The sequence below is a fragment of the Benincasa hispida genome, chromosome 4 (genome assembly GCF_027475165.1).
Source record: "Benincasa hispida cultivar pf3 chromosome 4, pf3_genome.v1.1, whole genome shotgun sequence".
Classification (NCBI taxonomy): Eukaryota; Viridiplantae; Streptophyta; class Magnoliopsida; order Cucurbitales; family Cucurbitaceae; genus Benincasa; species Benincasa hispida.
In genome coordinates, this window is record NC_143481.1 from 16,344,262 (window position 1) to 16,632,619 (window position 288,358).

At 37.1% G+C, this 288,358-nt stretch overlaps 6 protein-coding genes, 2 long non-coding RNA genes and 4 pseudogenes across 12 annotated transcripts; 5 read left to right on the plus strand and 7 right to left on the minus strand.

Annotated features, from left to right (window-relative positions):
- Positions 1–16,557: 16,557 nt before the first annotated feature.
- LOC150036532 (uncharacterized) lies at positions 16,558–18,337 on the minus strand. The gene is made up of 3 exons (XR_016528972.1): positions 18,154–18,337; positions 17,973–18,062; positions 16,558–16,814 (listed from the first exon to the last, which is right to left on the minus strand). It is a non-coding gene; the product is annotated as an uncharacterized LOC150036532 (long non-coding RNA).
- Positions 18,338–19,144: 807 nt separating this feature from the next.
- Positions 19,145–20,398, plus strand: LOC150036533 (uncharacterized; annotated as a pseudogene).
- On the plus strand, positions 20,320–21,330 carry LOC150036534 (uncharacterized; annotated as a pseudogene).
- Positions 21,331–24,330: 3,000 nt separating this feature from the next.
- Positions 24,331–24,875, minus strand: LOC150036535 (uncharacterized; annotated as a pseudogene).
- Positions 24,876–61,517: 36,642 nt separating this feature from the next.
- On the minus strand, positions 61,518–66,261 carry LOC120075031 (uncharacterized). Of its 3 annotated transcripts, none has more exons than XM_039028174.2 (15): positions 66,090–66,261; positions 65,675–65,767; positions 65,468–65,585; positions 65,153–65,314; positions 63,888–63,992; positions 63,523–63,606; positions 63,341–63,456; positions 63,129–63,230; positions 62,929–63,042; positions 62,770–62,826; positions 62,585–62,651; positions 62,429–62,482; positions 62,254–62,328; positions 62,100–62,135; positions 61,518–61,954 (listed from the first exon to the last, which is right to left on the minus strand). In XM_039028174.2, exons 2-15 carry the CDS (start codon positions 65,692–65,694, stop codon positions 61,835–61,837), a joined length of 1,230 nt encoding a protein of 409 aa, XP_038884102.1. In that variant the 5' UTR covers positions 65,695–65,767; positions 66,090–66,261; the 3' UTR covers positions 61,518–61,834. The 3 variants fall into 3 exon arrangements, with proteins under 3 accessions (XP_038884102.1, XP_090169111.1, XP_090169112.1); XM_090312985.1 differs by lacking the exon at positions 66,090–66,261 and adding an exon at positions 65,941–66,081; XM_090312986.1 differs by lacking the exon at positions 65,675–65,767 and having other exon boundaries at positions 65,468–65,674; positions 66,090–66,232.
- A 338-nt stretch (positions 66,262–66,599) lies between these two features.
- LOC120075223 (Protein phosphatase 2C family protein) lies at positions 66,600–69,591 on the plus strand. Its single transcript, XM_039028434.2, has 6 exons — positions 66,600–66,794; positions 66,890–66,990; positions 67,068–67,238; positions 67,330–67,500; positions 67,614–67,793; positions 68,967–69,591. Exons 1-6 carry the CDS (start codon positions 66,644–66,646, stop codon positions 69,456–69,458), a joined length of 1,266 nt encoding a protein of 421 aa, XP_038884362.2. The 5' UTR covers positions 66,600–66,643; the 3' UTR covers positions 69,459–69,591.
- Positions 69,592–70,247: 656 nt separating this feature from the next.
- On the plus strand, positions 70,248–72,709 carry LOC150036536 (uncharacterized). Its single transcript, XM_090312977.1, has one exon. It carries the CDS (start codon positions 71,245–71,247, stop codon positions 72,214–72,216), a length of 972 nt encoding a protein of 323 aa, XP_090169103.1. The 5' UTR covers positions 70,248–71,244; the 3' UTR covers positions 72,217–72,709.
- A 1,757-nt stretch (positions 72,710–74,466) lies between these two features.
- On the minus strand, positions 74,467–79,323 carry LOC120075222 (eukaryotic translation initiation factor 4B2-like). The gene is made up of 3 exons (XM_039028433.2): positions 77,954–79,323; positions 75,105–75,572; positions 74,467–74,801 (listed from the first exon to the last, which is right to left on the minus strand). The coding sequence occupies exons 1-3, from the start codon at positions 79,060–79,062 to the stop codon at positions 74,783–74,785; spliced, it is 1,596 nt and encodes a 531-aa protein (XP_038884361.1). The 5' UTR covers positions 79,063–79,323; the 3' UTR covers positions 74,467–74,782.
- LOC120075224 (uncharacterized) lies at positions 76,762–118,891 on the plus strand. Its single transcript, XR_005481233.2, has 3 exons — positions 76,762–76,897; positions 79,869–79,972; positions 118,756–118,891. It is a non-coding gene; the product is annotated as an uncharacterized LOC120075224 (long non-coding RNA).
- Positions 118,892–152,783: 33,892 nt separating this feature from the next.
- On the minus strand, positions 152,784–153,638 carry LOC150036537 (uncharacterized; annotated as a pseudogene). Its single transcript, XR_016529325.1, has 2 exons — positions 153,486–153,638; positions 152,784–153,443 (listed from the first exon to the last, which is right to left on the minus strand). The product of XR_016529325.1 is annotated as an uncharacterized LOC150036537 (transcript).
- Positions 153,639–154,898: 1,260 nt separating this feature from the next.
- SUFE2 (sulfur E2) lies at positions 154,899–156,209 on the minus strand. The gene has a single exon (XM_039030400.2). The coding sequence runs from the start codon at positions 156,114–156,116 to the stop codon at positions 155,310–155,312; it is 807 nt and encodes a 268-aa protein (XP_038886328.1). The 5' UTR covers positions 156,117–156,209; the 3' UTR covers positions 154,899–155,309.
- Positions 156,210–175,186: 18,977 nt separating this feature from the next.
- Positions 175,187–181,424, minus strand: LOC120076651 (Melibiase family protein). 2 transcript variants are annotated; one of them, XM_039030533.2, is made up of 15 exons: positions 181,290–181,424; positions 179,749–179,906; positions 179,252–179,399; positions 178,879–179,136; positions 178,526–178,700; positions 177,992–178,053; positions 177,727–177,890; positions 177,525–177,622; positions 177,146–177,204; positions 176,818–176,952; positions 176,480–176,724; positions 176,239–176,395; positions 175,853–175,928; positions 175,705–175,755; positions 175,187–175,611 (listed from the first exon to the last, which is right to left on the minus strand). In XM_039030533.2, exons 2-15 carry the CDS (start codon positions 179,817–179,819, stop codon positions 175,391–175,393), a joined length of 1,920 nt encoding a protein of 639 aa, XP_038886461.2. In that variant the 5' UTR covers positions 179,820–179,906; positions 181,290–181,424; the 3' UTR covers positions 175,187–175,390. The 2 variants fall into 2 exon arrangements, with proteins under 2 accessions (XP_038886461.2, XP_090168921.1); XM_090312795.1 differs by lacking the exon at positions 181,290–181,424 and adding an exon at positions 179,977–180,096.
- Between the last annotated feature and the right edge of the window lie 106,934 nt (positions 181,425–288,358).

Consider the following 288,358-nt stretch of genomic DNA (forward strand, 5'->3'; position numbering starts at 1 on the left):
TTTAAATATATAAAGATGGATATGTGTTAAAATTAATTTAATATTTGATATTAAATAAATTAACTTTTATTTAATAATTAATTTATGAAATTAATTAAATTTTTCATTTTTTATTTTTAAAATCAAAATAGATGTAATAAAATCAAATTTTGATTTTTTGATATAAAATTGAAAAGAAAGACAAAACAAAACACTTAAATGGAAAATGAAGATTTTCCATTATTCATCTTTGTAGTTGCTCACACATGAAGCATTAGTTTTGCCTTGTCTTCTCCAAGCATGAGCTGCAACTCATGCAACTTTTCTCTTTGCATGTTGATCTGCAATATAATGAAGAGATTGGAGTGAAAATCAGATATGCAATCTATAGAGATTTTGAGAGAAAATTTGGTTTGAAGAAAGAGTTCTTCAGCTGATTTTCTACAGTGAGCATTTGTCCTTCTACCCTTGATTCAAGCTTTTTTTGAGTCCCACAACTCAATCTAGAGCACCAAGATAATAGTGGGAAAGATCTTGAGATGGTCTACAATGAGATTTGGAGAAGATAGCAGCTGGTGAAGGAGTTTTGAAGAAGTTCTGCAAGAGGTATGTCTTGAAACTCGCTTCTTTCTACAAAAGTATGCTTTATATTTTGCCAAAATTAGTGAATTTGAGTTCTTTGATGATCCTTGTGCTTCTGCTACTGTTGATACAATCCTACAGTCCACTTATGGTAGGACTATGAGATATTTTTTATTAAAGGGATTAGTGGTACTTAAGGAGTTAGATGTAACTACAAGGGGAAATGGTAAATTGGCCCAGCTGTACTTACGAGCATTTATGAAGGGTTATCGTACTGTTGACCGGTTATATTCGATGGACATAGAAATATATTTGTGGTGAGAAGAGTACAGTTGTCGGTCTTTAGTGGAGTGCCTGGTAGTTAACGGATGGTAGATCTCGTGACTAAAGAGTTTAGTCAGCTATTCACGTACCGTTGGAGCTTCAAGCTATAGGTTCATAAGGTCCCCTTGGTAGCTTAATGGATTCAAGTTGAGAATCAGTTTTTGGTCAGTTTGAAGTGTTCAAATTGAGAAGAGGGAGTTTGATTATATATGATATGATTAAACTGGTCAATTATATATGTTATAGTTGACATGATGTATGAGATGCATTACTTGGAGGAAAAGGATATAAATATGATTTATATCAAGTGGAGAAGAAAAGGACTATGGTTTAAATGTTGCATATGATGTGATATTAAAACTATAGGTTATAAATATAATATGATAAGTTAGTTATTATATTTATTTATAATTAAAACATTATGAGGTAATTATTGGTGGTTTTCTCTATAACCGTACGGGAAAGTAGAAGGTTGCATTCAGTTTTCATAACTGAAGGATAAAATGAAAATAGTTTTAATTTTGCAAAGGGATCGAATAATCGCTTCACTAAGTTATACACTGCCCATCGTATAGCTAATGAGAGCCTACACGATAGCTCAAGTTTTCCTAAATGATCGTGTACACGCGCAGTCGACCTAAACGATCGTATAACTTTTACTAAACGATCGCGCGTGAGAGCGAGATTCTCTAAAATATCATCTAAACTATCAGACCTGCTTACCTAAATGATCATGCACCTTTTTCTAAACGATCAAGCACCCGTTTATACGATAGATATGATAGACACAACACCTCTCCCAATTGCTTGGTCGCTGAATACGATCGTGTTTCCTCATTCCCTTTACCAAATCCAACAGAGCCCACACCTTCTGGATTCTCACTCCGAGAATACCAAGGTCACTAAGTGGTGGTGTCTTAGTTGTTGCTTGTTCGTGTAGAAGACCGTTCGTTTACTGAGCGACAGCAAGTTTTGGTAAACGATTGGCTTGTCGTTACAGTGACAGCGAGAGAGGCTGTTCTTGACGAGAGCGAGAGACAAAGAGAAGAAATGTTACTTCATCATCTAAAATGTTCCATGACAGTTAGACCTCTAGAACTAAATCTGCACCTTCTTCCTTTGGCACCAAAAAGTGGAAGAAGAAAAAAGGTGGAAAGGAAAATGTTACTGCTAACCCAGGAGTTCGTGCTCTAAGGGGTAGACAACCCGTGAGGGTTGACAAAGGAAAGTGTTTCCATTGCAACTAGGATGGATACTGGAAGAGGAACTGCCCTAGGTGTTTGGCAAAAAAGAAGAAGGCCAAACAAGGTAAATGTGATTTTCTTATTTTGGAAACTTGTTTAGTGGAGAATGATGATTCTGCCTAGATTATTGATCATCTTAAATTTAATAAAGTGTTTATTACTAAGAATGGTGTTCATATATGTTCTAGTCAGCTAGAAAATAATTTGTATGTGCTAAGGACGTTAGTAACAAATGCCCTCCATAACATAGAGATGTTTAAAACTGTCGTAACTCAAAATAAATGACTTAGAATTTCTCCTAAGGAAAATACCCAACTTTGGCATCTAAGGTTAGAACACATTAATCTCAATAGGATTGAGAGGTTGGTGAAGAATAATAAAATGTTTATTCTTTACCTGTGTGTGAGTCATGCCTTGAAGGCAAAATGACTAAAAGGCCTTATACTGGAAAAGGTCATAGGGCCAAAGAGCCTCTAGAGCTAGTACATTTAGACCTTTGTGGTTCGATGAATGTAAGAGCTAAGGGAGGTTATGAATATTTCATCACTTTCACTGATGATTATTCAAGGTATAGGTACATTTATTTAATGCAACATAAGTCTGAATCTTTTGAAATGTTCAAAGAATTCAAGGCTGTAGTTGAAAACACATTAAATAGAATGATTAAACCACTTCGATCTAATCGAGGTGGAGAGTTTATGGATTTGACTTTCCAGAACTATTTGATAGAACATAGAATAGTATCCCAACTCTCAGCACCTGGTACACTTCAGCAAAATGGTGTATCGAAAAGAAGAAATTGAACCCTGTTGGACATGGTTCGGTCTATGATGAGTTAGCTTCCTTACCTGACTCATTTTGGGTTTATGCAGTGGAGACTCCATCTTATATCCTAAACTGCGTTCCCTCTAAGAGTGTTTCCAAAACACCTCTGAAGTTATGGAATGGTCATAAAGCTAGATTACGTCATTTCAGACTTTGGGGTTGCCTAACATATGTGTTTAAGGTCAATCCTAAGAAATTGGAACCACGTTCAAAGTTATGCCTATTTTTAGGCTACCCCAAAGGAATGAGAAAAAGTTATTTCTGTGATCCTAAAGAAAACAAAGTATTTGTATCGACAAATGCTACCTTTCTTGAGGAAGACCACATAAGGGAGCATCGACCCAAAAGTAAAATTGTGTTGAATGAGATTTCCAAAGAAACTACTAAATCGTCAACAAGAGTTATTGAAGAGTCTTGTAAACCCCATACTCCATTTTCCTACATAAGTGAGTAATAGGCATGCTAAATAAAGACTAAAGATACGTTAAAGTAAAGTTGTGAAAGGAAGTAAAGAAATTTGGAAGATGGAGAAAGAAAATTCTAATTGTTGGAAATACCTAGTCATGGGTGAGTTTTAGATAATTTAACAAGTGGAAAATTGGCCAAGTATGGAAGCCAAGAGTAGGCATGCTTTGATTGAGAAGTATAGACGCATGAGGTTGTGTGTGTAGCAACCAAGGCTTATAGAAGTTAAGTGAGCCTGTGTATTGAAGACAAGGATAAGTTATGTGTTGGAACTAAGGATGAACACATGAGTTAAAGGATCTTGCATGATGTGTTGACAAGGCTTGCGGCAGCCAAGAGGCTTACGAGCTTAGTGAGCTTACGAGAAAGGTAGGCTAGGCATTGGCACAAGGCGGGGCTTTGAGCATAGCGCGCGTGTACAAGATGCGCTGAGGACGGTGCGGTCGTGTAGCAAGGAGGAACCATCGTGCAATAAGTAAGCTAGGCACGGGCGAGGAAGTGCTCGGTTGCACGCGAACAAGGCACTAGGTGTTGAGGCATTGCGTGAGGATGATCGTATAGGGCATGACGCGTTAGACGATAGGCGTCAGCACTACGCGATGTGCGGCAGCGAGAGTTGTGCAATAGGCTATGTGTTACACGATGAGTGAAAACGATATCGTAGAGTGATGAACATTAGCGAGAGATCACTGAATGATGAGCTGCACGATAGGCACTAGACAATTGGATATGCAATGTGTGCAGGGCTAAACGAAGAACGCAAGGCTGAGCATTGAGGCTGGACATGCGTGCTGGCCAGTGTGCAACGTTAAACGCAATGCGTTGAAACTCGATGCACGCTAAAGTTATGGAATGAAGCAAGGAAGGCCTAACGCTTGGTTGATATGTTAAGACTAAGCTATGTATGGACTAGGACATGCGTTGGCTTAGAAGTATGTGACCAAAGGAGGGACGCGATAGCCTCTAAGTGAGTTATGTGGTTGCCAAGTTGGGCGATGCACTGTGTGAAAAAGGCATGCAGCTATGTGGTTGCAAATGTTGGCTTGGGAGCTGACTCTTGCATTGATAACCAAGAGGAAAGGATCGGCTTAGTGATTGATCAACTAAGCCAGCTGTCATGCTCAGGTTTGTTGTTATCCCTTTAAAGATGAGGTGGCAGCTTGGTATTAAAGGTTGATCATGCAGTTGCTAGTTTAAAAAGGGAAACTTGACTTCAAAGAGAGGTTTGAGCAATTCACTCATGAAAATGGAGTAATTTTAGAGCCATTCAAACCCTGATTGTGTCTAGTTACTGAGATTGAATCACCGGAAGGAAATTCTAGAGGAATCGAGCTAGAGAGTGAAGAATTCGGCTGAAGGTCGAACTCTCAGGTAAGCATGGGCCAGTCTTGGTGATTTGAGGATTCTAGCCTAATTACGAGGAATTCTGAGTTGAAACTTTAAGGTAATCTTGATAAGACTTTAAGAGAATGTTTGTAGAAGGAAATTGCTTAAGAAAAAGCCTAGAAAATTAGTTATTAAAATTGTAAGCTGAATCTGGAATCTTAAACAAGCAAGCAACTGCTTGGGTTAAACAAGCAAGTAACTTGAAAGGCCTGACAATGATGCTGAGTGCATGCGTTGAAGGCTAAATTGATGCAAGGATTCACTGAGAAGCGTTAGACGATGCAACACATATTAAAGCCGTAAGCGCAAGTGTTGTGTGGGCGTTGGACCATGCAGGTAGGCACACAAGGTGTTAGATGCAAGGTTGCATTAGAACTTGTGGGCGCGACCAGACAAATGCATGGAGCATGCGTTGATGTGCCTTATGACGGGTGCATGAGCTAAACGATTGGTGCAAAGGTTGCTATGTGATGAGCCATGCGATGGGCAGTAGGCATGGGCTTAAAGCTTGGGCGCATAGAAGACTGGAACGCCTAAGGCAATGCACAGAGGCAAGCGATGGATGCATGGTGAAGAAATTATTGCCAAGTCAAGTTAAGGCTCAAGAATTTCGCACAGTGAGCTTAGAATTGAAAAGTAAGGCTGCTCACTAAGACAAAGTAAGCTAGTTATGGAATGTTGTCCCAAAAAGGGGGCCAATGCTAATGAATAGAATGCATTGCGGTGTCCACAGTTTTGACATAAAAAGGAGAAGTACATGAAAATGATTTTGAAAGACAGTGAGTCACTTTAAATGCTTAAAATGTTTTAAGTAAATTGCTAATGCTTTATGAATGTCTAGCAATACATGTTTACTGAAAGTTATTTATGACAACTATTCTCAAATAGTTTCCAAGTAACGCATCTCTTAGTAATGTTATGTTTATGCTATGCTTTTAAATGAACATTAGGATGCGTTAGTACAAAATGCTTTAGGACAACTGAGTCATTAAGAGATAAGAATATGCAAGTTTAGCATGAGTAACTCAGTACTGAAGGACTAGATGAGAAGGTATTGAAGCTCAGTCTTAGATTTGGATAGCTCGATACTAAAGGATATAGAGAAGGTATCCAAGTAGCTCGATACTGAAGGACACATAGAAGGTATCGGAGTGGGAGTACATTAAGTATGACGATACTTAACTGGAACCGCGTGCATATAAGGAAAGTTATTATTGGTAGTATTGAGATTACTCCATACCAACTATGGATTGATGTTGAGGATTGAGAAAAAGGTTCTCTCTCAACTAAAGATGCAAATTATGTTTATAGGAAGTTGAACAAAAGAATTCCGTCCCAGTTAAGTAGTAATGCAGTTAAGCATGGTAAAGGGTGAGCAAGAGAGCCACTCTAAACTAAGTCTTAGTTCAACAAAGCATAAAATGGTGCTATGTTATGTTAACGATTACATGAATGATAATTGCGAAGTTTATGTTTTCAGTTAAAGCTTTCAGTTTTACTATTAGATTTATGTATGAAATTTATGTTTTAAAGTTAGTCACTCACTGGGCTTCTAGCTCCTGTTTTCAAATGTTTTTCCTCTCAGGTAGCGGTCGGTTCCCAGAAGACATCTTTGTTGCTGCCCTACCACTCAAAGACTCAGGTTGAAGAAAGCTTAATTAAGGACTCTATATTTGTTAGTACACATTTGTCTGACATATAGGGACTAGTATTCTATGTTGGTCTCACTAAGTTGTAATACACATGTATGAACAATGTTATGAAACCCTGTAATATAAATATGTTAAGTTTTGAGTTAATTTGTTCAGTATGTTGATAATATGTACGTATTCAAGGTTTTAGAAAATTAAACAGGTTAGTTAGGCAGTAAGTGCCAGTAAAGGGTTGGTAACTGCTGCAGTCATAACTCCATCTAGGTAAAGAGGGTAATCTAGAGCGAGGTGTGAAAAGTCTGGTACCTCAACAAGAGTTATTGAAGTAGGTTCATCTAGTAGGTCAAATCCACCTCAAGAGTTGAGGGAACCTCGACGTAGTTAGAGGGATGCGAACCCACCTATTCGCTATATGGGCTTAACTGAAATCTTAGCTATGGTAGCTGATAATGAGGTTGAAGATCCATTGTCTTACAAGAAGACAATAGAGGATGTTGACAGAGATGAATGGATCAAAGCCATGGATCTCGAAATAGAGTCTATGTACTTTATTCAGTATGGGATCTTATAGATCAACCTGATGGGGTTAAACCTATAGGTTGTAAATGGATCTACAAGAGGAAATGAGGTGCTGATGGGAAGGTGCAAACCTTCAAGGCTAGATCGGTGGCAAAGTGTTATATCCAGGTAGAGGGAGTCGACTATGAAGAGACTTTCTCGCCTGTTGACATGCTGAAGTCTATCCAGATCCTCCTATTCATTGCCTCATATTATGACTATGAGATATGGCAAATGAATGTCAAGATTGCTTTTCTAAATGCCAATCTTGAGGAGACCATTTATATGGTGCAACCCGAGGGATTCATAGTCCAAGATCAAAAGCAAAAAGTTTGCAAGCTTAATCGATTCATTTATGGACTGAAACAAGCATCTCAATCTTGGAATATTAGGTTTAATACTACGATCAAATCTTATGGCTTTGATAAAAACGGTTATGAGCTTTGTGTCTACAAGAAGATCATCAACAATTCAGTTTATATGTAGAGGATATCCTACTCATTGGGAATGATGTAGGTTTACTGACTACAGTTAAGAATTGGCTCAGTTTGTTTTGGGTATTCAAATTTTTCGAGATCGAAAGAAAAAAATGCTAGCACTGTCTCAGGCGTCGTATATTGACAAGATGCTTGTCAAGAATTCGATGCAGAACTCTAAAAGGGGGTTATTGCCTTTCAGGCACAGAGTTACTTTGTCTAAGGAACATTGTCCTAAGACAACTCAAGAGGTTGAGGATATAAGACAGATTCTCTATGCATCTGCCGTGGATATTTTGATGTATGCAATGTTATGTACTAGACTTGACATCTATTATGCAGTAGGGATAGTCAGTAGATATCAGTCTAATCCAGGATTAGATCACTGGACTGCCGTTAAGAACATCCTCAAGTATCTACAGAGAACGAGGGACTACATGTTTGTGTATGGTTCTAAGAATTGATCCTTATGGGATACACAGACTTTGATTTTTAGACTTATAGGGATTCTAGGAAATCCACATCAGGATCAGTATTCACTCTTGACAGAGGGGCAGTATTATGGTGAAGCACCAACCAGGGGTGCATCACAGACTCCACTATGGACGCTAAAAGTATGTAGCGACTTGTGAAGCTTCTAAGGAAGCCATTTGGTTCAAGAAATTTCTAACTGATCTGGAAGTTGTTCCAGACACGTCAAAGCCCATCACACTTTATTGTGATAATAGTGGTGTTGTGGCTAATTCCTGAGAGCCTAGGAGTTATAAACGCGGTAAGCACATAGCACGGAAGTATCATCTCATCCAAGAGATTGTGCATCGAGGGGACGTGATTCTCACGAAGATAGCTTCAGAGCACAATGTTACTGATCCGTTTACAAAGGCCCCTATGACTAGTGTTTGAGGGTCACCTGCAGAGTATGGGTCTATTGGACAAGCCACGGCTGAACTAGGGAAAGTGGGAGATCTTGTACTGGGCGTGTTATGCCCTTGTTTATTGTTTTGTGTACTTGTATTTTATTCTCTTGTACACCCCATTGGCTTTAGGACAAGTAGGAGATTATTGGGGTTAATGCCCTAAATCTCGTAGGGTTCTATAATTTGTAAATATTGTATGAACAAACTTTTATGTGATTAATAATATATGATATTTTTATTCACTTTGTCTATAAAATAAGTCATATTTTAGTTGCATTAACCACAAACAAATAAGCAAACATCCAAGGTTATCATTGTAACATAAACGTGTATGTGGTGATGTACAGGTGGATCATGTTTAAGTGATAACCTAAATGGTCTGTAATATAGGATAAGGTTGTGTACCTTATCTTGGTGACACTATGAGTATGGCCCACTTTGTAAGTGTTACAATTGTTGTAAAGTACTACAAATGATCTGATCCCGATCATTCATGTATTAGACATGCGAGCGGGGATATTCTATACAAAAGAGATTGTATCAGACCGGACCACGAAATGTTTAGTCTCATTATTTAACACCGTTCATAATAGAGACTTTCATTTCACCAGGATGACCATAAGCAACATGGCCTGAATCTTGAGCGAGTTGTGAACTCCTGCTTATGAAGGTAGTCCTTTGATTTGTATGGGTGAGAGTAGCCAGATCATCGACTCAACAAGCCTAACATTTTGGAGATTCATTTGATTGGGAAGCTGGGAATACAACTACACAAGATGGAATTTACTCCTTCCTCGAAGTAGGGGTAAGTAGATAAATTGCTCTCTTTAGAGCTGATTCTGGATCTTGAAAAATGTGGTGCCACACCCTCTCTTGGCCAGAGAGGGGTTTAGTCATAGTAGGATTATGATCTATTGTTCATTAGAGAGACCAGTAGTACATAAGGTGTTAGATGTAACTACAAGGGAAAAACGGTAATTTGGCCTAGATGTACTTACGAATAATTTGTGAAGGGCCATCCTGCTGTTGATTGGTTATATCCAATGGACATAGAAATATATCTTTAGTGCGAAGAGTGCAACTCTTAGTCTTTAGTGGAGTGGCCAATAGTTAACGGATGGTGGATAATGTAATTAAAGAGTTTAATTAATTATTCATGTACTGTTGAAGCTTCAAACTACATGTCTATAAGGTCCTCTTGATAGCTCAAAAGGATTTAGTTGAGAATCAGTTTTTGGGTTAATTTGAATGTTCAAATTAATAAGAGAGAATTTAATTATATTTGATTCAATTATATATGATATAATTGTTATAATGTATATGATACATTATAGTTTAATTTGAGGAAATAAATATTTGAATTGGATTCAAATATATTTTCTATGAATGTGATTCATAATTGTTAAATCTAATATAAATATGATTTATATTAAATGACATAAAATAGAGAAAAGAAACTATAGTTTATATTGTATATGATACAATATTAAAATTGTAGGTTATGTGTTATATTTGATATAACATATAGTTTAATATAAATATAATATGATAAGTTAGTTATCATATTTATTTATATTATTTTATTATTTTGAATAATAAATTCCTATTTTCTCTCCAACCACCTTAGTGGGTGGTTAATTGGTTTTATGGCATGAAGGAATAAAAGAAAATAAGTTTTCTTCTTATTCTTCCTATACCACACAGCAGTACCTATCCGATTGAGAAATTTTGTTAGACGATTGAACATCATAGAAACGTTTTGTCTTCTTCAATCTTATTTCTTCTCCAAACATAAACAAACCCTCCAAACCAAAATAGTTAGAGCCCACCGCTCTTAGGTTCTCACCCTAAGAATACGAAAGGCTCACTATGGTAGTGTCTCCTTTTGGTTCGAGAAGTTCTTGAAGAGGATCTTCAAGTTTTTTGCTGAGTTCGAGGTTCATGACCGTTCGAGGGATATACACAAAGAAAGGTTCTTGTAAGGTGATATCTCTTGAACCTTTTTTCTTTATAAAAAACATGTTGTAATTTGTTTATAAATTCATATCTTGTATATTTACTATAAATTTAGTTTTCAATAAAAATGGAATTTGAATGATTTGCTTCCGTTCAAGGATCTCCTTGTAAAACGAGTTCCTTCACCTCTTGGTTGAAATGGAAGTAAATTTCTTTGGCAACCTTGGTTTTCCTACCGCTCTAGGCCACAATAGGGTTACCTTTCCCCCGACCTCTCTTCTTTTTCCTCCACTTTTTGGTGCCGAAATAAGAAGGTACAGACTTCGTCTCAGATTCAAACATTTGTGGAACTTCTTTGAGGATGTGGCAACATTTTCCTCTCCCTTTTACTTCTTGACTTTCATTAGAGACAGGTAAGTCTGTAGTTCATTAAGAAGGATGGTAAGGTTGAAGTCTAGCTTGTTCATAACAGTGTTACTACGGAACTGGAGGAAACTCTCAAATAGAGTCTCCAAAATAAAGCTAACCTAACTGTCTCCATCGATGACAGATTCATCTCAGCCACAATAAAGTGGACCATCATGTTTAGAACATGTTCTCGAATAGAGGCCCCTTCTTTCATACGGGTATTGAAAATGTATGTTAGAGCATCATGTCAAAGTTTTGTGGACGATTGTCTAAAGATCTCCCTCAACGAATCCATGATCTCACGTGCAGTGACCATGGTTTCATGCTCTTGACCAAGACTTCAGATAAGCTGGCCAAAATGTACGCTCGAACCTTTTCATTTACCTTGACCCATCTATTATATGCATCCTAAACATTTCGAGATGTTCTAGCAGAGAGCACTTGAGGACATTCCTCAACAAGGACAAACCTCAGGTCATCGATAATAAGCACAATACTTATAGTGATTTTCCAACTAGTGTAATTGTCACGATTCAGTTTATCAACACTCTATAAGTTTAGTGTAATGCTAGTTATGATGAAGATTGTTGGAAACATATAAATTATTTATATTAGTTATCAAAGTATTACCCAAAACCAATCAAATTTTAGCAAAAAACTAATATACCCTATGTGACATCTATTTTGCAATGATGCTTAGTGAGTTAGGATAAATCCACCATAGGATGATCAGTTACCTTTTCACTGAAATGAAACAATCTCAACCAACCATTACACCAGAATAATTCTTATCCTTATAATGATTAGTCACCATTATTCGATCCAGAAGTTATTAACTTACTTAAAAAAAATTTAGAAGTGTAACCCTTCATTTTAGACTCTAGAGTTCTGTCGCAATGAGCCAAGTATAGAAAAAATCGATTGGAGCAAAAACTAAAGTAGTCATATGCATTTCTGGAGTTTGTGTAAAATTTCATACAAATGTCATTCATAGAGGAACACAAGCAAAGGTGTCTCGAGACTGAGCTTGAAACTTTACAACAAACCAACAAATGAGACCATGGGATATGTTGACACACGTTCCTCTCCCTCTTACTAAACAGTCTCTCCCTTCACCTTGGTATTGACCTATGAAAACACCATTCATAGGGGGGACATAAGCAAAGGTGTCTCGAGGTCGAGCATAGATCTCACGGTGTGAACTGTTTAGGGAGAAACGTGAAAGAAAATTGGCATATCATATACATTATTTTCCTCCCACTATGTGTTTTAAACCTAGGATTTATTAACTTAGGTAAATTTAGCTAACAATTTGATTAAGTGATTGTTAAATATGCTTAATATAATTCTTATATTGGATAGTTTACTAATAATGATTCTCGTTTATTAAATACTTTAGTAAACCTAATAATTTATTGTGTGCTTATAATATAATTGTATAATTCACCTTCCAGGTTGGTCTCCAGGTAGAGGTGTTTTATTTCTATCAACTTAAATACCCCTGTCTTAGACAAAATCTTCCTTAGGCAAAGGTCCATGATAGACAATTATGATATAAATTTAATCTTTTGTTTGATCCAATTTAATTTAAAAGGAAAATAAAAGATTAACCCTATTTCTAATCATATTAGAAATATTATTAACATAGGTCTAGATGAAATCAATTTAAACCACTTAAAACTTAATTTAACCTATATTTGCACGCAACTCTTGATTATAGATTTTAGTTCTAATTTCATTAACTTATAACACTTATTAAGAAAATGAAAAAATTAAAACCTATGTCATGCATCTAATGACATACATAGAATATAAAAATTATATTTTGAAAGTAATGTCATGCTTCTTTCATCTCTATTTTCATTACGTTATGCATAACAATTATATTTCTAAAGTAATGAAAAAAATAACATACATCCATCATCCAATACCATATATTATAACAATTATAATATAATATGATGCATGGACATGTTATTAATGCATGCAGTCATATAATATAATAATTATATTTAATATGATGGATGAGCATGCTTAATTAAATCATGCAATTTTATAATATAACACTTATATAAAAATGATGCATGAAAAAATGTTTATCTTATAATGGGATTTTTATACTATATGGCATATAATATGCTATATAATTAAATAAATCATACATCATATATACAAAATAATAAAAGCAACTTGGACCAAAAATTGGCATCCTAAACAATTAATTAAATTAATATAACAATTATATTAATTTAATTCATTAAAAAAGTAAAATAAAAAAATATTACAAATTAAAAAACAAAAACTGCCTTGAAGCCCAACTACACGATCTTGATCCCACGTTCTAGTAGTCACTTGACACATGCGCGGATGCCCTCGGAGCGTAATGACGCTCGACGCCAGCGTCGTTACATTGGCTTTTTCCTTGTCGAAGCGTAACAATACGTTGTCGGGAATGTAGTTACGTTGGGCCAAAAGTTACCACAGTATAGCTTATCCTCGAGGCAACATAACAACGTTGATCATTCTGTGTAACAGCGTAAAGGGCAGCACTGTAACGCTGTTGTTATGCTCTAACACAAAAGCAAAATTTATGCTTCAATCTCAGCCCAAACATATTCCAGATGCCACCAAACTCTTCAACAACACTTGAATAATCAATAGACACGGTCTTACAAACTCGATAGTGAAAATTAAATGTCCAAAACACAAGGCCCTTACAACTTTACACTCTTTAAAGCAATAGATTTATGCCATTTTTTAAAACATTCAAGTGCAAAACCATCATACATTACAATGCAGAATGAACATCCACCAAAACTCGATAAATCAAGTTAGAAAACAAATTCTTCTGATAACAATTGAAGAGATTGGAATTCCCAGAAGTAAAAGCAATTGAATGCCTTATGTATTGAAATTGTTTTATAGAACTTAAAATACAGAGGCAACGAAAACTACTGGATAAAGTAGAAACTCTAAGGATGCATTCTACTTGAAATTAGAGAAAATAAAAAAAAATGATACTGACCCTTGAAGAACAAATTCTTCTCGGTTCCTCTCCAGAGCAAGAACGACAACTGGGAAAGCTTCTCTGCTTCTCCGCTTCTCCCAAAATCAACAACACAACAATATCTCCTTCGACACCACCACAAGCGTTTTCGAGTTATTCTCAAGGTGAGAATGAAAGAGAGTTTTATGGGCTTCCTTTTTAATTTTGGAGAAGGGAGGGAGAGTTTTCTTTTTGCTTGAGAGAAAAACATAGGGAAGTCACAGAGAGATCAAGAAAGATTGGAAAGAAGATGATGAAGATCTCTGCGATTCTATTATCACGTAATGAGAAAGGTTTAGAGAGTTATTTCCTTAATTTGAAAATAACACCCCTTAGGAGTTTATTTTCAAAAATTAAAAATTTTTTAATTTTTAAATATATATTTACTAATTTAATATATATCAATATTAAACCATATGTTATATCACATATGACATATAACCTATTATTTATATTATATCACATATAATATAATCTATAGCTTATTGTCTCTCGTTATAATTATAATATTAATATGAATAATATTCACATTAATTTAAAGATATAGTTTTTATATGAATCAAATTCATATAATCAATATTTGAGTGATATTCAAATATTTCTTTCTCTCATTAAAACTTTATATTATAATGTATCGCGTACATTATATTAATTATATCGTATACAAATAACTTCCTTTAATTAATTTGAATAATTCAAATTCATCCAAAATTAATTTGATTCTCATTAGTTCTTATTGAACTAACAAGGGAACCTTATGCACCTCTAGATTGAAGCTCTAATGATATGAGATTAATTAATTAACTCTTTAATTAAATTAATCAACTTTCATTAACTATCGATAACTCCACTAAAGACCGATAGCAGCACTCTGCGTACTATAGATATATTTTTGTGTCCATTGGATACAATCAATCACAGTGCATTGACCTTTCACAAATTGCTCATAATTACAGTTGGATCAAAATTATTGTTTTACACCTCTAGTTACATCTAACTCTTTAAATACCACTTATCCCTCTAATGAATAATTGGTCATAGTCCAACTATAACTGAACCACTTTCGGGCTAAGAGAGGGTGTGGCACCACATTACTTAAGACCCAAAATCAGCCCTTAAGGGAGTAATTTATCTACTTACCCTAACAAGGAAAAAGTGAATTCCTTCTTATGTAGTTGTATTCCCAACTCCCTAATCAAACGAATCCCCAAAATTGTAGGCATATTGAGATGACGAACCTGGCCACTCTCACCCATGTAGACCAAAGGACCACCCTCATAAGCAGGAGTTCACAACTCATTTAGGATTAAAGTTAATTCACCTATGGTAATCCTGGTAAAACGTAAGTCTTTTCTAGCAACAGTGTTATAAAGAGAGACTATTCATTTCGTGGTTCGGACTTATATAAACTCCTTGAATATGATACCCCTGCTCATATGTCTGCACATGAGTGATCATGCTCAAATCATTTGTAACACTTTACAACGATTGTAACAATTACAAAATGGATCGTATCCGTAGTATCGTCAGGATAAGGTACCCAGCATTATCTATCTACTACAAACTTTTTAGGTTATCACTTAAACATGATCCACCTGTATGTCTCCACATACATATTTAAGCTTCACCTAATAATCTTGGATCTTAGTTTATTGGTTATGAGTTAATGTAACTAAATGTCAAATAAAATAAAGCTTATTTTATTAAATAAATAATATGTTTGTACAAATACAGTTTACAAACTACAAAACCACGAGATTTAGGGCATCAACCCCAACAATTGGCATAACCCAAAAAAACTCGAGACACGATATAAATATTACCTCTTAGTCCAACTTGTCTTGTTCTATAAATTTCTTTTTGTCTACTTCTAGACTTGGGGTCCTTTTTTAAACCATTTGTCTTTCTTTCTTCCTCACCACAACTAAGCTAGGTACTTTTAAGAGGAGCTTTTCGTCACATTAATTTTACTTGCTGTCCAACTTTTATTTTCTCACTCCTCAGTATGACACATGAATTGTCAAAGTACCTTATTGAGTCCATTATCTTTAAACCCTACAATAGTAATCTTGTCGTATTAAGGCCTTTAAAGTTTCATATATTGAGCCTCAACTCTAATAACTAGAAATCCATAGAGATACTTTAGTCTCTTGTTCCCTTTTTTTCCCTTTTTTCCTTTCATGTTTATCTACAAGCAACTTTAATCTCATACCTAAGTATGCGACTTGTTGTGATAGAGCTTCTTGCAATACCATTAACCTAATCATCTATTGCAAAGCATAACATAATTCCTTAGTGAATTCTCATCTAGAAAACTTCTTAAAGGTCTTTGAACTACTGTTTTGGTTTCATTCTATTAGTCATACCAAGAGAAAAATTAGTGTCAAATGATCTCATAATTTTTTTCTTTTTATAACGGCATAACTAAATAGTCATCTCATAATAACTTTTATCGAGTAACTAAACTACCAATAGAACATGGTGAGTTCATTAAGCTAAATAAATATCCTCATGCATAACTTTTCATAAAAACTTTACTTGCAAAGTGTACCTGGCGATGACAAAAAAATCCATCGATGAGCTATAGAGACATTTTGTACTTACATTGTAAGTTAGTCTGCAAAACCTAAAAACCTTGGTCTCCGAAACCAATTGTAATAACCCAAATTTCTAGGAATTTCTAATTGGGTCATTACTACTAGGCATATAAATCTTTTTTAAAACAAAGCTAATTGATAATTTCTATGTAAAACAAGAGTTTTTTTTTCCTAAATTTCATAAATTCTCACTACAATCAAAACAAGATTTAGTCCGGGATCCCTTAAAAACTTTGAAATTAAAAAAAAAAAAATCAAATTTCTAAACTAAATAGTTCTCAATTGAAACATCCAAAACAAACATGAAAACATGAACCTAAGCGGAAGCATCATCTCTAGTCCCATGGCACCATCAATAGATCTCCCCGTCAAACGCCTTTGGTACGTCCTTTCCTTTGCCTAAAAAATGTAACATAATAAAGGATGAGTATAAAATATTCCATAAGTAACCCCACTATTGGGGTCAGGCTATGCACTTATATCCAATAAATGCAACATACTGGTGGGATGCACTAATTAACTAAATCTTAGATGGTCATCTAGTGAGCGATTTAACTCAAACTAACACGCATCTGATGGCCCGAAGGCTCATAAACATAGTAGCGCATTGTAGCTTTCTTAGTGTTTCTGAAAACATAGTAGGAAATACGTAGGTTTCCGGTAACATAGTAGGAATTCGTAGGTATACGGTAACATAGTAGGAAATCCGTCGGTTTCCAGTAACATAGTAAGAAATTTGTCGGCTTCCAGTAACATAGTAGGAAATCTGTTGGCTTCCGATAACATAGGAGAAAATCCGTTTGCTTCTGATAATATAATAGTGTTAGGAGAGCCAATCATTGCTCTTAACTAAAGACATTTTATACTTTCACAGTAAATTTCATAAATCATAGTAGATGTCTCAAGGACCTACACATAATCATATCATTAATATGATTATATCATCATGCTCAAGACATGGTTCTAATCGCATCATGCTTCTCAATTTTGTCCAATCAAATCTACTAAATCATAAAGTCTAAGTCGTCTGGCTTAAAGACGGTTGCAGTAGTAAGATTACCTAACTTGAACTTATGTCCAAGAAATTAGCAAATTAAACTCCTCTTTAACTTGAGCGAAAATAATCCTGAAACAACATAAATTGAAATCCACTTAAAAATTTTGGGGCTTATACAAAAACATAAAAAATTGAAATTTGAATGTCACCAAATAACTATTAGCCAAATGTGGCTCTACTCGGGATCATCTCCAATCTTCCAATCAACATGATCCAAAAATCAACAACTTGATCTTTAATTTGTAGAATAGCAGTTCAAAACACTCTAATTCACCAATCTAAAACCCAAAATTTAGGCATCACTAATTAGTCCAAAAGAATTATAAAACATGGCCCAAAACCGCCAAAATTGACCTTCGACACTACTGGTCAGCCCACTCATAACCACTAAAACCTGAATCTAAAGCCCAAACATAATGAATAATCATTAAATCAAGTGAAGTTCATTGGGTATTCAAGATTCATTCCAGAAAAATCCATCAAAACCACTAAAATCTTACCCAAACAAAAATCCGACGAAGTTTGGCAATTTTCTGTGATTTGGACAGCCAAGAGTAGCGATACTGATCTGCTAGCGGGGCGGGTACTCACTGATTAAGGGGAAGAATAAAATTTCCATGATAAGTAGAGAGAGATCAAGAGAGAAATCAACTAGAGAGAGTGTGTGTGTGTGTAACCGACGGCGAACCATGCGGTGGCGAGAGACGATCAGGTGAGCGACGACCCAGACATAGAAGGCTGACAAGCTACGGCGCAGATGCTGAACGAAAAAATGGCCGACGGCGACGTTGGCTTGAGCCTGCATGCGTAATGGAGGGTTGAGAGAGAGGTCTGTAGGGAGGTATCTGGCCGCTACTCACAAAAATTGAAGTTATTTTTTTTTTCATATATGTATAGGAAATTTGTAGCAGGTGTTTTTTTATTAAAAAAAATAAATATATATATCCTTTTTAAAACTATTTGTAAATATAAATTATTTTCTGAATTATCTTAAATATGTTTACCTTCTTTTTTTTATTCCTAAAATAACCCTATTCTATCCCTTCTTCCTCATCGTCCGGCTTATCTGTTTTCTTTCTTTCTGTTTTTTCTACCGTGGAGCTTCATCGTCCCCCTTCTTCTTCATGGTCCCCGTTCTTCATCGTTTTCGTTTTCTTTTTGTGTATTTCCACAATGTCACTTCTTCTTCTGAGGTTTCACCTTCTTTTTGGTCGAACTAATGTGCATTTTCTAGGTACATCTTCTCTGTTCTTCGTCGCTCGATTATGAGGTTTTCTGCTCGCATTTCTTCTTTCTACATTCGCTTTTGTATTTCTGACTCGCAATTTTGTATGGTTTCATCCTTTTCTTGTGTGATTCTTTCTCCCATGTCTAGGTATTCGATTTCTCACTCTGTTTTTTATTGGATGTCTAGATATTTGATTTCTTTTTTAAGATTCATTGATTTTACTTGAAGTATGCTCTATTTTTTATTTGATTTCCTCAGTTTCTTGGTTTGATCTGCTTTAATATTTTCTTTGAGTGTGCATAACTTAATTTCTGTTTAGTTTATATTTAGGTTTTTTTTCCAATCAATCATGAACTTCCTATCATTGATATTAGTAGTCATGAACTTCCTATCACTAATATGAGTAGTCATGAACTTATCAATGATATTAGTCTATTGATAATAGATACATATCATAGTGTATCAATGATATTAGTCTATCACTTATAGATATTGTTTTCTATTTATTCTACTAGTCTAGAATGTCATGAGTTTAATTGTTGTTTCTTGCAATGATTTGGAAATATGATTAAGCTTGCCATAGTGGTGTTTCATAGTGGACTGTGTGATGATAAATATAATTACTTGAATTACAAGACTAAAGGCATATTGGTTGATAAGATTATGTGTTTTGAGAGTTTTGTGAGTTTAATATTAAAGAAAATTTGATTGGATGTATCTATTTCTTCAATACAATTATCGATCTTATTGGATTTTGGTATCAGTGGCATTCAAACTGTGGTTGAAATTCATGAAGATAATGATGTTGCTTGGTTTTTTAATTTAGTTAAAGAAAAAGTACTAGACATCCATTAGTTGTTCATGCTATTGATATTCTTTTAGAAGGAGTTTCCAATAGTGGATTTGATACTTTTTTATGTGGTGTGTCTTCTTCTTCTCCCATTACTGATGATTTTAACATCCTAACGAATGTTGATATTAGTAGCTTGTTTTCTACATTTGCTACACTTGATTTGAAAGAGAAGGATATGTTTGCTAGTAAGAAAATAGTATCAAAGTCTTTTTACTACATAGCTATAAAGAACAACTTTGAGTTCAAGACTGTGAGATCAAATTCTAAAGTAATTGTGTTGAAGTGCTCCTAAGAAGATTGTGAATGGTATGTTCATTCATATTGTTATAAGGGTGGGGAATTATGGAAACTTAGGAAGTATATTGCTAATCATCGTTGTTCTATAAATGCTATTCAAACTTCTCTTAGACAAGCATCTTCATCATTGATTGGTGACTGTATGATAAAAGATTTTAGTCGTTGTGACTGTTTGACTCCAGATGATATTATGGTTCATATGCATACTAAATTTAGGGTAGATGTTAGCTACTATAAAGCTTGGAGGGCAAAAGAATATAAGAATATATTATGAAGTCATTAAATGGTGATGCAAAGGAATCTTAGGCCTTGATCCCATAATTTTTACGAAGCTAAAAGAAATGAATCCAGTTTTTTTCCCTGCTATCCTTTATATATCATCAATCAAACTTCCAATGAGTATGTAATCAATATTTGATAGACTTGTTTAACTGATATGATCTATCAATGATGTTGGTTTATCAGTGATATGTTATATAGTAAATGAGTGTACCATTGGCCTATCGCTAATATTTGGTCTATAAATGATAGATCTAATGTAAAACATAATGTAATTATTCTTTGATATATCTTTTTTTTTTTTTTATCTTACTGCAGGTTCATTCATTGCATATGAAACTGATTCTGATGAACATTTTAAGTATTGTTTCATGGCAATTAGATCGTGTGTTGAGGGGTGAAAATACTGTAGGCCAAACATATCAATTGACGACACCTTTTTGAAATGTAAATATGGTAAAACTCTTTTGATGGTGTACACAATTGATGGTAACAATTAGATTTTTCCTCTTGCCTTTAGTATTATAGACTCCAAGAATGATGCATCATGGAAATGGTTTTTTGATAATATAAAGAGAAGTTTAGAGGATCGAGAAGATTTAGTTATTATATTTGATCTACATTTAAGTATTTCAAAAGGTGTTCAAAATATTTTTCCAATGGCGGAATATTGTGTTTCTTTGTGACACCTTTTGAGAAGTTTGAAGTTAACATATAAGGACTCTTGTATCGATAATATGTTTTCTAGATGTGGAAAAGCATATACTATTGCTGATTTTGAGTTGAAATGAAATAGATGGAGGCTATATATCCTCATATACAAGACTATCTTAGTCATGTTGGTTTCGAGAAGTGGGCTCGTGCATATTGTAGAAGGAGAAGATATCAGATGATGACTACAAATATTTTAGAATGTTTAAATGCAGTTCTAAAAGAGCTTAGAGATTTACTTGTGGCATCACTACTCGATTCAATTAGACAATTACTTCAAAAATTGTTTTATGATAAAAGTAAACCGCACATTGTATGAAATTTGTTTTGACTAGCTGGGCTGAGGAAAATTTCAAACAAAACATCAGATATCAAGAAGATTCACGGTAAGAGTTACTTGTTTTCATGGGTAATATAGCACAATTTGTTAGTGATTAAGTTCTATCACTAATAGACTCATATAGTTGGATCTTAATTAATTTCTTGTCTATGTGTCATTTTTCTCAAGTTAATGCAATTAATGATCTCGAATTTCAAGTAATTGGTGGAAGCAATCATTTTATGGTACATTTAGATTCCAAATCATGTACTTGTCATGTTTGGGATCTTGATGAAATTCCATGTGCCCATGCACTTACTGTTATTCTTGGATGCAACCTAGATACTTACTCATTTGTTCATAAGTATTTTTTAACAATTACCTTGATTTCATATTATACTGGTTCTATCCGTCCAGTTGAGAACCATGCTAATTGGAAGCCTATATGGATTTACATGAATATATTACCTCCAATTGTTAAGCGTCCAGCAGGCCGACCTAAAAAACAAAGAATATTATCAATTAGTGAGCAAAAAAGTCAAACAAAGTGCAGTTGTTGTTGTTGTGTTGGTCATAATCGTAGAACGTGTAAATTTCCTCCATTTATACAATGAATATTTACTATCAATGTGATCTTTATAGATGTGAACGTGTAGGTTGCGAACATTTTTAGAATGTTCTAGGGTTTGTCATTTTTACCATTGGTTTGATTATTATATTGTTTATACGAACATAACATTCTGCTTGAGAAATATATAACTTTTTTTTCCGATTTTTTGTCAATAGTTATATATATTCGCTTTGTTTCTTATTCAATGTGAAGTAATGTCACTTAAAAGTATAAAATTTAGTCTTTTGAACTTTTTCTCAATACAAAGTATAGAATTTTTCAATGGAATCAAAACGCAAAATCAAGTACATACAAAAGAAAGTAACATCAATTTCAAGTATTGTCACTGTGCTTTCTATCACTGATATTGGTCTATCATTGACATTGATCTATCACTAATCATCCATTACATAATACCAAGAGTTTAGTTCTTAGAACTTTAAAATAGAAAGCAGAAAGGGATACAATTTCCTATATTTATATGACAAATAGAACTATGTATGAAGTATTTGTGAGTAATTTCAAGCAATGTCACTGTGATTTCTATCATTAATATTGGTTTGTCATTGACATGGTTCTATCACTTATCACCCATTACATAATTACAAGATTTTGGTCCTTACAACTGTAAAAATAGAAGCACAAATGAATATAATTAGCACTAATTCAACCAATGATCCAACAATTTCCTATATTTATATGAAAAAATGAACTACTAATGTATCCACAAAAACTAGGGTAATATCCCACATCCCACAATATTAAAGTACTGATAACCATATCCCATATCCCACTAATATCCCATATCCACAAAAACTAAGGTGTAATAATCGCAACATTAAACTAAGTCATAACTACATATTACATTTGAGAGATTTTTAGGTCAAAACTAGGGGCAATGTCCTTGATTCTAAGAGAATGTCTTGTTTGTTTTGGAGAATGTCTTGTTTGTCCTTTGCATTCTTTTGGTCCTTTGCATCCTTTTGCTCTTTTGCAATCTTCTTGTCATTTGCATTCTCCAACATCTTCTTTGACGGTTTAGGCTATTTTTTTTGTCTAACATTTTCAGCATTTGTCATTATATTTTTCTTTTGTTCAATAACCTGAAATGTCAATACTTAATTATAATTTTATAAATATATATTGAGTCTAACAATCATAAAGAAATATAGGGAATGGTGAAAATTGTTATACCTTCACTTTTTCTCTTTTTCATGCACCATTTTTTATCTTTTTTCATATACATTCACTTCTTCCTCCTTGTCTTCAATCTTCTATAATATATTATATAAGTGTAGTAATGCACGAAATTGTAGATGCCAATATACATTTTTGCTGTTATTGTTGGACTCCAATAAAAAGATTACGACATTCTATCAGTGATAGAAACCTATCGTTGAAAGCCTTTAATGAGTAGCACACTTGAAGTATAAAACAGAATAGTAATAACCTACTATTTAACTAGATGGGTACCTTTTTTCCTTCAGCAATAGTGGCTTCTTCTATTTCCTCCTCTTTCTCACGATTTTGTTTATGCATCTGTAGATATTAGTATACCGTCAATAAACTATATGTACCTTATATAGTAGTCTATCACTAGAAAAATAACAAAAAAGTAAAAGAACAGAAGACTTTAATAATTTTAGCTCTTTCTCCTTCCCATAAATAGTTGCTTGTCAAAACACTTTGTCAATATTAGCATCAATATCGACATCCATCATTTCTATACTCACAGATGGAGGATGATTCTTGTCAAAACACTCTTGAGTTTGTCTTTCACTTTTCTTTAAAATTTCATTAGAGAATGTAACAAAGTGAGAATCTCCATTTGTCCTTTTTTAAGATCTCGGCATCTTCTTTGTGTTGCCTTTTAAGACCTTCAATATCTTATTGTAAAGAAGATATTCTTTCTCCAATTTTTTTTCATCTTTTTCTACATCATTTTCTCCTTCCTCCAATCTTTTTTCCTCAATTTCCATATATTTTTTGAAGTATTCCGATGTCAATTCTTCTTTTAATGCAACAATAGGAACTAAATAAAGCTGAAAACATAATAGTTAATTAGTATTGTTTTTATGAGATTTGAAATACTAAGATAATCATAGTTAGGAGTTATCATTGACGTAGTTTAATGAGATCATATTAGTGATATAGGCTTATCATAGACCCCATTACTGATAGACCAATATCACTGATATAGTCTATCTATCAGTGATATTGGTCTATCATTGATAAACTATATTGCTAATAGACTCCTTCCCTACATTTATTTGTGTGTTTCAATAGATATAATACTTCTATCACTGATATTTGTCTATCACTGATAGACCAATATCATTGATAGACTTGTATAATAATTAATAATGAAAAAAACTAGAAACTTACATTTCGTTTCGAGAAGATGTTGCCAATCTGGTTGCATTGTTGTTTCCCAATTCAACATTCTTGGAAAGCCATTTCCTATTCTTTTTTGTGAACCCCTCAAAAATCTTAGGAAGTATTTCATATGCCCAATAAGCTAAAATTATGGGGAATCCTTGCAGATAGGTAGCTGGTTTGTTTTATCTCTTAATAGATTTCTTTAAAAACTCGACAGTGAGACTATAAGACAATCTTCCTCATAGATAATTCCTAAACTTCTCCTCATCATTCAACATCTTGACGTGCTTCCAATCCATAAAATTATGACGTTGTTTTGGAATCAACAAGTTTTCTAGCAGATAAAGATTGACAAGTTTTGCTATTTTTCTTTTTCTTTCATCACTACAGTGACTAGAAAAATAGTCAAATGCACTATTCACATTTTTCCTAGTGATGCTAGTATAATTTCTAAAAAATTCTTGTCTAATTTATGAATCTTTTTCTTCAGTTTCGTCTAAGATATCTTCAACAAGGTATTCATCACAATTTTAATCCAGTAATCAAACAAAAATCCTTCAACCTAAACTCTACCATGTTACCTTCAATGTTAAAAAGAAGAACATTGTTATCAGTAGAGACACATTGTTTTCTAATCAAATGTGCTAGAAGTTGTAAAGGTACTTTGGACATTTTTTAAACCTAGCAAATGCCCAAATGATCCTTCCTTAAATAATGATAGACACATAGAATCTAAACTCCTAATATGGTCTATCACTTCCAACTTGACATAAACTGTGACTTCCAAAATGGAGTTCCAACCTTTTTTTAGCGATTTCTTTTGCCTATTTAAACAAAAAAGAAAATATATATTATAAATATTCTAAAGAACAACTTAGAAATAGATATATAGAAAACATATAGCAAATATCTTTTTGTTGTGTGATGGTTTTTCAACTTCTAAGGTTCTTTTTGCCCCTTTTTTTTTTGTTGTTTGTTTTCCATAATTGTCAGCCTGTTAGAATAGTAATAATCACTTCAGTTAACAAACTAAACACTTCAAGTTTATCATTTATGGAGCGGATAACTTATATACTTCAAATAGTAAAATCTATCAATGTTAAACTTATCACTGACATGTTTCTATCATTGATAGACTTGAAGTGGTGAAGTCTACTAGTGATAATCTTATCATTGATAGACTTTATCACTTCAAGTCTATCAGTGATAGAACCTTATCACAGATAGACCATAATTAGCCACATATTCAAAGTTTAAAAGTAGGCTAGCAATCGTCTATTAACTAAACAACAAATAAATAGAAATGAAACTATAATTTTTCTTCATTTTCATGGAAAATAATATCAAATAGCAGACACCAATCAACAACAAAAAAATAATAACAAACAATAGTGAAATTGTATATTTACTTACATTGCATGAATATACATTTACTGTCCATTATGTATATCAGTGATAGGACTTATCACTGATCAACTCAAATCAATAATACCAAAGGAAAAAAACAATAAACCAAGCATTTACTTACTCATGAAAAACAAAAAACAATTTCAACATTCTTCAAGTTTATTGGTGGTAGAAATCTATCACTGATAGACCCCAAATAAAAACACATTTGTTTATCAGTGATGACAAAAATCCAACATACTCCAAATCTATTAGTGATAGCAACGTATCAATAGCAAACACTAATCAACAAAAAAAACAAAAACAAACAAAACAAACAGCAGTGAATATACATTGAAGACAAACAATAATAAAGTTTAAAGCACCGATAACAAATAACAGCAATAATAATAAACAATAATAACAAATAACATCAGTGAATATTCAAGTTTATTAGTGACAGATATCTATCACCAATAGACCCCAAACAAAAACACATTTGAAGTTTAAAGTACATAAACAATAATCAAACAACTAAACAATAAAAAAATGGAAGAAAAAAAAACAGTCATGCAACTATACTTTTTGTTACCTTTGAATGTGATTCCACAGTCGTTTTCAGTGAATAATCATAGACGACGATAGGATTCTTTTTCAATTTGCAGATTTTAGAAGATAAGGTTAGAGTTTTGAAGAAGATTGAACAAAAATAGCCGAATGAGTCGAATGGAGAAGATAGTAGAATCGTCGATTGAAGAAGATTTGAAGAATTTGGAGAATGGGTTAGGGATTGAAGAATGGGTTAGGGCTGCTACAAATTTTCTTGTTTTTACGCTAAACAGAAAACACGGGTCGTGGATTCATGGGCAAAAGGATATTGGGTCATGGCCCCATTATATTCCCAGGGACTTTTTAGTCTTTTTGTATGAATTGTACTTAAATTTGTCTAGTTTTGGTTAATGTTATATTTACAATTAGTTTGCCCAATAGTCTATGTTTGCAAGCAGCCGATATATATATATATATATATATATATATATATATATATATATAAAAATAAAAGGTTGCCCTAATTTTGTTTTGACTATTCAAGTTAAATCTTCTCCTTTCGTCTTTTAAATTTCAAGTCTTCAATTATTTTATTGAATCCAAACTAATAAATCGATTACCCTTTTTCAAATTATTTAACTCTTAGTTCTAAAATCTAAAATTGAAAGGAAATAAAATCTATTAAATTTAGGATAATTAATTTAAATTCGTCTAAAATTTTCATTTGAGCCATATTTGGATCGATTCATTAGGCTAACCCAATGAGCTTATCATCAAACCAACCCAAATATGTATATATATATATATATATATATATATAATTTTTCATATATTATATTTTATATATTAAAAATGTAAATTTTTTAAATATACTTAGATATATTATAGTTTAGTTAACATTAATTTTTTTAAGTGCTACAAACTAATAAAACTTTTTAAGACATATAAAAAAAAAAATAGAACCTTATAATACCAATAATTTTATCTAAACAAATATAAAATAGAAAATAAATTAAATAGAAAACAAATTTAATAAATTTTAATAATGTTTCTTTAAGAACATCTAAAATATACATATATATTTTTTAATAATTAAATAATTGAAATTGAATTGGCTAATCTAATGGACCGACCCAAGCTCAACCCGAACTCGGCTCAAACTTAGATCCAAAGAGCCAAACCCAATGGTTAGGTCATGGGCTTGGTTATTGAAGGTTGGGTTGGCCCGATCCAAGCCCAAACAATGGCTTAGGCCCTTTGGCTTGGGCCTTCACTTTTTAGAGCAGGCTGGGTCGGGTTGGCTCAATGATGAGGCTAATCTCATCGAAGCATCAATGATTTCAGAACAGTTCTTTAGACTATCACGTCATCCTAGAAGCACCACCCTTGGTGATGGTAAGGAAGATTTATGTTCGATTTATGTCTTTCACTTCATTCTCTCTTCGACAATGGTGGTGGAGATTTCATATTCAGTCCACGTTATCCTTGAACAATTTTGAATGGCGTGGAAACAATCGCGATAAGAAAAATGATGGTCTTGAAGTTCATTATTCTTCACCAAAAGCTTTTATTTCATTCTCACGAATGAACTTTTAACTCAAATGTTGTGTGTGATTTTGAATCACTTTTAAGTGGGAAAAATGAGTCAACTTTAGACGTTCTAAAAGATGATAATTGGTATATATACAATTGAAATAAGATGGAGATCCATAATTAACGTGCTCTTTAAACCCTACTATGGCAACTTTTATTTTAAAATAAAATAAAAAATATTTTATTTTAAACTCAATCAAGAACGTGCACTTTCTATTTTTCATTATCCTAAAAAAATTAAACTAAAAAGTAGTAATATACTAGTCCTACTTAAACTCTACTATGGCAACTTTTAGGGTTTACCTTTTATCAGCCAAAATTCCAACTCTCTCACCATTAACCTCATCAATGGGCTCGAAGCCCAAAGGCCAGCCCAAGCCTAGCTGAGGCTCGATCCAAGCTCGGTTTGAAGTCAACGTTTGACCAGTCCAATCTAGTCCGACCCATTTATTTCTTGGATTGGATGTGGATCACCATTTTGATAATTGTATTAGCCTATGGGCCGACCCATTTGTGGATTGGCTCATTGGACTAGCTCGATGAGCTTATCGTTTGACCAACCCAAATATGTATACGTATGTATAATTTTTCATATATCATATTTTATATATTAAAAATGTAAATTTCTTTAAATTATTTTTTAAATATACTTAGATATATTATAGTTTTTAGTTAAATTAACTTTTTAAAGTGTTAAAAATTAATATAAATATATTAAAAATTAAGACAATTAAATACTAAATATAATCTTATAATATCAATAATTTTAGTTAAAAAATAATAAAAATATAAAATAAATTAAATAAAACAAAAATTTAATAAATTTTGATAACTTTTCTTTAAGAAAATCTAAAATGTACATTTATATTTTTAAATAATTAAATAATTAATATTCGATGGGTTAATCCAATAGACCATCCCAAGCTCAAACCGAACTTTGATTGAAAGAGTCAAGACCAAGGGCTGATTCATGAGCTTGGCTATTGAAAGTTGGGACAGCTCATTCCAAGCCCAAACAACGCCTTAGACCCTTGTGCTTGGGCTTGGGTCTGGGTTGAGCTTTGGCCTTCACTTTTTAGGGTTGGGCTGGGTCAGGCCGACCCAATGATGAGAGTGAACTCACTAAAGTATCAATGATTTTAGAACAGTTCTTCAAACTAACACGTCGTCCTAGAAGCACTGCCCTCCGCAATGACTTGGAGGATTTTCGATTCGATCCACGTCGTTCACCTCATTCTCTCCTTGGTAATGGTGGCTAGGATTTCCAATTTGATCCATGCTATCCTCGAACAATTTTGAACGGCGTGGAAAGAATCGCGATAAGAAAAAGAATGGTTTTGAAGTTCATTAATCTTCACCAAAAGCTTTTATTTCATTTTCAAAAATGAACTTTTAACTCAAATATTGGGTGTGATTTTGAATCACTTTTAGGTAGAAAAAATGAGCAAGCTTGAGACGTTCTAAAGGATGAAATTTGGAATATATGCAATTGAAATAAGATGGAAGATCCATAATTAACGTGCCCTTTAAACCCTACTATCACAACTTTTATTTTAAAATAAAATAAAAATATTTTATTTTAAAACATTTTAATCTTTTATTTTAAAATCAATAAAAAAATGTGCTCTTCCTGTTGTTCGTTATCCTAAAAAAAAAATTAAAATAAAAAGTGGCAGTAGAATAGTCCTATTTAAACCCTACTATAGCAATTACTTTTTATCTGCTAAAATCCCTAACTCTCTCACTGTCAGTCTGATCAATGGGTTCGAAGTGCAAAAGTTGGCCCAAGACTAACTCAGACTCGATCCAAGCTTGGCCCGAAGTTAACGTTTGACCGACCCAACCTAGTACAACCCATTTACTCTTTGGATTAGATATGGATCACCATTTTGATAATCTGGCTGACCCATGGGTCAACACTTTTGAGCCATATTTGGATCAGCTCATTGAGTTTGAGCCATATTTGGATTAGCTCATTAGGCCAGCCCAATGAGCTTATCATTGGACCAACCAATATTTGTATACCTATGTATACTTTTTTGTATATTATATTTTGTATATTAAAAATGTAAATTTGTTTAACTTATTTTTTAAATATACTTAGATATATTATTGTTTTTAGTTAACATTAATTTTTTGAAGTGTTAAAAAGTAATAAAACTTTTTAAGATAACCAAATATAAATACTAAATAAAACCTTATAATATCAATAATGGAACAGTTCTTTAAACTATCACATCATCCTAAAAGTACCACCCTCCACAATGATGTGGAGGATTTCTGCTTTGATCCATGTTGTTCACCTCATTCTTTCTTCAGCAATGGTGGTGAGGATTTCTGATTTTATCCACTCATCCTTGAACAATTTTGAACTACACGGAAAGAATTGTGATAAGAAAAAGGTGGTCTTGAAGTTCATTATTATTCACGAAAAGCTTTTATTTCATTTTTAAGAATGAACTTTTAACTCAAATGTTGTGTGCGATTTTGAATCACTTTTGGGATGAAAAAAATGAGTCAAACTACATTTTAAAAATTGAAAATTGGCGTATATTCAATTGAAATAAGATGGAAGATCTATAAGTAACGTGCTCTTTAAATCCTATTATGGAAACTTTTATTTTAAAATATTTTAAACCCAATAGTAGAATAGTCCTATTTAAACCTTATTATTGCAACTTTTAGGGTTTACCTTGGCTAAAATCTCAACTCTCCAACCTCGTCAACAAGCCTTAAGCCCAAAGGTTGGTCCAAACTCAGTCAAGGCTCAATCCATGCTCGGTCAAAAGTCAACATTTTACCAGTCCAGCAAAGCTCAACCCATTTATTTTTTGGATTGGATATAGATAGATCACCATTTTGATAATTGGGTTGAGCCATGGGCCGACTCGTTTAAGCCATATTTGGATCAATTCATTGGACCAACCAAATATGTATACGTATGTATAATTTTTCGTATATTATATGTTATATATTATAAATATAAATCTTTTAAGTTATTTTTTAAATATAGTTAGATGTATTTTAGTTTTTAGTTAACATTAACTTTTTAAAGTGTTAAAAACTAATAAAACTTTTTAAAACTAATAAAAATATAAAATAAAATAAATTATAATAACGTTTCTTTAAGAAAAATTTGAAATATACATATATATTTTTAAATAGTTAGATAATTAATATTTAATAGACTAATCCAATGGACCAATCAAACCTCAACCCGAACTCGGCCTAAACTTTGGTCCAAAGAGCCAAGCTAGAACAACCCACTTTTCTAAAATATCTCATAGGACTATTACTCATGCCTGCATAAATATTTACATCGAAAAAAGAAAAAAAAACTTGGACTATTTTATTAAATAAAAAAATTAAACAAATTTTCATCTCAAGAGTTCATCCCCTAAAACATAAATTTAGAGAAAAAAAATAAATTAACTAAAATGAAAATCCCTAATGAAAATCTCTAACACTTAAATTCGGTCAAAAACAAGTTCATGAAAAGAAAACTGTAAAACATGAAAAAACAAAAAAACATATGAACTCAAATGTGAAAGCGGTTTTTAGTACCACTACAGTGTCACGGATTCATCTTGTCAATCGCCCAAGTATCCTTGCACACGCAATGAATGTCTGGGCTGGTGGGACAATCATACTATAACTGTTCTTGAATGACTAACTAAGGGGATAACTGACTAACTAAGGGGATAACCCCATGCATGTCTAGTAACCTGATGGCACTCCATCAAATAAAACATGATAGTGAACCTGTCGATTCACGAATTCGTAGCAAACAAATGAACTTGTCGGTTCATGCATGCCTAGTAGTCTGATGGCACACTGTCAAATAAAACATGACATGGGACCCATTGGTCCCTATATCAAAACATGCATCAAAGCGATATATCACCCGTACGGGTCTAACATGCATCATATACAAATATCATAGAAGGTCCTGCAACATAAAACATGATATAGTACATAATGCAACATGCTCATAATCTACATCAATTTCATGCATTAAATGTGTAGCGCATAGTCCAATTTACACTACCAATAATTTAATAAATAACATGAAAATTATGAACTAGGGTACATGACACAAAGGCACCGATAATAGCATCATTTACCTCAAAGTTTAAGCTTAAATACAATCAAAATAATCCCCTTCTTGACTTGAAAATCTTGGATCAAGGTCCTTAATGCAAAATACAATATTAAATTTCATTTTTGGGACCAATTCCAAAACACACACAATTCATTCCCACAATCTCCAAATAACTTATCAAAATCTTGCCAAACTCACCTTTAAAAATACTAGACCGCCTACTAGAAACGTCTCAAAATCTCAACTTCAAACTTCTAAATTAAAATAAAACCAACGATAAAACTAAGAATCAGAATCCTCAAGTTTCAGTAATTACTGACGACATCGAAAGGTTTTAAAACCTTACTACTTACCAAGAACGTGCCAAAACGCTTCAATCTTGTTGGGTCGTGACCGTAAACAGCTTGGACACCTTGAAATTCAATCAAAATCTAAATAATCCAAAGAGTAAAGAAGGTTGACAACGCACAGACCGGTGGTGGCTAGACGGTGTGGACGGTGGCCTAGCGCGACGGGACGCTCCATGACGACCTGCAAGAATGGCGACAAGTGGCACGGCGTCCACGGACTGGAGCAACAACGGCCTTCATCGTGCGTACGGCTGGAATCCGGCGTGAACGGCGAAAGCTAATGATGGCTAGGCGGCTAACGGTGGTTGGGTGGTTAACAGTGGCTGGGCAGTGGCTGGGCGAGCGAACGGCAAGGGAGAGAGAGAAAGATCCGACAGCGGCGACCCTCGACGGCCAAGAAGAAAAACACGAAACAAGGGAGCAGGGGTTCCGCGCGACTGAAGACAAGAGGAAGAGAGGGATTTTTTATCTTACTTTTTACGCTTACCGAGATAAACCTATGTGTGTGTGTATATATATATATTTTTTTTTTTAAAAAAATAACAAATCCTAGTTCCTTAACAAAATTTGAAACTCATTTCCTTTTTTCCTCTACAAAAATTAAAATTAAAATCGAACCAATCAAAATCATTTAATTACCTAAGTTTTGCCCTTGGAATTTCAAAATTAAAGCAAATAAAAATCCAATGATTTCATAAAACTATTTTAAATTTAACTAAATCCCGGGATGTTACACAAGCCCAAAGGTTTGGTCACGAGCTTGGCTATCGAAGGTTGGGTCAGTTTGATCCAAGCCCAAACTATTGGGTTTAATGCCCTAAAACTCATAAATAATAAGTGTTATTAATTGACCGTCATCAATAAAGAGTTATCGATATTAATTCAATAAATGTTATTATTTGTGTTGTTTTCTATTTTGTCTTAATAAATCTAAATCTAATAAACTAACATCCAAGGTTGCCTAATGAGTCTTGAACTATATATGGAGACATACAGAAATCAATGTTCAAGATACAATCTAAAAGGTCTATAGTATAGGGAGGTTGGGTACCTTATTCTGGTAACACTATGCAAACGGCACACTTTGTATTTGATACAAACACAGTGATCCAACGCATTTGTGCAGGTAACATGCGAGTGGGGGTATCCTATGTAATGAGTTTGCATAAGACTAGACTGCGAAATAGTAACCACTAGATGTAACACCATTAGCTAGTTAGGTTCCTATTTCAATTGGATGACCTATGCAACTTAGTCTTAATCCTGAGTATATTATGAACTTCTGTTCGCGAAGGATTGTCCTTTGATTTTTATGGGTGAGAGTGGCCAGTTCGTCGACTTAATATGCCTACCATTTTCGGGACAAGACCGATTGAAGAGCTAGAAACATAATAATACAAGATGGAATTCACTCTTTCCCGTTTTCAGGGTAAGTAGATAAGTGTTCTCTCAAGTGGTGTCTCTAGGATTTGAACAAAGGACTTTACCCTCTCATTGACTCGAGAGGGGTTTCTATTTATTAGTTGGATCATAAACAGGTTGTTCATTAAAGGAGCACTGGTACTTGAGGAGTCAGAGGTAACCCAAGAGTAAGATGGTAATTTTACCTAGTTGGAGTTACAAACACTCATGAAGGACTAACTTGTTGTTATTGGTCTATATCCGTGTAAACAAAAATATATCTGTAGTGAGAATAGTGCAAATGTGGGTTTTTAGTGAAGTTTACCCACAGTTAACGAATATTGATTGACTTAGTTAATGAGTTTAACTAATTAATCTCATATTGTTGGAGCTTCTGATCTAGGTCCACCAGGTCCCCTTGTTAGTTCAATAAAGGATATTAAAGATGAATGATTTGAATTGTCCAAATCAAATTGAGGAAATTATATATTAATATGATTAATTCGTAATTGATTATGGATGTGATCTATAATCCAAATCAAGTTAGAAAAAAGTATTTGAATGAGATTCAAATAATGAATTCAAGTGAATTAGATTCACAAAGAATTAATTAATAAATAGAGAGATGTTGCATATAGACATATGATATTTATGATAATTAAATATGTACGTTAAACTGGATTTATTGTATAAATGGTTATTTAATTAATGTATTAATTAATTAATAAGTGTTATTTAATTAATTATGCACAAGGAAAAATTGGAAAAAGACTTGAAGAAGGAGGTTGACCCTTCTCTATATAAAGCATTCCTTATGGCCCTTTCGAGGCAACAGTTAGAGCATTTATTGTACAATTTTACCCTAGCCACAAAAGAAACCCACTCTACTCTCCAAAAATTTTTTCCTCACTACTCTCTTCCAATAATTGGATACTACTTATCCTTTTATTGGAATACTTGAGAATAACAAGGTTACTCCCGTGGTCGTGTTCAAGATTGTTCGAGGAAACGTTTGTGTTCAAGATCATTGGAAGATTTATTCATTGGAACATCGAGAGGATCATTGTAGGAGTTTGGGAATCTAAAAAGGTGAGAATGGTTCTATCCTTTCCCTAAATCATGTTATTTCATGTGTTTATTCTACATATTTTCTATTTTAGTACACTAAATTTGTTTATGTAAAAATTGATTTGCAGGATGCAAGGCATTAACATGCTTTCCCTCGGGATTCAATCCCTTCACAAACAATGCCTTAAGATCTTGGGCTCGGGCCTAGGTCGATTTTTGGCCTTCACTTTTTAGGGTCAAGTTGGCCAAGGCCGGTCCAATTATGAGGGTGATCTGATCGAAGCATCAATGATTCCAGAATAGGTCTTTAGTTTAGCACGTCATCTTAGAAGCACCACCCTCGACAACGGTGTGGAGGATTTTTTATTCGATCCATGTTGTTCACCTCATTCTCTCTTCGGCAATGGCAACAAGGATTTTTGATTTGGTCCATGTCGTCCTTGAAGAATTTGAACAGCGCAGAAACAATCGTGATAGAAAAATGATGGTTTTGAAGTTCATTAATCTTCACCTGAAGCTTTTCTTTCATTTTCACGAATAAACTTTTACATTTTGAATCACTTTTAGGTTGGAAAAATGAGTCAACTTAAGATGTTCTAAAAATGAAAATTGGTATATGTGCAATTGAAATAAGATGAAAGATCTATAATTAACGTCCCCTTTAAACCCTACCATGGCAACTTTTATTTTAATATAAAATAAAAAATATTTTAAACTTTTATTTTAAACCCAATCAAGAACATGCCCATTCTATTTCGTTATTCTAAAAAAATTAAAATAAAAAGTGGTAGTAGACTAGTCTTATTTAAACCCTACTATTGCAGCGTTTAGGGTTTGTTTTTTATCTATTAAAATCGCAACTTTCTCACTATCAGCCTCATAAACGAGTCCGAAGCCCAATAGTCAGTCCAAACCCAATCTAGGCTCGATCCAAGCTCAAACCAAAGTTAATGTTTGACTGGCCGAGTCCAGCCTAACCCGTTTATTCCTTGGATTGGATATGGATTACCATTTTGATAATCTAGGTTGGCCCGTTTGAGCCATATTTGGATCGACTCATTAGGCAAGCCCAATGAGCTTATCATTGGACCAACCCAAATACGTAAACATATGTATAATTTTTCATATGTTATATTTTCTATATTAAAAATGTAAATTTTTAAAATTTATTTTTTAAATATACTTAGATATATTGTAGTTTTTAGTTAACATTAATTTTTTAAAAGTGTTAAAAACTAACAAAACTTTTTAAGACAATTACATATTAAATAAAACCTTATAATATCAATAATTTTAGGGGCACACACATGTATCGTTTACAAAAATGGCAAAGACAAAGCCCAGCCTACGTATAAAGATGTAAAATGTCGCAGATGTTCTCACTTGATACATTTGATATTAAAGGATCCCAATAAAGGGTCCTTGAGCGGAAGCGATTGATTGTTCCAATCTTTCCAATTTCACAGAATATATAATTTTACGGAGACAAAAAGAATATATGCATTTAACCCAAAAAAAATATAGCATGCATTAACGAAATTGTAGAAAAGTTAAATTGGGTTAGAAAATCCTTACCTTTTGAAGAACGTTTCTTCAATTGGAAATCTCGATCTCCAACTGCACACTACCACAAACGCAACCTCGATATTCTCAAGTGAGAAGCTAGGAGGAGTGGGCTCTGACTATTTTGGTGAGGGAAGGGAGGAGATTGAGAGGAAGGAAAATACTTTTGGTTTTTCACAAAACTCTTCTATGTATTCTTTTTCCTTTTTTTTTTTTTTTTTTTTTTGTGCGGGAAGAAGAAGAATCTGTAGGAACTAACCTCCCACTTACGTGATGTGGAGAGAATTAAGGGGATGAAAATATTTTCCTCCCTTTAATTTAATTTAATTTTAATAAATTAAAATCTTATATTATATATATATATATATATATATATATATATATATATATATAATAACTCATTTATTATACATATATACATAACTATATTTTATATCATATATGACATATAACTTATAGTTTTTTTTATTGCATCAAATACAATATAACCTACAGTTTAAATTTTCTCTCACAAATGGCTTTTAATATAAATCAGATTTACATTAAATTCAATTACATGAATTCAATTCATATTATTAATATTTAAATCATATTCAAATATTTATCTCCTTTCATAAATACTTAATATAATGTATCAAATACATTACAGTAATTCTATCATTTATAATTAAATCAACTTAATTATATCACATATAATTAATTCCCTCAATTAATTTGAACAATTCAAATTAATCCAAAAACTAATTCTCATTTATTCTCATTGAGCTACTGAGGGGACCTCATGGATCTGTAGCTTGAAGCTCCAACAGTACGTGAATAATTAATTAAACTCTATAATTAAATTATTCACCATCCATTAACTAACGAGCACTCCACTAAAGACCAACAGCTGCACTCTTTGCACTACAGATATATTTATGTATCCATTGGATATAATCAATCAACAGTACGATTAGGTTATATCTGTTCCCTTACACCTTGAAGAATGAGGCTAAGAAGCAGGCTTATTCACTAAAGCCTAATGAAATCACGTCATGGGAGCAATTGGTTGAGCGGTTTATGAAGAAGTTCTTCCCACCGGCTGTCAACGCAAGAAGACGGAAGGATGTGCTGAACTTTGAACAAAAAGAGAATGAGACCCTGAGCACCGCCTGGGTGCAATTTAGAAGGTTGGTGAAAAATTGCCCGCATATCGGGATTCCCGATTGTGTCTTGATGGAAATGTTCTATAATTGTCTGAACAGAGCAACACAGGCTGTTGCTGATGCCTCCGCGGCAGGAGGTTTTATGGATAAGACATACACCGAGGCCAAAGTCATTCTTGATCGCATCTCGAGGAATATGGATGACTGGATAGATGACAGGTATGGAGGCCGAGGTGTCGATCAAAGAAAAGCTGAAACAGCCATTGTCCCGGCGGAGACAATGACTACATTGGCCGTCCAGATGGCCACGGTAACCTCGATCCTCCGATCAATAGCCATTAATCAAGGAGCCATTGCTCCACAATCAGCGCAATCCGCTGCGCCGGCTCAAGTGGCCACAATTGGCTGCGTTAGCTGTGGAGGGGCTCACGGAGCTGAAGGATGGCCATTGAATCTGCAGCAAGTGTGTGTTATCCAGAATAACCCATTCAGCAACACCTACAATTCAGGGTGGGGGAGCCATGCTAACTTTGGTTGGGGCAGCAATCCCAACCTAGGGGGGCCAATGAACCATCAAGGGGGCAGTAGAGGGAATCCTCCGTTTCACCATAATCAGGGGTAATCAAGACCACAGAAATAGCAACCTTCATCATCATCTAACGCCTCGGGAGGATCGTTGGAGGCACTGCTGAAACAATACATGGACAAGAACGATGCAGTAATGCAAGTCCAAGCATCCTCTATACAAAATCTGGAGATTCAAGTGGGCCAGCTGGTCTCTAAGCTGAGCAGTCAGACACCTGGAACACTGCCCAGCAATTCTGAAGCCCCGGGATCAACAGGGAAAGAGTATTGTTCGTGAAGACATTGAGTAGGCAAGCCTGACCGCCTATGGAGATGTGGATTGCGAGCATCAAAGACAACGCAAAATTTTGGTCCATATCTCGATACTACATTTATTCTGCTTATTAAATTCCTTCTTTGATTTCTGAACCAAGTTTTAATGATTCATTTAATGCAAATTTTGACTCTTCGAATTTCATTCTTCCGTTACTTCTGTGCATTTAATTCATTCCTGCCTTTAATTCTTTGAGTTTTCTATAGTCAGTGTATGAGCTTTAATTTGTGAATGATTGAGTCATAAAGAAAAATAAATAATAATAATAATAATAAAATAAAATACTTGTGTAAAACATAAGTTACGAAAATAAAACATTGAACAACAAGAAAGCAACATGACAATGAACACATCCCAAACCTACTCAGAATGCATAACAATCACCAAACTCAACTGTATTGAGTGTAGAGGTGTGTTGTGCTCGTATATGTCCTTTGCCCGTCCTTAGTCAAATGCACTATGTCGAGGTATCCTCCAGAAATGCGTTGGTTAAGGGGTATGTTGCGGGGATATATACGCTGTTGCCCGCCCTCTGCAAAGATACAGTTGCGTTATTGAACACAATGCGTTATAACTTATTATGCGTCCATTCAAATAAAATATTAAAGAAAACTTTGTCTGGTAATTCGGGAAGAAGTCCAAACGATTCGTATCCCCAAGAAATTATGGTTTGACAGGCGAAAGGACGCTTTTTCTGAAAATTCCATAAATGCGGGAGGTGGAACTATGCGCCTGTTGAGATGCTCGAGGTCAGTCGCAGCGCGAATCGTATTGGGCCCCACCACGGCCTAACCTATAAATACCCATTTCCTCGTCTTTGGAAACTCTTTATCAGAAAATCGAAACCCTAGCATTTTGCTTTCAGAATCCCATTTTTTTCTCCTAAAAGCTTGAAGTTACCAGACCTTCCAACCCGTTTCAATGGCCGACCAAACACCAAACCAACTTGCTTCACCTTCCATCCATGACCAAGCAGCCATGCGAGAGGCAGCATTCCTAGCTGCCAGTCGCAGGCTTGCCACCCAAACCCGTTCTGTCCTCAGACCCATCGGAAGAACCCAGAGAAATCCCTTAGCTGTTAGGCCTTCTGCGTTCAAAAGAGGAGGAAACACTGAATGCTTGCCAACGCCAGCACCGTCCGTCTCCACTGAAAGTAAACGGAAGAGGTGAGACGATACAGAGGTGTTTGGCAACATCCTAAGCACCTTGGAGCAAGGAGGAGGATTGCCCGAGGCAGAGGTTGTAAACCAGCCACTGTCTACAGAGGAGGAGACGGTGGTTGTGGCAAAGGAAGCAATAAAGGATGGAGTAGTGGTGATGGAAGATGTGGTGGCTGAAGAAAAAGATAAAGGGAATGGTGTTTTGGTCCCGGAGGCTCCGGAGGCGTCCATCATCACAGAAATTTTTGATGAGCCTCCACAAATGGAAGAAGAGGAATTTGCGATCATTGAAAGAGAAGAAAATGAGATCGCAGTTGAAGAGGCCGGAGATGCGGAGATAGAGTTAATAACCTCCGACCTTGCGATGGAGGAAATTGCAGGGGGTGTGCTACCAGAAGAGGCAAAGAAGAAAGAGTTGAAAGCAGCTGAGGCAGAGAAAGAAGCCAAAGCTAGATTGAAGAAGGCAGCAGAGGCCGAGAAGGAAGACGAGAAGAAGAAGAAGAGAAAGGAAAAGAAGCTGGAAAGGCGGAGTCGTCGCATCATCACAAGTTCAGAAAGAACAAAGAGAAAAAGGATGATGACGAAGATGAAGAGGCCAAAAAGAAGAAGAGAGAGAAGGGTACGCCGAAAGGAGAAGAGGCGCCTGAGAAAAAAAGAAAAAGCAAAGCAGAGAGCTGCAAGCCCCAAGAAGGATGGAGAGTCGACCTCCGTAAGGGAGGATAGGGTGAAACAGTGCAATTGATGGAGCCGCCACAACCTGAAGCAACATAATTAGTTATGACGAACGAAGGAGAAGAAACAGAGGGAACCCCCCTAATGCGGCGTTGCAAGAAGAATGCCTCGCAAGGGTCTAGCATCGACCTCAACAATTAATGTCAGCACTAGAAGAGGAGGAAAGAAGAAGAAAAGATGAAGAAGAGAAGCAAGAAAAGATAGAGCAGGGCAAGCTCATCATCGCAGAAGGGAATAGAAGAAGAAGATTAGAATTTGAAGAAATGCGAAGAAATAACGAGCTTGCCCGACTTGAAGAGATCCAGAAACGCGAAGAGGATCAGTGCCCATTGTGGGCCTCTAAGCAGTTTGAAGAAGAGTTCGAGAGAGAAGAGAGAGAGGCAAAAGAAGAAGAAATGAGGAAGAAGGAAGAAGAGGAAAGACTGCATTTGGAAGAGAAGAGAAGGAAGTGCGAAGCTAACAAGAAGTGCTTGTATAAAAGTAAGGGCAAAGAACTCACTGAACGCGAGAAAGAGGAACAGCGTAAGGAGCGAGAAAAGAGACTAAGGCAAGCAGCCTGCCTTGCGCAAGCAAGAGGCAAAGATGTAGCAGAAAGCAGCAAGCCTGCATTGGTCAAGAAGCGATCAGCTAAAAGAAAGAAGAATGATGACATGCTGATCGAGATGGGCTTCTACCCTACGCCGACCCCACTACCTCATCTCATCACGAGTGTCATTGTGAAGCATGGGTGGGACACTTTTTGTCAGAGCCTATCCATCATCGTGCTCAGGTAGTGCAGGACTTCTATCGCGGGTGTCTGCGCGGAAATAGGGATGCGGTGACTTTCAAGGGAGAAACAGTACACTTCAGCGCAAAGGACATCAGTGGACTTTATCAGATGAGGGAAAACCCTGATGCACCAGGGAATAAGATCATTGATGATCATATAGATGAACTGATGAGAGACGCGCTGAAGGTGCTAGTGCAACCAGGTACAAGATGGACAATCTCCCCTAAAGGCATCCGCACTCTAGAGTCTAAGTATTTGCTGCCAGAAAGAAGGCTTTGGGTTTATTTGGTCAAGAAGCGGCTGATCCTAACAACGCATGAAAAAACTGTATCAAGGGATCGGGTGATGGCCATATATTGTATTGCACGCAGCATTCCTATTGACGTGGGAAGGTTGATCGCAGGGCAGATCAGAGCACTAGTGGGGCATATACAGGGGCAGTACTTCTTTCCATGGATCGTCTCAAGTTTATGCCTAAATGCGGGTGTAGGCATTGATGAGAAGCCCATGCCAGAAGTTCACGGCCACATCAACATCAAAATTCTGAGGATGCTTCTCAAGGATTCCCCACATTGCTCTGAACTGCCAGTAAAGAGACCTGCGATTGATTTGAATGCGTCGCAGGAACCCAGACCAAAAAGAAGAAAAAGAGAAGATAAGAGAAAAGAAAGGGTACATGAGTCACCGGCACATGATCCAAAGCCCATAAACCCTCTTCCCTTAGTCATTAGATCTCCGAGCCCTCCCAGCCCGCCAGTGCAACCCTCCTCCTCTCTTCGTGAACCGATTACTAATCTTCTTCTTATCCCCAACTCTTTTATTCAACCAGCAGCCCCACCTTTACCAACAACTTCGTCACCACATCCCACTACCCCACCACCGCAAGTTAATGACCCACACGCTTAAGGTGAAGGCACATCTACCCAACCTCAAAATGGTGCTGAGAGACATCGCAGGCACAACCATCCTTCACCTCTTTGGCTGCTGAGCTAGCTGAAATAAGAACCCTCTTCGCCCAACAGCAAGAACTTGTCTCTCAGCAGGATCACATTTTCAACCATCGATTTGAGGAAGCAATGGAGCGCATTGATGAGATTTAACGCAGTGCTGCAACTTCAAGGGAAACACTCATCAATATCTAGCGCAATATGCACAGGATCTTCCAACACCAGCGGAAGATAGCGGAGCGCAATCAAGAATACTTCAACTTTCTCACCGCCTATCTGCATGGTCTGATGGTGCCTCCACATTTAAGGCAGCCCTTTCTTTTTGACGATGGCTCTATTGCACTGCCTCAATACCCTCCACCAGATCTCTCGGCTCCTCAACCTTAGTTTTTATTCTTTCTTCAATTTTAAGTTTTAATGCGACCATTCTTTAATTGTATTCAATTCTTTTATTATTTTGTAACTTTACCAAATTCTTTGACTCTTGTACAGGCATGATAAAATTTTGTTTGTAATGCGACCATTTGTAGTCTATTCACATACTTTGTAATAGTGAATACAATCAAAGTACATAATTCACCCTACTCCTTGCCTGTGCCTCTTTCTTTATCTTCCTTTGTTAATCTTTGCTATATTTTTACTCTTGTATTTTTACGATCTTCATTGCGTTGCTATGATGTATTATATGTTTATACTGAGAAACATTTCCTGTACTTAGTAAATTCTGACTAACACTTAGTTAACTCTTAGTTTAGCAGTACATTACCTTGTATCTTTCAAAGTCCTGCTCAAACCTTCTTTTTGAAATTTTCTTCTAAGTGTTTGTCTAATCTATCCAAACAATGCAATGAGGACCTTGCTCATCTTTAAATTTGGGGGTGGGGAAGGTCTGAGCAAATGAACTCAGAAGTATGCAGTATTTCAGAAAATGCATCCATTTTCGTTTTAAAAAAAAATTGTGCAAAACTCTAATGTCAGCGCAAGGGAAACTTTCAAAACTGTTCCCAACCTGATAAGAGTTTAGTTGTGAAAGGAGTTTGCACATAGTTGAATGTTCGTATGACACCCGTAAGAGCAAGCCAAAACGAAGGTGAGTTTCCAAGAACAACGTTGTATAAAAAAAAGAATGCAAGGGACAACTCTTCTGATTATCGTGAGTTAAAGTTAGAACTGGCATACTATTGTAGTTGGATATTCGCATGACACCTGTGGGGACAAACCAAAATGAAGAGTGTAACCATGACCAACTGTCTCTAAGTGAATAAATGACGCAAAGTTTTGCTCACTGCATATAGATACATCAAGTTGTTTTGATAACGAAGAGATAAACTTTCTATTTTGAAAACTCGAAAAGTGTCTTTGAGCAGAATTTTGTTACATAGAAGAATAAAGTAAGGCTTGCTAAGAATTAGCAAGGATAGAAGGGAAGTGCGATGTTAGGTAATGTGCCTAAGTGTAACATTCAGAGAAACCAATCATCGCAGAATTATAGGATAGGAATAGAGCATGATTGCCTTAGTAGAAGATATACTTGAGGATAAGCACATATTTAAATTTGGGGGTGTGATAACTTGTAGAAATACGAGTTATTTATGCCACCTTATCTAGATATTGTGGCCAAAACTTAGTAATTATGCACTAATTGTATGAAAATTAACCTAGTATGACAATAATTATAAATGTTTGCAATTACACCCACTAACGCCAAAAAGATGGAGGACAAGCCAAACTTTACTCTATTTTGCAGGAGACCAAGTCACCCTTGCGCTCAAGGCTCATGAGAAACTAATCAACGCATCTCTGTAACATTATGCCCGTAGATCAACCATGAAGAGACGATTATCGAAGTAACGGCGCAATGTGATAGTTGGTCCAGAGCTATGCTTCAACCACATGCGGTAATAAAAACAAACACCGCATGTGAACCTATGATCGAAAGATGTAACTGAGCAACGCAAAAGCGGGAGATTGAGACACGTGTACAACTAACGGCTATGCAGAATTGATGGTCTGATTGCATAATAGAAGGAATAAAATCCCTCCATCTCCGGAATTACCATAACAATCAAGTGGGGACCACAAGGCTGGAGTCTAAGGATCTGCTCCTATAAATACCCCAGTGAATTCAAAGAAAAGTATGCTATTTGATATTGGGCGAAGTGCTATAAGATTTTAAGGAGAAAAGGCTGAGCTGAGTGCTAAAGAGAAGAAATCCAGGAGGAGAACGAGATAAGGCCGAGAGGTAAATCTCAGATCCGACCTATCATATACCTGATCGAAGCTCTGTGTAGAGACCCATGCTATCGGTGGAGCAAGCCTGAGAGGAAAGCTCTTCTTGCCATTGAAACCATCCGATACGGTAAGCAGATCTCCATCGAATCTATGCCAAGACATTGGCACCAGATTGTATCTGTTCTATCTCTCTTTCATTGTATTCCATATTTTCTTTATCTCTTCATTCACACATCATGTATCAAACACTTAGTAGAAATATTAAATGTTTCGATAGATTTCGTTTACCATTTTCTGTCTATCTTCGTTCACCAATTAGTCACTTTCTTCATGACGTTTTCTTAATCCCTTGATGAGCAATATGAATCACCAAGAACTTAATATGTATTAAAGTTATAAAATACGTTTAGCTAAAGCATGCTAGACGACATCTTCACCTGTGAGAGCAGAAGTGAAGATGTCATTCTGATCTATCGAGAGAAGGTCAGAAGTGTGCGTTAACTAAAGCGAGTAGTACTTCCAGACATGGAAGCATCCTTGCGTTCATTACGTTAGACTCTGTTTTACCACAGACATGTGGGAAACGCGGCCGATCATTGAGAGGTGTACGCCAAGAGAAGAGCAGAACAGTATTTGTACCTTCAATTCAATTAATAACTTGCGTTATTTGTAATACTTATCCTTCTCTTTCTAATCTATTCACAAGACTTGTCATCGCATCCTACATCTTTGCACAATCTTCACAGCCAGCCTTAATCCTAGTATCTTGCACATAAAGCTTGTATCTTGTAACATCTAGCTTATGTTTATTGTATTTTTATGTTTTATCGCATTTTTACCGCTTTCCTTTATTTTACTGCAATTTACATACTGTACACACCTTTTATAAAGAATTAAAAACCCGGTCACATATACCACGAACATACCGCAATAACCGGCACCACTTTCCCGTGTTCGACCTCGGATCATACCGAGAAACATGCGGTGGAATTACACTTGGTTCCATCGTAAGGAAACTTGTGACAACGCAGAGCATACTACCTGAGCAATCCCTAATTAACACATAAATAGTAGTAGTATCGCATCATTACTAGCATTTAATAACATTCATTCATACCGAAGCATTATAAGTGTCAACAACTACCTTCTCGAGTATCAGCTTAATCTCTCGATTGGACACCTCTGCCTGACCATTCGTCTGGGGATGGTATGCGATGGCCACCTTTTGGAGAATGTTGTATTTACACAGCAACTTCTTAACAGTATGATTGACAAAGTGTGACCCCTCATCACTTATAATGGCATGGGGAGTGCCAAAACGAGTGAAAATGTTCTTCTTTAGGAATTGAGAGACTACTGTCACATCACTTGCGGCATACGCCACTGCCTCTACCCATTTGGATACATAATCGACGGCTAATAAAATATAATGCTTACCATTCGAGGGAGGGAATGCCATGAAATCAATCCCCCATACGTCGAACAATTCAAGCTCCAAGATGGTGGTCATTGGCATTGCATATTTCCATGAAATGTTATCGGTGCGCTGGCATCAATCACACTTAATTACGTAGTTAGCTCTATCCTTAAACAATGCAGGCCAAAAGAATCCACTCTGTAAAACCTTGGCTGCGATACGCTGTCCTCCAAAGTGCCCACCATATGGTAAGTCATGGTATTGCGATAATATGCGTTGTTGAGCAGTATTTGGTACGCATAGTCGCAAGATCTGGTCTACCCCCCTTTTGTACAGATTCGGTTCATCCCAGTAATAATGTCTGCATTCATGTTTGAGCTTCCTCTGTTGGTGGTAGGTGTAATCTTCAGGAAATTGCTCGCAAACCAGATAATTGACTATGTCTGCATACCAGGGCAATTCTTCAATATGGAACAGCTGCTCATCCGGGAACACCGCACTCACCTCAGACTCATTGCAGTCAACCTCAGGATTTTTCATTATAGACAAGTGATCCGCAACTTGGTTCTCTATCCCCTTCCGATCAATTATTTCTATATCAAATTCTTGTAAGAGGAGAACTCATCTGATCAACCTTGGCTTTGCGTCCTTCTTTGTCATTAAGTACTTTATTGCCGAATGATCAATATGGATGAGTACCTTTGTCCCCAGCAGATATGCTCAAAATTTTTCCAACGCAAAAATTACCACCAGAAGCTCTTTCTCTGTGGTGGTATAATTTGTCTGAGCAGGATTTAATGTTTTACTTACATATGTGATGAGATGCAATATTGTTTTTCTCTTCTGTGCCAAAGCTGCTCCCATCGCATACCCGCTTGCATCGCACATTATTTGAAAAAGAAGTGTCCAGTTCGGTGCAATCAATACGGGTGCGGTAATCAGCGCATTCTTCAATACTCTGAATGCGTTGAGGCAGTTGTTGTCAAAATCAAATTTTCTGTCAGCCTCTAACAATGCACTCAATGGTCACGCTATTTTGGAAAAATCTTTGACAAAGCGTCTGTAGAATCCAACGTGCCCCAAGAAGCTTCGTACAGCCTTCACGCTTGTTGGAGGTAGAAGTTTTCCAATTGCTTCGATTTTTGCTTTGTCCACCTCCAACCCATCCCGGGAAACCTTGTGTCCCAATACTATGCCCTCATTCACCATGAATAGAGAAGTCGTCCATAAAGATTTCAACAGAGTCTTCGAGATAATCTGAAAAGATGGCCACCATGCACCTTTGGAACATACTTGGCGCATTGTAGAGGCCAAACGGCATGCAGCGAAAAGCAAAGATCCCATATAGGCAGGTGAATGTGGTCTTGTCTTGGTCTTCTGGAGCTATCATAATTTGATTATACCCGGCATAACCATCCAGAAAGCAATAAAAGTCATTTTTGGCTAGACGGTCTAGCATTTGGCCAATGAATGGTATAGGGAAATGATCTTTGTTTGTGGCCGCATTCAGCTTGCGGTAGTCCATGCAAATACGTAACCCAGTGATGGTCCTTTGCGGTATTAATTCATTGTTTTCATTCGGGATTACCGTCATGCTGCCCTTTTTCAGCACACACTGCACAAGACTGACCCACGTGCTATCTGCTATAGGATAGATGATGGCCGCATTTAACCATTTAATGATCTCCTTTAACGACCTCTTTCATCATAAAGTTGAGTCTGCGCTGATGTTCGATCGTTGTTGTGTGGTCCTCTTCAAGACAAATGCAGTGCATGCAGTCCGCTGGGCTAATTCCTCTAATGTCAGCGAGCATCCAGCCAATTGCTCGCACATGTTTCCTTAGAATGCTCATCAATGCATTCTCCTGGTCTTCACTGAGCTCAGAGGAAATGATAACTAGAAACTTCTCGTTCTGCCCCAAAAATGCGTACTTTAAATGGGTCGGCAGGGTCTTTAATTCCAGTGTTGGTGGTTCTACTAGGGATGGTTGCGTTGTTTTTCTTTCTTCTTTTTCTATTGGCTCTTCTTCTTGGTCTGCGATCATTTCTTCTTCCTTGTTTGTTTTTGTTATGATCGCATTACAGGCAGCAACGGATGTGTCGGCATCCTCTTCTTCATTTTCTTCATCAAACCTTTCTTCCTCAATCAAATTCTGGTCATCATCTGAGTCATGCAGGTATTCTTCGTTCGGAAATTTCATGGCACGAATTATGTTGAACTTGAGCTTCTATCCATTAATGCTCAAAGTGATCTCCCCTTTATGCACATCAATCTGAGCACGACTTGTTGATAAAAATGGTCGCCTTAGAATGATGGGCACATCTTTGTCGGCCTCGTAGTCCAAAATGATGAAGTCGGCTGGTAGGATAAATTTATCAATGGTTATCAGCACGTCCTTCACCTTTCCCTCTATATGCACTAGAGATCTTTCGGTCAATTGGAGAGTCATGGTTATGGGCACAAGTTGCCTCACATTCAGCTGCCTAAAGATTGACAGAGGCATCAAATTTATGTTGGCTCCCAAGTCACACAAGGCTTGCACGATGTACAGTCCTCCTATGGAGCAAGGAATAGTAAAGCTCCCAGGATCGCTCATCTTCGATGGAATGATTGATTTTGAGCTTTGAGTTAGCACCACCGTGGCAAACTTACCAGCTTCCCTCTTCTTAGTTACCATATCCTTCAGAAACTTTGCATAGGCAGGCATTTCCTCAATCGCTTCATTGAATGAAATATTAATATGTAATTGTTTTAGGATAGACAGAAAGTGTTGATACTGAACCTCTTCGTCCTTTTTCTTCCTTAGTCTCTGCGAGAAAGGGGGTAACTGCACTTTCACAGTCCCCATCTTAGTTGGCTTTGAGGTCGATGCAACCTCTGGTTCTACTGCTTCTTTTTCTCTTTCTTCTTCTTGCGTCACTGCAACTTCAGATTCTTTCGCAATGGGAGTTGTCCAACTAAGCTCCTTCTTTTCTCCCTCCACAGTCTTCCCAATTCGCAATGTCACAACCTGACATTACTCTTTAACTGATCCCCCCAGGTTGCGTAGGAGTTCTGTTGAACTCGGTAGAGCCCATTGCGGTTTACTCTTTAGCTCACTCGTAATCTGGCCCATCTGTAATTCTAGATTGCGGATGGATGTAGCCTGACTTTGAAGCACAGTTTCATTTTTCTCTATAAATTGCTTCAATAGGCTTTCCAAGGAAGAGGATTGTGGTGGTTGTGAGCTACTTGCTTGATTGTTTGTTTGACCGTTGTTGCGTGGGAAGAACCCTGATGGCCTTTTTTTTTGCGCCACGGATTGGAAATTCTGTTGTTGATTCTTCCAAGCAAAATTGGGGTGGTTTCTTCACCTGGGGATGTGGGTATTCGAAAAGGGATTATTTTTCACAAAGCAGACGAATTGTGGATTTTGCGAGTAATCTTCCATCGCGTGCCCATCACCGTAAGTCGCACACCTTGCGGTGTTTTGATTGATTGCGTTGATTTGCCCATTTTGCGGTGTTGGGCTATTGATCGCAATTCCCTGGATTAAGTTCATCATTGCGGTCATCTAATTTTGTAGTGAAGCAATAGCACCATTACTTGCGTCATTGTCTTTGATTCTCAATCTCTGGTCACTCTCTCTCCAATCTTTGTGGTTCTTAGAGATGTGATCCAAGATATTCTTCGCCTCATCATATGTTTTATCAAGCAGACCACCAGGGCCGCCACATTGGCAGCGGTCTGCGAAGCAGGATTCAAACCATGATAAAAAATTTCCATTTGAAGGCAGTCTGGCAAACCATTGTGTGGACAATCCCTGACCAATATTTTAAACCTGAGCGATTCATCCATGTCTTGTTCAAAATTTGTAATGAGTTTCCTTCGTCTGGCATTCTCAATGAGTGGAAAGTATTTCTTCATAAACTTCTCCACGACCTGTTCCCATGAAGTGATCTCTCCCAGTTCGAGAGAATACGCCCATTTCCTATCCTGATCATAGAGAGAAAATGGGAACAAAGTTAGTCGAACTTCTTCGGCAGAGATGTTTGGGAACACAAAAGTATTGTAGATTTCAATCAAGCTTTGGAGGTGGGCATGCGGGTCCTCGCCATGCCTTCCTCCGAATTGTCCTGTAGTCTGGATCATCTGCAGCATCATCAGTTTCATTTCGAATCGGCTTCCGTCGAGGGCAGGTCTCATGATTCCTGGAGAGAAATCATAGAGGTTTGGCAATGCATAGTCCCTAATGGGCCTATTGCGATCGTTTTCCAGCAGGATTGGATTCGCCATGACATTGTTATCATTTGGTGCTTCATTTCCAGGCTGCTCTGCCATCTCTTCTTTATCTGACTGTGGTTGCTGTTGGCAGTTTCTCAGTCTCCGTCTAAACATTCTCTCAATCTCTGGGTCGTAATTCGCCAGAGATTAAGAATCTGCAAAGAAATCAGAAAAATTACCGTTAGCACACTATTTTGCCGAAGTCCCCAGCAACAATGCCAAAACTTGATGCTTGATTTTATGAAGTGAATTATGGAGGATATGCGATGGTGAAATTGCGTTGAGCACTCAAGTTTCCTCAGCGGAATCTAAGTGTAAATTCCAGTGAGTTTTATGGTAAGTCCAGTGTCGAACTTAGGGACTTGTGAAAACAGGTTACGTTGGTAATTTTTATGAAAACTTTGCGGTAACCAGATAAATAAATAAATTGTTGGGATTGTTGTTTTCGGTGATGAAAGAAAATAAATGCGGAAAATTTGAGAAAAAGTCAGATTGCGTGATAGATGCATTGAGAATGCGTTGAACGGGTTGAGAAGGTCTTTAGTTATCGTTACCTGGGAATGCGTCAAACTATGCGATCATGATACAACCATGCACAGCAAGTCATTTTCCAATGCAAATGCGATGCTCCTAAGTCTAGGACGCATGTGTTGAATGCAAAAGTGTCCATAGGGCTTATTTCTAAGTCTCTACTCTTGTCCTATGCGATGATGCAAGATGCATGAAGGCAAGGTGACCGCACACAATCATATCCTATCTCTAGGATGCATGCGATGCGTTAATAGAAAATAGTGCTTATTCCTAAGCGCCTATCTCTTGATTATGCATTCTAATCTAAATCTCCCGAGCCTAGATTCTAACCTGACTTTCCCAAACCTAGATCCTGTCCACAGACTACCCTCCTGAGTATCTCTAATGGACAAATAAAGCATACATAATATAAGATAATCGCATAGAATGAAGATTCCCAGTCAAGCTAGCTAAGTGCTTCTCAACCCATTCAACAGATTTAGCTACTCATGCGTAAATAACAGAGAGTGGATGTAGAGAAGAAAATTCAATTTTTATAAATGAGTTTGAGTACAAAATAACAATGGAAGATAAAGGTAGAGAGCTTGTAGCAATTCCTTGCTGACCGAGGCTTTTACACTGTCAATCTTTATTTGGTTCCAAAGATATTCCTGCTTTCCGCAGGCATCGGCCTCTCTCTATTTTGGCAACTTCCGGCGCTCTCCCAGCTTACCGGAACGATCTGTTGGCACAACCTTCTTCTCTCATGTCCGCTTTGAAGTAAAAGAAAATCTAAGAACCAAGCTAAACTCATAAGATGTGAACTCGTGAACTGATTAACCCCTTTTCTGAAGGATGCCTTCGATATTCATAGAACTTCCAGGGTGAAAGGCAGCTTCTCTCTCATGATTGTACAGATAGGACGACTTTAATTCCTGACTGATGTGCTGAATATTTGTCACCGAAAAGTTGAATGTACTTTTTCGTTAGCGGCTGTCAACTTAATTCGAATTCAACTGTCATCAGCTTTCTATCCCATCGTGATTAATTATACCTTTCACCTAGATGCGCCTACTAAGTTGCACTGACCAAGTTGTGGCCATCCTTCTTGAGCAAATGTTTGCAAGCACAATCATCGCAAAGCCTTGTGGTGAAGTTGCGCTCGACCGATGATTTCCTATGATCGCAATTTTCGCCTTACGTTCATGCATAATCTGCATAAAAACACAAAAATCAATTGTTCCTATGCGATGAATGCGTGTGACCGCAATATTATGAATTTGATGCTTTTTGGACACAATTTAACATGTTTTATCAATGCAAGCCAACATTGTTTAAGAACTTAGCACTATGATAACGTGCATTTCTGCCCGTTATCAGCCGGTGCCTTCCATTTCCCCTTACTACCCTCCTTCTTCTTCCACTTGCTAGTGTTAGAAGAAGAAGGTGCAGGCTTAGTTCCTGAAGTCAAACCTTTGTGGAACTTTTTAGATGATGCAACAATATTTGCCTCACCAACTATCTTCATCTTGCTTTTCAGCAAGGATTGGAACATCTGCAACTTGTTGACGAGAGTTATAAGGGTGTAATCAACCCTATTCAGAACAGTGTTGCTTATGAAGCATAGGAAGCTTTCTGGCAAGTTTGCAGAATAATGCTAACCTGGCTGCCCTCATCGATGTGGGCCTTATTCATCTCCGCCATATTAAAGTAGACCATCATAATCAGAACATGTGCTCGATCAGATGTACCCTCCTTCATTTTGGAGTTGAAGATGCTTTTGAGAGTGTCATGCTTGAGCTGCCTGGATGGTTGTCTGAACATTCCCTTCAGGGACTCCATGATCTCACGTGCACTAACCATGGGTTCATGCTTCTTGGCCAAGACATCGTTTATGTTGGCCAAGATGTACATTTAGGCCTTATCATTTGCCCATGTCCATCGCTCATATGCATCTCGAACGTTTCATGCAGTAGTAAGAGCTGGAATAGGAGGACACTCCTCCGTAAGGATGAACAGAAGATCATCGATGATTAGTATAGTAACTATTGAGTTTTTCCAACTATCATAGTTGTCGATAGTTAGTTTTTTGGCGGCTAATAAAGCTAATGTCGCGGTTGCCATAATTTAATAGTTGCTGAAAAAACATGAACAGACTTAATAAGTCTATTTGCACTACCACTTTTAACACTAATTTTAGGTTTTAGCAAAATAGTTTTATTGTACCCTAAATGAAAAGACATCTATTTTGCAATGATACCCCAGCGAGACAGGAGAAAAATCACCGATGGAGTGATCAAGTGCCTCTTAACTGGGATGAGACATTCTTAACCATTAGATAGAAACAACTCTTGTAACTTACTCTAACAGTCACCATTTTTCGGTCCTGAATATGCTAACTTTTAACAAGTCTGGTAAGTGTGACCCTTCATCTTAGGCCTTAGAGTCCCGCCTTAATGCACCCACTGTAGGAAAAAAGCAGATTAGGACAAGAGACTAAAACGACCTTATCCTTTACAGAAGATCAGATAAAGAGTCGTGCAAAACTGCCATCCTTTAGGGAGACACTCTCAGGGTACCTCAAAGAGATGCACAAAAAGTTATCCAACCTAATGAGAGAGACCGTGGGATATGTTGTCACACGTCCCACTCCCACTTACTATGAACATTCTTTCCGTTCACCTTGGTATTGACGTACCCAAACACCATCATTTAGAGGGACACTCCCAGGGTGACACGAGGCCGAGGATAGATCTCACAGTGTAAACATTAGGGGGAAACATGTAGAGGTTTAATGAAGTATTATATACCCCAAGTATCTTCCACTGAATGTTCTAGCTAGGGATTCATTAACTTAGACAATCCGGCTACTGATTTTATCTAAGTGTAAGTTTAATTTGCTAAAAAGCAACTCTTGCTTTTGATAATTAAACAAGTTCGAATCAAGTCCGATTAAACACTTTAACAGACTATCATCGAATTTGTATGCATGCATCAAATCTATCTAATTCACCTTTTCAAGTAGGTTCCAAGGTAGGGGTGTTCCGTTTCCGTCACCTTAAATACCCCAGCCTAGACAGAACGCGTTTTAGACAAAAGGTCCCTTATAGATAGATTTGATATATATTTAATCTTTTATTAGTCAATTTAATCCTATTAAACCGATTAAAAGATTAAACTTATGTTTCTAATCTCATTAGAACCGTGATCTTAAGTCTATCTCAATCAAATTTTAAAACTCTTTTAAAACCTGATTAAACCTAAGTTTGCATGCATGTCTTTCTTATTGATTTTAGTTCTAATTTCTATTATAACTCTTATAAACAGAAACAACTAAAATCATTCACATTGCTAAGCTTGACTAGGTATTTATAACTTTTATAAATTAACTTATGTGTCATGCTTCATGCAATATTCATTCATTACTATATATAACTCTTATATTATATGATGCATAAGCATGCTTTAAAGTAATTTTAGTCATACAAGCTACTATATCATAACTCTTACAATATAGAGATGATGCATGACAAATGCATAACTTATGGTGGGTTTTAAAAACTATATGGCATACTTTATGACATATAAAAATAAACATACATCACATATACATTCATCAAGAATCAATGGATCGGGATGATTATCCTAAAAAACCAAAAAATAAAAAAATAAACCTATCTATTACAAAACTAACGAGCCAACCGGTTCAAACAGGCGAATCGAGTCTTGAACCACCCAGGTGAAGCAACGTTCCTTTGATCGTATAGCAGCTCCTTGTGATTGTCTAGTGACGCTGAACGAGAATAAACGATTGTTTAGCATGGATCGTGTGCCTATGACTATGTGATGAAGCATGAAGGCCACGTGATCGTGTAGCGCACATCGTATAACGTATGCCTAAACGATCAAGTAGACGACAACTATGCGGTGAAGCATGATCGTCTAAACGATCATGGAGCAAGCATCAAGTATCGTATACCAAGTGAATGAGTAGCCAGTGACTATGCGATGAAGCATGCTGGGTACTCAATCGTTTAGTGCGCTTACCTAACATGCGATGAGAATTAAAACCTCAACGATCGTTTACCTCAACGTCTACACGTTCGAGTAGCCAACGCAACACGACCAAGTAAACACTTTACCCGATCGCTTAGCATCAGTCATGCGATCGTTTAGCAAATACTACACAATCAGGTAGAAATTTTCTACACAATCGCATAGCCAAATCTAAATGATCGTTTAGTCTGGGCTACACAACACGACCAACTCTTGGTCTTCTTCCACGATGAGAACGACATCTTCATACACTGAAGCTTCTTCACGAACGACTCTTACAAACTCAAACAATTTGAATACAAACTTGATAGCATTTTCATTATGTCTAAAAACACAGAGGCCCTTACAAATGTACTTGAAATGTAAAGAAAGCTTTAACAAATAGAGGCAACCATCCCAAAACATCCATTGACTCACATCCACAACTACATCTAACATTTAAACGTATTACAGACTACACAAAACCCACCTAGACCGTAAATGTAATTTGATGCATCAATGGAATTTGGACTATTAGAACAACCTGGATTTGATACCAATTGAAGGAACTCTTATCAAAGAGACTAGTGAGTGGAAGCGAGATCATTCCAAATCCTATTGTGACAGAACATACACATTTACAATCAAACAGTAATAGTTATGCAAAAACTCTAAATTACAGATGCTTAAAAAAGGATAGTTTTAAGGATCAAGAGAACTTACCCTTGAAGAACTATTCTTCTCGTTCCCTTGATCTTACTACACGATCGTTCACCAACACGAACGTCACACTTCAGCAATCTCCTCGAACAAGAACAAATCTACACTAGTCCGTCGAACAGTAAGTAGACACCACCAGTAGGCTACCTTAGTATTCTCGATGTGAGAATTCAAGAGTTGTGGGCTCTGTAGGATTGGTAGAGAGTAGGAAGAATTCACAGATCGTATAAACGATCGAGTAAGTGAGAGATGACTATAGTCTATCGTATAGACTTAGTACTCGATCGTTTAGTAATCAAGTGACTATCATATAGCAAGCTCGTTGCACGATCGTGTATGCTCTCAAGCTATCGTATAGCTAGTTTTTTTGATCATATGATACTCAATCGCTTAATGATCACCTTATCTAAAAATGAAATCGATTTTCATTTTATCCATCAGTTACCATAACTGATCATAACTTCCCACTAGATTGGTTGTTGGGAGAGAAAACCGTAATCAATTATCCCATAATTGATTTAATTACAAATATAAATAATATATTCATAACCTACAGTTTTAATATCACATCTCATGCAATATATAAACCATAGTTCTTTTTCTCCCTTATTCGCATTTAATAATAATTACTCCAATAAATGTATCTAATACATTAAGTCAATTATATCTTATATAATTAATGAAATTTAATTATATCATATATAATCAAATTTCCTCTTGTTAATTTGAACACTTCAAATTAACCCAAAAATTGATTCTCAACATGAATCCATTGAGCTACCAAGGGGACCTCATGAACTTGTAGCTTGAAGCTCCAACGGTACATAAATAACTGACTAAACTCTTTAATCACGATATCCACCATCCGTTAACTGTCGGGCATTCCACTAAAGACCAATAGATTTACTCTTCGCGCTACAGATATATTTTCATGTCCATTGGATATAACCAATCAACAGTACAATGACCCTTCACAAATCGCTCGTAAGTACAGTCGGGCCAATTTACCATTTTTTCCTATAATTACATCTAACTCTTTAAGTACCACTGATTCCTCCATTGAACAATACAACATAGTCCTACTATGAGTAAATCCTTCTCGGGCCAAAAGAAGGTGTGGCGCCATATTGCTTAATTCTCGGAATCAGTTCTTAAGGTATCTACTTATCTCTAAATAGATGAAGGAGTGAATTCTTGAAGGAACTCTTATCAAAGAGACCTGTGAGCGGAAGCGAGATCGTTCCAAACCCCATTGTGACAGAACATACACATTTACAGTCAAACAGTAATAGTTATGCATAAACTCTAAATTACAGCATGCTTCAAAAAGGAAAACAACTAAGAATTAAGAGAGCTTACTCTTGAAGAACTATTCTTATCGTTCCCTCGATCTATCAGCACAATCGTTCACCAACACGAATGTCACACCTCAGCTATCTCCTCAAACAAGCACAAAAAACACTCACCCCTCAAACAGTAAGTAGACACCACCATAAGCCTATCTTGGTATTCTCGATGTGAGAATCTAGGAGTTGTGGGCTCTGTAGGATTTGGTAGAGGGTAGGAGGAATTTGATAGATCGTGTAGACGATCGAGTAAGTGGAAGATACCTAAATTCTATCAAATAGACTGAGTACATGATCGATTAGAAAACAAGTGACTATCGTATAGAAAACTCTTACATGATCGTGTATGTTCTCAAGCTATCGTATAGCTAATTCTTTTGATCGTAAGATTCTCAATCGCTTAATGATCACCTTCTGTAAAAATGAAAACGATTTTTGATTTATCCATTAATTACCATAACTGATCACAACTTCCCACTAAGTTGGTTATTGGGAGAAAAAAATCGTAACCAATTATCCCATAATTGATTTAATTATGAATATAAATAATATATTCATAACCTATAGTCTTAATATCACATCTCATGCAATATATAAATCATAGTTCTTTTTCTCCCTTATAGAATTTAATAATAATTCCTCCAATTAATGCATCTAATACATTAAGCCAATTATATCTCATATAATTGATGCAATTTAATTATATCATATATAATCAAATTTCCTCTTGTTAATTTGAACACTTCAAATTAACCCAAAAACTTATTCTCAACATGAATCCATTAAGCTACCAAGAGGACCTTATGGACCTGTAGCTTGAAGCTCCAATAGTACGATGATTAAACTCTTTAATCACGATACCCACCATCCATTAACTGTCGGACATTTCACTAAAGACCGATAACTGCACTCTTCACACTATAAATATATTTTTGTGTCCATTGGATATAACCAATCAACAGTACGATGACCCTTCACAAATCGCTTGTAAGTACAGTCAGACCAATTTACCGTTTTGCCCCTGTAATTATATCTAACTCCTTAAGTACCACTGATTCCTCTAATGAACAATACATCATAGTTCTACTATGAGTAAATCCTTCTCAGGCCAAGAGAAGGTGATGCCACATTGTTTAAGTTGCAAAATCAACTCCAACGGAGCAATTTACTACTTACACCTAAATCGGGGAAGGAGTTAATTCCATCATGTGTAGCTGAGTTTTCAACTCCCCAATTAGACCAATCCCCAAAGTGGTAGGTTTGAGTCGGCGATCTGGCCACTCGCACCCATACAAATCAAAGGACCACCCTCATAGGCAGAAGTTTCCAATTCACTCAGGATTAAGATCATGTTACCTATGGTCATCCTAGTGAAACGAAATTTTTTATCATGAACGGTGCTATATAACGAGACTAAACATTTCGTGGTCCGGTCTTATATAAACTCTTTTGTATAGAGCATCCTCGCTCGCATGTCTAATACATGAATGGTCAGGATCAAACCACTTGTAGCACTTTACAACACTTGTAACATCTACAAAGTAGGCCACACTCGTAGTGTTAATAGGATAAGGTTTCCCTCATTTATACATCTACAATAAACCATTTAGGTTATCATTTAAAGCACGATCCACTTGTATGTCATCACATACATGCTTAACTTACAACGATAACCAGGGATCTTAGTTTATTGGTTTGTGGTTAATGAAACTAAAATATCTCATATTTCAAATACTGTAGTGAATAAAATATCTCATATTATTACATCACATAACGATTGTTCATACATCTATTTACAAGCTACTAGACCCTACGAGATTTAAGGCACCAACCCCAACAATTCTGTCTTATGTAACTGAGTTCCCAGCTCCTCATTCAGTCGAATCCTCAAAGTGATAGGTTTGAGTCAGCGATCTGACCACTCGCACCCATACAAATCAAAGGACCGCCCTCATAAGCAGGAGTTTCCAGCTCACTCAGGATTAAGGTCATGTTACCTATGGTCATCCTAGTGAAATGAAAGTCTCTATCATGAACGGCGTTATATAACGAGACTAGACATTTCATTGTTCGGTCTTATACAAAGTCTTTTGTATAGAGCATCCCTGCTCGCATGTCTAATACATGAATGGTCAGGATCAGACCATTTATAGCACTTTACAATACTTGTAACATCTACAAAGCAGGCCACACTCGTAGTGTTAACAGGATAAGGTTTTCCTCATTTATCCATCTACAAACCATTTAGATTATCATTTAAAGCATGATCCACTTGTATGTCATCACATACATGCTTAAGTTACAACAATAACCAGGGATCTTAGTTTATTGGTTTGTGGTTAATGCAACTAAAATATCTCATATTTCAAAGACTGTAGTGAATAAAATATCTCATATTATTACATCACATAACGTTTGTTCATACATCTGTTTACAAGCTACTAGACCCTACAAGATTTAAGGCATCAACCCCAATAATTCTGTCTTGTATAGCTGAGTTCCCAGCTCCTCAATCAGTCAAATCCTCAAAATGGTAGGTTTGAGTCGGCGATCTGGCCATTCGCACCCATACAAATCAAAGGACCGCCCTCAAGGCAAGAGTTCCCAACTCACTCAGGATTAAGGTCATGTTACCTATGGTCATCCTAGTGAAATGAAAGTCTCTGTCATGAACGGCGTTATATAATGAGACTAGACATTTCATTATTCGGTCTTATACAAAGTCTTTTGTATAGAGCATCCCCGCTCGCATGTCTAATACATGAATGGTCAGGATCAGACCATTTGTAGCACTTTACAACACTTGTAACATCTACAAAGCGCGCCACACTTGTAGCGTCAACAGGATAAAGTTTTCCTCCTTTATCCATATACTACAGACCATTTAGATTATCACTTAAAGCACGATCCACTTGTATGTCATCACATACGTGCTTAACTTACAACGATAACCAGGGATCTTAGTTTATTGGTTTGTGGTTAATGCAACTAAAATATCTCATATTTCAAAGACAATAGTGAAGAAAATATCTCATATTATTACATCACAAATGTTAATTCATACATGTGTTTACAAACTACTAAATCCTACGAGATTTAGAGCATCAATCCCAACCATTTCAACTTAAAAAATGAGAATATAATGGAAATTCTTCACAGTTTTACCACTACTAACTAATGGAGAGTCCGAAGAATCACATACAATCCAACCCAAACTCCCTCCAAATCTTAGCTTCTAGTGGCTTAATTTTAATCTGAACATTTAATTTTGTCGATTTAAATTATAGAATTAAGCCAGTATAATTTCCATTTCTTTTAATATTTGTATCTAATTATGGGTATTCATATGGTTGGATGAAACTATATTATTGGGTATTAATTGGAATTTCATTTTAAGGAGGAAGGTATTCACACCATTGCCTTATGAAGCGCTACACAACTTTGAAACGAGGGGTGTACTTAAAATAATAAAAATAATTAAATAAATAAATAACTAGAGTTGCATAGTGCTTACTCTAATTCAAAGCTTTTATGGTAACAATACTTGTAGCTTTGGTAGTTTGTGTAATTTTCTAGAACCTCCAACATTATTATAATTGTGTTGTAATAAAGTGTTAAAATTGTAGGGTGATTTTATCCAATTAAAAGTTTGTCGATGCAATTGTAACAACCTCTTGGTGCAGCGATTATTTATGCACTTTTCCAAATTTCAATTTTAATTTTTAAGACGTATTGAATTCTAACACTTGTTCAAGTTCAAATGTTTATCAGATAAACTTAAAAGTTTAAAACTCATCTTTTCCCTACATTTTTCATTAATTTGTGTGCTGTCTAAATATATTATTCAAAAACTACTTTAATCTGTCACCTAATTAACTATACCTCTAATTCTCATGAAAATAATGGTGCATTATTTACAATCATTTATATCAAAATAATGTATTCATACTTTTGAAAAGGTATAATTCATTCATTTACGAAAAGTAGAAAACTACATACTATTCATAACTTAGGCTAACACGTCATTATTCATGACCTTGAAAAAAAAATTAATATGTATAGAACTAAAATCAAAAGACATTAAGAAAAATGGTGTACAATAAATGATCATTTAGATAGGACCAAGACCATCAACTAGAAACTAAGAAAAGTACATTTTTTTTCCTTTTTTTTTTTTTTTTAAAAAAAGAAAACTACATGCTGTTCATAACTTAACTACACATCATAATTCATATCCTTGAAAAGAAAATTTAAATGTATAAACTAAAATCAAAAGAAATAAAGCAGGGTGTACAATTACGATTTTACAGACAGAGGACCATCAAATAAAGAACTACTTACTATTCATAACTTAGGCTACACTTTAATATCAAAATCATGTGTTGATTCTTTCAGAAAAAGTACAATTCATTCCTTAACAAAAAGTGGCTAAAAAAAAAAAGGCTACATACTATTCATGGCTTGGCTGCACATCAGCATTCATGTGCTTAAAAAAGAAAATAAAAGGAGAAGGGTGAATTACGATTATTTAAACTATAGTGGTTTGAATTATTTAACAAAAGTGATGCAGAAAGGTGAAACACCTCAATGGCTTTCTCAGGGAGAGGGCAGAGAATTAACTTATCTCCCTTCTTTTTGTTCACTACCAGTACTGTAATCCGGATCCCTGATAAAATTTGGACATTACTTTGTTAAAACTGCAGGGTAAAGGGTGAAAGACATCACTATCATAAGCTTTATGATTCTATCAAAACAACATATTCCAGTGTTCAATTTGCAACATGTTGTGTGTCAAATGCAGAGTTTGAAATGTGCCTTTAATGGAGAATATAAAGCAGATTGCCAAAAATATATTCTCAAAGCAGAGAGAGATTATATTATATCAGACAGCACTTTACAACAGGACAACCACCAACTGGTTCAATGAAGAACAATTTACCTCTGCTCTACGACCACCTATGCCAGCTCGTCCCGGTGCAAGTTCCATCCCCTCTTGTCTCCCCCATGTCCATAAGTTCAAATTATTGCTGCAGCCGTTGCCGAGTTATTCTTTGCTGATGACACGGCTCATTTTTTATGGTAATCATCTTCACTGCTGTTTCCTATAGTACAGTAGTTCATACCACTATTGCCATGTTTTAGTCTCACAGGGAAGCTTAAGGTACCAAAACAAACCATAATCTCACATAAAATAATTGAGTCATTTAAATCAGAATTGAAAGGCTGCATGTAGATCATGTCGATCTAGATTCAAGTTTTCTGTTGTTGGCTAGTCTAACTATCAGGTTACAGCAAAGTTTCAAGTACTACAAGCCCTTGAGAATTGTATTCTTAATGATAATGTTACAAAATGAAGGAAATTGAATTGAATTGTACAAATAAAAAATTGATCAAGTAATCACTTAAGAGCTTGGCTCTCTCATGTCACCTTCTGAAGTTAAATCTTGGCTAAGTATATACGTACTATCGTACAAATCAAAGGGTTACTAGATCTGTTCTCTAATGCATTACGGAATGTGAAGGGAAGACCCCGTCCTCAACATCATTTAAGTAAGCATTCTCAGCAATTGTCCAACGACTCTGAAGCATTGTCCATTCTCTTCTACACCGTTCACTCACCTAACAAAATTGCCATAAGATATCAGTAGATACATAGAATAGTAAACAATCAATATAATGATGATATTTTGTTGGTTGACACAAACAACTAATAAGAAAAACAAGAGAGTTTCAGCCTTAATGAGACACAGAGAACGTCACATACCCCTACCCATGGTGCCTTTCCATTTTGTGATTCGCCCTGCCGGAAAAGGAAAATGAGGAGGTAATTAGGAATTAAATTTTCTACCCAACAATACTGAAAACTGTTATTTACAAGGAAAATGGGAGAGGTAAGGTATCCAAATATTTTCCTTTACCTGACTTCCAAGTGAAGGCAAACCTTGGTGTACAATCCACTGTGCATCAATAACTCCTATCTTTTCATGTGCAGGCTGTTCAAAAAGAAATTAAGTATAATGAAAGTACAATTAGAATATTCCATTAACGACATTCGGATCAAAGAAGAACATGAGACAAAGTTAGGCCACCCACATCCACACATCTTCTGAGCAGAAAGTCAAGACCCCAACCATGGACCAGATCATTCTAATTCAAAAACCACAAAATGTACGATAGATAAATTAGAGTGGAAAAGAATGCAGGAGGAATTTAAAAAGGGGGCATGGGAGGATTAAAACCAACTGAAACCTGTAACATATGCCAAACACATCGCCATGCCTCCCGGGAAAAAACTGGAGCCATAATCTCAACAAAACTGCATAAAGTAAATGTTGAATATAACTTATAAGAAGCCAACAACTTCGAGAATCAGATCAGTCAAAATAGAGGACGGCAATGAATGGCAACAAGCAACACTTGAGAGCATATCTTACGCAGCACAGGGAGGCAAAAGAGGATCAATGCACCATCCTGGTCTTTCATCTGTATCTCTGAAGGAAATTCAGTAAAATAAGTGAAGTGAAGTATACAGTCAATATAATTATTCTGAAGTGGAAGAAAAAAGTTCAATCTCAGAATCTTATTACTCTTACTTGTGAACTTCACTCCCATCTCTTCTCCTTGTCATCCGCCACGTTAAACCTTTACTTGGTTGCAAACCAGGCTGTGAAATCTCTAACCCATACTTCCTTACCAGTTTTATATATCTGAGTTGAATTATTTGTGTTAGTTAACAGACAAGGTAGAAGTAGAACACAAAGAACATTATCAATCCGAGGTGTAGCAAACTCACTCTTCTGCATCAAAATGATCCAATCCAAGGTCTTCATCCCAAATGAAAATGTAGTCAAATGGTGCAACAATGTCAGGATGAAAAAATCGTTTGGCATACCACCTTGGCAGAATTTCAGAAAACTAAATTCAGTACATGATTTGAACATAGTCCAGAACATAAATTAAATTACCCAAAAACCCAGCGTCAAAAAAATATTGGCAATGGTTTACCACTTGGCCTGCTTACGAGCACTGACGTGAATGGCCCGCTTTGACCATTCAAATTCATCCCATTCTGATGTTCGTCCATCATAATGAAAGAGAAGGATAACAAAATTATCTGAGAACTGTTGAGAATCATAATTAATCTCTCAAATACATAAACACAAACTAAAATATACACATATACAGACCTTTCTGACTGCTCTATCAATGTTGTATCTTTGGTTGTAACCAACTGTAAAAGCTACAAGATACTGCGGCTTGGTGGTCAGGTCCTGCAAAAGTCATTTTGATCAATCTTTAACTTTATGTTAAGACTCTACTAAAGTATGTTTAAGAATAATCTAACTTAACATTACAGCTAAGCAGTATCTTAGAAGAACCCGTCTTCATATAAAATTACGCTCTCACAATTCCAGTTATGTAATCCTAATAACAGTAAGCCATTGGACAATGGAAATTATTACCAAATCTAGACTTGTATGATATATCTAGTGGTCTTTGAAGAGTTTTAAGATGAAGTCACACAAACTTCATTATTCGCAGGTATACACACCTCACTAGGATTGCCCCACAATCTACGTGCGTACAAATCTGATTCAGAAGAAATAATTTTTGGAGGAAGACTTTCTGCACCTCTAGGATTTGATGGGTCCCAAATCTGCACAAAAATTGAACACAAGGTGCAAATGAATAAAATGTAGATAGGAATCACATTGCAATTGGTTTTGGCCTAAGAATGCTAATCAATTAGCAACTAAAACTCCATATTAAGCAAGTATACAATCAGTACGACAAGATGGTATTTAAGCAACTGCAAACCACACTGATCTGTGGTGATCCATTAGATCTATTCTACCTAATTTACTGAACTGGTCTGTAACACTCGGGAATAAATACACACACACACACAAACTGCAAAATATAGTGTTGGAATGCCTTGAATATGTTTGTTGGCGCTTCAAACAACCAAGTATGCACCGTTTGTGTATTCAGAAAATATTCTCTCTAATAATACTGTTCTTCCTCTACCTCGTGGACGTAGCTAGCACACCATTAGTGAACTACGTATATCTGTGTATCGATTCTAGTACTTTTTTTTATTCTTTAATTGTCGTTTTCATAATATATAGAAACCAGTGAAGACATCTGTTATGGAACACGACAAATAAAGAAAACATAAAACATAAAACAATAAAAAATCAACACATAGATTTACATGGTTCACTAACAGTGTGTTAACTTCGTCCATAAGGAAGAGGGAGAATAGATTCACTAGAGATAATAATTCAAATTACAAAGTAAAGATGTCTCTATCGTTAGAGAGTTTATATAGCGCACTTCTCTAAACCCTAGGGTTAAAATCGTAAATAACATGAATATTACAAACACGACCCCATACTTCGTCGTTCAAAGCATCAGATAACAGATTCAAGACATTACAACAACATCCATTTAAAAAAAAGCATTCAACTGTAAAATATAGGGAAATGATATCTGTCATAATTGGAAAACCACTTTGTCTAGTAGAGTGAAAACTGTAATTCAAATTTTCAGGCGTTTTATCATTAGCTACACCACAATTTCCTCTATGGACCATATCTTTCAGCGACTCCTATCAGTAAATGAAAATATGAGAATTACACAATGCATCATATAATAATTTTTTCACAAAGCATGTAAAGGTAGAAATATTCAATGAGCACGTGAATCTACTTCTCATCTGCAATTGAAACCAAACATTAACATATTAAAGTCCCGAATTCAGCTAATTTATGTAAGCAAACAGTCATGGACATTTGTTAGGGTTATGGAAATGACCATTGATGTTCCATTCAAAGTCTGTGTTCGGTTTGAGTGGCTATTATTATTCTTGACAGAGGACCGAACATTGAAAAATAACTCCTTAGAGCGATCAGAGCTTCTTCTTCCACTGATATACGTGAGACCAACAGTTGGGAAAATATTGGACGGAAGATTTAACTGCCAAAGTAATAAAAATAAAACACATATGATTATACAAGAGAATCCAAATAAGGAAAAAAAAATGAAAAATTTGCAGAATGTAGGGAGTAAGAGGTAAAGCAGTAGAAAAGGCTTTCACTCCCAGAGAGGAGGAAAGCCAAGTGTTCATACTTTTGTTAATGACAGCACTGGAAATGACAACCCAATGGAGAAGCCAAATACTGCTCCCACAAATGCAGCCACGATAAGCTTCATGTTCATGGCATCATTGGGTAGTCTACTGACGGGACTACAACCAATAAGAGTGAGATTCCATTAAGCTTCAAACTAGATTTACGACATAAATGAACTCCAATAGGAAAAGACAGAATCCTAGACCTGCGTGACGAATTGCCCATATTAACATCCACCTCTTCCGTGATTTCAAGTATAGCACCCCAAGCCAAATTCACACAAAGTCTATCTGCAAAACTGTAGAACGACTCCAATCAAAATCCAATTATTGGAAGCGAAAGAAAAATCCAAATAAAAGAACTAGAAAGACCCCTTCCCCCGAAAACGAAAGAACTACAGAAATAAACTGAAATTCGAAAAACTCGTAAATGCCAGTAGAGAATTCGAAGCTATAAACTAAAGAGCCCTACTGTTTCAGCTAACGGAAGACTTCACAAGTATGGAAGAAAAAGTAGAAAAAATCATAATTTCTAAGCACAAGCATAGAAAGGTATTCGAGCGAGCTGAAAAGGAAAATGAATTAAAGATCAAAGAGAGAAATAAATGAGGTTAGACTAACCGAGAGTAAGAAGAAACCCAGATAATTGAGCAAGATCTGGAAGAACAAAGAAGTGGATCACGTTGAAATCTTGAAATCTCAAAGAAAACAATTTTCCTTTGAGTTTTTTTTTTTTCAAGGATGACCTTTCTTCGAAGGCCCCCAGTAAACACAGTCAACGACGTCTTGAAACTTAACTACGATCATTAATTTTTCATTAAAGTATTCAAACATCATGGTTAATTGACTTCTTAAATTATAATATTTTTTTTCATTTTTAAATTTGTTTTTAAATTAATAAATTCACAAGAATAGGCAAAAAAGTAAATACATACTTACATCTAGATTTTAAAGCATGTACATATTAAGATCTAAATCAAGTAATTTTTTTTGAAAAAACTGTGTGATTAATGAACATAAACTTAATTTGTAATTAAATTTAGAAAGTTAAAAAAAGTTGCTATAACGGCCGTTGAGCAACGGGCAAGGCGTGAAGTGTGTGTTTAAAAGTATTTAGCAGTTTCGCTCACATTTTTCAAACATAGCCGTTGGACAAAGAACTAAAGAAGAAGAAGATGAATGGATTGCGATTTAGCGATTCCTCTTGTAGCCTGAAGCGGAAAAGACCGCCCAAGATTGAGATCCCTACGGTGTTGCAGGAGATTCAAGCCCACAAACTTGAAGACGCCACTCCCCGAACTGATTCCGTATCTTTCAGTAGGAATGGTGAACTTGAATTACTCTCTTTAGTTTCCTGAACTTTCTATGAATGTCATTTTTTTTTAGCTTCTTTCTCCTCATTGTGGCCTTTGCCTTTGCAGATTTTGCAGATCATGTAGGGGTTTTCTCCGTCAAGGGCAAGAAGAGGTTCATGGAAGATACTCACAAGATCATTCCTCGTATGAAAGGACACTTGAATAATGTAATTGAGCTACTTCTATTTAAATTATACCAGCTTAATTCAATTTATGTCTGTAATGAATTGTCTTTTATTTGTAGGCCTTTTTTGGCGTTTATGATGGCCATGGAGGCAGGAAGGCTGCGAAATTTGTTGCAGAGAATTTGCACAATAACATACTTGAAGTGGTGGGCAATTGCGCGGGATCTGCAGAGAAGGAGGATGCAATTAAAGCCGCTTTCTTGAAAACGGACCGTGACTTCTTGAATCTTGTAATTGCAAATGCAGCTAGATTTTCTCCTTCCATTGCAATTTCTTGTCTATCTTGAACTACTGATTTATAAAATTCCCATCATTTTGCAGGGTTTAGGCAGTGGTGTCTGCTGTGTCACAGCTCTGATACAAGGAGAAGAAGTTATTATTTCCAATTTGGGAGATTGTCGGGCTGTTCTTTCTAGAGGTGGAGTAGCTGAAGCAGTAACTAAAGACCATAGAGTTGAACAGGAGGATGAACGGAAAAGAATAGAAAACAAGGTACTAAGGATTAACTGTTGCTATATACTGTTTAAAAGAAATGTTTTAGAGTGAACTTGATTATCATGAGTAGAGATGATGGTAATGGTAGAGAATTCAAAATTGTGTTGTAGGGTGGATATGTTGAGATTCATAGGGGGGCATGGAGAGTTCATGGAGTCCTGTCTGTTTCTAGAAGCATTGGAGATGCTCATTTGAAGGATTGGATGCTGGCGGAGCCTGATTCAAAGGTCCTACTTCTTAGTGAAGACATGGAATTTCTTGTTCTAGCCACTGATGGGCTATGGGAAAAGGTATGGATGAATTCTCATATACATATGCAAGGGATTATTTTTTAAAATATTGTGTTCTTACAAAGATTGTTTGGAAAATACGTTAGTTTGGAAACAAATTTGTGAGTGTCAATTGCAAATTGCTCAATTGGCATATAGTGTGTGTTTGAATTTCTCCACTTCCTGTTGTACTAAAATGTGAATGCCAATTAGGAAGCCCTTTTGGAATCACCTAGCTTTTTTGGGATAACCCATCTCCCTTCTATTGTGAATGGCTTTTCATTGAAATATATTTTCTGTTTCCTGTAAAACAAAAAAATTAAAAAATTAAAAAAAAAAAAAATTTATTACAGTTCAGAATGAAATCACTTTTAAAAGATGGTTTCATTTTAAATGAAGTATGAAATCTTCGTTTCAATGATGAGTGAGAATATAATTTGAAAGAAACAAGTTGAAACCAGCTCTTCAAAAAATGATTTAAAAGAATCCAGCATAAAAAGAAAACCAAACAAGTTGAAGTATCTCTTCGATAGATGATGTATATCTGACATGTTGTAAATTGTAACAAAATCATCTTTAGGGCATATATTAGGAAATAAGTTTGCTAACTGTCTTATTTCCAAAATAACTTTTCTTTTAATAGGAAACAAAAACCATTTCATTACAAAAGAAAGTCCTATCTGTGAATAGTTACAAATATTAACAAAATAACTTTTTAGAAGAGAATATTAAAAGAAAATATACATGCTCACATTTATACATCTGTACTTGGTCACCCTATCTTTTACTAATGTTCAGCAAAATGCATCACGTTCACGTGAGAGTACTCTCTGTGGACCATATATGTTAAAGTAGGTTGAGTTATGAGGATAATATAATGAATTTGTGTCCTGAGAAGATAATGAGATTTCTAAATTTAGAGAGCAGATGATTGACTTTCAACTTTACTTACCGGCAATAATACCTGATCTCCTGGGGCATTAACAGGGAATAAACTTGAACAAAAAGATGAAGTAGACGAGAGTCTTAAGAAATCTGTTAAATTACTCAATCACTTACATGGGGAGTTTTTCAGTAATGCTGTTAACCTGCTTGAGAATAAAACTACTTTTTGAATGTCAAATCAATCAGAGGATAGATGATTGTGTTGTTTTGGTAATTGATGTTTAACTTTGGAGTTACAAAATTTCGTAGGTGGGAAATCAAGAGATTATTGATGTTGTGACACGATCACAGTTGATGGATAGAAGTTTTGGGCTATCACAAGGTTCCTTGAGAAGCATCAGCCACACCAATTGCTCTGCGAATCTAAGTCCATCAAAGGTACGGAGAGTTTCATTAGTCACGCAACCGAAAATGGGTGTGGGCCAATCTCCAATCCGTGAGAAGCCAATGGAAGGCTGTGGAGAAGGTGAATATAACTACGCTTGGGAAATTGAAAGTCCTGGATCGAAATCAAGGAGAATATCATTGGTCAGACATAAAAAGATAAAGTTAGATTTTTCACCCAAGGAGAATAATGATTGTTATAGGAAGATACCCACTTCCAGCAGACTTGTGGCTGCTTGTAAGGAACTTGTAGATTTAGCTCTGAGTAGGGGTAGTCTGGATGACATTACCGTAATGATAATCGACTTGAAATATTTCAGGTGCAAGAGTCAATTTGAGAGTTCTTGTAACTTGTAAGTTTGTTTGATCTGGTGTTAGATCTGGAAAAAAAAAAAAAAAAAAGATTTTAACTTTCACCATTGTGTATTTATAACAGAAAAACGTGTACAAAAAGCAGATTTGATTATTTCATTTTTGGTTTGCAAAGTAAGAACCAGCCGGGTAGATTCTGATTCTTTCTACTTCTAATCATATGCCGAACTTTTTTCTTGAATTATGCCCTTCTTTTAGGTTATGTAGACATTTTTTTAAATATAAAAAAACTTTAAAAATATTTTGAAATTGGTTTGATGATGAGGGTGCCAAGTTTGTACTGACTGTATGTGTTTTTTGATTGCTATCGTCAATAATATAAGAAAAAGAAATATCTTCTTTATTCAATGTTGGTGCTTGTGAACGTCTACACCAATTAAAATTCAATCCCACCACCCCCTTCTTCAGTAATGCTACATCCTTTTCATATCTATTTTGTTTAACAATGCGAAATTCTGTGCTCACAGAAAATCCAATAATACTGATGCTTTAAATTATGAAGATGACCAATGTTTAAGGCAGGATTAAAATTGTTGCTTTAAGTGATTATTGTTGCAGAACTGTGTTGGGTCAATCATACTGGACAAAAGTACAGGATCGGGTTGGAGATAACTCTTGTGAAGCTGAATATTGACCCAAGTTAAATGGAGGTGATGTCAAGCGGAGTAGACTAAATAATATAAAGAATTTCATCGATTAGCCCCATCCCCATGTTTCATTGGCTCTTATTCATCATTATAATTATAACTTTGGTTAGTCATACACAATGACTCACAAGTCATTCGGATATAGGGAACTTGAAGATGTCTGATATCTTTTTGGTTCTTCTCTGTATTCTTCATGTTCAACTGCAGACATGTGGGGTTATGGCTTATTGTTTTCTACTTTCAAAGTAATCCTACTTGTTGTTACTCATACAGTGAATACTGGAGCTGGACCATTTCCTCTGCTACTTGAACTACAGATCTCTTTACATTTCTACATTATCTATATTGCAGATTCCTTGCCACGTCACTTTTCCCAACAGTTCCACTGCAAAGTTCAAACAGGGGAGAAGAAACCCAGGTGAAAAACACAAATCTCGATCTCATTATAGTATTAGAATAGCATCTGCCACATAGTAATCCCAAATGATTTTCAAATTTTAATGAAGTTCCTTTTTTTTCCCATCTCTCACTCACTCACATGTTTCTGTACCTCCAAGACTGCCTAAAATCTTCCCTCTTCTATCAATTCTTTTCCTCCCTTTTTTGAGGGATTTTCACATTGGATGAAATGGGGTTTGTCTGCTTTTTACCGTGCATGAAAAAAGTTAAGTTTTATGGAGATGGGAGGCGTTAATACCCATTATTGAGGCCAAATCACTTGTACAGCAGATGAAATAGTTTTATTTCTGTAGTCTTTTCTTTAAAAAAAATAAAATAAAAGGGAACATGGAAAAGCTCAGCACAGCTTGCAGAAGGTATTTTTCATTATAAAATGCGTTCAGTTCTTTCTTCCTCGTCCCTCCCTTTCCACATTCAGAGCTGCCAGTTCAGATAATGGGTTCTTTCCTCTTGCTAAACACAAACTGCCAAGAACTTGTCTGTCAGCGTCCATGAAATAGATCTCTGGGGAGGGGGTAATGATATTCTAGTCCAGATCCTCTCTCTCTCTCTCTCTCTCTCTCTCTCTCTCTGCCTCCTCCTTTCTGCTTTTTACTGTCATCATTTTCAGCTAGTTTAGCCCAAACTCCATTTCCATCTTCTAAAAACAAGTAGGTTTGTAAGCCATGCACGATTCAATTGGAATTCCTGCTTGCTTCTCATTTGGGGAGAGACCAAGTAATGATCCAGGTTCAGTAATCAGATCAGGTCAAAGTGTGTTTATGTCAGTGTATCAAACAAAGATCGTTGGTCAGTGTCGTCTAATTACAATAACTTGGTGTAAGAATCTGTTACTTCATGGTCTTTCCATCTGTGTTCAAGGACCAGAAGGAAACGAGCAATATCAGTGTAAGGTTGAGATGAAGCCATGGTACTTCTGGAGAAAACAAGGTTCTAAGCATTTTGAAGTCGATGGTCGAGCTGTGGATGTGGTTTGGGACCTCAAGAGTGCAAAATTCAATGGAGAGACAGAACCACAGTCAGATTACTATGTGGCAGTTGTCTGTGAAGAGGAAGTTGTTTTGCTTATTGGGGATCTCAAGAAAGATGCCTTCAGAAAGACAGGTTGTCGACCAGCTTTGATAGAGCCAACTCTTGTTTCAAAGAAGGAACATGTATTTGGGAAGAAAATGTTCTCCACCAGAATTCAATTTCATGAGAAAGGCAAACTCCACACCATCTCAATTGAGTTCATCAACGTCAATACAAATCCCAGTTTCTCTGATTCATTCGATCCAGAACTGGAGATAAGAATCGATGGTCAACCAGTAATCAAGATCAAGCACCTTCACTGGAAGTTCAGAGGCAATGAATCTGTATTAATCAGCAGAACAAGGTTAGAAGTTTACTGGGATGTCCATGATTGGCTGTTTGGTTCTGGTCCCAGGTACGGGCTTTTCATATTCAGGCCAATCTCATCATGGTCTGAATCTCCATCATCATCACTTCCATCAACATCACCTACTCCTACACCCTCTTCTTTAACATCAACTACAGGAATGTCCATTAGAGAAGTGATTTCTACTTCTGGGGAGGTTGAACATGCTGCTGGATCATCCAATTTTTGTTTATTTCTGTATGCTTGGAAGATTGAATGAAGAATGCTGAATGCAAATCAAAAGATATGGTAAAAACAAAAGTGGGTTCTCTGCAGGTTTTGTTTTTACAAATTTAGAATTGATAAACCAGATTTAGTTCCCAATTCCAATTCCCAAGAAAAAATCAAAGAATACAAAAGAGAAAGAAAGAGAGAGAAAGAAAGAGGGAAAAAAAAAAATATTTTAGAAGATTTATGAGCAACAAATGGACCCATCATGAGAGAGAAAGAGAAGAGGTAAGCATAGAGTGATTGAATTATAAAAGGACAGGATTAGACATGCCAGATAAGAGATCATCTTCATGCCCAATTATCATCCCTATCTTCATTGCCCATCTCACCAATCCATTATAATCTTTCACTCACCGGTTTGTTTTCTCTCTCTCTCTTATTTTTTTAATTTTTATTTTGTGTTTTGTTATAAGCCTATAACTATAAGCTTGCATTGAAATGTTTACGCTACCATATGAATATATCCTTCATAAATTTCATAAGATCTATATCTACATCCTGTACATCTTTTTACTGGTGCACTTTTACCTTTTTTCTATAACTTTCTTTGGCCTTTTTTAAATTTAATTTCCTTCTTGATATTAATTCCTAAATATGGTTATAGAATAATTTAAGGGAAATTTTAATCGATAGGATATAGACATTGTCTAATGTTTTTTAACTTTTGAAATGTATAATGACAAAAAAAGAGAGAGAGAGAGAGAGAGAATGAAGGGACAATTGTAGTCAAATGCTTGGCTGGATAAGCCTCACTTCTTTATGAAAAGCATCTTTGGCTTGGCGAATGACTTTCATTGAAAAGAGTTCCTTGGAGATCTTTTATTTCTATGTTACGTACACAGAGACAGAGGTAAAAGTATTCAATTTAAAACTTTTAGAATTAAAACCCTTTTAACTTGTGAGATTTGAGAAAGGTATACATTATTTTAATTTTATATTGCTAACTTCTATGAGAGATTCATATAAAATAAAATAGATATTAAATTTTTTGTTCTCGCTAAATCTCTATTTCGTCGAGAGTTTGTACTTATCAATATTATTTTACTTTCTTCCTAGTTTAATGTATGTTCATCCGAGCTTAACTATAGATCACATTGTGGAATAATCTATACCAACAACTTTTTATTGCACACTTAACAAATGTTTAATCAAATAAGAATCTCTCGACTATTTTTTGGAACTTATCTTATAAAGTTATAGAGTGATTCAAGGAATTTGATTCATCATTTTTTTTTTCTAATATCTTCTTCACCGATATTTAAGAAGATCATCCACATTAGACAAAGTTTTTGCATCACTAGTCAGATAATAGACTCCTTTCCTTCCACCTTAACAATGTTTGTTAGAAGTTAGCTTATTTTAAGAGCATGCGTTAAAACTCATCTTTATTGGAAGAAATAAAAACCCAGATGAAGCTTACTGGTTGGTGGCATGGTTTGTTCTTTTCCTTATCAAGTTGCCAACAACTGCCATTCAAATTGATACTTATATTTCAACAAACCAAGTCCTAAATTTTCCCATCTCCATGATTAACATAAACTTTATTGATTATTTTGTTGTATTAATTTTTTTAAGTGCAATGACCTTATAGATATGTTCCATCTACCAAAATAAACAATTAATACTTCAACATTTTTTATAGTAAGATTCTCTTACTCATGTCTGGTCACATCTCACCTTTCTTTTCTTTTTTTTTTTTTTTGAAAAATAAACATCTTATCTTTCTTATTGCATTATATCTTTCACCTAAAAGAGATGCTTTGTTATCTCAATTCCAAAATGACTTTTGATTTTCATTAAGTAATGTTTTCTTCCTAAAAAGAAGATATTAAAATTAAATCTAAAATTTAAAATTTAATAAATAATAATAATAAAAGATGCCAAAATTTGAGGGGGGAAATCGTCACCTCTTCGTTAAAGTCCTGTTTGACAATCTTTTAAGTACTGAAGTAATGAAGACCAATGTACACCGAAAAGCCTGTTCGAAAATACATTTTCCTAAAACAATTTTCTGTTATTGTGTTTTAAATTAGGTTTTCAGTCTTCAGTCTTCCAAGAAGCTCAAAAAGTCAAACAAGTAAGCAAAAAGATGAATGGTACCTACCTTTGGTTAGATTTCATAATATCCAATCATTGGAACAACAATTTTGACCATTTTGTTCCAATGAAACAGGCAAGAAAAACAGCAGTTTATAACATCTTCCACGTGCAAATGAATCAACTTAGATTGACATGTCCATGAGCAAAATGAACCAAATTAGTATAACACAGAATGACTGTTACAAGAGGGAAAAAAAACTAGGGAATCCCAACTGTCTGGTTATAATTTGAGTCCTAACAATAATACAGGCTCTTCAATTTCAACAAAAATAAGAAATAGCAATTTTACATCGTTTGAAAGGGTAACAAAAGTTTGGCACCAGACAAGTAGTACTCTCGCTCCAATTTCCAGAGCTCAGGGGGAAAAAAAGAACCATCGTAAAAAGTGAGACCAATGTATTATTAGCTTCCAATACTCAAAGTAGATCGTAAATCAATGGTATCCACAAAGCAGCTTACCATCTATCCCTCGACCTGGAATAAGAACAGAAATGCAATATTTGAGATTCAAAATCATAAATTTCACAAAACAGCATACCTTGGAACAAACAGAATAAACGAACAAGGTCAAGCTTTCTTCGAACAAACCCCTTGCGCTACTTAGAAGTGTTTTACCCTTTGCGCCAGTAAGAAAATATGTTTTATCCCAAGTACAAAAATCTAATTAAATATTTTCAGCTATGCGCAATTGATATTTCTCCCAGATGAAATAAAACATTAAAACGTACAAGAACCAACAATCAAGAAAGAGGAACAAAACGACAAACAAATTCAAACCTCTCCATGTCTCTGTTGCCCAAAAATCCTCTATCTCTGGCAACTTGGATTGGTTTTCTATCATCAGTGGATCTACTCCATACATCTGCAGTGCCACGTGATCGAGGTCTGTCTATAGACTCGAAACTTCTGGACTCATCAAAGGATCCTTGAGAAGGCAGTCTTTCTGGAAAGACAGCGGCCCTGCCTGCTCCAGAGCCAGGTCTTTCTGGAAAGACAGCAGCCCTACCTGCTGCAGAGCCAGGTCTTTCAGTGGCTTTCTTCCCAAACCGAACCTTATCATCCAAATCAAGGATCAGCATCTCAAGTTCACGTTCTTTTTTATTAATTTTGTCACGCAGATTTTGCATCTCTCCGGCAGATTCTTGCACCAATTCTTTGTTAGCATTCAGAGATAAGCCTTCCTCAAGTTCCTTCCTTAGGACATCAATTTCCTCTTTCAACATCTTTTCCTCTTCTGTTTCAGGCCTGTGGTAAAAGAGTAAGAAACAGTTAAGAGAAGAACCACCCTGATGACATGAAAATCAAGCAATTCAAAGCATACTAGTAAACATTTTTTTGTGATGTTTTCACCTAATTCAGTTAAGGTGATAAAGTAAAGCTTCACTTCGCCCAACAGGTTGATGAAGAAATGCCAATATTTGTAGACTAAAACACCAAGAGCCACATATGACCCTTGAGCCTTACCAACTTTAAACAAATTTTTTTTATCTTTCTTCTGTTTAAAAAATAAAAATGTATTCCATAAAACTTAAAGGTGCACAAGATAGAAAGGGAATTCTCTCCAAAATTCCTGGTACAGAAGAAAAATAATATACTAGAACAACCTGATGCTACAATTTCATTTCATATTGGTTCAACTTCTGGTTCCTGTATTCAAACCATAAAAACATACATTTCCTAAAATCTAGTCATCAACATCTAATGAATTTCCAAAGAGGTTAGAAAAATTACTTTCTCACGGACATGGTTGTTATTGGCATCCAATTATTTGACAGCAAACGCAATCTAATGATTTGACCACTTCACACCTTAGCATTTAAAGATTTTAATTCCTTCACAACTTTTGCTAACTAGAATCTAATGATGAAAATGTATACACTTCTCAGCAGTTAGGTTAGAATTTTTTTCTTACGATACATTGTTATCCAAAGTTTTTGGTATAGCCTTTTCCAAACTTTTGCTTTGTCATTTGTGCTGGGTTTTTCCCAAGAGTTGTTTGGAGCCATTTTACTAGCTTATACATCGGACTTTCCGTGGAGGGATTTTAATCTCCTACCCTGAAGATTAAAGTTCTTCTTTGGGAACTTAGTTACTCATGACTTAATACTAATGATAGATAACAAAGAAGGTGTCCTTGGTTCACGCTATCTCCAAATTGGTGCTCTGTGTAAAGAAGCAAATGAATCGCAAAGACAAATTTATCCACTGCCCTTACTTTTCAGTCTGTATCTTATTTTATATATGCCTTTCCCCTCAAATATTTGGCCCAGTCATTTACTGTCATTTTATTGGAGTGTGGTTCTCCCCTCTGAAGTCTTCTGGATGAATTTACTTCTCAAAGACCATTCAGATAGTCCAAGATTTTCTTCACGTCACAAGAGCAACCATTTGGTTGATTTGGAATGACAGAAATATCAGACTATTCCAAGGCAATGATCGAAGTCCAGAAGAAGTTTTGGAATCTCCTCTTTTTGTGGCTCGGTGGTGGCTGCTTTGTGGAGTCTTTGCTATGAATGAAACAAGAGGATCATTTAGGGGAGTGGCTCTATTCGTGATGATCTTGGGATCAGGTCAGATATTATTTGATGCTCTCTTCATATTGACTTTTGTAATTAAGGGGTGATGCAAATTTATGCCAACTCAGAGTCATTTTTTGTAATCCCTAGGCTGGTTAGGGGTATCTCTCCTTTAGTATATCCTGTGTCTTTTAATTAATGTATTCGTTTGTGTGTGTGTGTAAATTTTCAAATTGCATTTATCAAAAGCAAATTAGTGTTGCATTATGTAGACTTATGCTTTAAGCTGTGTTTATTAACCTGATTGTTTAGAAATAGGGGCCTCATGTTAATGTAAAAATTTAAAAACCATATCGTTTGTGTGTGTGTGTGTGTATAAATTTTCAAATTGCATTTATCAAAAGCAAATTAGTGTTGCATTATGTAGACTTATGCTTTAAGCTGTACTTATTAACCTGATTGTTTAGAAATAGGGGCCTCATGTTAATGTAAAAATTAAAAAACCATATCAAAACTTAGCAGAAAATTTAATAAATAATATATTTTTAAGTAAAGTTCATGAATCAAAAGCAGAAAATATAAGAGACAAAGTAAACTATATATGAGAACTCTAAACAAAAAGTGATCAGATTAGAAAATCATCTTCTGTCATTTATTGTTTTGTGTTTCCTGATGTAAACCATTAATTAGGCAATGACTCCAATAGCACAGTAAACAAGCTGGATGGAACTCTAAGGCGTACATGATCGCTCAAGCTCCAATTCTGAGATTACAGTTAGGTCATCATCTCGACATCTCCTAGTCCTTTATACATGCTAATTCTATTCCATAGGTCCTAACAATGCCTTTTAACATAAGCATAAATTACTAGCAAGTTTACACGAAAAATGACTCTACTAAGCCGATGACATAGGCAGCTAGCTGTCAGAACCTTTGCAAAGTGAAACATCAAGTTAAACCTAATTCTCAATAGAACAGCTCCTGCTAGCTTCATACCGGAAATATTTGCCTCCAAGAACCAAATGAAACTTAGAAAACAAAGAAATTACCCCCTAAACTGAACCATAACAGATAGAGAGAGATTAACAATATTAAAAGTGAAATTAGGACCTGTCAACAGCACGGTGCTCAAGTTGCAGATCTATCTTTCGCCAGTCCTTGCCACGTTCCTCCAGCAAAACTTCCCTAGGTTTGGCATCCCCAAATGGATTGACTTTTGGCCTCGGCTTCGCCGCAGTTTCTACGCCCTGTAATCCTGGACCCTCCGAACGGCTGGATTGAGCACTCGAAGGCCTGCTAGAGTGGGCACTGGTTGGCCTACTGGTTCTTTTGGCCTCAATTTCTGTATCCAGCTTCTTCCAATCCAACCCCTTCTCAGCCAAAACCTCCTCTCTCGGCCTTGCTGCTCCAAAGGGACTTGGCTTGTTCGTCCTCGTTGCTTCATTTGTAACGACATTACCTTTAGGTGGATCCAATACTAGTCGGGGTCGTTCTGTGTCACTATCACGTGAACGGCCTCTACCCCAGCGATCAGGTTCGTTTGCCTCACGATAACCAGAACCAAATGTGGAGGATCGTGATGGAATAGGCTTTTTAACACTTGCCCAGTTATCGACCTCGTCTGCCCTAGATGCAATCCCACCCACGCCACCGCCTAGCGACCCATACCTATTTTGTCGACCCGAATCCAATGTGGGAGATTTCTTCGTCATTGCCCAATTATCCACCTCGTCAGCCCTCGAAGGTTGATCGAAATTGGAAGCCCTAGGAGATGGACCCCTGCGTTCCTCATCGAACCCACCATACGATCGTCGACCACTACCCCAGGACCCATCGCCTTCATCACGGTCTCGATATCGACCAGCAGACATATTGTTCCTATCATAAGTGGGAAATCCCCCGCCGAGGCGGCCAGAACGCACTTCCTCACCAGAGCGGTCTTTCGGACCAGTTGGAAGCCGAATCATCTCCTCCGGTGTCAGTCCCTGACTCTCCGTTTGCCTACCGCCGGCGCCAGGACCCGTCAAGGTGCCCATAGTGAATTCTGATAGCGACATCTTCTTCTTCTTGGGCTTGGTGCTAACAGCTTCCCTAAGGCTAGGGAAATTCTTCGATTCTGCTTGGGAGGCGGCCGCAGCAGCTTGCGCCTCCCGTTCCTCAGCCTCGGCACGCTCAGCATCTGCGGCCCAGGCTCCGATTCCGCCCCAGGGTTTTGACATTTCTCTCTCGTTTGGTTTGATTAAAGCTCGAGATCCACAAATTGCAAGAATTGAAATAGAAGGAGAAAGATAGATCTAAAGGAAGAAATGGAGTTTGGGGAATGAGCTAGGCTCCTTTAATGGAGCCGGAGCTCAGAGAACATGCGATGGAAATAGGAAAGGGAAACGGTCGTTGTGAGAGAGAGGAGAGGGAGAAGGATTTTATACAATCTCTCTTTTTCTCCTCTTCCTTTTATGGTTCCGAATTGGAATTCAAGACGGACTGTGGAGTCGTGGAGTCGTGGAGATTATGGGAGTTGCTTTCCACGCGCCCACCAGGAGAGTGATCAAACGCCGCAATACCACTAGCCACGTGGATTAGGATCTGCTTTGGTGACTTCAACCTATTCCACGGTCAGGATGCCTTGTTTCTCCATTTATTTGCTATCAACCGCCACCATTCCTTGTGTGCCAATAATTTTAAGTCGATGAAATCAAAATAAAGTAAATAAATAAAATAGAAGTACTATATATATATATATCTTCTCATCAATTCTTCGATTTTTAATTTCCCATTCCATCTAATATTGCTTATGTTTCAAATTTGTATGAGGACCCTAGTTTAGTATTTAATGATTTGTTTTGAAACTTGTGGCATGGAACCTTTTTCTATGTTTAAATTACAATAGTAAGAATTTTATATTGATGTATTTTAGTCTGTTGATGAAAATTCAAGTTTTTTTTAAAAAAAATATTTGGTTGAGAATCCTACGTTACTTAATTTTGAAATAGGAGTCTGTTTCTTATACTCCCACCTTGGGTTATAGGGATGGGTCTCAAGGGATACTCATATTCTAGAGAGAGTAAGGAGATAGACAAATGTGGATACGGTAGACATCCCACACAACGCACCGTCGTCCGGTCAGCTGTGGTACGTGTGTGGTTATTTTTTATTAAAAATGTATTATTATTTTAATTTGATTTTTTTCTTTTATTTAATTCTCATTCACGTTCAATGGCTCCGTGCATTTTGTGTAATTGCATGTTCATTGGTTGAGCGTTATTTGCGTCGTTTTTTTGGCATTGAAACACAACTCATTTTCTCACAATCTCTCTCGATTCCTTCACTTTACTTTAGGGTTTTCGAGCATCTTAATCTTGAAGGGTGTGTGTTTTTCGGTCAGGTACAGTGCATCTCCGATCGAGACAATTTTATATTCTGGGTTGTTTTATCCTAGAGATGGCATGACAATTCTATAAAACTGCTTACACGTTAAGTAGAGCCACGAAACGTCTTAAAGAGAGTGAGATCCGCGCCTTAGCCTATAATAAGTTTCTGTTTTGTAGGTTTCATCTTTCTGACGACTGTCGTCTGTGATTGCTCCCTGCTATCAAAATTGTCTGTCAGAGGGTAGCCAGTTCCAACAGTTTTAAGATGATTCCACTTGTAGAAATACAAGTGTCATCGTCTATAAAACTGTAGCATTTCTTAACTAATTTCTACAAGTGTGATAACTTGTAGAAATACAAGTTATTTATACTGTTTTATTTAGATATTGCGGCCAAAAGGAAGGAAAGTTGCGTCAATTGTATAGAAATTAGCTAAGAAATGCAAGAATTATAAATTGTCGTCAATACACCCACTGACACCATTGCGATGGTAGAAAAGAATGTTTCAAGTATGTTTTGCAAGAAATCAAGTCACCGCATGCGTTCATGGCTCAAGATAAAAAGAACAACGCATCTACATCGCATTGTGCCCATCATTCAGAAATGAATAGACAATCAACGCAATGACGGCGCATACGACAATCGATCAAGAGCTAAGCGATCAATGCAATCTCAACCGCATGCAATAATAAAAAACAACACTGCATGCGGGCAAACGATCAAAGATGTAAAGAGCAACGCAAATGCGGAGGATTCTGATGCGTGTACAGCTGACTGTTGTGCATTTCTGACGGGATTGATTGCATAACAAAAGGAATATTCACTCCACCATTTCAGGAACTGCCTTAACAATAAAGTGGGGACTAAAATGCAGATAGTCAAAGCTTAGCCTATAAATAGCTCCAACCATTCCACTGAAAAGAGATGCTTGAATACAGAGAAAAGTGTACATACTGATCTAAGAAAGAGACGAGTTGAGCGACTAATCAGAATAGATCTGGGAAGAATTAAGAGACAAGGCCGAGAGGTGAGTCTCCGGGCAAGAATCCTTCCGATCCCCGCCTTCGAAGCTCTGTACGAAGGATACTCCTACCGAACAAGCAAGCCTGAGAGGGAAGCTCTTCTCTTCATCCACTCCACACGCCGGCAAGAAAATCCACCGTTAGATCTGTGTCAAGACGTTGACACTCTTCTGTATTTGTTTCTATCTCTTCGTCATCAATTGTATTCATCTTCTTAGTCTATCATTCACACCATGTATCAGAAGCTTAATTCTATAATTAAATGTTATGATCATTTCCATCTCCATCTCTTTGCCTATTTCCGTTCATCCATATTTCATTTTCTCCATGATGTTTTCTTAATCCCTTGAATAATTAGAAATAATTGAACAAATAAATTAATTGGGTTAAGGAAATAATTAAGTTTAGTCAAAGCATGCTAGACGGCATCTTCACCTGTGAGAGCAGAAGTGAAGATGCAATTCTGCCTATCGAGAGAGGGTTGGAAGAATGCGTTAACTAAAGCGAGAAGTACTTCTAGAGATGGAAGCAACCTTGCGTTCACCACGTGCATCCCTGTTTCACCACGTGTAAAGCCTATAGGTTCTATAATCTAGTAAACCAAGTGATCATTGAGTCAAATGATGCTGACTTTTTTTAGGATGCCCTTTAAATTGAGAAATAGTGGGGGCTCAAGATCTAATAGTCTAACCCTAGTTAGAAATCCTACCTCTACAAAGGAAGTCGATCCAGAACCTAGAAGAAGCAAAAGAACTATAACTGTTAAGGATTTTGGGATGACTTCTAGGCCTATAAGGTAGAAGAATATCCTAAAGACCTAAAAGCTGCCCTATCCTCTATAGATGCCAACTTATGGCAAGAAGCTATAAATGATGAGATAGACTCTCTTTAGTCAAATAGGACTTGACACTTAATAGACTACCCCTAGGTTGCAAGGCAATGGGGTGTAAATGGATCCAAAGGAAGAAGCTTAGACCTGATGGAATAGTTGACAAGTTTAAAGTCAGGTTAGTGGCAAAGGGCTTTAGACAGAGAGAAAATATAGACTTCTATGACACATTCTCTTTTGTCACTAGAATTACCTCAACTCATGTTATGTTTTCTCTCGTTGCCCTTTATAACCTCATAGTACATCAGATGGATGTAAAGACCGCCTTCCTAAATGGTGAACTTGAAGAAGAGATTTACATGGAACAATCTAAAGGCTTTATAGTCCATGGTCAAGAAAATAAGGTTTATAAGCTAGATAAATCTCTCTGTGGTCTAAAACAAGCTCTTAAGCAATGACATGAAAAGTTTGATAACCTAATCCTATTTAAAGGATTCAAGGTTAATAAAAATGAAAAATGCATCTACTATAAGTTTGAAAATAATCTCTGCACTATCCCGTGTCTGTATGTAGATGATTTGTCAATCTTCAAACTTGCACACCATAAATGATGTAAAATCCACGTTGACTGCAAACTTCGATATGAAAGACTTAAGAGAAACGAGTGTAATCTTAGGCATAAAAGTGACTAGGTCTGAAAAGAGAATTTCTTTGGATCAATCTCACCGTGTAGAAAAGATTCTAAAGAAATATAATTATTTTGAATTTAAACCAACATGTACTCCTTATGACCCTAGTATTAAGTTGTTCAAGAACATTAGCGACAGTATTAATCAATCTGAGTATGTGACCATCATAGGCAGTCTTAGATATATTGTTGACTGCATTAGGTCTGATAAGCTTATGCTGTAGGATTATTTTGTAGGTTTACAAGTAGACGTAGTATAGAGCATTGGAATGCTATAGAAAGAGTTATGAGGTACTTGAAGAAAACCCATAATCTAGGATTACATTATCATAAGTTTCCCGCTATTCTGAAAGAGTTCAACGATGCTGACTAGAACTCTCTCGCGGATGATTCAAAGGCTACAAGTGGTTACATCTTTAATATAGTAGGCGTAGTTATCTCTTGGAAGTCCAAAAAACAGACTATTTTTGTCCAATCTACGATGGAGTCAGAAATGATAGCACTAACAACAATTAATGAGGAAGCAGGTTGACTTAGAAGTCTGCTATCAAAGATTCCTCTATGGGAAAAGTCGATACCAGCCATATTGACCCATTGCGATAGTATTGCAGCAATCGAAAAAGTTCAGAACCATTATTACAACGGAAAGAGACGACACATATGTCGTGAGCACAATACCTTTATAAAGTTCCTCACTATTGGTGCAGTTAGAATGGATCATATAAGGATTGACGAAAACTTGACAGATCCTTTGACGAAAGGACTGTCCAGAGAGAAGGTTTTCAAAACCTCAGATGGGACTCATGCCTATAGAGAGATGAATCATTGTAAAGAAAACATAACTTATAGACTAGAGATCCCAAGAAACAGGTTCAACAGGTAATAACTAATCACAAGTGATATAAAGTGAATCATGCTAAAACGAACACAGAGTTCCCTTCTGATGACCTAGAGTCTGAGCATGATATCCTAAAGTGTAAGAAAGGTTGAACTTAGTTCTTAACATGATCTACTTGATGTCAAGTGGGCACCTAGCTACAAGAGTACTTTTGATAGATTCACCAATGTAAATGTGGAAGTGGGGGCCACTTCTTATGGAGTTTTAGGCAAACTCTTTAGAGCATTCATTAAACCAAGATACACGTGCTAGGCCTTAAAGCATGAGCTTTCGAACTACACCCTAATAATGTTGTGTGTGAGATGTTGTTAGAGATAAAGTTCAAAACCATGAGTTACTCTAGTATATTCTGAATCATCTACACTACGTAAAGGTTCAAGTTGTAAGACACCTTTACTTATGCACAATGTTGTTATAGACTAATATTGCTCGATGAAAAATGCCTTTCTTATGTCTTTAAATTTATAAGTGGGAGATTGTCGGTGAAAATTCAAGTTTTTAAAAGAAAAAGGAAAAAAACCTTTAGCTGAAAATCCCACATTGCTTAATTTTGAAAGAAAAGTCTCATTCTTATACTCCCACCTTGAGCTATGGGTTTGAGCCCTAAAGGATACCCATATTTTAGAGGGAGTGAGAAGATAATAAAATGTGGGTATGGTGTGAAGGAAATCGGAACTCGGGATTAGATTACAATCATGAATCAATAAATCATTTACAGAAATTACAGCATGTAAAATACAAAGGAACAAAGAGTAAAACTCTTCGGACTTGTTTTACTCGTTTAGTAAATCTGTATTTACTTGACGACTTACGTGAGTTTCTTTTTGCGTGAAGAGAAAAACTCAAAAACTTTTTCAAACTTTTGTAAAAACTTCTTTTGCAAAATAGGAAAACCAATTTTCTTTTAAACTCACGGTTAGCATGATCCAATAACCACCCACTACTTTGGTTATTTAAAAGAAAAAGTATTAATTATCTAATAATTAATATTATTATAAACATAAATGATAACCAACTTATCATACTATATTTATAACCTATAGTTTTAATATTTCCTCTCATGAAACATATAAACCATAGTTCTTTTTTTATTCCATGGTACTTCATTTACATCATTCCTCCATTAAATGTATCTCATACATCATACCGATTATATCATATATAATCAAAATACCTCTTATCAATTTGAACATTTCAAATCAACACCAAGAACTGATTCTCAACAGAATCCAAACTACCAAGGGGACCTCATGGACCTGTAGCTCCAAAGCTCTAACGATATGTGAATAATTGACTAAACTCTTTAGTCACGAGATCCACCATCCGTTAACTGCCAGGCACTCCACTAAAGACCGACAGCTGAACTCTTCTCACTACAGATATATTATATGTCCATCTTAACCAATCAGCAATGCGACAACCCTTCACAGATTGCTCGTAAGTACAACTGGGCCAATAACCGTTATGCCCCTGTAGTTACATCTGTCTCCTTAAGTACCACTGATCCCTCTAATGAACATAAGTCATAGTCCTACTATGACTGAGTCTTCTCTTCCAAAGAGAAGTTGTGGCCACTATGTTCAAGCCCCGGAATCAGCCTTTAAGGGAGCAATCTCTCTACTTATCTCTGCTTTGGGAAAGAGGTGAATTCCATCTTGTGGATTGAGTTCCCAGCTCCCAGATCAGACAAGTCCCCAAAAAGGTAGGCATGTTGAGTTGGCAATCTGGCCACTCTCACCTATACTAATCAAAGGGTCGTCTTCAAAGGCAGGAGTTCCTAAAACACTCAGAATTGAGGTCGTGTCACCTATGGTCGTTTAGGTGAGATGTAAGTCTCTAGTATCAATGACGTTATATACAGAGTCTAGTCATCTCATAGTCCAGGTCTTATACAAACTCTTTGTATAGGACACCCTCACTCCACGTCTCGACATGAATGGTCAGGATCTACCATCTGAAGTAGTTTATAACACTTTCAAACCTCTACAAAGCGGGTTGTATCTGTAGTGTCACCAGGATCAGATATCCCACCTTAATCCTTATACTACAAACTGATTTAGGTTATCAGTTAAGGCATGATCCACTTATATATTACATATACATGCTTAAGTTTACATAAGATAACCAAGGAGCTTTGTTTATTGGATATGAGTAAATGTCAGAATTAAATAACAGTTATTTTATTCATTGAACAATGTGTATCTTTACAAAACAACGAGACTTCGGGAGAATTAGGACACCAATCCCAACAATCTCCCACTTGTCCTAATGACTCGGGAGACAAATGTACAATACAATATAAAAATGTACAATATACAATAAACTAGGGCATACCCCAGTATCATCTCCCACTTGCCCTAGACAAGATGCTGCATGTTTCGTAGACCCAGACTTTTCAGGTGACGCTCAAACACTTTAGCCGTGAGGGCCTTTGTAAAGGGATTAGCAACGTTGTGCTCCGATGCGATCTGCTTGACTATCACATCACCGCGACACACAATCTCCCTGATCAGGTGATATTTTCGTTCTATGTGCTTACCTCGACGATGATTCTGAGGCTTCTTCGAATTTGCCACAGCCCCGCTGTTATCACAATAAAGAGTGATAGGGAAATCAATTTTTGGAACAACTTTCAAATCTGTAAGGAACTTCCTCAGCCAAACAACCTCTTTAGCTGCTTCACAAGCCGCTACGTATTCGGCTTCCATAGTGGAGTCCCTGATGCATCCTTGCTTGATGCTTTTCCAAAATACAGCCCCTCCATTCAGAGTAAACACCAACCCCGATGTCGATTTGCGAGAATATCAATTGGTTGAAAGTCAAAGTTCGTGTATCTTGTAAGGATCAGATCCTTATCTCCATACCAAGCATGTAGTCCCTCATTCTCTGAAGATACTTGAGGATCGTCTTGATCGCCATCCAGTGATCAAATCTAGATTGGACTGATACCGACTGACAATCCCTACTACATAGCAAATGTCGGGTCTAGTACACAACATTGCATACATCAAGCTTTCTACAGCAGAAGCATAGGGAATCCGTCTCATCTTCTCAACCTCTTGAGGTGTCTTAGGACATTGATCCTTAGATAGAACGATTCCATGCTTGAAAGATAACAAACCCCTCTTGGAATCCTGCATCCTATACCTGATCAACATTTGATCAATGTACGATGCTTGAGATAGGGCTAACCGTTTGTTCTTGTGATTCCGAATGATCTAGATCCCGAGAACATACTATGCCTCACCCAAATCTTTAATTTGGAACTGGGAAGCTAGCCAACTCTTAATGTCAGTCAGATATCCTACATCATTCTCAATAAGTAGGATAATATCCACATATAGTACCAGGAAAGCTACTGAGCTATTGATGATCTTCTTGTAAACACAAGGCTCATCAACGTTCTGGTCAAAGCCAAATGACTTGACAGCAGTATCAAATCTGATGTTCCAAGATCGAGATGCTTATTTTAGCCCATAAATGGACCTATTAAGCTTACAAACTCTTTGCTCTTGATTTAGAACTTTGAACCCCTCTGGTTGAGTCATATAGATGGTCTCCTCAAGATTATCATTCAGAAAGGCAGTATTGATGTCCATTTGCCATATTTCATAATCATAAATGTGGCTATGGACAGGAAAATCTTGATAGACTTCAGCATGACAATAGGTGAGAAAGTTTCCTCATAGTCAACTCCCTCAACCTAGGTATAACCCTTTGCCACGAGTCTAGCCTTAAAGGTTTGCACCTTTCCATCTATACCTCTCTTTCGCTTTTAAATCCACTTACACCCAATAGGTTTGACCCTATCAGGTGGATCAACAAGCTCCTAGACGTTATTGAAGTACATAGACTCCATTTCCTAGTTTATGGCCTTAACCCATTCATCTTTGTCAAAATCATCCATTGCTTTCTTAAATGACAATGGATCCTCGACCCCATCATTCGTAATGACGTTTTGGGCTTCAGTCAAACCCATGAGCGAGCTGGTGGGTTTATAACCCTCCCACTATGTCGAGGCAGTCTCAACTCTTGAGCTGGTTGACTAAACGTCTCGGCCTCAACAACGCTTGTTGATCTGTCAGTCTGTTCAACAACTCTTGTTGAACCCTCAGCAGTCTCAGTCTCACTTGAGATCTCACGTAAAACGAGTTTACTTCGTGGCTTATGATCCCTCATGTGTTCTTCTTCCAAGAAGACAACATTGGTGGAAACAAACACTTTGTTCTCACTTGGATCATAGAAGTATCCTCCTCTCGTTTCCTTGGAGTAGCCCACAAAGAGGCAAACCTTCGAACGCGGTTCCAACTTATTTGGATTAGTCGCTAGCACATGTGTTGGACAACCCCAAATCCTGAAATGGCATAAACTACCTTTACGACCTCTCCATAACTCAAAAGGTGTTTTAGAAACACTTTTCAAGGGAACGTTGTTCAGGATATAACATGTAGTCTGCACTGCATAACCCCAAAACGAGTCTGGAAGATGAGCAAAACTCATTATAGACCAAAACCATGTCCAACAAAGTCCTATTTCTCCTTTCTGATACACCATTTTGCTGAGGTGTACCAGGGGTCAAGAGTTGGGATGCAATCCCATGTTCTATCATATAGTTTTGGAATTTGAGGTCTATATACTCTCCACAACGACTAGATTGTAATGTTTTTATCTTCTTACCTAACAAGTTTTCAAGTTCAACCTTATAATCCTTGAACTTGTCAAGGGCTTCAGACTTATGTTGCATTAGGAAGAGATACCCAAACCTTGAATAATCATCTATGAAAGAGATGAAATATTCATACCCATCTCGAGCTCTAACATTCATCGGACCACAGAGGTCTGAATGTACAAGCTCTAAGGCTTCCTTGGCTCTGTAACCTTTTCTAGTAAAAGGTCGTTTGGTCATCTTGCCTTCGAGGCATGACTCACAGATCGGTAAGAAGTTTTCTTCTAAACTTTTTAGAAGTCCACTTTTCACCAACTTCTCAATCCTATTGAGGTTGATGTGACCTAACCTTAAATGCCAAAGATGGGCGTTTTCCTTTGGAGAAACCTTTGATATTTTAGCTGTTGTTGCCGTACTGAATATTTCAGTGTTAAACAAGGCTTTTATGTCTAACGGCCTTAGTACATATAAGTTATTTTCCATTGAACCATAACCAATCTCTATTCCATTCTTGAAAATAAACACTTTATTCTCAGAAGAGGAGACGGTATAGTCTTGTTCAATGAGACAAGAAACCGAGATTAAGTTCCTCTTAATATGAGGAACTACAAAAACATTATCCAATAACAGATAACATTTCTTGTCAACAAATAACTTCAGCCTACCTACAACAATAGTTGAAACAAACTCACCAGTATCGACTTCAAGAGTCATCTCTCCCTGTGGCAACGTTTGCCAGGAACTGAATCCTTGGTAAGAGAAGCTGACATGATTGGTAGCGCCTGAATCAAGGATCCAGGCAGAATCATCATTCTCTACTAGACATGTCTCCAAGACCAATAAATCGTGTTTACTGTCTATCTCCTCTTTTGGAGAGTAGTGGGATGGAGGTCGTTTGCCACAAAATTCGTTTCACACAATTCTTTCCACTGTAAGTAATCAGTCATTTTTAAAAGCTTTAAACGGAAATACTAACGAGTTGTTGAAAAGAAAAACACATTGACCTATGTTAGGTTTTAAGCAAATACCCGTTGTAAAACAAAATAACATCTAATAAGATTTTAGCAAAACTAACATGAACCCCGTGTGACATCTAGTTTTGCAATGACGCTTTAAAGGTTTAGGACAAAAGCCGTCTAAGGGAGGTCAGTTATCCCTCTTCTGAATTGAGAAGATCTCAACCAGTCATTAATACCAGAACAACTCTTGCTCCTATAACGACTAGCCATCATTGATTTGGCCAAGAGATCATTAACTTACTTCAAAATCTCCCATAAGTTTGACCCACCATTTTAAGCCCTAGAGGTCTGTCCCAAAAGGCCAATCCTAAGGAAAAAAATCCGATTGGGGAAAAACCTAAAGTGACCCTATCCATTTCTAGAGTTCACTTTGATATTGACCAACTGCATAAAACCCATCCTAAGGGGGCCGCTTCCAGGGCAACACGAGGGCGTACAGAATGATCTCATGGTGAGAACCAATGACAAAGACCATAGGACGTGTTGACACTCAACCTTCACCCACTTACTATAAATACTCTTTTCGTCCACCTTGATATTGACTCATGAAAACACCATCCTAAGGGGGATGCATCCTGGGCATCTCGAGGCCAAGCATGAATCTCACGGTGTGAACATAAAGGGAGAAACGTGAGTGGAATCATAGACATATCTGATATGCCTCCTCCTCCCACTGAGTATTTTATAACCTAGAGTATAGCTTACTTAGAAAAAACATGGCATTTTAACTAAGTGACTTTTAGGTTTTCCCAAGAGTAACTTTTACCTTGGATAGTTGAACAACTTTTGATCATCATCCATTAAACTCTTTAACGGAGTCTTTGATCAAAACGTCGCATGATTGTTAAAAATCTATCTAATTCACCTTTCCAGGTAGGGGTGTTACATTTCTGTCAACTTAAGAACCCCAGCCTAACCAGAACTCGCCTTAGACAAAAGGTCCCTTATAGATAGGTTTACAACAAATTTAATCTTTTATTCAACCAATTTAATCCTATTAAACCAATTTTAAAAGATTAAGCTAGGTTACTAAACTCTTTAAAACCACTTGAACTTAGGTCTATCTCAATTCAATTTTAAAACCCTTTTAAAACACTTGAGTTCACCCTAAGTCCACATACAACTCTGAATTATTTATTTTAGGTCTAATTTCCTTTATAACACTTATAAACGGAAACAACCACAATGCTAAGCTAACATATGCAAGACATTCATAACGCTTAAAAACAGCCTAAATGTCATGCTCAATACATTGTCCATTCATTGCTACTTCTTTTATATAACACTTATACAAAATAGCAAAAAAAACAAGCAAAACATGCTTCCATTCACCCTTAGACTATAACATTTATAATAAAAGGATGATGCATATAATGCTCAATGCATGCAAAATGTAACTCTTATATTTCATGATGCATGCGCATGCTTTCAAGTAATTTTTTCATGCTCAATTATAACATTTGTAATACATGATGCATGAATAATTGCACAACCTAAGTTGGGTTTTTAACTATATGACAAAACACTTTGGCATATAAGCACCATACATCATATGTGTAAGCAATAAAAGTTGATGAACCAGGTAAAATTGCCTTAAAACACAAAAAGAAAGCTAACTATTACAAAGACAATGAGTCTCCGTTTCAAACAGGTGAACCAGGTCTTGAACTGCTCAGCAAAGCATCGCTTCTCCAACCATCCATCGTGTACTAAGCACCCCGCGATCGTCTAGACGATAAAACAAACTCTTTGCTCTATCGTTTACCAGCGCTCCCAGAGTTAAACGATCCCAAGTTCCGATTGTCTAGCAAAAGCTATGCAATCGTTTAGATAAAGCTATGCGATCGTCTAGCAAAAGCGATGCGATTGTCTAGCAAAAGCTATGCAATCGTTTAGCTCTATCGTTTAGCTCAGTCTGTAGCATACAGACTCTACACGATCATTTACTGTGGGCCAGCGATCGTTTAGTAAAGCTATGCGATCGTTTAGCTCGCACCTGCACGATCGTTTAGCTCGTCCAACCGTCGTTTAGTAAATCTGTATTTACTTGACGACTTACGTGAGTTTCTTTTTGCGTGGAGAGAAAAACTCAAAAACTTTTTCAAACTTTTGTAAAAACTTCTTTGCCAAAATAGAAAAACCAATTTCCTTTTAAACTCACGGTTACCATGATCCAATAACCACCCACTACTTTGGTTATTTAAAAGAAAAAATATTAATTATCTAATAATTAATATTATTATAAACATAAATGATAACCAACTTATTATACTATATTTATAACCTATAGATTTAATATTTCATCTCATGAAACACATAAACCATAGTTCTTTATCTATTCCATGGTACTTAATGTAAATCTCATTTATATCAATCCTCTACTAGATGTATCTCATACATCATACTGATTATATCATATATAATCAAAATACCTCTTGCCATTTTGAACATTTCAAATCAACACCAAGAACTGATCCTCAACAAAATCTAAGCAACCAAGGGGACGTCATGGACCTATAGCTCCGAAGCTCCAATGGTATGTGAATAACTGACTAAACTTTTTAGTCACGGGATCCACCATCAGTTAACTGCCAAGCAATCCACTAAAGATCGACAGCTAAACTCTTCTCACTACAGATATATTATGTGTCCATCTTAACCAATCAGCAGTGCGACACCCCTTCACAAATCGCTCGTAAGTAAAGCTGGGCTAATAACCGTTATGCCCCTGTAGTTACATCTGTCTCCTTAAGTACCACTAATCCCTCTAATGAACATAAGTCATAGTCCTACTATGACTAAGTCTTCTCTTCCAAAGAGAAACTGTGGCCACTATGTTCAAGCCCCGAAATTAGCCCTTAAGGGAGCAATCTCTCTACTTATCCCTGCTTCGGGAAAGGAGTGAATTCCATCTTGTGGATTAAGTTCCCAGCTCCCAGATCAGATAAGTCCCCAAAAAGGAAGGCATGTTGAGTTGGAAATCTGACCACTCTCACCCATACTCATCAAAGGACTGCTCTTAAAGGCAGGAGTTCTCAAAACATTCAGGATTGAGGTCGTGTCACCTATGGTCGTTTAGGTGAGATGTAATTCCATTAATGCTGGTATGGGTGAGATGTCCCCAAAAAGGATTGAGGTTGTGTCACCTATGGCCACTTTCACCCATACTAATAAAAGGACCATCGCCCCATGAGTGTCAGATTCAGAGCAAGTTCATTAATGTTGTCGGCGATCAAGCTCTATAAATAGAAGCCATTAAGCAGAATTTCAATTTATCCATGGTTTTTCACCTGAGGCTCCCTGCCTTAGGGCGGATCCTTGTGATCCAGACGAAAGTGTGAGAAGAAAGCTTGAGAGTTCTTCATCTTCTTCATCCATTACGAGTGACGACCGGAGCCTTCGGAGTCAGAGCTCGAGAGAGTCTGCTCCACCGCCCTTCCATGGCACCACCGGTAGCCTTGACACACATCTGCTAGAAGTGAGACATTGCTTCCAGCTAGCCTTTCCATTTCTCTTCTTTCCTTATATTGTATTGTATTACATTTTGGCTTAAGGAATTAATACATTTTGTGATCAATGCATTTCTATATTTTCTTCAATTCCATCTCCATTTTCATTTACTTAGTATCCTTAACTTTCATTGCATCATTGAGTAAGATTGTTAGAGTATCGCATACTTAATCATGTGGCATAGGAATATGAAGCATGTAGCAAACCATCGAGAGGTGTGCATTGCGTGAGTGTTGTGAGAAAACCTTATTTGTTTAGTGTGAAGCTGTAGCAACGCTTGTCTATAAGCAGACGCAATGCTTGTCTATGAGTAGAATCAGCAACAACTAACTGCTCGGGAGGGTAAGTGGTTGGTCGTAGTAAGCAATGTAAGCAAGTGTTCACTAGGAATAGGAATAATCTTACGTCAGCCAGGTTTATGTGATTACCTTGTCTTATGAGCGCTTCATTCATCACTTAGGCATACTTGGGAGAGTAGTCTAAAAACTAGATCTAAGACTCGAAAAGCGGATCGGATAACATAATTAAGAATGGGGAACTTAGAGATAAGCTCCATTTGCTATTACACAGCGTATGCACCCTACGGATAGGATATTGCATGCGTCCAGAAGTAGGATACGGTGGTATGTGGTCATCAAGCTTATGTGTGAGAGCACGTGAGCGAGTTATGGAGGCTTAGAAATAGGCTTCTCGACACTATCGCATATACATCGCATGCGTCCTAGAATTAGGCACAAGTGTGTGTAGCATGATCGCATAGCTTGCGTTGGCTGGGGTTGCCCTTGCAGTCAAGCTTAGTGTTGTAGCGAAGACATCCTCACATTTTATCTATTTTCCATGCATTTTACTATGCGTCAACAGTTGCTGTTGCTGTGTCTCTACCTCTCTACCTCTCAGTCATATTCCCACTGCTTTGTCTGTTAGTTAAGAGTAGGAGTAGTTTATAGCTTACAACCCCTATCATTCTTTTATTCATCCGCCGCAAACACATCACCGCATACATTTAGCTACAAGTTCCTGAGTTCGACCTCGAATCACCCGAGAAACTTACGTTCGCGTTATACTTGGCGAGAGCGCAAGAAAACTTGTGACAGGAACGCATGGTCATTGCATAAGAGATCAACGTATACATTTCATTCCAATGCATGACCTCCGACGCATGATTATAAACGCATAACCTAAGACATGCACCACATATTGCGTTCATCTAATTTTACGTCATCAAGTTTTTGCCACCGTTGTCGGGGACTTAGCAGCTAATAGTTTGTTCAGTTTTGTGTTTCTGTAGATAACCTTTTTACCTTGGAGTATTGTAGCTTGTGCGACCAAGGTGCAAACAGTATTGAAGTGTAGGCAATGCGCTGAAAACCAGTATTGACCCTTAGGTAGAAGGGCAATCAGTCGCATGAACTAAAGATAGTTCTAAGCACGTGGTGGCCAACATGCACCCAACAATTGTCGGAAGTTCCATTGGTCAGAGCGAGCCCCTTGACCTAAGTAGTTGAGAGAAATCTCCTGCATGGGAGACTCCTTGCGGTGACAACACTCCAATTTCTCCAGAGATGTCTTCTACTCTATCTTTACCTTGCTTTTCTAGTTTAGTTTATTTTTCTTGTTATTTTGGATATGCGGCTGCTTCCTTGGTTGTGGTGTGTTTGCTCGTTGTAGGTGCGGCAATAATTCTCCTCGGTGCGTAAGAATCCTCCCCATCATTAAACGCATGGCTTCGATCGCATGAATTCTAAGGCATGGTCGCAAGCGTTATTTTACTTAAGGTTCTTTTCTTGTTATCTTTTATACATTATCCTTTTGAAATTCTCCTTGTCAGATTTCACTCCTTTGCGATGCATCTATGATGGTACGTATAATTCACTACATCCGCTAACTAGGCATCGCAAGGCTCTCCTTACTTTTAATAGCTTCTTCAAAATTTGACAATCTAAGTTTTATAATGTGCAAAACTTTGCTCAAACATTTGTTACCGCATTCGTGTTGATTTTGTCTTTAGCTTTTCGGCAAGAATGCTGCCAACCTCTAAGTTTGGGGGTGGCAGCGATCCTGGAGAATTGCGTTCATTACATTACGATTATTTATCAAAAAAAAAAAAAAATTAGAATAACAACTCCACTGTCAACGCAATGGGGAAACCCATGTTGATAAGAGTTAAGTTGTGAAAGGCACTTACCTATAGTTGGATGTCTGCATGACACACGTGGGGGCAAGCCAAAACAAAAGTAAGTCACCAGGATCAATGCATAAGCGCAACTCCTTTGTCTGGCGCAAGCCAATTAAGCAAGATAAGAGTTGAGTTGAATATGGCATGCAACTGAAGTTGGTTGTTTGCATGACACACGTGGGGGCAAGCCAAAACGAAGAGTGTAACTAGATTCAACGCCGCATTCGAATAAGAAATCGCAAAGCTTTGAATTGTTTTGAATGAACGCATTCTCAAAAGCTGAACGCAAAGTTGCGGGGAATGAATAAAAAGTTTTTGAGCAAAGGCTTGCCAGATTTAAACTTAGAAAAGAACTTTTTGAAGAAGCAGTCGAAGTGGAGGAGAGCGTTGCGGCCATGGTCAGAGGTATGAGTAAATTATATTCTGAGAGGCTGGTCATCGCAAAGGAAAGCCAAAAGGTGAGTTAAGAATCTCTTGAGTATAATGCATGCTTGAAGACAAGCATGATTCTATGTTTGGGGGTGTGATGACAGGCAAAAATACACGCCATTATAGGCCTTTTATTTATAATTATGAGGGTTGTTAAGAGAAATATGCAGCGAATATATTAGGAATTCATGAAAAAATGAGTTTGCGTCAATCGACATTAAGAATCTCGACTAACCCACTATTATGCGTTCAATTGTCTATCTTTGTAGCTAACGCAGGAAGCGAACGCATACGCGGAAGCCAGGCTATCGAAAAGACAACCACATGCGGGGAATCTCTCCATCGCAAAGGCGAACGCATACGTTCGACGCATGGGTGTTGCAGCCATCAGTCGCATGCGTCCATCGCATAGAAGTTGTGGTCGTCAAGCGAATGCAGTCATCGAAGAGAACTTGCAGCCATCAAGTGAATGCGGTCATCACAAGGAGATTGCGGCTACATAATGATGATACCATAATAGAAGGGCGACCACAAGTTTGATGGAATGCAACATGAATGCATACCTCAGGAGAATCAAAAGATGATGTTGACATTTCACCTACCACGCCGTTAGCAATAGAGCTTCAGAAAAGGACCATCGCGCCGCGAGTGTCAGATTCAGAGCAGGTCCATTAATGCTGTCAATGATCAAGCTCTATAAATAGAAGTCGTTGAGCAGAATTTCAATTTATCCAAGGTTTTTCGCCTGAGGCTCCCTACTTTATGGCGGATCCTTGTGATCTAGACGAAAGTGTGAGAAGAAAGCTTGAGAGTTTTTCATCTTCTTCATCCATTCCAAGTGACGACCGGAGCCTTCGCTGGAGTCAAAGCTCGAGAGAGTCTGCTCCACCGCCCTTCCATGGCACCACCGGTAGCCTTGACACACATCTGCTAGAAGCGAGACATTGCTTCCAGCTAGCCTTTCCATTTCTCTTCTTTCCTTATATTGTATTGTATTACATTTTGGCTTAAGGAATTAATACATTTTGTGATCAATGCATTTCTATATTTTCTTTAATTCCAACTCCATCTTCATTTACTTAGTATTCTTAACTTTCATTGCATCATTGAGTAAGATTGTTAGAGTATCGCATACTTAATCATGCGGCATAGGAATATGAAGTATGTAGCAAACCACCGGGAGGTGTGCGTTGCGTGAGTGTTGTGAGAAAACCTTATTTTTTTAGTGTGAAGTTGTAGCAATGCTTGTCTATAAGCGGACGCAATGCTTGTCTATAAGTAGAATCAACAACAACTAACTGCCTAGGAGAGTAAGTGGTTGGTCGCAGTAAGCAATGTAAACAAGTGATCACTAGGAATAGGAATAACCTTACGTCAGCTAGGTTTATGCGATTACCTTGTCTTATGAGCGCTTCATTCATCATTTAGGAATACTTTGGAGAGTAGTCTAAAAACCAGATCTAAGACTCGAGAGAGCAGATCGAATCGCATAAGCAAGAATGGGGAACTTAGAGATAAGCTTCGTTCGCTATTACACAGTGTATGCACCCTACGGATAGGATATTGCATGCGTCCAGAAGTAGAATACGATGGTATGTGGTCATCACGCTTATGTGTGAGAGCACGTGAGCGGGTTAAGGAGGCTTAGAAATAGGCTTCTCGACACTACCACATATACGTTACATGCATACTAGAATTAGGCACAAATGTGTGTAGCATGATCGCATAGCTTGCATTGGCTGGGGTTGCCCTTGCGGTCAAGCTTAGTGTTGCAGCGAAGACATCCTCACATTTTATCTATTTTTCCATGCATTTTACTACGCGTCAACAGTTTTCGTGTCTTTACCTCTCAGTCATATTCCCACTGCTTTGTTTGTTAGTTAGGAGTAGGAGTAGTTTATAGCTTACAACCCCCATCATTCTTTTATTCATCCGCTGCAAACACATCACCGCATACATTTAGCTACAAGTTCCTGAGTTCGACCTCGAATCACTCGAGAAACTTTTATTCGCGTTATACTTGACGAGATCGTAAGAAAACTTGTGACAGGAACACATGGTCATTGCATAAGAGATCAACACATACATTTCATTCCAACGCATGACCTCCGACGCATGAGTATAAACACATAACTTAAGACATGCATCGCATATTGCGTTCACCTAATTTTACGTCATCAAGTTTTTGGCGTCGTTGCCGGGGACTTGGCAGCCAAAAACTTTACCTAAAACTTGGAGACAAAAAAGATATCTTTTACTCAAACTTATTTTATTTGATAGGCTACACAATATTAAAAGAAAAAGAAAATTAAACGATATTTTTTTAATGAGAAGACAACAAATAATTGAGATACTTTTAAAGAATTTCCATACTAAAATTTTGTTCCTTTATTATATTATATGCCAATCTGTGTCAGCTTTCTTTCCTTTTTAAGAAACTGTATCAGTTTATTTGTCCCTATTTTATAATTGATTTCAATTTAGAGGGCTTTTTAAATATAAAAAAATGGCAAAACTATTTACAAGATATAGCAAAATTTTACATATTTGGTAATACATAACTATAATCTATGTAAAAGGTCCAAAATATCCTTTAAATTCTCGCTAAAACCTTGACTGACATGCGCCATGTATTCTCTTTTCTAGTAGTCTATTTAGATTGATGGCGATAGTAGTCCATTGTTTATTTAGTGTGCCCTTTTTTAATAGTCTATTTGTAACGATCTGACTCTTTAAGACACACTAGCAGGACGCTACCACATGCATGCATAATTTCAAAGTAGAATCCTTTAACAAGAATAACCAAAACAAAATGATTTTTTTAAAAAATAATTTTTACGAACCAGCAGTTCAAAACTCAAAACCTCTGCTCGGGTACCCCTACTACAAAAAAGTTAAAACATAAATTTTCTGAAAAACTGAAATAAAAAGAAAAAAATTCTAAAAGTTTCAAGAGGAATTTTGACAAAATAGATTGGCTTTAAAACATGAAAATTATGTGAAAGCTACTTCTGGTCCTATGGCACTATCACATATTCTTCTTGTCATGCGTCTAGATTGGCTTTAAAACATGAAAATTATGTGAAAGCTACTTCTGGTCCTATGACACTATCACATATTCTTCTTATCATGCATCGGTGCTTTCTTTCTCTTACCTGAAAAAAATAACATAAGAAAATGGTGAGTATAAAAATACCTAGTAAGTAACCTCACTACCAGGGTCATACTATGCATACATATCTACAAATGCATGCATACTGGTGGGTGATAACGGGCAGAAATGCACATTATCATAGTGCTAAGTTCTTAAACAATGTTGGATTGCGCTGATAAAACATGTTAAATTGCGTCCATCAAGCATAAATTTCATAATATTGTAGTTGCATGCGTTTATTGCATAGGAACAGTTGATTTTAGTGGTTTTATGCAGAATATGCATTGAATATGCGTTGATGCAACGCAAGAATTGCGATCATAGGAAATCATTGGTCGAGTGCAACTTCACCGCAAGGCTTTACGATGATTGTGTTCGCAAACATTCGCCCGAGAAGGCAGCGCAACATGGTGGGCGCAACTGGGTGAAAGGCTAATTAATCGCGATGGGACAGAAAACTGATGGTAGTCAAATCCGAATTAAGTTGACAGCCGATAACGATCACAAGTACATTTAGCTTTTCAATGATAAATATTCGGTGCATCAGTCAGGAATTAAAGTCGTCCCATCTGTACAATCATGAGAGAGAAGTCAGCGTTCACCTTGGATGTTCTATAAATACCAGAGGCTCCTTCAGAAAAGGGGTTCACCATTCTTTAATTCAAAGTTTCATACGTTCTTATTCATAGTTTTCTTTCATTTTAAGGCGGACGCGAGAGAGGAGGTTGTGCTGATAGATCATTTCGGTAAGCTTAGGAGAGCGTCGGAAGCTTCAAGGACAGAGAGAGGGTCGACGTCTGCGGAAGCGGGAACATCTTTAGAACCAAATAGAGATTACAGTGTAAAAGCCTCGGTCAGCAAGGAATTACTACCAGGCTCTCTACCTTTAACTTCCATTGTTATTTTGTACTCCACTCATTTATTGAAATGGAATCTACTTCTCTATATCTATTCACTCTTTGTTATTTATGCATGAGTAGCTAAATCAGTTGAATGGGTTGAGAAGCATTTGGCTAGCACAACTAGGGAATCTTCATTCTATGCGATTATCTTGTATTATGTATGCTTCATTCGTCCATTAGAGATACTCGAGAGGGTAGTCTAAGGACAGGATCTAGGCTTGGGAAGGTCAGGTTAGAATCTAGGCTCGGGAGAGTCAGATTAAAACGCATAATCAAGAGATAGGAGCTTAGGAATAAACACTATTTGTTATCAACGCATCACATGCATCCTAGAGTTAGGATATGATTGTATGCGGTCACCTTGCTTTTATGAATTTTGCATCATCGCATAGGACAAGAGTAGAGACTTAGGGATAAGCTCTATGGACACTTTTGCATTCAACACATGTGTCCTAGACTTAAAAGCATTGCATTTGCATTGAAAAATGACTTGTTGTGCATGGTTGTAGCATGATCGCATAGTCTGACGCATTCCCAAGTAACGCTAGCTAAAGATCTTCTCAACCCCTTCATCTGTATACTTAGTGTATCTATCACACAACTGACTTTTCTCAAATCCGCCGCATTTGTTTATTTTTCATCAACGTTATCAACAACAAACTCCCAATTAATTGAGTTATTGGTTACCACAAAGTTTTCATAAAAATTACCAACGCAATCTATTTTCACAAGTCCCTGAGTTCGACCTTGGACTTACCAAGAAACTCAGTGGAATTTACACTTGGATTCTGCTGAGGAAACTTGAGTGCACAACGCAATTTCACCATCGCATATCATCCATAATTTCACTTCATAAAAATCGAGCATCAGTGGGACAAACATATTGTAATTCATTAAAGAAATATGAGATCATATACACTTGGAAACATGAAACACATGGATGGCCATCTAGTAAACAATTAAACCATTATAACACATATCTGGTGGCTCGAAAGCATACAAACATGGTAGGAAACCCGTCGGTCCCCGGAGCTGAACATGGTAGTGAGCCTGAAGGATCACAATGTTGAATGTGGTAGTGAACCTGAAGGATCAAGGTAACGTGGTAGGAAACCCATCGGCTTCCAGTAACATAGAAGTGAACCCGAAGGATCACAAAAACTGGCTAGTGTTAAAAGGGAAATTGTCATCACTCAACATGAATCATAAAATGTTTAGCTAGGGCCTCACATTATAATGATTAGAACATTCTCATGGTTCTGACATGCGTATAATTGAATCATTCAACATTCATCAGATTCCCGAGGTTTAATATATGCTTCTGAATTTACTTATTTCCAACCGAAACTGAGGAACCAAAATTCCTGGCACGAAGGTGTTCCGGTAGTAAAGCCACTTACCTCGGATATAAGCTCAAATTTTTATCCTAGTAAGCCAATATGTATAAACCTTCAATCAAACCTAAGACATGAGCCAAAAATCCAATTAAAATTTTAGGCCTAATCCCTTAACCAAATTTATTTTAAATAACTCCACAACTTACCCAATAACTTTTAGTTGCTGGAAAAATCCCCAACTCTGCTGGACAACCACCAAAAACTCGCAAAAACACAATCGTAATATCCAAAATTCATGGGTATCATCAAATTGGAACGAAAAATTAGTGGGCAATGAAGGTTTTCAAGAAATCTCATGTAAACTTACCAAAATAACCAAATCTGCCCCTCAAACCAAGATTCTGGCAATATCTGACAAAAATCCAGTGTCGAAGGTTGGGGCGATATCCGAGCAAAACCCACAAATGCGAATGGTTGGCTGTCGAACAACAAAATGACGATGGCATTGGAATCAGTGCACAAAAAACAAACAAACGGAGAGATCTGGCGACACGGCATTGGGCTACGACCGATAGACGGCTGGGTCGACGGCAACGAATGAGCGAACAATAGCATGAAGAATAGAGACTGATTAGGCGGTTGGTTCACGATGAAGAGGAAGATCTATATATAGAGAGAGAGGGAAGGAAGAGGAAAATGAATTTTTATATATATTTATATATAGAGAGAGAGGAAGAGGGAAGGGAATATATATATATATATATTACCCTATCTCCCATCACATCAACTTAATCACTCATATCTATATATATTTTTCTTTTTGCGAATTCCCATAAATCTCCATTATTCCTTAAAAACTTCCAAATCTCCAAATTAATTTATCAAACTTTTCTTAAATTAAATTCAAAATTCCAAATCTTTACAAATATCACTTAAATTAATTATTTTACCTCCTAAATCCAATTTTAGCCTCAATTTAACAAAATAACACCCAAATAATTCAACATAATTTAATAAAAATTACTTGAAAAAATCGAAATGTTACACTATTGCTGTCTGTCTAGACAGTCTATGTTACACTCTCTCCGAAGCTACCTTCTTAACCTAGAAGGAGATGTGAAGACAACTGATAACTTGTAGAAATACAAGTTATTGTATCATTTTTCTTAGAATAATGTGTTAGATAAGCTGAATATGCGTTGATAATACTAAGAATTCATGCTCAAAACTATATTTATGCTAAAGTACATTTAAAATCCCTCATGACTGCATATCATGAGTTAATCTGCACTGGTGTTATATTTTGCAACTGATCGCATGATTTGTCCGCACGCGCGGTGCTCTCACCTGATGAAGGAACATTTGACCGCATGCCTTAGAATCTCTGACACTATCCCAGTGGATCTTCTGCCACAACTTCAGAATGTTGACCACAATAGCAGTGCTAACATTCTCACCAACCAAGTTAGAGATGGTGACTAATCAAAGCAGAAGACCCAAAGCTGTCAGCGCACAGCTCTATAAATAGAGCCTTGACGTCCAGAGAGAGAGAATTAATCAACACATAATAGAGAGTTCGAGCGGGAGAGAGACAAATCCTTAGCCAAAAATCTTTAAACCCGAGTAAGAGCACATTTGAAAGCATCTCGGAGTATTCTCCCACATTCAAAAGACCCTCTAATTGACCACTGGAAAAACTCACCAGAGCAAGTGCTTAAGAGAGCCTTCTCCATATCATACTACCATCAGCCTCACCAGTACCATCAGATTGAAGCAAGAGATTGCTGATAACTGTACATCACTTCTTACTTTTTGCTTTTCCTTATTGTATTGGATTTTGTGATTATTACATTAATTCATTTTGTATGACATTTCTACTTCTATATATTATCATGACTACTTTCATCAACTCATCTATCTTTACCATTTCTTTTTCCTTTCCATTGTTAACTAAATTCCCTGGGTTAAGGGGTAGCTTAATACCATGAGTTAAGTCTAAGTTTTGAGGGTTAATCCGATTTTCTTAGTGTATGACTATGTAAACTATTGCTTATGATCACTCATAGAGTCAAGTAGCTATAACCAATTGCTCTAGAGGGTAAGTAATTGTGGAACTCACTAAGTAAAATAAGAAGTGTTTCTAGAAATAGAAATAACCTTATGCTTAATGCAACATCATTCATGTGTCATAGAGATATGAAAAATGTGGCTGGCCACCGAGAGGTGTGTGATGGATGGATGTTAGAGCACCTGGATTACCCTTGATGTTAGATTTAGGAACTTGGAATTGACTTCCCCTCACCCTGCTTTCTCCATTCATTTTTCACTACAAGTTAAAGTTGATGCTTTCTAAGAATTCTTAGGATCATTCTTAAGTTGCTCATTGCTTGCTTAGTTAATTTCATCACATAGGTTCATGATCGCATGTCTTTAATTTATTTTCCTCCATTGTAATTTGGTTGGCCTTCGCCGTAAACACATTAGCCATACAAATATTTTAGTAAACAAGTCCATATGCTGAATCTCAATTCATACTGAGAAACTTATATCCTGTTTATACTTGGACTTGATATAAAAAAAAAGTTGTGACAATCACATAGCTGAACGCATAACATAGCTACAATTCGATGATAATTTTGATCAGCGCAACATCATTCTCCACACAATCGAGCATAACAACCAGTTTTTGACGTCGTTCCAAGGGACTCAACAACTAATTATTTTTTGTTGTGTATTTTTGTAGGCACCCCTTCGATCTTAGGCATATTAATAGCTAAAGCGACCAAGCTACAAAAGGTATATGAGTGAGGGTACTGCACCTAAATTCGATATTGACTCAGAGATCGAACGGACATTCCATCGTAGAGCCAGAAATAACAGAAACTGAAAAAGAAACAAGCACAAGAATATGGCCAACAATAAAAACAATGACCTTGCTTGGGGGAATGGTTTACATGGATAGGGGCAGCAGAACCATATCCTGCTGGCTAATGACCGCAATATGCCAATGTGAAATTATGCAGTGCTAAACTTGTATAATTTCTTTCCGGGCATCATGAGGCCAATGATTGACGAGAACACTCAATTCAAGATGAAACCAATAATGTTGCAAAGGGGCTCCTGGAGAAGATCCTCACGCCCATCTAACCAACTTTGTGGAGATGTGCAACACATTTACTATTCCTGTCGTGATGCCAGAAGGGACCAGGCTTTCTCTTTTTCCCTACACTCTCAAAGAAAAAACCAAGTAATTGGCCCATTCCTTAGAGCCAAATGAAATTGTTTCATGGAACCAGCTTGTCAAGAGATTTATGTAGAAATTCTTTCCACCTACCGTCAATGCAAAGAGGTAGCGGGACATTGTTACCTTTCAATAGAAATATTCTGAGACCTTGAGTGATGCATGGGCCAGATTTAAGTGCCTAGTTTGTAATTGCCCACATAACGGCATGCCTAACTGCATCCAAATGAAACTTTTCTATAGCGGACTAAACCAAGCTTCACAATCAGCAGCCGACGCATTAGCTGTGGGTGGGCTCATGGACAAGACATATACAGAAGCCAATGCAATTCTGGATAGGATCTCAAGGAACACCGATGATTGGTAGATGATCAATATGGCAACAGGATTTGTGATAAATGCAAGATGAATGGTGCGTTGGTTGAGTCGAATGCGGTGAGCACATTGGCTACCTAGATGGCTCAAGTCACTTCCCTCTCGAAGTCGATGGCTATTAACCAATGTGTGTTGAGAGCAAACTCTGCTTAACTTAATGCATTGAATCAGGTCGCTGTTGTAAGTTGCGTGCAGTGCAAGGAGCCTCACTCTTATGATGTATGCCCGCATGTTGACTAAAGGATTTGATTATCTTTATTTATTAATTATTATGCACTGTGATGATAGATGTTATGCTACAAGCTCATGTTGCCATAAACTTGTGAGGATAAAAATGAAATGTTATCTATCTATTGCGTTGATGAATGAATGAATGAATGATGCTCTATATGCGCTCAAGTGCTTTGCGATAAAGATAATTTATGTGATACTACGTTCTAAATGTATTCGTTGATAGTGATATGCTCGTAGTATGCGATGAAGTAGTGCGTGTCACAAGTTTCCTTGCGCTGAAACCAAGTATAATTCCAACGCAAGTTTCTCAGAATGATTCGAGGTTGAACGCGGGGATTGTTGTCGTTAAATGCATTACTAATGTGATACATGCGACCGTTTATAATAATGAATAAAGAATTTTGGTTTGTACAGAAATATAAATTGCGCTGAAAGTAAAAATGCGTGGATAAAGTAAATTCCTAAACTACTATGATACAAGGGTCGAGGACTGACTGTGAAGTTGTACAAAAGAATTTATGAATGTGATGGCAAGTCTTATGAATGAGGTAGAAAGAGAATGAGTAAAAAGTAAAAACATAGCAAGTTCATCAATCGCGTTAAGGACACAACTAAGGTTTCACTTTCCCTCTGCGTACACTTTTCAGTGATCGGCCGTGTTCCCATACGTCTATGGTGAAACAGAGATGAACGTGATGAACGTAAGGTTGTTTCCATCTCTAGAAATACTTCTCGCTTTAGTTAACGCATTCTTCCAACCTTCTCTTGATAGGCGGAATAACATCTTCACTTCTGCTCTCACAGGTGAAGATGTCGTCGAGCATGCTTTAGCTAAACTTAATTGATTCCTTGACACAAATTGACTTACTCGCTTAATTCTCGCTGTTTACCTCGGGGATTAAGAACACATCATGGAGAAAATGGATGATAAATGTATGGAAAAAGACAGAGAGATGATAATGATGACGATGATAACATTTAATTCTAAAATTAAGCGTTTGATACATGTTTGTGAATGAGGGAATAAAGAAGATGAACACAGAAGATGAATTAAAGAATAGAAACAAATACGGAAAGAGTGTCAATGTCGTGACACAAATCCCGATCGGAGACTTGTGCTTGCCGACGTATGGATGTGGTGGAGAGGAAAGCTTCCCTCTTAGGCTTGCTTTCCCGGTAGAATTGATCTTTTGCATAGAGCTTCAGCTTCGGGAATCGAAAGAATTCCTTGCTCGGAGACTCACCTTTCAGCCTTGTCTTGTAGTTCTCCTAGATTTACTCTGTAAAGTATCTTCAGACCCGCCTCTCCTCCTCAGTATATCTTTCAGCGAATTTGAGGAAGATATTTATAGATAAGACCTTGGTTCTTTGAATTTGTGGTCCCCACTTTATAATTATGGTAATTCCTGCCATGGCGTAATGGAAAATTCCTCTCTGCTCCACGATCAATCTGTCAGAATTGCACAACAAAAAGCTATACATTTTTCAGAATCGTCCGCGAATGCGTTGCTCTTCACATCTTCGATCGATCGCCGTATGCGATGTTGTTTTTGATTACCGCATGCGGTTGAAATGCGTTGATCGCTAAAGCTCATGATCGATCGTCACATGCGCCTTCATTGCGTTGATCATCTCTCTGTTCTTGATCGATTGGCGCATGCGATGTAGATGCATTGTACATTTTGTCTTTAAGCCATTAACACCTGCGGTAACCTATTTCATACAAAACAGATACTGAAACATTCTATTTCGCCATCGCAATGGTGTTAGTGGATGCGTTTACGACATTTCATAATTTTCGTATTTCTCAGCCAATTCTTATACTATCGATGCAACTTTCCTCTCTTTTTGCCGCAATATCTAAATACAACAGCATAAATAACTTGTATTTCTACAAGTTATCACCGCACAACCCTCAAGTCATTTGTTCAATTCACAACAACCCATTTAGTAAGATGTACAATCCGGGTTGAAGAAATCACCATAATTTCTCTTGGGGAGGAAATTAGCAACTACTTGAGCAACAAAAATGCACCTTTGCAACGACTGCATCAAGGAAACCTCCCAATATTCCATCGGCATAGTTAAGGCCATCAACCTATCGAAAACCGCCCATAACATGTGTTAAGTTTCAGGGCATCCTCATCCTTAGAGTTTCTTTTGAAAGAATATCTTAAAAAAAATGATGCGTTGATCTAGAACCAAGCGTCTGCAATCCAAAATTTAGAAGTTCAGGTAGGACAGATTGCCAGTGAATTGAAAAATAGACCGTCAGACACACTACCAAGTAACATCGAAGCCCCTAGCAGTAATGGCAAAGAGCAGTGTTAAGCAATGACATTGCAAATTGGAAGGACACTGGCTAACTCGACAACAAACTCTCGAGACTTCGAAAAATTGACATCTCCTGCTTCAGCAATACCAGAAATTTTGACTTCTATAGTCTCAATCAATTCCAAAAATTCTGAACCAACTGACATTCTTTCCAGTGATACTACGCATGCTTCCAACAGAACACCAGCAACACCTAATTTTGCAGACAACTGACATTCTTTCCAGAATCCTCACCGCATGATCCTATTACAGAAAGGGAGAAAAACAAAGGAAGTGGAGTCTTGCCTGCATCGCCATTATTCCCAACAGGCTGAGAAAGAAAGATGATAGCCATCCTTTCAAGAGATTTCTAGATGTTCTTAAGCAGCTTCATATCAACATTCCCCTTATGGAAACTCTTGAACAGATGCCCAACTATGTAAAATTCCTGAAAGATATATGTCAAAAAATTGAAGGTTGGGTGAATTTGAGATAGTTGCGTTGAATCAATAGTGCAACACACTATTTAAGAACATCATCCCTGCAAATGTGTGATCTCCATGCAAGCATCAACTTGATGTCACTATCGATATTCAAAAATCTAGGAATCGATGAGGCCAGCCCACCATTGTAATCGATGATCCATAAAGCATCCAAAGGGGAAGATTAAGGATGTGCTTGTTAAAGTTGACAAGTTCATCTTCCTGTAGACTTCCTTCTTCTGAATTACGAGGCTAACACAAACATCCCAATCATCCTAGGATGTCCATTCTTAGCAGCAGGGCATGCGCTGATTGATCCGCTAGGAGGAGAGTCAACCATTCACATTAATGATCAACAAGTAAAATTCAATGTGTTCAATGCATTTAAATTTCTAGATGAGTTAGAAACTTGCCAGCGTATAGATGCTGTGGGGATGAGTTGCTGGGAAATGCATAAGAAGAAATGAAAAAAGAAGAAGATTTGGGATGGAAGAGGTTGTCCATGCCGTAACTACGTCTAACCTGAGCTTTGAACCCCTAAACTTGGGTAAACATGAAGTAGCAAGAATTAAGTCGTCACTAAAAAAAGACTCCTATACTTGAGCTCAAGGCCTTACTTGCACACCTCACATGTGTCTATCTTGGGGATAATGGCACTTTGCCATCATTATCTCCTTTTCATTGAGTGTTGATGATGAGGTATCCATGTTGTAGGTCCTAAAGAAATATGCTAAGGTCATGGGATGGACATTGGCAGACATTCGGGGGATCAATCCCTCGTATTGCATGCACAAGATCAAGCTTGAATAGGAAAAGAAGGCTCAGTTGAGAGGAAACACAGAAAAAACCCAACCATACGAGAAATGGTGAAAAAAGAGATAATTAAATGGCTCGATGCAGGAGTCATTTATCCTATCTTCGGCAGTAGCAGGGTGAGCCTAGTTCAATGTGTGCCCAAGAAAGGAGGAATGACAGTAACTGCTAATAGCAAGAACGAGTTGATCCCTACCAGAACTGTCACTAGCTGGCGGATCTGCATGGATTACCTGAAACTAAACCAAGCAACCAAAAAGGATCATTTTCCTCTACCATTCATCGATCAAGTGCTAGATAGATTAACCAGAAATGAATTTCTTTTGCTTCATGGATGGGTACAATCAAATAGCCATAGCACTTGAAGACTAAGAAAATACCACCTTCACTTGTCCCTTTGGCACATTTGCCTTTTGGTGCATGCCCTTCAGGCTCTGCAATGCGTCGGGGACATTTCAGTGTTGTATAATGGCAATATTCTCTGGATTCCTAGAACAATCGGTGGAAGTCTTTATGGATGACTTCTTTGTGTTTGGTAATTTATATAGTGTTTGCCTCACTTACTTGGGAAATGTGCTGAAAAAGTGTGAAGAAACCAACTTGGTCCTCAACGGGAGAAGTGCCACTTCATGGTTATTGAGGGCATTGTTGGGATTGGTGTTCTAAATCTCTTGTAATCTCGTAGTTTTGTAAATTTTGAATAATCATATTTTTGTTAATAAAATAAGTGTTGTTTTATAAGCATATACTCAATCCAATAAACTAAGATCCGAGGTTATTTCATGTAATTTAAACAAGTATGTAGAGACATACAAGTGGATCTTGTTTAAATAATAACCTAAACGGTCTACAGTAGATGGATAAGGTTGGGTACCTTATCTTGGTGACACTATAGATACAGCCCACTTTGTAGGTGTTACAAGCATTGTAAAGTGTTACAAATGATCTAATCTTGATCATTCATATGGAAACATGTGAGCGGGAGTATCCTATACAAAGAGTTTGTATAAGACCGGACCACGAAATGATTAGTCTCTTTATATAACGCCGTTAATAATAGGGACTTACATTTCACTAGGATGACCATAGGTGACATGACCTGAATCCTGAGTGAGTTGTGAACTCCTACTCATGAAGGCAGTCCTTTGATTTGTATGGGTGAGAGTGGCTAGATTGCCAACTCAACAAGCCTACCATTTTGGGGATTCGTCTGACTACTCGATTAACAATTTAACATGTTAGATCCAACTCAACATCTTCTCTTTTGAGATAGACATTAAGTAAAGTACATTCAATTAGTGATCAGTTAATCAAAAGCATTAAGAACAAACATGCTAAAATAATTATGCATAAATTCAATCCAAGAAATAACCAAATCAGTTTTCACAATCCATAAAACTAGATCAACACCCTAGAAACACAAAATAGTCACTCATGGTTACAACACAAACATAGACCTTTCATCATTGAATCTGGAATCGCAACCCAACAATCTTTTCAAATCTTCGATCCTTTGAAGCTTCGAGTGCCACCTCTATCCAAAATTACATTCCTCAAAGAAGCCTCACCAAAATATTTCTTTACGCTCTCAAAATAGTCCTAAAAGTGCCTCCCCGAATCAAATCGGTTAAAAACTGCTTATATAGACAGCACTCGTAGCATTGCAACGCTCCAATGTAGCGTTGCAACGATGACGGTAATTTCAGCATTACTAACCGTACCGTCACAATGCTACCTTGTTTCCATGAGCTCTCTGCCTTGCAGCATCACGAAGCAGTGTTGCAATGCTTGTTCAACGCTGCCCTATCTTCGATTTTCTAATTTTCTTTCCTTTTTCTCCATTGATCAATGCCCTAGGTCAAAACTTTGACCTTCTTTGGGGTATTTTGGTCATTAATCTTCCAAAATTGCTTGTTCTTATCCAATTGCTCGATTTCCTACAATCAAACAATAAAAGCATTAAAGATCTCAAATTAAGCATAAAACTAACTAAATTCTAAGCCCAAAAAACGCACTTTTTGGATGTGTTTCAGATCCCCCAGCCGTTCCAGCCGAGTATACTACCATGGCCGCAGTAATAGGTGAAGCTATTAAAACAACCTTATTGGGACAAATAAGAGATATAGTGGCACTAGAGATATCCCAACAGGCCCAGACACAGTAGATACCACTCCCACAGGTTTAGACGCTGTAAGGGCAGACTCATAACCAAATACGAAACCAAAATATGTTAGATTTTTCAATGAAGGCCAGACATTTTCGGATATCAGGAAGTATAACCCTCCTATGTTCAACGGGCAACTAAAAGACCTAACTAAGGTGAAATTTTGGTTGTCCACTATGGAGAAAATTTTTTGTTATATGAAGTGCCTTATGGAGGGATCGACTCTCGAGCGGAAGCGTGTAAACGTATTACATCTCGAAAAATGATTTTTGAAGAAACAAAAATAGTTTCTAAAAATAACATATGAAGGATAAACATATGAAATAACATTCTTACCTTTGAAGATTTTGGAGCTCCATGAAAAATCTTCTCGATCTTGGCACGAACGTCTTCCAAATCAAACTTGAACAAGACCATAAGAATCACATTGTTATTCTCAAGGATTCTAATAGAAGGATAAGTGGTATCCAACTAATTGGAAGAGGAAGAGATAGAGAGATTTCTCTTAGAGAGTAAAGAGAGGATTTATGTTTTGGTTGCTAGGGTAAATTCACCAAATGAAATTCTTGCCCTAAAAGGGCGATAAAGAAGAACTTATATGGAGAAGGGTTAACCTCTTCTCTAAGTCTTTTCCAATTTACCCTTATACTCAGTTAATTAAATAAAGTTTATTTAATTAATTAGCACATTAATTAAATAATCATCTATATATTAAATCCAATTTAACATATATATTTAATTAACATAAATAAATATTGTATGTTTATGTGCATCACCTCTCTATTAATTTAATGAATTAATTCTTTATGAATCTAATTCACTTGAATTAAATGTTTGAATCCCATTCAGACATTTTTCTCCAACTTAATTTATATTATAGATCACATTCATAATCAATTACATATTAATCACGCTAATATAAAATTTCCTCAAATTGATTTGAACAATTCAAATCATTCCTCTTTAATACCCTTTAGTGACCTAACAAGGGGACGTGGTGGACCTGCAGATTAGATGTTTTAACGATATAAGATTAATTGGCTGAACTCATTAACAAAATTAATCAATATTCATTAACTGTGGGTACACTCCACTAAAGACCCATAGTTACACCCTTCTCACTGCAGATATATTTCTTTGTCCATGGATACAAACCAATAACAACAAGTTAGTACTTCACGAATGTCCATGATACCAATTGGGTCAAATTACTATTTTATCTTTGGGTACTTCTGTATTCTTAAGTATCAGTGCTCCTCTAATGAATAACCTATTTATAGTCCAACCAATAAATAGAAACCCCTCTCAGGCCAATGAGAGGGTAGGGCTCTTTATTCAAGTCTTGGACCACTTAAGGGAACACTCATCTACTTACCCTGAAGCCAGGAAGAAATGAATTCTATCTTGCATTATTATGTTCCCAGCTCCTCACTTGGTCTTGTCCCCAAAATAGTAGGCTTATTAAGTTAGAAAATTGGTCACTCTCATTCATACAAATCAAAGGACAGTTCCTCATAAACAAGGGTTCATAATACACTCATGATTAAGACTAAGTTGTCTAGGTCATCCAATTGAAATAGGAACCAAACTAGTTAACGGCGTTACATCTAGTGGTTACTATTTCACATTCGATCTTATGAAAACTCATTGCATAAGATATCCCCCGCTCGCGTGTCACCTACATGAACGCATTGGATCATTGTGCTTGTATCAAATACAAAGTGGGTCGTATCCATAGTGTCATCAGGATAAGGTACCCAACCTTATCCCTATACTATGGACCCTTTAGGTTTTTTTTCTTAAACATCGGTTCATATATGTCTCCACATATGGTTCAAGACTCATAAGGCAGCCTTGGATATTAGTTTAAAGGATTTGGACAAAATAGAATACATCACAATCAATAACATTTATTGAATTAACATCGACAACTCTTTATTTGTGATGGTCAATAGATAAAAATTATTACCTACGAGCTTTAGGGCATAAAACCCAACAGACTCCCATTTGAACTAAAACTCTAATTAGTGAGTTGTACATAATATCAAAAACCAAAACAGTGAGAATATGGTAAATAAATACAATAAACTAGGGCATCGATATACCCATTACACATCTCTCACTTGCCCTAGATTATACAATATACATGTCTCATAGATCTAGATTTTCTAGATAACCCTCGAACATTTTAGCCGAGAAAGCTTTCATAAATAGATCAACAATGTTATGCTCCAAGGCGATCTTTATGACAATCACATCTCCTCATTTCACAATCTCCCGTATCAGGTAATACTTTCTCTTAATATGCATTCCTTGTTTGTGATTGCGAGGTTCTTTAGAGTTGGCTACTTCCCCACTGTTGTCACGGTATAAGGTGATGGGTAAGTCCATATTTGGAACCACTTCCAAATCACTTAGGAACTTCCTAAGCCAAATTGCTTCCTTTGCTGCTTCACACGCAGCTACATATTCAAGCTCTATAGTGGAATCTGTAGTGTATCCTTGCTTGATACTCCACCATACTACAGCTCTCCCGTTCAAGGTAAACATTGATCTTGATGTGAATTTCGTAGACTCCTTGTCAGTTTGGAAATTAGAGTCGGTATATTCCGTAAGGATCAAATCCTGAGCTCCATACACCAGCTTGTAGCCCATCATTCTCCTAAGATACTTGAGGATATTCTTAACCGCAGTCCAATGGTCTAACCCTAGATTGGATTGATACCTACTGAAAATTCCCACTGCATAAAAAATGTCTGGCCTAGTGTAGAGCGTAGCATACGTTAAGCTACCACAATCGAGGCATAGGGAATACGTATCATATCCTCAACTTCTTGAGGTGTCTTAGGACACTATTCCTTAGACAAGTGAACCCCGTGCCTGAAAGATAATAAACCCTTCTTAGAGTTCTACATCGAATATCAAGTTAACATTTTGTCAATATAATTTGCTTGAGACAAAATCAACGTTCTGTTCTTGTGATCTCTAATGATTTGGATCCCAAGTACATATTGCACTTCTCCCAAATCTTTCATTTAGAATTTTTCTGTCAGCCATTCTTTAATCTCAGTAAGGTACCCTAGATAAATCCCAATGAGTAGGATATCGTCCACATAAAGTACTAAGAAAGCTACTTTATCATCGATGATTTTCTTGTAGATACAAGGTTCATCGACGTTTTGATCAAAACCAAAAGATTTGATCGTTGTATCAAATCTAATGTTCCAAGATTTAGACGTCTGCTTCAAACCATAAATGGATCGATTCAGCTTGTAAACTTTTTGCTCCTAACTTTGGGCCATGAATCCTTCGAGATGAGACATAAAGATGTTCTCCTTAAGATTTCCATTCAGAAAAGCAGTCTTGGCATCCATTTACCAATCACATAGTCATAATATGTGGCTATGAACAAGAGAATTCTTATAGACTTAAGCATGGCAGTAGGGGAAAAAGTTTCCGCATAGTCAACATCTTCCCTCTTGGTATAACCCATTACTACAAGTCTAGCTTTGAAGGTCTGTACCTTTCCAGCTACATCTTTCTTTCTTTTATAGATTCATTTACACCCTATGGGTTTAACCTCTTCAGATAGATCTACAAGCTCCCATACTGAATTGGAATACATAGACTCCATTTCAAGGTCCATGGCTTTGACCCATTGGTCCTTTCTACGTCATTCATTGCCTATTTATAGGATAGTGGATCCCCAATGCCATCATCTGGTATGACAACCTGAGTTTCAGTTAAACCCAAGTAACAGTCAGGTTGTATCACAACCCTCCCACTACATTGAGTCACTATCAACGATTGAGAAAGACAAAACTAACCTAAAGTGTCGGCTTCTTCATTAACTCTTGATGAAGGACCAACTGCATCAATAACCCTTGTTGATTCTCTAGTAGCTTCACTTAATACTATTATACTAAATGGTTTATGATCTCCCATGAGGTTTTACTCTAAAAATGCAGTGTTTGTCAACACAAACACCTTTTTCTCTTGAGGATTATAAAACTAACCACCTTTGTTTCCTTAAGGCAACCAACAAATTGACATAACCTTAAACAAGGTTCCAACTTCTTAGGATTTTTCACTAACACATGTGCAGGACAACCCCAAATTCTAACTTAATGTAAACCCTATTTATGCCTCCTCCATAACTCGAAAGGTATTTTAGAAACACTCTTCGAAGGAACATTATTCAAGATGTGAATTGCAGTCTCTACTGCATACCCCCAAAATGAGTTAGGCAATTGAGCATAGCTCATCATAAAACGAACCATATCTAATAAGGTTCTATTTCTCCTCTCTCATACACCGTTCTGCTGAGGTATACTAGGTGCTGAAAGTTGAGATTAAACTCCATGTTATATCATATAGTCCTAGAATTCTAAATCCATGTCCTCTTCACCTCGATCAGATCAAAGTTTTTTAATTGTTTTACCTAATAGGTTTTTAACTTCAACCTTATACTCTTTGAACTTTTCAAATGCTTCATACTTATATTCCATTAGGTATAAATAACCATATCTTGAATAATCATCTATGAAAGAAATGAAGTATTTGTACTGATGGAGTTGATATTCAACAAACAGAAGCAATTAAGGATCTAAGCATTCTAACTACATCAATTTTAGTTAATTAGCATGCATGTTCATAGTTGTAGCATATAAGGGTTTCAAGTGAATACCTTTGATGATTCTCCCAAATTGACTGGATTTACCTCGAGTTTCTTCTTCAATCACTGTAATAGACCACCATAAGTATCTTCTCTACTAATCTCAGGCCTTAGATTGAAGTGTGATCTTCAAATTGAGGGGAATTTGAAGTGGTTTTGAGAGTTAAGGTTGAGAGGAAAAACTTATTTTTCTTTTTTCTGATTTTTCATATTGCATCCTCATTCAATCTGATCTCAAACTTCAATATATAGAAGAAGATCATGTAGCTGAGATTAAATATGTATTCCATTCAACTTTGTGGCTTGAGGTGTTATTCAAAATGGAATAAGTGGGATTATCCCACTTTCATTAATTTTCAATTTTTTCAATTCAAAAAATAAATTAATTGAAATATGTAAAACTTATTTAGAATTGAATTTCAAATTCAAATTAAACAAATATCATAAATAAATAAAGTAATTAATCCAATTTTATAATTTTGATTTATAAGAAATCAAAATTTAATAATTACAAATTGGAAAATTAATCTAATTTAATTAATTTAATTTAATATCAAATATTAAATTATATAACACCTCATTAAGTATTAAATCATATTTAAATATTGTCAATCCTCTAAAACTGTAACGTTTAATTCGATAATTAAACATCAATTATATCAGCTATAATAATCCAAACACTAAACTGAGTTTGAACATTTCAAATTCTCTCAACACATTATTCTAAGGTTTAGTCCTTTTACGAGCTTGTAGAGGAACCTAATGGACCTACAGATCATGAGCTCCAATGATTTGAGCTTAATCGGCTAAACTCTTTAAACCGAGTTAATCAATATTTGTTAACTATCGAGACATACCACTATAACTCAGTAGTTGCACTCTTCTCACTGTAGATATATTTTTGTCCACTTGATTTAACCATAATTAGTAAATCAATCCTTAACAGATCGTTCGTATTTATAGCTAGGTCAAAATTACCATTTTACCCCTGTAATACATCTTGCTCCTTAAATCTTTTTAAATCTCCATTTTACCCTGTTTTACAACTAGGTCAAAATTACTGAACCACTCGCGAATCGCATCAATTTTTTTGTCTCGGAGCATTGCAACGTTACGGAAAAAATCTATGTCCATCACTTTGCAGCGTTGCAACGCTACTATACAGTCACCTACTGTACAGTCGTGAACTCCATAATTTTTTTCTCCAATTTGGGCCTAGTTTTCCACAGAACGTCACCAAAAAACTCACGAACGACACGACAATTAATTTACAGACTCGATTGCAAATTAGTGCCCAAAAAAATGGGCCTTTACAATGCAAATTTGTAAATTAAAGCAGTAAATTCTACATAGTCCAATCCTGAAACAACCATAATTGCAAAACTCATAACCATTCATTAACATGAAGCAGTACAGTAATGCAACCCACCATTAAAACAAATTTTAATTTTAAAAATATTAAAATTGGGACCAAACCTGGCTCTAATACCAATTGAAGAACTGTGAGGTCTGATAAAGAAGCACATATCATGTCCAAATTTTATTATCGCAAAGAATTAAAATTGCAGAGATCATTATACATATCAACAAATTTTACAACATGCTTTACAAACTAAATAGAGAAGGGAGCTAGGGTTAGAAGATAAGTTACCCTTGAAGCCAAAAAGTCTTCACAAATTCCTTCTCCCACCAATCACGAACTCTTCAATTCTCCTCGAACCAAAAACAGCAAAGATGGCCACCATCAATAGGTAATCCTCTATATTCTCCTTAGGGTAGGGTAAGAATAACAGAAGTGTGTGAGCTCTGTTGATTTTGGGAGAGGGAGTAAGATTTTTTAAGAGAGGAATTTTTCTGGGAGACCGTGTATTTTTCTTAGAGAGAACAGACCACAGTCACTTTGTGTAAAACGTAAAAGGAAGATGAAGATCCTCCAACCTCCCACCACCACATGTCTGATTGGAGAGAAAAAAGAAGAGGGAAGATTTTTAATAATTCCCTCCCTTTAATTTAAATTAAAACCAATTCTTAATTTAAATAAAAATATAATAGCTAAATTATTATATAACTATATGTTATATCAGAACTATATGTTATATCAAAATATAACACATAACTTATAGTTTATATTATATCAAATACAATATTACCTATAGTTTGTATTTTTTTCAATCATTTGTGGTATTTAATATAAATCACATTTATACTAAATTTAATTATATGAATCCAATCCATATAATTAGTATTTGAATCATATTCAAATATGTATTTCCTCTCATTATAAACTTTATATAATGTATCAAATACATTATATTAATGATATCATATATAATTAATTTAAATTAATTATATCATATATAATTAATTCCTTCATTTAATTTAAACCATTCAAATTAATCCACAATTAATTCTCAATAATCTCAGTTGAACTACAGATGGGACCTACTTGTAGATTGAAGCTCTAATAATACTTGAATAATTAATTAAATTACTTAACATCCATTAACTACTGGTCACTCCACTAAAGACCAACAGTTGCACTCTTTGCACTACAGATATATTTCTTTGTCCATTGGATATAACCAATCAATAGTGTGATGACCTATCACAAATTGATCGTAAGTACAGTTGGTCCAAAATTACCATTTTGCCCTTGTAGTTATATCTAACTCCTTAAGTACCATTGATCCCTTTGAACAATAAGTCACGGTCTAACTATGACCAAACCCCTTTCGAGCCAAGAGAGAGTGTGGTGCCACATTGTTCAAGCCCCAAAATCAACTCTTAAGGGAACAATTTATCTACTTACCCCGACATTAGGGAATGAGTGAATTCCATTTTGTGTAGCTATACTTCCAGCTCCCCAATCAGACGAATCCCCAAAATGATAAGCATATTGAGTCGGCAATCTGGTCACTCTCACCCATGCAAATCAAAGGACCACTTTCATAGGCAAGAGTTCACAACTAACTCAAGATTCAGGTCATGTTACTTATGGTCATCCTGGTGAAATGTAAGTCACTATTATTAACGGCGTTATGTAATGAGAGTATTCATTTTGTGATCCGGTCTTATAAAAACCCTCTTGTATAGATCACCTCCACTCACATGTCCCTACATGAATGATCAGAATCAGATCATTTGTAGAACTTTACAATAATTATAACATCTAAAAAACGGGTCGTATTCATAGTGTCACTAGGATAAGGTACCCAGTCTTATCCATCTACTACAAATCATTTAGGTTATCATTTAAACATGATCCATATATATATATATATATATATATATCTCTACATACATGTTTCAGCTATAGAAGATAACCTTAGATGTTAGTTTATTAGTTTTGTGGGTTAATGCTACTAAATGTTGAATAAAATAGCTAAGATTTTATTAAATAAATAAATTATTTATAAATTACAATTACAAACTACAGGACCCACGAGATTTAGGACATCAACCCCAACACACCTTACTTAGTCATCTAGGAATAGTTATAGTATGAATGTCCTACTAGCCCTAAGCATTCACTACATGTGACTGTTTAGCCTAATCCTAGTAATGGAGTCACTTATTGAGTATTTTATACTTGTCCTTTATGTTTACATATTTTTCAGGTAAGGACAAGAATACACGGGCAACTGACAAGAGGAATCTGTGACAGTACCAATGGAACCAAAAAAACGCTTCCGCATTGAGTTCATGTATCACTTTCATGTTTTACTATTTTTTTCTCATGAACTTTATTTTGATAGAATTAGAATGTTAGAAATTTTCTTTTTCGATTAATTTTTCTTATTTTAAATTTTATGTTTTAGGGATACCTCGAATCAAAATGTTATGAAATTATGAGCTGGAAATTTGATTGAAATCTTAACTAAATAAAACAATCCAACTTTCTTATTTTAAATGTAAATTTTTATGTACAAGTTTATGCATGCATGAAGTAGTCGTATCAGGTGTCTTAGAAAGTCGGGTTGTTACGAAATTTCTCCTTTAAGGACTGATTTTGGGTGTTGAACAATGAAGGCTCTCACCTTCTCTACCAGAGAGGGTTCTAGTTTATAGTTGGACTATAACTAATTGTTCATTAGAGGGATCGGTGGTACTTAAGAAGTTAGATGTAACTATAGGGGTAAAATGATAATTTGACCCAACTCTAGTTATGGGCAACCCGTGAATGGTCAACTTACTGTTGATTGGTTATAACCATAGACACAAAAATATATCTATGGTGTGAAGAGTGTAGTTGTGCGTCTTTAATGGAGTGACCGACAGTTAATGAATGTTGGTTAATTAATTAAAGAGTTTAATTAATTAATCTCGTATAAGTAGAGTTTCTAATTTGTAGGTCCATAAGGTCCCCTTGCTAGATCACTAAGGATAAAACAAAGGATAATTGTTTGTGGAATAATTTGAATTGTTCAAATTATTTAAAGAAAGATTTATATTAATATGATTAATATAAAGTATAGTGTATATTGATACATTATAGTTAATTATGAATATGATTCATAATTAATAAGAGAGATAAATATTTGAATAAGATTCAAATTAATATATATTGATACATTATAGTTTATGATAAATATGATTTATAATACTATATAATATATGAATATGATTCATATAAATATTATAGGTTAAAATTAATATGAATGAGATTCAAATTAAAACTATAGGTTATAAGAGAGAATTGCATTTTAATGTGATTAAAATGCATTTATATACTTAATTAACTAAGTGTTAGTTAATTAATTATATAATATTATACATTATTATAATAAAATATTAATAACTCCCCTAGGGAGTCATTGGAATGGTTTTCATCACGTGGGAGTTAATTAACTCCCTCCCCTTTCCTTACGTATTTGTTTTTTCTGTATTGAGAATATAGATGGTAAGATACACAGAACATGAAAGAAAAACCAGAAAAATTTCTCTCTCAATCTTATATTATAATATTATATATTATTATAATGTAAGATTAATAACTCCCCTAGGTAGTTATTAGAATAGTTTTCATCACATGTGAGTTAATTAACTCCCTCCCCTCTCCTTTTGTATATTCTTTTTTCTGTATTGAGAACACAGACGATAAGATGCACAGAACGTGAAAGAAAAACCATAAGGATTTCTCTCTAAATCTCTCTTAATTCTCTCTGAGTATTCCCTTTGCCAAAAGGTTTTGGAGCCCACACATCCATCTTATCTCTTGTTCGGAGAATAACAAAGGCTTCAAGTGATGTTGTCGAAGGAGACTCGTTCATTGTGCTATTTGTTCGAGGGAAGAATCTCTATACATTGAGTTCGTAGGAAGAGATCATGTCGTTCATGATTTGGAGAGGAAACAACACGAAGATGAGTCTTTAAGGGTAAGTCCCTCGAAATCATGTCGTTTATTATGGTTATTTCTCTATATTTTACGTTTTTAAAATTGAACTCCAAATGCACAATGTTCAAACGCTTCCTAGAGGAATTCAATTCCTTCAGTCTGTAGCTTTAACTCCTAAAAAAAGCAATAGAGGTAAGTTAGTAAAATAAAATAAAATTTCAAATGATGGAAAAAATAAATTTGCAAAAAAAAAAAAGGGAAAAGTTAAAGTGTGAATTTTTTTATTAAAAAAAAAAAAACATAAAGAATGGAAAAAGAAAAAAAAAGAAAGAAAAAGGAAAATTAATAAAATAAAAATAAAAATAAAAATAAAAAAGAGAGAAAGAGAGAAAAGTAGAGAATAGGGGTGTTTAAAAAACCCGATAACCCGATAACCCGATCAACCCGGACTACCCAACCCAAACTGTTAAGGTTAGGTTGGGTTAAAAATTATAAAAAAAAAAAAATGTAAATTTCGGGTCGGGTCTCGGGTCAATAATTATTAGGGTTGGGTTGACCCGACCCGACTCGAAAATATATATTGTTGGGTTTGGTATCCTAATTTTCCTAGAGTCTCGTTGTTTTTTAAAGATACACATTGTTTAATGAATAAAATAATTGTTATTTAATTCTGGCATTTACTCATATCCAATAAACAAAGCTCATTGGTTATCTTATATGAACTTAAGCATGTCTATGTGATATACAAGTGGATCATGCCTTAAGTGATAACCTAAATAGGTTTGTAGTATAAGGATTAAGGTGGAATACCTGATCCTGGTGACACTACCGATACGACCCGCTTTGTAGAGGTTTGCAAGTATTGTAAACTACTACAAATGGTAGATCCTAACCATTCATGTGGAGACGTGCGAGCGGAAGTGTCCTATACAAAGAGTTTGTATAAGACCTGGACCACAGGATGACTAGACTCTGTATATAACGCCATTGATACTAGAGACTTACATCTCACCTCAACGACCGTAGGTGACACGACCTCAATCCTGAGTGTTTTGGGAACTCCTGTCTTTGAGGGCGGTCCTTTGATTAGTATGGGTGAGAGTAGCCAGATTACCAACTCAACATGCCTACCTTTTTGGGGACTTGTCTGATCTGGGAGTTGGGAACTCAATCCACAAGATGGAATTCATTCCTTTCCCGAAGCAGGGATAAGTAGAGAGATTGCTCCCTTAAGGACTGATTTTGGGGCTTGAACATAGTGACCACAACTTCTCTTTAGAAGAGAGAACTCAGTCATAGTAGGATTATGACTTATGTTCATTAAAGGGATCAGTGGTACTTAAGAAGTTAGATATAACTACAGGGCATAACGGTTATTGACCCAACTGTACTTACGAGCAGTCTGTGAAGGGTTGTCGCACTTCTGATTGATTAAGATGGACAGATAATATATCTGTGGTAAGAAGAGTTCAGCTGTCGATATTTAGTGGAATGCTTGACAGTTAACGGATGGTGGATCCCGTGACTAAAAAGTTTAGTCAGTTATTCATGTTCCGTTGGAGCTTCGAGCTACAGGTCCATCAGGTCCCCTTGGTAGCTCAATGGATTCAGTTAAGGATCAATTCTTGGTGTTGATTTGAAATGTTCAAATTAACAAGAGGTATTTCAATTATATATGATATGATCGATATGATGTATGAGATACATCTAGTGGAGGATTACTGTAAATGAGATTTACATTAAGTACCATGGAATAGAAAAAGAGATATGGTTTATATGTTTCATGAGATGAAATATTAAAACTATAAGTTATAAATCTAGTATGATAAGTTGGTTATCATTTATATTTATAATAATAGTAATTATTGGATAATTAAATCTTTTTCTCTAATAACCAATTGAGTGGGAGGTTATTGGTGGTTCATGGTAACCGTGAGATAAAAGGAAAATTGTTTTCCTAATTTTAGTAAGCTTTGCAAAAGTAATTTTGAGATTTTCTGTCGGAAAAAGATCTCATGGAACTGGTCAAGTAAATATAGATTTACTAAGTGATAGCTTGTTTTAGTAAACGATCGTGTAGTGTTTTGTAGGCAAAAAACACAGTATTAAGCGATGAACTAAACGATCACTTAGATTTTACTAGACGATTGCTTAGCTTTTGTTAAACGATTCGGCATCGACCTATACGACAGTTTTCTATTTTCTCCCACTTGCCCAATCGTGTACACGATTGTTCATTCCTCCTTCGTCTGCCTCAATACAAATCCACACAGAACCCACCCTCTAGATTCTCACACCAAGAATACCAAGGTACCCTTCTTGGTGGTGTCATACTCAACTCGACACCGTCGAGATTCTATGGAGGCCATTCGTGTTGCTAGAGTGTTCGTGACCGAGGTGATTCCAGAGGACGAATACGCAATGTCCATGCTGCAGAGCGGTCGTGTTGTTCGTGTTAGGGTTGATGCTCTAAAGTCTCATGTCCTATAGTTTGTAAACTATTTGTACGAACGCTTGTGTTGTATAATATATGATATTTACTTCACATTTTGATTTTGCTCAATTGTATGTTTTATTTGCTTTACCACAAACCAATAAACATAAAATCCCTGGTTATCTGTATGTAACTTAAGCATGTATGTGGTGACATACAAGTGGATCATGTCTTAAGTGATAACCAAAATGGTTTGTAGTATATGGATATAAGATGGAAACCTTATCCTGGTAACACTACGGATGCGGCCCGCTTTGTGGAATGGTTACAAGTGTTATGACATGTCACAGGTGGTTTGATCCTGATCATTCATGTAGGGGACATGCGAGTGAGGGCGTCCTATACAAAGAGTTTGTATAAGACCTGACCACGAAGTGTTAACGTCTCGTTATATAATACCGTTCATGACAGAGACTTCACTTCACTAGGATGACCATAGGTAATATGACCTCAATCCTGAGTGAGTTAGGAACTCCTGCCATTGAGGGTGGTCCTTTGATTTGTATGGGTGCGAGTGGCCAGGTCGACGATTCAAACCTACCATTTTGAGGATTCGTTTGATTTGGGAGCTAGGAACTCAACTACACAAGATGGAATTCACTCCTTCCCAGAAGCAGGGGCAAGTAGATAGATAGCTCCCTTAAGGGTTGATTCTAGGATTTGAACGATGTGACGCCACACATCTTCTCTTGGCCTGAGACTTGTTCACACATAGTTGGACTATGTTGTATTGTTCATTAGAGGAATCAATGGTATTTAAGGAGTGACATGTAACTACAGGAGCAAAACGGTAAATTGACTCAACTGTACTTACAAGCATCTGTGAAGGGTCATCGTACTCATGGTTGGTTATATCTGATGGACACAGAAATATATCTGTGGTAAGAAGAGTTCAGCTGTTGGTCTTTAGTGGAATGCTTGGCAAATAACGAATGGTGGATCTCGTGGCTGAAGAGTTTAGTTAGCTATTCACGTACCGTTGGAACTTCGAGTCATAGGTCCATTAGGTCCCCTGGGTAGCTTGGATAAAGTTGAGAATCAGTGTTTGGGTCAGTTTGAAATGTTCAAATTGAAAAAATGGAGTTCGATTATATATGATATAATTGGACTGGTTAATTATATATGATATAATTGACTAAATGTCTAAGATACATTATTTTGGAGGAAATTAGATATAAATATGATTTATATCAAGTGGAGGAGAAATTAATATAGTAGATATGTGATATTAAACTATAAGGTAAGAATATAATATGATTATATTCATTAATTATTAAATTGGTTAATTATAGGATAATTGGCCAAAAACTTCTCTCGGTTGTGTGTTAGTGGGAGAATCCGAAGTCGATTATTGTAGCCGAAGAATAAAATGAAAATTGGTTTCATTTTGCAAAAAGTTCAAAAAATTCGCAATCGGTGTGGAAATGTAAACGATCGCCTAGAGAGCCTATACGATGGTTACTTATCATCTAAACGATCGCACACCAACACCTAAACGATCACACGCCTACCTCTAAACGATCGCTTAGCTTTCCTAAACGGTAGCATAGCGTGCCACATTTTCTAAACGATCGTCTACCTTTTATTAAACGATTGTTTAGTAAAACCTACACGATCGTGTAGCTTCTTCTAAACGATAAGCACCCTTGCTATATGATAGCTCTTTTTCTCCCACTTGCTTATCATCTACACGATTTGTCTTTTCTCTGACCTCTACCAAATTCACAAAGACTATTTGAATTCTCACTACGAGAATACCAAGGGCTCCAATTGGTGGTGTCGTCCCCGCTGTTTACTTGTTCATGCTTGTTCGAGTTTTTGTCGTTTGTGTAGACGATCGTGCTGCTGCAGCCGACTGGTTTGATGGGCGATAGAGTTCGCGTAGAGGTGCTTCCGCTGATTTTGAGTTCGACGTTTGAAGAGAGTCTTCAACTAATATGAGAATTCTTTCCCTTGTATTTTTATTGTTCGAAGCATGTCGTTAATTAGTGTTAATTTGCATAACTATCTGTTAGAATCTATATGTTGATTTTGGTCACAATGAAATCGAAAAGATCTGAATGCACTCATGGATGCTCTTCGTTAATAGTTCCTTCGGTTGGTATTAGAGCCAGGTTCTGATATTCCAATTTCATTGTTGCAACGAATTATATATACGTTCTTGGTGGGTGCATGTCTGCTCTATTTAATCGTTAAATTGTTGTGGTTGTGCGGATTATTAGATGTTTTAGTGGATGTTAGCCTCGGTTTGATTTAATTCTTTTACATTTTTGGTTGATTGTAAAGGTCCTACATTTTTGGGCATTAATAACCGTTATCAAGTATGTAATTCAAAGTCTGTTTAGGTCTTGAGTCGTTCGTGAAGAAGATTGGAGCAAGGGTTGCAGTTCTTCGAGGAGGGAGACGATCAAGGGTTGATCGGGTCATGTAGACGATGGGGTAAGTGATCGTTGAGTATCATGTAGACAATGGGATGCTCATGTATCGTTTAACGCGCGTGCGCACTAGACGATCGTTTAGCTCAGCAACTTTTATCACTTAGTAACTGACTAAACGATCGCTTAGCAATGCATGGTAAATCGTTTACCTTTCGCCGCGTTAAGTGATCGCCTAGACAATCATGCTTCGCAACCTCATTGTCGTCTAAGCGATCGTTTAGCTTTTGCGCCTATCGTCTAGTGCACGCTGGGCGATCGTCTACCTTCGGCGTTTACTACACGATGGAGTCTTCCTGGCAATTCAACACCTGATTCGCTCGATGAAAAATGTAATAAATAGGGTTATTTCATTCTGGTTTTTTGTAAAGGCTCATCCCGGTCCATTAATCCTTAGTTTATGACATGCGATATTTGTTTTGTTATATGTCATATGGTATGCACATATAGCAAATCTCACCTTAGGTTATGCATTGGTCATGCATCATCTCTTTATTGTAAATGTTATAATTTAGAGAAACATGATTTAATTATGTAAGAGCATGCTCATGCATCATATAATATAAGAGTTATATTTATGCATGCATAAAAAGCATTGACATGTATCATCTTTATATTATAATTGTTATAGTATAAGGGTAAATGGAAAGCATGTTTGCTTGGTTATTATGCGTATATATAAAAGTTATGTATAGTAATGACTGGACATTGCATGAAGCATGACACATAGGTTACTTTATAATTGTTATAAACACCTTGTTATGCACATTGTTTTTTTTAGTTGTTTCTTTTTAAAAGTTAAAGAGAAATTAGAACTAAAAGAAATAAGAAAGACATTCATGCTCACTTATATTTAATTCATGGTTTTAAAGTGTTTAAAACATGGATCATATAGACCTAAGATCACGGTTCTAATATGATTAGCAATCCTAAGACTTTAATCTTTTAATCAGTTTAATATGATTAAATTGACTAATAAAAGGTTAAAGTGTAGCAAATCTATCTATAAGGGTCCTTTTGTCTAAGTTGGGTTCTATTTAGGTTGGGGTATTTAAGTTGGCAGAAACATAACACTACCTGGGAACTTACTTGGAAAGGTGAATTAGATAGATTTGATGCATGCATGCAAGTTAAGGACAGTCCATTAAAGTGTTTAAATGTGACTACTTGAACTTGTTCATATTTCATAGACAAACGTTGTTTATGAGCTGGAATTAAAAAGACGACTTAGACTAAAATCAGTAGCCGAATTGTCTAGTTAATGAACCCCTAAGTAGAACATTCAGTGGGAGGTACTTGGGGCATAAGATGTTTCACTTAAACCTTTCACGTTTCTCCTAAATAGTCCACACTGTGAGATCTACCCTTGGCCTCGAGGCACCTTTGGCGTGTCCCCCCTAACGGATGGTGTTTGGGTAGGTTAATATCAAGGTGGATGGAGAGAGTGTTAATAGTAAGTGGGAGCGGGAAGTGCGACAGCATATTGTAACGCTGAAAAGTATCTTCTGTTACAGCATGCGAACAAACATGAATATGGATGAATGAACAACAAGCTCATATTGCCATAAACTTGATGACGTAAAGATGGAAATGGAATGTGGATGATGTGTTATGCATTACTACTTCTAAATATATGCGTTGTTAACTATATGCTTGTAGTATGCTATGGAGTAATGCGTTGTCACAAGTTTCCTTACGCTGAAACCAAGTATAATTCCAACGCAAGTTTCTCAGAGTAATCCGAGGTCAAACACAGGGACTGTTTTCATTAATGTGTTACTTTCGTGATATATGCAACCGGTTTTACAATTAATAAAAGATTTGGTTTGTACATGAATTTAAATTGCGATAAACATAAATTTCGTTGATAAAATAAAAGTGCGATAAAAGTAAAGTCCTAAACTATTATGATACAAGATACAAGATTCATGATACATGATATTGAGTTCGAGACTGACTGTGAAGTTATACAAAGGATCGTGGTATGCGATGGTAAGTCTTTATGTATGAATCAGAAATAGAAAGAATAATTAGTAAAAACATCGCAAGTTTGTTAACTGCGTTAAAGATGTAACAAAGGTTCCGCTTTCCCTTGGCGTACACCTCTCGGTGATTAGCCGCATTCCCATATCTCTATAGTGAAACAGGAATGAACGTGATGAACGCAAGGTTGCTTCCATCTCTGAAAGTACATCTCGCTTTAGTTAACGCATTCTTCTAACCCTCTCTCAATAGGCGGAATGGCATCTTCACTTCTACTCTCAAAAGTAAAGATACCGTCTTGCATGCTTTAGCTAAACAAAATTATTTCCTTAACACAAATTAATTTACTTGCTTAATTCTTATTAATTATCCAGGGAATTAAGAAAACATCATGGATGAACGGAAATAGACAGAGAAATGATAATGGAAATGATCATAACAATTAATACTAAAATTAAGTGTCTGATACAAGGTGTGAATAATAGAGTAAAGAAGATGAGTAGAAGTGATGAAACGAGATAGAAACAAATACAGAAGAGTGTCAACGTCTTGACACAGATCTGGACAGAGGTTTTGCTTACTGGCGTGTGGAATGGATGAAGAGAAGAGCTTCCCTCTCAGGCTTGCTCGTCTGGTAGAAGTGACCTTTGTATAAAGCTTCGACAGTGGGGATTGAAAGGATTCTTTGCCTGGAGACTCACCTCTCGGCCTTGTCTTTTGATTATCCCGGATCTACTCTGATCAGGTGCTCAGACCAGTCTCTCTCTTAGATCAGTATATACACGTCTCCTTGTATCGAGTATATACAAGTATCAATTCTCCCGTATCGAGTATATTTTTCAATGGAATTGTAGAAGCTATTTATAGGCGAAGCTTTGACTCTTTGCAGTGTGGTCCCTACTTTATTGTTAAGGCAGTTCCTGAAATGGTGGAGTGAATATTCCTTCTATTACGCAATCAATCTCGTCAGAAATGCACAACTAAAAGTTGTACACGCGTCAGAATCCTCCGCAATTGTGTTGCTCTTTACATCTTCGATCGTTTGCCCGCATGCGGTGTTGTTTTTTATTACCGCATGTGGTTGAAGTTGCGTTGATCGCAAAGCTCTTGATCGATTGTCGCATGCGCAGTCATTGCGTTGATCGTCTCTTCATTATTGATTGACGAGCGTACAACGTAGATGCATTGTTCAGTTTATCTTTGAGCCATGAATGCATGCGGTGACTTGATTTCCTGCAAAACAGGCTTGAAACATTCTTTTCTACCATCGCAATGGTGTCAGTGGGTGTATTGACGACAATTTATAATTCTCACATTTCTTAGCCAATTTCTATACTATCGACGCAACTTTTCTTTCTTTTGCTGCAATATCTAAATAAAACAATATAAATAACTTGTATTTCTACAAGTTATCACATATCCCTTGGTCTCCCTCGTTGGATTGAATAAAGTTACTGTGCATCACCTCGAGGCACCCTGGGAGTGTCCCCCTAAAGGATGACAGTTTTTTGCATTTCTTTATTTGATCTTCTGTAGGAGGATAAGGTAACTTAGTCTCTTGTCCTAATCTGCTTCTTCCTTACGGTGGACTCATTAGGGCGGGACTCTGGCACCGAAAGCGAGGGGTTACACTTACGCGGAATTGTTAAAGTTTAACAGTTCTTGACCAAAAAATGGTGGTTGTTAGGTTCAATTCTAAGAGTTGGTTCTACCAAATGGTTGAGAATGTCTCATCCCGGCAAAGGGGCATAAGATCACCCCACCGGTGATGTTTGTCCTGCCTCATTGGGGCATCATTGCAAAATAGAAGTTTTTCACTTAGGGTACATGAAACTATTTTGCAAAACTAATTGGTTAAATGTGGTTTAGCAAAAATCTAATAAAGTTTTGTTCGAATTTTCAGTAACAACTTTTCAAAATGGCAACAACCACATTAGCTAGCCGAAAAATTAACTGGCGACAATTTTTCGATATGGAAACACATGATCGCGATGATTCTAATCATCGAGGATCTCATGTTCGTCCTTACTAAGGTCTGTCCTCCTATTCCAGCTCCAAATGTCGCTCAAAATGTTCGAGAGGCATACGAGCAATGAACACGGGCAAATGAGAAGGCCCGAGCCTACATCTTGGCAAGTCTTTCTGAAGTCTTGGCCAAGAAACATGAGCCTATAGTCTCAGCGCGTGAGATCATGGAGTCCCTGCGGGGGATGTTTGGACAACCGTCTGAACAACTTATGTATGAGGCTCTTAAATAGATATTCAACTCCAAAATGGAAGAAGACACCTCTGTTCGTGAACAAGTGATTAACATGATGGTCTACTTCAATGTGGCGGAGTTAAATGAGTCTACCATCGATTAGGGCAGCTAGGTTAGCATAATCTTGCATTCTTTGTTGGAGAGCTTCCTGCACTTTGTTAGCAATGTTATTCTTAACAAAGTGAAATATAACCTTACAACTCTTCTCAACGAGTTGCAGACCTACCAATCTTTACTGAAAAGTAAGGAGAGGAAGAAGAGTGAGGCAAATGTTACTTCATCCTCCAAGACTCTCCATAGAGGTTCGATATCAGGGACGAAGTCTACATCTTTTACTTCTAACTCTGCAAAGGGTAAAAAGAAGAAAGGTGGTAAGGGAAAAGGGAAGGCGCCTACTAACCCACCGCCTGTCACCCCAAGGAGGCATCCACCAGTTGAAAAGGGAAAGTGTTTCCACTGTAATTAGGATGGATACTGGAAGAGGAACTGTCCTCGCTATCTGAAAGAGAGGAAGACTGCCAAGGCTAAGGCCAAGCCAGATAAAGGTAAATATGATTTACTTGTACTAGAAACTTGTTTAGTGGAGAAAGATGATTCTGCCTAGATAATTCATTCGGGCGCCACTAATCACGTTTTTTTCTTCTTTTCAAGGGATTAGATCCTGGCAACAGTTGGAGGCTGGTGAGATGACGATGTGAGTAGGCACCGAGCACGTCGTCTCAGCTGTGGCAGTGGGAGGGCTCCAGTTAACTTTACAAAATAGGTTTCTAGTTTTGAATGATGTATATATTGTTCCCGAACTTAAAAGGAACCTCATTTCTGTAAAATGTTTATTGCAATGTAAATACACTATTAGTTTTAATGTGGATAAAACGTTTATTTATAAAGATGGTGTTATTATTTGTATAGCAAATCTGGAATCTAATTTGTATGTGCTAAGGCCGTTAGCCATTAATTCCCTCCATAACTTAGAATTGTTTAAAATTGTCGTAATTCAATCAAAACATCGACACATTTTTCCAAAAGAAAATGCCCATCTTTGGCATCTATGTTTAGGGCACATCAATCTTAATAGGATTGAGAGATTGATGAAAAATGGAGTCAATGAGCCTTAAATTACGTTTATGTTTATGTCACAGAATTATGTTTAGGACACAAAATTACATTTATGTCGTAATTCTTTACTAGTATGCGAGTCTTGCCTTGAGGGTAAGATGACTAAACGACCTTTTACTGGAAAAGGTTATAGAGCCAAGGAGCCTCTTGAGTTAGTACATTCTGACCTTTGTGGTCCTATGAATGTGCGAGCCCAAGGTGGCTATGAGTATTTTATCAGTTTTACTGATGACTACTCTAGGTACGAGTATGTTTATCTTATACAACGGAAGTCTGAATCCTTTGAAAAGTTCAAAGAGTCCAAGGCTGAAGTTGGAAAAGTATTGGATAGACGAATTAAAACACTTCGATCGGATCGAGATGGAGAGTTTTTGGACTCGACATTCCAGGACTATTTGATAGAACATGGAATTGTTTCCTAACTCTCAGCACCGGGTACACCTCAGCAAAATGGTGTAGCAGAGAGGAGAAATAGGACCTTGTTGGACATGGTTCATTCGATGATGAGTTACGCTTCTTTACGGGACTCGTTTTGGGATTTCGCAGTGGAGATTTCTGTATACATACTCAACTGTGTTCCCTCAAAGAGTGTTGTGAGAACACCTCTGGAGTTGTGGAATGGACGTAAAGCTAGTTTATGTCACTTCCACATTTTGAGTTGTTTGGCACATGTGCTTGAGGCTAATCCCAAGAAGTTGGAACCACAATCGAGGTTATGCCTCTTTGTAGGCTACTCCAAAGGTACACGAGGGGGTTATTTTTATGATCCAATAGAAAATAGGGTGTTTTTTTCAACGAACGCTACTTTCTTGGAGGAGGATCATATAAAGGAGCACAGTCCACAAAGTAAAGTCGTATTGCGTGAGCTTTCCAATGAAACTATTGAAACTTGAACAAGAGTTGTTAAAGAGCCTCCTACATCAACAAGAGTTATTGATGGAAGTTCATCTAGTATGTTGGTTCCACCTCAGAAGTTAAGCGAACCTCAATGTAGTGGGAGGGTTGCGAACCCGCCCGTTCGCTATCTGGGTTTCACAAAAATTCTTGCTATGGTAGCAGATAGCGACATTGAGGATCCGTTGTCTTATTCGAAGGCAATGAAGGATGTAGACCGGGATAAATGGGTCAAGGCCATGGATCTCGAGATGGAGTCGATGTACTTCAACTTAGTATGGGATCTTGTAGATCAGCGTGATGGGGTATGACTTATAGGTTGTAAATGGATCTACAAGAGTAAACGGGGTGCCGATGGGAAGGTACAGACCTTCAAGGCTCGACTTGTGGCAAAGGATTGTACCTAGGTAGAGAGAGTCGACTATGAGGAGACTTTCTCGCCTGTTGCCATGTTAAAGTCGATCCGCATCCTCCTGTCCATTGCAGCTTATTATAATCATGAGATCTGGTAAATGGACGTCAAGACGACCTTTCTGAATGGAAATCTTGAGGAGACCATTTACATGGTGCAACCCGAGGGATTCATAGCCTAAGGTCAAGAGAAAAAGGTTTGCAAACTGAATCGGTCCATTTACGGGCTGAAATAGGCGTCTAAATCTTGGAACATACGGTTTGATACTACGAGCAAGTCGTATGGCTTTGACCAAAACGTTGATGAACTTTGTATCTACAAGAAGATCATCAACGCTTCAGTAGTCTTCTTAGTGTTGTATATAGACGATATACTATTCATTGGGAATGATGTAGGTCTACTGACTGCAGTTAAGAACTGGCTAGCAACCGAATTCCAAATGAAAGATTTAGGAGAGGCTCAGTTTTTTCTAGGTATACAGATCTTTCGGGATCGTAAGAACAAAGTGTTAGCACTGTCTCAGGCATCGTACATTGACAAGATGTTACTCAAGTACTCGATGCAGGACTCTAAGAGGGACCTACTACCGTTGAGGCATGGAGTCACTTTGTCTAAGGACATGTGTCCTAAGACACCTCAAGAGGTTGAGGAGATGAGATGGGTCCCTATGCATCTGTCGTTGGCAATTTGATGTACGCGATGCTCTATACTCATCCAAACATCTGTTACGCTGTGGGCATAGTTAGTAGGTATCAGTCTAACCCAGACAAGGATCACTGGACCGCAGTGAAGAATATTCTCAAGTATCTTTGAAGAACGAGGGGCAAAATGCTCGTGTATGGATCTAGGGATTTGATCCTTACTGGATACATAGGTTCTGACTTTCAAACTGATAAGAACTCTCGCAAGTCCACATCAGGCTCAGTCTTTACTCTTAACGAAGATGCTGTAGTGTGGCGAAGCACTAAACAGGGGTGCATCGCTGACTCAACTATGGAGGCGGAGTATGTAGCGGCTTGCAAAGTTGTTGAAGAAGCCATCTAGCTCAGGAAGTTCTTGACAGAACTGGAAGTTGTTCCAGATATGTCTAGGCCCATTACCCTATATTGTGATAATAGTGGGGAAATGGTAAACTCCAAGGAGCCGAGGAGTCACAGGCGTGACAAACACATAGAGTGAAAGTGTCATCTAATCCGCGAGATTGTGCATCGAGGGGATGTGATCGTCACGAAGATCGCTTCGAAGCATAATGTTGTTGACCTGTTTATGAAGGATATCACGGCTACAGTGTTTGAGAGTCACCTACAGAGCATGGGTCTACAGGATCACCCGCGGCTGGACTAGGGCAAGTGGGAGATTTTCTTATATTGGGCTTTTATGCCCTAGTTTATTGTTTTGTACTAGTTTCATGTACACCCCACTTCGCTTTAGGACAAGTGGGAGATTGTTGGGGTTGATGCCCTAAAGTCTCGTGTCCTATAGTTTATAAACTGTTTGTACGAATGCTTGTTATTGCGTTGGAAAAGGAGAGGAAAATAAATATGCAACTTATGTTATGCGTTGATCTCTATGTGTCGATGATCATGCGTTGGACTAGAAAATATACAATATGCATTTAAGCATGTATGCGATGACCATACGTTCATGCCACAAGTTTTCTCGCTTTCTCGCCAAGTATAACGAGAACGCAAGTTTCTCGGGATGATTCGAGGTCAAACACAGGGACTTGTAACTCAATGTTTGTGAAGTAATGCATTTGAGGTAATGAATAAAAGTAAAAAGATAAAAGTAAAGGATTATGCACTACTCCTACTCCTAACTAAACAGATTGAGCAATGGAAGTTTAACTATGAGAATTGATAGAGATGCAGTAGTCGTTAACGCATACTAATGTTCATTATGTTAGGCTGCCCGAGTAATCCCAGCAAGCCATACTAACGCATCGCGCACCTCTCGGTGGCTAGCCGCATGCTTATATCTCTATAATGCATGGTTGCGTTGAGCATAAGATCGTGCCTATCTCTAAGAACAATACATACTTCACTTTAGTGTGTTCTACTACTCACCCTCTCAGGCTATTAGTTGCGGCTAATCAGCTCATAGACAAGCATTGCAACAGCCCATAGACAAGCGTTGCTATAACTTCACACCAAACGAAGAAAATTAACTCACTATACTCGCACAACACACACCTCGCGGTAGGTTGCTACATGCGTCCTATCTCTAGGCTACACGATTGAGTATGTGATCGCCTTTGATAACTAAACGATGAAGGTAAACAATGACAAAGATGAAGAAGATGAAGAAGATGGCGCTAAAGGAATTAAGATATGCATTGATTACAAAATGTATTAATATCTTAAGCCAAAATGTAATACAATACAAAGACAAGAGAAGAAATGGAAGATTAGATGAAAACAATCTCTTGCTTTTCATCTGAAATGCGTCAAGACTGCTGGTGGCGCCATGGATGGATGGTGGAGACATCTCTCTCGAGCTCTATCTCCAACGAAAACTCCAATCGTCACTCGAAATGGCTTGTGGAGGTGAAGAATCCTCAAAGAAAATCTCGTTCATGCTCTAATCTGTGATCACAAGCATCTTCCTTAAGGCAGAAGCTCAGATACTTTGAAGTGAAGGTCCAAGGTGCTATTTATAGAGCTTAAACATCGACAACGTTCATGATTGTGTTCTGCCTCCCTGCTACCTTTGTCGTGGTATGGGCAATGTCAATGTCATCTTATCTTGTTGATACTCCCAAGGTATGCGTTTGAGCTTATTTCTCCTGAATTGCCAACGCATTCTATCTTCTTGCGAGCAGTCTTTTATCATGATTATCACTCTGTGGACTCAACATTCCATGCGACAAACTAGTCTTTATGACAATCAACTCATGCGGTCAACCTTGCGGCGGTCTGGGACCGATGTATGCAATCAATTCTTGTAATATCTGCAAAAATGGACACTTTGACGCGAAATAATGCATGGTATAGGGTTAGTGAGGATTTTTTATACTGATTGACGCAAGCTCACTTTTCACATGAATTTTTAGTATCATTAATGCATATTCTGCTTGTTAGCCCTCATAATTCTAACTAAAAGGCTACAATAGCTTGTATTTCTACGAGTTTTGTATAATATATGATATTTACTTCACATTTTGATTTTGCTCAGTTGTATGTTTTATTTGCTTTACCACAAACCAATAAACATAAAATCCCTGGTTATCTATATGTAACTTAAGTATATATGTGGTGACATACAAGTGGTTCATGTCTTGAGTGCTAACCAAAATAGTCTGTAGTATATGGATATAGGAGGGAAACCTTATCCTAGTAACGCTACGGATGCGGCCCGCTTTGTGGAATGGTCACAAGTATTGTGACTTGTCACAGATGGTCTGATCCCGATCATTCGTGTAGGGGACATGCGAACGAAGACGTCCTATACAAAGAGTTTGTATAAGACCTGACCACGAAGTGTTAACGTCTCGTTATATAACACCATTCATGACAGAGACTTCACTTCACTAGGATGACCATAGGTAATATGACCTCAATCCTGAGTGAGTTGGAAACTCTTATCATTGAGGACGGCCCTTTGATTTGTATGGGTACGAGTGGCCAGGTCGCCGATTTAAACCTACCATTTGGGGATTCATCTGGTTTGGGAGTTGGGAACTCAGCTACACAAGATGGAATTCACTTCTTCCCCGAAGTAGGGGCAAGTAGATAGATAGCTCCCTTAAGTGCTGATTCCAGGACTTGAACGATGTGGCGCCACACACCTTCTCTTGGCTCGAGAGGTGTTCACACATAGTTGGACTATGTTATATTGTTCATTAGAATCAGTGGTACTTAAGGAGAGAGATGTAACTACAGGGACAAAATGGTAAATTGGCCCAACTGTACTTACGAGCATCTGTGAAGGGTCATCGTACTCATGATTGGTTATATCCGATGGACATAGGAATATATCTGTGGTAAGAAGAGTTTAGAATTGGTCTTTAGTGGAATACCTGGCAGTTAACGAATGGTGGATCTTGTGGCTAAAGAGTTTAGTCAGTTATTCACGTACCGTTGGAGCTTCGAGTCACAGGTCCATGAGGTCCCCTGGGTAGCTTGGATAAAGTCGAGAATCAGTGTTTGGGTCAATTTGAAATGTTCAAATTGACAAGAGGGAGTTTGATTATATATGATATAATTGGACTAATTAATTATATATGATATAATTGACTAAATATATGAGATACATTATTTTAGAGGAAATTAGATATAAATATGATTTATATCAAGTGGAGGAGAAATTACTATAGTAGATATGTGATATCAAACTATAGGATAAGAATATAATGTGATTATATTCATTAATTATTAAATTGGTTAATTATATGATAATTGGCTGAAAACTTCTCTCGGACGTGCGTTAGTGGGAGAATCCAAAGCAGTTATTGTAACCGAAGAATAAAATGAAATTTTGTTTCATTTTGCAAAAAGTTCGAAAAATTCGCAATTGATGTGGAAACGTAAACGACCGCCTAGTTTGAGAGCCTATACGGTAGTTGCTTATTGGCTAAACGATCGCACACCAACACCTAAACGATCGCACGATTTTCCCTAAACGATCGCTTAGCTTTCCTAAACGATCGCATAGCGTGCTGCGTTTTCTAAACGATCGTCTAACTTTTATTAAACGATCGTTTAGTAAAACGTACATGATCGTGTACCTTCTTCTAAACGATAAGCACCCTTACTATACGATAGCTCTTTCCCTCTCACTTACTTATCATCTATACAATTTGTCTTTTCTTCGACCTCTACCAAATTCACCAAAGACCATACTTTGGATTCTCACTCCGAGAATACCAAGGGCTCTAATTGGTGGTGTCGTCCCCGCTGTTTACTTGTTCGTACTTGTTCGAGTTGCTGCCATTCCTGTAGACGATCGTGCTGCTGCAGTCGACTTGTTTGCTAGGCGATAGAGTACGCGTAGAGGTGCTTCCGCTGCTTCTGAGTTCGACGTTTGAAGAGAGTCTTCAATTGGTATGAGAATTCTTTTCCTTGTATTTTTATTGTTCGAAGCATGCCGTTAATTAGTGTTAATTTGCATAACTATCTGTTAGAATGTATATGTTGTATTTCGGTCACAATGAAATCGGAAAGATCCGAATGCGCTCATGGATGCTCTTCCTTAAGAGTTCCTTCGGTTCGAGTGTTTGAGGTTGTTGTGTTCGAGCATTCGTGAGCAAAGAGCGTGGAGACGAGTCGACAAACGTTCGTAGCTTTTCTCCTTGATTTCTTGTTGTATCATGCTATAATTTCTGTATTGATTGCATAACTGTTTGTCTCTGTTTCGATTGTAATTTGTAATGTTCATACATGATTGTAATTTGGAATGATCTATTCTGCTGCTCATGGAAATCTCGGATTCAATTTCCTTTATATATATATATTACTAAAAAAAAACAAAGATAAATGAAGAAACCCTTGGCTTGGGGTCAGGCGCTTAGTGGTCCGTGTATATATATACATATATATATATATTAAAAAAAACAAAGAAAGACAAAGAATCCTCCCTCAGCGCCGCTCGAAGTCGAACTCCTTGATCTGATCGTCTGTCCTCTCCGAACTCCGAAACTCGAACTCGATTAATCAACCCTGCTCATCCGATACTCTGCCGGCACCGCTAAACCCTCCGTCCTGTTGTCCGAAACTCCGCCACCGTCCCTCATCGTCTACAGTCGAACCTTCCCCTCACGCTTAAAAAATTTTCGGCCTCCCCTTGGTATGGAGTTTTTGCTTTTCATTTACTTCTCCTATTTTGGGTACTTTTGAAATAAAAAATTAACTTTACAATATCACTTAATTTGGACTCTATATAAGGTTTGAATGCATTTAAAACTGTCCATAATGAATACTACTCTTAACACAGTAGAATTTAAAACTCATTGAAATTCATTGAAATAAAAAATTCATTGGAGACAGTTTGAAAAAATTGTTGAGAGTAGTATTAAGTGCATTCATATTATGCATTAAAATTCATTTTTCATATTATGCATTCAAATTCATTGGTTACTCCATATGATACTTTTGGGTACTTATGATATTCAAATTCATAATATGGATGCATTTAATACAAATTTTGGAGTACAGATTATTGTGTTGTGACAAGATTTGGAAAACTTTTGGCAATGGCTTATTATTGTGTTGTCCACAAAATGTTGAGAGTTTTAAATTCTATTCAAAATAGATTATTAGAGGTTTTATTGTGTTGTCCAAAATAGATTGATTAATAAGTTAATTTTTATTCGATTTCACAATATTTCGAGAATAGTTAGATTCTTCAAAGTCGTCACAACAGACACGGAATCAGACACGACCGAATTATCATTTTCAAACTTCATCGTGAGTAAAATAATTTAATTTTTATTGTGTACATATACTGCTTATGTGTGATTGATGATTGATCTTTATACATGGGTTGTTCTGAGTTAATTGAGAAGCTAGTGTTTGTTTATTTGTTTGTTTCTTTTTTTTTTTTTTTTTTTTTTTTTTTTTTTTTTGTAATTGTATAGGTAGGTGTAATTAGTTGTTTACTAGTTTCATTTATTTTATAGATGGACAGTAGTAGTGGTAATGCAAGTGGAACCGGTAATAATGAAATGCCTCCTCCTCCTCCTCCTCCTCCTCCTCCTCCTCCCCCTCCTAATGTTAGCCAAACTCTTAAGTCCAATCGAAAGAGACCTAATAAACCAACTTTCTCTGTGTGGGATCATTTCACAAAAATGGAAGCGAGTGCTAATGATGGAGCTAGGTGCAAGTGTAACTATTGTGGTAAAGATTATGCATGTGATAGTAATACTTGTGGAACTAGTACTTTATGGAAGCACTTAAGAAATCAATGTAAAAAGCACCCATATAAAGAAGAAGAAAAAGGACAAACCATCCTAACTCTCATACCTTCAAATGATGGAAAAGGAGTCAATGCTAGTAATTTTGTGACGACATTGTTTAGCCAACAAGCGTGTAGACTAACATGTGCTAAGATGATAATTATGAATGAGTTGTCGTTCAAATTTATTGAGAGGGTTTTAGACACTATTATTGTGTTTCTTGTCCTAAGTTTGATGTTCCATCGAGAGTCACAATCGCTAGAGATAGACGGAACACGAGACATACGCAGCGGAATAAGAATCTAATTACACTCCAATTATTTTTAATTTAAAGGAAAAAGCATGCAAAAAGTAGGGGAAAACAGTAAACTAAAAGGGATGTAATACAACCTTTGTAGCTCTCGAAATGCTTTTCCCTCTCCGAATCTCAACTCGAACTCTTCGGGACCACCACTAGAGAACCTATTATCCTCTGGACTCAGAACCGGGTTGTGGGACCCGATGGATGAAGAAACCGAGAGAGAGAAAGAGATGGAAAATAAAAGATGGATTTTTGGGTTGGGTTTTGGTTTTCTTTTTTTTTAACCCAATTTTGAAAACTAAAATTGGCAAAACTGGCAAAAAAATTTTCTCCAAATTGAAAAGCTCATGTTTATAGAAAAAGACCATGCAAAATTGCATGAAACAAATTCATAAAAACACAACACCTAGAATCCACTATCTAAGTGGGCTTAATATCTCCACTATAAGCCAACACCTAGCCCACTATTTTGTTAGTGGAATTATCCAACAAAAGTTTGGATTTTCCCACTAACTTTAGTCAAAGGGCAAAATATTCATTTTGTCAAAGTCAAACTTTGACCAAAAAGTCAACATTTTGACTTTTTATGATTTTTTCCGTGTTGACTAATTTTGATCTCCCGAGCATGAATCTTCATTCATTTTCTCGAAATTCAAATCAATTTGAATATAAGGTAGGTCAAAGTTTGACTTCTCAAAGTCAAAAGTCAACTCTTTGACCATTTCCATTATTTCCTAGCTTCCGAATATGAACGTATTCGTATACTTGATATTTAAATCACATTTAAACATCAAAGCTGTATCTCTAAACTGAAAACTGACTACTATATCATATATACTTGTCGGTTTCTCTCTCTTCACCTAATTCGAACAATTCGAATTATTCTATCATGTTGTTCTAAGTTTATTCCATATGAGCTAGTAGGGGAACCTAATGGACCTATAGATCATGGTCTCCAATGATCCGAGATTAGCTGGCTAAACTCTTTAGATGGAGCTAATCAACATTCGTTAACTAACGGGTCATTCCACTATAGTCCCGTAGTTGCACTCCCCTCACTATAGATATATTTGTGTCCATTTGATATAACTATGATTAGTAAGCTAATCCTTCACGGGTTGTTCGTAATCTCGGTTGGGTCATAAAAACCGTTTTACCCTTAAAACTACATCTTATTCCTTAAGTTCCACTGATCCTCTAATGAACAATTGGTTTAAGGTCCAACCTATAAACCGAACCCCTCTCGGGCCAAGGAGAGGGTGGGGCCCCTTATTCAAGACCTAGATTCAGTACTAAAGGGAACAACCTATCTACTATCTCTATAACGAGTAGGAGTGAATTCCGTCTTGCACCCTATGTTCCCAGCTATCCACCTGTTGTTAACCCTGAAATGGGAGGCTTATTGGGCCAGCGATAATGAGCTGCCCTCACCTATGCATATCTAAGGATAATTCCGAGTGAACAGGAGTTCATAGTTAGCTTAGGATTAAGATTAAGTTACCTAGATCATCAATTAACGAAATAGTCAGTTTTATACATAAAACCGGCGTTTAGAACGTAAAAAGTGACTATTTCATGGTTCAGTCTTATGTAAATTATTTACATAGGATGCCCCCACTTTCATGTCTCCACATGAACGATTTAGGATCACATTGTTTATACTAACTACAAAATAGGCCGCATCTATAGTGTCCCCAAAATAAGGCGCCCAACTTTATTCATATACTATAGATCATTTTGGCTATATATTTGAACTTGATCGACATTTATGTCACTACATAAAGTTCAAACTACATTAAATAGCCTCAGGACCTTAGTTTATTAGATTCAAGATTACAATTTCAATAACAATTTTATCAAAAAACAAAACAAAATAAGTTTATTAATTTACAAACTACGAGTTTTAGGACATAAAATCCAACAGAGATATATATCAACTTTATCTTGAGGAGAAAAAAAAAAGTTGAAATCATTTCTAGTTAAAAGCTCTCAAAGAGTTTGTCTTACTACCGACACATGGACTTCGCTGCAAAATGTGAACTACATGGTCATCACTGCACATTTTATTGATTCTAAATGAGTTTTGCATAAGAAGATTTTGAGTTTTTGTCAAGTTGCTAATCACAAGGGGAGACTATTGGGAAGATGATTGAGAGTTATTTGTTGGAATGGGGGATTGAAAAAAAAATCCATCACCGTTGATAATGCAAGTTCTAATGATGTGGCTATTTCTTATGTTAAGAGAAGACTTAAAAGTTGGAAATCAGTTGTTTTAGATGGAGCACTATTACACATGAGGTGTTGTGCCCACATTATTAATCTAATTGTGAATGATGGATTGAAAGATATACATGATTTTATTGCCAGTGTTCATAATGCTGTAAGATATGTTCGATCATCACCTAAGAGAATGGAAAAATTTAAAGCTTGTGTGAAACAAGAAAAAATTCAGTGTAAGGCTCTTGTTTGTTTAGATGTGGCAACTAGGTGGAATTCTACTTATTTAATACTTGAACATGCAATTAAATTTGAGAAAGCTTTTAGAACTTTAGAGGAGGAGAAAAAGGACTCAGATTTTGTTGATTACTTGGAGGAAGATGGCCGTGGAAATAAAAGATTGGGGCTCCCAAGTACATCTGATTGGTTGACTGTATGTTTATTAAGTTTTTAAAAAGGTTTTATGAAACCACCACAACGATAAGTGGATCTTCATATGTGACTTCTAATGTTAGTTATAAGGAAATTAATAAAATTTAGTTTTCTTTAAACAAATGGAGCAACAATACCAACTCAGTTTTAAGTATGATGGCTATGAATATGAAGACAAAGTTTGATAAGTATTGGGATTCGCTTGAAAAAATGAATAATTTGATGTTTGTGGCTATGGTGATTGATCCTTGGCACAAGTTAAAGTACTTGAATTATTGTCTTTCCAATGTTTATGACACTGATGTGGTTAAGGATATGGTTGTGAGTGAAATTATATTTGTATCGTCTATATGACTTTTACAAATCACATAACACTTCGCTTCGATGTAGTCATAGTACCAATGATTCTCAACAATAAAAAACTGTCACTATAAATGAAGATGATCATGGGGTGGACGAAGATATAGATGATTCGTGGATAATTTTTAAGAGATTGAGAGAAAAGAAAGTTAATTGGAAGTGGAGAATGATTTGACTTCTTATTTATTTATAGAAGATAAAAGCTGATTTTAAGATATTGTAGTGGTGAAAAATGAATGGCTAAAAATATCCCATTTTATCAAAAATTGTTCGAGATGTTTTGGCAGTTCTGATATCTACCGTCGCTTTTGAATATGCGTTTAGTACAAGAGGGAGGATTCTTATTCCTTTCGAAGTTCTTTGACTCCAAAAACAGTAGAGGCCTTGATATGCAGTGTTACTAGATCTCCATCCACAAATTGAAAAGTTAGGGACTTGTGAAAATATTGAGTAGGGTAATTAAATGAATTTTTTATTGTACATATCTAACATGTTTAATGCTCAAATAATTAATATATTTAATTTTGCATGATTTGTTTTGTAGAGAACCCATCATCCTGAATTGTTTTGAAATAAGGAATTGATTTTTGGAGCATAATGATAATTTTGATGGTAAGTTTTGCTACTATAAGATCAAATATTATTATTATTTATAAATGATCCTCTTGGTTTAATGTATTTGTAATTTATTCAGATATTGAGAAGTGAAGAGACCAAAGATGAAAGGAAAACTTACTAAGTCATTGGTCATGACTCACGTGCTTTTAAATGATTATTATTAACTTGAAATTTTATGTAATAGGCCAATAGTTATTATTAAACTTGACGTTTTGTTTCAATTTTGAATGTAGACTTTGAATATTTTGATTAGAGATTTTGAACTCGAACATTTGAATTGAATTATTTGAGAAAGTTTCTTTTGAAGTTTATATTAATTTATGGTGGTTATATTTTAATATAAATGCTAAATTTCACGTAGATCACATATTTTTTTATTATTAATTGATATAATATTTTTAGAATTAGTTCACTTTTGTAAATATAAAAGTTTATTGATTCACAAAAATCAAATTATTCAATTAAGGAAGTAACAAAAAAACAGTCAAAATTCAAAATTAAAATAATAAAAAAAAAAGAACCGGTGACCCAACTCGATCCAATCCGAAAATTTTGGGTCCAAATTTTTTGGTTGGTCCACGCAAATCTTCCAACCCGGTTCAAAAAAAAAAAAAACAAAAAAAAACAAATTTCTCTTCTTCTCTCAAGTCGCCACCCCGTCCCCCTCAAACTTTTTCTCCATCTCCCACTCTCTTTCACTCTCTACACTCCATCTATCACTCTCATCTCTTTCCCTCTGGCCGGCGGCAAGACAAGCAGGGGCAAAACAAACGGCGAGCACGAAAGCCGAGCGGCGGCAAGCCCACGGATGACTCTAACTACGGACCTAGCCGCGTCTCTCTCCACAACAATCGACAATTATCTCGGAACGACAAGCACAGCGAGAGACGACGGCGGCTGGTGGTCGAAGCCCGCGCTCGCTCCGCGACTGGTGTTCTTCTTCGAGTGGCGACCAACGATGGTATACAGACTGAGATCACGCGTCTCTCCACCACTCTATTTCAACGATATACAACCTCAACGACAAGTGACTTCTCATTCCCCCTCGTTTTCAACCACAGCGGTGTTAATTGACAACGAAACGGAGACAAAAGAAACTGGGTGGATTTCAATAGCAGCTGGGGCGTGTAACTCCGACGAACGATGATTTCTTCAACCATTCATCTTCAACACCGAAGAGGCAAACGACGGCGAGCGACGGAACCCCCCGAGCCCATCGGTAGCTGCCGTCAATGGTGCAAGAACAAAGGAGAGAAAAACCCAAAAAAAAGAAGGAAAAGAAGAAAAAAAACAAAAGTGGAGAAGAAAAAGAATCAAAAAGAGAAAAATTACAGAAGGGTTAAGGTTCCATCTTTTGCAATTTTTCAATCACAATTTCCCGTTCGTGAAGTCTTCAAATGGTGAAGTATTATTCATCACAACTTATAGCAAGAGTGTAAACTCTAATTGATTCAGATCTCCAAGCAAAATCTTTTCAAATTAGGAATTTTATTTAGATGTAAATTTGGTTATATTTGTTTAAATTACAAAAAAAGAAATGTGAATTTGCATGGATTAGCTTAAAATTTAATATCAAAACTATCCAAATTTATCTAAACTACTTCTAAATTTTGGCCATAATCCAAATTTTATTTTAAATTTAAATCATCCCAATTCGTTCTCAATTTAAATAAAGCAAATCAAATTGAGGATAAATTTTTCAAATTTATCTTAAATTAAAGTTTGGAGTATAAAATTTCGTCATATTCCAAATTTTATAACCAAATTGAAATTGAGTATAAAATATCTCAAATTAAAGTTTGACCATAATTCAAATTTTATCCAAAATTCAAATCAAACTTGTGTACCCAATTCATAGTTTGATTTATTTGACACATCAAATGTAGTCAAAATCAAGAGCAAGTGATTGAATTTTGATTCAACTTTGTCTTTTTAGATTCACCCACTCATACATGTACATAAGCATAAATCTCGAAAATGAGACATTTCAATTTGATATTATTTTTTGGGTTAAAGTTCACTAGCCCAAAAATAGGCTTAATTTAATTGACAAATAAGGCTCCAATCTAAATAATTGGGCCCAAAAACCAGGTACATGACCAACCAAACCCAAATCTATAAAGCCCACTAGAGAATCCTATAAATTCTGCACTCTAGAAAGCCAGTTCTCCCAATGATCAGACCCCAAGACATGCTTTGACTCTTCAAACTCTTGAAGCTGCACACACACGCTAAGAGATGATCAAGTACTCATGTCGATAAAATTATAACCTAAAATCTAGGAACTAAATTGAAATAAAACTCAAAATTTAAGGAACAAATGTGTAACATTTTAAAATTTGGGGACTAAATAAAAATTAGATAAAAAATCTAGGACCAAAAATATATGTTTTTTTTTTCTATTTTCTTTTTCTAATTTTATTTTCTTCTAATTAAATCAGATTCTTGTTTACTTTTGATCAGTCCAATAATTACCTTTTGAAACACTTTGTCCACTTGGACGTTTTTTTTCTTTTTCCCAATTTTGTAAGAGGAAGAAATATATTAAATGAAAAAAGAAACTAGATATAAAGAAAGTCATTTCAAAGTTATAGTTTCGATTTTCCTCCCCTGTAAAAATAATAATAATAATTAAAAAAAAAAAAAAAAAAAACTGATTTTAGAAATAATCACTCAAAAAAACTCTTCAACACCCTCGTTGAGGGAAGAGAAACTACAAAAGAAATTGTTGATAAGCAAGGTCTTCGTCGATGCAAGAGCATAGACACAACCTTTCTGTAAGCCTTATTACAAGAAAAAAAAACTTTTAACATTCACTTGAGGAGCTAAAAAAAAAAGAAATTTCTTTTGCACAATCTTTGTTGACGATTTTGATGAAACCCATTGAATCAAATTCATCTCCATGGGAGAAACAACATCTTCAAATATGTGTTTTATACATCTCACGCCTTCAAGAATAGCCAACCCTCCGAAGGCTTTGATCGACTTTTTTTTATGTGAACAATCAAATCATTCACAAGAATAGACTCTCGATAATCTCAAAGAATCTAGTCAAGTCAGGAGTCAAAGATCTTTTGATTATGCTGATGATATCATGAAGTTCAATTTCGTTAGGACCAAAGCTACCGCATGATGAAAACGTCTTTGTCCTGCTCTTCCCAATTCAACTTGAATTATATTAGACATAATATTCAAATTCATATCCAATAGATCAATAGATGAAATACTCTTGATCAGTTGTTTGTATTTATACCCATGTTCACTATGAAATTTTAGCTATAGTTTAGATTACTTTCTTAAAGGTCATTTTATACTTTTCAAAAGACAATTATTTTCTTAAAAAATAATATTAAGACAATTGAGAAGAGCGTTATTTTGAAAACTAAACTTCATTTACCGTTCTTATCAAGAGTTCTATTTTTTTTCATTAAAATGGAGGACTTTTACTTTTACTTGTTAATTGGATGGTGTTCACACGAGGTTTCCGGAGAAACATGTTTAGTGGAGTTGAACTTGAGTTGGTGTTGATGTTGGAGTTGATTTGATGCGATGTGCTTCGATCTTTAATATTTGATCCTCTGATTCTCTCTCAGTTGGGTGAATATGCTTGATTTGAAGAAGGAAAGCACCGAACGTTCTTGAAATAGAAGTCTTGGAAGTTTGGAGTAGAAGTCTTGGAAGAGTATTTGTGTCTTCAAAGGTCTTTTGCCTTATAAGAGTGCAGCTTCAGGAGTCTTGGAAGCTTGAAGTAGAAGTCTTGGAAGAGTATTTGTCTTCAAAGGTCTTTTGCTCCGCAGCTTCAAGAGTCTTGGAAGCTTGAAATAGAAGTCTTGGAAGAGTATTTGTATCTTCAAAGATCTTCTGCCTTATAAGAGTGCAGCTTCAGGAGTCTTGGAAACTTGAAGTAGAAGTCTTGGAAGAGTATTTGTATTTTCAAAGGTCTTCTGCCTTATAGGAGTGCAGCTTTAGGAGTCTTGGAAGAGTATTTGTGTATTCAAAGGTCTTCTACCTTATAGGAGTGCAGCTTCAGGAGTATTAGGAGTCCTCTGCTTGTTAATGAATTCTCTCTGGGTCTTCTGAGTGTAGAAAATGCTGCCTTTACAAATGAAGAGAACTTCTCTATTTATAGAGTTCTCAGGTGGATTTCGTGGGCTTGGTTGGTCCATGGGCCTGACCCTTAGGCCCAATTAGTTGGTGTTGGGCCTGATCTGGAATTTGGGTCCAATTCAACTTTTTTTTTGTAGTTTGGACTTTAAGCCCAAATAGTAATATCAAATTGGACCAATTTAATCTCATCTGATTCATCCGCGTGACGTCATCGAAACTTGTCTTCAATTCAATTCGGGACATGTGTCAACTTCTAATTGGACCCAAAGTCAATGATTTAGAAATTCGTCGTTAATTTAGCAAACGACGTGGTGACTTATGATTGGTCCAAAATTTCTCATTCAACAAATGCCCCTTTTCGAGATTTATGCACATATATGGGTGGGTGAATCTCGAAAAAATGCAATTTGAAATCAAAGTATGATTTTTTGACTCTTTCAATTTGATGCATCATCATGATCAAAAAATGAGAATTTAGCTCAAAATTTTGATTTGAAATCTTGTTCGTTTGACACACTTTCGTAAATGTTAATTTGAACTAAAGTAGAATTTATGTTCCACTTTAATTGCAAATTTAATTTAATTCGAATTCGGAATAGAATTTGGGGTGAAATTGAATCTTGATCAATTTTGGTTTGAGATAAAAATTTGGGATGTGTTCAATTTTACTTGGAAATGAGTGTAGAAACTAAGGTTGATTTAAATTTGAGATAAAATTTGGAATATAGCCAAATTTTGACTCGACATTTTATTCATAACTCAATATCAAGATTAACCATTCGAATATTGATAAAATTTGGGATATGGCCAAATTTTAATTTGGGACGGATTTGACATTTATCTCACCTGATTTGGCTGGCTTGAATTTAGAATAAAAAACTGGATTAGAAGCTTTAGACTGAGATTTGGAATAACATTTGATTTTAATTCCAATTTGAATGAAATATGAATTTGAACTTAAATGGAAGAGATTTTGGAGAGCCAATGTATTGGAAGACAGCCTTACTAGCGAGATCAGGCCATTGCCAGCGATACCAAGCCATTATCAGCGAGATCAGGCCATTACCAGTGATACCAAACCATTACCAGCGATACCAAGCCGTTACTAGCGAGATCAGGCCATTATCAGTGATACCAACCATTACCAGCGAGATTAGGCCATTACCAGTGATACCAAGCCATTACTAGCGATACCAGGCCATTACCAACGATACCCTACCAACTTCATGGTGATACCCTACCAACTTCACCAGGAACTTAATTTGAGAATCGAATTCGATTCGTTTAACAGCTGAAGAAGGAATGATACTCTGTTGCCGGAGACAAGAAGAAGAAGAGGACGAAAAAGAGTGTAGAAACATAAAAGATCTACATCTTCAAGGTGCTGAAGCAAGTTCATCCAGACATCGGTATTTCCAGCAAGGCCATGGGTATCATGAACAGCTTCATCAACGATATCTTCGAGAATTGGTCAAGCACGTTGTCTCTGAAGGCACCAAGGCGATGACTAAGTTCACAAATTCCTCTCCTTTCATAATCTTCTATTTGCAGTGCTTGCAATTAGCACGTGAAGTTTGTTGGAAAGAGCGAGATTTTGAGCGAGAAAGTGGGAGAGAGCGACACTGAAGAGAGCGAGATCAACGAGAGCATTTCGAGCGAGATTGTGGGAGAGAACAAGATCAACGAGAGCATTTCGAGCGAGATTGTGGGAGAGAGCGACACCAACGAGAAAGTGGGGGAGAGAGAAAGTGGAGAGAGCGAGATTTTCAGCGAAAGATTTCGAGCGAGATTGTCAGCGACACCAGCGAGAGGATTTCGAGCGAGATTCTCTCTTTTTATTATTATTATTAATTTTTTTCTTTTTTTTTTTTTATCTCAGGCAGCTGTCTGCTTTGTGGCTAGTGATACCAGCCTTAGCGAGATTTCATTCTCCATACTGTTGGCTTATGCTAGATTCTCTCAAGTCTTAAGCTCAAAACTCCTCGCCATTGAATCTGGGGATTCAAAACTCCACCGTGACCTCTAATTCAGGCAGCCTCCAATCGAGTATGATCTTTTTTGTTGACTCTTAACTAATTTCAGCAAGAATTGGAGTTCCACAACAAAATAAATAGTATTCAGTTCGAGTAACCCATGATTTTATCAGATTTCAACTGATTAGTAGAAAAAAATCCCATCGAACTTAACTATATAAATACTAGCAGGACGCATGCTCTTCTTCATCTTGTAGTGTGATCTCCTTCGTTCTTACGTCCTTTGTAGTTCGAATTATGATTCTCTTTCGATCTTACGTTCTTTACATCCTTTGTCAATCGGACTCGGATTGCAAATCAGCCTTGAATTGCAGTAGGAAGCTGTAAGTGAAGAGAAGGGAGAAAGAAGGAAAGATGGGGAATTAGGGCTTCTCTTTTTTTTTTTTTTTTGCTCTCTTTACTAACTTCTACTTTTTTTTTCAAGATCGATTTTATTTTTGCATTCGATCACCCTTGCGCTATTATACATGGCACATGATCCTGATCATCATGGGAGGGGCCCCGCAAAGGCTTACAACTCTCCCATTCAATCACCCTAGGGAGGATCTCGGAAAGGTCTACCTTGTAGCGCCGCTCGTGTATTCTGATCGTCATGGGAAAGGGCCCTACAAAGGCATATAACTCTCCCATTCAATCACCCTAAAGAGGATCCTCGAAAGGTTTGCCTTGTTATTTTACTCCTTGATCAAAATTTGAAGATAAGAGAAATATGCCATTGAGGATTTGAAGATGAGGCGGATATACCATCAAACCTTGAAGATGAGAAGAATGTGCTATTGATTTTGAATGGAGTCAGGTTGGCTAGGGTTGATCTCGCATACAAGACGGAGCCAGACGGACCGGAGTTGTCCTCGCATATGAGGTGGAGCCGGATGGACTAGAGTCGTCCTCGCATATGAGGTAAAGCTAGATAAACCAAACTTGATCTCGCATATGAGGTGGAACCACACCCACATTTTTGGAGAGGAAGCGAAGCTACACAAATTTTGGAGAAGAGGAGAAGTTGTACCAATATTTTGGAGAGGAAACGAAACCGCACCACGACTTTGAATATGGAGCGAAGTCGCGTCATCAGTTTGGAGATGAAACGAAGCCACACCATGACTTGGAGATGAAGCGAAGCCGCGTCATTAGTTTGGAGATGAAACGAAGCCACGCCACGACTTTGAAGATGAAGTGAAGCCGCATCATTAGTTTGGAGATGAAGCGAAGCTGCATCATGATTTTGTAGGCCAAGTCATTGAAGATGGAGCCGAGCCATGCACACCGACCTTGAACTTGAAGATGAAGCGGAGTCATGTATACCGACCTTTAACTTGAAGATGGAAGTGGGGCCATGCATGCCAATCTTGAACTTAAAGATGGAGAGGCATCAACGAAGCCTTTGAACTTAAAGATGGAGAAGCATCGATGAAGCCTTTGAACTTAAATATAGAGAAGCATCGACGAGACCTTCGCACTTGAGTTTGACAAAGCATTGAAAAATTCTTCGCATTTGAGTTTGATGAAGCATGAAGCTTTGGCAGTAGGCTTGACTTTGTGACTTTGAGCATAAAGATGAAGCATCGATGGAGCCTCTAAACTTGAAGATGAAGGAGCATATAAGTTTACTTTTAAAGAGGAAGCGAAGCGCATTCCACGTGTGTGCCTTTTATTTACTGTGTTGGCTTCTTACGAGGGATGAACATCTTCAACCCATTGTGTTGCCCCCAATAGGGATGAACATCTTCAATCTGAAGTGTCATTCTTTGAGGGGATGATCAACATCAATCTTGTAGTATTATACTTAGGTGGTTGTGGTACCTCTTCTGATGGACTAAACTTAAATTTCTTTAAGTTTCCTTCGTACCTTTAAAGAAAGGGATCGAATCATTACGTAGTTCAAGTTTTTTTTTTTTTTTTTTTTAACTGGACTGAACTTGAAGTTTCTTTCGCACATACCCTTCTTATAGGGATCAAGTCATAATGTAGTTCAAAGAGATTTTTTTTTTCCTTTTTATGTACGATTGAACTTAAATTTCTTTAAGTTGCCTACCCTGTATAATGGAAAGGATCAAGTCGTAACGTAGTTCATACAATTTTTTTTTTGGGTCGTTCACATTTTAAGCTCATGCTGGCTAGGAGCATCATGTTGTTTAGGTTCTTGCGATGAGGAGCTTTTTCATTTAAACTTCAGAAGCTCTTATTTCATCATGGTTTTGATTATCCTCTTCATTTGTAGGATTCGTCAATATGATGAGTTTTGGCTTCACTATCAAGGAACCTTCTGTACTTATGTCCACAGAAAATTTCCTCTTCATGCGTGAAGGGACACGACTGTGAATCTTTTCGTCGTTGTTTTCTTCATGGAATGACGTTGGCTTCAAGATTTTCATCCTTCCTTTACGTTGATCGCTTGTTGTCTTGAGACGATCAAAAGTAGATACTGGAGGTTGATCTTTCTTTGATGTGGATATACTTAGCCTTTTGAAGGCTGAAGTTCGAGCAAAAGTAGTCGTTGGACATTGGTCTTCTTCTCCTACCGTGGCCATACTCAATCTTTGAAAGACTAAAGATCGAGCACTTGAAGGCTTAATATGATCGAAGACAGAAGTTCTTTGCTTCATTTCTTCAGAGTCTTTGACTTCTTTAGCAGTCACATGATTGTTGTCAACTTCTACTATGCCGACAGTGTGACATGCAATAACTTTTGATACTTTCTTTGGATGATTATTGAGAAAGCTTCTTGGAAGAAATTCTGTCGAAGTTGCCGGCCGTCGGAATTGAGGGAAGTCTTTATCTTCTTTCTTAGCAGGCTTAGGTTTCCGTGTCATCTTTTTGCCTCTTTTTATGAGTCTTGTTTCTTCTTTTATAGCTTCGATAGAAACGCGACTCTTTTTTGCTGGAGTTTGTATGTCTCTCTTTCGATAAGTCACTACTATCCACCCTTCGTTGTCATCTTCAACAAGCTCATCTTTCTTTTCGAAATTTTTTGTTTGAATCTCTTGTTGGAACCGAACAACTATAGGCTCGAATTCTCCAAACTGGATCGAACTTTGTCTTTGAGCATGGGATACCGACAGTATTGGAATATTTGAAGTCACCGCTACGGTAGCGTGATTTGTCTGAGCTACTTCATCCAAATCTAGCTCGATCTTCTTTTCACGAGCCAACTTCATAATTCGTTCCTTTAGCACAAAGCACCTTTCAACTGGGTGATTAATGACCCGATGATACTTGCAGTAGTTAGGATCATCCATTTTTCCTTCTTGTTTCGACCGCTTGCATTCTGATAGCTGAATAAGTTGCTTCTCTAGTAGTTTCTCCAACATATCTACCACATCAGAGTCAGGGAATGGATAAACCTTCTCTTGTCGTTCTTTGGACGACGCTTCTCGCCCTCATTGTGCCTTCTTTCAAATTTTATTTATTTTCCTTTGAAGGAAAATTTCAGCAGGGTCACATGAAAATTTCAGCGGGGTCACATGAACGACCATAGATTCTTTTGTGGCACTACCCACGATCTTTTCAGTGCCCTTGGCATCAATTTTGTATTTTCTCCCTTCAGAGACTAGGAAATCTTTAGTTCTCTTATTGGCAATGCTCAGCTCCATATCATGAGCTCGTGTTGCCAGCTCCTCAAACGTACAAGGTTTTATCCCTTGTAGGGTGTAGAGAAGCTCCCAGTGCATGCCTTGAGTGTACATCTCCACTGTAGATAATTCAGTAAGTCTATCTTTGCAATCCAGACTTAAAGCTCTCCATCGGTTGATGTAATCAATGACTGTCTCTCCCTTCCACTGTTTGGTGTTTAGTTCCCCTATTGGCAATGCTCAGCTCCATATCATGAGCTCGTGTTGCCAGCTCCTCAAACGTACGAGGTTTTATCCCTTGTAGGATGTAGAGAAGCTCCCAGTGCATGCCTTGAGTGCACATCTCCACTACAGATAATTTAGTAAGTCTATCTTCGTAATCCAGACTTAAAGCTCTCCATCGGTTGATGTAATCGATGACTGTCTCTCCCTTCCACTGTTTGGTGTTTGTCAGCTCCATCATGCTAACAGTATGCCTTGTACTGTAGAAGCGGTTTAGGAACTCCCTTTCTAATTGTTCTCAACTGTCAATCACTTCTGGCTCCAAATCAGTATACCAATCGAAAGCATTTCCTTTCAAGCTACGGACGAACTGCTTGACTAGCTGGTCTCCTCTAGTTCATGCATTTTCACAGGTTTCAATGAAGTGTGCAATAAGTTGTTTTGGATTGCCCTTTCCATCGAACTGCTGAAACTTTGGAGGTTGATACCCAACTGGCATTCTCAGGTTGTCAATTCTCTTAGTGTATGGCTTGGAGTACATAAAGGAGGTTTGCAACAGTCCTTCGTACTGAGCTCTTATGGAGTTTGTGATCATATCCTGGAGTTGTTGAATTGACAGGGAAGCAATAGAGGTGGATTATGGTGGCTGACTTTCCTACAAGACAGTCTTTCCTTTGTCATTGGCTTTTGTAGTTGGGGATTGACTTGATTCATCAATATCTCGAGCCTGTATCTGATCTCTTAAAGCAGTGATTTCATGATCTCGCTCCTCTGCAACCTTCATTAGGAGGTTTATCTTTACCTCCATTTCTGCCATGGTCGACTCAGCCGTTACATCAGTCATCATGACAGACACTATATTAATATGTGATTTTTTCTCTAATAGATCAGTAGCAGAAGCATAGTTGTCGAACAAGGGATTTTTTTTATGACGATCCCGCCTTTAGGATATTCCATCAGTTGGTTCCAGATTTCCTCCGTGATGACAGAGCTTATGCAACTGTTGCTTGCGATGGTAGCTTTGGATGCAACTTTCTTTGGTGCCATTTGTAGATTTGTTTGACGTGGATGACGAGAGAGAGATGAGAGGTAGAGATGTCCCTCCGGGCGTGCCAATTTGTTCACACGAGATTTCTGGAGAAACGTGTTTCGTGGAGTTGAACTTGAGTTGGTGTTGATGTTGAAGTTGATTTGATGTGATGTGGTTCGATCTCTAATATTTGATCCTCTGATTCTTTCAGTTGGGTGAATATGCTTGACTTGGAAAAGGAAAATACCGAACGTTCTTGAAGTAGAAGTCTTGGAAGCTTGAAGTAGAAGTCTTGGAAGAGTATTTGTGTCTTCAGACTTAGACTTCTGTCTTATAAGAGTGCAGCTTCAGGAGTCTTGGAAGCTTGGAGTAGAAGTCTTAGAAGAGTATTTGTAAGGTCTTCTGCCTTATAGGAGTGCAGCTTCAGCAGGAGTCTTGGAAGCTTGAAATAGAAGTCTTGAAAGAGTATTTGTGTCTTCAAAGATCTAAATTTGAAGTAGATTTGTGTCTTCAAATATCTTCTGCCTTGGTTGGTCCATGGGTCTGATCCAAAATTTCATGGCATTGATAAAATAATAATAATAAATAATTAATTGAAAGTACTATATATATCTTTTGATCAATTTAAATCAACTCAAAAACACATAAATAAATTTATTATAATTTATATCTTAAAATTTTATCAAAGTATCCAATAAACAAATGCAACAAATAAACTCTCACTCTTAAATAAGTTGATTTAAATAGAAGTATGAAGGGAAAAAAACCACCCATTAAAAGTGACTATTGATTATTCTAACCTTTATGATCTTTCTCTTCAATATTAGAAGTACTGCCTGTACATTGATTCTTATTCATCCACAGTTTGAGATTTTAAGTGACACAACTCAAAGTTTTGGAGTATAACTCGATTTAATATATATATATATATTAAAAAGTGTGATTTGAACCGTATATGTTTTTTTTTCAACTTTTTAGCTAGATGAGCTTGTGTTGCATCAATTAAACTTGGACTTGAGAACATAAGAAAGAACACAACGAAATATTGACGGTTGATGAATGATGTTGATATCAAACATTAATACTATTTTAAAATCCATGTATACAGGTTGGTTGTTTGATATTAAGAGGAAAGAAAAAACTCTTCCAACCGAATGAAAAAACTTTAAACTAGTCAAACTCAACTTAAATATGATATCATAAGGTATTTATAGGTATAACCTAAGGTACAATGATTATATGTTACGATAAAAAAATACCTGTTGAGTGTTGGTATGATGAGATATTATACATTACAATCAAATTTAGGTACCTGTTGTGTTGGTATGGTGAGAAAACAAGCCTTTCCAATTCTGATATAAAATTGATCAACTGATCTACTCTGCTGCTTTTTCAATTTTTTATGATGGCGATAATGAACATCACGTGAAGATTAAAGTCTCCAATCCCGGCTTCGATTCATCCATGGAGACGATGATGAACAGTACGGAAGGTAAAAGGCTCTAATGGCGGCTTTGCTTCAATCTTGGAGACCAAAGTTTTGGTTCTCATTTGCATACTCATCAACACATTTTGCCATGTATTTACCCTAGACGCCGCTTTTCCGTGCAATCCAACATTCACAGCCTCCAAATCATCGCTCCTCACCTTCAAAACCTCCCACGGTTCAGCACCTTCCAGCATCCAGATCAAACAAGAACAATATCCCTTCGCGATCTCTGAATCGCTGTCAGCTTTGAATCTCATCCGATCGAACTCGTCAATTTTCACATCTAACCACACCTGCGTCGCGCATCCCCTCACTCGATTCTCCGGTAGTCGAATCGATTCATCCGAAGGATCAAGAATCGCTGCGTAATGCAATAGTCGTTTAACCCGATCAATCGGCTCCAAGAGAGACTCGAATTCCAAAACAAGCCGATGAAGCCTATCAGCCACTAATTCAGACGTATAAAGCGGAATTGCAATCGAATCGAGATCGCAGTTAGGGCGTCGAGTACATAATTTGTTAGAGGAAGTGAGATTAAGATCATGAGATATGGTACATGTTACAGATTTGGACGCCACAAATCTGCGGTTCAGCATATGAGGAGAGGGAATTTGTTGAAGACAGAGGTTCGAGGAACCTGAAAACTTAGCGAAGCCAATTCCAGAAGAAGTAATCATAGGGATTGAAGACATATTTGGATGGAAAGAAATGGAAGGAGGAGCAAAAAACTCGCAAAATTTAGAAAATAAAAGGGGATTGAAAACGAAGGTAGCCATGTTTGAGGAAGTAACAATAAGATCCTCGAATTCCGCCTCCACTCTCTGCTCCTCTCCTTACCGGGTCCATCACTCCCATAATGCAGCACCTCGATGCCTGTAAATCAAAACATTAAACTTCACGAATATTTATACTGCAAACCGAGGAGCTTTCGGGGAAGAGAAATTGGGCTTGGTGGGCCCTCTCTTGATATCCAACCGATTCTGGGCCCACAAAACTGCATCGATTTGAAAGCCCAAAAGGTGGCCCATTTCTCTCTTTTAATTATTAAATAAATAACGCAACTTGCACAATGATGCAATTAATAATTTCTTTCATAAATACATAAATAAATAAGGAAAGAATTGAACCCGTCATCACTTAACGAGGATGAAAGTATGAAAAGATAACACATAATTGTCTTAATATAATTCAATTAGCATAAAATTTATTGGATAATTATAAAATTATTCTCTCTCAAAAGAAAGAATTAAAATCTAAAGTATCATTTGAAATCTAGATTAGTTCAAAATTGAGGTCTCGCTCGGTAATTATTTTATTTTAGGATTTTATTTTGAAAATTAAGTCTATATCATTCACATTTCTTACAATAATTTACATCTTTTTTAAGTACAATGTTAAATTCTTAGCCAAATTCTAAAAATAAAAAAAAAATTTAAAAACTACAGTTTCGTTTAGTAATCATTTGACTTTTTGTTTTTGTTTTTTAAAATTAAACTAATTTAATCCGCATTTCTTACAATGATGTGCATCTTTCTTAAATATAATGGTTGAATTCTTAGCCAAATTCCAAAAACAAAAACAACTTTTTTGATTCTCAAAATTTGGTTTGGTTTTTTGAACCATTAGTGAAAAGTAGATAACAAAAAAATAAATTTGGATATGGAAGTAATATCATAGGTCGAATTTTCAAAAACAAAAACAACAAACAAAATGGTTATCAAACAGGATCTAATTTTTTTTAGTTCTCAAAATTTGACTTGATTTTTTAAACTATTGATAAAAAATAGATAACCAATAAAGAAATTTACCTGTTCATAAATTAAACTTTTAAAAATAAAAAATAAAATAAAATTTTTACCAAACGAGATTTGGGAGAATAATTTTTACCTTCCCATACGACAAATGACATTAAAAAATTGAATAAAGCAAAGCTTTGAATGTAGTGCGTGGGCATGGGCTCGGCGGCTGCTTTGTTTGTAATTAACTAACAACTATATTGTTTAATATTTAGATAAGTGCTATATTTTGTAGTTGATTAGCTTTTCCATTGAATGCGGACAACTTAATTTTAAACAATATAGCACTTATCTTAATTTTACCACCTTGCTAGAGGAATGTTATAAAATGTGACAATGCTAACAAAAGTATCTAACAAGTAATCATGGCCGTATTCAAACATATTTGAATAACATAATCATGGTGTGGGATGAGGTCATTGCTTAGGTTGAAGATCTTTATTAAACTGATAATATTTTAAAGTATTTAAACTGCCATTTATCCCCATTTTCAAACTTGATTAAAATGTTACTTTTAAGAAAGTAATAATTTACTCCTTTATAATTTTAATTTATAATAATTTAATATTTAATTATATACTTTATAATTTGTAATAATTCTTTATAATTTTAATTTATAATAATTTAATATTTAATTATATACTTTATAATTTGTAATAATTTAATTTCTCTCTTGAAAAATATTGCTAAGATTTAGTGATATATACGTGCGACTAGATTTTTCAAAAAAATTTGATTCGATGAATAAACTTTGAAATGTATTGACTTCAATATGTAGTAAGATGAGTATTGAATACAATCTCCAATACATATAATGTTTTTATTCTTTTTCTCAAATATTGAATAAAGTTTGGCATGTTTGGTAAAGAATCTAAAAACAAAGAATTAGATAAAAACAGAGTTGTATTTGGTGTTTTCAGATATGTATTTGGTAAAGAAATTGAATTCTAATTTAAACAATTGCAAACTAACTATAATTACCCACTAAATATTAGTTGACAATAAACAATTATTAACTTATTTATGAACATGATTTTATGTTAAGAAAATTGTATAATTATTATTTTGTAATGGTGTATAATTTATAGGATAAATTAAAATTCTTGTCCCAATGATTTGGAAGAAGTTAAAATTTTTGTTTTATAATTTATTATTAAAATTTACCACCTATAATTTGATAAAAGCTTCATAAATAGTCCAAATAGACCTATGGTATAGACTACCATATGAACTTTATATGAAGTTATTATCAAATCATAGGAACTAAATTCTAAATTTTGAAATCATATGAACTAATTTTTAATTTTATCAAAACCTTAGGGACTAAATTTAAAATTTAACATAATTGATAATATACTACACAATACTTATTTTAACTTTTAAAAGATTGAACTGAGTTTATAACATGACATACTATATTTCTAAATGTTTTTATTTTTATTTAATATAATTCTGTATTTTAAATTTGAAAATTCAAATTCATAATACAATTAAAATGTAAAAATGTTGTTTTCAAAATTTATACATTTTAGATCACAGAATCTAATAATATTTTTCAAAAACAGAATTCGAGTTGTCTGCCAAACACATATTTACTAAATTCAGTTAATCTGAAAATATAAAACTGAATTCGGATTACGAATCAAACAGACCCTTAATCTTCCAAATTTTCAGTAATTCAGAAAAGTTTTCGAGAATTTTAAGACGAGAAGTGGAATTGTGTTAGTTAAAATGAGTTTAAGAATTCTTTCAACCAAGCAAAGAATTTAGTTAACTCCACTACACTTGACTCAACTCCTCCCAGCAAATACTCCTGTCTTCCATGTCTCCAAATCTGGCGAAGAGTTGAAGTTGATTTCAACCTTCAAGCTTGCTTCGGCTTCCTCAATATTTTTCACCCTTCAAGTGAATTATAATCTTCAAAACTTTTAGTCTTCGGAGCCTTCAAAGCCTTCAGATCTTATCCTTTTCAATCTCTTGCACTTCAAATAGAATTATTATCTTCAAATCTTTAAGAGTGTTAAAGTTGACTTCAGTCTTGGGTTTGCTTTGGTCTTCAAAGTATTCCAATCTTCCTCTTCCACCTCATTCTTCGAAATGGAGGATATGAAGGAATTGAATCTCAATGCGAAAAGCATGTAAACGTCGGTGTCAATGATTTCAATTTTGGAAAATCAAGAAAAATAGAGAAAAACATACAGTGTAGGATAAACAATTTAAAACATATTATTATAGGGAGAAAGAAATCTACTTTTGAAGATCGTCTTCAACGTAATCTTGTCTCGTAAAAACTTCCATGGATAACAAACCTCTTCCTCGAGCAAGTACGAACCTAAGGAATACTACCACTAGTGTTACTTTGCTATTCTCTGGCAAGAATCCGATGATGGGATCTAACTTTTGGATAAGGAAAGATGAATTTTACATTAAAAAAATTTCTGTAAAACCTTTTTAGATTGAGAAAGATTTTTTTTGTGAGTATTCAGAGAGTTCTTTTCAAAATGATACATGATCTCCAACTTTTGTGCCCAATTCTCAATTAAGTGAGAGAGAGGGAGTTAATTAGAGGAGGAGTTATAACTCCCGTCCATTAACACGATAGATAATTCCCTATGAGAGTTATCTTTTATTTAATAATATATATTAAATCAAATTTGATATGTAACTAAATAAATAATATTAACTAATTAAGAATTAATTAATTAATTATCTTATATTTAATTAAAATACACATAAATCATATTCAAATATAATCCTCTCTCATACTACGGGCTATCGTGAGATGCTTTAGGAGTGTAAAAAGTAAAACAGATTGGAAGAATAAAGTCTAAGTGTTGCGTTCTGCCTTGATGCGTTTAAATGAAAGCAACGCATTGGGGCGTTAGTATTATGCACAGAAGGCATACAACTCCTTATAATAACGTTCAAGTTTTCTTAGATTAAACCAAAGTATAAATCTAATCTAGGTTCCTGGCAAGTCCAGGGTCGATCACAGGAATTCAGTTTCACTAACACAGATTATGCGTTGTACTTGTAGTAGGAGGTTTTTCTAAATAAACGTGAAAGATGTAGTATTTACACTAACATGCCATGCCTGTGCAAGACAATACAAAAGAGTTGAGTGGAAAGTGAAGGATCATGTGAAAATGGAATTTAAGTAGGTGGATGTGCTGGTTAAAGATAGTTGCACACAACTGATGTAATGTGGATGAAATGGGATAGTTGCACACGCCTATCTCTAGGGTGCATACGTCTAACTTAGAATGCAAGAAACACCAGTAAATCTATCTCTAGTTGTACTAGGCGTTCTACTTAATGCGGCTTAGCTATTCTTTCAAACAACTTAATAAAGAAGCTCTCACCAAGTTGTCAATTTGGTTTAGGCGTTGGAACAAAATTATGCATGAAGTACTAATGCTTTTAACATAGACAGAAGATAAACAATAGCAAAAGTGATGATCAAATATATGAATTTTATAAAGGATCAATGAGTCTTTACGAAGAGCTATATTCAATCAAAATGAAATGGAAATGATATTAAGAGAGAAACTAAGTCAAGCCAAAGAATATAATCTCTTGTAGTTCTTTAGCTCAATCTTGTTGTGTACAATCACTTTAAAGAGCCAAGGACAGAGTATCTTTCTCAAGAATAACTTTCTCCACTCCCTGGTCGGTGGTGGTGGTGGTTCTCAGCTTCTTTGATCGTCTTACACCTCGGCACAGCTTATACAAACTAAAACTAAGTCTACAAAATTACAGAGAGTATGGAGCTTCTAATTGTCTGAACTCTTAATTCTGGAGGGTCTTCAAGTATTTATAGGCGTTGGTCTTGTCCACTTGGAGGATGGGCTGCATTTAAGTCCATGCTCTGGTCAGCATTAAACTCCATGTCCTAGTTAGCCGTCTGACCTCTGGAAGCTTTTCAGACGCCATCTGCTGTTGGAAGCTTTTCAGACGCCGCCTATTGCAGGTGCCCATGCTTGCAAGTGATGATGTGACACAATCAGCCCAGAGCAATGAATCTTCTATGCGTTGAATTCCCTCTGACGCATGGCTCATGTGTTAGCGTGTTTCCTGCGACACTTGTTTAATGCGTTATTGTTAGTTCTTGCGTTGAAATCCTGCAAAGTAGTGCGTTAGCGCCGTGATTTTTAGTGATAAACTTCTTTTACATGAAATTGCTATTGTTTAAGTAAATCCATGCGTCTCTATTAAAAATGAGGAGAGTTTATCATAAAAAAAAAACTAATTGTTCTAACTTAAGAGCAAAGATAACTTGTATTTTTTACAAGTTATCAACACCCCCAAATTTGAACAATGTTTGTTCTCAAGCATTCTAAAATAATTCTTTGCTATCTCCTCTTCCTTAGATGTGCAAATTTCACCTCTCATCATATTAGTTTCAAAGCTGAAATAAGAGTTGGAAAAATATAACTTAGATTGGAGCTTTTCTTAAAAGGACTAATATTTAGTTTCCGATGCGGCAGGCTTCTCATCGCAACTCCTTTCATTTCTCAAAACATTTCAATCTTTTCTAAACCAGCAATGCGTTAGATGCTATTGAAAAACAAATGCTGGATAAAAAGAAAATGATTGTGTACTTGTTTACCCATGCATTGCTCCAGGTATCCCACTTTTGTTTTGGCTTGCCCCACGGGTGTCATGCGAGCATCCAACTACGGGTGAGAACCTTTTACAACTAAACTTATATATAATATTCATTCCTTTTTCAAAGTATAGTTTTTTTTTTTTCCAGATTAGATAGAGGAGTTTTATGGGACGTGTTGGTCTAGGATACTTAACTTCGTTTTGGCTTATCCCACGGGTGTCATGCGGGCATCCAACTACGGCTAAGTGTCTGTTCTACTTAAGCTCATGTCATTTGAAATTTCTCTCTTTTGAAGTAATGATAGAGGAGCTGCATTCAAAGTTCTTCTTATTTTGTTTCCTTTTTTCTTTATAATGTATACATTGATGCGTCTATGCTTGGATTTCCTTCATCCCCAAACTTGGAGATGAGTTATATCTTCATTGCTAAAAGAGAAACAAAGTTTTAAAAGGCTTTGAGAAATTGAAAGGAGTTTAAGACTTTAAGCTTGCATGCGTTAGAAAGTAAACTTAATCATTTTAAGAGAAGTCAAGCCTTGTCTATTTTCCTAATGCCTATCTTATGCTTATGAGCTCATATAGTTGATATCATTGAGGTTAAGTTAAGCACAAGACTTAGAAATCAATCAAAGAACAAAAATAAAGTATGCTAAGGCAAGCGCAAGGATCAAAGTGATAACTTCTCATTCATTTTTCATATTTTAACATAGATTGCATAAACACAGCAAAAAGATGCAAATGGACAATTAAACCAAAATTACAAAATAATTTTAACCCAACACCCTAAGGTTCTACTGCGTTGGCGTATCATCTCTGTGATCTTCTTCGGGGTTCTCGTCCATGAAGCGCAAGGGATTTCTGAGATGGGCTGGTAACGGAGGCAAGGAAAACATACCCACCAAGACCTAATTGATATACTGCGTTGTGTAGACAAATTGGTCTTGCATGCATCTTTTCTGTTGCCTCAAGTAATCCCTTAATACCCGGTTTTGTTGTTGAAGATCTTCAATTGATGCGGCCAACGGTCGGAGTTGATCACTGATGAATGTTTTCAACTCCTCCAAGTCTATGCTGCGTTGGGGTACTGGTTCTTTTCGTCCAACTGGGTCTTCAAATGCTACTGTGTTACTGGACCCTAACCCAGTTGGCTCAAAGATCACTGAAGGTGGCACAAAATTTTGGATTGGACTTTGTTGGGGCAAAGGAATGGAGTGAGGGAGGTCCTGATCTATGAATATGGGTTCTTGATGCGTCTGCTCAGGACTCCCTTCTGGTTGAGCTATTGGTAAGTCATGGAAAAATACAAGTGCAGGTTGCACTTCTTCAGCCAAAGCTTCTGGCTCAGCTTTACATTATTCATTCTCTGAAGCTTCATTGTTGTGTTCAACTACCATGACGCGTCTTTTCTTGGGGGTGCATTTTGTTGGTCGAGGTCTACGTGCCACTTCTTTGCCAGGTAAGGCTGGTTGATGCTGTGATCCTCGAAGAAGACACCTTACTGCCTTTATGTCTATCAGACCATCGACTTCTTCATATTCATCCCCCAAAGGGATGCCCCCCCCCGTTCACATAACGCGTAGATCAGCCATGGAAAATATAGTTGCCCTCGAGGCTTGTTCTTGATGGCCTTGATCTGGTCCCGTATAATCCTCCCAAGATCCAATAGGATGCATTGCATTATGCAGTAAGTGGCCAGGACGCGTTCTCTGGATAACGTTTCATCATGCGTTGTAGGCATGATGCTGTGTTTGATTAAATAATACCACATGTTAGCGTCTGGGTTCAGATTCCTGGAAGCAAGCATCTTTGATCCATTCCTTGATGTCTGCCACTTACTTCCAGGTTTGGCCACTGTCTTCAACGCATCTTTCAATTGACCAGGCGTTGGTTGCTCTAAGATGCAGTTTCCTTCTGTGTCAGGATTACTATTCAAGTTGAACACTTCATTTATTTTGTCTGCCGAGAAGTGCACTAACACCCCTTCCACGAAGGCGGTGTTCTTTTCCATGTCGAATTCACTATTGTAGAATGCGCGGACAAGGTTGGGCCGGATGCGATCGTGCCCAACACAGAATTGATTTCACCCTAGTGCGTTGATGATTTCCGTGATATAGACTGGCAATGGGTGGCGTTTGGGGAAGAAGCCTTTCTCTAATAATATGTCACTAAATTGACGTTTCCTTCCCGTGGTTCTCTTAGGTAACGCCTCCGTTACCTCGCGTTTCCCTACCGCGTGTTCTCTTGCTTCTTTAGCCAACTCTCTTAACTCATTCTCCAACTCCTTTTGGAGATTGGTTTTCCTTCGCCCTTGTCTCGCGGGCGCATATTCTTCCAATTCATTTTCCAATGCGTTGTGCCCTTTTTTACGTGTTGAACCCTCAAGTCTGGGTGCAACTTCTTCTTCTTCTTCTTATTCTTCCTCCAGTATCAACCTTCTCTTCCTTGATACTCTCTTTGATTTTATAGGCCTTTCATCTGCGTCAGATGGGCATGGCTGCGACGCGTCGAGGCCAACTCTTCTTTCTCTACTTTCTTCTTCTCTTCCTTCATTCTCTTTCCTTTCTTCATTTCCCATCTCTTCTTCTAGCATTGCTGCGTATCTTTCTGGTTCATCCAACTCGAGTTATGCGTTTGGTTGTTCTAAATGCGTCACTTGAGTTGCTTCTTGCTCTTGGTTGAGCATTGCTAGAATAGCTCTAAATACTTCCTCTTCATCATGTCTTGCTAACTCTGCCAAGTCTTCAAAGTTATGCTCTGACGCAGGACTGTCAGAGGCTGGGATAGGTGGAGTGAATGGTGGGGTGCCCATAGGGGTGCGAGGCATCCCTGGAGAGGATATTAGGATGGGTGAAGTGATGGCTGGTTAGACGTGTCTGATTCCACCGAGTAAATTGTGGCTAAGGGTTCAATGGATAGAGGGGGAGGTAGACGCACCACTGGAGATGGTGCGGTATGGGCATAGGTAGGAAGGGGTTCATGTGTTGCACCCACCAAGGTTATGTTTGGGATAAAAGGTGGTGGGGCAAGCTTGGTATAAGGTTTAGACGCGACCGTAGATGACGGATGCGTCTTGGTTTTGGCTGGTGTCTTTACCCTTTGTTTAGGGGCAAACTTGGGTTTTTGTGGGGTTTTAGCCCTAGACAGAGAAGTTTTGGCCGAAGGGTTTACAGGTTTCTTGGAGCTCTTGGCCAAAGCTTTCATGGAGGTGGAAGGAGGTGTAGGGGCGGCCAGACGCTAAGCAGAGGTAGCGCTGCCGTAAAAGGCTTTCGATTAGGTAGGGATGGAGGTTGATTTCCTAGGGCTAGATGGTGGTGAACTCGAAAATGAAGAAGAGGAGAAGGAACTTACCGGCGAATCGTTGCCTAGGCTGTAGCTTTGGTTCTGAGAATCTGAGCCGGACAACATTATTCACCGGAGATGCTGAGCGAGAGAGGAAAATGGAGGTTTGTTGGATCTGAAGTTCTAGGGTTTCTGAAGAAATGGGGTTCGTAGGCGCAGTGAAGGAGAAGAAGAAGCGGTTTGGTTCAAGTGAGATTTTTATAGGGGGGAGAGGATGATCACGGTTGACATCAGGCGACGCCTGACATCTGCAATTAATGCAAAGGGGAAAGGTCGCCTCGTTTAGCCAAAACATTCGAGTGTTTTGTGTTTTCGAGACGCGTTCCTTCAACTGCCTATTCTAACGCGTCCAATGTTTTCGTTTTAATTATACACAACTTTTCTAAAATAAAAACAATCAACTTAAAACCCTAAAATAACTAAACTATCAAATTCAAACATAACTTAAAATACAGAATGCAAAAGAATAAGGTTGAGAGAGGCGTCCCTGAAAGATGTGGCGTTACAACCGCAGAGATGCCTCGACGCGAGCTTCAACTTGTCTCGCGTAGCGCAAGAGATGACTTTTGGCATTCCACTTTATCTTCAAAGTATGGCTTAACTCTTTGGCCGTTTACTTTGAACGCATCAGTGCCATCTTCTCGCATTAATTCCACAGTACCGTAGGGAAAGATCGTTTTAATTATGAAGGGCCCGGACCATCTAGATTTCAATTTCCCTGGAAACAGACGCAAGCGTGAGTTGAACAATAAAACTTTCTGACCAACAACAAGTACCTTTTTACTAATGCGTTGGTCATGCCAACGCTTTGTCTTTTCCTTGTAGATCTTGTTGTTTTCATATGCGTTCATTCGCCATTCTTTGAGCTCGTTGAGTTGAAGCTTGCGTTGAACGTCAGCCGCATCCGGATTCATGTTCAACTTCTTTACTGTCCAAAATACCTTATACTCCAACTCTACAGGAAGATGACATGCTTTACCAAATACAAGTGAGTAAGAAGACATACCTATAGGCATTTTGTATGCAGTCCTGTAGGTCAGAGTGCTTCATCCAGCCTCTGCACCCAATCTTTCCGCATTGTGCTTATGACTTTTTCCAAAATTGATTTGATTTCTCGATTTGAAATTTCTGCCTAACCGTTTGTCTGAGGGTGGTAGGCAGTAGCAATCTTGTGCTTGACATTATATTTTGCAAGTAATTTTGAAACGATGCGATTGATAAAATGCATACCTTCATCGCTTATCAGAGCTCTCGGTGTTCCATAGCGTGTGAAAATATTCCTGATAAGAAATTTAGATACAGTAGACGCGTTGTTTCTGGCACAGGCTACTGCCTCTACCCACTTAGATACATAGTCTACAGCCAATAGGATATATTGCTGACCACAAGAAAGAGGGAACGGACCCATAAAATCTATGCCCCAGACATCAAACAACTCCACTTCAAGAATATTATTCAAAAGGCATTGCGTTCCTTGAAGAAATATTCCCTGTGCGTTGGCAAGGGTCACAATTTTGAACAAACTCTCTTGCGTCCTTAAAAAGGGTGGGCCAAAAGTAACCGCATTGAAGGACTTTCGCCGTGGTACTTTGCCCACCAAAATGCCCACCATAAAGAGAATTATGACATTCGGCCAGGATGCATTGTGTCTCCTCCTCTAGGATGTATCGATGCAGTATAGAGTCTGGGCCTTGTTTGTATAGAAACAGTTCGTCCTAGAAATAAAACTTACTGTCATGGACTAGCCGTTTCTTCTGTTGGGAATTGAAGTTTTCAGGGAACTGCTTGGTGGTCAAGTAATTAACTATATCAGCATACCAAGGTTCCCTGCCTTCAATTCTAAATAGGCTTTCATCAGGGAATGCGTCCTTGATGTCGTTTTCCTGTACTTGCATTTCTTGATTTTCAAGCCTGGACAGATGGTCAACCACTTGATTTTCTATTCCCTTTTTGTCTTGGATGTCAATGTCAAATTCCTGTAGTAGTAGAACCCATCTTATCAGTCTCGGCTTTGCGTCCTTCTTGCTCATCAGGAACTTGATGGCTGAGTGGTCGGTGTATATGATGGCTGATGCACCAACTAAGTAAGAATGAAAATTTTTCAATATCGAATACTACAGCCAACATCTCTTTCTCAGTAGTTGTATAGTGTTCCTGAAAGTCGTTTAATGTTTTGGAAGCGTAGAAGATGGGATGTATCAAGTTTCCCCTCTTCTGCCCTAACATAGTTCCCACTACGACATTATTCGCGTCACACATAAGAATGAAACGCTGTGTTCAGTCCAGTGCTATCAACACTGGGGTTGTTGTCAATGCATACTTCAAGGTTTCGAACGCGTCAGTGCAGTTTTCGTTAAAAACATAGGGCCGGTTCGCCTCCAATAATGTGCTCAGAGGTCGCGCAATCTGAGAAAAGCTTCTGACGAACCGTCTATAGAAGCCGGCATGTCCTAGAAAATTTTTTAGCGTTTTGACCTTCGCTGGTGGTGGAAGTTTTGTTATTACATCAATCTTGGCTCCATCCACTTCTAAGCCAGTCTTGGATACTTTATGCCCCAAAACAATTTCTTCTGTCACTATGAAGTGACATTTTTCCCAATTTAGTACTAAATTTGTTTCTCGCACCGAGCAAGGACGACTTCTAAGTTATCCAGGCATAACTGGAATGAGTCTTCAAAGACTAAAAAGTTGTCCATGAAGACTTCCATGGTTTTCTCCAGGAAGTCAGAGAAAATGGCCATCATACAACGTTGAAATGTCCCTGGTGCGTTGCATAGCCCAAAGGGCACGCGTCTGAATGCGAAAGTGCCAAAGGGACAAGTGAACGTGGTCTTCTCTTGATCTTCCAGATCTATTAAAATCTGGTTGTAACCAGAATAACCATCGAGAAAACAATAAAACTCTTTACCTGCAAGTCTATCAAGCATCTGATCGATGAAAGGAAGAGGAAAGTGGTCCTTTTTAGTTGCTGCATTGAGTTTCCGATAATCCATTCAAATTTGCCAGCCTGTGACAGTTCTTAAAGGAATGAGTTCATTGTTGCTATTTACTATCACGGTCATTGCCCCTTTCTTGGGAACGCATTGAACTGGACTAACCTAGCTGCTGTCGAATATCGGATAAATAACTCCCACGTCCAGCCATTTCAGAATCTCCTTTTTGATCACTTCTTTCATAATGGGGTTAAGCCTTCTTTGGGGCTCGATTGACCCCGTCTTCCCTTCCTCCAGCCTAATTTTGTGCATACAATAGGATGGGCTTATTCCACGAATATTTGCAAACGTCCACCCTATTGCGCATTTATGTTTCTTTAACATCTGCAAGAGTGAATCTTCATTAGGCTTTGTGAGATTAACAGAAATGATAACAGGCAATGTATTATTAGTTCCAAGAAAAGCGTATTTCAAATGTCCGGGTAACTGTTTTAATTTGAGTTCAGGTGGTTGTTCGAGTGAAGGACGCGTTGGTTTTGTCTGCCGCTCACTCAGACTTGGCGGCTTGGATTCCTTCAGGGTTCCCTCCAACACGAGAACTTCACATACTCGAGTCTCTTCTTCAGTCAATTCAATATTGTTTAGCTGACAATCATCACTGTCTGGGAATTTTAATACGTTGAGCACATTAAATTTCACCTCTTCATTATCCATGCGCATGGTTAGCTCATCTTTATGCACATCAATCAGAACTTTCCCAGTAGCCAAGAAAGGGCGTCCAAGGATGATTGGAACCTCCCTATATGCTTCATAATCTAGAATAATGAAGTCTGCTGGGAATATGAGATTGTCAACCTTCACCAAAACATCTTCAATCTTCCCTTCCGGGTACTTAATTGTTCTGTCAACGAGTTGAAGGGTGACAGAAGTAGGTTGTGCTTTTCCAATCCTCAATCTCTTAAAAACTGAAAGGCGCATGAGATTGATGCTCGCTCCTAGGTCGCACAACGCATTACCCACATCTAATCCTCCAATTGAACAAGGAACTGTGAAGCTCCCTGGGTCCTTCTGCTTCTGTGGTAGCTTGTTGCTTACTAATGCGTTGCATTCCTGCGTTAGTGCTATTACTTCTTTCTCGCTGACTTTTCTCTTTTTCGTCAAAATGTCCTTAAAAAACTTCACATATGTTGGCATCTGTTCTAAAGCTTCTATGAGTGGAATGTTGATGTGCAGCTTCTTTAGGAGCTCGAGAAAGCGCTTGAACTAATATTCATCATTTTTCTTCATTAGACGCCTGGGGAATAGTACATTCAGAGGCACCTCCTGCTTTCCCACGTTAGACGTGCTGGTTTTCGAATGGCTTGTATTTTCTGGCGTTCTCTCTTCTTGATCCGTTGAACATGTAATGCGTTATTTCGAAGGACTATTGTTTCTTGGATTCATCTTTCTTTCTACAAAGGCTTTTCCACTCCACAACGTTACTGTGTGACATTGCTCTTTCTCGTTATTATTCCCAGGTGTCTCTGTATTGCTAGATAGAATGCCTGGCTGCCTGCTTTTCAACTCACTTGCAATTTGCCCCACCTGGAGTTCCAGGTTTCTGATTGATGACACCTGGCTCTTCAGCGTTGTGTCATTCTGGGCTATGCATTCCTTCAATAGGTTTTCCAGCGGAGTTCTAGAACTCGATACGTGGCCACCTCTATTGAAAGGCTATTGATGCGTTTCCTCCTGACTAAGCATTGGGTGGTGCTCTTGCTGATTTCCTCCTGTCCAAGAAAAATTCGGATGGTTTCTCCATCCAGGGTTATAAGTATTAGAAAATGGGTTATTCTTGATGAAACATACTGACTAAGGGTTTTGAAGACACTCAGCATATGAGTGAAAATCTCCACATCCCACATAGGTTACCATGGGTTGCCTAAATGCCTCCACTTGATTCACCTTCTGCTGGTTTGGTGCGTTACCTAGCGTTATGTTCTGTAGAAGGATGGTCATGGTAGCCACTTGAGCGGAGAGCGTGGCTATCGCATTGGCATCAACAGAGTTAATGTTCTAAGATCTTCTTCTCCTGTCATTTCTTCCATCGTATGTGTCATCTACCCATTCCATGTTATGTTTCGCAATGCGGTCTAATATTTCTTTAGCTTCAGTATAGGATTTGTCCATCAGTCCTCTGGTTGCTGCTGCGTCTGCTGTCATCTGTGACGCCTTGTTTAGTCCGCCATAAAACGTCTCCATCTGAATAGTCAAAGGTAATCCGTGGTTCGGGCAGTTCTTGACCAAGCCCTTGAAACACTACTATGCAGTGCTCAAGGTCTCAGTGTCTTCATGTTCAAAGTTCATGATTTCCCGACGCCTCCTCGTTGGTGGTAGGTGGGAAGTATTTTTGCATAGACTTTTCTACGAACTTTTCCCATATGGTGATTTCCCCAGGCTCTAATGAACTCACCCATTGCTTTGCATCGTCTCACAAAGAATAGGGAAAAAAGGAGAGCCTGATTGCCTCTGGTGTGATTCTAGGAATCACAAAGGAATTGCATGTTTTCAAGAAACGCTTCATATGAGCATGAGGATCTTCGCCACGACTACCCCCAAATTGTCCAGCAGTTTGGAGCATTTAGAGCATAACAGATTTCATTTCAAACCTGGTTCCATCAGGCGTCGGATATATGATTCCTAGAGAAAAATCATATAACACAGGGGACGCATATTCTTTCATAGGATGCATGTTGTTGTTTGCCATCAGGATTGGGTTCTGTGCAGCATGAGCCAGTTGCTGATTTTGTTGTTCTTCCACCATTGCTCTTTCCCTTTCTTGCTGTCTGAGTAACTGTTGCCTCAACCTTCGACGACGGTTGGATCGATTCCTATGCCGGAAGGTCCGTTCAATCTCGGGGTCGTATATGAACTCAGGAGTGTTCTCCCTGTTCATACACGTTCACAAGCCTAGGTGTAGCTTGTAATACTTCCCTTAATTGAAGTGTCCCTACAATAAATACAAAAGAAATTTCTGGTTAGTTCTTGTTGCTGAATTCCTCGACAACGGCGCCAAAAACTTGACCGCGTGCTATCGTGAGATGCTTTAAGAGTGTATAAAATAAAACAGATTGGAAGAATAAAGTCTAAGTGTTGTGTTCTGCCTTGATGCATTTAAATGAATGCAACGCGTTAGGGCATTAGTATTATGCACAGAAGGCATACAACTACTTATAATAACGTTCAAGTTTTCCTAGATTAAACCCAAGTATAAATCTAATCTAGGTTCCTGGCAAGTCCAGGGTTGATCATAGGAATTCAGTTTCACTAACACAGATTATGCGTTGTACTTGCAGTAGGAGGTTTTTCCTAAATAAATGTGAAAGATGTAGTATTTACACTAATATGCCATGCCTGTGCAAGACAATACAAAAGAGTTGAGTGGAGAGTGAAGGATCATGTGAAAATGGAATTTAAGTAGGTGGACGCGCCGGTTAAAGATAGTTGCACACAACTAATGTAATGTGGATGAAATGGGATGGGTTGCTTATCTTTCTGTTCATGCGTTAGACATCATTCAATACTTCTCAATGCGAATAACATACACGCCTATCTCTAGGGTGCATACATCTAACTTAGAATGCAAGAAATACCAGTAAATCTATCTCTAGCTATACTAGGCATTCTACTTAATACGGCTTAGCTATTCTTTCGAACAACTAAGTAAAGAAGCTCTCACCAAGTTGTCAAGTTGGTTTAGTCGTTGGAACATAATTATGCATGAAGTACTAATTCTTTTAATATAGACAGAAGATAAACAATAACAAAAGTGATGATCAAATATATGAATTTTATGAAGGATCAATGAGTCTTTACAAAGAGCTATATTCAATTAAAATGAAATGGAAATGATATTAAGAGAGAAACTAAGTCAAGCCAAAGAATATAATCTCTTGTAGTTCTTTAGCTCAATCTTGTTGTGTACAATCACTTTAAAGAGCCAAGGACAGAGTATCTTTCTCAAGAATAACTTTCTCCACTCCCTGGCCGGTGGTGGTGGTGGTGGTTCTCAACTCCTTTGATCGTCTTACACCTCGGCACAACTTGTACAAACTAAAACTAAGTCTACAAAATTCTAGAGAGTATGGAGCTTCTAATTTTCTGAACTCTTAATTCTGAAGGGTCTTCAAGTATTTATAGGCGTTGGTCTTGTCCACTTGAAGGTCAGCATTAAACTCCATGTCCTGGTTAGCCGCCTGACCTTTGGAAGCTTTTCAGACGCCACCTGCTGCTGGAAGCTTTTCAGACGCCGCCTATTGCAGGTGCCCATGCTTGCAAGTGGTAATGTGACACAATCAGCCCGGAGCAATGAATCTTCTATTTGTTGAATTCCCTCCAATGCATGGCTCATGTTTAGCGCGTTTCCTGCGGCACTTGTCTAATGCGTTATTGTCAGTTCTTGCGTTAAAATCCTGCAAAGTAGTGCGTTAGCACCGCGATTTTTAGTGATAAACTTCTTTTACATGGAATTCTATTGTTTAAGTAAATCCATGTATCTCTATAAAAAATGAGGAGAGTTTATCATAAAAAAACTAATTATTCTAACTTAAGAGCAAAGATAACTTGTATTTTTTACAAGTTATCACTCATAATTTTAATATGAATCTCATTCACATTAATTTTAACCTATAGTTTTATATGAATCTCAATAGTTAATATATCTCTTATAATATAAAGTTTAATTTTGAATCTTATTCAAAATTATCTTTATATTATAATATATCCATATACATTATATTAATTGCATCTTATACAATTAATTTATATTCTCTTATTTAATCTGAACAATTCAAATTAATCCAAAACTAAATGACTTTTGTTTTATCCTTAACCTATAGGAGTAATTCATCTACTTATTCTAAAAACGAGAATGAGTAAATTTTATGTTATGTAGCATGTTTCCAGCTCTTTACTCGAATAAATTCCCAAAATGATAGGTTTATTGAGTCGGCAAAACTGGCCACTCTCACCCATACAAATCAAATGACTGCCTTTATAGATAGGAGTTCATAACTCACTCAGGATTGAGGTTGAGCTACTAATGGTCATCCTATGAAATGCTAATCTCTTTAGTCAATAATGTTATAAAGAGAGATTAATTATTTCACTGTCGGTCTTATACAAACTCTTTATATAGGATACTCTCATTCAAATGTCTGCACATGAGCGCTTTGGATCACATCGTTTGTAAAACTTACAATTCTTGTAACATTTACAAAGTGGACCATATATATAGTGTCAGCAGAATAAGATGATTAGTAAAAAAATTGATAAAAATGACCTCATAGGAGTTTGACTTGGATCACATCATAGTTTTTTTTTTTTTTTTTTTTTTTTTTTTTTTTTGTGATAACATAACAAATTTGATTACTAAAAAATTTTCATCAAATAATATCTCATGTATGAAAATTGATTAACTAATTAGAGATCAATCATGTTTTTAAATTGATATGACTCAAATTGTTGATTAGTAAAAAAATGACACTTTAACTTCTCTAACATGTTTTCATGGCAAGATTTTTCAACATGGCAAGATTTTTCTTGTTACATACTCTATTAGATAATACATAGACTAAATTATTTCAAAATTAAAAAGTCGAATTGAATTGACACTAAAGTACTGAATGTTACTTTGAGCACTAAAAGTATTTTTTGAACGATTTATCATAGTAGTCCACATATTTTTCAAATGTAAGTCTATTAAAATTTTATAAAAAAAATAAAGGAAAAGTTCTAATTTCAAATTTCTGTTATCCTAATGTAGTTAGTTCACATATTGACGATTGAGTTGTACAAACTTTTGTTAACCCCAAGGATCGCCCAGTTTTTAGGGAAATTGATAAAAATGACCTCATAGGAGTTTGACTTTGTATTTTTGACATATTTTAAAAACCAAGATTTTTTTGTTTATCTTTTGATGATGAAAATGACGTAAGCATGAATTTTTTTTTATGTACGCTTACTCTTATACCCTCTTTTATTAAATTCTTACTTTTAAAATTCAACAATAAATCTCACCAAATTAATTGTTTAACATACCAAATTAATTATTTTACAACCCACAACAAAAAAGTACTATTCACAAAATGTTATCTACCAAATTAATTGTTTTACAACCTACAACAAAAAAACTTCTATTCATAAAAAATTATATTCACCAAATTGTGATTCACAAAAAGTCCTTTTCACTAAATTATCTCTACAACGAAAAGTTTCTCTTCAACCAAAACTTATACTTCACGAAATTGTGATCTTGTATACTCCGTAAGAAGGTATGTATTTCATTTTGTATTGAATAGTTTGATCATTTATGTTCCTTTTTGCACTGCATCATCATCATTCTCGAACTCAAGGGATGAAAAAGTGGAGTCCAACTCATATATCTTCATACTCTCGTTATCATTTAAATACTTAGCTCTAAATCTAAAACAAGTATTTTCACCACTCACAATTCTCATTTGATGTTTCAATCCTGTAATAAAGTTACTCTCTTTGGCTAATGATACCTACCATAGAAGATTAAAACTAATGACATCTCTCCTAGCTCCTCCATCCCTCGGAGAAAAATACAATGAATTAGTGGTCTATTGAAGATGATGTTTGTGTAAGGAAAGAACCAAAACATGTAATTGTGTCAAAGTCAGGAATGGTTTTTCCTATATGAGAATAACATGAAAGGGTTGCAGGAAAATGATCATTAAATGAATCTTCGTTTACAATTCCATTATAACCTACATTTTTAATCAAATATATTAAATTAACACCACATTGAGTCAGATTATCCAAAAAAAAAAAAAAAAAAAAAATCTAAGACCAATCAGGCCTGACTAGATAAAGAATGAGACCAAAATCCAAAATCAAATGGAATGAAACGTGCCCACTCAGATTTGGAATCGGGCCAAAAAATAGTAGCTTACCCCCACTCCACACCCGGTCCCAGCCCCCTCCGCTCAGTCCTTCCTGCCCGTCCCACCCGATTCCCCCTATTCCACCCAGCTCCCAGACCCGGTCCCGGTCCCGCCCAGTCTTAGTCGCCCGATCCTGCCCACATCCCACCAGTCCCTGCTCAGTTTGATCAGGGTAGTTTAACCTAAAATCTTCACGTCCATATTGTTTAAGCATCCAAAGAAGTTTTACACAGAGAAGAGAGTTGGATTGATATGAGAAAGTACAAAGTACAGATTTATGAGAGCTCCAGGAATTTGCTTCAAAGAGGACATCGCAATAATAAACTATTTGTTATTTAGCTATCATTTTCTCGCCATACATATCGTACTCGAAAAGAGAATGTAAGCAAATTCCAGAGGAATTAACTGTTTTCATAACGCAGTTGGACTAGCTACAAATGATGATAAATAGTGCAGAACCATGGCCTTCAACTGGTGCAGCTATTGACTCTGAGATCACTCCAAAGTCTTGTCCAGACCATTCCTCTCTGCATTTACATGAAGTCTGACCCAATTTCTTGCCTGGAAGTACCTCAGCGAGGTCCAAAATCTTTGTGGATATAACAGTCTTCACATTGTTCAGATTGAAGAAAGCAACATATATCTCACCTAAATTAGATCAAAATGTTCTTCAGTAATATGTTAACAGAAGATTGCTACATCTATGTGAAAACCCATATAGAATCTCAGAGATACACTAACCTCCTCTTCCTGTTGCGACCCAAGAGCGAACTCCGGTCGGAATAGCTTTGGCTGCAGGAATGATTTTCATGATGATCATAATGGTCAAAAAGTCAAGATGTTGACAATTAGTCGTTTTAATACTGCAATTCAATCTCGAATTCTTTACCTTGGTTATACTTCACAATTGCACAATGCCCCGAATAATGGTTTGCCAATGTCCCATTAGCGTATAAATCCCATTTCTATTATTATCAGAGTAAACATTCCAGGAAGACAATAAGAGCATCAGAAAGATAATAAGAGTGAGAAAATGAATGCAGATGCAAAGTCCAGAGAAAGACTATTTTCTTCATCCTCTCCAAAACAAAGACAATTTAGCCAGTTGGTTAACCTGGAAAAACTACCTATTGACAAATGTCAATAATAATACTAATCTCGAATGCGTAGAACTTTCGTTAATATAACTAGATTGCTCATTTATGCAGCCAGCCATGCACATTGATTCTCATAAATGGAAAAAAGACATTAAACAAACAAGAGCCAAAGATGAACCTGATTCTCGTGCCTCCTACAGGGGAAAAATGAACCCCTCGTGAGCTCTTCATAACTACGCTTTCTTTTGGGTGTAGCATCCAAGCAAACATCCACCGTGCTAGTTGGAAATGATAGAAGTTCCACTTGATCATGGCGAGTAGTTGCCTCTTTATCTCTGTAGCAGAACATAATTTTTGTGAAACTGCTCAAACTCAAAATTTTACACAGCCAAATAAAAGTAAAGCATCAAAACAATTACATTGCAACTCGAGATCCTCGTTTGTATAGACAAAATGGGGTTCGATATTCATGTTCCTGATTTGCCTTCCAGCATATTTTTTCAACACCTCGATTGAGACTTTCGCTAATCCAACCAGCTGTGTCTGAATATGCACATTTGGTGAGACCCAGTATAGGTGAAGCTGATGCCTCCAAATGTCTGGAATGCCATTTCTCAATCTGCTCTCTTCTGTTTGAAACCTTTGATGTAGAAATTTTAAGAAACTGAAAAGGCAATGAAAATAAAAGGTAAAATGTTGATATGAAGAAAGTCTTTCCCAACTTATAAATTGTAAAAATGGAAAAAGCTCAACTTGCCTCCATATTATTTGAGCTAAAGGAGTTAATCTCTAGTATGGTAGGATTTGTGATGATACTAAGGGTGATATTGTCCATATTCCTCAAATCTCCTCCATACATAATTGGAGACTTGGACATAGACCATAAAGTCATCTGAAAAATTAAGGTAACCAACATTTCTGCATCAATTGAAAAATACTAAGATAATATACTCTCTTTTAAATACATATATTTGCCAACATGAGCATAACTCAACTGGCATAAAACATGAACCATTGACTAAGAAGTCAAATATACTTCAATCAGCATATTGTTGAACTGAAAAAAAAAACAGAAAAAAAGGTACCTGAGTTATTTGTTCATTTATGTTGAGGTTGGTTGTCCTATGTGGGCCATTGTTTGAACCTAAACATTTTATTTCACATTATTAATAACATTTATGCAAGCTTAATTTGAAATATTATTTGGACTTCTGTAGGTGCCCAAAAAATGGTTTGCCCAATTCCATCTATTGTTATTCAGTCTCCCTCGTACTGATCAATCTATTTATTTTATATTAGAGAATTTCATTTAATAATTACTTCATATCTAATTAAGCATATATCTTACTCGGAGAAAAATGATTTATAAAAGACAGTTGCATGTAATTCTTTGTCTAATCTAGTAAGGTTTCTTTGCAATAATGTGGAACATAAAGGAAAAATGAACTAATAAAATCGTATAACCTGGATCAGTAAGCCATCCCAGTGGAAGCATATCTAAATCAGGCCATGATTTACCCAGCAAGCCTGCGGTACCTATCATATTAGCAGTAGAAAAATCCCTGAAGAAGAGATGAAACAGACTGTAAGTACAAGTTGAGAAGACATCAACATCAAATGATATGTATTTGAATCTCTTGATTTGAAACATAACTACTTAATTTACCGGGTAACGTCAAAGTGAGAAACGATGTCATTCCAAGAATCCCAATCATCACCTGTTATTCTATACATATTAGCCAGCCCACTTACAGCCTTGGCCATGGCTGGCGTCACACTTGTTCCAGGGGACAGAGAATACAATATTGTGCTGTTAAGTTGTTTAAGAACCTGTGCATACTCAATGAATTAGCATTTCGTGTATGAGTAACAGTTGTGTGTGTGTGTGTGTGTGTGTTAGAGAGAGAGAGAGAGAGAGAGAGAGAGCATACATCAGAGACAAAGGTTATTTCATCTAAATCCAAATCATCGCCAAAGATACAATCATGTTTTACTGCCAGAAAAATAAGGTTATAAAGATTGATCATTTCAAGTTAGTATCCAGGTTCCAGGTATTCGGAGTGAAAAGAAATTGCATCATTTCACAGGCAAATTATAGATCTACACTGCTATAGTCGGTATCTATTTTTCTAAATATGAGATACATTGTCTTTGCAGTTATGGTGTTCTTGAAATCAATGATCATGATTAACACAATACTAAACTTTGTATCAATGAGTAATGCATTTTTCCACGGGAAAATATGAAAGATGGCTAGATCTATTTTGATCAAACTATTGAAAAAAGCATTTATATCAGATTTTTCGAGCATCTTAAGTGTTCTAAAGATAATCAGTTAAAATGTTGAAGTTGAAGAGTAGGCTGAAATTCTTCACAAATTGATAACAATCTGTCAAATACTTCTACAGAGATATGAAAACATGTAGGAAGCAACCTTACTTTTTGTTAATGATGGTCAAACTTACCAAAATCAACACCCCAATCAGCATATTGTTGATACAGGGACCTTAAGAAGGCTTTTCCAGCTCCCGACTTAACGTTTACACTCATGAAACCATTATGCATCCATCCACAAGCCCTAGACTTAATCCCTATATCACTTGCAAACCACTTTCTCCCGGATTCAACATAGGCATCTCCCTACGAAGCAATTGACAAAATTAAGCAGAAATTTACAATCATTAAATGTTCCCTATCTTTCATCCCAAAGAGAGAACAAAAAAAGGACTCTACACAATTTGCATTTCTCCAGTGTTTTATTGCTCACTACTTATCAATGCTCACAGTATGAAGAAATAAGGGAACTTGCTCAAGGTACCTTTGAAATGTCCAATATAGGAGTGTTGGCATTTACTGCCTGTGTACTTATTCCTCTCATGACATGAATTCCAAACTTCAAACCCATATCATGAACTTTCTTAGCTACTTTGGAGAATCCCTTTCCACCTTGAGAGGAAGGCCACCGAACCGGGTCCGGGACCATCCTCCCCCATTCATCAATCACATCAAATCCAAGAGAATCAGTGTAAGCACCTGGAACCTTTTTCCTATACCAGAGGTAATCCGCAACCACGTACTGCATCAAGCAAAAGAAACGAGAAGATTAATCTTCTTACATTTTACAGCATTACATAACAATAAAATGACCAATCTTACAAACAAAATTTGTCAGCCGGTTACCAAATTCCTACCTCATATCCCATAGGTTTAAGCCGATTGGCAACAATTTCTGCATTTTGTAGGAATTCTTCCTCAGAAATAATCCAGGAAAATGAGTCATAGGAGTTCCAACCTCTCGGGGGGAGGGCAGCACGTTCTGGTCCAGTTTGTGAGGACACCCTGAAACAGATTACAGTTCGTAATCGTATACACCATATGATTAGTGAAGCCAGTGGCTTTATCCAAACCATAACCTTAGTTATCGGAAGTCCCAAACTAAGCACATTTCTAAATATGCAACAGGAATAGATAGGAAGAAATAGAATCCATTAACACAGGAATGCAAATTTTAAAACCAATCAAGTGTGTCTTTCTTCAATCAGACAGTTAAATCAATAACAATCCTAGTTTATACAGGAAGTAGACAAATCTTTACTAAATATGGAAACGAAATTCTTTAAACATCCCAGAATTAACAACCATACAAGTAACTTAAACTAAAAGTGAGAGAAAGGAGAGATTTACAGACCAATTGAAGAAAAACCCGAAACAGAAGAAGAGGGAAAAGCAGAGAGAGCTGAAGAAGACGTTTTCCATCATCTTGTCTACAGCAGTGGCGGTTCTCAACGATCAAAATTCAGAGTAGACCATAAAACAGGGTTCTTCTTTGTTTGATATATTTGATACCTTCAACACCGGAAAATTCTAAATTAGATAAATGAATTAAGAAAACGATAAAGACCCGTTTGGATATTACGTGGGACGGCATGTATTGACTCATCTTCTTGGTGGGGTCGGCGAATGTGACCCCCGTCTGGTGGATTATCCACTCTCGATTAATCAAGATCGGGAATGAAGATCAATCTCTTATAATTCTAAGGCTGGTGTGTGTGAGTGGCAAGTGATAATAAAAGGCAATGTTTAACATTCAGACCAAAGCAAGCAACTTTTTGAAGTTTTGACCTTTAGTGTATATTTTTGGCTAAAATAAGTTGAGGCCATGTAGAAAACAAAAAACATTTACAAATTAAGGAAGCTTTGATATCTTTAAAAATAATAAATAAATAAATAATACTTCTTTTAAGCAAACACAGAAAAAGCAAAAGAAAAATGGTTTAGCTCATATAAAACAGGGCCAAACAATGGTACTCCAACATTGGGAAGTTTGAAATATATTTATCGGAGTGAATCTCATTATTTTTAACTGGAAGTTAAAAAAAATGTCTATAGTAAAAATTAAGACCCTTTACTAACTAATTCTTTCCTTTCTTTTTACTTTTTAAAATTAAGCTTATTTTTTCAAAAAAAATAAAAATAAATTTTTAAAAGCTATTTTTTCAATTTTCAAAATTTTGTTTGATTTTTTAAATTATTGTTAAAAAGTAAATAACAAAAGAAGAAATTTGGAGACGGAAGTAGTATTTGTAAGCTTAATTTTAAAAACCAAAAACTAAAAACGAATTAATTTCCAAAAAGGCCTAAACTAAATTAAAACCCGCCAAACAAAGCAACAAATTGGCCATACTATGTATTGTGGTAGAAACATAAAAACTAGCCTAATAACTACACGGTGCAATTTAATGTAAATAGAAAATGAATTTAGTCATGCATGCATGTTGAGTTGCTTTAAAAGGACTAAATATTGTTTACCCCTCAAAAATTTAGAAAATTTATTTGAAGAAACTTGCGAGTATATTCAATGGTACAAAAAGACATAGATAGTTTATAATATTTTATTATCATTTATAAATATTTTCAGTCATTTAAAATAATTAAAAAAAAAAGGATATATTAGAAACATAGGGAAGATGTTAGATTGATCATAACCTAATAGGCTATTAATTGAAAAGGCTTTTCAATCCATCAACAACAATGTTTCAGAAAAACCAAAGGTTGTTGAAGTGTAAGACTTATAGAAATAGGCATATGAGTTTTACTGAAAACCATATAAGGAGGAAATTTTAATGACAAACAAAAAGAAGAGCTCAACAGAACGAGGAAAATGAAAAATCATTTGGCAGAATCAGAAGGAAAAGAAGAAAAAGAAGAAAATGGGGGAAAATGCAATACCTGGAGAGAAACGAGATGAGGAAGCGAAGGGGGTGGGAGATGGAAGTGAAGGAATGGCGGAAGCAGTTTAAATAGATAGAAAGGGGAAGGTGGAGTGGATGTGGATCCCAGTTTCCCATGGCTCCTGTAACGCGTAGCCTCTTCATACGCCATTACCACATAAGTTGAAGATTCTACACTATACCAGCTGAAGCCATTGTCAAATATAATGAAGAAGAATCTTGCGGTTAAAGTCGAAACAGAGTCCACTATGAAAAAGGGTTTTCTTTCCCCATGAGAAACTGAAACGAGTGTTTTTAGGGTATACCCCATGGGATTTTTCAAACATGACCTACAATTCCTTTCATTAATGAAATTTTGAACTTTTTTCAAAATAAAGCTTTCTAGCTCACTTTTCTCTTTCTAATCCACTCTTGTCACAGGTTGTTGGAATAGATTATTATAGTCCACTCCATGTTTGAAACAATAGTGTCTACAATTATTTATAAGCTACATTAAATATAGTAAATAATATTTCGAAACCTTCTTTTTGTTAAAGTATTTATTATTTGTCTTCCGTCCTCTATTTTCTACTGTACTATAGTGTTTATTATTATAACCTATTGGTCACTAACTGTTATAATTCACTAACCATTGATTATAATAACCAACAAAAGGGTGTCCATTAACTTTATGAGTTGATGTTAAATAACTCAACTTCGATAATAAATATTATTCAAAATTGCATGTTTATTGAAGAATTTCATCATTTCTTCTTTTTCTATCATGTATATTTTTTTATTTGAGAAACTTCATCTTACACCTCTTTGTCCAAACACAACACAGATTTCCAAAAAAGAAGAAGACCTTTTTTAATTGAAAAATAAAAGGATGAGAGAATTTGATAGATAATATCGTAGAAGCAAAGTGGACGAAGGAAAAGGAATGCCGGAATGCAGCATCTCCACTCCTGTACCCTAAGTTTAAGCACTTTGCTGTGGGATGGTTCACCACGTGTATGGCAAACGTGCGATTTGTTGAACGCCTTTTATAATAAGCTCTAATATTTTGAATAACCCTCTTAATTTTTTCTTTTTTTTTTTTTTTAAAAAAATTTTCGAAACTTAAGTTGTTTTCTTACCCTTTTATTTTTTGCTTCTAAAAGCCGATCAAACTGCTCAATCCGCCCATACCGACCGAAACCGTCATCGGTCCAATGACAGTTCGGCCCAGGCAGTCGGCTTCGATTTGTGTGGCTATGAAACCGATGCTAATCGGTTCGGCGCGGTTATCACAGAATGTCCAGTTCGGCGTAGTTTTGCATCTTGCTTTCATATTCTAAGCGGTTCGGTTTCAATTTTTTCCATAAACCGAGCCACTTACATCCCTAGCAAGCACGATTTAAAACTAGTGCAATTCGAACTTGTTTGAACCAAGGAAAAATATGCACATTGGACCTAATCTTGTGAGCTTGGAATTTCATCGACAAAATTGATGCTCGTGCTAATCAAGAGACATCCCAATAGTACATTTATGAAGAAGATCCAACAAAACACATCATTGGACCACCTACTCTAATATCATCTTAAATTACCGATTTATTAAAAAGTTTAAACTAATGTGTAAAGGTAAATTTAATTATATATCATCTATTGTAGCCTAAAGAACGATAATTTGTTATTCATTGTATGATTTTAACCGTATGAAGAATTTTGTATTTCCTATTAGATCTTTGCTTTTTTGTTTTTTTTATACTCAAAATAAAATTTGTGAAATTAACCATGCCATAGGAAATGTGGAGAGGTCAATTTTCTTGAGAATATCTCCTTTGATTCATTCATCATCCTTGTCTTTGTAATAGTGAACAAATGCTTCATTATGTCCCACCAGTTTAATCAAGGCTGGTGTAATGGAGTTGCTTCATTATGTTTGCCACTAGCTCAACACTCAAGTGTAATGGAGGCTTTACAAACTAGAGTCACTAATGACAAATTTTGTCTTTTCTTTTTTCTTTCTTTTCCATGAGTGAAAATAATTTAAAAAAAAAAAAAAAAAAACTTTGTAACTGCCATGCTTGAGCAAGTAACTAACTTTTTTCTACATTTTGAGCCTTAAGCACCACAACTTGGTAAATAAAAAGATTCTTTTGGTAACATGTTTAACCTAACAATACTGAGACAAGAAGGTTTGTAAAGATTAAGGAGTTGTTTGCATTGCTGGAATAGAATTAGAATTATTGATAATTTGATTACGATGGTGTTTATAGTTTGGAATTTGATTATAAGGTTTGGAGTACATGGTTGAGTTTGATGAGTTTCTTATTACGGTTTAGATTGTAGAATTGAGTTGTGTTGTGTTAGTCTTATTTTTTTAGTTTATATTATCTGGACTATTTTTATATATTTATTTTCTACATCATATGATCTAAGTTGTGGCATTATATAAATCATAATTTCATGAACTTTTATGTAACTACCCTAATTTTTCAAAAATAGTTATTTTTCTAGCAATTCAAGTTCAATTTCGGATTTCATCTTGTTATTTATTTTGGAATAAAGTTGTGGTAAGGATGGTTAATTTTGGATTAATTTAGCTTCCAAAGGGAGGTCAAAAATGTACTGCGAATAAATTAGATTAAATTAAGATATTTTAGTTTTCACATTTTTCGATCAAAGATTTTAATTTAAGTCTTGAGTTCATAATCATGAGAATTTAACATAATTTTTATTTTTAGAGTAAAAATTTATTGGAGAAAATAATAAATTATTTGGGAGTTTGGTTCTTTCTATAAAAGATATCGATAAGATATTAGGATATTTGAAATTTAAGAAGGAGAAGAAAATTTTGACTTAGGTCAAAGTTAAAATTAGGTTAAATTAAGGATTTGTTTAGATTGATTTAGAAAAAAAATATTTTTCAAAAATACATTATCATTTAAACACTTTTGATAAAAAAAATTTAAAATAAAAATACATGTGTATTTGACAAATTTTTCTTAAAAATGTTTTCATATATAAGTATGTTTAATTTGTTATATACTAAAAGAGGTTGTTTTTAAATATAAAAAAATGAACCAAAGTATTTACAAAATATAGCAAAAATTTAGAACTATCAATGATAGACCCTAATAGACACCAATAGTGTCTATCAGTGACATTGATAGACACGGATAGAAGTCTATTGATGTCTATCAACGTCTATCATTGATAGTTCTAAAATTTTGCTATATCTTGTAAATATTTTCAACAATTTTACCATTTGAAATAATTTCCCTACTAAAAGCGTTTTTACTAATTTCAAATTAGGTTAAAAACACTTTTAGTCTCTAAAACTTTCATATATGTAACAATTTAGTCTTTCAACTTTACTATGTAATAACCATTCCTTAAATTTTAAAATTTGTAACGATTTAGTCCCTGTTGTAGAAATTAATACTAAGATTTGATGAGATTTCATGCATAAATAAACTGTTAAACTAATTAGAGATTTAATATTTTTACAAAATACAAAATTTATATCATAAAGTATTAAAAATTGACATGTTACATCCCCTCCCAGATTTCCCTTTAAACATGTGTTAGACATGGAAATCATACATAAGAATTCATATTCATTGAAACACCACGCGTTGGTCCTACTTTCCAACATGAAGTTAAGTTGCTTGAAATCACATATCAACCCTAGCATAAGATTAATCTTTGTAAAACATAAACTCTTTACTGAAGCATGTATACCTTAATCATAAAACATTTAGTTCCAATCTAAGTCTTAAAATCACATCATTAACACATGCTACCAACTTGACTTAACCAGAAGTCATGCTCAATGAACTTAGCATACAGTTTCCCTCAACTGTTCAAGAGATCATCTAAGTAGGGGTAATACATGCTTACTCTCGACTGTCTCCTTAATTTACCTATAATCTTTACGTAACCCGAGAATAACATCTTTCTCTTTCCCATACATGGGATTGGTACTTCCTAAAGTGACATACCGAGTCTAATATGCTCCTTGTTTAATATCCCCGGTAAAAACACCTTTAGTTCTTCCAATTCAGTTGACAAAATCATGAACGGTGCCTATGGAATGGGGTTATACCTAGGATCGAACTCACAACAAATTCAATATCCTTTTCAAGTAGCAAGCCTAATAATTCTTGCTTCTCGCATAAATCGTCTTTTACTACTTTAATATCTCGTGTTCTGCCTTTTCCTTTAGCAGCTACTAGATACAACTAATTGCATAACACCAGGATTCAACAAATATAAATATGTTGGTTCTGTATAAGTACTTTACTAGTTACAAAATTTGGAAACTCCTTCGTTCCCTACTGGATCATTGCATATACTCTTCCCTGGTAATGGGAGGTCATTCCACTACTATTCTCTATTAAAGCCCACTAAAACCGCGCCTTTGGCTTTAGTGGCATTTAACCATTTTTCCTGTCTAACAAGTCATCCTTCGCTCTAATGAGCTATATGAACTAACTGTGAACATTCCTTTCTTAACAGGACTTACCTACTCGCACTGGGAGCAGTCATCCCTTTCATAGTAACATATACCTGAATGTTGCTTGCCTTAGTTAGCACATAGAAGTTTCTTGGCCGTACCAGCCACTAGCTGGCCAGCACGTCCTTATTGTTCTAATAGTTGAATCAGCCACAAGTCTCAATCTCTTCCTGCACAATCCTCACTAGCCTGCAACTCCTTGTCCTTCCTATTGGATTTTATGTCCTAAAACTCGTAGTTTGTAAATTAATAAACATATTCTGTTTTGTTTTTCGATAAAATTGTTATTAAAATTATAATCTTGAATCCAATAAACTAAGGTCTTGAGGCTATTTAATGTAGTTTGAACATTATGTAGTGACATAAATGTGGATCAAGTTCAAATATATAACCAAAATGGTCTATAGTATATGAATAAGGTTGGGCGCCTTATTCTGGGGACACTATGGATGCGACCCATTTTGTAGTTAGTACAAACGATGTGATCCTAAACCGTTCATGTGGAGACATGAAAATGGAGGCATCCTATGTAAAAAGTTTACATAAGACTGAACCATGAAATAGTCACTTTTTACATTCTAAATGTCGTTTAATGTATAAAACTGACTATTTCGTTAATTGATGACCTAGGTAACTTAATCTTAATCCTGAGCTAACTATGAACTCCTGTTCACTCGAAATTATCCTTAGATCTGCATAGGTGAGGGCAACTTATTATCGCTGGCCCAATAAGCCTCCTATTTCAGGGGTAAGATCAGGTGGATAATTGAGAACATAGGGTGCAAGACGGAATTCACTCCTACCCATTATAGGGATAGTAGATAGGTTTTTCCCTTTAGTACTGAATCCAGGTCTTGAACAAGGGGCCCAGAGAGGGGTTCAGTTTATAGGTTGGACCTTAAACCAATTGTTCATTAAAGGATCAGTGGAACTTAAGGAATAAGATGTAGTTTTGGGGTAAAACGGTTTTTATGACCCAACCAAGATTACGAACAACCTATGAGGGATTAGCTTACTAATCATGGTTATATCATATGGACACAAATATATCTATAGTGAGGGGAGTGTAACTATGGGATTATAGTGGAATGACCCGTGAGTTAACGAATATTGATTAGCTCCGTCTAAAGAGTTTAGCCAGCTAATCTCGGATCGTTGGAGCCCATGATCTCTAGGTTCATTAGGTTCCCCTACTAGCTCATATGGAATAAACTTAGAACAATATGATAGAATAATTCGAATTGTTCGAAGTAGGTGAAGAGAGAGAAATCGACAAGTATATATGATATATTGGTTGGCTTTTCAGTTTAGAGATACAACTTTAATATTTAAATGTGATTTAAATATCAAGAATATGAATACGTTCATATTTGGAAGCTCGAAAATAATGGAAATGGTTAAAGATGTAAAAAGTCAAAGAGTTGACTTTTGACTTTGAAAAGTTAAACTTGACCGACCTTATATTCAAATGTGATTTTAATTTCGAGAAAATGAATGCGGATTCATGCTCGGGAGGTCAAAATTAGTCAACACAGGAAAAATCATAAAAAGTCAAAATGTTGACTTTTTGGTCAAAGTGTGACTTTGACAAAATAACTATTTTGCTCTTTGACTAAAGTTAGTAGGAAAATCCAAACTTTTGTTGGATAATTCCACTAACAAAATAGTGGGCTAGGTGTTGGCTTATAGTGGAGACATTAAGCCCACTTAGATAGTGGATTCTAGGTGTTGGGTTTTTATGAATTTGTTACATGCAATTTTGCATGACCCTTTTCTATAAATATAGGTTTTTCAATTTAGATTAAAAACTTTTTGCCACTTTTGCCAAAATAGTTTTCAAAATTGGACTGAAAAATAAAAACTCAAACCCAACCCAAAATTTATCTTCTAATTCCATCTTTTTCTCTCTCTCGGGTTCTTCATCCATCGGATCCCACAACCCAGTTCTAAGTCTAGAGGATAGTAGATTAGCTCTAGTGGTGGTCCGTTCGTGTTCGGGTGGAGATGAAAACGTTTTGGGAGTTTCAAAGGTAATTTCTTCAAAAAAAAAAATCCTAATTAATTAAGTAGGGTTGCATGCTATTTTCCTTTTAATTAAAAGCAATTAGAGTGTAATTAGATCCTTATTCCGCTGTGTATGTCTCGTGTTCCATCATGTGATATCAGAGCATGATTTAATTACGCTCAATTGCTTTTGGTGGGTGTTTTTTTCCTTGCTATTCAAAGGTTGAATGAAATATGGACTAAAGTGGATTTATTATGATTTTGGCATTGTTTCTCTTTAAATTTCTTGTGGAAATTTGTAATTACTCACATGTTTATGAGCATTAATGTGTGAAAAAGGGTCGGTAAATTTGTTGGAGTCATTAGAGTTGAAATTAGGTTGTAATTACTTGATTTCGGGAGAGAAAACAACATAAAAAATTGAAAGAAAATGGCTCACAGACCCGAATTTGCTCCTAGACCCGAGAGAAGGCTCCCAGACCCGACCCGAGCAGCGCTTCGACCCGGATTTCTCGCACGTCTGCCCCGCTCGGATCTGACCAACACACCCACCTGCTGTTATGCAAATTTTGATAGGTAAAGACGTATAATGTTCTATGCTCATGATGATGCGATACTACTTCTACATATGCATTAATTATGGATGTTGGTGTAGTATGCCATGCGCTGTCACAAGTTTCCTTACGATGGAACCAAGTGTAATTCCACCGCAAGTTTCTCGGTGTGATCTGAGGTCGAACATGGGGACTGATTTAGGTTATTGTGGTGTGTTCATGATATATGTGACCAGGTTTTCAATCTTTAAAAATGTGTTTGTATAGGTATATAAATTGCGATAAAATAAAGTAAAGCAGTAAAGATGCGATAATAATAGAAAAATACAGTAAACCTAAGCTAGATGATACAAGAAACAGACTTCATGTACAAGATGCTGGGGTCAAGGCTGGCTGTGAAAGTTATGCAAAGACATGGGATGCGGCAGTAAGTCTTATGAATAGAATAGAAAGAGAGAGACAAATAATATAAACAACGTAAGTTCTTAATTGCATTGAAGCTACAAATGTTGTTTCACTCTTCTCTTGGCGTACACATTTTAGTGATCGGCCGTGCTCCCATATGTCTGTGGTGAAACAAAGACTAGTGAAATGAACGCAAGGTTGCTTCCATGTCTGGAAGTACTACTCGCTTTAGTTAACGCATTCTTCTAACCTTCTCTCGATAGATCAGAATGACATCTTCACTTCTGCTCTCACAGGTGAAGATGCCGTCTATCATGCCTTAGCTAAACACATTTTATATCTTTAATACAGACTAAGTACTTAGTCAATTCACATTGCTTATCAGGGAATTAAGAAGATATCATGAAGAAAGTGATTGACGGGTGAACAGAAATAGACAAAAAATGATAAATGAAAGCTATCGAAACCTTTAATATCTCTATTAAGTGTTTGATACATGGTGTGAATGAAGAGATAAAGAGAACGAGAAATACAACGATGAAAGAGATAGAACAGATACAAACAAGTGCCAATGTCTTGGCACTGATTTGATAGAGATTTGCTTGCCGGATAGGATGGATTTGATGATAGGAAGAGCTTCCCTCTCAAGCTTGCTCCACCAGTAGCAGGGATCTTTGCACAGAGCTTTCAATCGGGTGTTTGGCAGATTAGATCTGAGATTCACCTCTCGGTCTTATCTCGTCTTCTTCTCGGATTTCTTCACTTAGGCACTCAGCTCAGCCCTTTTCTCTATAATCTAGCAGTACTTAGCCTTGTATCAAGTAGCATAAATTTTCTCTGAAATCAATGGGGTATTTATAGGTGTAGATCTTTGATTCCGGCCTTGTGGTCCCCACTGATGGTTATGGTAATTCCAAAGATGGAGGGATATTATTCCTTCTGTTATGCAATCAGACCGTCAATTCTGCACAATTGTTAGCTATACACGTGTCTCAATCCTCCGCTTTTGCGTTTCTCAGTTGCATCTTTTGATCATGGGTTTGCATGCAATGTTGTTTTTATTACCGCATGTGGTTGAAACACAGCTCTGGACTGACTGTCGCATTGCACCGTCATTGTGGTAATCGTCTCTTCATTGTCGATTGACGGGCGTAGTGTGGCATGGATGCGTTGATCAGTTCCCCATGAGCCTTTAGCGCAAGCGGTGACTTGGTCTCCTGCAAAACAGAGTAAAATTCGGCTTGTCTTCCATCTTTATGGTGTTAGTGGGCGTAATTGCAAACATTTATAATTATTGTAATACTAGGCTAATTTTCATACAATCAGCACATATTTACTAACTTTTTGCCACAATATCTAGATAAGGTGACATAAATAACTTGTATTTCTACAAGTTATCACACCCCCAAATTTAGATATATGCTTGTCCTCAAGCATATCTTCTACTAAGGCAATCATGCTCAATTCCTATCCTCTATTTTTGCGATGATTGGTTGCTCCGAATGTTACATTGAGGCACATTACTTGACATCGCAATTTTCTTCTATCCTTGCTAATTCTTAGCAAGCCCTATTTTATTCTTCGATATGACAAACTTCTGCTCAAAGATGCTTTTCTAGTTTTCAAAATAGAATGTTTATCTCTTCTTTGTCAAAACAACTCGATGTATCTATATGCAGTGAGCAAAAATTTGCGTCATTTCTTTATTTAGAGACTGTTGATCATGGTTACACTCTTCGTTTTGGCTTATCCCCACGGGTGTCATGCGGACATCCAACTACGGTTGTGTGCCAATTTCAATTTTAACTCATGAGGATCAGAGGAGTTGTCTCTTGCATTCTTTTATTTTTTTTTATATTGCGTTGTTCTTGGAAACCCACCTTCGTTTTGGCTTGCTCCTACGGGTGTCATACGAACATCCAAATACGAGCAGGCTCCTTTCACAACTAAACTCTTATCAGGTTGGGACAATTTTGAAGTTTTCCCTTGCGTTGACATTGGAGTTTTGCATTTTTTTAAAAATGAAAATGGACACATTTTCTTAAATACAGCATAATCTTGATCTCATCTGCTCAGATCTGCCCCACCCCCAAATTTAAAGATGAGCAAGGTCCTCATTGCATTGTTTGGAGAGACTAGACAAACACTTAGAAGAAAATTTCAAAAAGAAGGTTTGAGCAGAACTTTGAAAGATAAAAGGTAAAGTATTGCTAAACTAAGAATTAACTAAGTGTTAGTCAGAATTTACTAAGTGTGGGAAATGTTTCTAAGTATAAACATGTAATACATCATAGCAACGCAATGAAGATCGTAAAAATAAGAGATTTAGAACATTACAAAAATTGACAAAGGAAGATAAAGAAAAAGGCATAGGCAAAAAGTGGAGCGAATATATACTCTGATTGTATTGACTATTAACAAAGTATACAAATAAATTACAAATGAACGCATTACAAAATTTTCTATTACCTGTACAAGAGTCAAAGAATTTGATTACTTTACAAATTTGATTCAGAAGGGTGCATGATTTAGAATTCACACCCTACTTCCAATAAACGCAGATACATTTTTGCCGAGGACGGGCAACACGCATACATCCCTACAACACACCCCTTAACCAACACATTTCTGGAGGATACCTTAACATAGTGCATTTGGCTAAGGATGGGCAAAGGACATATGCGAGCGCAACATACCCCTCAGCGCAATGCATTTGGGTGTACTGGATGCACTGTGTCACTTACTTATTACACCCATCCTTTCATAGTTTACTTTCCTTTCCTCTTAATTCATAAAAAACGCCAGTTGAAAATACCTTGCGGTGATTTATCCAATCATTCACAACAATTATATGACCGGTGCTACTAAATTTAAGATATGGAGAAACATGTGAAATTAAATTGGAAGGAAATACAAAAATATTAAAGTCTAATTCTACTAGACAGTAATTGACGGAATTTAGAAAACGGTAAAAGAAAGTTGTAAAGAAAGCGAGTAAACATAGATAGGAAGGTCGATTGAAAGAATTTCTTAGAGTTACCACAATCGCTTTCCTTGTAAGCGGTTTAATCCTGCTTGCCCAAGTCAATGGTGTCCATGCGTCGATCGAAGTTGCCTCCATAATAGGGCTTAATCCATTGACCATTGACTTTGAGTGCGCTGTTCCCATCTAAAGTTGTTAGTTCTACTGTGCTATGAGGAAATATTGTCTTGATTCGGAATGGCCTAGACCAGCGAGACTTCAACTTTCTTGGAAACAATCGCAAATGCGCGTTGAATAATAATACCTGCTGACCTTCGGTGAATGTTCGATCGTGTATGCGGTCATCATGCCATTTCTTTGTCTTCTCCTTGTATATCTTAGCATTTTCATAGGCATCCCTTACTGATTCAATTGCAGCTTCCAGACTTTCCCCGCACTGGCTAAATCAAACTTCAACTCTTGTATGCCCACATCGGCTTATGTTCCAACTCAAGCGGTAGATGACAAGCTTTTTCGAAGACCAGGGCGTAAGGAGACATGCCAATTGGTGTTTTGTAGGCAGTCCTGTAAGCCCATAGTGCTTCATCAAGCTTGGGTGACCAATCCCTCCTGGCAGTATTAACTACCTTTTCCAAGATAGTTTTGATCTCTTTGTTAGAAATCTCTACCTGCCCATTAGTTTGCGGGTGATAAGCAATTGCAACTCGATGGCTGACGTTGAATTTAGTCAACAGGTTGGCAATTATATGGTTGATAAAGTGAAAGCCCTCATTAAGGCCTGAGGCATCCCATATCGAGCAAAAATGTTCTTCTTCAGAAACTTCGCCACAGTGGCCGCGTCATTCTTGGCACATGCGATGGCCTCAACCCATTTCGATACATAATCAACCGCAACCAGAATATATATATTGATGACCTTCTGATGGTGGAAACGGGCTCATGAAGTCAATTCCCTAAACATCAAATAATTCAACTTCTAAGATTGACGTCAATGGCATTTCATTTCTTTTAGACATATTCCCCGTTCGTTGACACCTGTCGCATTACATAACATGGGCATGGGCATCCTTAAACAGTGTTGGCCAAAAGTAGCCGCACTGTAAGACTTTTGTTGTCGTCCTTTGCCCCCAAAATGTCCTCATAAGGAAACTCATGACAGAGCTCTAAAATGTGCTTTGCTTCATGCTCAGGAACACATCGACATATTATATGACCAGGTCCTTGTCGATACAGGAAGGGGTCGTCCCAGAAATAAAATTTGGCATCATGTCTTAGCTTCTTCTTCTACTGGTATGTATAATCATCCGGTAGTTGACCGCAAACTATGAAGTTTACTATGTCCGCATGCCAGGGAACATTAATGTCTACTGCCATCAGCAACTCATCGGGGAATCTTTCCTCAATATCTTTTTCTGTCCCTTGAACCTCGCAGTTTTCCAATCTTGAAAAATGATCTGCGACTTGGTTCTCGGTGCCCTTTCGATCTTTGATTTCTAGGTCGAACTCTTGCAGGAGCAACACCCACCGTATCAACCTTGGTTTTGCATCCTTTTTCATCATTAGATACTTAATCACAAAGTGATTCATATACACCACCACGTTCGTTCCGATTAAGTACTGTCGAAACTTCTTCAGTGCAAATACCACTGCGAGCATTTCCTTTTCTGTGGTCGTATAGTTCTCCTGTGCATCGTTCAGTGTTTTGCTCGCATAATAAATAGGATGCAACACCTTATCCTTGCACTGACTTAAAACTGCGCCCACAGCATATCCGCTGGCATCGCACATCAGGGCGAATGGTTGCATCCAATCGGGCGTAATCAAAATGGGTGCGGAGATGAGTGCATCTTTCAATGTGTTAAATGCTTTGGTGCAGGCATCATCAAAATTATATTCGTGGTCAGCTTCAAGAAGTGCACTTAGGGGTCTTACGATATGGGAGAAGTTGCAAATAAATCTTCTATAAAACCCCGCGTGCCCTAGAAAGCTCCTAAGTGTTTTTACATTCACAGGTGGGGGTAATTTGGAAATTGTGTTGATTTTTGCCTGGTCAACTTCCAATCCTGCCTTGAAGATTTTGTGACTCAGAACTATTCCTTCTTCCACCATAAAGTGGCATTTTTCCCAGTTCAAAACAAGATTTGTTGCCATGCATCTCTTCAAAACTTTTTCAAGGTTAGACAAACATGAGTCATAATTACTACCAAAGACTGAGAAATCATCCATGAATACCTCGACTGACTCCTCCAAGTAATCTGAGAATATTGCCATCATGCATCGTTGAAAAGTGCCTAGTGCATTATAGAGTCCAAATGGCATGCGTCGAAATGCAAACGTACCAAATGGGCATATGAAGGTTGTCTTGTCTTGGTCCTCCAGTACAATTGCTATTTGGTTATACTCTGAATAGCCATCAAGAAAGTAGAAAAATTCATTCCCCGTAAGTCTGTCTAACATCTGATCAATGAACGGGAGTGGAAATTAGTCCTTTTTAGTGGCCAAATTTAGCTTGCGATAATCCATACAGATTCTCCACCCTGTAGTTGTCCTTGTGGGAACCAATTTATTCTTGTCATTAGTGATGACTGTCATCCCCCCTTTCTTTGGAACACATTGCACTGGGCTCACCCAACTGCTATCAGTTATCGGGTAGATGACACCGGCGTCCAACCACTTTACTATCTCCTTCTTTACAACCTCCTTCATGGCAGGGTTCAAGTGGCGTTACCTTTCTATTGATCCATTCTTTCCTTCTTCCAGACGGATCTTGTGCATACAATACGAGGGAGTGATTCCTTCCATCCTAATGCTTTTGTGTTATTTCTTAGGATCCGTATAAGAGCATCTTCTTTCTCCTTACTCAGTGATGCAGAAATGATAACCGGTAACAAGTCGTTACTTCCTAAGTAAGCATAATTTAGGTGTACTGGCAACGACTTTAACTCTAACACATGTGGCTCTTCTAAAGATGGCTTAATGCGCTGCGATGTCCATTTAGATAACTTGAGCGGTTCAAAATTAGATTCAGTATGAATTGCAGCGCAATCCTCTTCCAATATTGCGCCGCTTTCAAAGTCCTCCTCCTCCATGTCCTTCAGGGGTTCGTGCCACTATTCTCCCCACAGCTCTTTGATATATTGGCAGTTCTCTATATCTCCTGGGTACTTCAACGCATTGAGTACATTGAATTTTACTTCTTGATCATCGACTCTGATGGTCAACTTTTCTTTCTACACATCAATTAACGCTCACCTTGTGGTGAGAAATGGGAGTCCCAGGATGATAGGAATTTCTCTATCGACCTCATAATCCAATATAACAAAGTCTGTTGGGAAGATAAACTTGTCCACTTGCACGAGAACATCTTCTATCTTGCCCTCCGGAAGCTTTATTGATATATCGGCTAGCTGTAATGTGATCGTGGTTGGCCTTGCTTCGTCGATGTCTAGCTTCTTAAAAATTGACAAGGGCATCAAATTTATGCTTGCCCCTAAATCACACAGCGCGTTTCCGACCATCTTCCCTCCTATGGTGCAAGGCAATGTAAAAGTCTCAGGGTCCTTCATTTTAGTAGGGAGAGTATTTTGAAACAGAGCGCTACACTCATATGTTAGTACAACTGTTTCATTTTCCCCAATCTTTCTCTTGTTGGCGAGAATATCTTTGAGAAATTTCACATAACTCGACATCTGCTCTAATGCTTCTATCAGGGGAATATTAATGTGTCACTATCGGAGAACGTCTAGAAACCTCTGAAACTGCTTGCTGTCGTCTTTCTTTTTCAGCCGAACGGGAAAGGTGGAGGATCCCGCCGTGTTTCTTGTTCACTTTGCTGTTGGGTAAGGTCCTGTACTTGCTGTGTGTCATTGGCTGGAGGTTGCGTTAATAGAGAATTCATGTCTTGAGAAGCTTCATCTTTTATAGATGGTCTTACTTCTGAACTGGTGCTGCTTCCGTTATTAAGTAACTGGTCATCATCAATAGTCAAATTTTCTGGTACTTTTGTTACCGCATCTGGTACTTTTGGAATAATAGGGGTTGTCGTTCTGCCACTCCTCAATGTCACTATATGACATCGTTCTTTTCCTTTTGGCCCTGCACTTCTGAGTTTCCATGCTGCGTACCAAGCGCTTTCTTCTTTAATTCCCTCGCAAGCTGATCAATCTGATCTTCTAATTCTTTGAGAGAGTCAGCTTGCGATTGTCTCATTGCTCGCTTTTTTCAATGTAATGTTTTAATGATGTCTCCAGAGACGAGGTACTGTAAGAGGTATCATATGCGAACAGTTAGTCATAGGGTGGCGTACCTTGCGAATTACTTGGGTTGCAATCCGAATTAGTGAAGACCAGAGTGTTGCCTCGATCTTCTTGATAACTGAATTGATAGAAACTATGGCCCTCTTGATTGAGATTCTCATCCAGACCAAAAAGTGGGTGACCCCACCAACTAGGGTGGTGGTTGTTGCCCCATGATTCATCATAAATAGCATATACGAGTTGTTGATTCCATGGGCAGACGTCTACCAGATGTACCTCTCCCCATTGAGTGCAATCCATTGTGGTCTCATGAGTCACCGCATTAACCTATGTTGTTCCTTGAGAGAGAGTTCTCTACTGATTAGCCACCGTCTGGAGGAGCGAGGTCATTGTGGTCATTTGTTCGACCAATGCACTTATTGTGTTCATTGGCACTTCGACCCTTTCTACTCTTTCTTGCTCCTGACCTCTTATCTCAAACCCGGTATCAATCTACTCGTCAGAATGTCGCGAGATGCGACCCAATATGCTCTTTGCTTCCGTATATGACTTATTCATTAATCCTCCTTCTACGGAGGAGTCGGCAACTGCTTGCGTTGATTGATCCAGGCCATTTTAAAAGGTTTCCATCAAAATACTATCAGGAATCCTGATATGTAGACAATTCTTTACTAACTGTCGGAATCGCACCCAGGCAATGCTCAAGGTTTCATAATCCTTTTGTTCGAAATTCAAAACCTCTCTCTGCCTCTTTGCGTTGATAGACGGAGGGAAGAATCTATTCATGAACTTATGAACCAATTGCTTCCATCCATTAATTTCGTCTAGCTCTAATGCTTGGGCCCACCTCTTTGCTTCATCCCGTAATGTGTATGGGAATAGGTATAGTTTAAGACTCTCTTGAGTTACATCAGGCACGAAGAATGCACTACATATGTCTACAAAATTTGTCAAATGTGCATGTGGGTCTTCTCCCTGTAATCCACCGAATTGTCCCACATTCTGAATCATTTGAAGCATGATAGGTTTTATTTCAAAGCTTGTATTCCCCTCAACTACTGGTCTTGAAATTCTTGGTGAAAAATTATAGAATTCTGGCACCGCATATTCCCTCATAGGGATGTTCTGGTCAGCAACAAGAAAATTGGGATCTTGCACTGGCAAATCTCTCCTCTGGTTTCAAGCAGGTGCCACATTCTCTTCAGCCATACTTCTTCACTAATTAGGTTAGCCCTGATGAACTATGCGCGAAGAATACACTTGATCTTTGGGACCGCTTAGAATTACCAGTTCACTCTAGCACTCATAAGCCGTCAGATTGCTCTCTGCGTTGAACAGTCAGTATAAAGAGATCTGTCCTGTACATAACATAAAAATATTCAAATAATAAACCGTTAACCAAATCCCCGACAACGCCACCATAAACTTGTTATGCAAATTTTGATAAGTAAAGACGTATGATGTTCTATGCTCATGATGATGCGGTACTACTTCTACATATGCGTTAATTATGAGTGTTCATGTAGTATGCCATGCGTTGTCACAAGTTTCCTAACGATGGAACCAAGTGTAATTCCACTGCAAGTTTCTCGGTGTGATCCGAGGTCGAACACGGGGACTGATTTAGGTTATTGTGGTGTGTTCATGATATATGCGACCAGGTTTTCAATCTTTAAAAATGTGTTTGTACAGGTATATAAATTGCGATGAAATAAAGTAAATAATAACATAAAAATACAGTAAACCTAAGCTAGATGATACAAGATACAGGCTTCATGTACAAGATGCTGGGGTCAAGGCTGGCTGTGAAAGTTATGCAAAGACGTGGGATGTGACGACAAGTATTATGAATAGAATAGAAAGAGAGAGACAAATAATATAAAAAATGCAAGTTCTTAATTACATTGAAGCTACAAATGTTGTTCCGCTCTTCTCTTGGCGTACACCTTTCAGTGATTGGCCGCGCTGCCACATGTCTGTGGTGAAACAGAGACTAGCGTAATGAATGCAAGGTTGCTTCTATGTCTGGAAGTACTACTCGCTTTAGTTAACGCATTCTTCTGACTTTCTCTCGATAGATCAGAATGGCAACGTCACTTCTGCTCTCACAGGTGAAAATGTCGTCTAGCATTCCTTAGCTAAACTCATTTTATATCTTTAATACAGACTAAGTACTTAGTCAATTCACATTGCTTATCAGGGAATTAAGAAGATATCATGAAGAAAGTGATTGACGGGTGAACGGAAATAGACAGAAAATGATAAATGAAAGCTATCGAAACCTTTAATATCTCTATTAAGTGTTTGATACATGGTGTGAATGAAGAGATAAAGAGAACGAGAAATACAATGATGAAAGAGATAGAACAGATACAAACAAGTGCCAATGTCTTGGCACTGATTCGATGGAGATCTGCTTACCGGATAGGATGGATTTGATGGTAGGAAGAGCTTCCCTCTCAGACTTGTTCCACCGGTAGCATGGATCTTTGTTCAGAACTTTCAATCGGGTGTTTGGCAGATTAGATCTAAGATTCACCTCTCGGTCTTATCTCGTCTTCATCCGGATTTCTTCACTTAAGCACTCAGCTCAGCCTTTTTCTCTATAATCTAGTAGCATTTAGCCTTGTATCAAGTAGCATAAATTTTCTCTGAAATCAACGGGGTATTTATAGGTGCAGATCTTTGACTCCGGCCTTGTGGTACCCACTGATGGTTATGGTAATTCCGAAGATGGAGGGATATTATTCCTTCTGTTATGCAATCAGACCATCAATTCTGCATAACCATTAGCTGTACACGTGTCTCAATCCTCTGCTTTTGCGTTGCTCAGCTGCATCTTTCGATCATGGGTTCGCATGCGGTGTTGTTTTTATTACCGCATGCGGTTGAAACAAAGCTCTGGATCGATTGTCTCATTACGGCGTCATTGTGGTAATCGTCTCTTCATTATTGATTGACGAGCGCAGTGTGATAGAGATGCATTGATCAGTTCCCCGTGAGCCTTTAGCGCAAGCCGTGACTTGGTCTCTTGCAAAACAGAGTAAAATTCGGATTGTCTTCCATCTTTATGGTGTTAGTGGGCGTAATTGCAAACATTTATAATTATTGTAATACTAGGCTAATTTTCATACAATTGGTGCATATTTACTAACTTTTTGCCACAATATCTAGATAAGGTGGCATAAATAACTTGTATTTCTACAAGTTGTCACCCGCTTCGCTTCGTGCGACCCGTGCGTCCGCCTACTCGCGCTCCGCGACCCACGCTTTTCGTTCGACCTGACCCACCCGCGTTTCCGTTGACCACGCCAGCGAGCGTTGACCAGTCGGTCCAAACGGTCTGGACTAGTTCGTTTGACCTGGTTGAGCTGGTTTGACCGATTCAACTTGGTTTTTGGTGTTTTTGGGCCGGTTTGAGTGGTTTCTGAGTGGTTCCAGATGGTTCAAAGTGTTTGAATCCAGATCCGGGAAGCTGGCTGTGATTTGTGTAATAAATTAGTTATTTGTTTGTTTTTAATGCCAAAATCGATCCACTTTAGTGTTGTTTACCTATTATGCATGTGATGTATAATGTTGTTTGATTATGTGTGCATATAGTATGCCATATAGTTTTAAAACCCCACCATAGAAAAAGCATGTGACATGCATTTGTTATATGTTATAAGTGTTATAAAATATATACTATGCATGCTTAGTTTTAATATAAGTGTTATATTAAAACATCTTTGTTTGAAGGAAACATGTTATAAGTGAATGCTCTAGGGTTATAATTGTTATAATTTATTTTATAACAAAGATAAGATACATGCTCACTTAGGGTTAACCATCGAGCAATCCCAATTTTCATAGAAAATAGGTCGATATCTTGTAAAACCGAAGTTACAAGAAAACTCACCCAACAAGATCTTGTCAAAAAGTTAGATAAGATGACTAAGGTTGAAGGTTTTTAAGTTGACGGTTCATGGAACACCTACTACCTGGAGATCGAGCCGGCATCTGAGTTAGGTTAAACCAGTTTTATGAGCATGTGTAACCGGTGTGAGGTAATAAAATTTGTTTATCACCTAAACATCGTAGGTTAAAAATCCAGCATAAAAGTTATACTCGGATGAATCACCTAGACTTAGGATATGTTTAGTTAGCCGAAATGTATCACTAAGTATTTTATACCCTAACCGTTTAGAACACTTCAGCTGGATAGAAGTAATGTACTTTTAGCTCTAGCGTCCCTAAGAGTTCACACCGTGAGATTTATGCTTGGCTTTGGGCTGCCCTGGGAGTGACTCCATTCGGAGAGTGTTTGCATGAGTCAATACCAAGGTGAATAGAGGAAGTTGTTCATAGTAAGTGGGAGAAGGAATTGTGTTAACACATCCTATGGTCTCTTCCATTAGGTTGCACCGTGAGATTCCTACAATATGCCTGCATGTCTGCCCTGGAGCGTCCTTACCAATCGGAAGGTTGTATTATAGGATTCGGAACTCCGTGAACTCTAGAAATTGATAGGGTCTCTCAGGTTCGTTTTCATTCTTGTTTTTCCAACTTCGGGATGAGGTTTGAAAATGGAGGGTCACACTTACGAGAATTACTAAGTGTTAGTAAATTCTTGACCAAAGTAGCGATAACTGAGTTACTATAGGAATAAGAGTTATTCTGGTGATAGTATCTAGTCAAGATAGTCTTCATTCAAAAGAAGAATAATCGATTGCCCTTCGGTAGAGGTTACTCTAAAATTTTGAAATATCATTGCAAAATATAATAATGAAGGATACATTATTAGTTTTTTTTTGCTAAACTTGATTGGATTTAAAAGATTAATGTTTTTACTAAAAAGGATATGTTTTTCTTTTCAGCATGACTAGCTTTTTAGTTCAACTATTAGCTTCTGAAAAACTTAACAGCGATAACTACTCAACATGGAAAACAAATCTGAATTCAACACTAGTAATAGATGACCTAAGATTTGTCTTATCTGAGGAATGTCCTCAAGCCCCTGCCTCGAAAGAAGCACAAGGTAAATATGATTTACTAGTTGCTGAAACATGTTTAGTGGAGTGTGATACCTCAACCTGGATATTGGATTCAGGAGTCACTAATCATATTTGTTTCTCTTTTTAGGAAACTAGTTCCTGGAAAAAGCTTGAAGAAGGCGAGATCACCCTCCAGGTTGGAATAGGAGAGGTTGTCTCGGCCGAAGCAGTGGGAGACTTGAAGTTGTTTTTCAACGATAGATATATCATACTTAAAGATGTTTTGTATGCTCCTAAAATGAGACGGAATTTAATATCTATCATATGTATATTGGAACAAATGTATAAAATATCTTTTGAAGTTAATGAAGCGTTCATTTTCAGAAAAGGTATTCAAATTTGTTCTACTATACTTGAAAACAACTTATATAAGTTAAGACCAACTAAAGCAAAATTTGTCTAAAATACTAAGATGTTTAGAACAGCCAAAACTCATAATAAAAGACAAAAATTTTCTTCTAATGCCTATCTATGACACTTAAGACTTGACCACATAAATCTCAAAAGGATTGAGAGATTGGTTAAGAATGGACTCCTAAATCAGTTAGAAGACAATTCTTTACCTTCATGTGAGTCTTGTCTTGAGGGAAAAATGACTAAGAGATCTTTTACTAGAAAAGGTCTCAGAGCCACAATACCCTTAGTGCTCGTACATTCGGACCTCTGTGGACTGATGAATGTCAAAGCTCAAGGTGGGTATGAATATTTCATCAGTTTTATTGATGATTATTCAAGGTATGGTCATATTTCCCTAATGCATCACAAGTCTGATTCTTTTGAAAAGTTCAAAGAATATAAGGCTGAGGTTGAGAACCAGCTAGGTAAAACAATTAAGACACTACGATCAGATCGAGGTCGAGAGTACATGGACTTAAGATTCCAGGACTATATGATAGAACATGAAATCAAGTCACAACTCTCTGCACCTAATATGCCTCAGCAGAACGGTGTATCTGAAAGAAGAAACAGAACCTTGTTGGACATGGTTCGCTCAATGATGAGCTTTGGTAAGTTACCTGATTCCTTTTAGGGACATGCATTAGAGACTATTGTCTATATTTTGAATAACGTTTCCTTTAAAAGTGTTTCAGAAACACCTTATGAGCTATGGAAAGGGCGTAAAGGCAGTTTATGTCACTTTAGGATTTGGGGATGCCCAGCACACGTGTTGGTGCAAAATCCTAAAAAATTGGAACGTCATTCAAAACTATGCCTATTTGTAGGTTATCCAAAAGAAACAAAAGATGGTCTATTTTATGATCCTCAAGAGAATAAGGTATTTGTATCGACAAATGCAACATTCTTAGAGGAAGACCACATAAGAAGTCATCAACCTTGTAGTAGACTAGTATTGAATGAAATTTCCAAAGACGCTACAGATAGAACTAGTTCATCTACTTAAGTAGTAGATAAAACTAGTACATGTGGTCGGTTACATCCTTCTCAAGAGTTGAGAATGCCTCGATGTAATAGGAGGGTTGTTTATCAGCCTGACCGTTACTTGGGTTTAACAGAAACACAAGTCATCATACCTGATGACGACATAGAGGATCCATCGACCTATAAACAAGCGATAAAAGATGTGGACTGTGATCAGTGAGTCAAAGCCATGGACCTCAAAATGGAGACTATGTACTTCAATTCTGTTTGGGAACTTGTAGATCAACCAAACGATGTAAAACCAATTGGATGTAAGTGAATCTACAAGAGAAAACGAGACCAAGCAGGTAAAGTACAGACTTTTAAAGCTCAACTTGTGGCAAAGGGTTCTACCTAGAGAGAGGGAGTGGACTATGAAGAAACTTTCTCTCCCGTTGCCATGCTTAAGTCGATTAGAATACTCTTATCCATTGCCACCTTTTATGACTATGAAATTTGGCAGATGGATGTCAAGACAACCTTTCTAAATGGCGATCTTGAGGAGAGTATCTATATGGCTCAACCAGAGGGGTTTATTGCACAGGGTCAAGAACAAAAGGTTTGTAAGCTTCAAAAATCCATTTATGGGTTGAAACAATCTTCTAGATCTTGGAACATAAGATTTGATACTGCAATCAAATCTTATGTGTTTGAACAGAATGTTGACGAGCCTTGTGTTTACAAGAAGATCGTCAATTCTACTATAGCGTTCTTAGTTTTATATGTTGACGATATTCTACTCATTGGGAATGAAGTAGGTTACCTAACTGACATTAAGAAATGGCTAGCAATGCAGTTCCAAATGAAAGATTTGGGAAATGTACAGTATGTTCTCGAGATTCAGATTATTCGGAACCGTAAGAACAGAGCACTAGCCATGTCTCAAGCAACTTATATAGACAAAATGCTGTCTAGGTATAAGATGTAGAATTCCAAAAGAGGTCTGTTACCTTACAGATATGGAATTCATTTATCAAAGGATCAATGTCCTAAGACACCTCAAGAGGTTGAGGATATGAGACGCATTCCCTATGCTTCCGCAGTAGGGAGCCTGATGTATGCATTATTATGTACTAGACCTGACATATGCTATGTAGTAGGAATAGTCAGTAAGTATCAGTCCAATCTTGAATATGATCATTGAACTGTCATTAAGAATATCCTCAAGTATCTTAGAAGAATGAGGAACTACATGCTCGTGTATGGTACTAAGGATTTGATCCTTACTGGATACACTGACTCTGATTTTCAAATCAATAAAGATGTAAGAAAATCTACATCGGGATCAGTGTTCATTCTGAATGGAAGAGCAGTAGTGTGGAGAAGTTTGAAGCAAAACTGTATTGTGGACTCCACAATGAAAGCTGAATACATAGCTGCATGTGAAGCAGCAAAGGAAGCAGTATGGTTGAGAAATTCTTGATAGATTTGGAAGTCGTTCCAAATATGCATCTGCCTATCACCCTATATTGTGATAATAGTGGTGTAGTTGCAAATTCAAGAGAACCAAGAAGTCACAAGCACGACAAGCATATTGAGTGCAAATACCATCTGATCCGGGAGATTGTACATCGTGGAGACGTTGTAGTGACCCAGATATCTTCTGAGCAAAACATTTCTGATCCTTTTACAAAGGCCCTCACGGCTAAAGTGTTTGAAGGTCACCTACAGAGTCTAGGTCTACGAAGTTTGTAAACTAGGACAAGTGGGAGAACTTTTGGGTATATGCCCTAGTTTATTGTATTCATATGTTTATTGTACTCATATATTTCTCACTTAGATTCAACATTGTGATACTCCACTAGGAGTTTTAGTCCAAGTGGGAGTTTGTTGGATTTTATGTCCTAAAACTCGTAGTTTGTAAATTAATAAACATATTCTGTTTTGTTTTTCGATAAAATTGTTATTAAAATTGTAATCTTGAATCCAATAAACTAGGGCTAAGGCTATTTAATGTAGTTTGAACTTTACATAGTGACATAAATGTCGATTAAGTTCAAATATATAGCCAAAATGGTCTATAGTATATGAATAAGGTTGGGCGCCTTATTCTAGGGACACTATGGATGCGACCCACTTTGTAGTTAGTACAAACGATGTGATCCTGAATCGTTCATATAGAGATATGAAAGTGGGGGCATCCTATGTAAAGAGTTTACATAAGAATGAACCATGAAATAGTCACTTTTTACGTTCTAAACGCCGTTTTATGTATAAAACTGAATATTTCATTAATTGATGGCCTAGGTAACTTAATCTTAATCTTGAGCTAACTATGAATCCTATTCACTCAGAATTATCCTTAGATCTACATAGGTGAGGGCAGCTCATTATCACTGGTCCAATAAGCCTCCCATTTCAGGGGTAAGATCAGGTGGATAGCTGGGAACATATGGTATAAGACGGAATTCACTCCTACCCGTTATAGGGATAGTAGATAGGTTGTTCCCTTTAGTATTGAATCCAAGTCTTGAACAAGGTGCCCCACCCTCTCCTTGACTCGAGAGGGGTTCGGTTTATAGGTTGGATCTTAAATCAATTGTTCATTAGAGGATCAGTGGAATTAAGGAATAAGATGTAGTCTTGGGGTAAAACAGTTTTTATGACCCAGCCGAGATTACGAACAACCTGTGAAGGATTAGCTTACTAATCATGGTTATATCATATGGACACAAATATATCTATAGTGAGGGAAGTGCAACTATGGGACTATAGTGGAATGACTCATGAGTTAACAAATGTTGATTAATTATGTCTAAAGAGTTTAGCCAGCTAATTTCGAATCGTTGGCACCCATGATCTATAGATCCATTAGGTTTCCCTACTAGCTCATATGGAATAAACTTAGAACAGTATGATAGAATAATTCGAATTGTTCGAATTAGGTGAAGAGAGAGAAACCGACAAGTATATGTGATATAGTGGTCGATTTTTCAGTTTAGAGATACAACTTTAATATTTAAATGTGATTTAAATATCAAGAATATGAATACATTCATATTCAAAAGCTCGGAAATAATGGAATGGTCAAAGATGTAAAAAGTCAAAGAGTTGACTTTTGACTTTGAAAAGTTAAACTTGACCGACCTTATGTTCAAATGTGATTTGAATTTTGAGAAAATGAATGCGGATTCATGCTCGGGAGGTCAAAATTAGTCAACACGGGAAAATCATAAAAAGTCAAAATATTGACTTTTTGGTAAAAGTTTGACTTTGACAAAATGACTATTTTGCCCTTTGACTAAAGTTAGTGGGAAAATCCAAACTTTGGTTGGATAATTCCACTAACAAAATAGTGAGCTAGGTGTTGGCTTTTAGTGGAGACATTAAGCCCACTTAGATAGTGGATTCTAGGTGTTGGGTTTTTATGAATTTGTTACATGCAATTTTGCTTGGCCCTTTTCTATAAATATGTGCTTTTCAATTTGGATTAAAAACATTTTGCCACTTTTGCCAAAATAATTTTCAAAATTGGGCTGAAAATAAAAACCCAAACCCAACCCAAAATCTATCTTCTAAGTCCATCTTTTTTCTCTCTCTAGGGTTCTTCATCCATTCGGTCCCACAACCCGGTTCTGAGTCCAGAGGATAGTAGGTCAGCTCTAGTGTTGGTCAATCTCTAACTGGACCAAATACTTGTCGCCAATCTCTAGGAAATTCTATCAAATACTCTATCCTTTAACTGAGGATCCGATTTCCCCCTTGTGGGTGCTCAACTTCCCTTCTTGAGTCGTTCCCTGAACCACTGTATTGCTACCTTTTTCTTTTCTAAAATCTGAATTTCGTTCTAACTTCAGAACCTCTAGCGCTAGGGTTAAAATCTCCATCTATTGTCTGCATGCTCTACCTGTCACTTCCCCTTTACATTCTTTACTTACTTAAGTAGTACACATGCTAGGGACTCACATTAGGATTCAGACTTATGCATGAACTCTCTTCGTTTCCCAAAATGTTACACTCTGATACCAACTTGTCACACTCCCTTCCAGATTTCCCTTTAAACCTACAAGGACATGTGATTGCAGCAGTTACCAACCCTCTCGCTGAAACTTACTACCTACTAACCTGTTTAACCTGACTTAGAACCCTGAAATGCATATATATACTCAACCATAAACTTAATACAATAACATTCATTAACAGAGTTCTACAATACTCTTTATTAACACAACTTATATACTTTACATAATCAATGAGCCTAATACACTCAACTAGTCCCTACATGACATAATACATGCGTACTACTTTATACATAATCTCACACTTAGACTCTTTAACAATTTGGTCTTGAATGGCGAGCAACAATAGAGTCGTCTTCCGGGGAGTGACCGCTACCTATGGAGGAAACATTTAAACAAGGTGAGCTAGAAGCCCAATGAGTGATAACATTTGAAACATAAAAGACATACATATCAATCATGCTTAACAAAGAAATCATGAACTGAAAAACGTAGCTGAAAACTGATAATTTAGTCAATCAAGTATTTACACAAAACTTCTCTACATGTAACTGAACATAGCATAGACATTATAAACATCAGCTATGAGAGGTCCTTAAGTCTCAACTTCCACATTAAATATCTTTACAAGAGAGCAACTCCTCTGTCCACTTTTGAGCATAACCTTACTGAACTAAAACTTGGTTGGGAGAGGGACCCTCCGGCCCAACTTTCACTATAACCTTAGTCAAGGTGTGTCACTTCTGACCATTTCTTATGCCTTTAACTGTAACTCATTGAACAACTTCCATAAAACTTGAAGCATAAAACATAACAACATTCTGTGAATACTTCCTGAATCTTAGTTGAGAACGAGCATTCATCGCTCAAGCTCCCAACGTCTGTATCAGGCCAAAAGACCCATATTTCGGCCTCAGGTTACTGAAATATGGCCTAGGAGACCCATAGTTCAGCCTCTCATTCAGAACTTTCTACGTGCATGTGGAGTTACTAAGTACCATAAGGTACTTCCTGGACACCTTCCATGCTTTCAGTATCCGGCTTTCTAAAAACATATCATGCTCTAAAATCATACATATTATGAATCTTTCAGAAAATAGCTTTTAGCTTAGCATTTAGGAACTTAGCTATAGTCTTTAGAACGCATGCTTCAACCAACTCAATGCATAACATTCTTTATAACAAGTTTTACTGAAACTTGAGTTCATCTTCTGGGTTGTGGCTCCTTTGTCCATCACCTTCCCAACCCCACTAGCCCTACGTGTATGTAGCTAGGATCCTATCAACATCCATCTATAAGCTCGATTACCACTTTGAGGTATTGAGCTAAATATACTTTACTTGGATTCCTTCACACAAACGTCACACTTAGCTTTGTCTTATAGACTTAGCTTTCCCTAATAGCATGCGCTAACCATCAGGCTTTGTCTAGGGCAACATACTTCGTAAGCACTAGACATTAATCACTTAAGAACATCATGTCTAGACCATACCTATACATACTTTATAAGTTATTGATCTATCAAACATTTGTAAAGTAAATAGCTTGACAAACCTTTGAGGCTGGATATCAATAAGTAACTTTCATTAAAGCATGACTTGCTAAATCATTCATAAACATTTGTAAACATTAGAGTCACTCACAGTCTTTGGAAAATCCTTTTAAGATTGATGAGCTTCTTCTACTAATTTCAACCCTGCGAACATATCAATATACTTTAGTTACTAGCCATAGTCTCCCTTTTAGACTCACTTTCAGAATTAAGCTCATATTAATCCTATCGCATTAGGCTTTTCAGATTCAATTCAAACATAAATAATTAGAATTCCAGAACTTATCTGAAGGAAAATACTTCTACAACCTTGCTTAGAATTGGGTAAACAACATTACCTCAAAATTTCAGCCTAAGAACTTCGGGGTTTGCTCTGGAGCTTCAAATCTTCACCATCGACCCCAAAATGAATAGTTGCCTGCTCGTATAACAATTTCTAGGTTTAACTTCCAAAATATGTAACTCAAACCCTAAACCTTATCTTACGAAAGTTCCTTCTACAAACTTACTCACAAAGGTGATAAAAATATTACCTCAAATTTTCAGCTTGAAATTTCATGTGGTTTGGCCTAGATCTTGATTTTTTCATCGACGGCCCGGATTCACCCAAAAACGGAACCCATTGCTACTTTCTTCCTTTTCCGGCCTTCTCATGGCAAGATTTCCTTTCAGTAGCTTGGTTTCAAAAACTAAACTCTTAGAGTTTTCCAACGATACCAAGATCGCTCGATTTGTCTGAAGGAATCGTCCAAAACGAGCTCTTGAAGTTCCCTATTTCCATTTTATACCACTGCCCAAAATTTGCATGAAATCTCCTTAAGCCACCTCACCCACTAGTGGAGATTAAGAGCTAAGATTAAGCCAACTGTCTGGATTACTTAGGGTTTAAAGTGTTGAATTTTAAGTCCTAAAACTCGTAGTTTGTAATATCATATTCTTGTTTAATAAAGCTGTTATTGAAAATCTTTAGTAAATTTAAATTCTATATTCATGAATCCAATAAACTAAGGTTCCGAGGCTATTAAGTTTATGTTTCAACTTTATGTAGTGATATAAATGTGGATCAAGTTTAAATATATAGCCAAAATGGTCTATAGTATATGAATAAGGTTGGGCGCCTTATTTTGGGGACACTATGGATGGAACCCATTTTGTAGTTAGTACAAACGATGTGATTCTAAACCGTTCATGTGGAGACATGAAAATGGAGGCATCCTTTGTAAAAAGTTTACATAAGACTGAACCATGAAATAGTCACTTTTTACATTCTAAATGTCGTTTAATGTATAAAACTGACTATTTCGTTAATTGATGACCTAGGTAACTTAATCTTAATCCTGAGCTAACTATGAACTCCTGTTCACTCGGAATGATCCTTAAATCTGCATAGGTGGGGGCAGCTCATTATCGCTGGCCCAATAAGCCTCCCATTTTAGGGATAAGATCAGGTGGATAGTTTGGAACATAGGGTGCAAGATGGGTTCCCTTTAGTACTGAATCTAGGTCTTGAACAAGGGGCCCCACCCTCTCTTTGGCTCGAGAGGGGTTCGATTTATAGGTTGGGCCTTAAACCAATTGTTCATTAGAGGATCAGTGGAACTTAAGAAGATGTAGTCTCGGGGGTAAAACGGTTTTTATGACCCAGCCGAGATTACAAACAACCTGTGAAGGATTAGCTTACTAATCATGGTTATATCATATGGACACAAATATATCTATAGTGAAGGGAGTGCAACTACGGGACTGTAGTGGAATGACCCGTGAGTTGACGAATGTTGATTAGCTCCATCTAAAGAGTTTAGCCAGCTAATCTCGGATCGTTGGAGCCCATGATCTATAGGTCCATTAGGTTCCTCTATTAGCTCATTGGAATAAACTTAGAATAGTATGATAGAATAATTCGAATTGTTCGAATTAGGTGAAGAGAGAGAAACCGACAAGTATATGTGATATAGTGGTTGATTTTTCAGTTTAGAGATACAACTTTAATATTTAAATGTGATTTAATATCAAGAATATGAATACGTTCATATTCGGAAGCTCGGAAATAATGAAAATGGTCAAAGATGTAAAAAGTAAAAAAATTGACTTTTGACTTTGAAAAGTCAAACTTTGACCGACCTTATATTCAAATGTGATTTGAATTTTGAAAAAATGAATGCAGATTCATGTTCGGGAGGTCAAAATTAGTCACCACGGAAAAAATCATAAAAAGTCAAAATGTTGACTTTTCGGTCAAAGTTTAACTTTGACAAAATGACTATTTTGCCCTTTGACTAATGTTAATGGGAAAATCCAAACTTTTGTTGGATAATTTCACTAACAAAATAGTGGGTTAGATGTTGGCTTATAGTGGAGACATTAAGCCCACTTAGATAGTGGATTTTAGGTGTTGGATTTTTATAAATTAGTTTCATGCAATTTTTGCATGGCTCTTTTCTATAAATATGGGCTTTCAATTTGGATTAAAAACTTTTGACATTTTGCAAAAATTAGTTTCTAAAATTGGGCTAAAAAAAACCCAAACCCAACCCAAAATTCCTTCTTCCATTTTCATCTCTTTCTTTCTTTCGGGTTCTTCATCCATCGAGTCTCACAACCCGGTTCTGAGTCCAGAGGACAGTAGGTCAGTTCTAATAGTTTTCTGGTTCGTGTTCGAGTGGAGATAGAAGAGTTTCAGGAGCTTCAAAGGTAAGATTTCAAAAAACCCTAATTAATTGATTTAAGGTTGTATGTTTAATTTATGCAATTAGAGTAAAATTGTTCTTCATTTCCGCTGCGCATGCCTATTTTTCCATCATGTGGTATCAGAGCTATTCATGCTGAAAAGATAAACATATCCTTTTTAATAAAAAACATTAATCTTTTAAATCCAATCAAGTTTAGCAAAAAAACTAATAATGTACCCTTCATTATTATATTTTGCAACGATATTTCAAAAGTTTAGAGTAACCTCCATCGAAGGGCAGTCGATTATTCCTCTTTTGAACCAAGATAATCTTGACTAGATGCTAACCCCAGAATAACTCTTTATTCTTATAGTACTTTATTATCGCTACTTTGGTCGAGAATATACTAACATCTTAGTAATTCTTGTAAGTGTAACCTTCCATTTTTGGATTTCAAAAACCAGAATCAACATGCTCCCGAAAGTGGAAAGTCAATATGAAAATTGATCTAAGAGAGCCTATCCAGATTTGGAGTTCACAGTGTTCTGAATCCTATAATACAATCCTTCGAAGAGAAAGGTCACTCCAGGGCAGACATGTAGGCGCATTATAGGAATCTCACGGTGTGACCCAATGGAAGAGACTGTGGGATATGTTGTTACATATCCGCTCCTAGGGTGGCCCAAAGCTAAGCATGAATTTCACGGTGTGAACTCTTAGGGATGCTAGAGCTAAAAGTACATTACTTCTCTCCAGTTGAATTGTTCTAAATGGTTAGGGTATAAAATACTTAGCGATACATTTCGGCTAACTAAACATATCCTAAGTCTAGGTGATTCATCCGAATATAACTTTTATACTGGATTTTTAACCTACGATGTCTAGGTGATAAAATAAATTTTATTACCTCACACCACTCATGCATGCTCAGAAAACCGGTTTAACCTAACTCAGACGCCGGCTCGATCTCTAAGTAGTAGGTGTTTTGTGAACCGTCAGCTTAAAAACCTTCAACCTTAGTCATCTTATCTGACTTTTTGCCAAGATCTTGCTGGGTGAGTTTTCTTGTAACTTCGGTTTTACAAGATATCGACCTATTAAGCACATTTACACGAAGCGGATGAAGGAGGGGACCTCTGTTAGAGAACATGTCCTGGACATGATGATGTACTTCAATATCGCTGAAGTAAATGGCGGACCAATTGATGAGGCTAATTAGGTTAGCTTTGTCTTACAATCTCTTCCGAAGAGTTCTATACCTTTTGAGACAAATGCGTCTTTAAATAAGAGAGAATTTAACCTCACTACCCTTCTTAACGAGCTCCAGCGATTCCAAAACCTTACTTTAAGTGAGGGGAAGGAAGTGGAAGCAAATGTTGCTACCACTAAGAAAAAATTTATAAGAGGATCGTCCTCTAAAAATAAAGCTGCACCCTCTAAAGCTCAAATGAAAAAGAAGGGAAAAGGGTAGGCTCGCAAGATAAGAAAGGGAAAGAAGGATACAGATAAAGGAAAATGTTTCCACTGTAACCAAAAACGGGCATTGGAAGAGAAATTGTCTGAAGTACCTTACAGAGAAGAAAACTGGGAAAACGGCACAAGGTAAATATGATTTACTGGTTGTTGAAACATGTTTAGTGGAATATGATACTTCAACTTGGATACTAGATTCAGGAGTCACTAATCATATTTGTTTCTCGTTTTAGGAAACTAGTTCTTGGAAAAAGCTGGAAGAAGGTGAGATAACCCTCAAAGTTGAAACATGAGAGGTTGTCTCAGCTGAAACAGTAGGAGTTCTGAAGTTGGTTTTTGAAGATAGATATCTAGTACTTAAAAATGTTTTGTATGCACCTCTTATGAAGAGGAATTTGTTATCTATCGCTTGTATTATAGAACAATTATACCAATATCATTTAATATAAATGAAGCGTTCATTTTTTGTAAAGGTATTCAAATTTGTTCTGCTACACTTGAAGACAACTTATATAAGTTAAGACCAACTAGAGAAAATTTTGTTTTAAATACTGAAATGTTTAGAACATTAGAAACTCAGAGTAAAAAACAAAAGGTTTCTTCCAACGCCTATCTATGGCACCTAAGACTTGGTCACATAAATCTCAATAGGATTGGGAGATTGGTCAAGAGTGAACTTTTAAGTTAGTTAGAAGATAACTCTTTACCTCCATGTGAATCCTGTCTTGAAGGAAAGATGACCAAGAGATCTTTTTCAGGAAAAGGTCTCAGAGCCGAAGTACCCTTAGAGCTCGTACATTCGAACCTTTGTGGACCAATGAATGTCAAGGCTCAAGGTGGGTATGAATATTTCATCAGTTTTATTGATGATTATTCAAGGTATGGTCATGTCTACCTGCTTCATCACAAGTCTGATTCTCTTGAAAAGTTCAAAGAATATAGGGTTGAAATTGAAAATAAATTAGGTAAAACAATAAAGACACTTCGATCAGATCGAGGTGGAGAGTATATGGACATACGATTCCAAGACTATTTGATAGAAAATGGAATCCAGTCACAACTCTCTGCACTTAGTACGCCTTAGCAAAATGGTGTATCAGAAAGAAGAAACTGAACCTTATTAGATATGGTTCACTCTACGATGAGCTATGCTCAATTGCCTGATTCCTTTTGGGGATATGCAATTGAATCTACTGTCCATATTTTGAACAACGTTCCCTCTAAAAGTGTTTCAGAAACACCTTATGAGCTATGGAAAGGGTGTAAAAGTAGTTTACGTAACTTTAGAATTTGGGGTTTCCCAGCAGATGTGTTGGTACAAAATCCCAAGAAATTGGAACATCGTTCAAAGTTATACCTATTTGTAGGTTATCCAAAGTAAACAAGGGGTGGTATGTTTTATCATCCTCAAGAAAACAAGGTATTTGTATCAACAAATACCACATTCTTAGAGGAAGACCACATTAGAAATCATCAACCACGCAGTAAAATAGTGTTGAAAGAAATTTCAAAAGACGCTATAGATAGAGCTAGTTCATCTACTAAAGTAGTAGATAAAACTAGTACATCTAGTCAGTCACATCCTTCTCAAGAGGAGAATGCCTCGATGTAGTGGGAGGGTTGTTCATCAGCCTAACCGTTACTTGGGTTTAACAGAAACACAAATCATCATCCCTGATGAGGGCGTAGAGGATCCATTGACCTATAAATAGGCGATGAAAGATGTGGATCGTGATCAGTGGGTCAAAGCCATGGACCTCGAAATGGAGTCTATGTACTTCAATTCTGTCTAGAAACTTGTAGATCAACCAAATGATGTAAAACCAATTGGTTGTAAGTGGATCTATAAGAGAAAATGAGACAAAGTCGGTAAAGTACAATATTTTAAGGCTTGACTTGTGGCAAAGGGTTATACCCCGAGAGAGGGAGTGGACTATGAAGAAACTTTCTCTCCCGCTGCCATGCTTAAGTCGATTAGAATACTCTTATCCATTGCCACCTTTTATGACTATGAAATTTGGCAAATGGATATCAAGACAACCTTTCTAAATGGTGATCTTGAAGAGAATACCTATTTTCGCAAGTCCCTGTGTTCGATCCTGGTCTAACCAAGAAACTTAGGGGAATTTACACTTGAATTCCGCTGGGGAAACTTGAGTGCACAATGCAATCCATCAATGCATATCATCCAAGTGTAAATTACTTGGGAATACGTCAAACCTTGCGATCATGTTATAACCATGCACAGCAAGTCATTTCCCTATGTAAATGCGATGCTCCTAAGTCTAGGACGCATGTGTTGAATGCAAAGTGTCCATAAAACTTATCCCTAAGTCTCTACTCTTGTCCTAGGCGTTGATGCAAAATGCATGAAAGCAAGGTGACCGCATACAATCATACCTTATTGCTAAGATGCATGCGATGCATTAATAACAAATAGTGCTCATTCCTAAGCGCCTATTTCCCATTTATGCATTCTAATCTGGTTCTTCCAAACCTAGATTCTGACCTGACCTTCCCAAATCTAGATCCTGTTTTTAGACTACCCTCCCAAGTATCTCTAATAGACGAATGAAGCATACATAAATAAGATAATCACGAGGATGAAGATTCCTTCATTATGTTAGCTAACTACTTTTCAACCCATTCAACTAATTTAGCTACTCATGCTTAAATAACAGAGAGTGAACAGATATAGAGAAAGATATTTCATTTTTATAACTGAGTTGAATACAAAAGGACGATGGAAAGTAAAGGTAGAGAGCCTGGTAGCAATTCCTTACTGACCAAGGCTTTTTACACCGAATCTCAATTATGATCTACAAATGTTCCCGTTTCCGCATGCGTCAACCCTCTCTCTGTCTTGGAGCTTCTAGTGCCTTTCCAAGCTTGCTGGAACGATCTACCGGCACACCTTCTTCCTCGTGTCCGCCTTAAAATGGAAGAAAACTATGGACAGAGGCATGAACTTGTAAAGAGATGAAGTAATTGACTGCTTAACCCCTTCTCTGAAGAATGCACTTGGTATTTATAAGACATCAAAGGTGAAAGGCGACTTTTCTCTCCCGGTTGTACAGATGGGATAGCTTTAATTCCCGACTGATGCGATGGATAATTGTCACCAATAAAGCTGGATGTACTTTGTGACCGTTATCGTCTGTCAACTTAATTCGGATCCGACTGTTGTCAGCTTTCTATCCCATCGATCTTAATTATCCTTTCACCCGGATGCGTTCACCATGTTGCGCTGACCAAGTGCGGTGATTCTTCTTAGGCGAATGTTTGCGCGAATGATCAACGCAAAGTCTTGCTGTGAAGTTGTGCTCGACCAATGTGTTCCTATGATCAATCTTTGCATTGCATTAACGCATATTCTGTACAAAAATGTAAAGATCAACTGCTCTAATGCGTTGGATGCATGCGACCGCAATATTATAGAATTTATGCTTAATGGATGCAATTTAACACATTCTATCAACGCAATCCAACATTGTTTAAGAATTCAACACTATGATAATGTGCATTTTTGCCCATTATTAGCAGCTCATTACCGTTGGCCCAATAAGCCTCCCATTTCAGGGGTAAGATCAGGTGAATAACTGGGAATATAGGGTGCAAGATGGAATTCACTCCTAGCCGTTATAGGGATAGTAGATAGGTTGTTCCCTTTAGTACTGAATCCAAGTCTTGAACAAGGGGCCCCAGTCTCTCCTTGGCCCGAGAGGGTTTGATTTATAGGTTGGACCTTAAACCAATTGTTCATTAGAGAATCAGTGGAATTTAAGAAGATGTAGTCTCGGGGGTAAAACGGTTTTTATGACCCAGCCGAGATTACAAACAACCTGTGAAGGATTAGCTTACTAATCATGGTTATATCATATGGACACAAATATATCTATAGTGAAGGGAGTGCAACTACGGGACTATAGTGGAATGATCCGTGAGTTAACGAATGTTGATTAGCTCCATCTAAAGAGTTTAGCCAGCTAATCTCGGATCGTTGAAGTCCATGATCTATAGGTTCATTAGGTTCCCCTATTAGCTCATTGGAATAAACTTAGAATAGTATGATAGAATAATTCGAATTGTTCGAATTAGGTGAAGAGAGAGAAACCGACAAGTATATGTGATATAGTGGTCGGTTTTTCAATTTAGAGATACAACTTTAATATTTAAATGTGATTTAAATATCAAGAATATGAATACGTTCATATTTGGAAGCTCGGAAATAATGGAAATGGTCAAAGATGTAAAAAGTCAAAGAGTTGACTTTTGACTTTGAAAAGTCAAACTTTGACCGACCTTATATTCAAATGTGATTTGAATTTCGAGAAAATGAATGCGGATTCATGCTCGGGAGGTCAAAATTAGTCAACATGAAAAAAATCATAAAAAGTCAAAATGTTGACTTTTCGGTCAAAGTTTAACTTTGACAAAATGACTATTTTGCCCTTTGACTAAAGTTAGTGGGAAAATCCAAACTTTTGTTGGATAATTCCACTAACAAAATAGTGGGCCAGGTGTTGGCTTATGGTGGAGACATTAAACCCACTTAGATAGTGGTTTCTAGGTGTTGGATTTTTATGAATTGGTTTCATGCAATTTTTGCATGACTTTTTTCTATAAATATGGGCTTTCAATTTGGATTAAAAAATTTTTAAATTTTGGAAAAATTAGTTTCTAAAATTGGGTTGAAAAAAAAAATCCAAACCCAACCCAAAATTCCTTCTTCTATTTCCATCTCTTTCTCTCTCTCGAGTTCTTCATCCATCGGGTCCCACAACCCGGTTTTGAGTCCAGAGAATAGTAGGTCAGCTCTAATGGTTGTCCGGTTTGTGTTCGAGTGGAGATAGAAGAGTTTTGGGAGCTTCAAATGTAAGATTTCAAAAAAACCCTAATTAATTGATTTAAGGTTGTATTTTTAATTTATGCAATTAGAGTAAAATTGTTTCTCATTTCCGCTGCGCATGCCTATTTTTCCATCATAAAGCTGAATGCTTCATGGAAAACTTGATACTCCAAGGAAAACTCGATGGTATATTGGTAAATATTCGATTTAAATTCCAATGGTATTCTGGAAAATACAAGAACTAAATCATTACAAATCGAAGTTCAAGGATAAAATTGTTACTTTCATGAAAGTTTAAGGACCAAAAGTGTTTTTTAACCTTCAAATTACTATGAATGATGACTATAAAATATATGAACTAATAATTTAACATAATGGCCACTAAAGTTGGTTGTCTGGGGTGATCGTCGCGCAGAATCGATGGTGGTTGTTTGCCATAGGTGGTTGCCAATGTTAATGGTCGAAGGTGGTAGTTGTAACAACCCGACTCCCTAGGACCTGAGCTAGACCACTACTATATGCATACATACATTTAAAAACGACACTTTTTCATGAACAAACTAAAATCAAATAAATGTTATAGAATAAATAACTTTTACTAAAGCTAAATAACTAAAAATTCTCAATCAGGGTACCCTTAATTTAAACCAAACAATACTAGAAAATTTATCTAAACCAATAGAGAAACCATTGGAAGATTTCTAAATTCAACTAAAAAACTAAGATTTTAAAATATGAAAACATGAGATCATAAGCAGAAGCTTCTATCTAATCCAGTGGCTCGATCACAGATTCCTCCTATCATTTGCCGGTGTATCCTTTTCCTTACCTGAAAAACATAAAATAATAAAGGATAAGTATAAAATACTCAGTAAGAAACCCCACTATCGGGGCTAGGCTGTGCACTTATATCCAGTAAATGCAACATACTAATAGGACATACATATAATTATCTAAACCTTGGATGGGCATCTAATGAGTGATTTAGCTCAATCTAACATGCATTTGGTGGCCCACAGGCTCACAAACATAGTAGGACACCCATTGACATCTGTAACCCAGTAGGAAACTCGTCAGTTTCTGGTAACATAGTAGGAAACCTGTAGGCTTCCAATAACATAGTAGGAAACCCTTAGGCCTCCGGTAACATAGTAGGAAACCCGTCAGTTTCTGATAATGTAGTAGTGTTAGGGGAATAAATCGTCACTTTTATCTATAGTCATAACATACTTTCAGTAAATTTCACAACACAAATTATAGTACATGCTTCATGGTCCCACACATAATCATATCAGTATCATACTAAAATCATAGTCATATCAGTCAAATACTTTACAAAATAGTTTTGTTCATATCACGCTTCTCAATTCATTTAGTCAAATCTACTAAATCATAATGTCCAAGTCCCCTATCTCAAAGGCGGTTCAGTAGTAAGATTACTTACCTCAACAATAAGTAAAAAATAATTAAGCCGATCAAAGCAACCTCTTAACAAATTCTTGAACTAGAACCTACAACATAATCCGAATTTTGAACTCAAGTCTTTAAGACGAATTTCAAAGACCAGCTAACCAAGTAACTTAAACTTGAAATACTTACAAAAATATTTGTTGAACCCACCTAAAATCGATCTCCAAAACTTCAAACTATTGGGTTTTATATACTAAAACTCATAGATAGTAAATGTTATCAATTGACCGTCAATAATAAAGAACTATCGATGTTAATTCAATAAATTTTATTGATTGTGTCGTATTCTATTTTGTCTTAATAACCCTAAATCCAATAAACTAACATCCAAGGTTGTTTTATGAGTCTTGAACTGTATATGGAGACATATAGGAATCGATGTTCAAGAAATAGCCTAAAGGGTCTATAGTATAAGGATAAGGTTGGGTACCTTATCCTAGTGACACTATGGATACGACCAACTTTGTATTTGATACTACACAATGATCCAACAAGTTTGTGTAAATGATACTCGAGTGGGGGTATCCTCTGCAATGAATTTGCATAAGACCAGAAAGCGAAATAGTAACCACTAGATGTAATGTTTGAAGAAACTCGTTCTAAAGAGATCCATGAGCGGAAGCTGATCGCCCAAATTCCATTTTGATTGAAAAAACAAATTCACAGCAAACATACAAGATATGCATTCTTAAATAAATTATAGCATGCTTTTTAAAGGAAAAAAAGTTCAAAAGATTATACCTTTGAAGAACATTTCTTCGTTTAAAACCCTCGAACTGTCATGAACCTCGAACTTAGCAACCTTGAAGACTTTCTTCAACAACTTCACGAACCAAAAAGAGACACAACCACCAGGAACCTTCGGTATTCAGGATGAGAATCCAGGAGTTATGGGCTCTTACTATTTTGGTTAGGAGGGCAGTTTTTTGAGTTTGAAGGAGGAAGAAGATTGAAGAATATAGAACTCTTCTATCGTATAACAAAACTTCAATCGTGTAGTTCTCAAAATGTGTATCTGTATCTTCTTGGAAGAAAAGAAAACAATTTTTCATTTATTCCAATTTGCCATAAAACTACTTAACCACCCATTAAGGTGGTTGGAGAGAAAAGAGGATTAATTATCTAAAAATAATAAAATAAATATAAATAAATATGCTAACCAAATTATCATATCTTATTTATATTAAACTATATGTTATATCAAATATAACACATAATCATAGTTTTAATATTGTATCATATACAATATAAACTATAGTTCCTTTTCTCCATTTTTATGGCATTTAATATAAATCATATTTATATTAAATTTTAATAACTATTTGAATCTCATTCAAATATTTATTTCCTCCAATCAAATAATAATGTTTCAAATACATTATGATAATTATATCATATGTAATTGAATCAATTTAATTATATCATATATAATTAAATTCCCTCTTATTAATTTGAACAATTCAAATTAACCCAAAAACTGATTCTCAACTAAATCCTTTTGAGCTACCAAGGGGACCTTATGGACATGTAGCTTGAAGCTCCAACGGTACATGAATAATTAATTAAACTTTTTAATTACATTATCCACCATCTGTTAATTGTTGGGCACTCCACTAAAGACTGACAGCTTCTCTCTTCATACTATAGATATATTTCTGTGTCCATTGGATATAACCAATTAACAGTACGATGACCCTTCACAAATTGCTCGTAAGTACATTTGGGCCAAATTACCGCTTTGTCCTTGTAGTTACATCTAAATCCTTAAGTACCACTGATTCCTCTAATGAACAATAGATTATAGTCCCACTATGACTAAACCCCTCCAGGCCAGGAGAGGGTGTGGCGCCACATTGTTCAAGACCCGGAATCAGCTTTTAAGGGAGCAATTTATCTACTTATCCCTGCTTTGGGAAATGAGTGAATTCCATCTTGTATAGCTGTGTTCCCAGCTCCCCAATCAAACTAATCCCCAAAATGGTAGGCTTGTTGAGTTGGTGATCTGACCACTCTCACCATACAAATCAAAAGACCGCCCTCAGAGGTAGGAGTTCACAACTCACTCGGGGATTAAGGTCATATTACCTATGGTTATCTTGATGAAATGAAAGTATCTATTATGAATGGTGTTATATAATGAGACTAAACATTTCATAGTCCGGTCTTATACAAACTCCTTTGTATAGAATATCCCTACTCGTATGTTTAATACATTAATTATCAGGATCAGATCATTTGTAGCACTTTAAAACAATTGTAACACCTACAAAGCGAGTCATACTCGTAGTGTCACCAGGATAAGGTACCCAGCCTTATCCATATGCTACAGACCATTTAGGTTATCACTTAAACATGATCCACTTGTATATCTCCGCATACATGTTTAAGTTACAAAGATAACCTTGGATATTAGTTTATTGGTTTGTGGTTAATGAAACGAAAATATCATATATTTTATAGACAAAGTGAATAAAGTATCATATATATTATAAATCACATAAGAGTTTGTTTATACATGGTTTATAAACTATAGGATCCTAGGGCATCAACCCCAACAATTTCGTTAACTAGTTTGGTTCTTATTTCAATTCGATGACCTAGGCAACTTAGTCTTAATCCTTAATGTATTATGAACTTCTATTCTCGATGGATTGTCCTTTAATTTGTATGGGTGAGAATGGTCAGTTTTTCAACTCAATAAGCCTACCATTTTGGGGACAATACCGAGTGAGGAGCTGGGAACATAATTGTTGGTTTTTATGCCATAAAACTCGTAGATAATAAATGTTATTAATTGACCTTCATCAATAGAGAGTTATAGATGTTAGATCAATAAATGCTATTGTTTGTATTGTTGTCTATTTTGTCTGAATAACCCCAAATCCAATAAATTAACATCCAAGGTTGTCTTATGAGTCTTGAACTATATATGGAGACATACACGGATAAATGTTCAAGATACAGCCTAAAGGGTCTATAGTACAGGGATAAGGTTGGGTACTTTACCAGGTAACACTATGGATACGACCCACTTTGTATTTGATACAAATGTAATGATCCAACGCGTTTGTGAAGGTGACATGTGAGTGGGGGTATCCTATGCAATGAGTTTACATAAGACTGGGCCGCGAAATGGTAACCACTAGATTTAACACTGTTGACTAGTTAGGTTTCTATTTCAATAAGATGACCTAGGCGACTTAGTCTTAATCCTGAGTATATTATGAACTTCTGTTCACGAGGGATTGTCCTTTGATTTGTATGAGTAAGGGTGGCCAGATTGCCATCCCAATATGCCTACCATTTTGGGGACAAGATCGAGTGGGGAGTTGGAAACATAATAATGCAAGATGAAATTCACTCCTTCCCGCCTTAAGGGTAAGTAGATGATCCCTTAAGTGGTGTCTGCGGGACTTGAACAAAGGGCCCTACTCTCTCTCATTAGCCCAAGAGGTGTTTCTATTTATTGGTTGGACCATAAACAAGTCGATCATTAGAGGAGCAATGGTATTTAAGGAGTAAGAGGTAACCCAAGGGTAAAATGGTAATTTTACCCAGCTAGAGTTACGAACACTCGTGAAAGACTAACTTGCTGGTATTGGTCTATATCCGTGGACACATAAATATATTTGTAGTGAGAAGAGTGCAATTATGGGCCTTTAATGAAGTGTACCCATAGTTAACGAATATTGATTAATTTGGTTAATGAGTTTATTCAATAAATCTCATATTGTTGGAGGTTCTGATCTACAGGTCCATACGGTCTCATCGTTAACGCACTAAAGTAAGAGGGATAATTTGAATTTTTCAAATTAATTTGAGGAAACTATATATTATTGTGATTAATAATCAATTATGAATATGATCTATAATTAAATTGGAAAGTAATATTTGAATAAGATTCAAATTAATTAATTCAAGTAAATTAGATTCACAAATAACTAATTAATAGAGAGGTTTTGCATATATACATGGGATTTTGTGATAATTAAATATATACATTAAATTGGATTTAATGTATAAATAGTTATTTAAATGTGCAAATTAAAATTAAATAAGTGTTCTTTAATTGGGCTAATTAATTAAATATGTGTTATTTATTTAAATTGACCAATTAATTAAATAAGTGATATTTAATTAATTATAGAAAAGAAAAATATTAGGAAAAGGGCTTGACCTTTTCTCTATATAAATACCTCCTTATGGCCCTTTAGGGATACACACAACACAATACATAATAACATAGTGTTATTATGTATAATTTTTTCCCCTAAGCCATGAAGAAAATCCTCTTTCTCCAAAACCCTTTTCTCCTCTCCCTCTCCCAATATTTGGATACCACCTATCCCGCTATTGGAATCCCAGAGAATAACAAGGTTACTTTCGTTGTAGTGTTCGAGATTATTCAAGAAATTGTTCGTGATTAAGATCGTTGGAGATCCGTTTGATAGAACTAGAAGAGGATTGTTAATGGCACTTGGGAATCTACAAAGGTAAGAATCGTTATAATCTTTTCCCTAAATCATGCTAATTTACATGTTTATATTATGTTTTAATTCGATGATTATGTTTATGTAAAAATCAGATTGCAAGATACAAGACATTCTAACAAAACGCTTCCGTTGCGGGATTCGATCCCTTCAATAATAATACAAGATAAAATTCACTAATTCTCGACTTCAGGGTTAGTAAATGTGTGTTCCCTTAAGTGGTGTCTCCAGAACTTGAACAAAGGACCCTATACTCTCATTGGTTTGAAAGGGGTTCTGTTTATTAGTTCGACCACAAACAAGTTGTTCATTAGAGGAGCGCTGATACTCAAGGATATGGAGGTAACTAAGGGTAAAATAGTAATTTTACCCAGTTGGTGTTATGGACACTGGTGAAGGACTAACTTGTTATTTTTGATCTATATCCGTGGACACATAAATATATCTGCAGTGAGAATAGTGCAGATGTGGGTCTTTAGTGGAGTGTATCCAAGTTAACGAATATTGATTAATTTGGTTAATGAGTTTAGCCAATCAATCTAATATTGTTAGAACTTCTGATCTGTAGGTCTACCAGGCCCCATTGTTAGCTCGCTAAAGGATATTAAAGAGGAATGATTTGAATTATTCAAATAAATTTGAGAAAAATGTATATTAATGTGATTAATATGTAATTGATTATGAATGTGATCTATAATTTAAATTAAGTTGGAGAGAAATATTTGAATGAGATTCAAATATTTAATTCAAGTGAATTAGATTCATAAAGAATTAATTAATTAAATTAATAGATAGGTGATGCATATAAATATATGATGTTTATTTATGTTAATTAAATATATACGTTAAATTGGATTTATTGTATAAATGGTTGTTTAATTAATGTGCTAATTAATTAATTAAATATTATTTAATTAATTAAGCACAATGGTAAATAGGGAAAGATTTGGAGAAAGGGTTAACCCTTCTCCATGTAAATTCTTCCTTATGGCTCTTTTAGGGAAAGAATTGATTTTGGTGAATTTACCCTGGCCACCAAAACACAAATCCTCTCTACTCTCTCTAAAGAGAAATCCTTCTACCTCTTCCTCATCTAATTAGTAGAATACCACTTATTCTTCTATTGTAATCTTTGAGAACAACAAGATTATTTTCGTGGTCTTTTTCAAGTTCGATCTAGAAGAAGTTTGTGCCAAGATCGAGAGGATTTTTCATGGAGCTCGAGAAGCTTAAAAGGTAAAAATGGTTCTCTCTTAGTTTCCCTTCTCCAAAACATGTCATTTCATATGTTTATCTTTCATATGTTCTGTTTTAGAAAACCGTTTTTATTTATTCAAAAAACGATTTTGAGATGCAAGGCGTTCACACGCTTTTGTTGGGGTTTGTGCACTAAAGTCTCGTATCTTATAGTTCGTAAACAACTTTGTACGAACACTTGTGATGTATAATATATATGATATTTATGTCACTTTTTGACTTTGCACAATGTTTTTTATTTTACCACAAACCAATAAACTTAATATCCCTAATTGTCTTTGTGTAACTTAAGCATCTATGTAGTGACATACAAGTGGATCATGTCTTAAGTGACAACTAAAATAGTCTGTAGTATATAGATACAGGAGGGAAACACTACGGATGTGGCCCGCTTTGTGGAATTGTTACAAATGTTATGACTTGTCACAGATGGTCTGATCTTGATCATTTTTGCAGTGGATATGGGAGCGGGGGCGTCTTATACAAAGAGTTTGTATAAGACCTGACCTCGAAGTGCTAATGTCTTGTCATATAACTCCGTTTATGATTGAGACTTCACTTCACTAGGATGACCATAGGTAATATGACCTCAATCCTGAGTGAGTTGGGAACTCCTACCATTGAGGGTGGTTCTTTGATTTGCATGGGTGCGAGTGGCCAGAGCACCAACTCAAACCTACCATTTTAGGGATTCTCTGATTTGGGAGCTGAGAACTCAGCTTCACAAGATGGAGTTCACTCCTTCCTCAAAGTAGGGGTAAGTAGAGAGATTGTTCTCTTAAGGGTTGGTCCTGGGGCTTGAACGATGTGACGCCACACACCTTCTCATGGCCCGTGAGGTGTTCACACATAGTAGGACTATGTTGTATTGTTCATTAGAGGGATCAGTGGTACTTAAGAAGGAAGATGTAATTACAAGGGAAAAATAGTAAATTGGCCTGGTGTAATTACGAGCATCTGTGAAGAGTCATCGTACTGATGATTGGTTATATCTAATAGACGTAGAAATATATCTATGGAAGAAGAGTTCAACTGTCGGTCTTTAGTGGAGTCTGGCAGTTAATGGATGGTGGATATCGTGACTAAAGAGTTTAGTCAGCTATTCACGTACCGTTGGAGCTTCGAGCTATAGGTCCGTAAGGTCCCCTTGGTAGCTTGGATACAAGTTGAGAGTCAGTTTTTGGGTCAGTTTGAAATGTTCAAATTGACAAGAAAGAGTTCGATTCTATATGATATAATTGAATGAATTAATTAAATATAATATAATTAACTTTATACATGAGATACATTAATTTGGAGGAAATTGGGTATAATATGATTTATATCTAGTGGAGGAAAATATTATAATTAATATATGATATTAATTTATGTGTTATGAATATGATGATATCATATTCATTGGACGATTATAAAGGAAATGGGACGACGTCTCTTCTGTTCTAATAACGGATGAGTGTATTTAAAGATCACTTTGAGATGCATAAATAGCTATGGTGTGTTAAGCATGAGATGCGCGGACATTGTGTTAAAGAGTGTGTCACCGCTTAGAAAATCAGTGCCTATACGATAGTGCTTACAAGATCATTTACATATACGATATTGCTAAGCGATTGCTTACGATTACACCTTCGCGGGCTATTTACTAAACAATTGTTTACCTTTTCCTAAGCTATCGCTTAGTTCCCAATATTTACTAAACGATCGTATAGACGATCGCTTAGTTTTTCCTACACGATTGTTTAGAGAATCGCTCACCCTTTTCCTACACGATCGTTTAGACGATCGCTTACCCTATCCTACACGATCGTTTAGACGATCGCTTACTTTTTCCTACACGATCGTATACTTCACCTAAATGATCAAGCATCTTGTCTATGTGATAGACGACCTCATCTCCCACTTACTTGATTGTTGTGTACAGTCTCTCTTCCTCCTTCCCTCTACCAAATCCGAACAAAGCCCTCACTTTGGATTCTCACTCCAAGAATATTGAGGGCTCTGAGTGGTGGTGTCATCTTCGTTTCCTTCTATTCGAGTGGTGATTGTTTGAGGTAGACGGTTGGGTTTTAGACTCGCTGTGAAGAAGAAATCTTCAACTGGTATGATCTCTTGATCTCTTTAGCATTATGAATGCATATTAGTATGTTTGAATATATATGTGGTAATTCTGTTACAATGAATTGGAAAGATTCGCTTCCACTCATAGGTACTCTGATTAAGAGTTCCTTCAGCTTTCATTCCGGATTCGATCCCTACAATTAGTATCAGAGCCAATTTCTACATCTTCGTTCTTTGTATATATATATATTTTAAAAAAAATCAGTTTAGAGGTTGGTTTTTTAAATATGCATTTTGAATGAAGGTTTGCAATATTTGATGTTTTAAATTTTGGCACTTAGATTACTTTTAATGTGATTAAAATGTAAAGGCTCGTTGTACTTTTTGGATATTTAATTTTTTCTTCGAATCTGTATGTCTGTTCGATTGAAAGAGTAAGTGTTGCTGAAGAAATCAGAAAAAATGGAGGTGTTTGGGACAAGTTCAGAGCAGAAAATACACAAAAAGGAGGCATTCTGCCTTTCAAGTCGCAACGCTATGATCATAACATTGTACGCTGAAAGGCGAGGTGCAACGCGAGGGAGTCATAGCGTTGTGACGCTTCGAGTGAGTGACAGAGAAAAGCGGCGTGTGCGTAAGGATGATGCAACTAAATTTTTTTTGACATAATTGCTTTTTTTTGTTCTTTGTATTAATTAATTAAATCAATATATTAGTTATATTGATTTAATGAATTAAGTTTTTGAATTAGGGTGCCAAAATTAGTCCAATTTTTGTTGTTTAAATTAATTTAATTATGCATTGGATGTATGTTTAGATTATGTTTGAATTCATATTACATATTGTATGTCATATAGATTAAAAAATTTCCACCTTAGGATAAACATGTTCATGCATCATGATTATTAGGGTTGGCAAAATTCCTCGGGGTGGGGAATCCCCGACTTGACTGGGGATAGGGTCAAACCGGAGAATTTTTTCGGGGCGATGGGAACGACCCCGATTAATCTCTAACCCCGATTTTATATAGTTATATTTTTAATATTTTATAAATATATATTTATAATATATAAAATAACTTATTTATATGTATGTTTATAATATATACTATAGACTTATAGTGTTGTAAGCCCTATATTGAATATATAAATTCTAAATTTAAGCCCAAAAGTCAAGTCCAAACTTAAAAAATTAAAAGAAAAAAATCAGAAATCCCCGCGGGGATCTAATAGGGGATTTCCCGCGGGGAATTAGTAGGGGAATCCCCGCAGGGAAACGGGGAAAATGGCTGGGAGGGGGGCGGGGATGGGGGAGGGGGGGGAATTTCCCCCACGGAGCCGAGGACGGGGGACCCTCCCTCGCCCCGGCCCGGCCCCATTGCCAACCCTAGGGTTGTATTTTATGGATTCATGATTAAATAAGCATGCTCATGCATCATAATATAGGTGTTATGTTATAAGGATGTATGATCACATTAAGCATGTTCATGCCTCATGCTATTTATAATTGTTATGATAAATGGTGGAATGATATATGTGAATGCTTGACTTTTATGTATGATTAATATAAGTGTTATATTTATCAAATGAAAATGAAATTTGCATTGAGCATGACATTACTTAGATAAATATAACTTTTATATTTAATCAATGGCATTAGATGCAAATTTATAGGTTTTAATCAAACATTAAAATATAATTGTTATGTTTTTTAATGAGATAGATTAAAATCTATAATCAAGAGTCGCATGCAAACATATGTCCAAATTAATTTTAAATGGTTTAAAATTAATTCACTTAGACTTATATTGGAAGTATTTCTAATGAGATTAGAAATAGGTTAATCTTTTAATTTTTTTTAATAGGATTAAAATGAATCTCATGAAAAGATTACATTTATAAAATAATTGCACATGAGGGACCTTTGTCTAAGGAACGTTCTGTCTAGAGGAGGTATTTAAACTAACAAAAACAAAACACCTTCACCTAGAAACCGACCTGGGAGGTGAATTGGACAAATATTTTATAAGCATGCAATAAAGGATTGAGTTTATTAAAAAGTTTAATAAATGAAATCAAGTATTGTTAAATAATTAATATAAATTTTATATTGAGTAAATTAAAAGGACTTAGATAATTCATTAGTTGGTTTTTAAATGAAATCAAGGTGAATGGGGAAAGTGTTCATAGTAAGTGGGAGAAGGACGTGTGTCAACTTATCTTATGATCTCCTCCACTTGGTTGCACCGTGAGATTCTTATGGTCCACTTGCGTGTCGTCTTGGGGTGACCATCCCTTCCGAGGGCCCAATCATAGGAGTTGGAACAATGCAAACTCCAACAATGGATAGGGTTAGGTTAATCTTCAATAGTTGTCTTTCCTTTTGATAGCCTGTGGAGTGTACCTTTGGGATCCAAAAATGGGAGGGTCACACTTATGGGATGAATTAAGCTAGTTAATGAATCATTGACTGAAACAACTGTAGCTAAAAACTATAGGAATAAGAGTTATTCTGGTATTGGTGATTGGTTGAGATTGTCTTAATTCGAGGGAGGAGCAGTTGATCATCCTTCGGTGGTTGTTGCTTTAAACCATTGAAGTATCATTGCAAAAACTAAATCATTAGTTTAATTAGGGTTTTGTGATTACATGTGTTTTTGCTAAATTGATTGGATAATTAAGTAATGGGTTAAGACAAATATAACTAATACAACCAAGTCTTTGTAATACGTTTCAGCATGTCTTCCACAATCATTTCCTTGCTTAAAAACAAAAAAAATTAACCAGTGAAAACTGTGTGACGTGGAAATCTAACCTGAATATGATTCGTCTCAACTGAGGAATATCCTCCAGTCCTTGCTCGCAATGAATCCCAAGAGTTGAAGGATGCTTATGACCATTAGACATCTTGGAAAGTTTGTCTGATGTTCTTATCAAGAAGCATGAGGCCATGATGTTTGTGCGTTAGATCATGGAGTCTCTCCAAGAGATGTTTGGACAACCGTCCATTCAGATTCGGCGCAAGGCCCTCAAGTACATTTACAATGCGTGCATGAAGAAAGGCCAGTCAGTGAGAGAATACATTCTCTACCTAATGGTCTAGTTCAATGTCGTCGAAATGAACGGAGCAGCCATCGATGAGCAGAGTCAGGTGTCCTTTATTTTAGAATCTCTTCTGAAGAGTTTTCTTCAAAGCAACAATGCGGTTATGAACAAAATACAATACACCATAACTACCCTTCTTAATAAGTTACAGACTTATCAGTCCCTTATGAAAGGTAAAGGACCAGTAGAAAGAGAGGCAAATGATGCCCATTTCAAGAAGTTCCACAAGGGTTCATCCTCAGGAACCAAGTCTATTCCTTCATTCTTTGGTTCTAAGAAGATCCATAAAAAGAAATGAGGGAAGGGGAAGGCTTCTGTTGTTGGGAAAGGCAAGGGTAAGGTCAAGGTGGCCGACAAGGACAAGTGCTTCCACTACAATGTAGATGATCACTGGAAACACAATTGCCTCAAGTACCTTGCTGAGAAAAAGAAAGAGAAGGAAGGTAAATATGATTTACTAGATCTAGAAATTATTTAGTGGAAAATGACTATAAATCCTGGATACTTGATTCGGAAGCCACTAATCACGTTTGTTCTTCTTTATAGGGAATTAATTCCTTCCAGCAGCTGAAAGAAGGTGAAATGATGCTCAAGGTTGAAACAAGAGACGCCATTTTAGCTCGTGCAATGAGAGCTGTTAAGTTATTTTTTGGTAATAGATTCTTGTTTTTAGAAAACTTATACATTGTTCCTAAAATGAGGAGGAACCTTGTTTCTATTTCCTGTTTAATTGAACAATCGTACTCTATTTTTTTTTCATCTAATGAAGCGTTCATGATGAAAAATGATGTGACTATCTATTAAGTTAAACTAGAAGACAACCTATATGTGTTAAGACCAATTAAATCAAAAACACTTTTAAATTGTGAGATGTTCAAAACTACAAATATTCAAAGAAAAAGGCAAAGAATTTCTCCAGGTAACAATGATACGTATCTTTGGAATTTAATATTAGGTCACATAAATCTCGATAGGATCGGGAGATTAGTAAAGAATGAACTTCTAAGCAAGTTAGAAGGTGATTCATTACCTCCATGTGAATCTTGTCTTGAAGGAAAAATGAAAGACCTTTTATTAGAAAAGGTTATAGAGCCAAAGAGCCCCTTAGAACTGATACATTCGAATCTTTGTGGTCCAGTGAATAAAGGTGATGTGTGGTGTTATGCGATGAAATAATGGAAAAGGATGCGATGGTGGAAAATGCGTTGAGCATGCAAGTTTTCTCAGCAAGATTCAAGTATAAATCCCACTGAGTTGCCTGGTAATCCCAGGGTCAAACTCAGGGACTAAGGAAAACACTATGCGATGGTAATTTTTTTAGATCACTTTGCAGTAACAAATAAAATAATGCGTTGGTTGGTTGGTTATTTGAAATATAAAAGCTATGCGGCGGATTTGAGAAAATAGTTAATAATATGAAAGATGCTATGAGTATGCAGGGGAACGGGTTGAGAAGGGATTCAGCTAACACTTCCTAGGAATGCATTCATGTTATGCGATCATGCTTCATACATACAACAACAAATCATCTCTCAATGCAAATGCTAGGGCTTCTAGTTTTAGAACGCATGAGATATATGCGATGATGTCTATAGGACTTACACATAAGCCTTTATTTTTGTCTATGTGATGACGATTGACACGCACACATACAAGGGGACTGCATACTACCATAACCTATCTCTAGGGTGCATGCGATGCATGTTGTCAAACAGAGCTTATCTCTAAGTCCCTATCTCTTGCTTATGCAGATCTAATCTTGCTCTCTTGAGTCTAGAATCTAACCTAGCTCTCTTAAGTCTTAGGTTCTTTCTTTAGACTTTCTCTCGAGTAGTTCTAAAGGGTGTTGGGCACAACATAAGACAAGATGATCGCATGTAATGAAGATCCTAGGTCATGTTAGCTAAGTACTCCTTAACCCATTCGATAGATTTAGCTACTCATGCGTGTTTTAAAGAGAGTGAAAAGATGTAGATAAGCAAGTTCCATTTTATAGATATATAATTGAAGTACAGAATGATAATGCGGAATGAGAATAAAGAGCCTGGTAGCAATTTCTTGCTTCCCAAGGCTTTTACACTATTCTTCTCTACTCTGCTCAAAAGATATTCCTGCTCTCGTAAGAGTCGGCCCTCTCTCTGTTTTTCCATGTCCCCTGGGTTCTCTCTCGAGCTGATCAGGATGATCTTCCGGCGTCTTTTCCCTTCTCTCGCTTCCGCCTTCTAAGTATAAGAAAACTAAGAACAAGAACTCTAAAACTGGGCGAACTAACTATGAACAAACTCCTTCACTGAAGATGGCCTTCGGTATTTATAGAGCTCCAGAATGAAAAGCTTCTTCTCTCTTATGATTGCACCGATGGGATGACATTAATTCTCTATCTGATGCGCTGAATAATTGTCACCGAAAAGTTGAGTGTATTTGCTACTGTAGGTCGTTAACGGCTTGTCAGTTTAATTCAGAATCGACCGTCATTAGCTTTCTGTCCCATCCTGATTTATTAAGCTTTCACCTAGATGTTCCCACCTTGATGTGCCGGCTCTATGCGGCCACCTTCTTGAGCAGATTTTCACGAGCGCAATGTTGAATTTCCGCCTAGATGTTCCCACCTTTATTAAGCTTTCACCTAGATGTTCCCACCTTTATTAAGCTTTCACCTAGATGTTCCCACCTTGGACGTTAATTTCTTTGGATTCAATTTCCGCCTTGCGCCAATGCATTTTCTGCACAAAAATACATAATTCATCTGTTTTAATGTGATGGACGCATGCGATCGCAATGTTGTGAACTTAATGCTTTCAGACGCAATATTGTATATTTTTACCATCACAATCCTGCATTGTTTTATAACTTTGCGCTGTAATAACGTGCATTTCTGCCCGTTATCAAAAGGCTAGATTAGGGTACGAATATTTTATTTCTTCCATAAATGATTATTTGAGGTATGGTTACTTATACCTAATGGAACATAAGTCTGAAGCCTTTGAAAAGTTCAAAGAGTATAAGGTTGAAGTTGAAAACCTATTAGGTAAAACGATTAAAACACTTTGATCTTATCCGGGTGGAGAATATATGGATTTAGAATTCCAGGACTATATGATAGAACGTGGATTTCAATCCTAACTTTCAGCACCTGGTACACCTCAGCAAAATGGTGTATCAGAGAAGAGAAATAGAACCTTATTAGATATGGTTCGTTCTGTGATGAGTTATGCTCAATTGTCTAACTCGTTTTAGGGGTATGCAGTAGAGACTGCAGTTCAAATCTTGAACAATGTTTCTTCGAAGAGTGTTTCTGAAACACCTTTCGAGTTATGGAGGGGTGTAAACGGAGTTTACGTTACTTTAGAATATGAGGTTGTCTTGCACATGTGTTAGTGACAAATCCTAAGAAGTTGGAACCTTGTTCAAGGTTATGCCAATTCGTTGGTTACCTTAAGGAAACGAGAGGTAGTCTGTTCTATGACCCTCAAGAAAATAAGGTGTTTGTATCGAAAAACGCTACATTTTTTAAGGAAGACCACGTGAGAGATCATAAACCACGTAGCAAAATAGTATTAAGTGAAGCTACTAAAGAATCAATAAGGGTTGTTGATACAGTTGGTCCTTCATCAAGAGTTAATGAAAAAGCCAACACTTCAGGTCAGTCTTTTCCTTCTCAATCATTGAGAGTGCCTCAACGTAGTAGGAGGGTTGTGATACAACCTAACTGTTACTTAGGTTTAACTAAAACTCAGGTTGTCATACCAGATGATAGCGTTGAGGATCCATTGTCATTTAAACAGGCAATAAATGACATGGACAAGGACCAATGGGTCAAAGCCATGAACCTTGAAATGGAGTCTATGTACTCCAATTCAGTATGAGAGCTTGTAGATCCACCTAAAAGGGTCAAACCCATAGAGTGTAAATCGATCTACAAAAGAAAGAAAGATGTAGCTGGAAAGGTACAGACCTTCAAATCTAGAGTTGTAGCAAAGGGTTATACCCAGAGGGAAGGGGTTAACTATAAGGAAACTTTTCACCCTGTTGATATGCTTAAGTCTATAAGAATTCTCTTGTTCATAACCACATATTATGATTATGAAATATGGCAAATGATTGTCAAGACTGCTTTTCTGAATGACAATCTTGAAAAGAACATCTTTATGTCAACCCAAAGGGGTTCATAGCCCAAGCTTAAAAGTAAAAAGTTTGCAAGTTGAATTGATCCATTTATGGGTTGAAACAGGAATCCAGATTTTGGAACATTAGATTTGATACCATGATCAAATCTTTTGGTTTTGATCAAAAAGTTGATGAATCTTGTATCTATAATAAAATCATCAATGATAAAGTAGCTTTCTTAGTACTTTATGTGGACAATATCCTACTTATTTGGAATAATGTAGGGTACCTTACTGACATTAAGAAATGGTTGGTAGCCCAATTCCAAATGAAATATTTGGGAGAGGCACAATATGTACTTGGGATCCAAATTATAGGGATTGCAAGAACAGAATGTTGGCTCTACAAGCAACTTATATCAACAAAATGTTGACTCAATATTTGATGCAGAACTCTAAGAAGGGTTTATTATCTTTCAGGCACGAGGTTCACTTGTCTAAGGAAAAGTGTCCTAAGACACCTCAAGAAGTTGAGAATATGAGACATATTCCCTATGCCTCAGCTGTAGGTAGGTTAAAGTATGTTATGCTCTGCACTAGACCAGACATTTGTTAAGTAGTGGGAATAGTTTGTAGATACCAATTCAATTTAGGGTTAGACCATTGGACTATGGTTAAAAAATCCTCAAGTATCTTAGAAGAACGAGGGACTACAAGCTAGTGTATGAATTTAAGGATTTGATTCTTACGGGATACACTGACTCTGATTTCCAAACTGACAAGGATTCTAGGAAATCCACATCAGGATCAATGTTTACCCTGAACGGGGGAGATGTAGTATGGCGAAGTATCAAACAAGGATGCATTGCATATTCCACTATGGAGGTTGAATATGTAGCTGCTTGTGAACTAGCAAAGGAAGTAGTTTGGCTCAAGAAGTTCCTAAGTGATTTGTAAGTGGTTCCAAATATGGACTTTCCCATCACCTTATATGTGACAACAACGGAATAGTAGCCAACTCTAAAGAACCTCGCAGTCACAAACGAGGAAAATATTGAGAGGAAGTATCACCTGTTGGGGTTGGTGTCCTAAATCTCATAGGGTTCTGTAGTTTGTTATTTTATTGTGCAAATATTTTATTTATTTAATAAAATATGAGATATTTTATTTGACATTTAGTAGCATTAAACCCATAAACCAATAAACTAGCATCCAAGGTTATCATTTGTAGCTTAAACATGTATGTAGAGACATACAGGTGGATCATGTTTAAGTTATAACCTAAATGGTTTGTAGTAGATAAATAAGGCTTGATACCTTATACTAGTGACACTACGAATATGACCCACTTTGTAGATGTTACAATTGTTGTAAAGTGCTAAAAATGATTTGATCCTGATCATTCATGTCGAGACATGTAAGCAGGGCTATTCTATACAAAAGGAGTTTTGTATGAGACCAGACCACAAAATGACTAGTCTCATTATATAACGTCATTCATAATAGAGACTTACATTTCACCAGGATGACCATAAGTGACATGACCTGAATCCTGAGTGAGTTGTGAACTTCTGCCTATAAAGGTGATCCTTTGTTGATTTATATGGGTGAGAGTGGTTAGATCGCTGACTAAAAAAGCCTACTATTTTGGAGATTCATTCGATTGGGGAGTTGAAAACACAGCTATACAAGACGGAATTCACTCTTTCCCCAACGTCAGGGAAAATAGATAAATTGCTCTTTTAAGAGCTGACTCTAGGGCTTGAACAATGTGGCGTCATACTCTCTCCTGTCCCGAGAGGGGTTTGGTCATAGTTGGACTATGACTTATTGTTCATTAGAGGGATCAATCGTATTTAAGGAGTTAGACGTAACTATAGGGACAAAACGGTAATTTTGGCCTAGCTGTACTTACGAGCAATTTGTGAAGGGTCATCGCACTGTTGACTGATTATATCCAATGAACAGAAAAATATATCTGTAGTGCGAAGAGTGTAACTGCCGGTCTTTAGTGGAGTGCCCGACAGTTAATGGGTGTAGAATAATATAATTAAATGAGTTTATTTAATTATTCAAGTACTATTTAAGCTTCAAGCTACCATGAGGTCCCCACTATAGCTCAGCAGGGATTAAATGAGAATCAATTTTGGATTGATTTGAATTGTTCAAATTAATTGAGGGAATTAATTATACGTGATATAATTAATTTAATTTAGTTATATATGACATAATTACTATAATGTATTTAATACATTATAATATAATGTTTGTTGAGAGGAAATAAATATTTGAATATGATTCAAATATTAATCATGTGAATTTGATTCATATAATTAAATTTAGTATAAATGAGATTTATATTAAATACCGTACATTAATGAGAGAATGAAAAACTATAGGTTATATTGTATTTGATACAATATTAAACTATAGGTTATATGTTATATTTGATATAACATATAGTTTAATATATACATTATATGATAAAGTGGTTATCATATAAATATATATTATTTGTTTTATTAAAATAATTTTATTTTATTTATTTTATGTTTGAAAATAATTTTGGGGGGAGTTGTAACTCCCTCCCTCTTTTTCCCTTTACTATGTGAACGTAGGGTGTGCAAATGATTGGTTATTTTTCATCATCTTCCCTTCCTCTAAAGTTTTATAGAGGAATCAGTGAAAAACTAATATACACACAAAAATTTCTCTGAGGAAAGTTCTCAGGATACAATAACTCTTCTTCTCATAAACTCTTTCCCTCTTTTCCAAAATACCAAAAGTCCGCAACTCCTTGGAATCTCATCCCAAAGAATACAGGAGGTTCTAATTGGTGGTGGCCATTGGATTGTTTGTCAGATGATCATGTTTTTGGAGAAGAGGATTGTGTGAAGAAGATTAGATCAAAGGTAAGAGTTTTTTAAAATCCTAATTCTCTTTTGTTTAATTGTGCATGCATGCTGCAAATTTTGTCTTTTTGCATAATTTTATTTTTGCAAATTGGATTCTATAAAAATTGAAAAATTGGGACGATCCCCTTCTTTTGTGAACCTTCGTTGGTTCCTTCATCACCTGATACAGAAGATTGTGCAACAAGGAGATGTGATCATCACAAAGATTTCCTCAGAGCACAACTTTATCGATCCATTTACAAAGGTTCTCTTGACTAAAGTATCCGAGGGTCATCTAAAGAATATAGGTCTACGAGACATGTACATTGTATAATCTAGGGCAAGTGGGAGATGTGTAATGGATATATGGATGCCTTAGTTTATTGTATTTATTCACCATATTTCCACTATTTTGGATTATGATATTATTTACAACCCATTGACTAAAGTTTTATTTTAAGTGGGAGTTTGTTGGTTTTGTGCCCTAAAACTCGTAGGTAGTAAATGCTACCAATTGACTGTCATAAAAAAGAGTTATCGATGTTAATTAAATAATCGTTATTAATTGTGTTGTATTCTATTTTTTCTTAATAACCCAAAATCCAATAAACTAATATCTAAGATTGCCTTATGGGTCTTGAAATGTGTGTGGAGACATATAGGGATCAATACTCAAGAAACAGCCTAAAGGGTCTACAATATAAAGATAAGATTGGTTACCTTATCCTAGTGACACTATGGATACGACTGACTTTGTATTTGATACAAACACAATGATCCAATGCATTTGTATGACATGAGAGTGGGGGTATCCTATGTAATGAGTTTGTATAAGTTTGGACCGTGAAATAGTAACAACTAGATGTAACATCGTTAACTAGTTTAGTCCCTATTTCAATTGGATGACCTAGGCAACTTAGTCTTAATCCTGAGTGTATTATGAACTACTATTCATGATGGATTTTTCTTTGATTTGTGTGGGTGAGAGTAGCCAGTTTTCTGACTCAATAAGCTTACCATTTTGGGGTACAATACTGAGTAGGGAGCTGGGAACATAATAATATAAAATAAAATTCACTTCTTATTGACTCCAGGGTAAGTAGATGAGTGTTCCATTAAGTGGTGTCTCTAAGACTTGAACAAAAGGCCCCACCCTCTCATTGACTCGAGAGGGATTTCTATTTATTGTTTAGACCACAAAAAAGTTGTTTATTAGAGAAGCACTGATACTTAAAGATACGGAGGTAACCCAAGGGTAAAATAGTAATTTGACCCAGCTGGTGTTATGGACACATGTTAAGGACTAACTTGCTGTTATTAGTCTATATCCATGGTCACAAAAATATATCTGCAATGAGAAGAGTGCAGTTGTGGGTCTTTAGTAGAGTGTACCCACAGTTAACGATATTGATTAATTTGGTTAATGAGTTTAGCCAATTAATCTCATATTATTGGAGCTTCTGATCTACAGGTCCACCAGGTCTCTTGTTAGCTCGCTAAAGGATATTAAAGAGGAAATATTTGAATTGTTCAAATCAATTTGAGAAAATTGTATATTAATGTGATTAATATGTAATTTATTATGAATTTGATCCATAATTTAAATTAAGCTGAAGAGAAATATTTGAATGAGATTCAAAATTTAATTTAAGTGAATTATATTCATAAAGAATTAGTTAATTAAATTAATAGAGAGGTGAGTCATATAAACATACGATATTTATTTATGTTAATTAAATATATACGTTAAATTGGATTTAATGTATAGATGGTTGTTTAATTAATGTGCTAATTAATTAAATAAATGTTATTTAATTAATTAAGCACAATGATAAATAAGGAAAGACTTGGAGAAGAGGTTAACCCTTCTCCATATAAATTCTTCCTTATGGCCCTTTTAGGGCCAGAATTGATTTTGGTGAATTTACCCTAGCCACCAAAACACAATTCCTCTTTACTCTCTCTAAAAAGAAATCTCTCTACCTCTTCATCTTCTAATTAGTTGGATACCACCTATCCTCCTATTGGAATCCTTAAGAATAACAAGGTTATTCTCGTGATTGTGTTCAAGTTCGATTTATAAGAAGTACGCACCAAAATCAAGAGGATTTTTCATGGAGCTCGGGAATCTTCAAAGGTAAGAATGGTTATCTCTTAGTTTCCCTTCTCCAAAACATGCCATTACATATGTTTGTCCTATTGGGGTTTGTGCCCTAAAGTCTTGTGTCCTGTAGTTTGTAAACAACTTTGTAAGAACGCTTGTGATATATAATATATATGATATTTACTTCACTTCTTGACTTTGCACATTTAAATGTTTTTATTTTACCATAAACCAATAAGCATAATATCCCTGGTTGTCTTTATGTAACTTAAACATATATGTAGTGACATAAAAGTAGATTCTGTCTTAAGTGACAACCAAAATAGTATGTATTATATGGATATAGGAGGGAAACCTTATCCTGGTAACACTACGAACACGACCCACTTTGTGGAATTGTTACAAGTATTGTGACTTGTCACAGATGATCTGATCCTAATCATTCGTGTAGAGGACATGCGAGCGAGGGCATCCTTTACAAAGAGTTTGTATAAGATTTGACCTTAAAGTGTTAACGTCTCATCATATAACTCCGTTCATGACTGAGACTTCACTTCACTAGGATGACCATAGGTAACATGACCTCAATCCCGAGTGAGTTGGGAACTCCTACCATTGAGGGCGGTCCTTTGATTTGCATGGGTGCGAGTGGTCAGAGCACCAACTCAAACCTACCACTTTGGGGATTCGTCTGATTTGGGAGCTGGGAATTCAACTTCACAAGATGGAGTTCACTCCTTCCTCGAAACGCATACACCCCATCTTATACAAACTCTTTGTAAAGGACGCCCTCGATGTAGAGCTATATCTTGGAAACGATATAACTAGTCAGTATACAAACAATATAAGTTGTACAAGAGTATATTCGAAATGTTGTTTATATAACCAGGTAAGTTGCACAACATAAATGGATATACAACATAATTGTTTATATAACGAGGCGTCCTTTAATTGTATGTTGGTATCAATTAAATTGTTTACATTCCGATGGTGGGGATTGTCACGCAGATCGCTTTGGAGCACAATGTTGCTGACCCGTTTACGAAGGCTCTCACAGCCACAGTGTTTGAGGGTCACCTACGGAGCATGGGTCTACAGGATCGCCTGCGGCTGAACTAGGGCAAGTGGGAGATTTTATTGTACTGGGCTTTTATGCCTTAGTTTATTGTTTTGTACTAAGTTTTTTGTACACCCCACTTCACTTTAGGACAAGTGAGAGATTGTTGGTGTTGATGCCCTAAAGTCTCGTGTTCTATAGTTTGTAAACAGTATATACGAACACCTGTGATTGTTAATATATGATATTTACTTCACATCTTGTTGTTTTGCTCGGTTATTTGTTTTATTTGCTTTACTACAAACCAATAAACATAAAATCCCTGGTTTTATGTATGTGACTCAAGCATGTATGTGGTGACATACAAGTGGATCATGCCTTGAGTGATAACCAAAATGTTCTGTAGTAAATGGATAAAGAAGGGAAACTTTATCCTGGTAATGCTACGGATGCGACTTGCTTTGTGGAATGGTCACAAGTGTTATGACTTGTCATAGATGGTCTGATCCTGATCATTCGTGTTGGGGACATACGAGTGGGGGCGTCCTATACAAAGAGTTTGTATAAGACCTGATCATGAAGTGTTAACGTCTCGTTATATAACATCGTTCATGATAGAGACTTCACTTCACTAGGATGACCATAGGTAACATGACCTCAATCCTGAGTGAGTTGGGAACTCCTGCCATTGAGGGCGGTCCTTTGATTTGTATGGGTGCGAGTGGCCAGGTCGCCGATTCAAAACTACCATTTTGGGGATTCGTCTGATTTGAGAGCTAGGAACTCAGCTACACAAGATGGAATTCACTCCTTCCCCGAGGCAGGGGTAAGTAGATAAATGGCTCCCTTAAGGGTTGATTCCGTGGCTTGAACGATGTGGTGCCATACGCCTTCTCTTGGCCCGAGAGGTGTTCACACATAGTTGGATTATGTTGTATTGTTCATTAAAGGAATCAGTGGTACTTAAGGAGTGAGATGTAACTACATGGGCAAAATGGTAAATTGGCCCAGCTGTACTCACGAGCATCTGTGAAGGGTCATTGTACTCATGATTGGTTATATCCGATGGACACAAAAATATATCTGTGGTAAGAAGAGTTCAGCTGTTGGTCTTTAGTGGAATTGTAACGCGATTTTTTTTTTTGTATGATGCGAGTCCATGCCATAAACTTGATGACATAGATTTTATGCGATGATATGTGATACTACTTCTAGATATGCATTATTAATGAATGTTCTTGTAGTATGCTGTGCGTTGTCACAAGTTTCCTTGCGTTGAAACCAAGTATAATTTCACCGCACGTTTCTCGGTGTGATCCGAGGTCGAACACAAGGACTGTTTGAGGTTATTGCGTTATGTTTGTGATATATATGACCAGGGGTTTTTCAATTTATAAAAGAGTTTTGTATACAAGTAATTAAACATGCGATAAAGTAAAGTAAATATAAATAAACGCCAACGTCTCGACGCCGATCTGGATGGAGATTTGCTTGCCGGCATGGATGGATCGTACGGAAGGATGAGCTTCCCTCTCAGACTTGCTCAACCGATATCAGGGATCTAAGCACAAAGCTTCACTGCGGGGATCTGGCAGAATTGCACTGAGACTCACCTCTCGGCCTTGTCTCTTCTCTTCCTGGATTTCTTCCGATCAGTACTCAGCTCAGCCTCTCTCTCAATAATCTAGCATCAATTAGCCCTCGTATCTAGTATATCTTCTCTGAATTCTATGGGGGTATTTATAGATGAAAAGCTTTGACTCTTGGCTTGTGGACCCCACTTCTTGTTATGGAAATTCCGAAGATAAAGGAATAAATATTCCTTCTGTTAGCAATCAGACCGTCAAATCTGCACAACGGTTAATTGTACACATGTCACAATCCTCCGCGTTTGCGTTGCTCAACTGCATCTTTCGATTGGTTGCTCGCATGTGGTGTTGTTTTTATTACCGCATGCGGTTGAAATTCAGCTCGGGATCGACCGTCGCATTGTGCCGTCATTGCGTTAATTGTCTCTTCATTGCTTGATTGACGGGCACATTGTGACAAAGATGCGTTGTTCAGTTTCTCGTTGAGCCTTGATCGCAAGCGGTGACTTGGTTTCCTGCAAAACAAAGTAGAAATATCCTCTTCTACCATCTTAATGATGTTAGTCGGTATAATTGCGTTAATTTATATTTATTGTATTTCTGAGCTAATTTTCATACAATCGATGCATATTCCTTCTCTTTTGGCCACAATATCTGAATAAGGCAGCATAAATAACTTGTATTTCTACAAGTTATCAAGAATCACTGACAGTTAACGGATGATGAATCTCGTGGCTAAAGAGTTTAGTCAGCTATTCATGTACTGTTGGAGCTTCGAGCCACAGGTTCATTAGGTCACCTAGGGAGCTTGGATAAATTCGAGAACCAGTGTTTGGGTTAATTTGAAATGTTCAAATTGACAAGAGGAAGTTCAATTATATATGATATAATTGGACTGGTTAATTATATATGATATAATTGGCTAAATGTATGAGATACATTATTTTGGAGGAAATTAGATATAAATATGATTTATATCAAGTAGAGGAGAAAATACTATAGTAGATATATGATATCAAACTATAGAATATAAATATAATATGATTATATTTATTAATTAAATTAATTGATTAATTATTTGATAATTAACGGATTTACCCATGTTCGGACGTGAGAAGTGGGGCTGCGATGGTTATGGTAACCGCCGGATTAAAACAATGAAAATAATTTTCATTTTATTCAATCGTGCATTCGTATTTGCCTGCACTAAAAAAGAATCCGTGAAAACGATTGCAAGAGCATATACGATAGAAGCTCGTTCGTCTAAACGATCGTCTACTTCACGTGTTCTCTAAAATCATATACATCTTTCCTAAACAATCGTTCAGTTTTTCCTAAACGATCATGTAGCTTTACTATACGATAACCATTTTCGCTATACGATAGCAGAGTTCATCTCCCACTTGCTTATCGTCTACATGATGCATTCTCCTCCGTCCTCTACCAAACTCACTAGAGCTCACTCTTTGGGTTTTTAACATCGAGGATACCCGAGTTTCTCTTATGGTGGTGTCGTCCCCGCGGTATTGTTCATGTACGTTCAGATCGTGATGTTGTAGTCGACATACTCAACGGGTGCCGATAGATCAGTGGGAGGTTTTCCGCTGCTGAGGGTTCAGGCATACGAAGAAAGTCTTCATTTGGTATGAACCTTTTTCCTTGTTAATTATTGTATTCTGAGCATGCTAATAATGAGTTTTATATGCATAGCTATATGTTTGGAATATATATCGTTTGTGTTTCGGTCACTGTGAAATCAGAGCGATTTAAACCCGCTCATGGAAATCTCAGTATGAGATCCTTCAGGGGTAAGTAGATAGATTGCTCTCTTAAGGGATGATCCGAGGGTTTGAACGGTGTGGCGCCTGATGACATTCAGAAATGCATGTCGTCTTAGGCCTTTTACTTAGAATTATGAAGGTTGTTAGGTAGAAATTGCGTCGATCATGATAGGAATTCACGAGAATATGAGTTTGCGTTGATCAGCATGTCGAATCTCAATTAACCCATTATTTTGCGTTAATTATGTGTCAATGTTCTATTTTTGTAGCTAATGCAGGAAATGAACGCAAACAAGAAAATCGGAGCACCACATAGACGATCGCATGCGGAGAAACACTCCATCGCAAAGGCAAACACATCGATCAACGCATGGGTGTTGCGGTGATCAGCCACATGCGTCCATCACATGGGGATTACGCTCGTCAGGCGATTGTGGTCATCGTGTAGAGTTGCGGTATTAAGCGAATGTGGCCATTGAATGATTGCGGCTACGCAACAATGCATTCTAATGGGATCAATGCAAGGTAGGTGGAATGAACGCATCACGCATCTACCTCGAGAAAATCCAAAAACTGATGTTGACATTTCACCTACACGCCGTTAATGGCAGATGTTCAGAAAGGATGAACGCGCCGAACGTCAGAATCAGAGCAGTCCAATTAATGCTGTCAGCGAACCAAGCTCTATAAATAGAGGCCAACGAGCTGAAATTCAAGTTATTTGGAGATTATCCCTCCATATGAGGATTTCACTATGATCTAGACAAACTGCGTGAGAAGATGGCTGAGAGTTCTTCATCTTCTTCCTCCATTTTGAGTGACAACTGGAGCCTTCGATTGGAGCTAGATCTCGAGAGAGTCAACTCCTCCGCCTATCCATGGCACCACCGGTAGCCTTGACGCACATCCACTGGAAGCAAGCCTTTGCTTCCAGCAGATCATTCCATTTCCCTTTCTTCTCTTACATTGTATTGTGTGACATTTTGGAATTAAGGAATTAATATAATCCGTTTTCAATGCATTTCTCTATTCCTTCGACTCCATTTCCATCTTCTTTGCTTAGCATCTTTACTTTCATCGCAACACTTAGTGGGATTGCTTGGGTATTGCATACTTAGTCATGTGGATTAGGGATATGAAGCATGTAGCAACCCACCGAGAGGTGTGTGTTGCGTGAGTGTGTGAGAAAACCTCATTTGCTTGGTATGAAGCTGCTGCAATGGCTGTTTATAGGCTAATGCATTACTTGTCTATGAGTGAAGTCAGCAACAACCAATTGCCTGGGAGGGTAAGTGGTTGGATGCATTAAGCAAGGTTTGCGTTGTTCACTAGGGATAGTAACAATCTTGCATCAAACAAGTTCATGCAATTGTTTTGTATTATGTATGCGTCATTCGTCCATTAGGGATACTCGGGAGGATAGTCTAAGGACAGGATCTAGGCTTGGGAAGGTCAGGTCAGAATTTAGGCTCGGGAGAGTTAGATTAGAACACATAATACAAGATATAGGAGCTTAAGAATAAGCACTGTTTGCTATTAACCCATCGCATGCATCCTAGAGATAGGATACGATTGAGTGTGGTCACCGCAGTGTTATGTGCATTTTGCATCATCACATAGGAAAAGAATAGAGACTTAGGAATAAGCTCTATGGACATTTTGCATTCAACACATGCATCCTAGACGTAGGAGCACCGTATTTCCATTGGAAAATGACTTACCGTGCATGAGTGTAGCATGAGCGCATTGGCTTGCGTTGACTAGGGTTGCCTTCGCAGGTACTCTTAAGGGTTGCAATGAAAACATCTCCGTATTTTATCTATTTTACCATACATTTATTTCATGTCAATGTTTGTCGTATCTCTACCTTTCATGCATATTCTCATTGCGTTGTCTGTTAGACAAGAGTAGAAGTAGGATTAACTTAGCAACATCCCCTCCATTCTTTTATTTAAACCACCGAATGCACATCACCACAAACATATAGCTAGAAGTCCCTATGTTCGACCTTGAATTACCCAAGAAACTTGCGTTCATGTTATACTTGGCGTGAATGCAAGAAAACTTGTGGCATGATGCATGGTCATTGCATACATTCGTTAACCAATTTTATTCCAATGCATGACCATCGACGCATGACTATCAACGTATATCTTAGGAACATGCATCGCATAACGCATCAATGGGATTTCGGTTGCCGAGTAAAATTGACTTCCAAATTCTCATGGCCTGAGAGGTGTTCACACATAATAGGACTATGTTGTATTGTTCATTAGAGGGATCAGTGGTACTTAAGGAGTAAGATGTAACTACAGGGGCAAAACAGTAAATTGGCATGCTGTAATTGCGAGCATTTGTGTAGGGTCATCGTACTGATGATTGGTTATATCCAATGAACATAGAAATATATCTATGGTAAGAAAAGTTCAACTGTCGGTCTTTAGCAAAATTCCTAGCAGTTAACGGATGGTGGATATCGTGACTAAACTATTTAGTCAGCTATTCACGTACCATTGGAGCTTCGAGCCATAGGTTCATAAGGTCCCCTTGGTAGCTTGGATACAAGTTGAATGTCAGCTTTTGGGTCAATTTGAAATGTTCAAATTGACAAGAGGGATAATCGAACTCGTTAATTATATATGATATAATTAACTTTATGTATGAGATACATTAATTTGGAGAAAATTGGATATAAATATGATTTAAATCTAGTGGAGGAAAAATGCTATGATTCATATATGATATTTATTCATAAGTTATGAATATGATGTGATCATATTCATTGTCTATTAATTGGACGGTTAAAAGGGTAATGGGTCGGCGTCTCTTTTGTTTTAATAACGGATAATTAAGTTGAAAGATTACTTTGAGACGCATAAATAGCTCACGGTGTGTTAAGCATAGGATGCACAGACATTATGTTGAAGTGTGTCATCACTTAGAAAATCTGTGCCTATACGATAGTGCCTGAACGATCGCTTACCTATAAGATAGTGCTAAGCGATCACTTAACGATTACACCCCCGCGCGCCATTTACTAAATGATCGTTTACCTTTTCCTAAGTGATCGTTTAGCGCCCAATATTTGTTAAACAATCGTATAGACGATCACTTAGTTTTTCTACACGGTCGTTTAGACGATCATTTACCTTTTCCTAAGCGATCATAGGAAATCATTGGTTGAGCGCAACATCACCACAAGGCTTTGCAGTGATCGTGTTCGCAAATATTCACCTGAGAAGGATCGCTACAACTTGGTCAGTACAACATAGTGGGCGCATTTGGGTGAAAGGCTAATTAATCACGATGGGACAGAAAGCTGATGACAGTCGAATCCGAATTAAGTTGACAGCCGATAACGATCACAAGTACATTCAGATTTTCGGTGACAATTATTCGGCGCATCAGTTAGGAATTAAAGCAGTCCCATCTGTAATCATGAGAGAGAAGCCACCATTCACCATGGATGTTCTATAAATACCAAGGGCATCCTTCAGAAAAGGGGTTCACCATTCATTAGTTCGAAATTCATACGTTCGCACATCTTTGTTCTTAGTTTTCTTTCGTTTCAAGGTGGACGCGAGAGAGGAAGGTGGTGCTGATAGATCGTTTCGGTAAGCTTGGGAGAGCATTGAAAGCGTCAAGGATAGAGAGAGGGCCGACGCCTACGGAAGCAGGAACATCTTTGGAACTGAATAGAGATTGACAATGTAAAAGCCTCGGTCAGTAAGGAATTGCTACCAGGCTCTCTACCTTTATCTTCCATTGTTATTTTTTACTCAAACTGTCACACCCCGCCCCAGACTACCTTCTTAGCCTAGAGAAAGGTGTGACTACAGCAGTTACCAACCCTTGGGCTGACACTTACTGCCTAATAACTCTTGCGGAATAACTCTGATACCAATTATAATTCATATGCAACAAGACGTCTTTAGGCCCACAATTTATTAACTTAGAAACATAATATGTTTAGAGTCATTACAACACTAGATTTACAAGTCCCAAAACCCACAAACCCTAGTCCCTATATGGGGGGGGGGGGGGGGGAACAAAACATTTGAAAACGGGGTGAGCTTATGCCGAGTGAGTGACCAACTACTAGTCCAGAGAGAACTCTTTTGCTCAATCTCTGACTCTATTCACCTATGGCCACACTAAGTACCCTCACACATTAGGTACTTCTGCTCGGATACCTTCTCAATGTCCTTCAGTATCGAGCTACTAGGATACCTTCTCAAACGTCCTTCAGTATCCCATTGGCTTGGTACCTTCTCAAACGTCCTTCAGTACCAATAGATACCTTTTCAAATGTCCTTCAGTATCTAGTTGGATGGATACTTTCTCAAATATCCTTCGGTATCGCATTTTAGTAAAACTAGTCATAAACGACTTTTCTCTTTAAAGCATGTAAAGTATAACACATATGAAGCATGACTTTAAAGATGTTAACGCATGCTGGATCAAATCAACACATATAAATAGTTTTTCAACAATTTCTCACACATATATGCCTTCAAAACATAATTCACAACTTGCTTGGAAATCACTTCATAAAACTAGTAGGCATGAGAATATTCTTGAAAACATGCTCTATAACATGTTGTAATCAAACAGTTTAAGAAAAATTTTTTAGTCAAAATATTTTAGCCATTCACCTTGATTTCTTAGGAGCTTTTCACTCTAGTGGCTCCTCAGGCTCCTTTTCACCTCTAGAATCTAGATTCAACTTACAGATTAGATTACTCATAGTTCTGAACCTTATTTTGAAATACTTACTTCTATAAATTTATTCGAAAATGTCTCAGGAAGCTTACCCTAAAATTTTAGTTCATAAATCCTCGTGATTTTGCCGGAATCATAGAATCTTCAAGACTGGCTTAGACTGATTCGACAGTCTTACCCTTCTGCCTTCTTTTCAATCTCCAGCCCGGTTCCTTTGAGTTTTTCCCTCTGGCAGCCCCACTCTGAAAACTAGACTTCAAGATTCATATGGCTTTGAAATCACTCCAAACACATGAGTATATTGGGAGATCTCCTCGTCTCAAGTTGATGCGTTCTCCTCAACCCTCACTATCCAATGCGCTCTACTCTCCCTCTCTTTTACGTAATTTCTGATTTTGTGATTTAGAATGAAGTCCCAAAGGCTCTATTTATAGGCGTCCAAACTTCCCTGGTGTTGACACCACCTACTTGGCTGCATGGCCAAGTGTTTACTTCTCCCCTCATCAACGCAAGCTTGCATCATCTTGGCCCAAAGTGTTTTCTCCATATGCGTCCACCACAATTCCTTAGCCCTTAAGAATTTCTCTAAGATGACACAGGGTTTGGCTGACATTTGCCCTTGTGTCCTCACCCTCTGTATGTGTTCAACTTAGGGTTTTCAATGCATAATCCACAATAATGCAACCAAATTCAATGCATAGATGCTTGCTCGGCCATTCGATGCATAGGCGAGGCCCTTTGACCATATGGGCGAGGCGTTCGAATACAGCACCGGACGAGGCGTTGCTGCACGCATAGGTTGCTCTCGCTCTCTCCACTCTCGCTGGTGTCACTCTCTCCAATCTCGCTGGTGTTGATCTCTCCCACTATCTCGCTCATAATCTTGCTCTCTCCAATCCGCTGGTGTCACCCTCTCCCACTTTCTTGCTCATAATCTCGCTCTCTCTAATCTCGTTCTCTCCCACTTTCTCGCTGGTCTTGCTCTCTCCAATCTCGCTCTCTCCCATTTTCTCTTCCATCTTGCTAATCTTGTTGTTAGCTACTGTGAACATTGTTTGTCTCCATGCAACTTCTACACGTTTTTTCCAGATTTTTCCCAAAATAATTTCCCATATTTTTCTCAATTATTCAATCCTTTCTTCATCTATAACGCATTTCACATAGCTTCTCTATACTTAGCCGAATTTTTTCGAAATTTCTTAAACTCAATTTCCATATTTTCTCTTTTTAAATCCCCATTCCTTCTTCATCATTCCACACCAACTTCCTCGTCAACCTATTTATTATACAAATTTCATTACAATTTTACCAATTAAAGCTCAACATAAATTATTCAAGGAAAATCTACTTAACACTTAGAAATTTCCTTCCCTTTAACATAGGATTTAACTTTCACTTAGTTAATTCCTTTTATCATTTGCTTAAGTAAGGAAAATAGAAATTCGAGTTTCACACAAACTCATTTATAAAAATGGAATTTCCATCTCTATATCTGTTCACTCTCTGTTATTTACGCATGAGTAGCTAAATCAGTTGAATGGGTTAAGAAGCATTTAGCTAGCACAACTAGGGAATCTTCATTCTATGCGATTATTTTGTATTATGTATGCTTCATTCGTCCATTAGAGATACTCGAGAGGGTAGTCTAAGGACAAAATCTAGGCTTGGGAAGGTTAGATTAGAATCTAGGCTCGAAAGAGTCAGGTTAGAACGCATAATCAAGAGATAGGAGCTTAGGAATAAGCACTATTTGTTATCAACGCATCGCATGCATCCTAAAGATAGGATATGATTGTATGCGGTCACCTTGCCTTTATGCATTTTGCATCATCGCATAGGAAAAGAGTAGAGACTTAAGGAAAAGCTCTATGAACATTTTTTCATTCAACACATGCATCCTAGACTTAGGAGCATCGCATTTGCATTGAAAATGAATTGTTATGCATGGTTGTAGCAGGAACGCATAGTTTGACGCATTCTCATGCAACTCTAGCTAAGAATCTTCTCAACCCGTTCATCCGCATACTCAGTGTATCTATCACACAACTGACTTTTCTCAAATCTGCCACATTTGTTTATTTTTCATCAACGCAATCAACAACGAACCAACAATTAATTGAGTTACTGGTCATCGCAATCTATTTTCACAAGTCCCTAAGTTCGACCTTGGACTTACCAGGAAACTCAGTGAAATTTACACTTGGATTTCGCTGAGGAAACTTGAGTGCACAATGCAATTCACTTCATAAAAATAAGCATCAAGTTTTTGGCGTCGTTGCCGGGGACTTCGGCAAAATAGAGTGCTAACGGTAATTTTTTTGATTTCTTTGTAGACTCTCAATCTCTGGCGAATTATGACCCGGAGATTGAGAGAACATTTAGACGGAGACTGAGAGACCGCCAACAGCAACCATAATCAAATAAAAAAGAGATAGCGGAGTAGCCTGGAAACGGAGCACCAAATGATAACAATGTCATGGCGAATCCAATCCTGCTAGCAAACGATCGCAATAAACCCATTAGGGCTATGATTTCTCTCTAGGAATCATGAGGCCTGCCTTCGATGGAAGTAGATTCGAGATGAAATTGATGATGTTGCAGATGATCTAGACTGTAGGACAATTTGGAAGAAGGCGTGGCGAAGACCCGCATGCTTACCTCTGAAGTTTTACTGATCTGCAATACTTTTGTGTTCTCAAACATCTCTGCCGAAGAAGTTCGACTAACTTTGTTCCCATTTTCTCTCTGTGATCAGGCTTGGAAATGGGCATATTCTCTCGAGCCTGGAGAGATCACTTCATGGGAATAGGTCGTGGAGAAGTTTATGAAGAAATATTTTCCACCTACTGAGAATGCCAGACGAAGGAAGCTCGTTACAAATTTTGAATAAGACATGGACGAATTGCTCAGCAACGCCTAGGCGAGTTTAAGAGGTTGGTCAGGGATTGTCCACACAATGGGCTGCCAGACTACCTTCAAATGGAAATTTTTTATCATGGTTTAAATCCCGCTTCGTAGACCGTTGCCAATGTGGCAGCCGCTAGTGGTCTGCCTGATAAAACGTATGATGAGGCGAAGAATATCTTGGATCGCATATCCAAAAACCATGAAGATTGGAGGGAAAGTGACCAGAGATTGAGAATCAAAGACAATAACAAAGTAATAGTGCTATTGCTTCACTACAAAATCAGATGACTGCAATGATGAACTTAATCCAGGGAATTGCGATCAGCAGCCCAACACCGCAAAATGGGCAAATCAACGCAATCAGTCAAAACACCGCAAGGTGTGCGACTTGCAGTGATGGACATGCGATGGAAGATTGCCTACAAAATCCACAATCCGTTTACTTTGTAAAAAATAATCCTTTTTCGAATACCTACAACCTCGGGTGGAGAAACCACCCCAATTTTACTTGAAAGAATCAGCAACAAAATTTCCAACTAATGGTGCAGAAAGAGGGGCCACCAGGATTCTTCCCACACAACAATGGTCAAACGAGTAATCAAGCAAGTAGCTCACAACCACCGCAATCCGCTTCTTTGGAAAGCCTATTGATGCAATACATAGAGAAAAACAAAACTGTGCTTCAAAGTCAAGCTACGTTCATCTGCAATCTAGAATTACAGATGGGCCATATTGCGAGTGAGTTGAAGAATAGACCGCAAGGGGCTCTACCGAGTTCAACAGAACTCCCACACATCCCGGGGGGATCAGGTAAAGAGAAATGTTAGGTTGTGACATTGTGAAGTAGGAAGACTGTGGAAGGAGAAAAGAAAAAGCATAATCAGACAGCTCCCATTGCGGCTAAACCTGAAATTACAGTGATGTAAGAAGAAGAAAGAGAAAAAGAAGCAATAGAACCAGAGGTTGCGTCGACCTCAAAGCCAACTGAGACGGGAATCGTGAAAGTGTAGTTATCCCCTTTCCCACAGAGACTAAGGAAGAAAAAGAACGAAGAGATACAATACCAATGCTTTTTGTGTATGTTAAAATAATTACATATTAATATTCCTTAGTGAAACGATTGAGGAAATGCCTGCCTATGCATAGTTTCTGAAGGATATGGTAACTAAGAAGAGGGGAGCTGGTAAGTTTGCCACGATGGCGCTAACTCAGAGTTCAAAATCAATCATTCCATCGAAGATGAGTGATCCTGGGAGCTTTACTATTCCTTGCTCCATAGGAGGATTGTACATCAGGCAAGCTCTGTGTGACCTGGGAGCCAGCATAAATTTGATGCCTCTGTCAATCTTTAGGCAACTGAATGTGGGGCAACTTGTGCCCACGACGGTGACTCTCCAACTGGCCGATAGATCTCTGGTGCATCCAGAGGGAAAAGTGAAGGATGTGCTGATAACCATTGATAAATTTATCTTACCAGCCGACTTCATCATATTGGATTACGAGGCCGACAAAGATGTGGCCATCATTTTGGGGCGACCATTTTTTATCAACAGGTCGTGCTCAGATTGATGTGCATAAAGGGGAAATCACTTTGAGCATCAACAAATAGAAGCTCAGGTTTAACATAATTCGTGCCATGAAGTTTCTGGATATGGAAGACCTGCATGACTCAGATGATGACCAGAATTTGATTAAGGAAGAGGATGCTAGCGCATCTTTTGCTGCCTGTAATGCGATCATAACAAAAAAAAACAAGGAAGAAGAAATGATTGCAAATCAAGAAGAAGAGCCAACAGAAAAAGAAGAAAGAAAAACAACGCAACCTTCCCTAGTAGAACCACCAACACTGGAATTAAAGACCCTACCGACCCATTTAAAGTACACATTTTTGGGCAGAATGAGAAGCTGCCAGTTATCATTTCCTCTGAGCTCAACGAAGACCAGGAGAATGCGTTGATAAGAATTCTAAGGAAACATGTGCGAGCAATTGGCTGGACGCTCGCTGACATTAGAGGAATTAGCCTAGCGTACTACATGCACTGCATTAGTCTTGAAGAGTACCACAAAGAACGATTGAACATCAACGCAGACTCAACCCTATGATGAAAGAGGTCATTAAAAGGGAGATCATTAAATGGTTAGATGCGGGCATTATCTATCCTATAGCAGATAGTAGGTGGGTCAGCCCTGTGCAGTGTGTGCTGAAAAAGGGCGACATGACGGTAGTCTCGAATGAAAACAATGAATTAATACCACAACTGGATGGTGCATTTGCATGGATTACTGCAAGTTGAATGCGGCCACAAAGAAAGATCATTTCCTTCTCCCGTTCATTGATCAAATGCTAGACCGTCTAGCTGGAAATGACTTTTATTTCGTTCTGGATGGTTATGCCGGGTACAACCAGATTATGATGGCTATCTAGATCCCCAAAAATGTGACATTGATCATTAAGACTAAGACAAGACCACATTCACCTGCCCATATAGGACATTTGCTTTTCACCGCATGTCGTTTGGCCTCTACAATGCACCAAGCACGTTCCAAAGGTGCATGATGGCTATCTTTTCAGATTATCTCGAGGACTTTGTTGAAATCTTTATGGATTACTTCTCTGTTTATGGGAACACCTATGAAGTTTGTCTAGCCAATTTGGAGAAGATACTGAAGAGATGCGAAGAGACGAATCTAATGCTTAATTGAGAAAAATGTCATTTCATGGTGAAGGAGGGCATAGTGTTAGAACACAAGGTTTCCCAGGATGGGTTGGAGGTGGACAAAGCAAGAATCGAAGCAATTGAAAAACTTTCGCCTTCAACAAGCGTGAAGGTTGTATGAAGCTTCTTGAGGCATGCTGGATTCTACAGACGCTTTGTCAAAGATTTTTCGAAAATAACATGACCACTGAGTGCGTTGTTAGAGGCTGATAGAAAATTTGAATTTGACAACAATTGCCTCAACGAATTTTGAGTTTTGAAGAATGCACTGATTACCGCACCTGTATTGATTACGCCAGACTGGACACTTCCTTTTGAAATTGTGTGCAATGCAAGTGGGTATTGATAACTTGTAGAAATACAAGTTATTTATGCTGCCTTATTTAGATATTGCGGCCAAAAGTGAATGAATATGCGTCAATTGTATGAAAATTAGCTCAGAAATACAATAATTATGAACTATCGCAATTACACCCATTAACATCGTAAAGATGGTAGAAGAGGATATTTTTCCTCTATTTTGCAGGAAACCAAGTCACTGCTTGCGATCAAGGCTCAACGAGAAACTAAACAACGCATTTTTGTCACATTGTGCCCGTCAATCAACAATGAAGAGACGATTAATGCAATGAGGGCGCAATGCGATAGTCAATCCAGAGTTAAATTTCAACCACATGCGGTAATAAAAACAACACCGCATGCGAGCAACCGATCGAAAGATGCAGCTGAGCAACGCAAACGCGAAGAATTGTGACATGTGTACAACTAACCATTGTGCATATTTGACGGTCTGATTGCATAACAGAAGGAATATTTTTTCCTCCATCTTCGGAATTTCCATAACAAGAAGTGGGGTCCACAAGCCAAGAGTCAAAGTTTTTCACCTATAAATACCCCCATAGAATTCAGAGAAGATATACTTGATACAGGTATAATTGATATAAGGGCTAATTAATGCTGGATTACTGAGAGAAAGGCTGAGCTGAGTACTGATCAGAAGAAATATGGGAAGAGAAGAGACAAGGCCGAGAGGTGAGTCTTAGTGCGAATCTGCCAAATCCCCGCCCTAAAGCTCTGTGCTTAGATCCCTGCTACTGATTGAGCAAGCCTGAGAAGGAAGCTCATCCATCCATTCACTTCATCCACGACGACAAGCAAATCTCCATCCAGATCAGCACTAAGACGTGGGCGCTTATCTGTATTTGTTTCTAACTCTATTTCATCAAGTGTATTCCATCTTCTGAATCTCTTCACTCACAAATCATGTATTAGATGCTAAATAGTTTTATTGAATGTCTTGATCACTTTCATTACCACTTATCTGTCTATTTTCGTTCCTCCGTTAATCGTTTTCTCCATGAAGTTTTCTTAATACCTTGGTAATTAATATGGATTAAACAAGTAACTTAATCTGTGCTAAAGAGATAAATGTGTTTAGCTAAGACATGCTAGACGACATTTTCACCTGTGAGATCAGAAGTGAAGATGTCATTCTGATCTGTTGAAAGAAGGTTAGAAGAATGCGTTAACTAAAGCAAGTAGTACTTCCAGAAATGGAAGCAACCTTGCGTTCATTACGTTCATCCCTGTTTCAGCACAGAGATGTGAGAACGTGGCCGATCATCGAGAGGTGTATGCCAAGGGAAAAGCGGAACAGTACTTATATCTTTAACGCAATTAAGGAACTTATGCTGTTTATATTAGTTATCTTTTCTGTTTCTGCTTCGTACATAAGATTTGTCACCGCATTACACGATCTTTGCATAATCTTCACAGCCAGCCTTGACCTTAGTATCTTGTATCATAAAACTTGTATCTTGTATCATCTTAGCTTAGATTTACTTTATCGCAATTTACTTTAACACAATTTATGTTATTATCGCAATTTTACCACTTTACTTTAGTTTATCGCATGTTTAATTACTTGTACACAAACTCTTTTATAAAATTGAAAAACCTCTAGTCGCATATATCACAAACATAACGCAATAACCTAAAACAGTCTCTGTGTTCGACCTCAGATCACACCGAGAAACTTGCGGTGAAATTATACTTGGTTTCAATGCAAGGAAACTTGTGACAACGCACAACATACTACAAGAATATTCGTTAATAACGCATATCTAGAAGTAGTATCACATATCATCGCATAAAATCTAAGTCACAATAAGTTTATGGCATGGGCTTGCATGCATTGCATTACATCTTCTGCGTTACAAGTTTATGGCGTCGTTGTCGGGGAACTGGTAATGGGGACATGGACTTAAACCTTGCATGCATCATTGTATAGTTTGTGTCGTAACAAGTTTATGGCACCGTTGCCGGGGATTGGTTAACGATTTATTATTTGAGTGTGTTTATGGTATTTGCAGGACAGATCTCGTTGTACTGGTTGTTCAACGCAGAGAGCAGCTTGACGGTTTATGAGTACTAGTGCTGAACCAAAATTCGAAGCTAACCATGAGATAGAGCGTACCTTTCATGCACGGGCATGTCAGAATCGGATAAGGCGGAAGAAAGCAGCGAGTATGGCAGATAATAACGACAGTACGGTTCCCATAGTAAATCAAGAGGTTGTTAGGCCAGCGCAGGATCAGGTGTTCCTGGTTGCTAATCGCAACATCCCCATGAGGAATTATGCGGCACCCAATCTGTATGTTTTTTCACTTGGGATTTCAAGGCCTACTATTGAGGAAAACGCAAGGTTCAAAATAAACCCGGTCATGCTACAAATGATCCAAAATGCAGGGCAATTTGGGGGTCTGCAAGGTGAAGACCTGCATGCCCACTTGACCAGCTTTGTAGTGGAGACGCAACCGGAAGTAGTTGAAGAGGAAAAGAAGAAAAAGAAAAGCAAAGGGAGAAAGGCTGGAGAAGCTGAGTCATCTCATCATCGCTAGGAGAAAAAGAATAAAAAGAAGAAGGATGATGTTGAAGATGAGGAAGAGAAGAAGAAGAGGAAGAAGAAAGAAGAATGCGCCAGCGTGAAGAAAGGCGCCTAAAAAAGGAAGAAGAAAAGAAGCAGAGGGCTGCGAGCCCAGAAAATGATGGAGAATCAACCTCTATAAGGGAGGACAGGGGGGAAACAACGCAATTGATGGAGCTGGCGCAACCTGAATCAATGCAAATGGTTGCGACGGAGGAAGGCGAAGAAGGAGAAGATACACCCCCCCCCCCCCTTATGCGGCATCGCAGGGAGAATGCGCCGCAAGGGTCTATCGTTGACCCTTTAATTTTGATCAATGCAATAGAAGAAAAGGAAAGAAGGAGAAAAGAAGAGAAAGAGAGACAAGAGAAAATGGAGTGGGTGAAACTCATCACCACAGAAGGTGATAGAAGAAGAAGATTGCATGATGAGGAAGTTCGCCACAATAACAAGATCTCAAGGCTTGAAGAAATAAGGTGGAGCGAGGAGGAACAACATCTGCTGCTATCCTCCGACCAGTTTGTAGAAGAGTTTGAGAGAGAAGAAAGAGAAGAAGAAGAGGAAGAGAAAAAGAAGAAAGAAGAAGAGAAAAAAGGATTGGAAGAGAAGAAGGAGAAGAAGCGCGAAGCTAATAGGAGGCACTTACAAAAGAAGAAGGGTAAAGAACTCGCGGAGCGAGAGAAGGAGGAACAACGCAAGGAATGGGAAAGAAAACAAAGGCAACAATCTCACCTTGCGTTGGCCAAAGGAAAGGGCAAAACAGTCGCAGAAAGCAGCAAGCCCACATTGGCAAAGGCATGTCCATCCAGAAAGAAAGAAAATGACGACTTGTTGATGGAGATGGGCTTTTACTCTACGCTAATGCCACTACCTGACCTCATCACGAGCGTGATCATGGAGCATGGCTGGGACACAATTTGCCAGTGCCCAACCATTGTTGTTCCAAAGGTAGTGCGTGACTTTTACCATGGACGACTACATAGCACTAGGGATGTGGTGACCATAAAAGGGCAAGTGGTGCCTTTCAGCGCAAAGGACATCAATGAACTATACCAAATGAAGGATGACCTGGATGCATTGGGTAACAAAATCATTGATGATCCCACGGAACAACAGTTAGAAGATGCGCTACGAGTATTAACACAACCGAGCACGAAGTAGTCGGTTTCTTTAAAAGGCATCAAGACCCTGGCGTCCAAGACTCTGCTTTCGGAGGCAAGGCTTTGGGTTTATCTTGTTAAAAAGTGGTTGATCCCAACTTCCCTTGACAAGTCCATTTCAAGGGATCGAGTCATGGCCGTATATTGCATTGCGCACGGCATTCCTATCGATGTGGGCTGGTTGATCGCAAGTCAAATTCGAGGCTTTGTGGGGCACATTAGAGGACAATAATTCTTTCCATGGACTGTTTCAAGTTTGTGCCTATCAGTGGGCATAGGCATTGAGGAGGAACCCATGGAAGAAGTCCATGGCCTCATCAATATCAAAATTTTGAGGTTGCTCCTCAAAGACTCACCACATTGCCCAGAGTTACCCTTAAAGAGGCCCACAATCGATCTCAATGCGTTGCAAGAACCCAGGCCAAAGAGACAGCACAGAGATGATAAGGGAAAAGGGAAAATCCAAGAATAAACAACGCAAGATCTAGAACCTTTGGACCCTTTACCCTTAGCAATCCGCCATCCAAGCCCTTCGAGCCCACCCACACAACCTTCTTCTCCACTCCATGAGCATTTTACCAACCTTCTCCTCACTTCAAATTCTCCAACCGCATACCCACCAATTTACTCACCTGCAGCTTCATCACCGCAACCTTCCATTCCACCGCCGCATATTGATGACCCACACGATTTGGGTGAAGGCACCTCTGCCCAACCCCAAAACAATTCTAGGAGACATCTTAGGTACAACCTTCCATCCCCTCCTTGGCTGCAGAGTTAGCTGAAATGCGGTCCCTCTTCTCCCAACAACAACAACAACTCTTCACTCAACAGCAAGCCTTCTTCAACCAGAGGTTTGATGTGTTAATGGAGCAAATCGACGATATACAGCGCATTACTGCTACGTCAAGGGAGGCGTTGATCAATACTCAGCGCAATATTTATAAAGTCCATCGCCACCAAAGATAGATTGCGGAACGCAACCATGAGTACTTTAATTTTCTCACTGCATATCTTCATGGTCCCATGGTGCCTCCGCATCTCAGGCAGCGATTGAATTTTAAAGAAGCTCCTGCAGTACCACCTCAAAACCCTCCTCCAGATCCTCCTGCTTCTCAACAATAATCTTTACAATTTTTGCAGTCATTCTATATTTTTATTCAATTCATTATTTTTCTAAGTTCATGATATTCTTTGATTCTTTGTACAGGCAACAATTTTTATATTACGTTAATTTTTAATTATTTGTATACTTTGTTGATATTCAATACAAATGAGTACATATTCACTCCTTTTTGCCTGTGCCATTTTCTTTATCATCCTTTGTCAATATTTGCGATGTTTTAATCTTTTACTTTTGCATTATTCATTGCGCTGCCATGATGTTATATATGTTTATACTTAGAAACATTTCCCATACTTTGTAAATTCTGACCAACACTTAGATAATTCTTAGTTTAGCAGTACTTTACCTTTTATCTTTCAAAGTTCTGCTCACACCTTCTTTTTGAAATTTTTATTCTAAATGTTTGTCTAGTCTACCCAAACAACGCAATGGGGAACTTGCTCATCTTTAAATTTGGGGGTGGGGAAGGTCTGAGCAGATAAGATCAAGAATATCGATCTTCAAGAAAATGCGTTCATTTTCATTACCAAAAAAAAAAAAAAAATTGCCAAACTCCAATGTCAGCACAAGGGAAAACTTCACAAAATGTTCCCAACCTGATAAGAGTTTAGTTGTGAAAGGAGCCTACTCGTAGTTGGATGTTCGTATGACACCTGTAGGAGAAAGCCAAAACGAAGGTGGGTTTCCAAGAACAACGCAATATGAAAGAAAATAAAAGAGTGTAAGAGACAACTCCTCTGAATACCATAAGTTAAAGTTGAAATTGGCACACAACCGTAGTTGGATGTTCGCATGACACCCGTGAGAACAAACCAAAACGAAGAGTGTAACCATGACCAACAGTCTCTAATAAATAATGCAAAGTTTGACCACCGCATATAGATATATCAAGTTGTTTTGACAAAGAAGAGATAAACATTCTATTTTGAAATCTAGAAAAGCATCTTTGAGCAAAATTTTGTTATATAGAAGAATAAAGTAGGGCTTTGTTAAGAATTGACAAGGATAGAAGGAAATCGCGTTATTAAAAAATGTGCCTAAGTGTAACATTCAGAGCAGCCAATCGATGCAAAAATATAGGAGAGAAATTTAGCTTTATTGCCTTAGTAGAAGATATGCTTGAGGACAAGCATATATCTAAATTTGGGGGTGTGATAACTTGTAGAAATACAAGTTATTTATACTGCCTTATTTAGATATTGCGGCCAAAAGTGAATGAATATGCATCGATTGTATGAAAATTAGCTCAGAAATACAATAATTATGAAATATCGCAATTACACCCACTATGGTAGAAGAGGATATTTTTACTCTGTTTTCCAGGAAACCAAGTCACCGCTTGTGATCAAGGCTCAACAAGAAACTAAACAACGCATCCCTGTCACATTGTGCCCGTCAATCAACAATGAAGAGATGATTAATGCAATGACGGCGCAATGTGACAGTCGATCCAGAGCTGAATTTCAACCACATGCGGTAATAAAAACAACATCGCATGCGAGCAACCGATTGAAAGATGTAACTGAGCAACGCAAACGCGGAGGATTGTGACACGTGTACAACTAACCGTTGTGCAGATTTGACGGTCTGATTGCATAATAGAAGGAATATTTATTCCTCCATCTTCAGAATTTCCATAATAAAAAGTGGGGTCCACAAGCCAAGAGTCAAAGCTTTTCACCTATAAATACCCCAATAGAATTTAGAGAAGATATAATTGATACGAGGGCTAATTAATGCTAGATTACTGAGAGAAAGGCTGAGTTGAGTACTGATCGGAAGAAATTCGGGAAGAGAAGAGACAAGGTTGAGAGGTGAGTCTCAGTGTGAATCTTCCAGATCCCCACCGTGAAGCTCTGTGCTTAGATCCCTGCTACCGATTGAGAAAACCTGAGAGGGAAGCTCATCCATCCGTTCACTTCATCCACGCTGGCAAATCTCCATCCAGATCAGCGCTAAGACATTGGTGCTTATCTGTATTTGTTTCTAACTCTATTTCATCAAGTGTATTCCATCTTCTGAATCTCTTCACTCACAAATCATGTATCAGATGCTAAATAGTTTTATTGAATATCTCGATCACTTTCATTATCACTTCTCTGTCTATTTCTGTTCCTCCATTAATCGTTTTCTCCATGAAGTTTTCTTAATACCTTGGTAATTAATATGGATTAAACAAGTAACTTAATCTGTGCTAAAGAGATAAATGCGTTTAGCTAAGGCATGCTAGACAACATCTTCACCTGTGAGAGCATAAGTGAAGATGTCATTCTGATCTATTGAAAGAAGGTTAGAAGAATGCATTAACTAAAGCGAGTAGTACTTCCAGAGATGGAAGTAACCTTGCGTTCATTACGTTCATCCCTGTTTCACCATAGAGATGTGGGAACGTGGCCGATCATCGAGAGGTGTACGCCAAGGGAAAAGCGGAACAGTACTTATATCTTTAACGCAATTAAGGAACTTGCGCTGTTTATATTAGTTATCTTTTCTATTTTTTCTTCATACATAAGACTTGTCACCGCATTACACGTTCTTTGCATAATCTTCACAGCCAACCTTGACCTCAATATCTTGTATCATGAAACTTGTATCTTGTATCATCTTAGCTTAGATTTACTTTATCGCAATTTACTTTAACGCAATTTATGTTATTATCACATTTTTACCGTTTTACTTTACTTTATCACGTATTTAATTACTTGTACACAAACTCTTTTATAAAATTGAAAAACCCCTAGTCGCATATATCACAAACATAACGCAATAACCTAAAACAGTCCCTGTGTTCGACCTCGTATCACACTGAGAAACTTGCAGTGAAATTATACTTGGTTTCAACGCAAGGAAACTTGTGCCAACGCACAACATACTACAAGAACATTCGTTAATAACGTATATCTAGAAGTAGTATCACATATCATCGCATAAAATCTATGTCACAACAAGTTTATGGCATGGGCTTTCGTGCATTGCATTACATCTTTTGTGTTACAGGTATGCGATGGGAGCAGCTCTGGCACAAAAGAGAAAAACAATTTTGCATCCCATTGCATATGTGAGTAAAACATTAAACCCTTCTCAGACAAATTATACCACCACAGAGAAAGAGCTTCTGGCAGTAATTTTTGCGTTGGAAAAATTTCGGACATATCTGTTGGGAATAAGGGTACTCATCCATACTGATCATTCGGCAATAAAATACTTAATGACAAAGAAGGACGTAAAGCTGAGGTTTATCAGATAGGTTCTTCTCCTTCAAGAATTTGATATAGAAATAATTGACCGGAAGGGGACAGAGAACCAAGTTGCGAATCACTTGTCTAGATTGGAAAATCCTGAGGTTGACCGTAAGGAGTCTGAGGTGAGTGCGGTGTTCCAGGATGAGCAACTATTCCATATTGAAGAATTGCCCTGGTATACAGACATAGTCAATTATTTGGTTTGGGAGAAGTTTCCTGAAGATTACACCTACTACCAACAGAGAAAGCTCAAATATGAATGCCGACATTATTGTTGGGACGAGCCGAATCTGTATAAAAGAGGGGCATACCAGGTTTTTCGATTATGCATACCAAATGCTGCTCAACAACGCATATTATCGCAATGTCACGACTCACCATATGGTGGGCACTTTGGAGGGCAGCGCACAGCAACTAAAGTTTTATAGAGTGGATTCTTTTGGCCTACATTGTTCAAGGATGCAGCTGACTACGCAATGAAGTGTGATCGATGCCAACGCATAGGTAACATTTCATGGAAACATGCAATGCCAATGAACACCATCTTGGAGCTTGAATTATTCGACGTATGGGGGATTGATTTTATGGGACCATTCCCTCCCTTGAATGGTAAGCATTATATTTTATTAGCCATCAATTATGTGTCCAAGTGGGTCGAGGTAGTGGCATGCGCCACAAGCGATTCGGTGGTAGTCTCTCAATCCCTAAAGAAGAACATTTTCACTTGTTTTGGCACTCCCCGTGCCATTATAAATGATGAAGGGTCACACTTTGTCAATCATACTGTTAAGGAGTTGCTGCGCAAATACAACATTCTCCACAAAGTAGCCACCATATACCACCTGCAGACGAACGATCAGGCTGAGATGTCCAATCGAGAAATTAAGCTGATACTTGAGAAGGTAGTTAGGCCTTCACGAACAGATTGGGCAACTGTTGGATTTTATGTACTAAAACTCGTAGTTTGTAAATTAATAAACATATTCTGTTTTGTTTTTCGATAAAGTTGTTATTGAAATTGTAATCTTAAATCCAATAAACTAAGGTCCTTGGGCTATTTAATATAGTTTGAACTTTATGTAGTGACATAAATGTGGATCAAGTTCAAATATATAGCCAAAATGGTCTATAGTATATGAATAAGGTTGGGCGCCTCATTCTGGGGGCACTATGGATACAACCCACTTTATAGTTAGTACAAACGATGTGATCCTAAATCGTTCATATAGAGATATGTGAGTGGGGGCATCCTATGTAAAGAGTTTACATAAGACTGAACTATGAAATAGTCACTTTTTACGTTCTGAATGCCGTTTTATGTATAAACTGACTATTTCGTTAACTGATGACCTAGATAACTTAATCTTAATCTTGAGCTAACTATGAACTCCTGTTCACTTGAAATTATCCTTAGATTTGCATAGGTGAGGACAGCTCATCATCGCTGGCCTAATAAGCCTCCCATTTCAGGGGTAAAATCAGGTAGATAGCTGGGAATATAGGGTGCAAGACGGAATTCACTCCTACCCGTTATAGGGATAGTAGATAGGTTGTTCCCTTTAGTACTGAATCCAGATCTTGAACAAGGGGCCCCACCCTCTCCTTGGCCCGAGAGGGATTCCGTTTATAGGTTGGACCTTAAACCAATTGTTCATTAGAGGATCAGTGGAACTTAAGGAACAAGATGTAGTCTTAAGGGTAAAACGGTTTTTATGACCCAGCCAAGATTACGAACAACCTGTGAAGGATTAACTTACTAATCATGATTATATCAAATGGACACAAATATATCTATAGTGAGGGGAGTGCAACTACGGGACTATAGTGGAATGACTTGTTAGTTAACGAATGTTGATTAGCTCCGTCTAAAGAGTTTAATCAGCTAATCTCGGATCGTTGGAGCCCATGATCTATAGGTCCATTAGGTCCCCCTACTAGCTTATATGGAATAAAATTAGAATAGTATGATAAAATAATTCGAATTGTTCGAATTAGGTGAAGAGAGAGAAACCGACAAGTATATGTGATATAGTGGTCGGGTTTTTCAGTTTAGAGATACAGCTTTAAAATTAAAAAGTGATTTAAATTTCAAGAATATGAATACGTTCATATTTGAAAGCTCGGAAATAATGGAAATGGTCAAAGATGTAAAAAGTCAAAGAGTTGACTTTTGACTTCGAAAAGTCAAACTTTGACCGATGTTATATTCAAATGTGATTTGAATTTCAAGAAAATGAATGCGGATTCATGCTCGGGAGGTCAAAATTAGTCAACATGGAAAAAATCATAAAAAGTCAAAATGTTGACTTTTTGATCAAAGTTTGACTTTGACCAAATGACTATTTTGCCCTTTGACTATAGTTAGTGGGAAAATCCAAACTTTTGTTGGATAATTCCACTAACAAAATAGTGGGCTAGGTGTTGGCTTATAGTGGAGACATTAAGCCCGCTAAGATAGTGGATTATAGGTATTGGGTTTTTATGGATTTGGTTCATGCAATTGTTGCATGGTTTTTCTATAAAATGTGCTTTCATTTTTGGATTAAAAACTTTTGCCATTTTTCTAAAAGAGTTTTCTAAATTTGGGCTGGAAATTTCTCTTTTCTTTGAGTGAAATAAAATCCCAAACCCAAATTCATTCTTATTTTCCATCTCTTTTCTCTCTCTCTCGATTTCCTTCATCCATAGGGTCCCACAACCCGGTTCTGAGTCCAAGGATAGTAGGTCAACTCTAGTGGTGGTCCAGAAGAGTTTGGGTCGAGATTCAGCGAGGCAAAGCGATGTTCGAAAGCTACAAAGATTGTTTGCTATCCACTTTTATTTACTGTTTTTTCCTCCATTTGCATGCTTATTTTCTTTAAATTAGAAGCAATTAGAGTGTAATTAGATCCTAATTCCACTGCGTATGTCTCGTGTTCCATCAGTAACAAAGTTTGACGATGCGTTATGGGCATACCGAACTACATTGAAAACACCCACAGGTATGTCCACATATGCGTTGGTATTTGGTAAGGCGTGTCATTTGCCTTTGGAGCTGAAATATAAGGCACTGTGGGCGGTAAAGAAGCTGAACTTTGATTTGAAGAAAGCAGAAGAAGCACGAAAAATGCAACTGGTCGAGCTAGAAGAATGGAGGATTAACGCATATGAAAATACGAAGATTTATAAAGAGCGCACCAAGTGCTAGCATGACAAACGCATATGTAGTAAGAACCTCCAAGTCGGGCAAAAGGTCTTACTCTTCAACTCACGTCTACGACTCTTCCTAGGAAAATTAAAATCACGCCGGTCCAGACCCTTCATCATTAAAGAGATATTCCAACATGGTTCGGTGGAGCTGATCGCTGAAGATGGAAGCCATACATTTAAGGTTAATGGACAGCGAGTGAAGGCATATTGTGGAGGTGATTTCCAGCCAGAAAAGACCTCCATGAAGCTGAAAAACCCGAAGTACTCTGTGTTTGGTTCTTGAACTCTCATTCCTTTGTCAATTTAATCATCATTTATTTATCTGCATTTTACTTATTATGCCTTCTATTAAAAAAAATTTGTTGTTTTGTTTAAAATCATTTGACCCTCTCTTTATTTATTTACAACAATTAAGGCACAGAATTGCAGAGATGTTACATGAAGCAGGAAATTATTTCACTTGTCACCGCAATCCAAAGAAGATAGATCGCTGCAAAGATGGATGCATCAATATACAATGCGGGTGACAATGCACATTTGGGTGTGTATTCTTCCTTATTTTTATTTCAAATTTTTCGCTATCGCATCGCATGTTAGTTTTAAAAGTTTTATCACCGCATCCTCTTTGATTACCACAATCATTTGACATAGATAAATTTAGTAAGTTACCGCATGCTGTTTCTTTGCCAAGTATGATTTCAATGATGAAAAACATGCTTCTATTTTTTTTGTATATACTAGAGTCATCTTAACCTTAAGATAGTCACCTCATAAAATATTTCTAGAAGTTAGGAGTTTGCTAGCTATCTTTCAGAACGAAACTTTCTAAGAACATCGCATGACTTATTTTAATCTTTTGGCAATGAGGACATTGCCGCATTTTAAATTTGGAGGTGAGGTATTTATTTCCGACCTTGCTATTTTGAAAAAAAAGAAAAAAAGAAAAAAGAGAAAAAAAAATTGAGAATAACAACTCCACTGTCAACACAATGGGAAACCTATGTTGATAAGAGTTAAGTTGTGAAAGGCACTTACCCGTAGTTGGATGTCCGCATGACACACGTGGAGGCAAGCCAAAATGAAAGTAAGTCACCAGGATCAACGCATAAATAAATGACCGCAACTCCACTGCCAAATAGGTATGAGTTTAATTTGAGGAAGAGTGCATTGCTCGTAGTTGGATGTCTGCATGACACACGTGGGGGCAAGCCAAAACAAAGGCAAGGCCCTTGGATCACCACAAGGTCAGAAAAAAAAATAATGTCAAGAAATATGCAAGGATAAAATCATTTGACACCCTGGTGAAAAAAGAATTCTTTTTTGAAATAAATCATGCGATGCTCCAGAAATTACAAAGTCCTTTTGAAGGTTAAACTTGCAGTCCCTAGGTCTTAGAAATATTTCAAGAAGAGAATTGAATAAGGCTTAAGGAAACTTTGGTATATAGGATTTGAACGAAGTATCCTTGAGAAGTCTAGGAAAAGGACATTGCGGTTGACTTGCTAAAGGAAGTCTTTAGCTTATGCTTGAGGAAAAGCATTGTTTAAATTTGGGGGTGTGATAACGGGCATAAATGCACGTTATCATAGTGCTAAGTTCTTAAACAATGTTGGCTTGCGTTAATAAAACATGTTAAATTGCGTCCATTAAGCATCAATTTCATAATATTGCTGTCGCATGCGTTCATCGCATTAGAACAGTTGATTTGTGTACTTTTTGTGAAGAATATGCGGTAACACAAGATGAAAATTGCGATCATAGGAAATCATTGGTTGAGCGCAACATCACTGCAAGGCTTTGTGGTGATCGTGTTCGCAAATATTCGCCCGAGAAGGATCGCCACAACTTGGTCAGCATGTGCAATGATGGGCGCATTTGGGTGAAAGGCTAATTAATACCGATGGGATAAAAAACAAATCCGAATTAAGTTGACAGCCGATAACGATCACAAGTACATTCAGCTTTTTGGTGACAATTATTCGGCGCATCAGTCAGGAATTAAAGCAGTCCCATCTGTGCAATCATGAGAGAGAAGCCGTCGTTCACCATGGATGTTCTATAAATACCAAGGGCATCCTTCAAAAAAGGGGTTCACCATTCATTAGTTCAAAATTCATACATTCGCACGTCTTTATTCTTAGTTTTCTTTCGTTTCAATGCGGACACGAGAGAGGAAGGTGGTGCTGATAGATCATTCCGGTAAGCTTGGGAGAGCGCTGGAACTTCAAGGACAGAGAGAGGGCCGACGCCTATGGAATTTGGAACATCTTTGGAACTGAATAGAGATTGACAGTGTAAAATCCTCGGTCAGCAAGGAATTGCTACCAGGCTCTCTACCTTTATCTTCCATTGTTATTTTGTACTCAAACTCATTTATAAAAATGGAATTTCCTTCTCTATATCTGTTCACTCTCTGTTATTTACGCATGAGTAGCTAAATCAGTTGAATGGGTTGAGAAGCATTTAGCTAGCACAACTAGGGAATCTTCGTTCTATGCGATTGTCTTGTATTATGTATGCTTCATTCGTCCATTAAAGATACTCAAGAGGGTAGTCCAAGGACAGGATCTAGGCTTGGGAAGGTCAGATTAGAATCTAGGCTCGGAAAAGTCAGGTTAGAACGCATAATCAAGAGATAGGAGCTTAGGAATAAGCACTATTTGTTATCAACGCATCGCATGCATCCTAGAGATAGGATATGTTGTATACAGTCACCTTGCCTTTATGCATTTTGCATCATCGCATAGGAAAAGAGTAGAGACTTAGGGAAAAGCTCTATGAACTCTTTTTCATTCAACACATGCATCCTAGACTTAGAAGCATCGCATTTGCATTGGAAAATGAATTGTAATGCATGGCTGTAGCATGATCGCATAGTTTGATGCATTCTCATGCAACGCTAGCTAAGAATCTTCTCAACCTATTCATCCGCATACTTAGGGTATCTATCACACAACTGACTTTTCTCAAATCCGCCGCATTTGTTTATTTTTCATCAACGCAATCAACAACGAACCAACAATTAATTGAATTATCGGTCACCACAAAGTTTTCATAAAAATTACCATCGCAATCTATTTTCACAAGTCCCTAAGTTCGACCCTAAACTTACCAGTTAACTCAGTGGAATTTACACTTGGATTCTGCTGAGGAAACTTGAGTGCACAATGCAATTTCACCATCGCATATCATCCATAATTCACTTTATAAAAATAAGCATCATTCACCTAAACAATCAAGCATTTTTTCTATACGATAGACGAGCATATCTCCCACTTGCTTGATCATTGTATACGATCTCTCTTCCTTCTTCCCTCTACCAAATCCGAATAAAGCCACCCTTTGGATTCTCACTCCAAGAATACTGAGGGCTCTGAGTGGTGATGTCATCTTCATTTCTTTCTATTTGTGTGGAGACTGTTCGAGGTAGACGATTGGGTTTTGTTGAGCAATAGTTTACCATCTCAGCAAAAGCAAGATTTGCTATGAAGAAGAAGTCTTCAACTGTATGATCTCTCGATCTCTTATTTATTGTTTGAGCATGTCCATATTTTAGCATTGTGAATGCATTTTAGTATGTTTGAATGTATATGTAGAAATTCTATCACAATGAATTGGAAAGATCCGCTTTCCCTCATAGGTACTCTTGAATAAAAGTTCCTTCAATTGGTATCAAAGCACTTGGTTTCTGATATTCCAATTCATCGCTGCAAAAGAATTGCATTTACATTCACGGTGGGTGCAGCATGTCTACTCTCTGTTTTAATTGTTAATTCGTTTATGGATGTGTGGATTAATGGAGTTTCCTAGGATGTAACCTCGGTTTTTTGAATTCTCAAATTAATTGTAAAGGCCTCTGCATTTTCGGGCACAATTAATTGCTATCGAGTTTGTAAATTCAAAGTCAGTTTGAGTCTTGAGTCGTTCGTGATGAAGTTTGGAGCAAGGGTTGTCGTACTTCGTGGAAGAAGATGATCAAGTGTTGGTCGTGTCGTGTAGACAATGAGTAGATGATCACTGAGTATCGGATGCTCGGTTGTCGTTTAGCGCACGTGCGCACCAGACGATTGTGTAGCTCAACAAGCCTCATCGCTTAGTTACTGACTATATGATCACGCAATAATAGCGTGGTAAATCGTTTACCTTTCGCGTGATAAGTGATCGTCTAGACGATCAGGCTTCGTGGCCTCATTGTTGTCTATGCGATCGTTTAGCTTTTGCGTTATCGTCTAGTGTGCACTATACGATCATTTAACTGGAGGCGTTTACTAAACGATGGGAGCTTCGCTCGACGGTTCAAGACCCGGTTCGCTTGTAAACCGGTTTGCTCGGCAGAATAATGTAATAGATAGTTTTCTCATTCCGAATTTGTATTGGTTCATCCCGGTTCATTAATCCATGGTTTTATATATGTGATGTATGTTTATTTTATGTCATATGGTATGCATATATAGATAAATCCGACCTTAGTTATGCATTGGTCATGCATATTCTCTTTATTATAAGTGTTATGATTTAGTGAAGCATGATTTAATTTACGTAATTGCATGCTCATGCATCATATAATATAAGGGTTATATTTATGTATGCATTATTTATTTAACGTAATATTAATAAGCGTTATAAATACTTCATTATGTGCCATGTGTGTTTTAGTTGTTTATTTTATAAATGGTTATAAAATGAAATTTTAATTAAAATAATTAGTAAAAGGTTAAAGTGTGGTAAATCTATCTATAAGGGACCTTTTGTCTAAGGTAGGTTCTGTTTAGGCTGGGGTATTTAAGGTGATGGCAACGAAACACCCCTACCTAGGAACCTACTTGGAAAGGTGAATTAGATAGATTTGATGCATGCACGCGGATAACTGGTAGAAATACAAGTTATTATAACCCTTTTATTTAGAATTATAAGGGCTAACAAGTAGAATATGCGGTGATTATACTAATAATTCATGTGAAAAGTGAGTTTGTGTCGATCAGCATTGAAAATCTCGACTAACCCAATATTATGCATTATTTTGTGTCCAAATGTCTATTTTGTTAGCTATCGTAGGAATCAATCACATGCGGTGAATCCAAGTCCATCGCAAGTGTGATCGCGTACGTTCATCGCATGGATGTTGCGGCTGCAGATTAATAACCATAATAGAGGGATGAACGCAAAGGTGGTGGAATGCGATGGTACTTCAGAAACCAAGCATGAATGCATACCTTGGGAATATCAAAAAATGATGTTGACATTTCACCTACCACGCCGTTAGTAGCAAAGATTCAGAGCAGGTTCATCACACCATTAGTAGTAGAAATTCAGAGTAGGACCATTAATGTTATCGGCGATTGAGCTCTATAAATAGAGCCTTAGAGCTCAACTTCAAATCATCCGAGGTTCTACTTTAAGGCAGATCCTTGTGATCACAGACGAAAGCGTGAGAAGACATTCTTGGAGAGTTCTTCATTCCTCCAACCATTTTGAGTGACGACCGGAGCTTCGCCGGAGATAGATCTCGAGAGAGACTACTCCACCGCGCATCCATGGCACCACCGATAGCCTTGACACACATCTAATGGAAGCAAGACATTTCCTACATCTGGCCTTCCATCTCTCTTCTATCTCTGTATTGTACTACATTTTGGCTTAAGACATTAATACATTTTGTAATCAATGCATCTCTTGATTTCCTTCGATTCTATCTTCATTTACCTCTTCTTTATCATCCTTTACTTTCATTACAATGACTAAGTAAGATTGTTAGAGTATTGCATACTTAATCATGTGGCATAGACATATAAAGCATGTAGCAAAGCACCGAGAAGTGTGCGTTGCACAAGTATTGTGAGAAAATCCTCTTTGCTTAGTGTGAGGCTGTAGCAACGCTTGTCTATGAGCGGTTGCAATGCTTGTCTATGAGCTGATCAATGACAACTAACCGCCTGAGAGGGTAAGTAGTGGAACTCACTAAGCAAAGTAAGCAGTGTTCCTAGAGATAGGAATAATCTTATGTCAGCTGATAACTTGTAGAAATACAAGTTATTTATACTGCTTTATTTAGATATTGTGGCCAAAAGAAAGGGAAGTTGCGTCAATTGTATAGAAATTGACTAAGAAATACAATAATTATAGATTGTCGTCAATACACCCACTGACACCATTGCGATGGTAGAAAAGAATATTTCAAGTCTGTTTTACAGGAAATCCAGTCACCGTATGCGTTCATGGCTCAAGAGAAAAAGATTAACACATCTACGTCACATTGCACCCATCATTCAGGAATGAATAGACGATCAATGTAATGATAGTGCATGCGACAATCGACCCAGAGCTGAACTTCAACCGCATGTGGTAATAAAAAACAACACCGCATACGGGCACACGATCAAAAGATGCAAATGAGCAACACAATCACGAAGGATTCTGACATGTGTACAATTAACCATTGTGCATTTTCGACGGACTGATTGCATAACAGAAGGAATATTTATTCCACCGTTCTCGAAATTTCCATAACAATAAAGTGAGGACCACAAGTCAGTGTCAAAGCTTTCATCTATAAATACCCTAAAAAAATTCATTGAAAAAATATACTTGATACGGGATAATTGATACGAGGCTATTGAGAGAGAGGTTGATCTTAGTGCTGATCAGAGAAGATCTGGGAAGAAAAGAGACAAGGCCGAGAGGTGAGTCTTAGAGCGAATCATTCCAAATCCCCTCCGTGAAGCTCTGTACCCAGATCAACTCTACCGGTTGAGCAAGCCTGAGAAGGAAGCTCATCCTTCCATTCACTCCATCTACGCCGGCAAACAATCTCTCCATCCAGATCAATGTTAAGACATTAGCACTCTTCTGTATCTGTTCTTACTCTTATTCATCAATTATATTTCATCTTCTTAGTCTAAATCATTCACAACCATGTATCAGATGCTTGATTTTATAATTAAATGTTATGGTCACTTTCATTTCCACATTTCTGTCTATTTCTGTTCCTCCATTAATCACTTTCTCCACGATGTTTTCTTAATCCCGTGGTGATTAATATGAATTAAACAAGTAACTTAATCTGTGCTAAAGAGATAAAGATGTTTAGCTAAAGCATGCTAGACGGCATCTTCACATGCAAGAGCTGAATTGAAGACGCCATTCTGATCTGTCGAGAGAAGATTAGAAGACTGCGTTAACTAAAGCAAGAAGTACTTCCAGAGATAGAAGTAACCTTGCGTTCATTACGTTCGTCCCTGTTTCACCACAGAAATGTGGGAAACGCGACCAATCACCGAGAGGTGTACACCAAGGGAAAGCGAAATCGTACTTATATTTTTAACGCAATTAAGAAACTTGCGCTGTTTACATTAATTATCCTTTCTCTTTCTGTTTCGCACATAAGCCTTGCCACCGCATAACACGATCTTTGTATATTCTTCACAGTCAGTCTCAACCTCGGTATCTTGTATCATGTAACCTGTATCTTGTATCATCATAGCTTAGGTTTATTTTATCGCACTTTACTTTTATCGCAATTTACTTTATTATCACATTTTATCGCTTATCTTTACTTTACTGCACAATTTACTTTATCGCATGTACAAACCACACTTTTATTAAATTGAAAAACCTCCGGTCGCATATATCACAAATATAACGCAATTAACCTAAAACAATCCCTATGTTCGACCTTGGATCACACCAAGAAACTTACGGTGGAATTATACTTGGTTCCAACGTAAGGAAACTTGTGACAACGCACAACATACTACAAGAACATTCATTAATAACGCATATCTAAAAGTAGTATCGCATAAAGAAAATAAAGTTATCATTCATCCATGCGTTGTATGACATAAGATCATTTTCTACAAAATAGAAGCATCAAATCTATGTCATCAAGTTTATGGCATAATCGCATTTTATGTCATAACAAGTTTATGGCGCCGTTGCCGAGGAACTGGTAACGGGGACATGGCACCAAGTTTATGGCACCGTTGTCGGGGATTGGTTAACGGTTATTGTTGAATATGTATGAGGTATTTTGTAGGACAGATCTCTTTGTACTGGCTATTTATCGCGAAAAGCAGTCTGATGGCTTATAAGCTCTGAAGTGATCCAAATATTCTAAGCGGACTCAGAGATCAGGTGTATTATTCGCACGAAAGCACATAAGGCCGAATTAATTGGTGAGGAAGCATGGCTAATAATAACGAGGCAACAGTAGGGAATCAAAGGGAAGATTGGCCAGCGCAAGATTCCATATTTCTTGCTTCTGTCTACAACGTCCCAATGAGAGAGACTATGCGGCACCGAATTTCTATAACTTCTCACTAGGAATCTTAAGGCCAACGGTTGAGGAGAATGTAAGCTTTGAAATAAGACTGATTATGTTGCAGATGATTCAGAATGTGGGTTAATTTGGAGGATTACAAGGAGAAAATCCACATGCACATTTGATGAATTTTGTAGACATGTGTAGCGCATTCCCCATGCTTGGTGTGACTCAAGAAAGACTTAGGGTATATATTTTCCCGTACACACTGCGGGATGAAGCAAAAAGGTGGGCTCAGTCGTTAGAGCTAGATGAGATTAATGCATGGGAACAGTTGGTTGACAGGTTCATGAACAGATTCTTCCCTTTAGTCGTCAATGCAAGGAGACGGAGGGATGTGTTGAATTTTGAGCAAAAGGGTTATGAGGCTTTGAGCACTGCCTGGGGGCGTTTCAAACAATTAGTGAAGAGTTGTCCGCATATCGGGATTCCCGATAGCATTCTGATGGAGACTTTTTACAATGGCTTCAATCAACGCAAGTTGTTGCCAATGCCTCCGCAGCAGAAGGATTAATGGGTATATCATATATGGAAGCGAAGAGCATATTAGATCGCATCTCGTGACATTTTGATGAATGAATTGATACTGGGTTTGAGGAAAGTGGTTTGAAGCAAGGAAGAGTAGAAAGTGTCGATGTGTTAACTAATACAATGAGCACACTGGTAGATCAAATGACCACGATGACCTCGCTCCTTCAGACGTTGGTTGATCAACAGAGAAATCTCTCTCAAGGTTCAGCACAAGTTAATGCGTTGACGCACGTGGCCGCAATGAATTGCGTTCAATGTGGGGAGGGATGTCCAGCAGAAGTTTGCCCGTGGAATCAATAGGTCATATATTCTGTCTATAATGAGTCATTTGGCAACATCTATAACCCTGGTTGGTGGGATCACCCAACTTTAAGTTGGGACGGGAATCACAACCAGGGGAGCCATAGTTTCCATCAGAACAGTTATCAAGGGGATCGAGGTAACCCTTCGATCTTCATTAATCCGGACTATAGTCTAGGTAACTCTCAAAGTACACCACCTTGTGACCAACCGTTCTTATATGATACCTCTTGTAGTACCTCGTCTCTGGAGACTTCACTGAAGCATTATATCAAAAAGAGCAAGGCAATTAGACAATCACCAGCTGACTTCCTTATAGGTTTGGATTAGTAGATTGAACAGCTTGCAATTGAGTTGAAAAATAAAGTGCCTAGTACGTTGCCTAGTAGTTCAGGAGCATTGGGGCCACGAGGTAAAAAGTAATGTCATGCAGTGACATTGAGGAGTGGTAAAACAACAGCCCCTATGTTATCAGTACCAGATCCAACAACAAGGTCAGTAGATCTAACTATCGATGATGACCAATCAATCAGTAGTGGAAAAATTATCAGTTCAGAAGTAAGTATACCTAAAAAAGATGAAACTCTTCAAGACTTGAAGTCTTAATCAACGCAACCTCCAGCTAACGAAACACAGCTAGAACAGGACCTCAGCAAACAGCCAACTAAATAGGAAGTAAGGCGGGATCCTCCACCTTTCCCGTCCAGGCTGAAGAAGAAAGATGATAGCAAGTAATTCCTGAGGTTCCTGGACGTTCTCCGACAATTATACATCAATATTCCCTTAATAGAAGCTCTGGAACAGATGCCGAGCTATGTAAAATTTCTCAAGGATATACTTGCTAACAAAAGAAAGATTGGGGAGAATGAAATAGTTGTGTTAACATATAATGTAGTGCACTGTTTCAAAACAATATCCCCACCAAAACGAAGGACCCTGGGAGTTTTACATTGCCAGGAAGAAAAAGGGAAGAAGGTCGGGAACACGCTGTGCGATTTAGAGGCGAGCATAAATCTGATGCCCTTATCGATCTTTAAGAAGTTGGATATCGGCAACGCAAGACCAACCACAATCACACTACAGTTGGCCGATAGATCGATAACGCATCCTGAAGGCAAGATAAAGGATGTACTCGTGCAAGTGGACAAGTTCATCTTTCTGGCAGACTTTATCATATTGGATTACGAAGCTGACAGAGAAGTACCTATCATCTTGGGTCGCCCATTTCTCGCAATAGGGCGAGCGCTGATCGATGTGCAAAATAGAGAGCTCACCATCAGAGTTGACGATCAGGAAGTGAAGTTCAATGTTTTCAATGTGTTGAAGTACCCAAGTGATATGGAGAATTGCCAATATATTGAGGAACTATGGGAAGAACCTTGGCACGAGCCCCTGGCAGAATTGGAAGAAGAAGAAGTTGGAATCGGCGTAATATGGGAGGAGGATTGCGCCGCAATTCAAGTTGAATTAAAATTTGAACCACTCAAGTTATCTGAACGAACTTCACAACGCACTAAGCCATCTTTGGAAGAACCACCCATGCTAGAGTTGAAGTCGTTGCATGTGCACCTCAAGTATGCTTACTTAGAAGGTGACAACACGTTACCGGTCATCATTTCTGCTTCACTGAGTAAGGAGAAAGAAGACGCACTTATACAGATCCTGAGAAATAATGCAAAGGCTTTAGGATGAACCTTGGCAGACATTCGAGGAATCAGTCCCTCGTACTGCATGCACAAGAATCGTCTGGAAAAAGGAAAGACATGATCGATAGAAAGGCAACGACACTTGAACCCTGCTATGAGGGAAGTAGTGAAGAAGGAAATAGTGAAGTGGTTGGACGCAGGTGTCATCTACTCACATCCAGGTGAGCCCAGTGCAGTGTGTTCCAAATAAAGGGGGGATGACAGTCGTCACTAATGACAAGAATGAATTAATTCCCACAAGAACGACTACGGGGTGGAGAATCTGCATGGATTATCGCAAGTTAAATTTGGCCACTAAAAAGGACCACTTCCCACTCCTGTTCATTGATCAGATGTTAGACAGACTTGCTAGGAATGAATTCTTCTATTTTCTTGACGGCTATTCAGGGTACAACCAAATAGTAATTGCACTGGAGGATCAAGACAAGACAACCTTCATGTGCCCATTTGGTACGTTTGCATTTCGATGCATGCCATTTGGACTCTGCAATGCGCCAGGCACATTCCAACGCTATATGATGGCGATCTTTTTAGATTACTTAGAGGAGTCAGTCGAGGTATTCATGGATGATTTTTAAGTTTTCGGCAATAATTATGACTCTTGTTTAGCTAACCTCAAGAAAGTCTTGAAGAGATGTGTGGCAATGAATCTTTTTCTGAACTGGGAAAAATGCCACTTTATGGTTGAAGAAGGAATTGTTCTGGGTTATAAAATCTCGAAGGCAGGATTGGAAGTCAATCAGGTGAAAATTGACATAATTTCCAAGCTACCCCCACCAGTGAACGTGAAAAAACTTAGGAGCTTTCTGGGACATGTTGGGTTCTATCAAAGATTTATTCGCAACTTCTCCCATATCGCAAGGCCTCTAAGTGCGCTCCTTGAAGCTGACCATGAATATAATTTTGATGATGCATGTACTGAACTATTCAACACATAGAAAGATGTGCTCATCACCGCACTCATTTTGATTACGCCAGATTGGACGTAACCATTTGCGTTGATGTGTGATGCAAGCGGTTATGCAGTGGCGCAATGTTGAGTCAGCACAAGGACAAGGTATTGCATCCCATCTATTATGCGAGCAAAACATTGAATGATACGCAGGAGAACTATACAACCACGGAGAAGCAAATGCTCGCAGTAGTGTTTGCACTGGAGAAATTTCGACAATACTTAATCGAAACAAACGTTTTGGTGTATATCGATCACTCTGCGATCAAATATCTTATGACAAAGAAGGATGCAAAACCAAGGCTTATACGGTGGATGTTGCTCCTGCAAGAGTTTGACCTAGAGATCAAAGACTAGAAGGGCACCGAGAACCAAGTCGTTAATCATTTGTCAAGAATGGAGAATTGAGAGGTCCAAGGGAAAGAAAAAGATATTGAAGAAAGATTTCTGATGTCAGTAGACATTAATGTTCCCTGGTATGCAGACATTGTGAACTTCATCGTTTGCGGTCAAATACCAGATGACTATACTTACAGCAGAAGAAGAAGCTAAAACACGACGTAAAATTTTATTTCTGGGACGACCCATTCCTATATCGACTTGGACCTTATCACATTCTACGTCGATGCGTCCCTAAGCACGAAGTCAAGCACATTCTAGCGCTTTGTCATGAGTCCCCTTATGGAGGACATTTTGGAGGGCAGTGGACTGTCGCAAAGGTTTTACAGTGTGGCTATTTCTAGCCAATAATGTTTAAGGATGCCCTGCCCATGCTGTGCAATGCGATAGATGTCAGAGAATGGGGAATATGTCTAAAAGAAATGAAATTCGGTTGACGTCAATCTTAGAGGTTGAATTATTTTATGTTTGAGGAATTGACATCATGGGCCCATTTCCACCATCAGAAGGTCATTATTATATCCTGGTCGCGGTTAATTACGTATCAAAATGGGTTGAGGCAATCGCATATGCCAAGAATGATGCGGCCACAGTGGCGAAGTTTCTGAAGAAGAATATTTTTGCTCGATATGGGACGTCATGGGCCTGAATCAGTGATGAGGGCTCTCATTTCATCAACTGCATAATTACTAACCTGTTGACTAAATTTAACGTCAGCCATCGAGTTGCAACTACTTATCACCCACAGACTAATGAGCAGGCAGAGATTTCTAATCGAGAGATCAAAACTATCTTGGAGAAGGTAGTCAATACTTCTAGGAAGGATTGGTCACCCAAGCTTGATGAAGCACTGTGGGCATACAGAACTGCCTATAAAACACCAATTGGCATGACCTCGTATGCCCTGGTCTTTGGAAAAGCTTGTCATCTGCAGCTCGAGTTAGAACATAAGGCGATGTGGGCATGTAAGAAGCTGAAGTTTGATTTAGCAAGTGCGGGGAAAGTTGGGAAGCTGCAACTGAACCAACTGGTCGAATGGCAAAGGGATGCCTATGAAAATGCCAAAATCTATAAGGAGAAAACCAAGAAGTGGCATGACGACCGCATTAACGACCGGACATTCGTCGAAGGTCAACAGGTATTACTCTTTAACACACGATTGCGATTGTTTCCAGGGAAATTGAAGAATCGCTGGTCTGGGCCGTTCAAAATCAAGAATTTCTTTCCCCACGGCACAGTGGAACTAACAACTTTAGATGGGAACAACGTGTTTAAAGTCAATGGTCAACGGATTAAGCCTTACTACGGATGCGACATAGATCAACGCATGGATACCATTGACTTGGGCAAGCAGGATTAACCGCTTGCGGAGGAAACAATTGCGGTAATTCTGAGAATCCCTTTCAATCAGCATCCCTATCTATGTTTACTTGCTTTCTTTACAGCTTTCTAAATTGTGTTATTTATTGCTTATTAGAATTAGCTTTTAATGCTTTCTGTATTTATCTTTAATTTAATTCAGTTGAGTATTTCCATGTCATCTTTAATTTCTTTAATTTGTGCGCATGAGTGGCATTGTTATTCAATTTTTGTGAATGATTGGATGAAACGATGAACACTGCAAAGTCTTTTCGACTTGTGTTTTTGATGAATGAAAAGGAAAAAAAATAAAATTTGGTATGTAACGCAATGATGGGTGCATGGTGTGCTAACAGGATACACCTTGTGTCCATTACACCCAGACGCATTGCGTTGAGGGGTGTATTGTGCGCGTATGTGTTCTTTGCCCGTCCTTAGTGAAAAGGCGCTATGTTGAGGTAGCGATGCGCTGGTAGCAATATCGCGTGCCCGATCCTCCAGATATGCCTTGAATTAAGGGGTGTATTGCGGGAATACATGCATTATTACTCATCCTCAGCAAAAATGTATTTGCATTAATGGAAGCACGATGTTAAATTGTAATCGTGCACCCGACTGAATCAAATTCATTACTTAATGAAATTTTTTATTCTTTGTATAGGCCAAAATTTTTGTATTGCGTTAATTTTTAGTTATTTGTATACTTAGTTAATATTCAATACAATTGAGTAAATATTCTCTCTATTTGGCTGTGCCTTTTTCTTTATCATTCTTTGTCAACTTTGCGATGTTCTTAATCTTTTTTTTTTTTTTTTTGCGTTATTCATTGCACTGCCATGATGTACAATATGTTTACACTTAGAAACATTTCCCACACTTTGTAAATTCTAACTTACACTTAGTTAATTCGTAGCTTAGCAATACTTTACCTTTTGCCCTTCAAAATTCTGCTCAAACCTTCTTTCTGAAATTTTGCCTAAGTGTTTGTCTATTCTATCCAAACAACGCAATGAGAACCTTGCGCATCTCTAAATTTGGGGGTGGGGAAGGTCTAAGCAGATGAGATCAAGATTATGCAGTCTTTAAGAAAATGCGTTCATAATTTTCACAAAAAAAAAAAAAAATCATACAAACTCCAATGTCAGTGCAAGGGAAAACCCAAAAACATTCCTAACCTGATAAGAGTTAGCTGTGAAAGGAACTTACTCGTAGTTGGATGTTCGCATGACACCCGTGGGAGCAAGCCAAAAAGAAGGTGGGTTTCCAAGAACAATGCAATATGAAAAGAAAAAAATTGAGAAAAAGAAAAATAAAAGAAATAAGAAACAACTCCTCTGAAATTCATGAATTAAAGTTGAAATTGGCACACAACCGAAGTTGGATGTTCGCATGACACCTGTAGGAACAAGACAAAACGAAGAGTGTAACCATGATCAACGGTCTCTAATAAATGACGCAAAGTTTGACCACCGCATACGGACGCATCAAGTTGTTTTGACAAAAAGAGGTAAACATTATTTTTAAAATTAGAAAAGCATTTTTGAGTAGAAAATTATAGTATAGAAGAATAAAGTAGGGCTTTGTTAGGAATTAGCAAGGATAGAAGGAAATTGCGTTGTTATGTAATGTGCCTAAGTGGAGCATTCGGAGCAACCAATCGACGCAAATATTTAGGATAGGAACTGAGCATTTTTTCCTTAGTAGAAGATATGCTTGAGGACAAGCATATATCTAAATTTGGGGGTGTGATAACTTTTAGAAATACAAGTTATTTATACTGCTTTATTTAGATATTGCGGCCAAAAGAAAGGAAAGTTGCATCAATTGTATGGAAATTGGCTAAGAAATACAATAATTATAAATTATCATCAATACACCCACTAACACCATTGCGATGGTAGAAAAGAATATTTCAAGTCTGTTTTGCACAAAATCCAATCACCATATGCGTTCATGGCTCAAGAGAAAAAGATTAACGCATCTACGTTGCATTTCGCCCATCATTCAGGAATGAATAGACAATCAACGCAATGACAGTGCATGCGACAATTGATCCAGAGCTGAATTTCAACCGCATGCGGTAATAAAAAACAACACTACATGCGGGCACATGATCGAAAGACGCAAATGAGCAACACAATCACAAAGGATTCTGACACGTGTACAACTAACTGTTGTCCATTTTCGACGAACTGATTTTATAATAAAAGGAATATTTATTCCACCATTCTCGGAATTTCCACAACAATAAAGTGGGGACCACAAATCAGAGAGTCAAAGATTTCTTCATAAATACCCTCAAAGAATTCACTAAAAAAATATACTTGATACGGAATAATTGATACGAGGCTATTGAGAGAGAGGCTGATCTTAGTGCTGATCGGAGAAGATCCGGGAAGAAAAGAGACAAGGCCGAGAGGTGAGTCTCAGGGCGAATCATTCCAAATCCCTGCCGTGAAGCTCTGTACTCAGATCAAATCTACCGATTGAGCAAGCCTGAGAGGGAAGCTCATCCTTCCATTCACTCCATCTACGCTGGTAATCAATCTCTCCATCTAGATCGGTGTCAAGACATTGGCACTCTTCTGTATCTGTTCTAACTCTTATTCATCAATTGTATTTTATCTTCTTAGTCTAAATCATTCACAACCATGTATCAGACACTTGATTTTATAATTAAATGTCATGGTCACTTTCATTTCCACATTTCTGTCTATTTCTGTTCCTCCATTAATCGCTTTCTCCACGATGTTTTCTTAATCCCGTGGTGATTAATATGAATTAAACAAGCAACTTAATCTGTGCTAAAGAGATAAAGATGTTTAGCTAAAGCATGCTAGACGACATCTTTACATGCAAGAGCAAAATTGAAGATGCCATTCTGATCTTTCAAGAGAAGATTAGAAGACTGCGTTAACTAAAGCAAGAAGTACTTCCAGAGATGGAAGTAACCTTGCATTCATTACGTTTGTCCCTGTTTCACCACAAAAATGTGGAAATGCGACCAATCACCGAGAGGTGTACACCAAGGGAAAGCGGAACCGTACTTATATTTTTAACGCAATTAAGAAACTTGCACTGTTTACATTAATTATCCTTTCTCTTTCTGTTTCGCACATAAGCCTTGCCACTGCATAACACGATCTTTGTATATTCTTCATATTCAATCTCAACCTCGGTATCTTTCATCTATCTTGTATCATCATAGCTTAGGTTTATTTTATCGCAATTTACTTTATTATCACATTTTATCGCTTATCTTTACTTTACTGCACAATTTACTTTATCGCATGTACAAACCACACTTTTATTAAATTGAAAAACCTTCGGTCGCATATATCACAAATATAATGCAATTAACCTAAAATAATCCCTGTGTTCGACCTTGAATCACACCGAGAAACTTACGGTTTTTGGCGCCGAATAAAGTTATCATTCATCCATGCGTTGTATGACATAAGATCATTTTCCACAAAATAGAAGCATCAAATATATGTCATCAAGTTTATGGCATCATCGCACTTTATGTCACAACAAGTTTATGGCGCCGTTGTCGGGGAACTGATAATGGGGACAGGGACTTGTATTATGCATTATATATCGCAGTGCGTGTGCTTAGAATAAAGACTAACATTTATGTCGCAACATCAACCATGCTTTATGTGATTATCTTGTCTTATAAGTGCATCATTCATCATTTGGACGTACTTGAGAGAGTAGTCTAAAGACCAAATCTAGGCTTGAGAGAGTCAGATTGGATCGCGTAAGCAAGAGTAGAGACTTAGACATAAGTTTTATTGCTATTAACACATCACATGCACTTTATAGAAAGGATATGATAGTATGCGGTCACATTGCATGCGTTCAGAAGTAGGATACGGTGGTATGCGATCACCTTGTTTATGTGTTAGATCATATGAGCAAGAATAGAGACTTAGACATATGTCCTATCGACACTATCGCATATGCATCACATGCGTCCTAGACAATTGTGTACAGCATGATCGCATAACTTGTGCTGGCTAGGGTTACCCTTGCGATCAAGTTTATTGATGTGGTGAAGTCATCCCCTCCACCATTTTGTCTATTCTTCCATGCATCTTATTACGCGTTAACAATTGTCGTATCTCTACAAACTCTCATAGTCATATTTCCATTGCTTAATCTGTTTAGTTAGGATTAGGAGTAGCTGATGACGGGAAAAAATGCACGTCATTATAGACCTTTTATTTAGAATTATGAGGGATGATAAGTAGAATATGCGGCGATTATACTAAAAATTCATGAGAAAACGAGCTTGCGTCGATCAACATTAAGAATCTCGGCTAACCCATTATTATGCTTTACTTTGCGTCCAATTGTCTATTTTTGTAACTAATGCAGGAATCGATCGCATGCGGTGAATCTCGCCATCGCAGAGGCGCCGCATATGCGATCGCATATGCTCGACGCTTGGATGTTGCGGCCATTAACCGCATGCGGCCATCGCATAGAGGTTGCGGCTACAGAGTATAACCAGAATAAAGGGATGACTGCAAGGGTGGTGGAATGCGATGATACTTCAGAAACCAAGCATGAACACTTACCTTAGGAGTATCAAAAGGTGATGTTGACATTTCACCTACCACGCCGTTAGCAGTAGAGATTCAGAGCAGGTCCATCACGCCGTTAGCAGCAGAAATTCAGAGAAGGACCATTAATGTTGTCGCCGATTAAGCTCTATAAATAGAAGCCTTAGAGCCCAACTTCAAATCATCCGGGGTTTCCTGTCTGAAGGCATCCGAGCTTTTGCCTTCAGGTAGATCCTTGTGATCCAGACGAAAGTGTGAGAAAATAGTCGTGAGAGTTCTTCATTCTTCCTACCATTTCGAGTGACGATTGGAGCTCCGCTGAAGAATGATCTCGAGAGAGACTACTCCACCGCCCATCCATGACACCATCGGCAGCTTTGACACACATCTGATGGACGCAAGACATTGCCCATCTGGCCCTTCATATCTCTTCTATCTCTGTATTGTATTACATTGTGGCTTAAAAGATTAATACATTTTGTGATCAATGCATTTCTCTACTTCCTTCGATTCCATCTTCATTTTCTTATCATCCTTTACTTTCATCGCAAAGACTAAGAAAGATTCTAGAGTATCGTATACTTAACCATGCGGCATAGACATATGAAGCATGTAGTAAACCACCGAGAGGTGTGCATTGTGCGAGTGTTGTGAGAAAATCCTATTTGCTTAATGTGAGCTGTAGCAATGCTTGTCTGTGAGTTGATCAGCAGTAGCTAACTGCCTGGGAGGGTAAGTGGTGGAACGCATTAAGTAAAATAAGTAGTGTTCCTAGAGATAGGAATAATCTTATGTCAGCCATGTTTATGTGATTACCTTGTCTTATGAGCGTATCATTCATCATTTAAGCATACTTGAGAGAGTAGTCTTAAAGCCAAATCTAGGCTTGAAAGAGTCAGATTGAATCGCATAGGCAAGAATAGAGGCTTAGAGATAAGCTCTATTTGCCATTACACAATGTATGCACCCTATAGATAGGATATGAAAGTATGCGATCACATCGCATGCATCCAGAAGTAGGACACGGTGGTATGCGGTCATCTTGTTTATGTGTGAGAGCACGTGAGCAAGAATAGAGACTTAGACATAAGGCCTCTCGACACTATCGCATATACATCGCATGCATCTTTGTCAAGTATGTGTAGCATAATCACATAGCTTGTTTTGGCTGGGGTTACCCTTGCGATCAAGCTTATTGATGCAGTAAAGACATCCCTGCCATTTTATCTATTTTTCCCATGCATCTTATTACACGTTAACAGTTGTCGTATCTCTAACTCTCATAGTCATACTTCCACTGCTTAATCTGTTAGTTAGAAGTAGGAGTAGCGCATAGCCCATAACCTTCAAATTCTTTTATTCTTCACCAAAAACACTCTACTTCATAAAATTCAGCTACAAGTCCCTAAGTTCGACCTTGGATCACTCGAGAAACTTGCGATCTCGTTATATTGGCGAGAGAGTAAGAAAACTTGTGGCAGGAACACATGGTCATCAAACGAATATTGCATATCCCTTAGTTCAATGCAGGACCAGCGACGCATGGAGAACGAACGATGAACGCATATTTATTTACTCCATTTCCCATACCATCGTAGCGCATAGTCCTTAAACTTCATTATTCTTTTATTCTTCACCGCAAACACATTACTTCATAACATTTAGCTACAAGTCCCTGAGTTCAACCTCAGATCACCCCGAGAAAATTGCGATCTCATTATACATGGCAAGAGATGACAATCGCAAAATTTGTATAATGCAATGCATGTCCATGCCATAAACTTGTAAATGCAAAATGTAATCTTATGTGTAATAAACTTGTTGTGACATAGATTTTATGCGATGATGATATGTGATACTACTTCTAGATATGCTTTATTGACAAATGTTCTTGTAGTATACTGTGTGTTATTACACGTTTCCTTGCGTTGAAATCAAATATAATTTCACCACAAGTTTCTCAGTGTGATCCGAGGTCGAACACAGGGACTGTTTTAGGTTATTGCGTTATGCTTGTGATACATGCGACCAAGGGTTTTTTTTTCAAATTAATAAAATTCTTGTGTACAGAAAATTAAACATGAGATAATGTAAAGTAAAGCGGTAAAAATGCGTTAATAACATAAATTGCGTTAAAGTAAAATTGTGATAAAGTAAATCTAAGCTAAGATGATAAAAGATACAGGATTCATGATACAAGATACTAAGGTCAAGGCTGGCTGTGAAGATTATGCAAAGATCATGTAATGTGGTGACAAGTCTTATGTACGAAGCAGAAAATGAAAAAAAACTAATATAAACAATGCAAGTTCCTTAATTGCATTAAAGATATAAGTACTGTTCCGCTTTTTCCTTGGCGTACACATCTCGATGATCGGCCACGTTCCCACATCTTTGTGGTGAAACAGGGATGAACGTAATGAACGCAAGGTTGCTTCCATCTCTGGAAGTACTACTCGCTTTAGTTAATGCAATCTTCTAACTTTTTCTCGACAGATCAGAATGACATTCATTTCTGCTCTCACAGGTGAAGATGTCGTCTAGCATGCCTTAGTTAAACGCATTTATCTTTTTAGCACAGATTAAGTTACTCGTTTAATCCATATTAGTTACCAAGGTATTAAGAAAACTTCATGGAGAAATCGATTAATGAAGGAATGGAAATAGACAGAAAGGTGGTAATGAAAGTGATCGAGACATTCAATAAAACTATTTAGCGTCTGATACATGATTTGTGAATGAAGAGATTTAGAAGATGAAATACAGATGAAATAGAGTTAGAAACAAATACAAATAAGCGCCAACGTCTTAGCGTCGATCTGGATGGAGATTTGCTTGCTGGCGTGGATGAAGTGAAAGAATGGATAAGCTTCCCTCTCAAGCTTGCTCAACCGGTAGTAGGGATCTAAGCACAGAGCTTCACAGCAGGGATCTGGCAGATTCACACTGAGACTCACCTCTTGGCCTTGTCTCATCTCTTTTCGGATTTCTTCCGATCAGTACTCAGCTCAGCCTTTTCTCTCAATAATCCAGCAGCAATTAGCCCTCGTATCAATTATACCCGTATCCAGTATATCTTCTCTGAATATGGGGGTATTTATAGGTGAAAAGCTTTGACTCTTGGCTTGTGGATCCCCCGAAGATGAGGGAAAATATTCCTTCTGTTATGCAATCAGACCATCAAATCTGCACAACGGTTAGTCGTACACGTGTCACAATCCTCCACGTTTGTTTTGCTCAGCTGCATCTTTTGATCGGTTGCTCGCATGTGGTGTTGTTTTTATTACCGCATGCAGTTGAAATTCAGCTCAGGATCGACTGTTGCATTGCGCCATCATTGCGTTAATTGTCTCTTCATTGTTGATTGATGGGCGCAATGTAACAGAGATTCGTTGTTCAGTTTCTCGTTGAGCCTTGATCGCAAGCAGTGACTTGGTTTCCTGCAAAACAGAGTAAAAGTATCCTCTTCTACCATCTTGACGATGTCAGTGGGTGTAATTGCAATAATTTATATATATTGTATTTCTGAGCTCATTTTCATACAATCGACGCATAGTCTTTCTCTTTTGGCCGCAATATCTAGATAAGGCAGCATAAATAACTTGTATCTCTACAAGTTATCACACCCCCAAATTTAGATATATGTTTGTTATCAAGAATATCTTCTACTAAGGCAATAAAGCTAAATTCCTCTCCTATATTTTTGCGTCGATTGGATGCTCAGAACGTTACACTTAGGCACATTTCTTAACAACGCAATTTCCTTCTATCCTTGTTAATTCTTAACAAAACCCTACTTTATTCTTCTATATAACAAAATTCTACTCAAAGATACTTTTCTAGTTTTTTTAAAAATAGAATGTTTATCTCTTCTTTGTCAGTACAACTTGATATATCTACATGCGGTGGTCAAACTTTGTGTTATTTATTAGAGACTGTTGGTCATGGTTACACTCTTCGTTTTGGTTTGCTCCCACGGGTGTCATGCGAACATCCAACTACAGTTGTGTGCCAATTTCAACTTTAACTCATGGTATTTAGAGGAGTTGTCTCTTACACTCTTTTATTTTCTTTCATATTGCATTATTCGTGGAAACCCACCTTCGTTTTGGCTTGCTCCTACGTGTGTCATACGAACATCCAACTACGAGCAGGCTCCTTTTACAACTAAACTCTTATCAGGTTGGGACATTTTTTAATCTTTCCCTTGCGCTGACATTGGAGTTTTGCATAATTTTTTTTTTAATTTTTATTTATTTTTTTTGGTAGTGAAAATGAACACATTTTCTTGAAGATAGCTATTCTTGATCTTATCTGCTCAGACCTTCCCCACCCCCAAATTTAAAGATGAGCAAGGTCCTTATTGCGTTGTTTGGGTAGACTAGACAAACACTTAGAATAAAATTTCAAAAAGAAGGTTTGAGCAGAACTTTAAAAGATAAAAGGTAAAGTACTGCTAAACTAAGAATTAACTAAGTGTTAATCAGAATTTACAAAGTATGGAAAATGTTTCTAAGTATAAACATATATTACATCATGGCAGTGCAATGAATAACGCAAAAGTAAAAGATCAGAACATCGCAAATATTGACAAAGGATGATAAAGAAAATGGCACAAGCAAAAAGGAGTGAGTATATACTCATTTGTATTGAATATTAACAAAGTATACAAATAATTAAAAATTAACGCAATACAAAATTTGTTGCCTATACAAAGAATCAAAGAATTTCGTTGTTATCTTTTTTAATTTGATTCAGATGGGTGCATGCTAAAAATTAACACCGCGCTTCTAATAACGCAAATACATTTTTGCTGAAGACGGGCAACAATGCATGCACCCCGCAACACACCCCTTAACTAACATATTTCTGGAGGATACCTCAACATACTGCATTTAGCTAAGGACGGGCAAAGGACACATACGCACGCAACATACCCCCCAACGCAATGTATTTGGGTGTAATGGATGCAAGGTGTCTCTTGTTGACTCACAATGCACCCATCATCGCATTTCATACTAATTTTTCTGCTTTTTACATCACAAAAAACGCAAGTTGAAAAGATTTTGCGATGACTCATGTTTCATCCAATCATTCACAGATATTAAAGAACATTGCTACTAATGTATACAAATTAAAGGAATCTAAACATGAAAAATTAAATTGAAGAGAATTACAGAAAGCATTAAATGCTACTCTTAAGAAGCAGTAAATAACGAGATTTAGAAAGCAGTAAAAGAAAACTGTAAAGAAAGCACGTAAACATAAATAGAATGCTGATTAAAAGAAGTTCTCAGAATTACCGCAATTGCTTCCCCTACAAGCGGTTTAATCCTACTTGCCCAAGTCAATGGTGTCCATGCGTCGCTCAAAGTCGCTTCCATAGTAAG

Bases quoted from the DNA above. Each gene is read 5' to 3' on its own strand.
- LOC120075223 (XM_039028434.2), top strand. From the start codon at position 66,644: ATGAATGGATTGCGATTTAGCGATTCCTCTTGTAGCCTGAAGCGGAAA. The intron at 67,501-67,613 runs GTACTAAGGATT...ATTGTGTTGTAG, and splicing joins GGAAAAGAATAGAAAACAAG to GGTGGATATGTTGAGATTCA. The intron at 67,794-68,966 runs GTATGGATGAAT...AAAATTTCGTAG, and splicing joins CTGATGGGCTATGGGAAAAG to GTGGGAAATCAAGAGATTAT.
- LOC120076651 (XM_039030533.2), bottom strand. From the start codon at position 179,819: ATGATGGAAAACGTCTTCTTCAGCTCTCTCTGCTTTTCCCTCTTCTTC. The intron at 177,891-177,991 runs GTATGCTCTCTC...GAGTATGCACAG, and splicing joins AAATAACCTTTGTCTCTGAT to GTTCTTAAACAACTTAACAG. The intron at 176,396-176,479 runs GTAATTGTTTTG...GTTCTGCTACAG, and splicing joins CGAGGATCTCGAGTTGCAAT to AGATAAAGAGGCAACTACTC.
- LOC150036536 (XM_090312977.1), top strand. From the start codon at position 71,245: ATGCACGATTCAATTGGAATTCCTGCTTGCTTCTCATTTGGGGAGAGA.
- SUFE2 (XM_039030400.2), bottom strand. From the start codon at position 156,116: ATGGCTACCTTCGTTTTCAATCCCCTTTTATTTTCTAAATTTTGCGAG.
- LOC120075222 (XM_039028433.2), bottom strand. From the start codon at position 79,062: ATGTCAAAACCCTGGGGCGGAATCGGAGCCTGGGCCGCAGATGCTGAG. The intron at 75,573-77,953 runs GTCCTAATTTCA...CTTTTACCACAG, and splicing joins GAGCACCGTGCTGTTGACAG to GCCTGAAACAGAAGAGGAAA.
- LOC120075031 (XM_039028174.2), bottom strand. From the start codon at position 65,694: ATGGGCAATTCGTCACGCAG. The intron at 63,993-65,152 runs GTCATTTCCATA...ATTTTTGTGCAG, and splicing joins CTTTGAATGGAACATCAATG to ATTTGGGACCCATCAAATCC. The intron at 63,043-63,128 runs GTGAGTTTGCTA...AATTCAACTCAG, and splicing joins GATCATTTTGATGCAGAAGA to ATATATAAAACTGGTAAGGA.